General features: G+C 40.2%; 6 protein-coding genes and 1 non-coding gene across 17 annotated transcripts; 4 read left to right on the top strand and 3 right to left on the bottom strand.

Annotated features, from left to right (window-relative positions):
• The first annotated feature begins 64,826 nt into the window (after positions 1 to 64,826).
• Positions 64,827 to 64,899, top strand: TRNAT-UGU (transfer RNA threonine (anticodon UGU)). Its single transcript has one exon. It is a non-coding gene; the product is annotated as a tRNA-Thr (tRNA).
• Positions 64,900 to 65,743: 844 nt separating this feature from the next.
• HHIPL2 (HHIP like 2) lies at positions 65,744 to 97,899 on the bottom strand. Its single transcript, XM_059935981.1, has 10 exons — positions 97,588 to 97,899; positions 93,870 to 94,522; positions 92,833 to 92,976; positions 90,695 to 91,026; positions 88,999 to 89,125; positions 80,226 to 80,371; positions 76,408 to 76,489; positions 73,064 to 73,146; positions 71,983 to 72,354; positions 65,744 to 65,763 (listed from the first exon to the last, which is right to left on the bottom strand). Exons 1-10 carry the CDS (start codon positions 97,897 to 97,899, stop codon positions 65,744 to 65,746), a joined length of 2,271 nt encoding a protein of 756 aa, XP_059791964.1.
• Positions 80,960 to 83,773, top strand: LOC132347411 (hepatocyte nuclear factor 4-gamma-like). Its single transcript, XM_059893860.1, has 3 exons — positions 80,960 to 80,973; positions 82,337 to 82,418; positions 82,895 to 83,773. The coding sequence occupies exons 1-3, from the start codon at positions 80,960 to 80,962 to the stop codon at positions 83,615 to 83,617; spliced, it is 819 nt and encodes a 272-aa protein (XP_059749843.1). The 3' UTR covers positions 83,618 to 83,773.
• A 6,805-nt stretch (positions 97,900 to 104,704) lies between the features above and the next one.
• TAF1A (TATA-box binding protein associated factor, RNA polymerase I subunit A) lies at positions 104,705 to 138,109 on the bottom strand. 6 transcript variants are annotated; one of them, XM_059942104.1, is made up of 11 exons: positions 138,018 to 138,109; positions 136,730 to 136,862; positions 132,655 to 132,824; positions 128,428 to 128,541; positions 123,100 to 123,298; positions 117,911 to 118,041; positions 117,010 to 117,168; positions 110,336 to 110,402; positions 109,149 to 109,272; positions 107,476 to 107,630; positions 104,705 to 104,981 (listed from the first exon to the last, which is right to left on the bottom strand). In XM_059942104.1, exons 2-11 carry the CDS (start codon positions 136,848 to 136,850, stop codon positions 104,869 to 104,871), a joined length of 1,353 nt encoding a protein of 450 aa, XP_059798087.1. In that variant the 5' UTR covers positions 136,851 to 136,862; positions 138,018 to 138,109; the 3' UTR covers positions 104,705 to 104,868. The 6 variants fall into 6 exon arrangements, with proteins under 6 accessions (XP_059798087.1, XP_059798094.1, XP_059798103.1 ...); XM_059942111.1 differs by having other exon boundaries at positions 136,730 to 136,852; XM_059942120.1 differs by lacking the exon at positions 138,018 to 138,109 and adding an exon at positions 135,123 to 135,197 and having other exon boundaries at positions 136,730 to 136,816.
• Positions 138,110 to 138,310: 201 nt separating this feature from the next.
• MIA3 (MIA SH3 domain ER export factor 3) lies at positions 138,311 to 217,353 on the top strand. 4 transcript variants are annotated; one of them, XM_059942091.1, is made up of 28 exons: positions 138,311 to 138,378; positions 167,597 to 167,730; positions 171,739 to 171,825; positions 174,088 to 176,920; positions 178,504 to 178,665; positions 180,926 to 181,071; positions 194,224 to 194,298; positions 195,715 to 195,846; positions 198,813 to 198,834; positions 199,548 to 199,636; positions 200,025 to 200,102; positions 200,189 to 200,299; positions 201,633 to 201,704; positions 201,884 to 201,988; positions 202,682 to 202,804; positions 202,914 to 203,025; positions 204,158 to 204,213; positions 204,304 to 204,394; positions 204,541 to 204,679; positions 210,846 to 210,947; positions 212,004 to 212,064; positions 212,167 to 212,202; positions 212,282 to 212,349; positions 212,473 to 212,573; positions 212,745 to 212,882; positions 213,786 to 213,865; positions 215,625 to 215,775; positions 216,791 to 217,353. In XM_059942091.1, exons 1-28 carry the CDS (start codon positions 138,330 to 138,332, stop codon positions 217,099 to 217,101), a joined length of 5,664 nt encoding a protein of 1,887 aa, XP_059798074.1. In that variant the 5' UTR covers positions 138,311 to 138,329; the 3' UTR covers positions 217,102 to 217,353. The 4 variants fall into 4 exon arrangements, with proteins under 4 accessions (XP_059798074.1, XP_059798065.1, XP_059798068.1 ...); XM_059942082.1 differs by lacking the exon at positions 138,311 to 138,378 and adding an exon at positions 164,602 to 164,743; XM_059942085.1 differs by lacking the exons at positions 138,311 to 138,378; positions 194,224 to 194,298 and adding an exon at positions 164,602 to 164,743.
• Positions 217,354 to 219,625: 2,272 nt separating this feature from the next.
• Positions 219,626 to 262,139, bottom strand: AIDA (axin interactor, dorsalization associated). The gene is made up of 10 exons (XM_059942136.1): positions 261,842 to 262,139; positions 254,625 to 254,694; positions 246,605 to 246,658; positions 246,143 to 246,197; positions 240,668 to 240,731; positions 240,318 to 240,424; positions 225,678 to 225,800; positions 223,541 to 223,663; positions 221,610 to 221,727; positions 219,626 to 221,497 (listed from the first exon to the last, which is right to left on the bottom strand). Exons 1-10 carry the CDS (start codon positions 261,949 to 261,951, stop codon positions 221,401 to 221,403), a joined length of 921 nt encoding a protein of 306 aa, XP_059798119.1. The 5' UTR covers positions 261,952 to 262,139; the 3' UTR covers positions 219,626 to 221,400.
• A 78-nt stretch (positions 262,140 to 262,217) lies between these two features.
• On the top strand, positions 262,218 to 283,268 carry BROX (BRO1 domain and CAAX motif containing). Of its 3 annotated transcripts, XM_059942123.1 has the most exons (14): positions 262,219 to 262,574; positions 263,258 to 263,375; positions 265,810 to 265,926; positions 268,728 to 268,834; positions 269,173 to 269,269; positions 272,141 to 272,236; positions 273,230 to 273,302; positions 274,311 to 274,416; positions 275,122 to 275,211; positions 276,730 to 276,815; positions 277,648 to 277,729; positions 278,036 to 278,186; positions 279,415 to 279,574; positions 280,576 to 283,268. In XM_059942123.1, exons 3-14 carry the CDS (start codon positions 265,826 to 265,828, stop codon positions 280,660 to 280,662), a joined length of 1,236 nt encoding a protein of 411 aa, XP_059798106.1. In that variant the 5' UTR covers positions 262,219 to 262,574; positions 263,258 to 263,375; positions 265,810 to 265,825; the 3' UTR covers positions 280,663 to 283,268. The 3 variants fall into 3 exon arrangements, with proteins under 3 accessions (XP_059798107.1, XP_059798106.1, XP_059798109.1); XM_059942124.1 differs by lacking the exon at positions 263,258 to 263,375 and having other exon boundaries at positions 262,218 to 262,574; XM_059942126.1 differs by lacking the exons at positions 262,219 to 262,574; positions 263,258 to 263,375 and adding an exon at positions 263,076 to 263,257.
• The last annotated feature ends 5,090 nt before the right edge of the window (positions 283,269 to 288,358 follow it).

Genomic DNA, 288,358 nt, shown 5'->3' with positions numbered 1-288,358 from the left:
CTTAGCTTGCTTTGTTGATAATAATTTTATTGACCCCCATCAGCCTCTAAATCATGGGGCATCTAAATGATAATGCACTATGATGAATGGGCTGATTACCTATCAGAAGTTCAATAGTTATTGATCCAAGGGCTAGGTTGGGACAACTGGGTGGAAGCCACACATATGGAGAAGGCTTTATTGCTGCCCTCAAGGAGTCTTCCTTCTAATGCATGCAAGATGGTCAATAGCTAAGTCCTTTAAATATGTCCATAGTGGGAACTTCCCTGGTGGCGCAGTGGTTAAGAATCCGTTTGCCAATTCAGGCGACACAGGTTCGATCCCTGGTCCGGGAAGATCCCACATGCCACGGAGCAACTAAGCCTGTGCGCCACAACTACTGAGCCTGCATGCCACAACTAGTGAAGCCCGCGCACCTAGAGCCCTTGCTCTGCAACAAGAGAAGCCACTGCAATGAGAAGCCTGTGCACTACAATGAAGAGTAGCCCCCACCGGCTGCAACTAGAGAAAGCCCACGTGCAACAACGAAGACCCGACGCAGCCAAAAATAAATAGATAAAAAAAATTTTTAAATGTCCATAGTGCATATAGGATCAATCCATCAATATTTATTTATTACTCATCTACTTTGTATCAAGCACCACACTAGACACTATGAGAAACTCAAAGAAGCAAAAGATTTGGGACCTGACTTGAAAATGTTCACAAGCTGTTTGGGCAAATGGGATTCACCCACGTGTGACATTTGTTGAACAATAAAGAGTCAAAATGTTTCACAGGCAGGAATGGGTGTTCAGAAAAAGGAGGAGTCAGTGAGGTCTGGAACAGTCCCAGAAGGTTTTATGGAAAAAGAGACATTTAGCCAAGCCAGAAGAATAATTAGTATTTGGGCAGAGCTGAGAGAGAAGACACACTTTACAAAAACAGCAGTTGGGGTAGAGGCTCTGAGGAAACAACAGCCATAACAGGAATTGGGAGCATGGAAGGAACACCAAAGACAGGGCATGATGGTGTGGACAGTCTGTGTCAGGAGTGGTGGGAAACAGAGTCGGATTAAGGAAGGTCAGGCAGAGAAGGTAGGCTTGACAAGGTCATCAAAAGAGGTTATGATTAGTTCTTGAGTAAGGAAAGGACATAGAAAAGCAAAGTTTTGAAAAGACCATCATGAAATAAGTGTGTTTATCTAATTGGATATGAGTTTTATCTTGAAGCCTAACCTGGAGAAAATGCTGGAGGAGGTAAGCCCCAAACTCAATTTGCAGTGTTCACAGTGCTGTGTGCACAGCAGTTGGCCTTCATTCAGTCATGCGTTCAGAAAACATGGAGTACCTACTATGTTCCAGGCACTGTGCTTGGCACTAGGAGTACGAATATAATGAATAAAATACCATTCTTTTCCTTGAGTCCACAAACTGCTCACCTTGGCTCTGCTAGATTGAATTGGTCACAATTCTTTATGCATGACACAAGCAGCAGTTTAAAGTGTGCTTGTGTGGTTGGACAAGCTCTCTTGAGCTTCTGCTATCTCAGTGAGAAGAGCTTCCCCCACAGACCTCCTGCCCCTTCAGCCTGGACCCAGAATGAACATGTATAGAGCAGAACTGCCCAGCCAATCCATGGACCTGAAGCCTGGAGGAACATCAGCTGACCAGCAGATATACAAGAAATAAACGCCTATTGTTACATGTCGGTAAGTGTTTGTGTTTGTTATACAGCAATAGCTGACTGATACACTTGCTTTCAAGGCCCTCCCTAATCAACCCACAGTCTACATTTCCAACCTTATCTCCTACTTCTCCTCTACACACATCTTACAGTCCAAGTAAAGTGGACTACTCACTGGGCCCTCAACCAGCCCTGCTTTCCCACATTCGTGTCTTTATTTGATTCAAATCTCACTACCAACATCATTCTATCTCTGCCTATCAAAATCCTACTCATCTCATGTGCTACCTTCCTCGAAAGCTTTTCCTAATTCTAACTGTAGAGATGTGAACCACCCTAGACTGGCTCAACCCTATCTCCTCACCCCCAGCCTTACTCACTTGTCTTACATCCAGGCCAGACTTACCTTAGTGATAGCTCATGTTGTTTCTGTGGTTACAAAGCCCAAGCCACCACTGCTGCCACCACAGACCAAAAGGCACTCACAGTTAAAAACTGACCATGTCTGTGCACTGGACAGACTGGACCCACTGAGGCTCTGGCCTCCCAAGCGACCCCCTGAAGGCTGGATAGCACAACCCCAAATTGGGAGGAAGTTGGTGTCCACGGAGCAGACTTTAGCTACAAACAAAGAGGAGAGAGGTAAGAGCTCCCTCTTCCTTTTTTATGACTGTTCCCTGCAGTTTCTCTGGATATGGCCCATGTGATGGAGCAGCCCTCTGGTTCCCTGCAAAGCTGCAACCAGCTTAGCAATGCACCATTTTGCATTTGCTTTCCCTTCCTGCCTCACTTCCCTTTTTGCCTCACTGCTGCTTCCCTGGGATTGCACCCCCAATAGAGTGTTACATTATAAGATTTTGTTTCTGGTTCTTTTTTCCTAGAACTTCAGCTGACACACTAAATAAATATGACCTCTTCTTCCTTTGCCCCCAAATTGTACTTTTAACATCTCATTGATGATACTCTTTTCATTCTGCTTTGTGTTAAAGCTATTTCTGATGGATCCGCCCACACCATTTGCTATGTACTTTATATGTAGTGGGCACTCAATAGTGCTATAGTTAAATGAAATTAAATTTGTATCATTAAATTCAAGTCAATGAGTAAAAACAATCATTCTAGTGATCAAAATATATTTGTCCCATTGGCCCCATAAACTATATTACCTTCAAAACTCTACTCCAATTTCTGCTTTTCCCAGAAGTATTGACACAAAACAATGCTTTGTTCCATTGGACCTCACTATAAATAGAAATATGGATACTTGCAACAACTTCGTGGGGATGCAGAAAGGCAGAGAAAACTTATGGCTAATTAAGGACGGGGCGAGGGGACAGTTAATATTTCTAAACCCTTAATAGAATAACAGAGTTACCACCCCCTTGCCACCATCATGACAACGTCCTCCTTCCACCTCTGTGTAAAGAGTACTTCTAGATGTTTCCAAACACAGCATGTTCTCATAAATCACAGTGGCATTAACTGAATCTCCTTAGACTCACAAACTATCACTACAATGATAACAACAGGAAAAATATTACCAAATCCAATGCATTATTGATGCATTGTGTAAAGAATGCCCATTCAGTAATTACACTCCCTCCTATTAAAAATGCAGGATAGTGTAGTTGGCAAGAATTAAAATGTTTGCTATAAAAATAAATTTGAGGATTTTCTCTTTTTTTAATTTTTATTGGAGTGTAGTTGATTTACAATGTTGTCTTAGTTTCAGGTGTACAGCAAAGTGAATCAGTTACACATATACATATAGCCACTCTTTTGTTTAGATTCTTTTCCTGAGGATTTTCTGATTCAAAGGCACTGTTGTTGTAACGTTGGGAATATTTATGCCAGGATACTTACAAGCACCATTACCTTAGCATAAGCAGTGATTCACTTGTTGTTTTTACCCACTCTCCATAACCCCCTTCCCATGCCTCCACCACCAAATCCTCACTTGTGGCCCACTCTCTGTAGAGGATCTTTTTCTTATAGCCAGAGGCTTAGGACATGGCAAAGTGAGTAACAACAAGTCAGGGTCCCAAAATGAGACAAGAACAGGGAAAATTTCCAAAACTCTGTATATGGCTCTGCAGAAAAGAGCATGGAGAGAGCCACAGCGATAGGACAGCTAACGGACAACAGCCCTCCTCCCCTGAACTCGTGTTTTGGAGCCCCACAACCAACTGGGGTTCGGTGTGGGGGGGATGATCTCTATATGGAAAGGATTCAACGCTCATCGTGGCCACAAATCAATCTTAAACAGCCTACCCCACCAACATAAATGCTCTGGAAGGTCACATCCTCCCATCCAGACTTCACCCCACAGGTTGCCCTCTTGTGGTTTCCTTTGCCCTCTGAGTATGGTTCACTTTCATGCGTTTTCCAGAATAATCACTTTGCAAACAGAAGAGCAGGTGATACAGTGTTCTGGGATCCTGAGAAAGCCAGGGATAGGGGCAGGGGGGGAGCAGCCTTTGAGCAAAGGAGGTTTCAGTTCCGCGAGACATGTAGGCACTTTCTTATTAACAGATAAACAGGACTTTTTAAAGTTTCATTTGCCTGAAAACATTATTTTGAAACAGACCCTTTCTACCATTTACAACTAGAAATGTTTTATTCTTAGACTCAGAAAAAGAGAGAGTAAAAGATAATTCCCTGGGGGACATTGACAACCTGGACCCTGTGAATGAAGATGAACTGGTTAAGGAGGAGCCTGGAAGATTTGCCCTATCAAGAACAGTTAAGGAGACTCAAGCACTGTTCTAGATTGAATTGGCTCTCCCAGAAAAGACATGTTTAAGTCCTCACCTCCAGAACCACAGAATGGGACCTTATTTGGAAATAGGGCTGTTGCAGATATAATTACTTAAGATGAGGTCATACCGGCATAGGGTAGACCCTTAATCTAATGTGACTGGTGTCCTGATAAGAAAAAGAGAGAGACACAGAGGGAAGATGGCCATGTGAAGACACAGAGACACAGGGAGAATGCCATGAGAAGATGCAAGCAAAGATTGGAGTGATGTCGTTACAAGCCAAGGAACTCCAAGGAGCATCTGCCATCACCAGAAGCTAGGAGAGAAGCATGGAACAGATTCTCCCTCAGAAGGATCCAACACTGCTGACACCTTGATTTCAGACTTCTAGATTCTAGAACTACATAAGAATAAGTTTCTGTTTTTTTAAAACACCCAGTTCATGGTGCTTTGTTACAGCAACCGTAAGAAACCAGTATTGATGCTGACCATGGAAAAGCTGTCTCCCCACATGAGAATGACTGCTACATCAAACAGGGTGTATACTACCTCTGTGTGGAGTCAGCAAGAAGAAACAGGATCACTGGTCGCAGGACACAGCTCAACATAAAAAGAATCATGTAACAATTAGAGCTGCTTACCTAACTGGGTGTGGACCACCCAGCAGTCCATGAGACCCTTCACTGTATTTTGACTGTTCCTACAGAACCTAGATGACCTTTTATAAGGGGGATGGTACAAGGGGTTCATAGTTAAGATGATATTTTCACCTCTAAGATGTTTTAATTCTGTGTGTTTTTCACAAATATGGTTTGCCGCCATCCCCATCCTGATCCCCCAAGGAGAGCCATAGGGTTTAATGAGTCTCTGTACACCTGTACCTATTTGCCCTGAGGTGCTGGTGTATTATACATGTTTGCTAACATATTTGCATTTCTTATTTTGTTTCATGATGCTGGTAATAGAACAGGTATGCATTTCCTAAGTACCCACCAGTTTTGTTTTGTTTTGTTTTGTTTTTTGACAGGAGGAAATGCTGTAATATGCTGATGGTAATGGGAAGTGGTGGCTGGTTTGCAGATGGATGATCAAGATTAAAAACAGAAAAAAAAAGAAAAGAAAAAAAAAAAACAGCTTTGCATCAGGACACAGGACGCTGTTTAATCCATGGTGAGAGGGCTTGTATGTCTTGCACTAAAAATTACCTAAAACCAGTCAAGACAATTCCTGGCACTTTTTTGGTTGCTTTTTCCAGCTTTGAAATAAAATGCTATTTGCATTCCTTAAAAATCTAAGCAGTGAGATGAGTAACGTGTCTTATAATTAATAAGTTACATTTAAACCTGAGCAGCAACTCCGTGTGATCTCCAAGTCTAACAGATCGGGGAGGTCCTGTAAATGAAATTGCTATTCAGCAAACATATGTCCTTGGCGGTCCCTATTTGAGGACAGTCAGTGGGAAAACAAAAACAAGGAAAACCAATTACTGCAATTTGTGCACCAAGAAGGACTGCATTCGATCTATGCGTAGAAAAATTCCTGGGTACAAATGGAAAAATGGCACTTAAGTGGTTTCACCATCATTTTTACTAATGACTTTTCACAAGCATCAAAAGGCAGAGGATGAGAAGTGAGGGAAAAGGGCTTATGGTAACAGCAAGTTACTTCCAGCCTCTGGTTTGGATTACTCTACCCCATAACGACTACAGTGAAATGGGCTCTCTAGTTGATAGAAAAGAGAGTGAGAGATCTTGCTAATGATTAGTTAAACCAAGTGACTCTGTCCTCTGTTTCTACCCCAGCTGGGTATTCTTCAACAACTCAATTCTGACACTAACCATCCGGGGTTATTATCAAACTCCACAGACTTAAAAACTCAGCCCTCCACGAGACCACCCTTATTCCAGCTTCCAGCCACAAGTTTCAGGGGTCCCCAGGCCACCCACATGTCTGACAAAATTGTTACAAATTTGGGGGTTCCCAGGACCCCCTCAGGTTCAATAATTCACTGGAACAACTCACAGAACTCCGGAAAGTGCTAACTTACAATTGCAGCTTATTACAGAGGATCCACACAGGGCTGGGTCTGGGAGGGAGTCAGACCCTCCGTGCCCTTCCCCTGTAGAATCAGGCACCTCCCCGTCCCAGCACATCAGTGTGTTCATTAGCCAGGAAGCTCCACTGAGCTTCGGTGGACAGAGTTTTTATTGGCATTTGATTACACAGGCATAACTGATTCAATCATTGGCCACATGATTGAACTCAATCTCCAGCCCCCTCCCTTCCTCAGAGGGTGAGTTGGTCCAAGGTTCCAACCTTCTGATCACGTGTCTGGTCTCTCTGGTGACCAATATCCATCTTGAAGCTATGGAGGGATCCACCACAATTCACCTCATTAGCATTACCAAGGCACTCCTTCACTCAGGAAATTCCAAGGGTTTTTGAAGCTCTGTGCCAGGAACCAGGGACAAATATACCCAAATTCCATCACCGAGGTCAACCACTAAAGACCCAGTCCCGTTCCATCTCCTGTGTTCACCACACACTTGACCAGCACAGGTGTTTTACAGGGAACCCAAGACATCCGGCCTCACCCCGTCCCTAGGCAAGGACGCACTCAGTTATTCCTCTGTCTGATATAAACTTTTTTTAAATGTCATCAACTTGACCTCACAGTATCTTCTATAGTACTCTGCTAAATGCAAAGCAGCTGCCATCTGCAGTAGTAAGAGGAAAGGGACAGACAGAATCGTTGAGTCTGGGTTCTGTCATCATCTCTCACTAGGCTCAAGTGAGGACAGACCTAGGAATGAAGCCCTGTGCTTGTTCTGTTAATAGACATATGGTTCTGGCAGAACTCAAATGTAAGCAGTTATTCCTCTTTACTAAAAACTCTGAAACCAATCACTAACATTTAGTGAGCACTTAAGCATTTTATGTGTATTTAATTATTCAAACCCCTCAAATATCTTATGAGATATTAACCAATCCCCTCTTGATGGACATTTAGATTGCTTCTGATGTTTTTCTTAACAAAAGCAGTATTACAATGAAAGACAAGGGTAAACTCCAAGGTTTGGGTGTCACGAACCGAAACTTCAGCCACTTATTATTACCCTCATTTTATAAATGAGGAAACCAAGGCACAGAGAAAATAAGGATTATGGTTAAAATTTCAAAAACTATGGAAAGGTATTAAACGATAAGTTAAAATCCCCCTCCCTCTCCAACCCTCAGACTATTCACTAAAATTAATAACTATTAAAATTTCATTGTGAATCCTTCCTTATTTTAAGAATATCATTCCAAAGTGTTTTATTCATCAGTTAGGACAGTAAAATAGATGATAGATAGAGAGATAGATAGCTCTTTTCTTTTTAAAAATGGAATCATAGTAAAATATATATTCCTTTTTTACTTAATGTTACTAATTGGCTATTTCTCCATATTAGCACATACAAATTTACCTTACTCTCTTTTTTTTTTTTTTTTTTTTTTGGCTGCATTGGGTCTTCGTTGCTGTGCACAGGCTTTCTCTAGTTGTGGTGAGCAGGGGCTGCTCTTCATTGCGATGCGCAGGCTTCTCATTGCAGTGGCTTCTCTTGTTGCGGAGCACGAGCTCTAGGCACGTGGGCTTCAGTAGTTGCGGCGTGCGGGCTTCGGTAGTTGTGGCTCACGGGCTCTAGAGCGCAGGCTCAGTAGTTGTGGCACACGGGCTTAGGTGCTCCGCAGCATGTGGGGTCTTCCTGGACCAGGGATCGAACCCGTCTCCCCTGCATTGGCAGGCGGACTCTTAACCACAGTGTCACCAGGGAAGCCCCACCTTACTCTCTTTAATTATATATCATAATGTATTTAATCCATCCCCTCTTGATGGACATTTACATTGTTTCCAATTTTTTTCTTAGTAAAGCAATATTACAGTGAATGATGAGGGTAAACCCCAAGGTCTGAGTATCATAAACCAGCACCTCATTTATCTCTCATCTCTCATCCAAAGCCGTGGTAGACTCACAGATACCCTCACAATATTGGCCCTGAGACAGCCTCAGAGTCTGTGCCCCAGCAGTGTTCACGAAGCTATGCAAGAAGCATCTTGTGTCTGTGCTTCTGCTCAGTGCAGGGATGCAGACCCCAATCAGGGAGCTGTCCCTCCCACCAAAACAAAGTAGAAGGTAAAACTTCCCAGTATTTCAAAACAACAGAGAACACGGAAATAAAACACCCAAGCAGTTGGCCAAAACACAGAATACTTATATCAGAGTAAAGCCCAAAACCTGACCTGGACCTTCCATGGGGGAGGAGCATCCTGAGTGGAAGGGCAGGTATTTCAGAGTCAGGAACCACTGCAACCCTGCCTTTTACCAGTGATCTGACCTGAGCATTAGCCCCGTTTCCTGATCTAAAAGGCAAAAAGGAATAATAATTTGGGGCATACAAAGGAAAAATGTATGCAAAAATGTTACATAAAATACTGTGATACCAGCTAATGATACCTTCCAAATATTCCCTCACATACGCCCAGGTAGCCAGAGATGTTTGTTATCATCTTGTCTATGCAACACTTCATTCAGGCACTTTATATCTGCCATCTGCTTCATCCTATAGTAAAGATGAAATTAGGCAAAACCTTCCCCAGTTTACCTATGGAGAAAGCATGGCAAAGTAGAGAAGTATGTTAGGGGCAGGCGGATATAGTTATAGCTGAAGGCACTTTACAGGAGAACCAGAGCCAGAATGCTGCCGGCTGCCAGCTCAGAGGGCTTTTTCTAATCATTTACATCCTTGTTTTTTGCTGTGGACATCAGCACATAATATAATGCCCTGTTCTATCATCTCTGGACTGGAGTAAAAGATGTGGCAAAGTGCATCATTATCATGATCATGTACCCACTTTTGTGACTCTATTTTCCCCGTTTTCCTGTGGTGGCTTACTTCCCCTGGATGCACCGTTTTCGTTCTACAATCGTTAGCTGCAGACATGAGTTCCAAGGATTAGAGAGCCGCAGTCAATCTGCGTGATAGATAGTGGTCCTGTGTTCTTGCCTCCCCTGGCCGGGGCAGCTCATGGCTTGCCAGAACCAGACCCCAGAGCAGCAGACTCCACATAAGAACAAATGAACCTCCATCAGCTTAATGCAGGGCATGACCAAAGGATGCTGAGTGTTAATAGGCTGGATTCCCTCTCTGGAGAGTCTAAAGACAGGGATCAGAAGTGAAGCGATTAATAACACTGGATAGTTCCTAGGCACTTAGTACGATGATTCATCGGCCTCATAAAGCACTTAGCAAGACCCTCGCGGAGTTCATATATACACTTTCAACGCAGAATGGCGCAGAGCAAAAACATAGGCTCAGACTTCAAAGAGCTGGTTTCTAGTCCAAGACCTGCCACTTTCTAGCTGTGAGAGCTCAGGCAAGTGTCATACCTCTCCGGGCCACAGTTTACTTATCTGCAAAATGGCGATAAATGATACCTGACTTGTCTACCTCTGAGATTGTTGGGAGAATCAAGCAAGATCACTCACATGACAGTGTTTTATGAACTCGGAGATACGACATAAAGTGGTTTCGATGACACAATGATAGTGATGATTGATCGATCGATCGATTGATTGATTGATGGCGTCCTTCCTTCCCAGACCTAGCACGGTCCTCATTATCATATTCATCTTCCGTGAACAGGAGAATCACGATTAGACTTTTGTGAAACAGATTTACTCCTCACAGGATGTTCTTTCTATAAATGAGTTTTCGGTAGTAATCCTGCCCTGAACTTCCATAGCGGGAAGAGACTAGATTCCAGAATTCTCCACTTTTCCAAGGCCCAGTCAAGAGGCAATGGGAAGTTTGATGCCGTGTCCTCTCAGCTAAAGGTCAATGTCTGTGAGCAACTAGTAAGTTCAGGCATATGTGTATCTCTCTTTCTTGTGCTAAATTTTCAATTAAAAGGACTTGTCATTAGAACCATTAGCTTTGAAAATTGGTTTGCTGAGCCTGACTCCCTGGCTTGATTGGCAATATTTTGCAAATTTAAATGTAATTTGCAGAATTGCAAGTATACTTTTATTTTCTGAAATCTGTAAAGACAAATGTCCTTTTTCTAGGAAAGAGTCACAGGCACTATGAAGTTTCTTTTTTTTTCTTACTTGTCCTCACGACAAAAAAGAAATGATAATTATGTGTCATGACAAAGGTATTGGCTAACACTACGATGGCAGTCATATTGCAGTATATAAATTTATCAGATCAACACATTGTACACCCCAAACTTACACAATGTTGTATGTCAGTTATATCTCAGTAAAATAGATATATGATAGATTGATAGGTAGATGGATAAGTAATCAACAAACAACTTAATCCCTGGGACCCATGACTATACCTCATATAGAAAACTATGTTGCAGAGGTAATCAAGTTAAGGATCTTGAGATGGGGAGACTGCCCTGCCAGTATTATCCAAGCGGGCCCTAAATATAATCGCATGTGTCATATAAGAGCAAGGCAGCAGATTTGACACAGACATACAGAGGAGAAGGCAGTGCGACCATGCACAGAGGCTGAGATTGGAGTGATGCAGCCATGAGCCATGGAAGGTCCCAGCCACCCAGCTGGAGGAGGCAAGGAATGGTTTCTCCCCTAGAATCTCCCGAGGGGGTACAGCTCAGCCAACACCTTGATTTCAGTTTAACTATACTGATTTCAGACCTCTGGCTTCTGATACTGTGAGAGTAAATTTCTGTTGTTATCAAGTTGTGGCCATTTGTTACAGCAGCCACGGGAAACTCATACATTGATGTTAGCAATCAATAATTCCAGGGTAATCAGAAAGATGTGCAATTATAAAAATCAAAGAAATTGAATATACTGTACATACTACTATTAAAATTAAGTTGAAACTATCAATAGGAACTCATGGATTCTTAAATAAGATATTGCATTGACTCTAAGAATTACCTTTTTGGTTAGTTTTTTATTGAAGTGTAATTAACGTATAGCATAGTGTTAGTTTCAGATGTACAACATAATGATTCAATGTTTGTCTACACTGTGAAATGATCACCACAAGATGTCTAGTCAACATCTGTCACCTTACATGGAGTTGACCCTTGAACAATACAGGGGTTAGGGACGTCAACCCCCCACACAGTCTAAAATCTGTGCATAATTTTGCAGTCGGCCCTCCGCTCCACAGCCATGGTTCCACATCCCTGAATTCAACCAACCATGTACCGTCTAGTACTGTAATACGTATTTAGTGAAAAAATTTGTGTATAGGTGGACCCTTGAAGTTCAAATCCATGCTGTTCAAAGGCCAACTATAGTTACAAAAATTTTTTTCTTGTGACAAGAACTTTTAAGATTTATTCTCTTAGCCACTTTTCAATCTGCAATATAGTGCTATTAGCTATAGTCACCATGTTGTACATTACATTTTATATGTTTTTACTTATTTATTTTATTTTTTACGTTAATTTTTATTGGGGTAGAGTTGCTTTACAATGTTGTGTTTGTTAGTTTCTGCTGTACAGCAAAGCAAATCAGTTATACATATACATATATCCCCTCTTTTTTGGATTTCCTTCCTATTTAGGTCACCACAGAGCATTGAGTAGAGTTCCCTGTGCTATACAGTAGGTTCTCATTAGTTATCTATTTTATACATAGTAGTGTACAAATGTCAATAGCAATCTCCCAGTCCATCCCACCTTCCCCCCACCCCTTGGTGTCCATAAGTTTGTTCTCTACATCTGTGTCTCTGTTTCTGCTTTGTGAATAAGTTCATCTGTACCATTTTTCTAGATTGCACATATAAGCAATATTATACAATATTTGTTTTTCTCTTTCTGACTAACTTCACTCTGTATGACAGTCTCTAGGTCCATCCATGTCTCTGCAAATGGCACAATTTTGTTCCTTTTTATGGCTGAGTAATATTCCATTGTATATATGTACCACATCTTCTTTATCCATTCCTGTGTTGATGGACATTTTGGTTGCTTCCATGTCCTGGCTATTGTAAATAGTTTTACACTGTTTGTGGGAATGTAAACTGGTACAGCCACTATGGAGAGCAGTATGGAGGTTCCTTAAAAAACTGAAAATAGAACTACCATATGACCCAGAAATCCCACTCCTGGGCATATACCCAGAGAAAACCATAGTTCCAAAAGATACATGTATCTGGTGTTCATTTACTTATTTATTTTATATAAAGTACCTGATTATTCTTCCTTTAATAGATATATTAACCCTAAAGACTAATGCAACTCTTTCTCATTCCTCTGACAGAGTAGAGTGTTAGGGGACAAGAGGTTGGTTGGTCCTGGTTGTTCAGTTCCTTGGGGTCCAGGGTGGAGCCCATGGAGGGCGGGAGGGGGTCACAGAGGTGAGACTAGTGAGGAGAGTCATGTGCCGTGTCCTGCAGGAGAGCCGGAGCCAAATTGGAAATGGATGTCAGACCAAGCTGTCAACCCTGAGGATTTAACCAGCAATGGAATAAAGACAATGGGCCAAAAAGGGACATCACGCAGTGACAATATGTCCCAGTGTCACTATCTATGGGACCATCTTATCAATTGCCAGCATCCATTTGCCAGTGTACGCCAGGATCACCTAAGTGAATTAAGACGATGTAATACTTTGTGAGTTGCATGACTCCAGAAATCTGCTCATCTAAATATTTTAAAATACCTTGTTTAAAATGTGCTTCTCTACTCTTTAATATGGAATCAAAAAGGTACAGTGTGGGACTAGCAATGATCTAATCAATCTCCCTGCCTATAGGCAGGCTTCCTTCATTTATTCCAAGCAGACAAAGGTCTATCCTCAAGAAGTCTGAAGAAGACAAACTCACAGTTTCCCCAGGTAATTTTCCTATAAATTTAATCATGTTTACCAAAAGAGACTTCTCCTCCTGGGATTGTGCTTCCCAGTTCTAAAATCACCAAGCCCATATTTGCCTTCCCTCCTCCATTTTTTCTTGATCTCTGCTATATTTTCCTAATGACCCCTTCTCATGTAGCTTTTCTAGCACACCAAATTTGCTTTTTATTTCCAATGACATCAAGACAGATATTACACACTTAAAAATGTATGTGCCAGAGACTATGTAAACAGCCAAGTCTAAACTTGACTTGTTTATCAGGCAGGAAGACAGAAGCTCCCTGGCACCTAACTCAGGACATGTGCACAATTAGAACCAAAAGGTGCACTGCACTCCATCCAGCTGGACACATGCCATGGCTTAAGCCAAGAAAGTGAGCATTGGAGCCCCATCCAGACCTGTAACACAGGAGCTCTTACAAGGAGGCTCAGCACTAATCTCCCCTTCCACCAGGTCACCGTCATGCCAACCACTCCAATGACACTCCTTTTCTGAGCCCTTCCTCGAAGAAGGAGCTGGGGATACTGCCAAGAATCACATCTTCCATCTGGAAAATGGATCCTAGGGGCATGTGTGCACTGATACCAGGGTTGGGTCTTATGGTGCTAAACTTCCAGACTCTATTTAGAGGAAGGGAAGCTGCTTCCAGCTTCCCAATCACCTTCCTTTCTCCCCAGTACTCTCTCCCCACAAACACACACACACATATAAGGTCACGGACAAATGTCTATTAGCCTCCTGGAGGAAGTGTGGCCCTGCCTGCAAGACTACAGAGGTTCCATTTGTATTTTGAATTGTTTTATTAGGGCAAGAATTTGTTAAGAGTGTAGCATACACATACACATATGACATATCCCTGGCAAGCATTCCCTCTGTTGCACAGATTCATTTATCCAACAGAATGCTGGTATCCTTAGGAATAGAAGTAGTTGTGGCATCAGTAGTAATAGCTAATAGCTACCATTTATTAGCTGCCTCCTATGTATTACATATTGTTCTGAGTGCTTCACATCCATAATTTCCAATCATCACGTTCACACTTTGACTTGAGTTTTTGCTTCTTCTTCTACTGATGCTGAAATGGAGGCTCAGAGAAGCTTAGACACATGATCAAAGTCACACTGCTCATCAGCAGAGACAGAGCCAGGATGCAGGTCCAGCTCCATTCTGGTCCAATGCCTGGGCTCTTCACACTGCGCCACAACCAACCCCTTCTCACAGTGAGAACGAGGTGGAAAAAGGAATGTGGGTTCCAAGTCCAACCCGTCTGTTAACTAAATCTCCTTGGATGTAATTTATGACCCCAGTACTTGGTTGAAGTAGAGTTGGCCTCTTTTATGACTTTTTTTTTTCCTTGCAGACATTTTGGCTCTCTTCTCTGAGTGCTTTTCTCTTTTCTTAATCTACTTTTAGCATGAGAATATTTGCACATATAAATAACACCCCCTCATTTGCACCTTACCAAGACACAAGTCAACATGCTCTTGGGTATATTATCCATCTTCCACTGTATGTTCTCCTCTGCTTTGCCAGTTCCATGTTTTCTTTTTCTTTTTCCTTTTTCCAATTCAGCCATGTAGGATAAATAATACACTTGTTCTATAATTGAAAATTAATCTGGAAACAGAGGGCTAAGTCGTACAGTATGTGAGGAGGACAGGTCCTGGGGAACATTTCATCTCCCTCCTAATATTAAATGGTTTCACCAGATGTTATGAATGTGAGGATATAAACTTTAGCCCCCAGAAGTCTGAGTTAATAAAAAGTTTTTTAATTAAAAATAACAGAATAAGGGCTACTGTAAGTGGAAAAAATTGCCAAGCTATAGACTATATTATTTAATAATAGGCTCTACATCTCCAGATTATCATTAATTTTATGAACCTAAGCACTTTATAAAACATTGATCTATTTAACATTCTTCTTCTCTCTACCTGAAACAATCATACTCTCTTCCCTGCCCTACTTTTCCCTCCCCTGGCTAATTTCACTCATCCTTTGGGGCTCATGTTAGCTATCACTTTCCCAAGAAGTCTATAGACTCCCCAGGTCTGGGTTAGAAGACCTGCCTATGGACCCACAAAGCACTGTATTCTCCCCCCATAATAGCCCTTTAAGTCCTCACTCACAGTCCTTTCCACTCTTACTCCTAACCAGATCCTAGATGATACGCATGTCCATGAAGGTAAACCACCCACGTGATGATACATCCAACAATGTGATCTTGAAGTTCATGGATCTCCCTAACTCTGCTCATTTACTCCACTGCATTTGGACCACCTATCCTCATGACCACACCTGGTTTTGTCATCACCCAAAAATCTTGAACTCCAATATTCTACTCTCTGGCCATTCTTCTAGCCTCTAAGTTCCCGTAGTTTCTCATTCCTACTACACTTACTCCCTGGGCTCACAGAGTATTCTAGTCTCTTGGCTTCTCAAATTTTTGCAACCAGCAGTACTTTTCCTTCCCATCCAAGCCTACATCCCTGAATAGGTTACCTGAACTATCCTGTCTGCTAACCTTGATTACCTTGCATTGTTATCTGTCTACCACATTACTTAGGAATATTCCAACCCTGAGTCAACCCTCCAATCCTCCTTCTCCATCCCTGTATCCACCAACTGCACCACTGACAAAAATCAGGCAGCTCTCAGGGTTGGTTCCACTACATATTCATGGCTTCAAAATTCGTCTGAGCTCTAGCACCAACCAGCAAACCTTTGACTTGTCCTTGGTCAGTGCCCTCTTCCATTCTCTGCAATAATTATTCCAAATGTTTACCATTCTCTTTCTATCCCTTAGATTTCTTTCTTTCAGTGGATGATCTTACCTCATTCTTCATCAGTGAAGCTGAGGTTATGAAGTGTGATCTTCCTCATCTTTTCTCACAATTATCTGTTAATTTATTTACACCCATATCAGTTTTGATTCCTTCCCTCCAACCTCAGGAGATGTGGTATCTTCCACCTAGGACCTTGCTCTTATCTCCCTGGACATGGTCTCCTCCAGAAACCTCCATAACTTACCCCCCACCCCTTCCATGAAGAACATGAAAGAAACAAAAAGCAGCATGCCAGCCTTCAAATAATTTAAAATCTGCTTAGAAAGACAAGGTGGAGAGACATTGGGCCAAATAATAAAGCAGATGAATAAAATCCTCAGCCTAGTATTGTCTCATGAATCTACTACCCAATCATAAAAAGTCAATACTGAAAAGGACTACGAGGTCATCAGATGCCTCTGTTCCAGGCAGGCGTCCAACTAAATGGACCAAGAAAGATAGTTGTCTCATCGCCCATTAAAATCCTCCAGAGATGGAAATTCCAACAAGTTTCCATTCCAAATTGGCAATTGAACTTCCCTTAGGAGCACTCAGAAGAGATGTATTTTGACGGTGAGCCAAACCTTTCAATTGTCTCCTCTTTCTTAAAATGCCTCATTCAAAAAGACCACAAGGCAATCAACTAAAATTACTTTCTGGAAATGAATAATGTGAAACTCTGGGAAAGTACAGTCAGCCCCGGGACTATCAGAGTTACAATAGAAAAATTTCTTCTTGGAGGACTTGAAGATAACTTACAAGAGTAGGGTGATCCTTGCCTGGTAGCCAAGAGTAACCATATCTGGAGAGTGAGACATACACACACGCACACGCACGCACACACACACACACAGCTTACTTTGCCCCAGCCAGAATCTCTGATGTCCCTCTCTCCCTTCCTCTGCATTTTCATTTCTCCCTGGGAGGCTCAGTCTGAAGCCCTGATATTTGCCCAGCCTGCTTGATAGAAATCATCCAACCCTGTGTAGTGACTGATAAAGGCCTTGCAACAAGGTCATTAATCCTGGACAGTCAGCCAAACCCAATGCAGCAATCACAAGGCTGATGCTCTCTATTAGCCATGGAGTAACTCCACTTTTCCTCTAGCCTACAGCATCACAGATGCGAGACACTGGAACCTAAGAGCGAGGACCACTGCACAGGGGCAGCCAGAATCCCCCAAAGAAGATTCCTGCCAGTGAATGTGAGACCGTCTGTAATAGTCATTAGTAAAGTAAAGCCATGTTTTAAAGCTCCTGCTTATACGATTTAGCCAAACATTTTGTCCAAGATATATAGGCCCCAGATTTTCCACTCCTAAAATAGTTTTCCTTCTTGGAAGGATTTAGTCACTGAAATACATGAAGAAGGCTTGAAGTTATTGGGAAACAGTGTGGTGGTATGTATTAAAGGGCAAGGAACCCAGTTAAGAACAGGACTGAGAACCTGGACCTGTCTCCACCACTAATGTACGTACAACAGTGACCAAGTTGGAGTTCTCTGTATCCGTGACCACAAAATAAAGAAAAATTAGGGAACTAGGAACACAATGCAGGTAACTAGAAGTAAATTATATATATATATATAATATATATATATATATAATATATATATATAAATTATATATATATATATACACACACGTATATATAATTCATATATATGTGAATATATATACATATATGTCCATGACATTATTACTGCTGCATATTTATAAAATGGACCTTACTTTTAATAAAAAGAACTAAATAATTTGATGACTTAATTTATTCATTTCAAATCATCTGCTCCTTCCACCAACTTTGAGAAGCATCATGGCATGAAAGAAAAGAGTACTATATGGGGAGTCATCTAAATTCATTTCACCAGTGAGAAATCCAAGACCCAGAGAAATTAGATGACTTATCCAAGATCTCACAGCTTTTAAATGGCCAAGTCCAAATTCCAGCCCAGGTCTTCTGATTCCAAAATATGGTTCATTCTCCACAAAAGGAAAATGCTGCAGGTTCTGCACAACTTATTACTGAAACTTACCAGTTATTGCCCTTCCTAGAATATTCTTCCAAATTACAACACCACATGGATCTTGCTGAGCAAACTCTATATCAAATTTAAAGCCTCCCTGACTTTAAAGCTCTACCTGTTTTAACAGGTTCAGTGCCTCCAGTCTCAGTACTAAATATATGGAATTCTGTATAATTTTTCTGTTTGTATGACAGCTATTCAAAAAGAACAGGGCTCAGAGGAATTGCTGGTACAACAGGTGTAGTTTGGGATTTTGCAAGGAGCTCAGTACCCCATTAGAAATGTGTATTTGGCATTACCTATGACTGTTTTGATGTAGTCTTTAAGAAAAAAAAGGCCACTTTTCTAGACTATAATGGTCAAAGAGTTCTCCATGGAAAGAGTTTTAAACAAAATACTTTTGTGCAGATATAGATCACCAACTTACATGAAGTTCTTTGGAATATAATTACCTATTAAAAAGAATGGATTAAAGCAGTGTTGTTCAATACAAATATAATGCAAGTAATTTCATATCTTCTGGTAGCCACAATTTTAAAAAGTAAAGGGAAATAGGTGAAATTAATTTTAATAATATATGTTATTTAAATTCAGTGTATCCTAAATATTACCATTTCAACATGTAATCAACAAAAAAATTATTGACAAGATAGTTTACATCCTTTATATTTTCATTCTAAGTCCTGGAAATCTGGATTAGCCACATTTCAAGTGCTCAATACCCACACCTGCCTAGTGGCTCTGTATTGAACAGAACAAGGTTAGAGAAATCTATTCATTCAAGGGGATGCTCATGGTGTGTTTTTAGGGGGGAAATGCAAGGTAGAGGATATTAGATAGTAAGAGTTCATGTTTAAGGGGAAAAAGGAACCTACACATGTCAGGTGTGTTTATGTACGCTTGGATGAGTATGAAGAAAGATGTTAAAGAGTGTATACATCAGGCTTTTAACACTGGTTATTTCATGAGAATATGATTTGAATGGGCTGGGTGGTAGATAGAATACTATTAGCTATTTTATATACATCTTTGTATTGTTTCACACATTACAATGAGTCTGTATTAATTTCTTACTTTGTCTTCAGTCTACCAAATAAATTGGCAAAAGCTGGGGGGCAATGGGTTTAAGAAGAGGAGAATTTTAGTTGATACAGCAATCAGAGCACAAGCTTTCAGAAAGAAAGCAAATTAAAGAAATTTTATATTTAACTCAACACACTTAATGACAAAAATAAATCTGTTTGGAGATGATGTAGAAAAATAATAAGTTGTTATTTGAATCTTAGAATCAAAGAATATTGCAGAATCAGAAGTCAACTCCTACTCCTGCTCCATCAAAGAAATTCTTCCATCTCAGCTTGAAAGGAAAACATTTGGTGTCTTACCAGATATAGCCAGGGCTAAAAGGTCACTCCTTTGTCAGGAATCACATTCCAAACCAACAACCTTCCTAACCCAAGTTTCTCTCCATTTTTCAAATGAAAACACCAGAATTTAACAAGTCAGTTAATAGCAGGCAGAAGTAAAAAGACATTGCCCCAGTCAGACCAAGGCCAAAGGCTACTTTGAGAAATGGGTAGTGGACAGCAGGGTATCAATATAATTCTGAAGGTAGATGAGGATCACCAAGCCCAAACCCATCCCAGCAGAGAGGGGCCAGGAAACGGCTAGAGAAATGAGTTCAAGGAGGGCTCAGAGTAGATCCTCAAGATCACCCTCACCACTACCCCTTGACAAATCTTCCTATTCCTGTAATTCATCAAATTATGGCTTAATCTTTGCACACTGCAAAGTAAAATAGAAAACTGTGTCAATAAAAATGCTGACAAAAATACAGCCTAAAACATACACCTGGATGATTCAGAGAAATTAATTGGAAACAAGAGTTGGCTAAATAATTGGTTCTCCATTCCACTGAGGTTAGGAAAGCAAGCCCCTTAAAAACAAGATAGAATGGAAGCCTTAAACTTTTTTTAAAAAGTAAAATCTTAATACTAAAAAAAAGATAGCATGACAACTCTTTTCCCATTCAGCTGAAATTATTTTCCATAGTCCTTTCCTGAAGATTATTCTCCATGTCCTCCTGTAATCAACATAAGAGACTTCCACTTACAAATCAACTCATCCATGAGCCATATCAAATGATGAGCTAATGTCTTTTCATCTGGCAGACTCTCTTACAAACATGTGAAAGAGACTCCCACAATAATGACTCAATACCAGAGTTCTGAAAAGAATAAATCAGCAGACACTGGTGACTTTTTTAAAAAGTCAGCTGTGGGACTTCCCTGATGGTGCAGTGGTTAAGAATCCACCTGCCAATGCAAGGGACACAGGTTTGAGCCCTGGTCCAGGAAGATCCCACATGCCATGGAGCAACTAAGCCTGTGCACCACGACTACTAGGCCTGTGCTCTAGAGCCCGTGAGCCACAACTACTGAGCCCATGTGCCACAACTACTGAAGCCCACACACCTAGAGCCCGTGCTCTGCAACAAGAGAAGCCACCGTGATGAGAAACCCACACACCACAATGAAGACCCAACGAAGCCATAAATAAATAAATAAATAAAAAATTTTAAAAACTCCCTAAACCAACCACTTGAGAGTAAAGGGCAGTCTGGGACATCCATCATACTGAAATAAATGTGACACCACCCCATGCCGGCATGGTGTGAGGCACAAGGAGAGGGAAACACTAAGGGCCTCTGCCCTCAAAGAGCTTCAGTTCAACCAGAGCCCTCAGATGGACGAACACGTAAAGTCAGCTCTAGCAATCCCTGAAATAGGCCAAGTGACAAGTGGGGTTGGCTGGGGACAGTCTCAGTGTGTTGTTCCACCATAACGATTAACGGCCTTCCTTCCCACCCCCCCAAGAAAAAAAAGCTCCCTCTGCTTAAATAAATAAATAAACAAAAAGTCAGCTGTATGGACTCAAGGTCTAAGGAAAGGAAGCAAGGAAAGAGGAGATAGACAGAGGACATATGGATAAAGCATGATGGGTGGAAATGAGTAGTGAGACATGTAACAGAGCTTCAGTTTGCTATTTGCAGTTAATCATAGCTCTCTGATGCTATAAGTCCCTCTTCCAGAAAAAAAAACAGACGGCAGAGTGGGAAGACCCTGAATTTCCCTTCTGCCACAGACACCAAAATTACAACTACTTACAGAGCAACTATTTATGAGAATGTCCCAATGATTAGCAGAAAAGAGTTCCCACAACTAAAGACACAAAAAAGGAACCAGAACAAGATTAGTAAGGGGGCAAAGATGCAATATAGTCAGGACCCACACCCCAGGTCAGTGACTTACAAATGGGAGGAATATCAAAATCATACATGTCCTCCCCAAGAAGCTAGGGGTCTGAGCCTCACATTTGGCTCCCCATCCTGAGGTCTCCCATTAGGAAAATGAACCCCCAGAGTGTCTGGCTTTGAAGGTCAGCAGGGCCTGCATGTGGACAACCAGAGGGCTATAGGAAACAGAGACATCACTCTTAAGGGTGCACACAAAATCTCACACACTCCAAGGCCAGTGCAGAAGCAGTAGTTTGAAAGGAGCCTGGGTCAGACCCACTTGCTGATCTTGGACAGCCTCCTGGTGAGGCAGGAGGCAACTGGGACACTCCCCCCCAAGGATGGAGACACTGGCAGAAGTCATTTTGGGGAGCTTGTTCTACTGTGATAACACAAATGGTAGCAAGCACACACGTTTTGGAATCCTCCCTCTAGCCTATAAGCATCAGGGACCTGGCCCCACACACCAACAGGCTGGAACCAGCCCAGAGCCCCTCTGGGCTGTGCAGACAACTACAAAAGAAGCATAACTCACCCTCCAGCAGACCTGCAGCCATTGCACAAGACATGGGCTTGTAGCAAACCATGGTGGGGTCCATCCCCACCTGCCAGTGTGCCCACAAAAGTCAGCCCTGCCACAAAAGAAGGTCCCACACAGCCTACATAGGAGGCACTCCTAGAGCATATTGTTCTAGTGACCAAGGGGAGCATGCTGCTGGGCCCCATAGGACATCTTCTACATAAAACCACTTCTCCAAAATCAGGAAATGTAACCGACTGACCAAATACATAGAAATAAAAAGAGAATTAGGCAAAGTGAGAAAACAGAGGACTATTTTCCAAAGTAATGAAACATAACCTCAGAAAAAGAACAAAACAAAGTGGAGCTAAGAAAACGACCTGATAAAGAGTTCAAGGTAATCATTATAAAGATGTTCACCAGACTCATGAGAATGGATGAGTGATAATTTCAATAAAGTTATAAAATATAAAGAAGACCAAATAGAGCTGAGGAATACAATAACTAAATAAAAAATACACTAGAAGGAATCAACAGTAGATTAGATGAGATAGAGGAATGGCTCAGCAATCTGGAAGACAGAGAAGTGGAAATCATGCAAGCTGAACTGAATAAAAAGGAAAAAGAATTTTTAAAAATGAGGATAGTTTAAGAGAATTCACATTATAGGGGTCCCAGAAGGAAGAGAGAGAGAGAAAGGAGCAGGGAACATATTTGAAGAAATAATAGGTGAAAATTTCTCTAACCTGGGGAAGGGAACAGACACACAGGTCCAAGAAGCAAAGAGAGTCCCAAACAAGATGAACCCAAAGAGATCTATACCAAGACACATTATAATTAAAATGGCAAAATTTTAAGATAAAGAAAAATATCTTAAAAGCATCAAGAGAAAAATAACTAGTTCCATACAAGGCAAATCCCATAAGATAATCAGCTGACTTTTTAGCAGAAAGTTTGCAGGCCAGAAGTAAGTGCACAATGTGTTCAAATGATGAAAAGAAAAAACAACAACCAATGGACAGATCATTGAGGCAGAAAATCAATAAGGAAATACTAGCTTTAAATGACACCTTAGACCAGAGAGACTTAATTGATATATAAAGAGATTTCCATCTGAAAACAGCAGAATGCACATTCTTTTCAAGGGCACATGGAACATTCTCCAGTATAGATTACATGCTAGGCCACAAAACAATCTTTGGTAAGTTTAAGAAAATTGAAATCATAGTAAGCATCTTTTCCAACCACAAAGCTATGAGACAAAATCAACTACAAGAACTGCAAAAACCTCAAACACGTGGAGGCTAAATAACCAATGAGTCACTGAAGAAATCAAAGAGAAAATCAAAACACACCTGGAGACAAACGAAAATGAAAACACAATTATCCAAAATGGCAAAAGCTGTTCTAAGAGAGAAGTTTATAGCAATACATGCTTACCTGAGGAAACAAGGAAAATCTCAAATAAACAACCTAACCTTACAACTAAAGGAGCTAGAAAAAGAACAAGCAAAACCTAAAGTTAATAGAAGGAAAGAAATCAAAAAGATCAGAGAAGAAATAAGTGAAATAGAGACTAAAAAATATAGAAAAGAGCAGTGAAGCTAATAGCTTGTTCTCTGAAAAGATAAACAAAACCTTTAGCCAAACTCATCAAGAAAAAAGAGAGAGGGTCCAAATCAATAAAATCAGAAATTAAGAAAGGAAAAGTTACTACTGACACCACAGAAATACAAAGGATCATAAGAGGCTACTATGAACAATTACATGCCAATAAAATGGACATTTATATGCCAATAAAATGGACAATTATATGCCAATAAAGTGGACAGAAGAAACGAACAAATTCCCAGAAATGTATAATCTCCCAAGACTGAACCAGGAAGAAACAGAAAATATGAACAGACCAGCTTCCAGTAATGAAATTGAATCAGTAACTTTAAAACTCCCAATAAAAAAAGTCCAGAACCAGATGGCTTCACAGGTGAATTTTACCATTTAGAGAAGCGTTAGCACCTATCCTTCTCAAACTATTCCAAAAAACTGCAGAGGAAAGAAAGCTACTGAATTCATTCCATGAGGCTAGCATAGAATCACCCTGATATCAAAATAAGACAAAGATATCACAAAAAAAGAAAATTACAGACAAATATCACTGATGAACAGATGCAAAAATCCTCAACAAAATATTAGCAATCTGAATCCAACAATACATTAAAAGGATCATACACCATGATCAAGTGGGATTTATCCCAGGATTTTTCAACATCTGCAAATCAATCAATGTGATATGCCACATTAACAAACTGAAGAATAAAAACCATATGATCATCTCAATAGATGCAGAAAAAGCTTTTGACAAAATTCAACATCCATACATGATTAGAAAAACTCTCAAGAAAGTGGGTGTAGAGGGCACATACCTCAACATAATAAAGGCCATATATGACAAGCTCACAATTAACATCATACTTAATGGTAAAAAGCTGAGAGCATTTCCTCTAGGATAAGGAACAAGACAAGGATGCACACTCTCACCACTTTTCTTCAACATAAAATTGGAAGTCCTAGCCACAGCAATCAGACAAGTAAAAGAGATAAAAGGAATCCAAATTGGAAAGGAAGAAGTAAAACTGTCATTATTTGCAGATGACCTGATACTATACATAGAAAATCTTAAAGATGCCACCAAAAAAACTATTAGAGCTCATCAATGAATTCAGTAAAGTTGCAGGATACAAAATTAATATACAGAAATCTGTTGCATTTCTATATACTAATAACAAACTATCAGAAAGAGAAATTTAAAAAAATCCTATTTACGATTGCATCAAAAAGAACAAAATACCTAGGAATAAATCTACCTAAGGAGGTAAAAGACCTGTACTCGGGAAACTATAAGACACTGATGAAAGAAACTGAAAATGACACAAACAGATGGAAAGATATACTATGTTCATGGATTGGAAGAATTAATACTTTTTTTTTCAATATTTATTTATTTATTTACTTAGGCTGCCCTGGGTCTTAGTTGCAGCCTGCAGGATCTTCATTGCAGCATGCTAACTCTTAGTTGTGGCATGCATGCAGGATATAGTTCCCTGACCAGGGATCAAACCCAGGCCCCCTGCTTTGGGAGCGTGGAGTCTTTACCCACTGGGCCACCAGGGAAGTCCCAAATTAATATTTTTTAAATGACCATACTACCTAAGGCAACCTACAGATTCAGTTCAATCCCTATCAATTTCAAAATGTGTATGGAAAAACAAAAGACTCTGAATAGCCAAAACAATCTCGAGAAAAAAAGAATAGAGCTGGAGGAACTATGCTCCCTGACTTCAGACTATACTACAAAACTACAATACTCAAAAAGGTATGGTACTGGCATAAAAACAGACACATAGATCAATGGAACAAATTAAAGAACCCAGAAATAAACCCAGGCACACAATTAATGGTCAATTAATCTACAACAAAGGAGGCAAGAATATACAATGGGGAAAAGACAGTCTCTTCAATAAGTGGTGCCGGGAAAACTGGACAGCTACATGTAAAAGAATTAAACTGGACTACTTTCTCATATTATATACAAAAATAAACTCAAATTGATTAAAGTTATTTAAATGTAAGACCTGAAACCATAAAATCCTAGAAGAAAACATGGGCAGTACACTCTGACATTGGTCTTAGCAATATTTTTGGGGGGGTCTCCTCAGTCAAGAAAAATAAAAGCAAAAATAAGCAAATGAGACCACATCAAATGAAAAAGCCTTTGCACAATGAAGGAAACTATTAACAAAACCAAAAGGCAGCCTACTGAATAAGAGAATAGTAATTTATTCTTTTAGATGCAATTGTAAATGGAGTTGTTTTATTAATTTCTCTTTCTGACAGTTTGAATAGATATTTGCAAATGATACATCTGATATTTGCAAATGATACATCTGTTAATATCCAAAATATACAAAGAACTCATACAACTCAACATCAAAAAAATATAAACAAACCAATCAAAAAATGGGCAGAGGAGCTGAATAGACATTTTTCCAAAGAAGGCATACAGGCACATGAAAAGATGCTCAACATCACTAATCATTCAGGGAAATGCAAACCAAAACCACAGGATGTCACCTCCTCACACCTGTCAGAATGGCTACAATCAAAAAGACAACAAATAACAAGTGTTGGCGAGGATGTGGCGAAAAGGGAACCCTCATGCACTGTTGGTGGGAATGTAAGTTGTTGCAGTTTTTATGGAAAGCAGTATGGAGGGTCCTCAAAAAATTAAAAATACAATCCAGCAATTCCACTTCTGGGTATTTGAAGAAAACAGAAACACTATTTTAAAAAGATATATGCACCACTATGTTTGTTGCAGCATTATTTATAATAGCCAAGATGTGGAAGTAATCTAAATGTCCACAGAGAGATGAGTGGATAAAGAAGGTGTGGTATGTGTATATATATATATATATATATATATATATATATATATATACACAATGGAATATCATTCAGCCATTTAAAAAAAATGAAATCTTACCATTTGCAACAACATGAATGGTTCTAAAGGATATTATGCTAAGTGAAATAAGTCAGACAGAGAAAGTAAATACCATATCATCTCACTTATATGTGAAATCTAGAAAACAAAACAAGCAAAAAGAAAGAAAACAGACTCATAAATACATAGAACAAATGGGTGGTCACCAGAGGGGAGTGGGTGTTGGGCAGGAGGGGGGAATAAGTGAAGGGGATTAAAGGGTATAAACCTCCATTTATAAAATAAGCAAGCCATGAGATGTAATATACAGCATAAGGAATATGGTCAATAATATTGTAATAACTTTGTATGGGGACAGATGGTTACTAGACTTATCATGGTGATCATTTCATAATGTATGAAAATGTCAAATCACTATGTAGTACACCTGAAACTAATATAATATTGTATGTCAACTATTTCGATAAAGAGAGAGGCAGAGAGAGAGAAGTTCAAGAGAGTGTGCAAATAAAAACATTCTAGATATATATTGCTTGGGGGAAAAGCATTGTCATTGTCTTTTGGAGTCTCATGACCATCTCTTCCAGTGTCTCCCTTTGGTAGCATTTGAGGCATTTTAAGACTTCCATGATGTCAAAACTTGATGGTAATGTGATTTATTCCAAATATCCCTTGATTCCTCTAATAGCTCATTATGAAGCCATCATATATTAACTTGTCCAAGGTCTTGGACTTTTCTATAATCTCAATCCGTGATGTGTTTTAGAGAATAAAAGTTCCATATAACAGAGTCAATGAAGGCTTTGCTTGTGTTTGTCCTTAAACTGTTTCTCTAAGCCTTTAAGGGTTGCCTCTAAATTCTGTTACTGTGAAATTTACCGTCAAGTCCATGTTTGTGCTATGTTTGTTCCCTTATAGTTTTCTTAACTTTTAGTGTTCCACCCTCAACCTGTACATACTGGACAGCCAGAAAAACAGACAGATTGGACTGTTATTATTTCTGCCTGGAAGGGTTTCACAGTGGATGATTTTCTACCAGAAAAAAAAAAACTTTAAAAGCCTTAGCCTCACATTAAGTTCCCACTTTATATCAAGGTATGAGGTCCATATGGAACTTCCAGGAAAGAATATAAATAGAAAAGTGGCAACAAGAAACATGGCACCTATTTAACAAATTGTTTGCTAGACTAAGAGCTTTAATCACCTGTCCCTGGCTCTTTATCTTCTTACCTCCTACCTATCCTCTGGTTTAAGATGCAGTATCACTTCCCCCAGAAAGCCTCCATGACCCACCAGTTCCAGGTTGTAAGCTCTCAAGGGCCGCTATAACACCTTCTCACTCGCCATTTCATCATTATATTATAGTTGCCTTTTATTTATCTGTACCATGTTCCCTGAACCGGACCATAACTCCCATGGCAGTCTTGGTTTCAGACATTATGCCCAATGCCCATCACAGTGCCCCCAGACAGTGCAATAAATAGATGAGAAACGCATGGGTGAGCCATTTTATCATAAATAACAAACTTTTGACTGCATTAACAAAACAATGTAATGTACATCCTTAAAAATTTATAAGCCATGTGTGACCAGGTCGCATATGAAGCCTCCATCACACTATCCACTCCTCTTACAGCAGGGCTCAACACCTCAATATACCCCAAAAATTGATTAAAATTCATAATTCATTAATAAAAGTGAATACTTTATTGAAGAGTTCATGGGAAGACAAGGAATAAGGTTTACATTCTCATACCATAAGGAAAATTTTCTTTAAAATCCCCTGCATACTTTTCTATTCTTTCCCATGAAGTTCTCCTAATAGCCACATCACCCATCTTCTCTTCTCACAGCCCCCTTTCCAGCCTCGGAAGCCCCCTGGACACAGCCCCCTTCCTCTCTCAGCCCTTCCTCAGCTTCTGTCCATCTCCATGCTTTAGGTAGCAAAGATTCATTCCAACTTGCATTTGCCCCATCATCACCCAGCCCAACAAATAAATGCTTCACCTTGGGATCCACCCTCATTAGAAAGCTGAACTATATATCAAAATTACATAAGCTTTCCCTGAAACCTACTTGTTGATTGCAAGTTCATAGAGGGTACAGATCATGTCCACTTAACCAGCCAGACCAATTCCACATCCAATCTACCTTCTTGGCCTCCACTCCTGAAAGATTTGACAAAAAGATCTTTCCTTTTATTCTGTGTATTCTGTGATCATCACCTGTCCGCTCAGAAGTGGGAGGGGACAGGGGTTTCAGCAGAAATTGTTTTTAAATACATTTCAACAACCTTGAAATACCTCTTACCAAGTGGACATCAAATACTTTGAATACTAATCATCTCAGTCAAGGTTCAATCAGAAAAGCAGAAGCAGTAAGAGCTTATATTAAGAGATTCATTACAAGAAATTACCTATGCAGTTGTGGGCACTGGCTGAGCACACCGCTATCCCTAAGGCAGTGAGTCAGGAAAGAAAGATCTCAGTGTTGCCGAACTCAGGTCAGGCTGCTCACCGCTCAAAAATCAATACTCGAAAGAGAGACGAATGTTGGTAGAAAGGAAAGTTGCTTTTAATCAGAATGCCAGCAATCTGGGGAGATGGTGGACTCAGTGTCCCCCAAAAACCATCTCCGAAGATTCTGCTCGGCCATGAAAGTTTTTAAAGGGAAAAAGGGAAGTAATCTCAATCATTGAGATAGGGGGTCAGAGTCATTACCATGCTCCACTGTGTGCAGGCTTGTTGACTCCTTGTGATCTCCCTCTAGATATTACCTTGTTCACACAGTTTAGTCACACAGTTTGGGAGATTACTGAAGGGGAATCTAGGGAAGAGATCTGGTCATCTGTTAATCACTTATTCTTAATTTCCACTTACTTGATCTACGGAGAGAACCAACACCTTAGGCAAGGTATTGTGTGATCAAAAGATTTGAAAGGTGTGCTTGGACCAGAGGTGAGTAGAGCATGGGGGGGGGGGGGGGGGGGGCCTGGTTAAAGGTTAGTGACAAGACCAAAGCGGCCTCCCGCAGAGAGCTCTTTCCTGCCAAAAGCTGCTTATGTCGGTGGGGCTGGAACACACAGGCACAGGCTCAAGCTGTCATCCAAGAGCAGAATTCCTTCTTCTCCTTGGGAAGCCTCAGCCCTGCTTTTAAGGCCTTCTACCTGATTCAGTCATGTCCCCCCCAGGTGATCCAGCATGATCTCTCTTAGTTAAAGTCACCTCCTTGGGGGCAACATGATAGATAACTATATCTGCAAAATGCCATCACAGCAAGACCTAGATTAGTGTTTGTTGAATAACTGGGGACTGTAGCCTACACAAGTTGACACATCAAAGAAGCCATCACACCATAGTAAACACAATAAGAAGAAGATGCACCTGTGGATCATTCCATGCCACACGCTTCAGATATGTTATCTCTTTTACTTGTCACAATCACTCAATGTGACATCACTATCTCATTTTACACAAAGTCTTCAGGATGACGATTAAGGCTAAAATGCCATTGGGAAGGCAGCAGCTTGTATGATACTCTGATACGTTTTAGAGTTATTAGCCAACTGCTCTCTATTAGTACAGACAGGAACATGAAGGGTGGAGAGGAAATTCCTCCTCCAGCATCTAGCGGAGAACGTGACCAAAGGCTCCTGGTTGGTGTCCCCATATCCCATCCACCAGGGCCCACCTCCCACTTCCTCCTTCAGGGACTGTTCATCAAGGGACTTCAGAGGCCAAAGACTTAGTACAGAGATTTAATGCAGACCAGGGTTTCTCGGCTGCAGCATTACTGACATTTGGGGCTGAAGAATTCTTTGTTGAGGTGCTGTCCAGTGCATAGATAGGACATTTAGCAGCATTCCTACCTCTGCCCACTAGCTGCCAGTAGCAGCCCCCCCTCCCTCTAGTTGTGACAACCAAAAATGTCTCCAGATGATGCCAAATGTCCCTGGAGATGGGGAGGAGGGAGACCAAAATCCGGTTGAGAACCACTGGTGTAGACCAAGAGTTCACACAGATGACACCTAGAAGGAAAGTGTGGAGGCTACAGCGTGATCACTCCAAAATAGAGGTCAGTGGTCTCTCTCCAGGAACGCACTCATTATTTGGGAACACAATGTACTCTCACCTTCAGACATGCTCTGCTCCCCCAGCTACATGTCCTCTTTGCCTGGATAATTTCCAATTGTTTCAGATTCTCTGAGCACCTCAAGTCTGGGAAACGTGCCCCTCCCATGCGTCCCCCACAGAGGCATTCATTGCCTGGTGTCCTGGCCTGTCTCCCCCACTAGATGTAGGTTCCATTCCAGCACTAGCTGTGTCTTACTCAGCACTCCATCACCTATGCCTATCACAGTGCCTAAGACTGGTGTTCAATTAATACTCTTTTTTTTGATAATACTAAAATCTAAATTTTATTAACTTTTTACCCCATGCCAGGCGCTGTGTTAAGAATGAAAGGGTAACTTGTTAATGAGGAATGAATGAATGAATATTGAATGGGAAATCTAATATAAGCTATATGTTATCCATCATGGTCAGAATTATACTAATTATCTCAATACTGAGCATATTCCTAAATATGCAATGCAAAGACTAACAATTTGTAAAGAATTTGTATCCTGTTGTGATATTGTGATTATAATAAATATATATTTGGGTCATCCTTCAGGGTTCCTGGCTCAGCTCCCAAAACCCTTGGAATTTCCTGAACAAGAAGAGAAATGGGATCACTTTTTGTTATAATATTTTGTCCTTTATCCTCATTTCCTGAAATCCCTTCAGAGCCCTCAAGGTGAAATGGGTATCATGTTATCAGCCCCTTTCCACAACAATTGAGTTTATGTTGATGAGGGTACTTTTGGAAATCACCTAAGAATGGGGGCTGGTTGCCAGGGGAACCAAGCTGAATAGATGGTTGGAATTTTTAGTCCCACCCCCTGATTTCTGGGGAGGGAGAGGGGGCTGGATGTTGAATCAGTCACCAGTGGCCAATGATTTAATCCATCATGCCAATGTAATGAATCCTCCATAACAACCCCCAAAAAGGACAAGTTTTGAACAGCTTCCAGGTTGGTGAACCAGAACGCTTCCATGTGCCATTGTGTTGGGACCCAAATTCCATTAGGACAGAAGCTCCTTTGCTCAGGAACTCACCCTATGTATCTCTTCACCTGGTTCTTGATTCCTATCCTTTACTATCCTTTGTATTAAACCAGAAATCAAGTGAGTTAACTGGTTTCCTGAGTTTTGTGAGCTCCTCTAGCAAATTAATTGAACCCAACGAAGGGGCTGTGGGCACCTCTGATCTATAGCCAGTCAGTCAGAAGCACAAATGACAACCCGGACTTACAATTGGCATCTGAAGTAGTGGGCAGTCTTGTGGGACTGAACCCTGAGCCTGAGGGATCTGACACTATCTCCAGGTAGATAGTGTCAGAATGGAGTTGAACTGTAGGTCACCCAGCTGGTGTCTGAGAATTGCGTGATGGTGTGGAGAAAAAAGCCCCTACGTTGTAATTAGTCCCAGAATTGAACCTATGAAATACATCTTACATTAAAACTTCAATGAACATAGTTTGTCCATCCATAATAATATGGGGGGGGGCATTTAAGGTATTTCCATCTTTCAGAGACATAAGTAGGAATATCAATTCTCACATTTCACTGATGGGCGATGAGTCGCTTGATATTCAGTTCTTGTTGATAGAACACGGGATAAACAGCCTTTTCTGAGGCAAAGACATGGTTTCTACACAAACTTAGTCACTTTTGAACCCCTGAACCATAATAAAAGGATCACCAATTTTCCTTTCCCCCAAAAGGCAGTTACCATGGGCCCAAAGAGACATTTCTATTCTGTACTTAGCCTAGATTTTACACAAGGGACTAAAATGGTGTATTATTTGAGCCCAATCCATCAAAACTAATGAGCCTTCTGTACTTTATGGTTCCTCCTCTCCATCATAGGTTATTATCGGTGACCTATGTATCCTCCTCTTTCCAGAGCTGCCCAGGGGCTCAGCTACATAACTCAGGCATAACTGTCTCGTAGTCCTGCAAGCAGCCCTGCATGTTTGTGCAGATGGCCGTGCTGAGAATCAATTCATCAGATGGTTCCAAAGAGCTCTGTGCAATTAAGGATATGCAATGTGGAAAAGCCCCAAACCCAGACAGTGTACCCAGCGCTCTCCATTCAGACCTTCCAGTGATCACTGGCTCAGTCCTGTTCCTCCAGTGGTGAGAGGAGTGACCTAGAAGGAGAGGGGCGGGCATGCTCCTGTGCAGTGCTCAGTGACCGTTCTGAAAGTACAGAAGGAGAGCAGTTGGAGAAGTAACCTCAAATAAATATTCATGAGAAGAAAATCAATTATCCACCTTATGTGCCACCTGCCCTACCAACCCAACTTAGCCCACACCTGTGGGAAGCAGAGGGGGGCATACACACAGATCACGGGCTTCCCCTCGAAGGCACTCACAGAGTCCAAGGGTCCAATGCCAAACCAGGAATTTTGGCACAGCTGACCTGAAAAGATGGAATTTTGTGTGTGTGACCTTTAAAACAGGAACCAAAGCCATCGAGAGATGGCATGGGGTAATGGAAAGAGCAAAGCTTTTCGAGTCAGACTGGCCTGGGCTCAAATGCCAGCATTAACCCTCCTTAACTCCTGCCGCTTAGCACTGATTAGCTGGACAGGTTACCCAGACTCTGAGCCTCACCATCCTCGCCTGCAGAGTAGGGAGAGACACCTACCTGTGTCGAGGGCTGGGAGACAGGGCAGAGGGACTGAGCTAACAAATGCCAAGCGTGGCTGAAATGAACAACTATTAGTTCCTCCTGTCGCCAAGGATACCATGTCATGGGGGAGAGACTCGATTTGCCAGGGTCAAAACCATTAACACTGTGTCTAGTGGTGGACGAAGGTATGCAAATCCTAGAAGTTTATTGACTCCCCACAGGACTTTTTAAGGACTTGACATATTTAAAGGATTTGGTATTAATATAAAATATTTCTTGACTATTTTTCAGTTGTTTTAAATAAGGTAGCTCGTTGCATAAATTCCTTATTTCTGCATCCAGAGCTATGACAAGGACAAGGCCACCAGGGTTTACCCAGTATTAAAACATTTAGAACACCTCAAAATTATAAACTGTGCTTTCAAAAGTGTTTTACAAAATGGCAGAAATGAATGGAACCAGAGAGCCGAGGTCAAGAGCAAAGACCCCCATTCGTCCAGGGGCCGCTTCTGAGCTCAAGGACTGTAGTCCCACGCTCACACCCCACCCTCCTCCCCACCACACCCAGTGGGAGGCAAAGGATGGTCTCCATTGCCCCCAGGCTGATACTCCCTGGCAGTATACTATCCCCAACTTCATGAAGCCATCCGAAAGCAGACTCTGGCTTCCTACAATGAAAATTCCAGCTTTCAACATCACTCCAAGTGGGTGGGGTAGGAGAGATGGCAGTTAAATGGGGGGACCCTATGAAGAAGACGATTTCTATTCTAAGTGCTTATGATTTGCGTCCAGGCTGTACCCTTTTTTGCTTTGTTTTTTGTTTGTTTTCCCAGTTTGTTCATCTGAGTGTGTGTTTGAAAAACCAGGGAATAGAAGGAGGAAGAGAAAGGATTTGTGTGATTGATTACTCCACCCGATAAACACCCTGGGCTCATGATTCAATGGTGCCAAGAGAGAATCGAATTATTCTAATTCTGGGCTGTGGAACCACTTTCCTTCGCCAAAGCAGAATAGGGAGCAAGTCGTTGGAGGCACCTGGGCCCCTTCCTGCCTTTCAGACAGCCAGGTGGCCATCGCTGCTGCTTCCAAGCAGAGACAGGTGTCAACCACCAGAGCCTCTGTAACCTGGAATTCTGCTTTGACATCGAAATTTCTCACCCTCCTCACAGGGAGGGGGACCAAAGTTTGACTCAGTGTTGCAAGCTGGCTTCACCCATGTGACACACCTGCCCTCTCCCGGCCTGTCCACAACATTCACACCTCCCACTGATGGCCATGACTGCCCCTCAGCTCCCGGACCCACCCAATTCCCCCAAATAGAGATGGACAGTTTGCAAGAGAAAAGGCAGCAAACAAGAGACCTCTCGTGCAGTCTCACCGCCTCTCCTACCCTGAGGGGAGACACACACACTCGCCAGCCCATTATCAGAAGCCTGAAGTATCTACGTTAGAGCCTCAGCCTTTGAACCCATGAAACCTCATGCTTGAGGGTGGGAACAGAATGCAGGTTTTCCCCTCAAACCTGGAGTTGTGCAGAGTTGGGCAGCCTGGAAGAGGAGGGAGAGGGAAGGAGGAGAAAAAGAAAAAGCTTGGTTCATAAGACCCTGCTCTTTTGGGTCAAGTCTTCTTTTCACAAGTTCATGACCATCCTCCTCCACCATAGCCTTTCTAAGGGTTTTGAGAAAGAGCCCTAGAAGGAAAACTCTAGCTCCTTCCCTGCCCTTGGCTCTCTGGAAGCCCTCTCCATCTCAACGCCTGGGCCCACACAGCCTGGCCTTGGCCTCACCTGCGACACATGTGTTCACTCCTCCCTGCCCCTCTCTCCGAGGCCCCTTGGTACCCAGCCTTTCCTCCCTCCTGCCTTTTGCTTGTAGGCCCATATGCTGGTTGGCTCTGCTCCCCCCGCTGTATCCCAGTCCTGTCCATTGGAAACACCCCCTGATCCAGCTCATCCTGGGGAGGCCTCCGTGAACGGCCTCGACTCAGAGTGCAAGAAGGAACTCAGGAGGCCACGGAGCTGGTGTTTGTCATTATCGCCCCGGGTTCTCTTCCATACATTTTCCTACTGTTTCCATTCCATAAAAACCGTGAGGAAGGTCACTGAGGGTGATGCAGAGAAATAGGAAAAAGCAAACAAAGTCCCTCGTGCATCCTTCTCCGGGGACGCATGGGCCTCGTCCGCAGGCAGAGCTGCTAGAGCGACATGCGGCCTCAGGCCAGTGTTTATCAGCAGAGCCTGGCCCAGCTGCGGCGTCAAAGGGAGGCTGAAGGATTAGAGAAGGGCAAGATGGATGTGGCCCCTGTGAGTAGTATGGAGGTCAGCAAGTCACTCTGTCCAGCTATAAATACACGAGGTGTGACATCTTGACGAATGCGGAGATCTCCCTTATTTTCTTTTCGATGGCAACTCTGGACATATTACAACCCAGTCGCTGTATATATATATATTCAAGCCCTGACAGCGCCGCAGAATGCCTTTCCCCACACAACACGGGTATTCTCTGTTGCGGCCTGCGACTCGAAGCTGGGACAGAGCTGGCCTTCAGGCACCAGCAGGAAGGTGGCTCAACCACAGCTGGGAAAAGGGCTCACTTGTCTGCCCCGAAGGTTCGGGAACAAGTAAGGATCCTGAAGGGTCCTGCCATCACCTCCACACTGCCTGGGCCACGTGGTGAACAGTCATATTAAGTTTCAGCTTTAGATGTAGCACATGGCTTTGCAAAAGTCTGGACAGGGGCCTTGTCATTCCCTCTCCCACTGTCTTTCCGGGGAAAGAGATGGAGGATGAGATGATAAATCTCACATCCCTTAGACAAAACCAAGCCCAAGATTCTCCGCCAAAGATAATTTCGTTCTCCATGCGGTGACTCGGCGTAACACCTGTTATATTAAAGGTATTTGAACGTCCTCTTCCCTACCCTGTATCCTTGAACTGTGGCCTTCCTTTCTGCTTTTCCAAGCCCTGCCCCAAGCCTGCATCCAGGAACTTGTGTTTTCCATCCAGGGGAAGTTCCTCCCCAACCCTCACTGGCTACAGAAACCTCCTTATTCTCTTTCACACATTGTTACCTCTGCCTGGAACGTCCTTCTCTCCCTCCTTGCCCTTTTGTCCAACAAGAAATTCCCACTTCCAAGCTCAGCTGGGACCCCCGCTCCCAGGCTGTGCTGACTCCTCGCTGCCTTCCCACCTTGTAAGTAAGTGCCTCTCCTAAAGCCTTGACTACACTGTTTTGCAATTACGTGTTTACATGTGTCCTCCCAGGAGTATCTGATTTTGTTCATCTTTATTTTCTTCATTGCTCTGCCCCCAGCCAGCATGAGAAGCATTTTAGATGAATTGAATCCACTGACCAAGACCCTGGTCTCTCTACTTAATTCTCCAACTCTCTCCCAAGACCAGCATTATTCAGCCGGAGCTGCGTTCCCGCCCTGCTTTTCAGAGCAGGGAGGGAAGTCATGAAGGATGCTCACCATCCCTGACAGTTTTCTGTCCCACCTCTCACTCCAGATAACGTCCTAGGACAGGCCACCTAAAAGAAATCTCTTTAAACTATGCTTTGGAAACCAGGTTTGGTAGCAAAACCCCTTTGTCACACCAGGACGGTCAACAACACACTAGGAGAGAGTCAGAAGAGGGAAAAGCAGGAGAAGGGCCTCGGATCCTGACTTAGCAGCAGCAATGTCCTGAGGATGCCAGCCCTGTGCCAGCTCCCCAAGCCCCAGAGCAGACCCTTCCCCCGAGGGTCTTTAGGCAGAAGCACCTCCCACACAGGGCATCTGAGGATGAGGGGCAGCCCACAGGGAACAGGACGCTTCATCAGACATGTTTACCCTGCTGGCTGCTGGTGGCCAACTATTCTTTACCAGAACTAGACGATACATTTCATCACCCACCAGAACTTCAGCAGATGGAGAACTTGATGGGGATGACTTGATGAAAGAATCACTTGAAGGGGGAGGGATAAATTGGGAGATAAGGATTGATATATACACACTACTATCTATAAAATAGATAACTAATAAGGACCCACTGTATAGCACAGGGAACTCTACTCAGTACTCTGTAATGGCCTATAAGGGAAAAGAATCTAAAAAAAAAAAATAGAGTGGATATATGTATAAGTATAACTGATTCACTTTGCTGTATACCTGAAACTAACACAATATTGTAAATCAACTATACTCCAATAAAAATTAAAAAAAAAAAAAGGATCACTCGGAATAGGAGGATCATAATATAGACTGTGGGCCTCTGTTAACCCATCTAAATATCTCTGTACTCCAGACTCAAGGGAAGCCACCTCTTCATCACAATAACTCCTAAATTTATGGGACTTGGCCACCTCTCAAACATTTCTCTTAGCAGAGAGATGTTCCTACAAGGTGGAAGGTCTTGACTGCCTCCATCAGGAAAAAAAAAATATCAAACTTGCATCTGACTGACCCTCAAACTAAGTCCTTTAGTGTTTCCCATCTATCCCCTTTCTGCCTCCTTGGTTAAAACTGGGAACGGCATTATGAATTGGTGAAGTAAAAAGAGAATGTGATCTGGAGTAACAGAGACCAAGGTTCCAATCTCAGCTCCACCATTTACTACCTGTGTAACCTGGAGCAAGCTCCTTGATCTTGCCAAACCTCATTTTCTTCATCTGTAAAATGGGAATGAAAATGTACACTTCAGAAGGCTAATGTAAGAAACAACCTAATGTCTATAAAGCATCTAGCAGGTTTCCTGCAATGGAAGAAGTTCAGTAAATGCTACTCCCTTCACTTTGACCCAGGTTCCCAGAAGGTAGGTGTTATATGTGTAAAAAGGGCCTCATAGTCAAATAAATTTGGAACATGCTTGATTAGACAACTTGAAACCCATTTCTTCTCTGCAGGACTTTTCAGAGCCTTTAACCTGCCAATATGAGCTGTGAATCTCCAGGAGGTACTATAGTACCAAGGCTTCCCAGGCCACTGTGACCACAAAACCCTCCTCATAGACACCACTCAGGGGCAGTGCTCTGTGGCTTATCATTTAGGAAATGATGCTTTAAATTAAAGAGAATATAGCAACTAAATGTCACACTGTTCAGACGACCTCTTCTGGAATATGTAAATAGCCACTGGTTCCCTTTAGGGAAACCATCATCAAAGTAGAGAAGTCGAACTCAGTTTTCTTCCCCCAAAATTACTGCATGAAACGAGTGCTTATCCCAGCCCTAACTTTTTGCTAGACATGGACCATCTAGCAGTACCCGCTGCCTCGGCTTCACTGCTAATTATCTCTGTTGATGTTTCCCAGCACTTGCTTTTCTGGAAGAATCAGAGGCCAAAAATAAAAGTAGAGGGGTGAATGATTCAGCATTTTTTTTAGGTGTTTGTCTGATTGGATGCCTCATATATGATTGTACTCTAAATAGGGATTTCTGGGCCAATTTGTAGCAGCAGAGAAATTTTCAGCCATTTTATTAAGTTTTCACACCCTTGTAAAGGAAGCAGGCTAAAGACTTGCGTGCCCGGTTGGCAGAGCTAGAAACAGACAGTCAGATAGTGCGGCTGGAGAGCAAACCACCACGAGAGGAGGGCATAGCCTCCCTGAGGCTCTGGTTTAGGCTTAAAATTGTCTTCTATTGTCATCGTCACTTCTACTCATCAGTTGCAGATCCTGGCATGCTGTGAAACACGCCAATCCTGCTTGTAAGTAAATTTCACCCTGCAGAGGAAGGGAATTAACATGCATGCTCCCTCTTTCCAAAACTATCTGCCAGGTGTGAAGAGCCCCTCTAGACGCCGTGGTCCAATCAAGCTCTGCCTCGTGACCGGCCGACAAGCTTCACACGAGGTTGTGGATTAGATGCAAGGACAGTTTATCCCTTCATGCAGATGAGAATGTCAGACGGCTCGCCTTCACCACCGTCCCCTGAATCCCGGGGCACACTTAATCCCGCCGCTAAATCAAATGCAAAGCGTAATGGTATCGACTTGGGCCAGGTGGAGGCGAGAGCTTTAAAAATAAGTGTTAATGTTACCAAGTTGCAACCTCAATATCCCCCTGTCCCCGCATACCCCTCCCAGCTCCCTCCAGCTGCTTTCCTCTCAGTACCATCCCATGCCTAGAGCAGTGCCTGCTCCAACAAAACACGGTCATTTCTGCAGAATGAAGAACATCTGTTGAGCTCTTATGCTAGGAAGCCCTGTGTGGGGATCTTATCCTCACACCAGCTCTGCTAAATAGATAGTCTTCCCATTTGACAGATGATAAAATCATGGCTCAGACACGTTCAAAACATACCCAAGGATGCTCTCGCAGCATCTATATCCCAGGCAAGGCCAGAGAGGACTGAGGAAATGGACAGCCAACCTCCCCATGTCTGAAGTGGAGGACACCTGACTGAGTCACTGTTGAGCTGCCATTCCAGAAACTTCTAATATCGTTGAAAATGGGAAACAGTAATGCTCCGTTTGTGATCTTGACACAATAATTTCCCTCATCCATCAAGTGCTTCCTATTTGCCAGGCATTATTCTGCATAATTTATATATGTTACATATTTAATCCCACAACAACGTAATTAACTAGGTATGATTCTTGTCTCTCATTTCAGAGAGGAGAGGACTAAAGTAAATAAAGGTCAAATGAATTTTGAAACGTGCAAGAGCCAGAATTCAAATCCAGACAAGGCAGCCTGGCCCCAGAGCCCACACAGACTCCAAGCCCTCCATTTTCCCACCCTCCTGCTTTACTCTCATGGCAGGGAGGACTTCTTTTCTCATTAGATTAAGCGTAGTGACCAAATTTTATTCATCTTGTATATATGTGTATGTATAAACACACACAAACACACCCTTAGCACAATACATGGCATATAAGTGCCTCGTAAAATTTTAATTCTTACATTAGTTAACTCTACCTGACTGTCTCTTTTATGTTCCTAATTTGTAAGTGAGAAATCATGTATTATTTTGGTCCCATTTTTATAGGCAAGAGGTTGCCTTATCTCTTTCCAAACAGCTTTCAGAACTCATCAAAAAATAAAAAGGGAGTCCACTTGGAACAAAATAGCAGAAGCCACATCTGAAAATAAGCTCTTCTTAACAAACACACCAAACTCTCAGGAGGAAGTTTAGGGAAGCAATTTGGGGAACTGATATGACTCACTTTCACCAATGATCATCGACAAACTGCCTGCTGACGGTTGAAGAAAATCTAGGAGCTTCTATCCTGCAAGATTTTGACAAGACCTGCTTCAGCCCTGACTGCCACTAAAACCACCTGGGAAACTTAAAATAAATTATGCTCAGGCCCACTCAGAGGCCAATTTTGTTGGTCCGGGGAGGGGTGGGGGTGGGGGTTCCCCTCTGGCACATCAGCCTCTTTTCAAAGCTTCCAAGTAAGTGTAGCCAAGGTCGAGCCTCAATATACTGCGTTCAGAGCGGGACAGATTTGTCGGTGGAAAGACTCAAAGAATGTTCCTTACAAATACAGCCCAAAGCATAGGTCCTCACTTTGGAATGGTGTTGCGTTTTCATTCAGTTTCTCAGGGCATCTTCACAAACAGAAGGTATATTGGTGGGTGGCTGACTTCTGCCCACTGAGAAGACAGAGAGCTGAGGTAAGTCCATTGCAGAGACAGGTCAGCAGCAGCTGAAGACTTTAAAAATCACCAGCTCACCATCTATGGGGTCAACGTGGCACTCCCCAGCCCACCCCATGGAAACAGCTTCTGCCCCCAGCCCCACCCCAGGACACCCGGTAACAGTCCAGCCAGCACAGCCCACGGTGGGAACCCCAGGGGGTGCTCACAACACGGGCACAATGTCTGACTGTCCACTGCTGCACACCCAGAGCCTGGAACGATGTCTGGCATGTAGTAGGTTCTCAATAAACATGTGTCAAATGAGTCATAATATCGGGAACACTTCAAGCAGGACAGTCAACAAATTCTCAAAAAGTCTGTGGGAGGAAAATAACTCAGATGACTAAGGCCACAAATATTCCAAAAGCACTCGACTCAACCAACAAACATTTCCAAACTATTATATAGAGAATGGATAAAAAACAAGGTCTTACTGTATAGCACAGGAAACTATATTCAATATCCTGTGATAAACCATGGAAAGGAATATTAAAAAGAATGTGTATATATATATAACTGATTCACTTTGCTGTACAGCACAAATTAACACATTGTAAATCAACTATACCATCAATTTTCAAAATAATAATAAATAAATAAATAAATAAGCGTTTCATCAGAGCAACTAAGAGCTTAAAAAAAAACTACATATTTTTATGATCTCATGTATTTTATGTAATGTCCAGGCATGTGCTCAGCATTGTATAAATAGGTATTTATACACAATCTAACCTAAGCTTCAGAGTAACTAAAAGCTTCAGAGCTACAAAAAGGTAGAAACTAGGATTAACTCGACTTGAATGTTACAAATGAGGAAACTGCAGCTTATAAAGTAACTTGGCCAAAGTCAAGCAGTGAGTAAATGGTGGGGCTCCCTGATACGGCGTCTGTGCCTTCTCACCCCACTCCTCCAAGGCAAGGTATGGAATACTCTGGATTAGAGACTCACAGCTGTAGGGGGAGCTAGAAGAAAGAGAGCGTGGATGACCACAGACTAGATCCTTCACCCCCTACCCCGGCTTCGGGGTGTTGAGGGCAACAATATGACCTTGTCATGGTTTCAGGGAAGCAGCTGTAAATCCTCCCAGTTCGCCCAGATTCAGGAGCCCAGGATGGAGTCAGCGAGGTGATTCAGTTGATTCCCAATCTCTCTAGCAAGACTCTAGAGAGAAGTGTCCCCACCTTCCTTGGGTCTCTCCCACCTGTGTCAGCCTCCCTCATCACAGAAGAAGGAATCAACACCACGGAGACCACCTGCACTTGGTCCTTGGAGGGAGGCTGGTCCTTGGTGGAGGCAATAGTGCGGTCATGGAGGGAACTGTGGCATGATTCAGACTACAGCAACTGTAATCAACCTCGGTATGGATATTTGTGTCTCACCCAATCACTCACCTGCAGAACAACTTAATAGCCGAAGCAGACCCTTCAAACTAAATAGTACTGTAGATCTACTAACACGTGATTAGTAGGAGGCTCACATTCACCCATCCTGCAACTGTCAGCTCCTCTCTCCTTCCCTTCCTCCCTCCCTCCTCATGCCCCCTCACCTGTGTTCCTGAGCACCCTATACCCACACATCTCTGAACGAGTCCGTGCACACGGCAGATGAGTCATTCATGTATGTATCTGTCTCTTCTGCTAAGCTGGGATACCCTCAGGGCAAGGTCCAGGTCTTAGGCATCAGTAGATCTCCAACATCTTGCCCTGCTCCTGGCATGTGATTGGTCCTCACGTTGGTGGTCCGGGTTAAAGTCCAACCATCAAGCCAAAGTGAGGAACATTACCCAGGTCTTAGATGTCAGAAGGTCCTTGTGCCTTTACAGGGGTTCAGCATAAGCTGTTAAAATATAAATCAGAATACATGGGATCCCTCTTAAGCCAACTTTCCTTCCCCAGACACCAGGCTACTGACACACTTCAGTGTTGTCCCCACCACTTCGGCCTTCTCATCCCCAGGTCTCTGACCCACAGAGGCACAATGAAGCATTTTCTTTCTTTCTTTCTCTTTTAAGATTTTTTTGATGTGGACCATTTTTAAAGTCTTTATTGAATTTGTTACAATATTGCTTCTGTTTTATGTTTTGGCTTTTTTGGCCACGAGGCATGTGGGATCTTAGCTCCCCGACCAGGGATCGAACCCATACCCCCTGCATTGGAAGGTGAAGTCTTAACCACTGGACCACCAGGGAAGCCCCACAATGAAGCATTTTCATCACTGTGATGACTCATTAATACAGACACACAGATTGGCCTATTCGCCAGTGCACGTGAAAAACTAGATATGGAAAAGGAAAAACTTGATCCCAGGCCAAGGAGTTTGCACAGCTTAAATTTATCCAAATTATTTTGGCTTTATCACCACACTGCAAAGTCTACAAGACATGGAAGCAACCTAAATATCCATCAACAGATGAATGGCTAAAGAAGATGTGGTGTGTGTGTGTATACACACACACACACACACACACATATATATATATATATAATGGTATATCACTCAGCCATAAAAAAGAATGAAATAATGCCATTTGCAGCAACATGGATGGACCTAGAGACTATCATAGAAGTAAGTTAGACAAATACAAATATATCATATAACTTATATGTGGAATCTTTAAAAAATGTACAAATGAACTTATTTACGAAATAGACTCACAGACGTAGAATACAAACTTATGGTTAGCACAGGGGAAAGGGGGAAGAAAAGATAAATTAGGAGTTTGGGATTAACAGAAACACACTGCTATATTAAAAATAGATAAACAACAAGAAGCTACTGTATAACACAGGGAACTATATTCAATATCTTGTAATAACCTATAGTGGAAAAGAATCTGAAAAAGAATAAATACATATATATTATATATATATGAATCACTTTGCTATATATACCTAAAAGTAATATAACATCATAAATCAACTATACTTCAATTTAAAAATAAATAAATAAAATGAAAAAAAAATGCAGAATTCTGGTAATGGGCAAGTTTAAACCAAGACCCCCTCCTGCGGTTACTTGCAATTACCACTTACTGCCTGAATCTGCAGTGAGCTGTGCGGAAATAGCCAGTGTTCCCCTGGGGCTCTGCATGCCACCTGTTGAGGTCTCTGGTGCCACCTGCAGCCTCCCGATGCCATCTCCATCCTCAGTAAGGCGGACAGAGTGAGGGTAGTAATGTTCGGTGGGAGAGAGGGAGAGGGTGCATAAAATAATGAGATGAAAATGGAGATGAGGCCTTGTGTGAGCAGCCTGGTGACAGCGGATAGAAGTATAAGAAGGATCCAGACTTCTTGGCCTGTAAAATGTTCTGAGCACCTCAATTCCAATGGGACTTGGAACCCAACACCACCAAGCAATTCTCAGGTACCAGCTGGGTGTCCTACAATTCAACTCAGTCTTGACACTATTTACACAGAGATAGCATCAGATCCCACATGTTAAGGGCTCCGTCCTACAAGACTGCCCTCCTCACCCCACTTCAGATGCCAGTCAAAAGCCCCGGTTGTTACCTGTGCTTCTGACCAACTGGCTATGAATCAGAGATTCCCACAACCCCCTCCTCAGTTTTGATTAATTTGCTAGAGCAGCTCACAGAACTCAGAGAAACATTTTACTTACTAGATCTCCGGTTTATTAAAAAAAGGTTATAACTCAGGAACAGCCAGATGAAAGAGATGCGTAAGGCAAGGTATGGGGAAGGGGCATAAAGCTTCCATGCCCTCTCCAGGCTCACCACTCTCCCCAAATCTCCATGTCTTCATCAACCAGGAAGCTCTCCTAACTCTCTCTTTTTGAGTTTTCTATGGAGGCTTCTTTACAAAGTCATGATTGATTAAATCATTGGCCAACCTTGATTGATTCAACCTCCAATCCCTCTCCTCTCCCTGGAGGTCTACAGTGGGACTGAAAGTTCCAGCCCTGTAATCATATGGTTGGCTCCATTGCCAACCAGCCCCCATCCTTAGGTGAGGACCAAAAGTCATCTCATTAATACAACAAAAGACATCTTTATCACTCTCATCACTTAGGAAATTCCAAGGGTTTTAGGAGCTCTGTGCTGGAAACGGAGACAAAGACCAAATATATATTTCTTATTATAAATCACAGTATCACAGTCTAGCGTTCAGTCATCCAACAAGACTGTCCGGAGTCAAATCCCAGGTCACCACGTAAGAGCTGTGAAACCTTGGGCAAGTCCCTGCCTGTAAACTGGGTTATCATGACTGCATGTCATGGGGCCGCCATGAGGATTAAGTTACTATCTGTATATAACTGTGTTGGAACAGTGTCTGGCACATGATAAGCGTCATAAGTTTGTTATTATCATTATCTGGATTTCAGTCCACATTTCTGATCACCTAAGTGGCATCAGACTCTCTTAGCCCTAGTTCATTCAACTTTCCTTCATTCATCCAAGAGATACCTCTTTTTATTTTTTTGAATTTTTTTAATTTAATTTTTATATAGCAGGTTCTTATTAGTTATCTATTTTATACATATTAGTGTATATATGTCAATCCCAATCTCCCAGTTCATCCCACCACCACCACCATCCCCCGCCACTTTCCCCCCTTGGTGTCCATACGTTTGTTCTCTACATCTGCGTCTCTTTTTCTGCCCTGCAAACCGGTTCATCTGTACCATTTTTCTAGGTTCCACATATATGCGTCAATATACGATATTTGTTTTTAAGAGATACTTCTTAAGTGCACAATAAATTGAACTACCTGATCATCTCTGTACTTGCCCTCAGAGCTTTCCCACCTAGACCATATTTCCTTCTCTGCACGGCCAAATCCAGACTCTTTGAATTCCCAACCACCTCCCCTATGAAGCCTTCCAGGTTAATCCCAGTGGGTGTGGCCCCCTCCTCAATTCACAGGGCACTTCATTTTTCCTCTCATATAGCATTTAATACTGTATAACTCAAACCTTAGCTTGAAGCTCCCTAAGGACAGAACCAGTGTGTTATTCATCTGTATGTTTCCCACAGTATAATCTCTCACATATAGTATGAAGTCAATAAATAAGTGTGGAATAAATGAAGGAGAATTTAGGCTAGCAACCAGGAGAAAGAGGCTCTCTGGCCTCTTACAAGAACCTGTTTAAAGAAACAGGAGATCATCAATTCAACTCCCCTCCCCCAAAACTGATGCCAAAATCTCAGCTTCTTTGTACACCGGTGCCGAATTGAATCTCAGAGACGGTTTTGGGTGAAGTAGAAAAGGATAGCTTTATTACTTTGCCAGGCAAAGGGGGGACACAGCGGGCTCCTGCCTCAAAAAACTATGTGTTCCCCACTTGGAGAAGATAGTGAGAAGTTTTATAGTAATGGTTCAAAGAGGGCGTGATCAGCTCGTGGACATTCTTCTGATGGGTTGGTGGTGAGGTAAGTAGGAGTCGGCATCATCAACCTTCTGGTTCCAACTGGTCTGCGGTCTACGTGCTTGTGGGCAGCATACCATTGTTAATCGTTAACTTCTCCTACCTGGAGGGGGGTTCAGTATCTGCAAAACAGCTCAAAGATATAGTTGTGTGTATCCATTGATGGGGAACCAGGACCCTGCCCCAAGGGTGCACTATTGTTTCTCTTGACTGTTTGTTTCTCCCTGGTCTCGCATCCCCTCCCTTCCCTAATTAACAACTGCTTGAACCTGCCCATTGGAACTCAGGGAAGGTCATGGAGGCTGAACGAAGCCTATTTCCTGTAATGAAAGAAATGGGGAACACAGAAAGGTTTTGTGCCCAGGAGCCCCACAGGGCCCTGCTCAGTATCAAAATTACTGAGTACCTATTATGTGCAAGACATTGCACAAAGCAACACAGAATTGTTTCTTTTTTTAATTAGAAAGATTCAATTCCTTCACTGTAGGATCTAATAATCAAGAAAAATGCCCAGTGCCCATGTGCAGCTTAGAATGCTCCCCCATCTCTGCTCCAGGACCAGGAGGTGAAGCTGTAGCAGTCACCAAGTCCCCTGAGAATCCAGGCACCCAATTCCAACCAGACCCCAAACCCAGCAGCTCTGTGAGTGAAGTCGAATCTGGCCTCTGTACCCCAACACCAAATAAGATATTGGAGACAGAGTTTTGGGTGAAGTAGAAAAGAATAGCTTTTTTTGATTTGCTATGCAAAAGGGGCAACATCGGGCTAATGGCCTCAAAACCATGTGTCCCAACTTGGAGGCTGTAGTGAGAAGTTTTATATAGTGGGTCAAAGAGGGCGTGATCAGCTCGTGGACACTCTTCTGATGGGTTGGTGGTGAGGTAAGTGGGAGTCAGCGTCGTCAACCTTCTGGGTCCAACCGGTCTGGGGTCTAGTGCTTGAAGGCAGCATACAGTTAACTTCTCCCACCTGGTGGGGGGTACTGTATCTGCAAAGATATTGTTGTGTGTATCCATTAATTGAGAACCAGGACCCTGCCCCAAGGCTGCAGTATTGTTTCTCTTGGCTGTTCTTCCCTTGTCTCTGAAAACCCTCCCTTCTCTAATTAGCAATTGTTTGAACCTACCCTTGGAACTCAGGGAAGGTCATGGAGGCTGAATGAAGCTTATGTCCTGTAATCAAGAAATGGGGGACACAGAAAGGCTTTTGTGCCCAGGAGGCCCACAGGGTCCTGCTCGGTTTCATGAGGCCTTCCCATATGCCCACAGCACATAGTTCAAACCTTCTTTGCCCTCGCTAAAAACTGCACAGTCTCTCAAGGCCTACCACCTCATGGCACACTTTACCATTATCCTGGGGCCACCAGAGTGAATGCCTCCATTTCTCCCACTTACGCCCATCCTCCCCTCTTCCCCACATTGCTAGGAGACCCAGCCTTCTTCCTTCTAAAGGCTGCCCTTTCCTGTGCTCAGGACCCTGCTCCTTGTTTTGATTTCTCCCAATCTTTCTCCCTCCCTCCAGCATCTTCCCCTTTAAATTTCCATAAATTATTTCTCCTTTGCTTACCAGGATCAGCTCTGCCCAGGGCAACCTTGGGCAATTCACTTAACCTCAACTATAAACATTAAGATAATAAAACCCATCTCTCAGATAACGTTAGGTCTCCTTGAGAACAGAGATCACTTATTTTTACTCTTATTTGGGCATTCCTCAATATCTTGCAATGGGCCTGGCATATAGTAGGTATACAATAGATGAGACAGGGCTTCCCTGGTGGCGCAGTGGTTGGGAATCTGCCTGCCAATGCAGGGGACACGGGTTCGAGCCCTGGTCTGGGAAGATCCCACATGCCACGGAGCAACTAGGCCCGTGAGCCACAACTACTGAGCCTGGGCGTCTGGAGCCTGTGCTCCACAACAAGAGAGGCCGCGATAGTGAGAGGCCCGCGCACCGCGATGAAGAGTGGCCCCCGCTTGCCGCAACTAGAGAAAGCCCTCGCACAGAAACGAAGACCCAACACAGCCAAAAATAAATAAACAAATAATAATTTAAAACTTCCTTACAATAGATGAGACAAACATAAGATTAATGAGTAAGTCCCAGTATGAACCAATCAAACCTCCCATATTAATTGAATCAGTTTTTCTCTGAGGAAGAGCATTTGACATTAACACCTCACTCCCAATCAAGTGAGAAAATCCCGGCTGGGCCCCTTATCTCAGAAAGTCTTTTTTAAAAATTTTTTATTGGACTATAGTTGATTTACAGTGTTGTGTTAGTTTCAGGTGTACAGCAGAGTGATTCATTTATATGTATACATATATCCACTCTTTTTTACATTCTTTTCCCATATAGCTCATTACAGAGCATTGAGTAGAGTTCCATGTGCTATTTAGTAGGTCCTTATTAGTTTTCTATTTTTTATATAGTAGTGTGTAATGTCAATCCCTATCTCCCAACTTATCCCTCACAGCCCCTTTCCCCCCGGTAACCATAAGTTTGTTTTCTAGATCTGTGACTCTATTTCTGTTTTGTAAATAAGTTCATTTGTACCATTTTTTTAGATTCCACATATAAACGATATCATATGATACTTGTTTTTCTCTGTCTGACTTACTTCACTCAGTATGATAATCTCTAGGTCCATTCATGTTACTGCAAATGGCATTATTTCATTCTTTTTTATGGCTGAGTAATATTCCAGTGTATATACGTACCACATCTTCTCTCCCCATTCCTCTGTCAATGGACATTTAGGTTGCTTAAGGAAACCATAAACAAAATGAAAAGACAACCCACAGAATGGGAGAAAATATTTGCAAACAAAGTGACCGACAAGGAATTAATCTCCAAAATATACAAACAGTTCATGCAGCTCAATATCAAAAAAAAAACCAAAAAACAATGCAATCAACAAATGGGCGGAAGATCTAAATAGACGTTTCTCCAAAAAAGACATACAGATGGCCAAAAACACATGAAAAGATGCTCAACATGACTAATTATGAGAGAAATTCCAATCAAAACTACAATGAGGTATCACCTCACACCAGTCAGAATGGCCATCATCAAAAAATCTACAAACAATAAATGCTGGAGAAGGTGTGGAATGTAATTTGGTACAGGCACTATGGAGAACAGTATGGTTACTTAACTAAAAATAGAGCTACCATATGACCCAGCAATCCCACCACTGGGCATATATCCGGAGAAAACAATAATTCAAAAAGCTACATGCACCCCGATGTTCATTGCAGCACTATTATAATAGCCAAGTCATGGAAGAGTCTTTTAGATTCAGATCAAAATGTGATGCTATCATCCAGATAGCAATGCCATCCTTAAGCCTCTCACATCTCTAGGCAGAGCTGAGCTGCTGGGCAAATTCACGACTCTCATCGATGTGTAATATAGATCTTGATCAATTATAAGACTTCAGTCGTTTATGGGAACAGAGTTGTTATGCTGTTGTGTTATATAAATGTGATTTCTTTGTGCTGGTGTATAAATATTATTTGTCAGTATAAATAATTTGTTATATCAATTTGCTGGTTTTACTCATCTGTAAATCCTGAATCTCTAAAAACCCTGATATGTGACTCGTGTACCCATGCTTCCCCACTCCTAAGGGACAGAAGCCTTTCCTGTCACACATGCTGCCCTCTTAAACTGCCATCCTGGGTCTCACCTCCCTTTCCTTATCAAACCCTGCTCACAGTAACTTGAATCATGCCCTCCCATACCTGAAGCTCCTGAAATGGGGGCCACCCTCTCCCATTCAGCTGCATCCTCCAATCCCACTGCCAGATTGGTTAGCATTTTCTTGGACTTCTCTACAAGATTTCAAACCACTAAGCAGCCCCTCTTTCCGGAATCTCTTGCCTTGGTTGCCAGGACAGGACAGCACCTCCTGGCTCCCTTTCCGCCTCATCCCTAACCCACCCCTGTCCCCCAAGTTCCAGCCTCAGACCTCTGATCCCTCATTCCTGAAGAGCTCACTTATGCTTTGGCTCCCACCTCCCCTTCATGAGGACACAACCTCCAACTCGGGCCCCTCTAGGCTCCAGGCTGGAATTTCCAGCAGCGCCCTGGACACCTGCATCTGGGAGTCCTGCCAGCTCCACGTTTCTAACACTGGATTCCTCATCATCTTCCCAAAGCACATTCCCAGTCAGAGATGCCACGTCTCTGTCCATCCACTTGTTCCGCAAGCACAGGGCAGGTCATGCAGCAGCGGGCAGAATCAGGCCCCCGCCCTCAGGGATGAGAGAACTCAGACAGTAATCAAAGAAATAGATATAAGCTACAACCCAGATGGTGATGAAAGAAAACACAGCAGGCTTCAGAGACAGCTGCAGCGAGACGCTCTATTTTACGCGGATGTTTATCGCTCTAGGTCAAGATGAGCTCCTCCAATAAATGAGTCTGGAGAGAGAAGAGAAGAAGATCTCACCGCGGGACACACTGATGTTTAGAGATGAGGAGGGGGGGGTGGGGCAGCATAGGAGACCGAGAAGGGGCTGCTAGGGCAGTAAGAGGACAATCAGGAATGAGGGCCTAGAGGCAAAGGCAGGAAAATGTTTCAGGAAGGTCAACCGAGGCCAGGGCCCCAGTGAGGTGAAGACAGAATAGACCCTTGGATCTGGCAACACGGAGGTCACGGAGACGAGACAGTGGCGTGTGGAGAAGGAGACGGATGAGAGGACGAGAGGTGAGAAACGAACTAGAAACAGCAAGTCTTCCACAGAGCTTTGATATTCAGCGGAGCAAAGAATTGGCGCAGCAGCTAAAAGAAAACAAAATCTAGGGTGGGGTTTGTTATGTTGGGAGATTACCGCATATTTGTATGCTGGTGTAATCTAGTGGAGAAGGAAAATTTATGGGGAAAAGAGAAGAGGTCTTTGCAGAAGCAAAGCACTTGATGGGAGAGAGGGTTTAGGACCCGGCGCGCCTGTGGACAGTGTACTTCCAAGAGGAGCAGGAAGGGGTCTCGTTGACACCTCCCTAAAGCCCTAATCTCGTCTCTAATCTACACTCCAGATTCTTCAGTCTTTAATCAATGGCCAAACATGGTCTTTTATTCACCCCGTACTGTCGATCACTTTCACCGCTTGGTTTTTGTTCTCACCGCCCTCACTCACAGCTCTATTATTACAAGTCTTCTTCTCTATAAAATATGTTTGCTTCAGGTTTCAAAGCACAATCACAGGGAGCCCTTGCCTGCCCAGATGAGCAGGGCAAGAAGTTTCTCCCCATCGCTGGACATGGTCTGTGGAGAAGGGGAGCTCCTTGCGGCCTGTTCCCGCAATCATGGCCCTCCTGATGCTGGTCTCCGCTGCCTCCTGCCCATTTGCTGTCTCAAGGCAGAGGCCTGGGCTCCCTGATGGAGCCCAGAGAATGAAAGCAGGACCAAGAGAAGGCCCGCAGTAGCCACAGCTGCTGTGACCAGTGCTCTCCACACTCACCCACGGATCCCAAGACCACCAGACCTCTCATCTTCTGACCTGCTCATTCAGCAGAAACAGCCTGGACCAGGGGCAATGGCTCGTAGCAATGACCTCTTTCCAGCCACAGATTCTTTAGGGAACAAGCACAGCTCTGTGGATCCCTAAAATCAGTCCTGGCTTCTCCTGTGGCTTTGCATGGAGGTGTGCACCTGGCAGGCACAAGCCAAACACTGCTGAAGCTGCTCCCCCCACTGCCACAGCTGGGAGTCACCCTGCAGGGTCAAGGGTAGCTCATCCCCAACATCGGAGGTGCCCCAGGCCTTCGCGCAATCAGAGTCTGGGCCTGAAAAACAAGGAAGGTGCTCTTTCTCCCAGCCCAAGGACTGCCTTACTCTTGCCCAGGATGATTGACAGTTGAAACATCAATTTCTTGAACAGTAAAATCCCATCCCTACCTGTAAGGACCTGGCCGTTTTCTAGGAGCTCAACGATAAAATAATCCAACATGGGTATATTTTCCAAAGTCTAAGCTATTCAGGCCTCTCAATGGCTTGTCAATGAAGGTGATGCTAAATGTTATACAGATAAACCCCCAAATATTAAGAGTTAATCCAAAAGAAGTTAATTATTGCTCTTATAAAATCCATTCGGTACTGGAGAGCTGGATGGAGTTCTGGTCCATATAGGCATTCAGGATCCAGGCTAAGAGAGCGTCAGGCATCTTCAACACCCGGCTTCCAAGGTCACTGCAGTGCAATTCTGACACCAACTATCTAGACTCAGCAAAGACCACACAAGTTTAGGGCATGGACCCCACTTAAGACACCAGCTGCTAGCTCAGGCCACCCACACTTCTGCCCAACTAGCTGCAAATTTGGAGGTCTCCACAACCCCCTCAGGCTTGATAATTCACTGTGACTTGCAGAACTTAGAAAATTATTGTATTTGCAATTACAGTTTTATTACAAAGGATACAAATCAAGACCAGCCAAATGAAGGCAAGGTCTGGGAGGGTCTCAAATGTGGAGCTTCCATGTCTTCTCCCCAGGGAATCAGGATGTGTCACCCTTCTGCCACATCAGTGTGTTCACCAACCAGGAAGCTCACCCAAGTCTCAGCATCCAGAGTTTCCATTACACAGACACGATTGATTGAATCATTGGTCACATGATTGAACTCAACCTCCAGCACCCCCCCACCCCCCCACCCCCGTCCCTTTCCCAGAAGTCAGGAGATCAGGCTGATATCACATGACTCAAAACTTCCATCTTCTGATCTCATGGTTGTTCTTTCCCATGGCCAACCGCCAACCTGAAACTATCAGCATGCCCATAGTGAGTCACCTCATCAGCACAAACCCAGCTGTGGTCCCAGGGCCCATCATGAATAACAAAGACAAACACTCCCTCCAAGGAACCTGGGACAAAGATCAGACAGATTCTTTATTATACAATGGTCACCTTGGTCCTGATAACGGAAGAGAGAAAGTAGACAATTTCCCAAGAAGTAGGTATGAGTCAGGCCTGGAGGCGATATACATGGCCACACCTAATTGCAAGAGGATCTGGAAATTTTGGTCTAACTGTATTCCCAGGAAGAAGAGAAAACAGATTTGTTGAACAATAATGCCACACGGATACCTTATTAACCTGGGCTAATAATATTTGTCTTAGAGGGACAGGCTGAGGATAAGAGATTATAAAGTTTCTTAGCATATTACTTGGTACATGATGGGCAAATGACTAGCCTCCTGACTATTCTCCCTTCCTCCTTTCTCCCTGGTCTGTCTTCTCTCTATTCTTTTCTACCCTTTGTTTCCTCTTTAATATTTCTGAAAGTTCTACTTATCTCAAATCTTTGCCTACTCCCCACCCCATCTGGAGAACTTTGACAGTTCCCCCGTTGCCTTCAGGGCAAAGTCCAAACTCCAGAATCTGGCATTAAGGCTCCCACCCCAAATTTCCTACTCCCCCACCAGTAACCCCCTATCATGAAACAACTCCTGCTCTCAGAACATACCATGCAGGTCTGCTTCAATTAGATTCTATCTGATCTCTGGCCCCGCCCAAATCATACGCATATTTCAAGAACTAACTCATTTCCCATTTTCTCCATGAACCTCTACTGACCACCCTGGTGTCACTCCCTCAGACTGAACATGTCATCTCTTCCTACGGGGCATTTGTGATACTTCTTCATATTATTCATTAACTTCCATCTGTGTAAGTCTTCTTCCCGCAACTCTAATTCCCTGAGGGCAAGAACCATGTCCTGTACTCCTTGTATCTCTCTAGGTTACCTAGGGCAGCACTTTTTTGCAGAAAAGAGACCTAAATAAGTACATGTTGATTGAGGCATAAACTTCAATAGTACAATGCACTAGGAAGAGTTCAGATCTGAGCCTAAAATCCAATTACAACATTTTCAAGCTGCATAATCAGAGACAAGGTCATCCTTGAAGACATCTCTAAATCAAGGCTAATTAGTGCTACCAGACAGGGCGGTTGTGAGTAGTAAGTGAGATAAATGTATGTAATGCACCTCGTGAGTCCCTAAAACACAGTGTGCCCTCAACAAATGTTAGTTCCCTTGCCCAGCCACCCTACCTGAAACTGACGACACAGAATGACCTGGGAGGAGACAGGCAAAGCTGACAAATGTCCTTTACATTCCAAAGCTCAAAGATCCTGGCCCTGGGGAGGGCGGTGGGGCTCAGCTCTTTTGACAATATGTGGAAGACAAGATGCTCTTTGACTCTCGGGAGGCCTGAAACGAGGTTTGGGAGATGGCGAGATGCTAGCAAGTTCAAAATCAGAGTTATTTCAAGAATCATTTGCATCTCAAAGGTCTGACCTCAGCAGGGAGCTGGAGACTGTCCACCACTCTGTCACTTTGGCAGGAAGGTGAATGTTCAGCCCCGAAGAATCACTGGCCCAGACAGCCCTGGTTTAATAGCCCAGCAGTAAGGGGACTGGCCTGTCCCAAACCAAATGGGGGAGGATGGGGGCTCACTCGCTCTGGCCTGGACCAGCAAGCTCATGTCCCCCTTCCATGCTGACAGATGTCTTAAACTGGCCATTAGGAGAGTCACCCTGTGGGACACCCAGTTGAGTCCATGGTTCTTTATAACACGATGAATGTGTGCAACTCGGGATAAAAATAAAGCCCTGCACCTACGTGGAGGAGTAGATGTATATCTGTATGTCCTTCGAATTATCATCAGTGATTGAACGAGAACTCATTGCATATTCTTTCCAGAGCAGCCTCTAGGCACTTTCTAATCCGAGGGAAAAGGCAGAGTCTCTGCTTCTCATACGGGGCAGTTGAGTCTCCTGCCTACTTGCTTCCTCAGAGACCTGAGCTAGCCTCCCAGCTCTACCACCCACCTGCCCCAGGACTTTCCGAAGTGATTCACCTTCGTTTCCTCAGATGTACTGACCTTGCACCTTGCCGTGAGCATTAACTGAGAAAGCTGATGTCCCTAAAGCGCTAGCACTGCCCCTACTGCGCCGTCCATGAGAGCTGTCAGTACATTATTACACGTCAGGAAACTGAAGAGCAGACACTAAATTGTAACAGTTTATTAAGCATGTGTAGGGACCGAGTCGGGGCAGACACAAGCAAAAATGAAAAGGGACTGGATTGGTGGGAATGGCATCAGCCCATCTCAATTCGAGGCCCCTCTACTGGCTTGAACACTTCCTCTGACGCCACGTGTGGCTGTCTGGCCACCTGATTTGCAAACCACCTCAGGTTCTGATCGATGTGCATGCTTTTGGAGAAGTTCAGGCCCTCTCGCAACCATCCTGCCCATTCAATCTATATTTTACAGATGACAGCAGAACACGAAGGCTTCAGTGAAATGACATTTCCAAGGTCAAAGAGCTAGTTGGTGGCAGAGCTGGAATGCAGGACTGTTGGGTCTGCAGTCACCTTCTCAATCCTGTTACCTCCCTTTCTAAAGCCCTGACCCACGTGGGACTTTGCAGTAGTGGCTACAGATTGTGGAGACCAGTGGCAAGATGATTGTGAATTTGCGTCAGAGCCAGTGAGTCCAAATCCATTTACAATTGGGTTGGAGAGCCCGCATGGTAACTGCTGGCCAGAGGGGGCCAGTGAGAAGTTTGGCCCCGTCACCATGACAACATGTAAACAGTATTTCCTCCTTTCCAGTCCCATCCATGGCCACCTGTGATCTTCACTCTGCTTACCTTCTAACGTGGGCCAGAAAAGTGATCCCTATTCTAAGTGGTAAAAAACCTGAGGGTCAAAAGAAGTGGCATGGCTGCCTAAGTACAGGGCCAGGCCGCTCATAATTCGGGAAGAGCTAACCAGACAATTAGAAGGGTCTTCGCATGACGGCTGCACATTTATGCAACAGTCGTGACAGAGGCACATCAGTGCCAGATCCCAGGCCTATGGCTGAGCTCAGCTGCTTCTCACTCTCTTCTGAGGCCAGGCCTGCTGGGAGGTTTCATTTAATTGTGTATTTTTATCATTTGATACATGTAGCCAGATGCCTGTAAGCAATAAATGCCCTTTTCCATCAGTTCCAGCAAGAGAATGTACCTGCCATGGTAGTATTTGCTTCATTGGGCTGCTGACTTATTTTAAGAACTAAATCTTTCCTGTTACTATATTTTTCACTCTGGGGTGCATGTACTCCAAGACTGACATTAATACCTTAACACGGAAGGCACCGTCCTCTCGCGTGAGAACGTAGCGCCACCTAGTGTCCACTCGCGCAACCGCAGCCAAGATAAATAACGGTGGTTAACCTTGACAAAAGTTTCGTGCTCTCAAGGAGAATTGCTACACGCATTCTTCTCTTCTCGCATAATAGAGCTTGCCTAGCAGTATTATATTTGTCTTATTTTTAAGATAAATAAGTTAAGACACAAGGCTCCAACAAGAAAGCTGAGTAAGTTTTCTACTTGCCAACTCCGGGTCATACTTTCCAACTTGGGTGGCTGTCATTTATAAACGATGAGCTCATGAGAGAGGAGGACTAATGCAACCCCCAGGTGCCCGAAGCACAACCGTGGAGAAAGGCAGCCCTCCCGCGGGACCTGATGCAATCGTCTTGGCTTTATTTAGCCTTTCATACCAGCGACTCTAAGCTCTGGATGCAGGATTATCCTCACAGAACCCCTAAGGAGTATAAATCTCAGTGTTATTATTACCTGCAGGAACTCACATGTAAAGAGGTGTTAAGTCTTTCCTCTGTGGCAACTACCCAGAGATGGGGCTGTTTACAGCCCCCGTAAACTCGGTGCCCCTTTGCTTCCCTGCCAGTGCAAGAACCAAAGTCTATCATCCCATTATCACTCAGTGGTTCTGGCCTTCAAGCTCCCAATTCTTTCCAGATATCTAGAGCAGAGTTTCTTGACCTTGGCACCATTGAGTTGGATGACTCTTTGTTTGGGGGGTGGGTGGCCTGTCCTGTGCACCATGAATGTTTACCAGCGTCCCTGGCCTCTATCCACTAGATGCCAGTAGCACCCCTCTCCCCCGTTATGACAATCAAAATATCTCTAGACATTGCCAAATGTTCCCTGGGCGTGAAAAATCACCCCTAGTTGAGAACCACTCTTCTAGAAGGCAAGTACACAGAAATATAAAAACAGTAATACTAACAACAACTACTACTGCCACTGCTACCATTTAAAAGGCACAAATTGCATGCTAAGGGGTTTATGACATTGTCTTATTTAATCTTCACAACCAAGAAACCAGTTTGTGTTGACTCTCTAAGGAAATACGTTACAGATAAAGAGACTGGAGCTCAGAGATGTCAGGTAATGTGGCCAAGGTCACACAGCCGGCAGTGGCAGAGTTACCATTTAAAACCAGGCTTTTGTGACTCCAAACCCTGAGCTCATCACCACCTCCAGATCCTGGGACCACAGATCACAGGTGTTTCTGGAACAGTCTTGATTGTCCACAGTCCTTCTAGAGTGTGCTAGCACCATTAAAATAGTATATACAGATTTAGGTTTAAAGACATAAAGACTGTAGCTCTTCTCTGTAAGAAGATCAATCCAAAGTGTTATGGCAGAGGAGATTTTGCTCTAGGGGAAAGCCCTGGGTCTGGGTTCAGACCCTGTGGTCAATAATTGAGTGTATGGCCTTTATTTGGGGTCAATTATTTAAGCTCTCAAAGTCTCTGTTTATTCATCTACAAGATAAAAAGGATGGGTTAAATGAGCTTTTCAACCCTGGTTGCACACTGAAATCATATGGGGAGCATACTAAAAGGAATGCCTAGGAGTCACCCCAAACCAATTAAACCAGAATTTCTGGGGCCTGGGCAATAACATTTCTAAGCCCCCAGGTAACTCAGTGTGTGGCCAGAACTGAGACTCATGGGACTAAGCCCCTCACGTTCTGTGTTTCTACCTTAGGACCCAACAACTCCCCTTAGATGGGAGGTCCTCTTTTCCCCCTTCCACGACACACAAAGCTGTTTCGGGGGTGCCTAGCTTCTCTGTCTCCTAAGACTGTCCCAAAAGCCTTGAACAATTTCCTGGGACCCCCTCAGTGTCTCAACTGCCCTCCAGTCCCTGAACTCAATATTTCCAGCCTCTCATCCTACCAACCCAAAGTCTGGAAATCCCACCCCACTGTCTATGGCAGGTGGTGGGTGGAAACTCCTTCTACAAAAGGCTGCAAAGAGCAGGGAACATGACAGAAGACAGCTGACAGCTGCGTCCACTGAAAGACTATCCCCCGCCTGGCCTCACTGAGCGCTTGCCCTGTCTGACTTCAATAAGGTTAATTCTAATCCGTGGTCTTTGGGGAGGTGAGAGAATCTCCTCTTTCTGAACATGACTCACTGCCTCCTATTTCAGCTCAAAGGAGAGTGATAACATCTCACTCAGCAGGTCCCCAAGAGGAGCTCTGGCTGCAGAAATGGGGCTGCATCCCTGCTTTTGCCTCCTGCCACCTCCGTTTCTGTGAGCAACACTCCCACAGACGATAGGAGGGCTTCACTCAGTACTTCCAGGTACAAATGAGTAATAAAAGTAATTTACATCAGTAAGCGCTCCCCAGACACCAGGCTCCGGATAGAGTATTGACACGCACTGCTTCATTTCTTCTTCCCAAGTACCCACATGAGAAGGTGTTATTGTTATTAACATCATAATCATCATTATCCCCATTTTACAAATGAGGAAAGCGAGTTGTCTGCATTCACCGTTCCTGTTCCTCAGCCTTGGTCCCCATGATGCCACCAACTATCTGAATGATGGCGGTTTCCCACCGGCCCATGAGCTCTGCAGGGACAGGGACCACATCCGGTTTGGTTCATCACTGACTCCCAGACTGGCAGGAAAAGAGCCAGAATTCAGACTCAGGTAGGCTGGCCCCTACGTGCCTGGAAAGTCTGTAAAGAAGGCTGAGAAACCATTTCCTGGGAGCTGAGCAGCCTGTCAGGAGTGTGGACCACGACGGACATGAAAGAGAGTATCGAAGGAGAATCAATGGCCAGTGGTGTCAAGTGCTGCCAAGACACCAAGGTTTTATCCATGACGAGGCCAGGGAGGGTCATTTCAGGGGAGCTCTGGGGTAGAAAGGAGCTGGAGAGTTGAATGAGTGGGAGATGAGGAACGGAGAGAACCGTTACCAAGTCCAAGCTTGTACTGCTCGCCGCAAGACGGGCCAATAAATCGAGAGACAAATTGTTGGGGCAAGAAATAGCGACCTTATTTGGAAAACCAGCAGACCAAGAAGATGGCGGACTAGTGTCCCAAAGAACCATCCTCCTCAAGTTGGAATTCAGGCTTCTTTTATACTAAAAGAGGAGCGGGGAGAGTCCTGGTTCCAGCCAAACTCCAGAGGAGATGTGTTCATTTCTTCGTCCCTGCAGCCATTCACACATGGGCCTGGGCCTGTGAGCTAAACAAAGGTATTTTAGCTTAATGCTCATTACTTGGGAGGCAGGGTTCCCAGAGAGGGGCCATTATGTATAATTTAAGCTTAAAGGCAACATCCCTTTAGTGATTAACTTGTAGCAGAATACAAAGTTTCTTCCCTGTTACAGAACAAGTGAAGACAACTCCCTGGAGTGGAGGGAGAGTTTGTTTTGTTTTGTTTTGTTTTGTTTTATTATGCTTTTTGTGAGAGAGACTCCAGCATGTTAAAAGCTGATGGGAAGTATCCAGTGGAGACTGAGATATCTCGAGGGATAGAGGGCAGAGTGGGTATTGCAGGGGCCCGGCTGTCTCTGCCACAGCCAGAGGGAAGGCCAGAGAGCCAACCAGATCTCGCAGGTCCACGTGGTGGTACCTGAAGGGGAAGTGAGGCTGGCCCTGGGCTGGCATCTTTACACCAGAATTTTGTTCTATCCTCACGACCACCCTGGGAAGGATGGACACTTTAGCCCCTCTGCACGAGTGAAGAAAACGGATCCTCAAAAGTTAGGTAACTTCGGTGCAGCCAGCAAAGGGCAGAGCTGGGCTGGGCACCAGGCCCCTCTGACAGTGAAGACTGAGCTGGTCCATGGTGCAGCCTGGGGCCCTCTGCAGTCAGCAAAAGGTGACCAGGACCAGGTGTCGCTGGATTCAGACTCAGTTACCAGACCCCGAAGTCCATGGTCTTCCCCGCTGCCCTGCCCTCCCACTGCCTTTTGATCTGCAAGTGATCAACCCTCACCTTCCCGGGGTGAGCCAGTCTTTGTTGGCTCAGCAGCTCATGAACAGATGCCAGGATCAGCGGCGCCAACCAAACGAGACCTCGTCTGAGCTAGTAAATTAGCTCAGCAGGTGGTGGGGCTAGGGGTGCATCTTCTCGAGCCTCTTTGGTCTTCACCCCTCCAGATTCCTCCCCCCCCCCCCCAGGACAACCTAAACACCAGCAACCCCGGTCCCACCGCTAACTGGCCGTGCACCCTGACCCAATGACACCCCTGCACGGCTGGTGCACACCTAGCTCCAGACTCAGAATTGAAGCCCGTGCATCAATCCCATCCAAAAGGCCAGCAATCTGATTAAAATTCTGTCTGAGAGAAGTCTATCTTGCATGAGATGGGACCAACATCCAGGAGCTGAATTTTGTTACAATGATTTTAATAAGCGGGTGCTTTCCATCCGGTATAGGGCAGGGAGGCATTCGTTCTTGAACTGCCCCCAGGAAGGTCAGACTCTGCCCACCCACGTGTGGGAGGCGTCTGGCCTGTTAAAATCAAACACAAACAGAGACCAGACTCACAAAGTCCCTGAGCAGACAAGACCAGTTTAGTTATACAAGCAAATCTTAATTTAGCTTCTTTTGCCAAACAAGCAAGGTTAACGTGACCTGGATCACTTCTTCCTTATGCTGCTGAAAATCAAAAGCAAAACTTAAACTGTTCCCCAAAACTGATACAAGGTAACCAAGAAACCAATTCTTTTTCATTTCAGAGAATTCTAATATTGTAAACAATTCTAATACTGTAACCAATCGCTGCAAAGAATCAACAGTCACAGACTCTACACTATATAAGCTGCTCTATAGCAATATTCCTTGGAGCCTCGTTCCATGGTTCGGTTTGAGTGCTCCCCATTTGCAAACCGTCTTTTTGGTGTGTGCACAATACTCTTCCTATTTACTGCTTCAGTGATTCATTGGTTTTACTTCTGTTTTTTTTTTCTGAACTCTTGACAGCTGGAAGCGGTGTGGGTCCGGGTTGTTGAGAAGAGCTGTGTGCCCTGAGTCATTCTGGAGGATGCTACAGCCCCTCCCACCAAGGGTCTGGGCAAATGGAGGAGAGGGTCATCTAGGACTCAGGGCCCCTGACTCCAGCATCCCAGATTCTGAGCCCCTGAGCCCCTCCTGTGTCCTGAGTTCCTACCAACCTGGGGGGGCGGGGGGCGGCGGGTCAGAATTCAGACACCTGAGCCAGGCAGCCAGCGTCACTGGACACCAAGAACATTGCAATGCACTCGGGTATTCATCCCTCCTCTCTGGCACTGAATGCAAACCTGGATGGCAGGGATTCCTATCCTGCTCATTTGGAATCTCCTGTAACTAGACAACCCTGTATGCTCTATGCTTCCTGAGACACGGGGCCACAGTCCCTAACTGCCGTCACTTCTGCTTGTGAATCTGTGTCGGGTTTATAAAGCAATAGGGTCCTCGGCTTCCTGCCCCTCCCCTTCTTTAGTGTTGCCCCTCCCTCTCTCCATGCCCAGACTCTGGGGTTCTCCCAGCTAAGGGGTCCTATTCCCACCCCACACCCCTAGATCAGTTGTGGGTGGGTGTACAGAGGGACCAGATCCCAGGGAGGACCCTCCAATTTCCTCCCTCTCTTCACATCCTGACCCTCGGGTCCCCACTAAAGAGCCTACCTTTCATCTTGGACGTCAGCCCCTTCCCCTCCCGGGGCCGAACTCCTCATCTTCAAAATGAAGTGCAGGGTACATAAACTTGAAAGTCCCCCCTGACCCTTACACCTCACATCCTCACCTGATTTGGGATGGGATAGAATAAGGCCTGCTCCCAGGACAGCGGATGTAGGAACAGTGATGCCGAGGATGGTGCAGGAGAGCCGCTGCCCCAGGTGGGTGGAGAGCCGACCTCTGTCCTACTTCCCCACCTCCGGGATGCAGGAGACTCAGCCCTGCACAGCTGGAGAGAAAGGACAGCTTGTGGGTGATGGGCAAGCAAAGCAAACTGCCATGCAAACTGCTGCCTTACAGCAAAAAAAAAAAAAAACACAGCATAGTTGAGGGACTTCTGTTTCCATCTCCTCCTCTCCCTTCACCCAAATTGGACCTTGGATGCCTTCCCTGCTCCCAGTGCCTCAAGCTGGAATCTCCCCCTGAGATGTTCTGCTCTGGGTCAACCATAGACTAGGGGGAGATGTTCAGCCTATGAAGAACAATGCCTATCATGCTTGTATCTGGCACTTCACAATCTCTGACCACTTGTCAAGTTCACAACCGTGTTGAATCCCCCAAAGTGCTCTGAGATAGAGCCAAAATGATGGCCTCCATTTTACAGGTGGTGAAAGGGCTTGAGCTAGGGCTCGATGGAGGGGGTCAGGAGAAGGAGGAAGGGATATAAAATTAAACATAAAACCCTCCCAGGCATGTTCCTCTAATGCCGTGCTACTTATGAGCAAATTAAAGTCTTTATAGGATGCCCACCCAACTGATCTTTCATCCCGTCCTTCATCCTACATTTCAGAAGTTTGAGTTGAGAGGAGAGGGTCCATTTTTCCATCACATCCCACCCGCGGCTGCCTGCAGATCCTCTTCACCAGGGCTGTGGGGAAGGCTGGTGCAGGTGAAAATCGCTGGTGAAGCTCCCACAGGCCAGGAGCAGCATGGGATCAAGGGAATGGAGGGAGGCCTTGCTGCTGCCTTGATTCAACGCCTGACCTACTTGTTGCAGGTTAATTGTGTCCCCTCAAAATTCTCATGCGGCAGTCTTAACACCCAGTACCTCACAATGTGGCCTGTTTGGAGACAGAGTCTTTACAGAGGTAATCAAGTTAAAGTGAGATCGCTAGGGTGGATCCTAATCCAACATAACTGGTGTCCTTATAAAAAAGGGAAATTTGAACACAGAAATGGACGCATATAGAGGAAAGAGACACCGGGAGAGGACAGCCATCTACAAGCCAAGGAGAGAGGCCTGGGTGGGATCCTTCCTCAAAACCCTCGGAAGGAAAGAAGCCCGCCGACACCTTGAATTTGGACTTGTGGCCTCCAGAACTGTAAGACAATGCGTTTCTATTGTTTAAGCCCCACCGTGTTTGATATTTTGCCAGGGCTAGAAACAAATGCACTCCTCAAAATCACCTCCGATGGAAAATAAGCCAGTTCTTGGTGCTTTTGGCAAGATGATGTGAGACATTAAAATCAGGCTAAGATGTTACAGGCAGAAGAAGCCACGTAAAATGAGAAATGGAGGGGTTTCCTAGGCTTGCTTGAGAGGGAGAAGTTTGTATGCAAAAAATGAAACTAACCGAGGAGTTTGCCCTTTATCCTGAGAACAATGAGAAGCCCCTGGAGGCTCCTGGAGCAGAGGAAGGAGGAAAGCCTCGCCATAGGACAGTCAATCTCAGGGCAAAGGGCGGGGAAACAGGACAATAAGAAAATCTGATAGGCCAAGGAAACTAAAGGGTGTTAAAAATTCCAACTTGTACGGAGAGGCTGTGGGAGTGGAAGTAAAGGAAAATGATGACACGACACCTCGCAAAATGTCTCCCTGATTTCTCCTGGCTCACAAAATGAACATCATCGTAGACGTCATTCATTCAGCATTTATTGAGCACCTACTGTGTGCTAGACACTATTCTAGATGCTGGGAATACAGCGGGGAATAAAACAAAAACCCTTGGCCTCTAAGAAGGAACATCCTAACCTGGAGAGAATAATAGACATAATAATAAGCACATTATCTAGAAGGAAAGAAAGTTAAGTAGCATGGGGCAAAAGGGCAGGATAAGGAGGACAGTGCAGCTTTAAAGGGGCGGGGGCGGGGGAGGGTGTCTTGTTGAGAAACGGAATGTGAGCGGACACCTGAAGAAGGTAAGGGAGAGAAGCCTGCAGGCCACTGGGAGCGCGTGACCATCATCCTCTCCTTCGTGCGCTGATGGATCATGCTACGGGCATAATTTCATTCCTTCAGTAAAGAGTTAATTAAGCAAAAGGAAATAAGGCATCGTTTCATGATCCCAATCATTAAAAAAAGAGCAGGGACAGAGCTTTACTGATTCACTCTGATGTCTAATAGTATGTAATTACTCAATAAATGTGTTGAATCAATTAATTCATCCATAATCAATAACTTATTTAATTTATAAGAACCAAAGACACCCCCCATAACTTCCCTACAAGTGCGAAACTTGATACAATTTGTCATATAAACAGTAGATTGGAGAATTTTTTAAGACGTAAAGGTACCACTCATAACATCATCAGAACATTATTTCATTTTTGCATTTTCCCTTCCAGCACTTATCTGTATGCATAACTTATCGTAGGTATGATTTAGTATTTTGTAATAAACATACAATTTTGAGACTGGGCTTTTTTCTACTTACTATGTTGTCTTTATAATTGTCACTGATAGAGGATGCACAGGGTCAGTTTCAGACTGCCAGAGAGCGATGTTGCTTCCAATGTCCCTGAACTAGAGAAGGGCAGGTAGCAAGCAGGCTCCATAGCTCAGTGGTTAGAGCACTGGTCTTGTAAACCAGGGGTCGCGAGTTCGATCCTCGCTGGGGCCTCGTGTTCACTCGTGCTTTTTTAAAAATCGTTCTGTGTAAACACGCACCAAAATGCAAAGTGATTTCTGAAAAACGTTACTTCTGGCAGGGTTAAAAGTTACTCCTGAAATGCAAATCATGAGCATCCTTACTGTGCTTTAGAAGTGACCCGGAAGAGAAAATCCTGGAATGCAACAAAGAGCAGGAAAAAGAAAAGAAAAGCGGTCCTCTGCGACCCAGCGCTACCCGGACCTGAGGCCCAAGCACCGGCAAAAGGGAGGCGCGAGGCTCCACCGGCTCGTTTTCAACGCCCTGCAGACTCCCAGCACTGAGTTACAAAAGGCAGAGGGGCGGCCCGCGTTGGGAACTCGACCTCGGGCGGGGCGCGCGGGGCGCGCGGGGCGGGCGGGGCGCGCGGAGGCGGTGCTGAGCTTGCAGTTACGCCGCGCGGCCGGCGGGCGGCGCTGTGGCCAGGCTCCCACTCTCCTGTTCCCGGCCGGCGAGTGCACGTTCCGACACTATTCCCGGGGCTCAGAGAATGGCCAGCGTGGCCTGGACTGAGGCCCGCGCTGTGATGACACGTGGCAGCCCTGGCTTCGGAGCCCAGCCTAGCTCCAAGGTCCTGCCCCCTTCGAGAGGAAGGGGGAGCGATTCATAAAAATAGTCTCGGGCTGTTTGGGAAGCCAAGTTTTGCAACCGGTTTCATGTCTCCGTTTTTTCCCTGAATTCCAGAATGTCGCGTGACAATAGAGTCACGAGAGCCTTTTCTGAATAAATAAATTCTCTCCACCCAGGATTTCTTGATAAAGGATTGCCTGTAAAGTAGCCACTAACCACATGTGGCCACTGAGTGCCTGAAACGTGGTTATTCCGGATTGAGATGTGCTGAAAGAATAAAATACACATTGGATTTAGAAAATTTAGTCCAAAAAAAAAAAAGTGAACTGTCCCATTAGTAATTTTTAATTGATTACGTATTGAGATGATAATACTGGAATATATTGGATTAATTAAAATAAATACATTAAATTTACCTATTTTTTTAATGTGGCTACTAGAAAAATTTTAATTACATGTGTGGCTACCATTTGCAGCTCATATTTCTGTTGGATGGTGCGGGTTCAAGGAGCCAGGGTCCTGTGATCTTGAGTTCAAGGTTAATTCTTAACCTGTGCTCACACCAGGTAAACCTTTCATCTCTGGGTCTCCCAGAGCCAGTACTGTGCCTGGCAAGCAGTAAGCACGGCATTGGTTGAAATGAAATCACGTATCTCCCCAGCATAATCTAAAACTCCACAGAGAACAAGAGAATGTTTTTGTTTTTGTTTTTTAACACCTTTATTGGAGTATAATTGCTTTACAATGGTGTGTTAGTTTCTGCTTTATAACAAAGTGAATCAGCTATACATATACATATATCCCCATATCTCCTCCCTCTTGCATCTCCCTCCCTCCCTCCCTATCCCACCCCTCTAGGTGGTCACACAGCACCGAGCTGATCTCCGTGTGCTATGCGGCTGCTTCCCACTATCTATTTTACATTTGGTAGTGTATATATGTCCATGCCACTCTCTCACTTCGTCCCAGCTTACCCTCCCCCTGCCCCACCGTGTCCTCAAGTCCATTAAGAGAATATTTCTTAAAGGGGTTTAGTTTTGAGAATGATGTAACTGTAAGAATTTCTATCTTGGCTTGCAAGATTTTAGCTCTGGAAAAACACACATGCTTTTGTTGGTTATTTTGCCCTTCTATGGTCTGGATATCTGCTGCTAGGAGTACTGGGAGACAAGTGGTCAGAGTGTCTTGAAGAAATAGGCCCCATTCATGCAAGAAAAATATACATAATTATCACATAAGGGGTATCACTTCACTGGCGCTGAATGCCTTTTTGCAAAGCCATTTCAGGTCCTCAAATACCGTAATACCAAGACTCCTTACCCTGGCTTTACATGGTCATCAAGTAACAGAGTTAGTAAGAAAAAGATGCATTCCAGTCCCATCTCCCTCCAGCCATTCCCAGTCCTCATCTTTCATCCCCTTCCCCCTCCTCCTGCCGGTTTCTATAAAGAACAAGCACATGCGTGTGTGCATTTTTCTGAACCTTTCAACTCCTCAGGCTCTAAGGAAGTTGAATACATGTTGGCTGTGACCTAGTGGTTGTTTTCTCACAGTTCTACCCCTTCATGAAAGTTCACGGGCATTGCCAGCCATCTTCCAAAAAATAAAGCCACTTTGCCGGAGAGAAATACCCTGCCTCTCCCCCAGGTTCCCGGAGTTTCAGGGTACCTGTTCAGTTCCCTTCTCTAGACCCGCTATCCTCCTGTTGAAAAGCTGTGTTCAGAAAGCCTTGAATTTGATGGATGTGGTCCTCTATTTTAACACATGAATTCTGAGCACCTTTCTCCCAGGGCTCAAAACACTTTCCAGTGTTTAGGACTCTGCTCTTTCACTGCTGAGGGTGCAGGTTCAATCCCTGGTCGGGGAAATAAGATCCCACAAGCTGCCCAGCATGGCCAAATAAATAAATTCATTAAATTAAATAGAAACATGACCAAAAAAAACCCCACTTCCAGGCCAGAGCCTTTTTTTTTTTTTAATTGAAGTACAGTTGACTTACAATACTGTGTTAGTTTCAGGTGTACAGCAAAGTGATTCAGTTATATATATACATTTTTTTCAGATTGTTTTCCATTATAGGTTATTACAGGATATGGAATATAGTCCTCTGTGTTATACATAAATCCTTGTTGCTTATCTATTTTATGTATAGAAGTTTGTATTTGTTAATCCCATACTCTAATTTATCCCTCCCCACCTTCTTTTCCCTTTGGTGACCATAAGTTTGTTTTCTATGTCTGCGATCTGTTTCTGTTTTGTGCATAGATTCATTTGTATTATTTTTTTAGATTCCATGTATAAGTGATATCATATAATATTTGTCTTTCTCTGCCTAACTTCACTTAGTATAATATTCTCAAGGTCTATTCATGTTGCTGCAAATGGCAATATTTCATTCTTTTTTATGACTAATAGTCCATTGTGTGTATGTGTGTGTATATACACACATACATACATACATACATATATATATATATATATATATATATATCACATCTTCTTAAACCAATTGTCTGTTGATGGGCACTTGGGTTGTTTCCATGTCTTGGTTATTGTAAATAGTGCTGCTATGAATATTGGGGTGCATGTGTCTTTCCAAATTAGAGTTTTCATCTTTTCTGGGTATATGCTCAGGAATGGGATTGCTGGATCATATCGTTACTCTGTTTTTAGTTTTCTAAGAAACCTCCACACTGTTATCCATAGCGGTTGCAGCAATTTACATTCCCACCAACAGTGTAGGAAGGTTCCCTTTTCTCCACATCCTTTCCAACATTTATTATTGTAGACTTTTTAATGACCAATGTGAGGTGATACCTCATTGTAGTTTTGATTTGCATTTCTCTAATAATTAGTGATGTTGAGCATCTTTTCATATGCCTGTTGGCCATCTGTATGTCTTCTTTGGAGAAATGTCTGTTTAGGTCTTCTTCCCATTTTTTGATTGGATTGTTAGTTTTTTTGATATTGAGTTGTGTGAACTGTTCGTATATTCTGGATATTAACCCCTTGTCAGTCACATCATTTGCAAATATTTTCTCCCATTTCATAGGTTGTCTTATAGTTTTGTTGATGGTTTCCTTTGCTGTGCAAAAGCTTTTAAGTTTGATTAGGTCCCATTTTTTAATTTTTGCTTTTAATGCTTTTGCCTTGGGAAACTGAGCTAAGAAAATATTGCCACGACTTATGTCAGAGAATGTTTTGCCTATGTTCTCTTCTAGCAGTTTTATGGTGTCATGTCTTATATTTAGGTCTTTGAACTATTTCAAGTTTATTTTTGTATATGATGTGAGGGTGTGTTCTAATTTCATTGATTTACATATAGCTGTCCAGCTTTCCCAACACTTGCTGAAGAGACTGTCTTTTCTCCATTGTGTATTCTTGCCTCCTTTGTCATAGATTAATTGACCATAGGTAAGTAAATTTATTTCTGGGCTTTCTATTCCATTCCATCAATCTATATGTCTGATTTGTGCCAATACCACACTGTTTTAATTACTATAGCTTTGTAGTATTGTCTGATGTGTGGGAGGGTTATACCTCCAGCTTTGTTCTTTTTCCTCAGGATTGCTTTGGTAATTCTGGGCCTTTTGTGGTTCCATATAAATTTTACAATTATTTGTTCTAGTTCTGAGAAAAATGTCATGGTTATTTCAATAGTGATCACATTAAATCTGTAGATTGCTTTGGGTAGTATAGCCATTTTAACAATATTAATTCTTCCAACTCAAGAGCATGGGATATCTTTCCATTTCTTGAATCATCTTTAATTTTCTTTATCAAAGTTTTAAAGTTTTCAACATATAGGTCTTTCACCTCCTTGGTTGAGTTTATTCCTAGGTTTGTTTGTTTTTAACCCAATTTTAAACAGTTTGTTTTTTTTTTTTACTTTCTCTTTCTGATATTTCATTGTTAGTGTAAAATACAACAGATTTCTGTGTATTAATCTTGTATCCTGCTACCTTGCTGAATTCATTTGTTAGTTCTAATAGTTTTTGTGTGGAGTCTTTAGGGTTCTCTATATAGAGGACCATGTCATCTGCAAATAATGACAGTTTTACCTCTTCCCTTCCAATTTGGATACCTTTTTTTTTTTTCTTGTCTGATTGCTGTGGCCAGAACTTCCAATACTATGTTAAATAGAAGTGGTGAGAGTGGGCATCCTTGTCATGTTCCTGAATTTAGCAGGAAGGCTTTCAGCTTTTCACCATTGAGTATCATGTTGGCTGTGGGTTTCTCATACATGGCTTTTGTTGAGATATGTTCCCTCTATACCCACTTTGGTGAGAGTCTTTATCATGAATGGATGTTGAATTTTATCAAATGCTTTTTCTGTACCTATTGAGAAAATCATATGGTTTTTGTCTTTTCTTTTGTTAATGTGGTATATCACATTGATTGATTTCCATATGTTGAACCATCCTTACAACTCTGGAATGAATCCAACTTGATCATGTTGTACGATCCTTCTTATGTATTGCTGGATTCAGTTTGCTAATATTTTGTTGAGGATTTTTGCATTTATATTCATCAAATAGGGCCAGACCCTATTTTTGCCACACTTCTTTGAAGAAAGATTGTACAGGAAAAAAATGGGACAGAGTGAGCTCATATATTCTTTCCAGAGGTTAGATCCAGTCTCCCTGAACTGCACCAGGATTTTCAGCCATCTTTCAACAAAATGATGCAGGGTGTAAGCCCTCCCATCTTTATGTTGATATCTTCATCTGAGAAGCTAAAAGTGTAAAATATCAGGGTTAGTCAGACCCTGAAGTTCATTTCTATCCTGGAGAGTGTGTACAAAGAATGTCGCCTGCCATTTCAGTAAACAAAGGATGTTGTGGCTATCAAACCATCAGCCACTGCAGCCTCCCCTGACAGTGCACCCTGAGGGGAATTCAGGATGGAGAAAAACAAGAGACTGGCTCTAGAGAGTTAAGATGCATACCTAAGGAATAATTTCAATGAGCCCAAACTCTTGCATCTTCCCATACATAGAAAAGCACTAAGATCTTTAACTTGAAATGTCTCTTTTTTGTGATTAGCATTAATCTTTTGATGTTCAACCACATGTTGTTTGTTTGTTTGTTTTCAGCAAAAACTCCCATATATCCTGGCTCCTCCCTTAGCTCTTTGGAACAGTCCCTCAGAGCTACCTGAGAGGCTGCTATCCTGTGCTATAGTCCTCAGTAAGTCTGCCAAATAAGTATAATTCTCAACTTTTAGATTGTGCGATTTTTTTCAGTCAACTAGAGTGTTCATAAGAGCTACAAAGGTAGGCAAAAGTAAAGAAAAGCAAAAGCATGAGACAGGGCAACGGAAGGTAGCTAAGAGATGATCTAAAAATGATCTTCAGAAAATGATGACCAGTGTTTTGCATCTTTAATAAAGACAAAACAAGAGGAAGAGAATCAGAGAGGCTTGGTGTATTTAGATTAGGTTAGGTTACCCTACAAATGGAGCTTGCTAAAGAAAAAAATGGAATCTACTTCTTTGGAAGTCTAAAATAACCTGTCCAGGATATGTCTAACCTCATCTAAAGCAAGGATCACGTGACCTCTAAAAGTCCTTAACAACCTGAGCACTTTTGTTTTTGCTCTGCTTGAGTCAAATTGCCTATACCATGCTGGATGCTTTGCACAATTTGGAGAACTTCTTGAAGACAGGGATCATTTCCTCTCTTAGCTCTTTCATTCCTCAAATACCTGGTTAAAAGCCACCAACCCTCATTGAGACCCCTCCAGGGAGGCAAGTTCACCGGAGGTTGACAGGGGCATTGGCTCAAGTCCAGCTGAACAATTCCCTGCTCCCTGGCTGCTGTGGTCGAGGGCACATGGCTTAACCTCACCAAGCCTCACTTTCCTCACCTTCAACGTAAGTTATATGGCAACACATAAGAAGCAAGGTTTTGAGGTTTCAGATAATATATAAACTTAGCACACAACAGGTATGCAAAACGTAGTCACGTTTATTATGCTATTTGCCAGGGCAAAATAATAGGCACTGGAGGTACAGAACAGGACCTGACCTTATTCAGACCCTGATCTTTACAGGGGGCAAAGGAGATGACCATTTTAGAGGGGCTCTCCTTGGAAACCTGTTTCTACAGTCCTCCTCTTTGAGCTGGGATGAGGTATGGGAGTGACATCGTTCTTAGGCAAACTGGTGAGGCACGTCACATTTCTTAATGCCAGACAAACATAAAGGAGCTCAAAGGAGCTTGTCCATTTGAGCAAGTGCTGATTTACTACCTTAGGTCACAGGCATTTACAAAGCAAAACATAAATGCATAGTGGAATTCCAAGCAGGTTTACAGACCAGTGCACATGAGTAGCCAGGTGCCCAGGCAACATGGGGTTTGGTCTCCCCGCAGAAGCTGACAAGGAGCATCCGTTTAGATGGAAAAATTCCCGTGGACAGGACAACCGTGCCGCCTAAATCAAGCTCTCTCCGCCGGTTCCCACCTCCACCCCCGGCTTCCCATACGTCTAAGGTCACCTTCAGCAGTAGCAGCTTCCGCGTGGCAAGGTGGTTCTCTGGGCCCTCGTCCCCTGACCAGCCGCCGAGACCGAAGAGGGACACTCTTGCCAGCTCGCCTCCACTGTGCCGACTGGCTGCCTCTGCCTCGGGGGCGTCTCGGGCTCTTCTTCCTCTTCCCCTGGGGGCCTGGGGACCACGCTCTGGCTCTCTGCTTTACACCAGACCTTGGAAAAGTCTTCCTGCTGCTTGTGGCAGAAGCCGGCTTCTTGGAGGAGCCTTTCTGAGACGAGGCCCGGTCTGGACTGGAGGCTAAAGTTGCATTGGACAGTTTTCTAGCAGCTTCCTCGGACTGCTCCTTTAGCAAGTCCAGCACCGTTTCTGGGAAACAAGCGTTTATTTAGGAGAAATATTAGTTCTGGAAAGTAGCTCGAAGGGAAGTGCCGCCCAGGAATCCTATGCCCACTTGAGGGTTCTTGAATATAAATTCTTTTGAAATTAATATGTTTAATTCCCTGGCCTTGATCTAAATAGATTACTTTTGTAATGGGACCACTCCAGAGATGCATGGCTCTAGAATAGTTCCCTTAAGATAGTGTCCCTCCCCTGTAAGTCTTTCCTGACTACCCTACCGGGAGGAAGAGGTTCTCACTCTGAGGGCCCTCTCAGTCCCCTGGACATCCTTCTTGCCAGAAGGATAATATCAATGACATATTTACTTCTTCATTTGCCTGCGCTACATGCCCTCCTCTCTTTTGATTCTAAACTCCTACAGGTCAAGTTCACTGCTGTATCCCCAGGGACTGGCACAGGGACTGCCACAAAGTTAAGTACTAAATGAATGAATGAATACTTGAACGAACGAATGAATGAATGGCAGCAGGTCACAGCAGAAGCAGGTGCTGCCCCCTCTCACCCTGGTACACAGAGGAGACATAATGACTGAGCCACAGGTCATAGCCCTCAGCCAGAGGATAAGCCTTAGGTGAGAAAATAAGACCTGCCACCCCGGGATTGCAGCTGTTTGCAGAGGGCACTGTGCCGGCACCTCGATGCCAAGGCCTGAGCCTAAAGACAGAGATGGACTCACTAGCAAGTGGTCTGAACTGGACCGGCTTACTCTTGGTTTTCACCGGCACCGGCTTGTACTTGCACTTGCCTGGAGGTGCTCGCCTAAAAACAGAGAGAAAAAGTGAGGATACAAGACTCTGAAGATGGAACCACGAAATCCCGGTCACCAGAAGGCATACATGTGCAAGAACTGGGTTCAGCCCTCCCTTATCCATAGGGATGGGACAGATGTAACAGGAAATCTGCAATGAGCCCAGACAGAGAGGAGAAAGGACATGGACAACAGAGGGACACTGCAGGCGCTTCGGGGACAGTGTAGTGAGGGGGTTGGAGCATGGGCTTGGCAACAGAGAGAATAGGGTACAAATCCTGGGGACCATGGGCAAGTAAGCCTTGCTAAGTTTCGATTTTCGCTTCTATAAAATAGAAAAGTAATATCACCCATCCTCACAGGGAGATGGGGAGGATTAAATAAGAACTGCATGCTTGGCACACCATAAGTGATTGATATATAATTTTTTTTTAAAACACTTTGGCAGTTTCTTTTTTTTTTATTTTTTATTTTTAATTATTTATTTTTTAAATTTATTTATTTATTTATTTATTTTTGGCTGTGTTGGGTCTTCGTTTCTGTGCGAGGGCTTTCTCTAGTTGCGGCAAGCGGGGGCTACTCTTCATTGCGGTGCGCGGGCCTCTCACTATCGCGGCCTCTCTTGTTGCGGAGCACAGGCTCCAGACGCGCAGGCTCAGTAGTTGTGGCTCACGGGCCTAGTTGCTCCGCGGCATGTGGGATCCTCCCAGACCAGGGCTCGAACCCGTGTCCCCTGCATTGGCAGGCAGATTCTCAACCACTGCGCCACCAGGGAAGCCCCGATATATAATTTTTTAAATTATTTTTTAAATGAGATTTTAAAAAACACTTGGAGCAGTGCTCAGCATGTACAAAAGTGATTCCCTTTAAAGAAAATCTCTTCAGATACTCATGGCACGGCCCCTTAAGTAATGGCAGCCTCTCTGCCTCCTAGTATTCTGATTCTTAAACTGCTGTCCCCTGGGTGCATCTTCTGAAATAAAAGGGACTTTGCAGACTAGGAACACTCCCAGCTAGTTGGTGGTAAAGCCAAGATTCAAACCCAGCATCCAGGGTCTATGATTCTAAGGGAAGGGCAGAAGGAAAAGATGGAAGAGGGAAATCATACATAAATAACCCAACTGCTCCTTAGAATGCTGGGAAGGGTGCATTTAGTGCAAAGACGGGCTGAAGAAGTAAGCAGAGCAGAATCTGGATCCACTGCTACAGAAGTTTGTACAATTCAAGTCGTCATTATAACTGAAGTGAACAGGTAGTGCTGAAATGACTGAGCCAGAAAGAGGAATGCATTCCTATCCTCTGTCACCTCTCACCAGCTCTACCTCGGGCAAGGGATTGAAGGCAGCTAGGCTCAGTTACCTAATCTGTAGACTGAGGGTGTTACCCTGTCTCACTGGGATTCTGTCAGCATCAAATGTCAGCCTACACACACAGCACCCAGCACGGTGCCTGGGACACGGAAATGACTCCATAAATGTCAACTGAGAGAAAGGTGCATGAGAAAGGGTGTCTTCATTGTGAAGCAGCCTCTACAGTTGCTTTATGATTGACCTCTCATGCCACTAGAGGTAAGCTAAATTATCCCCCAACCAAATCAGGAAACTGTCAAAGGAAAGAAAAAGGGATTCACATAGGAAACCTGTTGATAGAAAGAGCAGAAAACTCCCCACCCGGGCACCGTCAGCCACTGGAAACACTTTAAAGACCCTGGGTTTGCTGCATCCCTCAAGCACAGGAGATCTGCATGGAGTGGACCCAGCAGTGGAGACAGCCTGTCCCTAATTCACCCCTGACAACCCTGCACTCCACCAGGAAAGCCCCCGGGCACAGCCTCAGGGACTGAGTCTCTTCTGGGAACTTCTGAGAACACCAAACCCGAGCCCGGTTGCCAAGGGGAGCTGTGCTGGGCTGGGCTTCTGAGCCCTCACCAGCAGCAAAGGTCCTCTGAACACCACCCCGGATATGGTAACATAAACCTCACAGGGAAGTCTTCCTCTGCAGGTCTACCTTCAAGCTGACTCACGGGGAGACTTTCTGGCTTTGGGTAAGAATCCTGAGATAAATCCCGCACACTGCCCAGAGCTCTCAGGATGTATACACTGCATCTCTCTCCCAGGGACAGATACGGACACACCTTCAACAGCTTCACAGATGGGAGGCTGTAGTATGGCTTTTGCCTGATGAGTTGAAGGTTGGTTAGTCTCTGAGAGAGGTGGGCAGAGAAGCAGAGTTAAACATCATAGAGTCTACCAAGTGAATAAATACTGTCACTGAATTCCAGAAAGGATCAGGTGGAGACACTGAGAAACCTGACAGTTTAAGATACAGCTCCTGGGGATTGGTCCCAGGATCTCGCAGATACCAAAACCCGCTGATGCTCAAGTCCCTTATGTAATATGGTATGGTGTTTAGCATATAACCTACGCATTCTCCATATACTTTAAATCATCTCTAGATTACTTATGATACCTAACACAATGTAAATGCTATGTAAATAATTGTAAATAAATATAACTGCTATGTAATTAGTTGTAAATATTACATAAATAGTTGCCAGGGCGTGGCAAGTTCAAGTTTTGCTTTTTGTAATTTTCCAGAATTTTTAAAAATATTTTTGATCCACAGTTGGTTGAATCCACAGACATGGAACCCACGGATACGGAGGACCAACTGTATGTGCCAAAGAACAACCCACGGGATAGGGCAGCAATATCTACTCGGTGGGCAGAGGTGTACACCCACTGTCAGATGATCCCAGACAGAAGTTTCCAGAAGCATATTAAAAAAAAAAAAAAAAAAAAAAGACAGGAGCCACAGGTCTAGACTAGTCATCCTAGAAAGGCTCAAAATCCTCATATCCAACCACAAAGAGACCGTTTCCCAAATATTCCATAATTCCTACAGATGCATTGTCCTACACATTTGTCTGCCCAATCTGCTTTTTTTTGTTTTATTTATTTGGTTACACCGGGTCTTAGTTGTGGCACGTGGGTTCCTTAGTTGCAGCTCACTGGCTCCTTAGTTGCAGCGTGCATGTGGCATCTAGTTCCTGACCAGGGATTGGACTCGGCCCCCCTGCACTGGGAGCTCAGAGTCTTAACCACTGCGCCACCAGGGAAGTCCCAGACCAATCTGCTTTGCATCTAAAAGAAAGATACGCTTCGTTGATCATATCTGGTAATTCTTGGGGAGTGAGGACTGTTTTTCTGACCTGCCGTGGAGATAAAGACCAATTCCAATCGCCTGAGAAGAAAAGGTAACCCAAGTCTCACCTCGATGGGTCAACAAATTTGTAAATGGATCCATGCGGTGTGTAGGCGCTCGGGTAAGAGGTGGCCAGGAAGTAGAGCTCCCCTGATAAAATAGGAACAGGCCATCAAGGACAGGACACAAGGCCGGGCCAAGACAGCTGAACACACAGAAAATCATCACCAGGGGTTGTGGCCCTGAAATGCGTGAGCCCCAGGAAGGGGTCCCTGAAATCCTGACTGACAGTGAGGCTGTCAGTGAGCTCCCCAAGGAGAAAGTCCATCTCAGCCCCCGAGACCGGCTTGGGGTGTCCCCCAGCAGAGGCACGTTTCTGCTCCTGTTCCCTGAACCAAAGGGCTTCTCATCTCATTTATCACCTCTTTGCTTTCAGAAACTTCTCCTCGGTGAGCCTCCATCTCCCTCCCCAGTTCTTCACTACTGATAAGGAGTCTCCGTGAAGCCCAGAGGTAGGCAAGCCACAGGCTGAGGACCACTTATTAGATACTTTATATTCTATTACCCCTTCTTTACTGTGTTAGTCCCCCTTCCCCCATCTCACTCTGTCCTCCAGCTCCACCTTCTTCAGTCTTGGGTTCCTTATTTCCTGCGACACCCCCCACTCCTCAGCACCCCCTTGGTCTTCTCCACACCCCACAGAAATCACCTCCACCCACCGTCTTCCACATCTCTTTTACCAGGGGCCCCTGTTTCCTCCCATTTCCTCGTATTTGAACTCCAGAAAACACCGCTCCCTTCTCATAGTAAGTACCTCATTCCACCTCGTTTCACGGTTCCCTGTGAGGGACAGTGTAGGGTTTATGAGCCCAACTTTGGTTAGATAAATCTGAGTTTGAAATCTGATAACACCCATTACCATCTGTGTCGTCTTGGGCAACCTCTCCACCTGGATAACCCTCGTGTTATTTATTCATTTGTAAAAGGGAGATAAGACTATCTCCCCTGATTATTAGGTATTAAATGAGAAAGTGTTCCGTCATCGGCAGTTTCTCTTACTTCCTTATGTCTCTGTTCCCTAAAGGCTGGCACCGTGACAGTTTTGTGAGCCTGACACAACTTTTGTGCTATCGCACTGGGTTTAATGCACTTGCTGTTGTGTGCTTTACACAAGCTCTCCCTCAACCTGATGGAAGGAAACGTCTTAATCAGGTGCAAATTGGAAAAGCCTAGAGCTTTAGACAGCTCTGAGCTAGTTAAACAATCTTCTTCCTTGAATTCGTGGAGAGCAGTGACTAATGTTTGTCTCCGGCCGACTGTGAGACTGATGTTCTTTGCAGAGGTAACGCACACAAGGTAACAACTGCCTAATAGACTTTGGTTTTGTGTATTGACAAACTGTATTTATAATCCTCCCCTTGTAAGGGGGTCTGAGGACTTAGGACAAACCCTTCCCTAGAGCCAGTTTGCCCCTCTGATTAGAAACCCCAGGTACCATCCAAGGTGATACTGACATTAGATAAATGAGGTGTCTACCAGCTGTCTGCATGTGCACAGGTCACCCTCGGGCAGGGGTCCCTCCCAACCATGCAAACAATTTCTGGTCTAAAAGGAGAATTGGAAACCCTGCATTGCTGCATATTCCCTACGCATGACTACAGTTGGTGTAAATTATATGTTCCAAACATGCCATAGATTTCCCACTGCATTTTTAGGGGAAGACAATGCTAGAAGTGAATTTCATCTGTAGGGTCTGACATTTTTTTAAAATGTATTTTAGGGCAAAAAAAACACACCAAAAAACTATAACAGGCCATGTAAAGCAAAATGCATGCAATGTGAATTTACTACAAGCTTTATGACCTCAGCCAGTCCTCTTGAGGATGTGCTCCAGTGACTGATATTCAGAAATCCAACCCATCAGAACTCAGCCGCAGGTAGCCCCACGCCCGCCACTCACTCATTTATTTACTCACTCGCTTATTTGTGCCAGCTGTTGGCTAGAAGAACTCAGGAAATAAACTGTAGCAACAGTGAAGACAGAGCTCTGGCGCAACTAAAATGTGGCTTTTCTCAAGCTGGTGACTGATAGTAAAATAATGAAATAATACTGACTTCTAAATAGGTCAATAATGGGAAAGACTATAACACATGCAGAAAATCTGAATCACTCTTTGCAAAAACACAAAAGCAAGCAACTCTGGAAGAAAATAACTTGCCTTGGGGAGAGCCTCCCTGGCTTTAGGGCTGCCCTTGGGCAAAGTCTGGCTTGGGAACACTTTGGCAAGTCCACTCCATCGAATTCGGCCAAGGACACTTCGTTTTGTCTGCCAAATGTACTTGAGTGGTATTCAAAAACTGCCTTGTTTTCTCCTGCAAGAAGTCTACCGGCTCAACAAACCAAACCTCCAAAACCTGGGTTTTCTGTGGCATCCTGAAAAGGAGCAAGCCACAGAATGTGGCAGCCCAGGGGCCCCAGGCAGGCTGCCTCCTAGGGTCTCCAGCCTCTGGGGGGTCCAGCCTCCTTGGGGCACCAGCAGGAGAGAGGCCCCACCACGGCCTGTGGCTTTCACATCATCTACTTTCCAGTAAGCATCACCGGCCAGCCTGTGGTTTCTCTGCTTTTTTGTATGTTTGGACTTCCAATGTGGAACTCACAAAGACTTTTCTCTATTAAGAATGCTTAAATTTTCCAAAATATCCTCTCCTATAAAATATTCATCCTGAACTATCTATTCATAAGCTAGCTGAGAGGAAACGGTGCAGCTGCTGACCGGTTTTCTTTACGTCCAACTCAAGTGAAGCTCTTGTACAGCCAGCCATGGTTCAGAGTGGAAAGTAACCAAACACTGAGAAAACCATCACGGCTTTGGTTTACACTTGTAGAGAGTCCTGTGTCTGGAAGGGACCCCTAAGAGATCATTTTATTCTCTTCCTTGCCTCCAAGCATGGCTAGGTGCAGTGCCAAATACCGGAAGGATCACAGGCCTTGTTGCCACTTACATAAACAAAATAAAAAATTTAACTTTCAAATTGACACATAACTTATGTAAAGCTGAAATTAAAACCTCATCTTCTGATTTCAAAATTTGAGGATATTTATTAAAGCTGAGTCCCTCTCTCTCTCTCCCTCCCTCCCCCCCCCCCCCCCCCCCCCCCCCCCCGCTCTTATGTGCACGCGTTCCTTGCTTTGCTGATGCCCTTAACATATGCCTAATCTCTCTAGGGAGTAGCCTCCTACCTAGCTGTCTACCCTTTTCTCAGATCTCTCAAGAAAGAAATTCTCCGTCGTTCATTCACAGAAATTGCCTAACAAACTGTTGGCAGGGTCAGGAAGAGCCCAGCCCAGCCGGGGGATCATCAGAGGTACTTTCTCTCAGGCAACACCAGCAGGATAAACACCCACTGTCTGCCCCACTGTTGGCCCTGTTCACATTTGTATAATTGCAGATTAGAATAAAATCAGGAAGGAAGGAGCACATGCACCTCCTTCATAGTCAAAGGATTGAAGAGACTACAGTGTAGACCTTGGTCTGCCCTGCACAGTGAGCTGTGCAGTTCAGCAAAGAAGGGGTAAGTCGACATAGTCAATCTGTTTCCTCATTGGTGAAATAAACATAATAATTACATCATGGGGGTGTTGTGATTACTAAATAAGATTTTAAAATGTAAAGTGCTTAGAACAGTATCCAGTGCATTATAAAAGGTGACTAAATGACAGTGAAAATAGAAAAAAGTGGTAGTTGCTTTTTCAATAACAATAATAAGAGTAATAATAACAATAGTAATAATAATGATTATTATGATAGTAAATGTTCAGTTCACAATGCCTGTGATTATCTAAGTTCCAGTAAGCAGAAATAGAATAACCTTGTACGTTTGTTACCTGCTTCATCTTCAGCGAAGGAGATGATAAACTTGCTGTATGTGCTGATCAACCCTGGGAAGGCACAGGACTCAGTGCTGCCCAGGCAAATGTCCTTTTTCTTCCATTTCTTGGTTTTTCTATCTTCCTGCAAAGCCATAAGTCGACTAGATGAAAAGCAAAACCTTATATTTTAGGAATCCATATTTCCACCATGCAGGATATTTTTTCCTCCTAGAATCAGGGAATCCTTGACTACTAGGACTGAGTTTCCCACAGGAGATCAATAACTAGCCTCCCTCAGGAATCAAGAAAGCTGCTGCAGAGATATTTCAGTCACCCACTTGCCCTAGATGGGGAAGTTAACTTGCTATTATAAGAGGAGCTTGGTGCCCTGTGAAGGTTGCACCACTACAAAAGACTAATCTAATTTTTATTAACTGGCTAGTTGCTCTACACCTCTAAGCCTCTATAAAATCTATCAATCTATAAAATGGGGGATGGTAAGAGAATTTACCATAGGCAAGCATTGTGAATGTTAAATAAGATAATATATATAAATATCTCACTAAGTGTCTGGACTATAGTGAGGGCTCAAAACCAGTAGCTATTATTATTATTATGTCTGTATAGTAGCAGATAGATGTCTCCTATTCCTCTGTCATCTATCTGAACTAAAAGCAGGTTTTTAGAAGAAAAAAGAAAGGAAGTTGGGTAACCAGGGGTGTCACCTGAAGAGTTTTATAGAAACAGAGATGCCCAACCACAGGTAATTCTAATGCATATGCTTTAATTAAGAATCATTGTAGATGCGGGTTATGGGAAAAACATAAAGAACAATTAAATCCCAAAGATCTAACAAGTGATGACAAAGGAACTGACCCAATTACTAACTCTACCTTATCTCTGTAATGAAGGATTGCAGCATGAAAATATTAACATCCTTTGTAACTAACATGGGGTAACAGGGACTAGAATTACCATTCCACCTTAAATAGTCAAAAACCTAGACAAAATAGAATAACAATGGTTTAAAAGATACTAGAGATCAGACAATGGAGGACTGTGTTCCCTAAGAGAGAAATAAACAAAGTGAACCCTACACTTGTCCCAGCTTACTACCTTGAAAGAGTTTCTAGCATAAGGAAGAAAAACATAGGCAGAGCCTAGCACAGGCCTTGAGTTGAAAAGACAGAGATGAGAGTCCAGGAAGACCAATGCAGGAAGAGTCTGTAGGACAGGTATTGGAGAGAAGAGAGCTGCACAGAGAATGGACTCCAGAGATCTGCAAAGGGTCATCCTCAAGAATCTATCAGTATACTTAACAGCAGACACATGTGAGGAAGATAGCTAAATCAAGGAAAATAATTAGAACTAAAAGTACCTGGCACTTACTCAGGGTCAGAAATATTGGGAATGTAATTCACAGGGCATTGGGTAGAGTTCTTGGGAAAGTCTTGCCTCAATACTGAAGAATAGATAGTTCTAGAATAAGCTCTATGTTGGTCCTGCCTAACAAATATTAACAGCAAGATTTGAAAGGATCAAACTATTTCCAAGTAACTGAAATGTGTCCCAGAATAAAGCTCAAGAATATTTATAGGAATACAAAAATATTCAGCACCGACAAGTTAAGTAAACAATGTCTGGCATCCAATCAAAAATCGCTAAGCAGGTAAAGAATGAGGAAAATATGACCCATAATAGAGAGAAAAATCAACAAAACCTGACACAGAATTGACACAGGTGTTAAAATCAGCAGACAAGAACATTAAAAAGGTGATTATTACTATATTCTGTATGTTCAAAACATTAAATAGAGACCTAGGATATATTTTTTAAAAGTCAAGTTTCTAGAGACAAAAAATACATCTGAGATTTTTTTTAAAAACCCACACTGGATGGGATGAATGGCAAACTAGATATTACAGAAGAAAAGATTCATGAACTGAAGACATAGAAATAGAAACTATCCAAAAATGAATTTAGCCAAAAAATTTAAACACGAATAGATCATCAGTGAGCTGTAGGAAAACTTTAAATGCCCCAGTATAAATGTATCCAAATGAGAGGAGAGAAAGGGAGTGAGGAAACAGAAGTAAAATTTGAAAAATAAAAATAAAATTTTCCAGATTTGATGAAAGCTATAAATTCACAGATCCAATAAGTGCAACCAAATCCAAGCACAAGAAATATGAAGATAACTACACCAAGGTATGTCTTAATGCAATTTCAGAAAACCAGTGGTAAAGAGAAAATCTTAAAAGCAGCCAGAGGAAAAAAGTGACACATAAATATGGAGGAACATATATAAGGATGACAGCAGATTTCTCATTGGAAATGATGCAAAGTAGAAGATAGTGGACATTTTTAAAGAATTAAAGAAAGAATATGTCAACATACACTTCTATACCTAGCAAAAATATCTTTCAAAAAATGAAGGGAAGGGGCCGGGTGGGGGGAACCTGCCGCCGGGAGATGCGGCGGCTGCCGAGCCGCTGACTGTGACGCAGGAGCTCCGGGAGCGGCTCCGCGCAGATGAGAAAACCGTATTTGAGAGAAGCTGAGTAGTGACTGGCCTAAACGTGCAAACTGGTTCAGTCGGCAATGTGTTGTTGACAAAGACAAAAGGAATCAATGTAGATACTGTCGATTAAGAAAGTGCTTTAGAGCAGGAATGAAAAAAGAAGGTGGCACTGTTGAGAGCTCACGCAGGGGAACATTTACTGCTTGGAGCTACAAAGAGATCCATGGTGTATAAAGATATTTTGCTTTTGGGAAACAATTACATTATTCACCACAACAGCTGTGAAGTTGAGATTAGCCGTGTGGCCAACCGGGTTTTAGACGAGCTGGTCCGACCATTTCAAGAAATTCAGATCGATGACAATGAATATGCTTGTTTGAAGGCAATTGTATTTTTTGATCCAGACGCAAAAGGGCTAAGTGATCCAGTAAAGATTAAGAACATGCGGTTCCAAGTGCAGCTGAGTTTGGAGGACTACATCAACGACCGGCAGTACGACTCCCGGGGCAGGTTTGGGGAGCTGCTCTTGCTCCTGCCCATGCTGCAGAGCGTCACTTGGCAAATGATTGAGCAAATACAATTCGTTAAACTTTTTGGGATGGTTAAAATCGACAACTTACTTCAGGAGATGCTACTGGGTGGTGCTTCCAGTGAGGCTAACCATCTCCATCATCCAATGCACCCACATTTATCTCAAGATCCATTAACTGGACAAACTATACTTTTGGATCCAATGTCAACACTGGTTCATACAGATCAGATCTCAACTCCAGAAACCCCACTTCCTTCCCCACCTCAAGGCTCTGGACAAGAACCGTACAAAATAGTTGCAAATCAAGCTTCAGTCATTTCACACCAGCCTCTCTCCAAACAGAAGCAATTGTGAGAATATGTTTACTTCTGAACGGCACTGCATAAATGTGAAAAGTTGTTGGTCTTGAAATATCTCAGGATAGCACTTTTGGCAAACTCTTAGCCAAGGCTTCTTCATGGTGCTGTTATAAGATGGTATCCTGTTTTCTTGTTTATATACTCATTTTGTTTGTTGTTGCTATTGTTTAAAACCTTTAGATGCAACCAATGTATATCTGAGTTTCAATATGTTTATATAGTATAAACTTGTACTGTGCCTGAACCAAAAAAAAAAAAAAAAAAAAAAAAATGAAGGGAAAATAAAGACTGCAAAAGTGGAAAGAATTCATGACCACTAGACCCATTTTTCCAAAAATGTTAAAGGAAGCTATTCAGGCAGAATAAAAATGATCTCAGAAAGAAATATGAATCTCCACAAAGGAATGAAGAGTATTAGGAATGGTAACTGTTTTCATTTTTACTGCCACTGTAACACATTACCACAACCTGGTGGCTTAAAACGACACACATTTATTCTCTTACAGTCTTGGAGGCCAAAATTCTGAAATGGGTTTCTCTGGGCCAAAATCAAGGTGTTGGCAGGACTGTGCTCCCACCAGAGGCTCTAGAGGAGAATCTGTTTCCCTGCCTTCTCCAGCTTCTGGATGCTGTCCTTATTTCTTGGTTCATGGTCCCATGTCACATTGCCTTTTCTCTCATTGTTTTCATTGTCACATTGCTTTCTACCTCTTCTGTCTTCAAATTTCCCTCTACCTCCTTCTTCTAAAGATGCTTGTGATTACATTTAGGACCCATCCAGATAATACAGGATAATCTCCCAAATCATATGCAGTATGTTTTGTGACCACAATCAAACTAAATTAGAAATCAATAGCAGAAAGATTTTTGGAAACCTTCAGATAATTTGGAAACTAAACAACATACTTCACAATAAACTGTGGGACAAAGAATCAAAAGGGGAATTAGAAAATATTTTTTTTAACTGAATGAAAATGAAAACATATATCAAAATTTAATGGGATGCTTTTAAAGCAGTACTTGAGGGGAAATTTATAGCACTAAACATATACATTAGAAAAGATGACAGGTCCCAAATCAATGAGCTCTGCTTCCATCTTGAGAAACTTTAACTAGAATAGCAAATTAAACTCAAAGCAAGAGGAAGAAAGAAAAGAGGATAAATCAATGAAATAGAAAACGGGAAAATAATAGGAAAAATATCAATGAACCCAAAAGCTGGTTTTTTAAAATATCGATAAATTTGATAAAACTCTAGACAGACTGATCAGGAAAGAGAGAGAGAGAAACACAAATTACCAATATTTGGTATAAGTGACACAGTTATTAAAAGGATAATCAGAGAATATTTATGCCAATAAATTTGACAAATAACATGAACTGGATGAATTCCTTGAAAGGCAGACTACCAAGGCTCACTCAGAAAGAAAGAAATAAACTGAATAGCCTGTATCTATTAAAGAAATTGAAATTGTAGTTAAAAATCTCCACGAGGAAAAGTTCAGAGGACTTCTAGTTTCTGGTCCAGCATGTAAGAAGTTTGGAAGTCATCACACCATCCTAACGATAAGCAAAAGGCTGAAAAAACTGAAAAATCAACAACTATTCTTAGATCCCTAAGAGAAGTGAGGTCACAGGGCAAACCACTGCCCCCAAAATTGGAGAGACGAACAGGCAGATACAGAGAATTACAACTTATAGAAAACCACAAGCAGAAACCTTCACAGAAATCAGTTCTGGGGTTGGAAAACCTAACCTATGATTGACAAATTTCTAGAAGCTCAGTGTGGGCAAGTCTGAGAGTTAGAAGCTGCAGGAGTGCCCAGTCATCGAGGGTCCCCACACTTTTGTGACTTTTACCTCCAGGAACTGGACCAGTTTCCCACAGTAAATATCAGAGCAAAATCTCCTTGTGCTTCCAGCAGTGGGGAGGGAAAAAGGAACCATTTTGAAATACACCAGTGTTTTCTGTTTTTCTTAACAAATGTCTCTCCTCAGGAGCAACTAACCAGAGACTAACCTGCCAGGATTTTATCAGAGCCTCACAGACCTGGGGAAGGTAAGTACCTAACTCCAGCCCACTGTAGCCATCCTGTCCCACCTAAATGTGTATGGAAGGGGGAGAGAAACTGAGAAACACAGATGAAGTTCACAGTCCGGAGGCATAGGCTCACTAAAAAATTGAGACCTAGTCATAAGACTAGGACACTTCCCTTCTCCCACACCTCAACACCACTTTGCTAAAGACCTATTTACAGCAGTTCATTTTACCCAGTACATCATAACCAGCAATTAGTAAAAAATTACAAGGCATACTGAAAGGCAAAACACACAGTTTGAAGTGACAAAGCAAGCATCACAACCAGACTCAGACATGGCAGGGATGTTGGAATTATCAGACTAGGAATTTAAAACAATTATGATTTATATGCTAAGGGCTCTAATGGATAAAGTAGACAGCATGCAAGAACAGATGGGCAATATAAGCAGAGATAAGGAAACTCTAAAGAAGAACCAAAAAGAAATGCTAGAGATCAAAAACACTATAGCTTAAACGAAAAATGTCTTTGACAGGCTTATTAGTAGACTGGACATGGCTGAAGAAAGAATCTCCGAGTTTGAGAATTTCTCAATAGAAACCTCCAAATTGAAAAGCAAAGAGAAAAAAGACTGGAGAAAAAAAGAGCAAAGTGTCCAAGAAAAGTGAGACAACTACAAAAGGTATAATATAAGCATAACAAGCATATCAAAAGGAGAAGAGAGAAAGGAACAGAAATATTTTAAACAATAATTATATAGAATTTCCCCAAATTAATGTTCGATGCCAAACAACAAATCTGGGAAGTTCAGAGAACACCAAGCAGGATAAATGCTTTAGAAACTACTCATAGGTATATCATATTCAAACCACAGATAATCAAAAATAAAGAAAAAAATCTCAAAAGAAGCCACAGGGGGGAAAGAACTTTACCTATAGAGGAGCAAAGATAAAACTTACATCAAACTTCTCCTCAGAAACCATGCAAGCAAGAACAGTGTGGAGTGAAATATTTAAAGTGTTGAGAGAAAAAAGCAGCCAGCCTAGAATCCTGTACCTGTGAAATTATACTTCAAAAATGAAGGAGAAATAAAGACTTTCTCAGACAAACAAAAATTGAGGTAATTTGTTGCCAGTACCTCTACCTTGCAAGAAATGTTAAAAGAAGTTCTCTAGAGAGAAGAAAAATGATATAGGTCAGAAACTCAAATCTATATAAAGAAAGGAAGAGCATCAAAGAAGGAATAAGTGAAGGTAAAAATCAAAACTTTTATTTATCTTATTCTTCATTGATCTAACAGATAGAAGTTTGTTCAACATACTGATAGCAACTATGTATTTGATTATATATGCTTATGTATACAGTAAAATAATAGTATTATTAAATTATAAAATATATTATTATATTAATAATTATTATTTAATATATCATTGCTAAAATTATTATATATTAATGATTATTATATATATTTATGTATGCTTACATATAAGTGAAATAAATGACAACAGTAATACAAGGGACAAGAGGGAGGAAGTGGGATTATTGTATTATTGTAAGACACAGACTACCCTTGAAGTGGTGCGATGTTATTTGAAAGTGGACTTAGCTTAGTTGTAAATGTATATTGCAAACGCTAAGCAACCACTAAAAAAAGATTACAAAAAACAGTGTAACTGATATGCTAAGAAAGGAGAAAAAAAGGAATCAGATAAAGTGTTCAATTAAATCTGCAAAAGGCAGAATAAAGACTAGAAGAAAAAATAGGAACAAAGAGCAAGGTCAACGAATATAATAGAAAGCAGTAATGAATATGGCAGATATTAATGCAACTTTATCAATAATCTCTTTGAATGTTGATGGCCTAAATGTACCAATTAAAAGACAGAGATTGTCAGAGTGGATCAAAAAACAGGACCCAACTACGTGTTATCTACCATTAAACATCGGATCTAGATGGCTTCACTTAGAAGGAAGAAACACATATTTTACACAAACTAGTCCAGATAATTAAAGAAGAGGAAATACTCTTCAACTCATTTTATAAAGTTCACATTAACCTGATAACAAAATCTGACAAAGATAATACAAGAAAGGAAAACTACAGCTCACTATTTCTTCATGAGCATAGATGCAAAAACTCCAAACAACATATTAGCAAATTGAATTCAACAATATATTAAAACAAAAACAATATGTTAATCAAATACAACTTGACCAAGTGGTGTTTATCCCAGGAATGCAAGATTGCTTCAATGATCAAAAAAATCAATCAATGCAGTTCACCATATTAACAAGCTAAAAATGAGAAAGCCACATGATTCTCTCACCAGATGCAAAGGTGCATATGACAAAATGCAACATCCATACCTAATACAAACTCTCAGCAAACTAGGAATTGAAGGAAATGTCCTAAATCTGATAAAGGGCATATACAAAACATCTACAGCTGACATCATCCTTATTGGTAAAAAATTGAATGCTTTCCCCTACTTCTATCCAGCATTGTACTGAAGGTTTGAAGTGAAGCAACAAGTCAATAAAATAATAATAAAAGGCTTCCAATTCAGAAAAAGAAAAAAGTATCTATATTCACAGCAAAATGATCTTCTACATAGAAAATCTAATAGAATCAACAAAAATGTCACTTTAATAAGGAGTTCAACAAGGTTGCTGGATACATGCTATAAATATATTTAACAAAATTTAACATAGCATCAAACACTATGAAATACTTAAATGTGCAAGTCCTTTGCAGTGAAAACTACGAAGCCTTGTAGCAGTTTTATTCACAATATCCCCAAACTGGGAACAGACAAAGCATCCATCAATAGGAAAACAGATGAATAAACTGTGGCATATTCATGCAATTGAATATTACAAAGCAATGAAAGAGACAAACTACTGATACATGCAACAACATTGATGAATTTCACAGACATCACTGAATGAAAGAAGCATACCCAAAAAAAGAGCACATACTATATATCCCATTTATATGAAGTTCCAGAAGCAAAATTAATCTGTGATGAGAGTGGTTATCTCTGGCTTAGTGTGTGTGTGTGTGTGTGTGTGTGTGTGTGTGTGTGTGTATGTGTGTGTGTGTGTGTGTGAGAGAGAGAGAGAGAGAGAAAGGGGTGGTACTCACAACCAATAGTCAAGAAGGAGCCTTCTAGAGTGATGGAAATGTTCTGTATCTTGATATGATTGGTCTTAATATGAGTGTATACATTTGTAAAACTATCCAACCATGCTCTTAAGACACTGCATGTTGTCATATGTAACTTATACTTCAATAAAATTATTAAAAAAAGGGGAGAGGACATCAATCCTTCCTTACCCACTCATGAAGTCCCCGAAGATGTAGAGGCCATTGAGATTTGGGGATTCACATCCACGGTAGACGTAACCTCCAGTGACAGATTTCCCCACTGCGTGGCCATAAGCATAGATTGGCAGAATATCATCTGTCCAGAAACAAGGAAAAAGAGTGAGTGTCATGGCTAAAAACTGGGAGCTTCAAGGAGGAAGAAGGGAGCTTTTTAATGCAGTTGCCTGACTAAGTGGAGAATATTTCAACTCCTGGTCTTTGGGAGAACAGGCAGCCAAGCGAATCATGTCTATTTTTCTCAACAGACCAGCCATGATATTCTTGAGCTTCCCATCTGACTGATCTCTGAAAGCAGAGAGGAAGCCTAAAATTCTCCCATATGTGGGGCAGTGACCTGGAAATCCACACACTTAAATTTTCCCCCTAGGTTGATATTGCAGATCCTCAGGTTTAAGGATTTGGAATATTGCAAGGATCTGGATGTCTGCTTTGTAACTTAAGAGTGTAAAGAACAGGACCCTCCAAGGCCTTCCCAGGACAGACCACCCCGAGCCCTCCACCTGCCTTTTGTTTGTAGAAAAACGTTAGCCAAAGAATAAATTTAATCAGATAAATGAAAAAATGCAGAAGCAAGGAAAATAGTCAAACAGGACAAAATAATAATAGTTTAGTCATTAAACAAAGTCAAGGATGTTTAGTTCCTCCTCAAAGGCGATAGATAATATACTGAGCCATATCCTTTGGGCTGTTTTACAGATACTGAAACCCTCACAGGTGGAAGAAGTTAACTACATGATGGCCAGACTGTAGCCATGACATAAGCTGCTCCATCCTCCACATTTCCAAGAACTGACCTCAAGAAAGTGGAAACAAACCAACCCTGGAACTAAAAATTAACTGTATTTAAAACAATCAAAAAAAAAAAATAACCAATCAAGATGACTCTGATCGGACCACACCGCGTGACCAATTTCAAGATGATCGTCGGAGATGCCTGTGCTGTCCTGCACGTAGCCCTCTCCCTCCACCTATACACCCTTGAAACCCCCCTTTAAAACTCTTCCACCTGAGTGGCAAGGGGAAATTGGTTCTTTGGGAAATGAGTCCACCTTCTCCCCAGGATGGCCAGCTTCCTCAATAAAACTATCTTTCCTTTTACCCAACACTTGTCTCTCAGTATTGGAATCTTGAGCGACAAAGCAGCCAAACCTGAGTTCGGTAACAAGAGGACAAAAAAGACTAAGCAATGGTGATAAAGTCAGAAAGTTGGAATTTTAAGCCAAATGAAGTTTCTAAAGCACACCTTGATTATTGATGCTTAGGCATTATACTATTACTTGATTGTACACAGAATATCATTTCAGTGGGCCCTCTCAAATGGTAAATAAATAAAAACATATAGCCACCTATTTTCCTCTGCCCGTGGTTCAAAATTGTATGCCTGAAAATCACATGAGTAACTTATTTAAAGTATAGATTCCTAGGTCAATCCCCCCCCCCCAATCCACCCAGTATTTAAATTAATTAGGTTAACAAGCACCAAGGCGTTTCAGGTGCCAGGGGCTGGAGGACCACCCTAAGAAGCACGAGCCCACAGGACACAAACAAAGGCACCTGCAGGGCAAGACACTCCCAGGTTTTATTCCCCCACCTCCACCTGCAACTCACTGAACTCATTCAAGAAATCAGAGAGCTTCGCACTTACCCAAAGAGGCGTTGTGACAAAGTTTTTTGTCGTAACATTCAAACCCTTCCTTTGCCCTCCAGCCATAGTTCCCGCCTTTAACAATGATGTCAACTTCTTCAAACCTGTTCTGTCCCACATCCCCACAGAACATCCGGCCTCGGCCCTGGCGCGTGATGGGGTCCCCTCGGTCCACGGCACAGCGCCACATGTTTCTGACCCCGTAGGCATAGACGGCTGGATGGGCCCCTGGCTCAGAAACAAACGGATTGTCCAGGGGCACTCGGTACCGCCTGCCACCTGAGCCTGCCCCATTCACATCGATCCTTAACACTTTTCCCAGCAGGGAACTTCTGAAAAGAAGAAGGCCAAGAAACAGGCACAGGATAAATATGCAGATGTGAGACTGCTGGATCAAATGTTAGTTCTATTTTTAATTTTTTGAAGAGCCTCTATAATGTTTTCCATAGCAGCTGCACTATATATTTTGCATTCCCGCCAATAGTATACAGAGGTTCAAATGTATCCAGATCCTGCCAACACTTGTCCTTTGTTTTTTTATAATACCCATCTTAACAGGTGTGAGATGATATCTAATTGTGGTTTTGATTTGCATTTCCCTGATGATTAATGACATTGAGCACCTTTTCATGTACCTGTTGGCCATTTGCGTGCAAGATGAATAAGTTCTAGAGATCCGCTGTACAACATTTTCCCTACAATTAACAATATTGCATTGCACACTTAAAATTTTTAAGAGGGTGGATCTCATGTTACGTATTCTAAATAAAATAAAATGTCACAGAACTAGAGGAGACCGCCCAAGAGAGCCTACTGATAGTTAGTCTCAAGTGACAACCAAGAATCACATGGGGAGGTAATATACACACACATACTCGCTCTATATATACCATATATAGTGTTAAGACTTCCTGATTTTTGACTCAAAGAGAGCTACTAGGCAAAAGTTTGATGTAGTCCTGGTCCATGTGACACAGAGCAAGTTGCAGCTTCAATTTTTCTATTTTTATAACGGGATGGTTTCTCTCAGGTTTGGTCTAATACTATGAATTTTTTAAAGGAGCTGGTTCTATTCTTCCTCATATAACAATGTCATCAGTGGAAAGAACAGAGGCTTTTAAGAAGCTCTACCAATGACTGTGGTTCTGAGCCTCTGTTTCCTCCTTTGTAAGGCAGGGGAGAGTAACTACCTTGAAACGTGGTTGTGATGTAAGGGTTAAATGAGTTATTGTGTATATAGCATGTCACGCAATTCCTAACATACAGTCAGCATTTGACATATGTTAGCTCTTTATTATTGTATTACCAACCCTAATATTTTTATTACTAGGGATACTGAGAGCCACGTGCTTGCTGGGTGCAAAGGGCAGAAAGATCAGGTGTCGTTTATCTAGCTAGCACAGCCTCGCTGGGCTCCTGTGCCAGATTGTCTGAGTTTGAATTCTGGTTCTGCCACTGACTCCCTGTGTGACATTGGACAAACTACTTCACTCCTCTCTGCCTCTATTTTCTTGTCTATAAAATGGCTATCATAATACCTACACTTCATAGAATCCATTCATTCCAGATGTATTTATGGCATGACTCCGGTGCCAGGCACTATTCTAGGTGCTGGGGATACGTCAATTAAGAAAACAGACTAAAATTTTTGCCCTTGTGGTTGTCAGAATTACATGCTCAAATAGACATAAGGCTTTTCGAACAGCACTGGACACACAGTGAGCATCCAGTATACATTAGCTCTTATTAACTGACTTCTCATGTGTCTCCACATGAGACACAGTGCCTGGAACACAGTGATCAATAATACTGTTGAGTTGAATTGAACTGGACGGTCAGATCTTGGCATAGTAAATAATGTCCCGCTAATACATATTTTTTAAAAATTCTGAATTCATCTCTACATGGCCCTCTGAGAGTTACATTGAGCACCCATAATATTAATTACCAAATTACATTATGCCTGAAATGTATAGGACAGAAAACCAAATATTCTTCCCATTACATCAACAGAGGGGGTTACATCTTACAGTAAGTGATCTGGGTTTGACCCTCTGCAGATTCCATCTCAGCAAAAACATTACACCAGGGCTCATCCTAAATTTTAGGGACAGGGGCCCAGCCTCCATCCAGCTTACTTGTTCTGAGCATTTCCAAACTTGCCGAAGGGATCCCCAGCCTGTCCTCCATCCCCAGTAAATATGTACATATAGCCATCCAGGCCAAAAAGAAGTTGTCCACCATTATGATTTGAGGCTGGTTCTTCTATCTCCAAAATGACCCTGGAAGGAAAAAGAAACCATGCTTTGATACAAACTGAAACAGCATCCTCTTGAGACATCCAGAAATGACTGGTCCAAGCCAGCCAAGACCTGCTTCAGAGTTCCCAAGGATCACAAAGCAGGTAGTTCGGGGGCTTTGGGACACCCCTTGTTTCCTAGTATGACTCCCTCATGGATCATTTTTCTTTCATATCCTGAATACATGAGCTGTAGACACAGCTGGGTAACAATCACCCTTTTCTGGGGCTCAGCCTTACTCTCTGCTCTACAAGAACCCTCAGTCACTTCCTTTGGGCAACCACACAGGGGTCAGTCTATCACTTCTTCGTGCTCTTTTCAATCCCCTAACCTGTCTATATGGGAAGAGAGAGACAAGGCAGAAAGGAGAAGGAAAAAAGGCGGAATGGTAGAGTGGAAGAGCAGGAGCGTGGGGTCAGTTAGAACTGAGCCCTTCATCTGACCAGGCATCAGTAACTTAACAGCCTTGCGTCACAGCTTCCTGCAAGGATGAGAATTCCCATGTTCATGGTAAAGGGCCTGGGATCTAATGGTCACGCAATAATCAGAGGCTGCTATTATATTTAATATATTGATATTATCTAAAATCATTTCTCAAATCCTTATGGCTGCCGGCCTTTGCTTACCCTCTGTAAAATCAAGCAAGCATGGTTCTAGGTATAACAACTGTAAGGTGGGTGGCTATAGCCATGAATAAGCCATGGACTCAAGAAGCTAACTTGGGTTAACCTCAGTAATCAACAATGACTCCTTTATCATCATTATAAGCTAGTAGCTCGAAACCCAGGAAAGCTCCCCTATATCATCTCAGAGGACTGACTGGCAATATTTTGAAACACAGTACACAGCCGCAGATTCTCGTGGGTATGCCTCACCTCTCCGATTTGAGATCAGCTCTGTTGGGATCTGCCCGAGAAAGCTTCATCTCACTAATCCGGATCTTTTCGACCCTCTTCTTGCCCAGGCATGAATAATAAATATAGAACTTGCGGTTGCGGTGGAACTGGGGATGAAAAGCCAACCCCAGGAAGCCTCTCTCATCCCCAATCCAGGGAGTGGTCAGCACGATGCTCTTGAGGTCCAGGAAGGGTTGCTCCAGGCGACTCCCATCAGGCAGATAGACCCACACCACCCCCACCTGCTCGGCCACGAAGAGGCGATGGGTGCCGTCCCCAGCGTGGACCATGGAGACCGGGTTCCTCAGCCCGTTGGCCACCTCGGCCAGGCAGAGCTGCAGGCAGCCGCGAGGGTCCTCGGCCACCACCCCCAGGTTGCGGTTGAGATGGTCACTCCTCAGGACGTTAGGGAAGCAGTAGTCCTTGTCGGGAACGTTGAGGAGGTGGCAGAAGCGCGCGCCATCCTTGTCATGGGATTCCTGGAGGCGGCGGTCATTGGTGAGCAGGGAGATGGCAGAGTGGCAGTTAGAGTGGAATACAGAGCAGTAGTCAGAGCAGAGGCCGGGAAGGTTCCGGAGGGGCGTCCGCGGGTTCTCAGCATCGTAGAGGTGGGCTGCGTAGGGCGAGCACTCCTGGAAAAGAAGAGGCAGCTCAGCCCCAGCGGGCAGACTGACCACGACTGAGCTGGAACCAGTTTTTGAGCAAACAGTGGGAAAAAAGATCTGGGAAAGAGCCAGGATTCTGGAGCTCCTTTTACCAACTACTGGTAAAGTTCCTCTCTGGGACCCAAATTTTCTACCCAGTTAATGCTTCTGGAAAGCAGAAAGGAAAAAAAAAAAAAAAAAAAAAAAAAAGCCTCATATTCACTACACTATCTCTAGCATTTTAAGTTCATTCTTGACGTAGTTTTATTAAACGATCAATTTTTTCTAAAAAAGAGAGAGTACCAAATGTACTTTCCCTTTATCATAAATGCTGTGTCTGTAAGATTTAATTCCTTTATGCACATCTGAGGCAATGTGGCAAAAGCTTTACATTTGTTGAATCTCAGTGTTGGATCCGTAGTGTTAATTACTTAATTTTCTGTGCTTTCCCGTATGTTCAAAATATTGTATAATTTAAAAATAAAATGATCAAAATGAACACGCTACATCATTCCCAGAGATTAGGCATCTAGCAATTTCTTCCCTTATTTATTAAAAATATTAAAGTGTTTAATATATACAAAACACCATGCTGGGAGCCACAGAAATTTAAATTGTGGCTCTGGGGCCATATGACTGCTCTTGACAAACATACAAGGACTGTGAACCAAAGGAATATCTGCTACTTGGGCTTCCCTAAACTATAGCGTTTTCTAGGAGGAAAATAGAATATTGTGGGCAGACAACCAACTCTCAGTAGTGATGAAAGGCAGAGGCAAGTGAGATGAGGAAAGTAAGAAAGACCAACTTAAAGGGGGTAGTTTGGGGCTGTGGAGTAGGACAGGGTCCTCTGGCCCAGAACCCGCTTCTGACCACTGATGCCTCCCCCAGGGCCGTCTCATTCACATCTGTTCTCTCATCACTTAACAGAGGGACCAGCAGCGTTTCTCAGATATGTTGAGTTCCCCATTCTTTCTTATTTCAGCCCTGATTGCAGACTGCAGAGCGACTTCCTGGTTATCGGGAAGAGCAGAAGAAAGCCCAGAGAGTCACAGCGTCTCTCCCTGGGCCGTCTGTTTCTATTTAGGATACTTGTCAGAGCTGCTGACAAGAAGCCATAGGAACGGCTCTGAGTCCCTGACTGAGCTGTCCACCGCTGGGGAGTAGAAAGAAGAAGAGAGACGGAAGACAAAAATAAGGATGAAATACCCAGGAGCAAAGGAGGCTGTGGACATATAATCACTCCCATGGCACATTCTTATGCAGCAATATTAGAGTTTGCACAGTTGCCTTTACTCAATCAGCTCAGGAACTATCGTTTCTCTGTCTTAGAAAATGAAGGCCCAGGAAGAGTCTCTACTGTGTGCCAAGCACTGTCCTCTGCACAGGGGCTATGAGAGTGTGCAAGGTGCACAAAGGCTCTGTTCTAGTGGAGCTTACGCTTGCCCCAGGTCAGAGAACCACTGAGTGGATGGGCCAGGGCCGTTGTGACTCTACTTTGGCGTGGTGTGATCAAAAGGGCACGAGACTTGGAGCCTGAGCCTCCGGATTTGTGCCCCGACACTGTTTGACCTTCAGTAAGTCCTTTAAAACTCCTGATTCCTCATCAGTAAAATGGGGGGTCCTAGTAGCTGCCTACAGGATCATTGCTGGGAACACACCACGTGTGGGGGGGGGGTGAGAAAGAGGGAGAATAAAGTTGTGAATTTTAATAAATAGACACTTGTAGCTTATTCTTTTTTTGTTTCCTTCTTGGTTTTGTTTTTAATTTTATTGAAGTATATAGTTGGTTTACAATGTTGTGTTAATTTTTGCTGTACAGCAAAGTGATTCAGTTATACATATATATATTCGTTTTTGTATTCTTTCCCGTTATAGACATGTGTAGGTTATTCTTATTCCTCAAATCCTTAAAACAGAAGAGCTGTTGAATTTGGCTTTCTGAAACCTCACCCAAAAGGGAAGCGGGAGGCAGGAGAGAGGGAGGGAAGAGACATTTTTATCAGGGGAATATCTCAGAAATTAAGAGCCTCAGTGTTGCTCATAAGAGCCCAGCTTCTGCCCAGATGGTTATCCCAGAGTTAATTCTCCAGGAAACAGCCAAGGGGTGGAGCCTGAGGTGAGAGAGGACAGCCCGGAGCGAGGCCGCACAGGTGGCTGGCTTCTGTGCCAGGCTCTGCTAAGTTCCCTCCACTGGAAGTTGGGGTGGCCAGTTGGCTCTGGAATCACAGCAGGAGAGCCAAGTAATTGTGCTGACATGCCCAGACGGGTCTCAGATCAAAGGTCTGCCTGGATTTGCTGTGTCTCACCCCCAGCACGTCATTAGAGCGCTACTCCTCACGGCAACCTCTTTCACCTGCTCTCCAACACGGACTCTCCCCTCTACCCCTGAACCCCTCTTCCCACAAAGTCAGTGTGTGCAGTCTGCATCCAGCGTGGGTTCTGGCTGAGCCCTACTGAGGTGATGTCTGCCAAGGATGTGGGTTTTGGCTACTGGAGAGCCAGGAGAAGCAGAACCTCTGAGTCATTGCCACTCAGCAGCTTGAAGCTCTCCTAGGCCAGGTCTGGAAAGCTGGGGAGAGCCCCCATCATCACACCAGAGACCCCCGGGCACAAATGACCCGGACGAGGGCTGCATCCCAACGGATGCCACCACTGCCCCCATGTGCTCCGTGAGCACCACAGGTGTGTGCCGTGCCCAGCTCTCAGAGCCCTGCAGGGAGGACCCAGACCACGGCTGCCCAGGGAGCTCCGTGAAGAATACCAATCGCATTCTTCTGGGGCCTGAGAAAGCATCAGGGCCCGCAGAACCCCAGAGGGAGAGCTTTGGGAAACCTGTGGGAACCAAACTCTGCCTCAGTGTGTCTGTCCAGAGCCTAAAGCCCCAGGTGGAGGCAGCTGGCGGGTGAGCAAGCTTCTAAAGGGCTGGGCGCCCAAAGAACCCTCCCTGCCAGGACCCCCGCCGGCCAGCCCAGCACCCCATCAGCTGGGGCTGGAGGGCACTCTTCTAAGCTGGCTGCCTCACTTCCCCAGAGGGTTCTGCTCAGACCTACCTGGCAAAGGATGTCTTTAATGTAACCGCCGCACCGCTCGTGGCCCTTCAGATCAAAGTATTCCATGATGTCCCAGTACCGGGCAGCGATGCGGTGGTCCTTACGCTGGTCACAACAGCCGAAGGTCTCATAGTCAGAGCAAAACTCGAGGTGCAGGAGGGGCTGGAAGGGGGGCCCATAATCCAGGCACTGGGGGTGCCCCTGCAGCAAGCCCCCCTGGCCCAACAAGACCATGAGGCAGAGGCAGAAAATTCGAGAAGAGGTAAGGAGCCAGGGGGCCCGACCACCCCTGGGAATGGACCTCCTGAGCATCCTGGTCCTGGCACACTCCGGCTGCTGTGTGCTCAGGCTGGCTTCCTGCTCTCTGCTCTTTCCCTCCCTCCCTCCCGCGCTGAGTTTTTCTTCCTTCCTTCTCTTCCCCCCACAACCAGGTTCACTGAGGCGGTTTCTGAGCCATGTCCCTTCTGGGAGCTGGGTAGCTGTCTCTTGTGAAAGCAGTGAGAGGCGTCCCTTCTCCTCCAGTCCCCTAAACAGGAAGCTGGTACAAGGCCTGCCCTGACTGCGGAGCTACTGGGGTGCTGGCAGAAAGGTGCGGTGATGTCCACGGCAGACATGCCGTGGTTCATTAAAACTGCAAAGAATTCCTGCAGGAAATCCCCACTTTGTTTATAGTCCTTCACAAGCTGAGCAGCCCAGGATCTCCAAGGAGAACGCCACACATTACACGGTCCCAGACAGCAGACTGGAAGGCGATGCCGTGCCAGCAGCAACACGGGAACACGGGTGTGGGTCTGGGAAGACAGAGGGGGGATGGGGGAGGCAGTGGATGGTGCAGTTCCTGCCATCTGGAAGGGTGGGTATTCTGAGGGGACATCTCACGAGTTAAGAGGAGACGGTGAATATAACTATCGTGGTGATCGTTCTGAAATGTATGGAAATAACCAATCCCTACATTGTGTAAAAGGAACTAACATAGTGTTGTGGGTCAATTACACTTCAGAAACAAACAAACTTATAGAAAAAGAAATCAGATTTGTGGTTACTGGCGGGGGCGGGGGGTGAGGAATTGGATGAAGGCTGTCAAAAGGTACAAACTTCCTCCTTATGTTATGCTATGTTATAAGCTAAATAAGTACTAGGGATGTAATGTACAACATGATAAATATCGTTCACACTGCTGTATGTTTCATATGAAAGTTAAGAGAGTAAATCCTGAGTTCTCATCACAAGGAAAAAACTTTTTTTCTATTTCTTTCATTTTGTATCTATGTGAGATGATAGACCATCACCAGACTTATTGTGGTCATCATTTCATAATGTATGGAAGTCAAATCATTATGCTGTACACCTTAAACTTATACAGTGCTGTAACACAATAAAACTGAAAGAAAATTTTAAAAAAAAAGAGGAGATGGTGAAGGAAAAGGAGGGAGGGTGGCCAGGTGAAAGCACGGCATCGGCAAGGACTTTTAGGGACAGTTTCATCAGGAAGCACAGAACATCTGGGTTCTTTATTTTTGCCAAACCTATACTTGCTTTGGGGGCATCCCTCCTCACTTAGCATATGTTTCAACATTAGTACTGAAGAATACTAATACATCTTTTGCTTTATACATGTCCCTGGCACATAACGGGCCTTTGATAAATATTTCTTGAATGATGATAAAGGACACGGCACCCCAAACTCACACGGCCCCAAACCCAAACCCAAACAGAGGCACGAACAGGGGCTCAGGCTCACAGGGAACATTTGGTACCTGAGCTCACTTTCCTTTGGGTATTTTCCACGGTTTCACTCCAGCCTGAAATGTCCCTACTGGCAAAAACTGGCCTTTGAAATGCAGACAAAGTCAAAGATTCTTCTCACTGGCTCCCCACCACCACCACCAATAGCCTTTGCCAGAGCGTCACCAAGAAGGGACACTGAGCCTCAATCTAGCCAAGGCTGTGCTCATGATGCTCTGGATTATGAAAGCCCAAAGTAGCTTTTAAAATACAAGCAACGTTTTTGTAACTAAGAGAAAAGTCAAGGGGAGGGAGTGCTTAGAATGATCCCCAAACAGCCCTGCTCTCCTGGGGGTACTGTTCAACAGCATACCTCTTGAATGTTGCTTTTTAAAAGATAATACAGCATCAGTAATTCATTGGTGGCTGTGCTGATTCCACGGGGTTGTTTGCTCGAAGGTCAGATAACGTCATCGCTCTGGAAGCCTTGGGCGGGAGGAGCTACACTTGGACCAACTTCCGCCAGTGAATCTACAGCCCTGAGGCCTTCTCAGAAATGGGAGGTGACCGTTTACCCTGTGACGTGTAAGAATGAGTGCATTCTCTTGTTCCGTGTAGGACCTGAGAGTACTTTTTGATTGTACTAACGTTTGTCTCACTTTTCCTTTGCCATGAAAAAACAACTGAGTCCAAAGGAATGCCTCCTTTTTGGAAAATAATTCTAAATGATTCTGTTTACAGAATTAGAACTCGGCATTAAAAAAATAAACTTGGACATATGAAAACGCAAATCTTCCTACCTACCCAGGACATGTAAATCAGATCTTATTGCTTTGGGCAGAGTGATTACAAAATTAGCAGGGAGAGATTGGCTTGCAGGTCCCATCAGATGTAATGACAGCATGAATTTCTCATTATTAAAGTATGTAATATTTCAGATGGGACTGCATAATATTTGAGATATAATACCATAATACATGTGGTTATATAATAATTATGCAGTAATTAATTTTATAATAGATGTCTCAATGTCAGTTCAGTAGGTTTGTATGATCATGTGCAAAGCTTATGCTGGAAGAGGAATGTTGAACAGAAAACTGATGCACGAAACAAACTTTTTCAAGAAGCTTATGCTCTGAGAAGAAAAGTTAAAATAAGTTTCCAAATAATACACGGCAGATTATATTAAGATAATAAGGAAGGAACAAACTGCCAGTGGATTCCAAGGAGGGAGAGATGACATCAGGCTGGAGGGGACAAAGAAAAAAATCTTAATGAAGGTTGAGCAGGGTATTGAGATAAGGCACAGATGGGGAAGAACGGACGACAAATTTTGACTGTGAGGTGAGCTTAGGAGATAAACCTGGAACCACCAGCTGGGCCAAGACTGAGTATCTGAAATCACTTTAGCTCTCACTTTTGAAGCAGGCATGATATTTTCTTTAAAAATTATTGTATTAGTTTGCTAGGGCTGCCGTAACAAAGTACCACAAACTGCAAGGCTTCAATAACAGACATTTACTGTCTCACATCTCTGGAGCCTGGAAGTCTGAGATCAAGGTGTCGGCAGGGTGGGTTCCTTCTGAGGTCCAGGAGGGAGAATCTGGCCCACGTCCCTCCCCTAGCTTTTCAGGGTTTACCAGCAATGTTTTGCATTCCTTAGCTTGTAGATACATCACCCCAATATCTGTCGTTGTGTTCACACAACTTTCTCCCTGTGTGCATGTCTGTGTCCAAATTTCCCCTTTTTATAAAGACATCAGTCAGATTAGCACTCACTTTAATGGTCTTATTTTAACTTGATTACCTCTATAAAGATCCAATCTCCAAATAAAGTCACATTCTGAGGTTCTGGGGGTTAGGATTTCAATACATCTTTTTGGGGACACACAATTCATCCCATAGCAGTTACACATACACACATGTTGCTTCCTATGGCAAGTGCCTTTTTTTTTAATTTTTTAAAAATTTATTTATTTATTTATTTATTTTTGGCTGTGTTGGGTCTTCGTTGCTGCATGCGGGCTTTCTCTAGTTGCGGCGAGTGGGGGCTACTCTTCCTTGCAGTGCGCGGGCTTCTCATTGCAGTGGCTTCTCTTGTTGTGGAGCACGGGCTCTAGGCACACGGGCTTCAGTAGTTGTGGCACGCGGGCTCAGTAGTTGTGGCTCGTGCGCTCTAGAGTGCACGCTCAGTAGTTGTGGCACATGGGCTTAATTGCTCCACGGCATGTGGGATCTTCCCGGGCCAGGGTTCGAACCTGTGTCTCCTGCATTGGCAGGCGGATTCTTAACCACTGTGCCACCAGGGAAGCCCAGCAAGTTCCTTTTAAAAACGATTTTGAGAGGTTAAGAGTCTGGTGTTTATCCTAGAATCAGGTCATGGAATAAAGTAGAAAAAATAGAAAAAGAAATGTCCCAGCTCAGTAGCCTCTCATATAGTTTACTGATTTCTCTGGCATCTATCTGCGTTCTCTCACAGTCTGAAAATGAGCAGGCACGTTTGAGCTTAGGGAAAGTATTAACAATTCTTCTCATTTGTATTATGTACTATAGTTTATGAAGTATTTTCTCACTTCATCTCATGTGATCTTCACAATAATTCTATTAGCTAAGCAGGGTAGATATGCCATTACCAATGTATAGACAAGTGGCTTAAGTCTGAGAGGTTCCATGAAACATTTAGGGTCACGCTTTAGGTGACTGCAAAAGATGGCAAGAAAATTTAGGTGTTCTGAATTACATCCCAGATTTTTCTCATTCCATCATGATGCATAAAAACATTTTTTTAAAGAAAGTACATGGACTTCCCTGGTGGTCCAGTGGGTAAGACTCTGCGCTCCCAGTGCAGGCGGCCCAGGTTCGATCCCTGGTCGGGGAACTAGATCCCACATGCATGCCACAACTGAGTCCAAATGCCGCAACTAAGAAGCCCGCATATGGCAACTAAAGATCCCGCATGCCTCAACTAAGACCCAGCACAACCAAAACAAATAAATAAATAAAAATAAAAAAGAAAGTACAGCAATCAATTTTACTTGTCTTCATTCTGTAGGTAAAGAAACAATGAAAGCTTATGATAAACCCAGGATTCAAACCTAACAGTCCCCTGAGGCCCTACCCTTGGCAGAAATTCACCAAGGTTATTACTGCCTATGGGATAGGCATGCTCAGTCCATAACTTTCATAAATTTTCATTCAGTTCTACTCAATATTTAATAAGCCAGAAATTCTGTTAGGTGTTGGTGATATGGAGATTATTAAGGCTAGGTAATATACAACTGAGAAAGACAGATGTACAAAGACTATTAAACAATGTGGTGATTTCACGAGAGGCTGTATGGGGAGGGATCAGTGAGGACACAGAGAGGGAACCTTCCATGCCCAGGAGAAAGGATGGGAGATGGATCCCCTCTATTCTTTTTCCTGCTCCCTAGCTCAGGGCGCTGCAGGTTATAAACATGACTAAACTGGAAGGCAGTACACATAGCACAGACAGAGTGTGACCTTTGGAACCACACTGATCGGATTACAGTCCTAGAGCCAGCACCTACCAGCTGTGACCCTGGGCAAGTTACTTAATCTCTGAGGACACCACTTTCTTTCTTGTTAAGATAGGGATAATTCATAGGACTGCAGTGATGAGATGACGAAATGTAAAGCCCAACGTGCTTGATAAATTTTAGCCATTATGACTCATGAAACTAGCTTTAATCTTAGTGGGCTTTAAAAAATTTCACAGTTGAAAAAAATTTCACATTGCTCTTATTGTGCGAACATTTGATAACCATATCTACTCATTTCTCCTTCATTCTCACCTCCATCCTGCTAGGGATCATGAGAATTCATAAATCCTATTTTAGAGTTTTTGACTATAGGTTTCAGGGAGTAGATGCCCTGACGATCTTGGCTTAGGCTTTGAGATTTTGTCCACATCCTCTGGGACTTTCACCCTTATAGTGTTGATCTTATACGGAACTCCTTTACCACCCAAGCATGGACTCCCAGTGGTGAAGCCGGCCCTATTCATTGGTAGTTTTCACTTGCTTTACTTTGGTTCTGTGGGGCACCTACTTGTTTCACACAAATATTATAAAGTTGGGTAGTTATTTGTTGATAGTCATTTATTTACGAAGTATAAAATATCGAATTTGGGCTTCCCTGGTGGCGCAGTGGTTGGGAGTCTGCCTGCTAGTGCAGGGGACACGGGTTCGAGCCCTGGTCTGGGAGGATCCCACATGCCGCGGAGCGACTGGGCCTGTGAGCCACAACTGCTGAGCCTGCGCGTCTGGAGCCTGTGCTCCGCAACAAGAGAGGCCGCGATAGTGAGAGGCCCGCGCACCGCGATGAGGAGTGGCCCCCGCTTGCCGCAACTGGAGAGGGCCCTCGCGCGGAAGCGAAGACCCAACACAGCCAAAAAAAAAATAAAAATAAAAATAAAAAAACAATTCTGTACATATAAAATATCGACTTAAATTATTGACAAAGCATAATTTGTCCCCTAATTTTCTGACAGATGGTTTGAAATTGGTAGGAATATATAAGCCAATGGGGAAAACGTGTGGTTTGCCATCTTAATATCGGACTTGCTCTGAAGTTAGGGAGCCTTCGTGGAACTCAAATACTAGTTATCTGAACAGTAAATGTATATGAGCCAAGACAGCTTTCAAGAAGCACTTACTCCACCAGTTACCACAACGTATTATAAAGCTCAGCTGATATCCCAGGCAAGTTGTCCTTGGCTTCTGAGCGAAGCTTTCCCCGTGGGCTTCCTGTACGACCCTGGGACGCGACTTCTCCACTGTCCAGCTACCTACTGCTGCACTGCATTCCGGTTTCCAAGAGAAAGGAGAGGCGCACAGTAGTTCTAGAGCACGTCTTAGATTGCTGTGCCAGGCAAACATGCAAACCAACCAGGCTGGAATCCTTTAAAGTCAGGCCAGTGCCAGCTAAAAGCAACCAGGCCCCTCTACCCTCTCTGACCCAAATGAGTCCTCCAGAGTCAAAGGTAGCTCTCTACCAGAGGTCACTTAACCCCACACTGCCATGTCTTACTACCAAAAAGAGAAACAGGAGGAGTTCTTTTCTAAGTCCTTCTCTGTTTCCTCAACAGAACTCATCACCAATATATTCTTCATGGTGGTAAACCTAACATGGATCATTGAGCATGTAAAAGAATACACATGTTCATTTAACAGTCCCACAAGTTATATTTTATTACACAATTATCAGAGGCAAATTATCTGCAAACAGCAATAACTGCTGTAGAGCTATATGCTCTGATTAAACAAATATATTTTTATTTGAAGATTATTCCTTAATAAATGTTACATTTAACAGTACAAAAAAAAGAAAAAATATATTTACAAAGAGCAAAGGCAATGAGACTGTTTCTCTAGCTATAACGGATAGTAAAAGAAAATATAAAAAAATATAAAAATAACCTTTTCATAGCCAAATAAGCTACCTTCTTAAAATACCAAATAAATAAATACATTTAAAGCTATCAACTGAGTTACTACTCTGTAGCTACTAATCTGAAGTAACTAAAATTCAGTATCAGAGTCCTGGATTTACAATGCTGTATTTTTTCACTGATTTCTTCATCTGCTTAATTTTCTTATTTAAGACTTGATGATCTTGTTTTGAAATATTCCGAAAATATTTACAACCTAAGAAACAAAACAAGGCAAAATAAACAGAAAGTTTTAATACTTATCATCAAATTCTTCAAGTATTTTTCTACATTTTAAAAATTTTGCTTCAACTCTGGCATACTGATGATTATAAAAGTAGACGGATTTGTATTACCTACACCAATATGTCTAAGCCCATTCTCAGAGCTGTCACCAATGAAATGTACTGCTTCCTACATATAAAAATATTTCTGATCCATCATAATTAAAGCATATACTTTAGCTTGTTTTCTACCTTCCCTCCTAAACCTTAGTTAAGGTGATATGCATATTATATATATATTCATATATTAAATGAGCCTTCTCCAGAAGCAAACTACTAGAGCTTCCTTCTCAATGATAAGTTGGTAAAAGAGCCAAAGACACATCTATGACAATAAGGAAGTTCTCTGTAGAAAACCCTGATGTGAAGAATTAGAATAAACAAATCATAGATTAGAAGAGATCAAAAATTTAATCTAGCCATTCCCGCCATCTAGCAGGCAGCTGGATGGTGATCATGCAGATGTGCCAAAGGTGCCAAAGGTGCTCATCACAAGTTCTACCTGCTTTTCATAGTCTTACAAAGCTAAGAGGATCACTAGTTAAGTATTTCAGAGACGTGAATCAAATTCCTGTAAGAAAAATGTAAGCTGGATATTATAAGAGATTTTCTCTATTTAATAAATGAGACCATAAAAAAATAGGAAAATTAATTTTATTACAGTCTCAGCTTGCATTTATTCATATTCTCTGGGAAATTGCTGGAATATATATTGTACCTAGAGTAACAATTTTATTATCCCTGAAAATAGTAGGTGAGAACTGCTAATATTTTATTAGCTGGGAAGCAGTGGTGTGTGTGGTGTTAATATAATACTTTGTGTTGCTAAACACATCTACCACTTCAGCAAAAACAAAATACTTTGTACACAGATTTCTGCTTCTGTCTAGAATACAGAAAACTGGAAAAAACTCTGCTACCAATCTAACACAGAGAAAAAGCCAAATAAACTACCATTCCTAACTTCAAGCCCACCGAGCTAAAGTCACAGGGCAGCCAAGCAGCCTGAAGTGCTGGGAGGAAAGGCCCCTCCAAGGAGAAGCGGGCCTGGTTCACCCTGAGCAGAGCATGGGAGGAAGGGCAGCCACGGTACCCTACTCCAAGCACAAAGCAAAGGGAGGCCACGACGAAAATTCGAATCCCAGGATGTGATGAGGGTAACCAGATCAAGAACAAAACCCAGCACAACTCCCAATAGACTGACTCAACCCCCATACTAACACCCGGAAAGAAGAAAAGGTGAGCCCGTTCTCAGACATTTTATGCCTGATATTCGCAGGATACCTCAGAATGTATAAAGCACTTTGATGTGATGTTTGTGTGATGCTTACAGCAATCCTGTAAGCAAACGGGGCATGTGTTACACTGCCCATCTCAAACAGAAGGCTCCCAAAGGTTAACTGCTTGACCTAAGTGACCTGGAAAGTAAGGGAGAGAATTGGAAAGTTAACCCAGGTCTTCAGACCCCACTCAAACACAGATACCTTTTGATATCTGTACCAGAAACCTCTATACTCATGAAGTAGAAAGTCACAATCCAAATCACATTTGTTTCTTGTCATCAGTACATCAGAGAGAAATTTTTAAAACTACTTTCATGTTTACTAATCCCTTTCCTCCCATAAAATCAGTATTTTACTAATCTTAGTAACCATCTGAAACATTAACTGAGAATACTAATTCTAAATCAATACAAATTATATCTAAACCGACCTGAAGAATCTCTTTAGGATACTTTAAACTCCCTGGCCACACACTGCTTACTCATGGCCACTGTGAGGTCACTTTCTTCATCTCTGGACACGTTCTGTGGCAGTCTCATTTCAGTACTGGCTACCTTTCTATATTTCAGTGGTACAAAGCAGGTGAGCGTTTTAACAGCCAAGATATTCCCCAAAGAAAAGACCAATTTCCCTTTCTTTTAAGAGGACTTTTAAGTAAGTTAATAGGAGGTATTTTTTTTTTCTTTTCTGAAGGGAAGAAAATGTCTCATCCTTACAGCAACAGGTAAGTAAATATAAATAACAAAGCTGTCATAAAAAAATGAGGTCAATAAAGAATATTTTTCTATGTCTAATATAGTAGACAAACTCAGTAAACTTTCTCTACAGCACAGCCAAATGGTCATTTGCTGTGAAAACGGTGCATCCTTTATCTTAATGGCCCCTAAAGATACTCAAGTTAGAGCATAAAAACCAATGACGATGAACAATATGAAATCACTCTTTCTAATCCATGGAAATTCACTACAAGCAGATCACCTGGCCCGAATTCAGTATTCATTTTTCCACTCAGCAGTTATTTTTCCAGCATCTAATACCCTTAGATACTGTTTAGGTAAACTCTAATATGAATGAATGGTCACGCTTTATAATTTCAAAATCACCTGAAAGCTACGGCTAGATAAAAAGAAAACAAAACATGTACCTTTTCCTAACAATAACCCAGCTACAAAAGCTTTCTCACAAGCCAAAGCTTTATCTTCCTTCCAATCATTTTTTGCCCGAAAGTAGCTGAAGTGAAAGCTTGGCCACCAGTTTTTCCTGGAGTTCCACTCTTCTTGAACCCAGGCAAGATGACTCCTGGAAAAGAAAAATGTTAAAAGGGAAGGTCACTGATGAAGACAGACCTATAGTGTCAGAATCTGAACTTAAGTAGGGTCTGTGGAAAGATGACAAGGAAGATGTTTCCAAACTAGCTTCTGAGTATGGCCATGGCATAGCACACGCATGAAAGCAAATCCTTTTTCGTTCTCTTTGATATCCACGTCCCATTTTCCATTTAATGAAAGAGCCAGTTCAGTACAGCACAGCAGGTAACAGCACAGACTCTAAGGTCAAAATCTCAGATTCAAATCCCAGATCTTCCATCTACTATCTATGTGATCTTCGGCAAGTTGCTTAATCTCTCTGAGCCTCAATTTCCTTGAGGATATTAATGGTGCCCATCTCGTAGCATTGTTAGTAAGATTAAACTGGTCTATAGTATATCAAGTGTCATATAAAGCTCTTTGCATGCTTTATATGGTACAAAGTAAATTTTCAACAAATGTTAGCTATTGTTATTTATTTCTTAAAAGTTACTTTAAAACCTTACTTTAAAATTATATGCTACAAAGAATTACTATCCAAATTGAGATGGCATTATTATACAAACACAGGAACACATAGGTTTGACAGTTGAACCCAGGCAATGCTAAGTATTCATCAATAATTTAATAGAGCAAAGACTTATTTAGTACCTATTTGCCCCTGTGGCAAAACTTCTAGAGGTTTAAAAAGTGAGCAGCACATTTCTCTGCCTTCAAGAACCTTGGGGTTAGTAAGGGTTTGTACAGTGCTTTAGATTTGGAAAGTGGTTTACAGTGAGTACATCAACATATCACACCAAAAATACTTCCTAATCAAGACTGTTCTAAGGTCAAGTCAGGTCTGAAGCCTGAAGCAAGTTCCCACTGATAATGAATTTCCTAAGCAACTAAAATGGATATAATAAATCAATGAAATTTAATTTTTGTGATATCCTTTATTCTCTCACACACAAGGTAAAAATGACAAGGGCCACTCCTTTTCTTTTACTCAAAATGTGGCACTGATGATTATTTTGATCAGAGGGATAGCTTTAGATACCCAGCTCACAAGGGACTTAATAAATATTTGCTGAATGAATAACCGAGACGATTTTATGAGGTCCTAAAAAACCCACTGAAAATGACTGAGAACAGTTGGGAGAAAAGCTGCTTCCCATGTGATCTTACAAGTTGATGACACAAATCACAAAAAGCTTTACAAAGAATCTAGTGAAGAGTGGAGGTGACCCCTTCTGGTCCCTATTTCCAATTAGAAAGCACAAACTTAGCTCTTAGCAGAGTAGTGGTAAGGGCTATTACCAATTTTGATAGCACAAAAAATCTGGATAGAATTTTTGTATGTTTTACTTGTGACTTCCTATTTCCTGTTCTTCTGACATACTCAGAAGAAAACAGCTGAAGACACAGTTCAAGAAATCCAAAAACATAAACAAAGAACTTTATTAGCTAAAAAATTATAAAACATTATTTATGCTGATCCAGTAATAAACACTGTATGTTTCTTACTTACCCCATTAAAGTCTGTCTGAGATATTTTGCCAAATATTTCCAAGCAGTTATATTTCTAGTGCATCCAGCAAAATCTAAGACTCCAAATAATACCTCCAACCCCAGTTTATGGTGTTCTTCATTTTCTGCAATGGTCACAACAGCTAGAGTTTACAGAAAGCACTGAAGAGCGCAAAGCTAAAAGATTATATTCCACTGATAAAGTATCACTGAATCATAAGCCTTCTAGTTTGATTAACAGTTTAAAACAATTCATTGTGATCATACTCTCCTGTGATGAATCTGAAGAATTCGATAATTTAGTCCACATTAATGAAGGCAGGGTGGTGAGTCTGATCTCTATATGGTTTATACTACTGAGAACATTACTTAAGGTACTGGCCCTATTTGGGCATTTTATATATGTTCTCTTCTATTAGGAGAAGAACCGAGGTAGTCCCAGTACCTACTGGACTTAACAAGCGGATTTCCTATGAAGAATTATGTTCTTTTCTATACTGAGCTGAATCCCAGTAAAGATTAAAATGAGCTGAATCATATAAATTGAAGCCGTTTTTCTTTTGCAACCATTGTCTAAATTCTATAGCAGAGGTCAGCACACTTTTTCTGTAAAGGGCCAGACACTATATAAGTTTTGCAAGCCTTACAGGCTGTCATAACTACTCAACACTACTGTCGTAGGGCAAAAGCAGCCAAAGACTGCTTTTATATTTATGTATATAAATAAATGGACATGGCTGTGCTCCAACAGAACTTGATTTATAGAAACAGGCAAGAGGGGACTTCCCTGGTGGTGCAGTGATTAAGAATCCGCCTGCCAATGCAGGGGACACGGGTTCGAGCCCTGGTCCAGGAAGATCCCACATGCCACGGAGCAACTAAACCCGTGCACCACAACTACTGAGCCTGAGCTCTAGAGCCTGCGCACCACAACTACTGAAGCCCGCGCGCCACAACAAAGAGTAGCCCCCGCTCGCCCCAACTAGAGAAGGCCCGGGTGCAGCAATGATGACCTAATGCAGAAAGAAAGAAAGAAAAGAAGGAAAGGAAGGAAGGAAGAAAAGAAAGAAATATTAAAAAAAAAAAAAAAAAAAAACAGGCAAGAGGTGGATCCGGCCCATAGCCACAGTCTGCTGAGCCCCAGTCTACAGCTTGTCTGCACAAAGAGATTTAAAACAAACTACTTACCTGACTTTCTCAGTAATCTATGGAATTCTAACATCAGTTTATGAGATGGTACAATCTGATACAAAATCTGGAAGAAAGGATAATCTTGTAATTTTTACACATTCGAAAGGCGTTTCTCTAATTTCAGCTTACTTTCAAATAAAGTTCTTACTATCTAATATGCCCTCAGTAAAGGAATCAAGGATTTAAAAGATACTTTGCTTTTATCCAGTTCAATTTTGGTATAGAAAGGTGTTCTAGGTAAAGCTATTTAAAAAAAAAAAATCCCTCCTAATAACAAGATAGTTGGTTGGGAGGGTGGGGGTATGTGGATAGACGGAGACTTTTTATTTTCTCTATACTTATACTGTTTACCACACTTAAAAACTTAATTTCTTTTCAGTAGCCAGGACTGAGGAAAAAAATAAAGAAAAAGAATCAATATCACATAGGAAAGAGATTTAATATTTATTGATCACAAAAGGTCACAGAATATACAAAACAAAACCCAAAAAAGGCAAGGCTAGTTATTTTGGGAGATTGTGTTCAGGAACACAGTACATTAAGAGTATTCAAGTCAATGTTTTTACAATCTTTTTACACAACAGGGAGAAGTTAAAGGTTTTTCTTTCTAAAAATAGGATGGACAATTTTTATGAATATGCAAAAAATAAGATTGAAAGTATATTTCTCACTTAAACACATTTAATATTAGAGATGAATTTATTCTGTCTGCTGCTGAGGTAATTTAACCTTACACTGAAATAATTTCCCACAAAATGAAAAGTAAATTTGTTAATTTCTCTTAATAGTTTTTAAATAAGAGATCAATCAACATGATCAATATACCAATATCAGAGAGTATTATTAAAACTCAGTTTTTACAAAATCACATTTTTTTTTTGATTTAGGGAATTCTGTACATGGTTCAATTCACTTAGATTTTTAAAAAATATTGAAATATAACATATGTACTAGAAAGGTACACAAATCATGAGTGTGCCATTCAATAAACTTTCACAAGTTATACACATTCATAATTAGCACCCAGATCAAAAGACAGAACACTATCAGAACTCTGGAAGTCTTTCATCAGTTTTGTAAAATTCTTAGCCATTGACTCATTAAATATTGCCTTTGCCTGTTTGTTTGCTTCTGAACCCCGTTCTCTCTCTCCTTTCCCTGGGCTCCAATTACAAGTAGTTCAGACCTTTCACCGAGTCCTTCGTACACTCTTTTCCACACTTTTTATCCTTTTTGCTCTTCCTTCTTTAGCCTGATTTTCTACACAGTTCATTAATTCTCTCTTCTGCTATGTTCAATCTATTTAAACCCATTTATTGAGTTAATTTCAAATATTGTATTTTTCAAAAGGAAAACCAGAATTTCTCTAAATCTATCTTGTCTTGAAGATAAGTGCTGAATACAGTTATTTTCTGTTCCATTTTTTAAAGTCTTTTCAAAACACCATTAATGATTGACAACCTGAGTGAAGTTCAGCATCTTGCTTTTGTTGTAACTGTCCTTAGTATTTTCTTGCACAAATGGGTAAAGAGAAATCTTGGAGAGTAAAATTAAAATAGCAACTTTAAAAGTATATTATGCAGTTTGCAAGTAAGACTGTGGTACTGATATAAAGATAGACATATAAATCAATGGAACAGAATTCAGTGTCCAGAAATAAACCATATATATCCATGATCAATTAATTTTTGACAGTGGTGCCAAGACAATTCAATGGGAGTATGAAAATTCCTTTCAACAAACAGTGCTGGGACAACTGGATATCCACATGGCAAAAGAATGAAGCTAGACCACTACATCACACCACATACAAAAATTAACTCAAAATAGATCAAAGACCTAAAGGTAAAAACTAAAATTATAAAACTCTGAAGAAAACCTAGGTGTAAATATGTGTTACCTTAGATTACACAATAGTTTCATAGATATGACACAACTAAAGCACAAGCAACCAAAGTAAGAACACTAAATTGGACTTTATCAAAATGAATCATTTTTGTGCTTCAAAGAACACTATCAAGGGAACTCCCTGGTGGTCCAGTGGTTAGGACTCGGCACTTTCACTGCCGAGGGCCCGGGTTCAATCCCTCGTGGGGGAACTAAGATCCCGCAAGCCGCACCACTCAGCCAAAAAAAAAAATGAACCATTATCAAGAATGATAAAGATAACCCACAGAAAGGAAGAAAACAGAAAATAGTTGCAGATCATATATCTGATAAGGGTCTAGTATTCAGAATATATATAAAGAACTCTTACATCTCAACAACAGAAAGATAAGCAACCCAATTAAAAAATGGGCAAAGGAATATTTCTCCAAAGAACATAAACGAATAGCCCATAAGCACATGAAAAGTTGGTCAACATCATTAGTCATTAGGGAAATGCAAATCAAAACCACAATGAGATACTACTTTCCATCTACTAGGATGGCCATAATAATAATAATAATACAGTAACAAATATGAGCGAGGATGTGGAGTAATTAGAACCCTCATGCGTTGCTGGTGAGAATGTAAAACTGTGCAGCTCCTTAGCAAAACAGCTTGGCAATTCCTCAAAAAGTAAAACAAAGTTAGCATATTCTGGTGATTCAACTCCAAGGTATGCATACCCTTTCAATTCAAGACAATTGAAAACGTATGTCCCACAAAAAGTTTTACACAAAAGTTCACAGAAGTATTATTCATAATAGCTGAAAAGTAAAAACAACCCAAATGTCTGTCAATTGGTTAATGGATAAACAAATGTTGTATATTCATACAGTGGAATAATATTGAGACATAAAAAGGAATGAAGTATTGACACATGCTACAAAATGGATGAACTTAAAAATATGCTAAGGGAAAGAAACCAGTCACAAAAGGCCACATATTGTATGACTCCATTTATATGAAATGTCCAGAATAGACAAATCTATAGAGACAGAAAGTAGATTAGTGGTTACCTAGGGTTTGGGTGGAGAGGGTGGGTGTGGGCTAATGGGTACGGTGTTTCTTTGGAGGGTCATTAAATGTTCTATAATAGATTATGATAATGGTTGCACAACACTGTACATATACTAAAAAAAATTGGATTGTGCATTTAAAACAGTGAATTTTATGTTATATAAATTCTATCTCAAAAAAGCTGTTAAGAAAATGTAAAGTGCCTTGAATCAAGAATAAACCAGATTTTCTTTAAAAACATTTTTTAAAGTATTATGCAGTAAAACAAAGCCTGTTGAAAACTTTATAAAATGTACAGTTTCCACATCTGAAGGTTTGATAATGTCAATTTTGATGACTATACAAGTACAGATTAGAGCTAATTGGCTTTTTAAAAGGAAGATTGGTAGAAAAGGATTTTTCTCAGTCCTTTGTATAGGCTGAAAAGGACCTTTCTTTTTCTTATTCCTCTAAAATATGATTAGAACCTGACCATGAAATATATAAAGAACTCCTAAATTCAATAACAAAAAAATGAAACACCTAATTCAAAAAAAGGATGTAAACAGACATTTCTCCAAAGAAGGTACACAAATAACCACTAAGCACATGAAAAGATGCTCAACATCACTACCATCAGGAAAATGCAAATCAAAATAAAAATGAGATACCACTGCTTTGTACACCTCAGGAGACCTATTATCAATTTCTTAAAAAAGGAAAGTAACAAAGTGTTGGTGAGGATGTGGAGAAATTTAAACCCTCATGCACTGCTGGTGGGAATGTAAAATGGTACAGCTGCTATGGACACAGCTTGATCGTTCCTCAAAAGGTTAAACAAAGAAGTATCATATGATCCAGCAATTCCACTCCTAGGTATATACTTAAAATAACTGAAAGCAGGGACTCAGACACGTACTGTACACCAATGCTCATAGTGGAGTTACCCACAAGAGCCAAAAACTGAAAACAACCCAAATGTCTACCAAGAGATGAATGGATAAATAAAATGTGGAATATATTTATATAATATATATATAATATTCCATTATATATATATAATGGAATATTATTCAGGCTTAAAAAGGAAGGAAATTCTGATACATGTTATAACATGGATGGATCTCGAAAACATTATGAAATAAGACATAAAAGGACAAATACTGTATGATTCCACTTAGATGAGGTTCCTAGAACGAGCAAATTTATAAAGAGACAGAGTAGAATAGAGGTTGCTGTATGCCTGAAACTAACACAATATTGTAAATCAATTATACTTCAATATATTAAAAAAAAAAAGTAGAATAGAGGTTACTAGGGGTTGGGGGAGCCGTACTGTTTAATGGATACAGAGTTTCTGTTTGTGATGATGAAAAAGTTCAGGAAGTAGACAGTGGTGATGGTTGCACAAAATTGTGAATGTACTTAATGGCAATGCCATTAAAATGTGCACTTGAGGGACTTCCCTGGCGGTTCAGTGGTTCAGACTTCGAGCTTCCAATGCAGGGGGCGCAGGTTCGATCCCTGGTCAGGGAACTAAGATCCCAGATGCCACATAGCGCGGCCAAAAAAAAAGAAAAAATGTGCACTTGAAAATGGTTAAAATGGTAAATTTCATATTACATATATTTTACCACAATAAAAAAAAATTTTAAGGAATACCATATACAGTGACAATCCCAAACTTGAAACACTTAGGGGTAAATTTAACAAAATATATACACTAAAAACTACAAAACATTTCAGAGAGAAATAAAATACCTAAATTAATGGAGAGACATACCATGTTCACAGTTTGGAAATCTCAGTATTAGTAAGATGTCTATTCTCTCAAAATTGATCTACAGATTCAAAATCCCAACAAGATATTTTTGTAGCAATTGACAAGCTGATTTTAAAATGTACATGAAAAGTCAAAGGACCTAGAGAAGCTAAAAGCAATTTTGAAAAAGGACAAATTTGTATGACTTTCATGACATGATTCCAAGACTCGCTGTAAAGCTACAGTAGTCATGATGTGCGGTATTGGTATACGGATGGAAATACACATTACTAGAACACAATAGAGTCTATATGCATGGTCAATTGATTTTCAACCAAGTTACCAATGTAATTCAACAGGGAAAGGATAGTCTTTTCAATGACCCTTACCTCACACTACACAAAAAAATTAGCTCAAAATCTGTCACAGACCTAAACATAAAACTGTAAGACTTCTCGAAATAAAAACACAGAAGAGAATCTTCATTATCTTGGAGTGGGCAAAGATTTCTTAGACAAAAAATACTAACTGTAAAAGAAAAACGAGTAAATTGAACTTAATCAAAATTAGAAATTTCTGCTCTTTGAAAGATACTGTAAAGAAAACAAAAAGGCAAGCCACAGACTGGGAGAACATATTTACCATCCATATACCTGACAAAGGATTTGTACCCAGATTATATAAAAAAACTTCCAGGGCTTCCCTGGTGGCGCAGTGGTTGAGAATCTGCCTGCCAATGCAGGGGACACGGGTTCGAGCCCTGGTCTGGGAAGATCCCACATGCCGCGGAGCAACTAGGCCCGTGAGCCACAACTACTGAGCCTGCGCGTCTGGAGCCTGTGCTCCGCAACAAGAGAGGCCGCAACGGTGAGAGGCCCGCGCACCGCGATGAAGAGTGGCCCCCGCTTGTCGCAACTAGAGAAAGCCCTCGCACAGAAACGAAGACCCAACACAGCCATAAATAAATAATTAATTAAAAAAAAAAATGGTACCCATTCTCACAATTTAAAAAAAAGCAAAGAACAAAAACAAAACAAAACAAAAAAAACTTCCAAATCAATAAGAAGACAAATAAGAGAAACTGAACTTTCATACTTTGATGGTGGGAATGTCAATGGTGTAGTCACCTCAGAAAACTGTTGGGCAGTTTCTTAAGTTAAACATATACCTTCCAGCAATTCCACTCTTAGGTAACTACCAAAGAAAAATGAAAATATATGTGCACACAAAAACTTGTACATGAATGTTCACAGTGGTATTCATAATAGCCAAAGAGTGAAAATAACCCAAATGTCCATCAAGAAGTGAATGTATAAAAATGGAATAATACTCAGCAGTAATAAGGAATAAATTATTGATACAATAATATGGATAAATCTCAAAAACATTCTACTAAGCAAGAAAATCCAGACCTAAAGAAAAAAAAGAGTACATACTGTCAGATTTCATTTATATGAAATTCTAGAAGAGATAAAACTAATCTATAGTGACAGAAAGCAGATCAGTGACTGCCTGGGGCCAAGAGTACATGAGCGGCTTGGTTGTAAAGGGAGATGAGGGACTTTGTAGGGTGATGGAAATGTTCAATATCTTGATTATTATAGTGTTACATGGATGCATATTTTTGTTAAAATGCATCCCAGTGTACATTTAAAATATCTGTTTTATTGTATGTAAGTTAAATTTCAATAAAGATGATATCCTAAAAAAAAAAAAGCAGTGCAGAACTTTCCAACCAGGGTGACAAACAGTTTCTGAAATACTGATCCTCTCCCCTCCGCCTCACTTGGGCAGAAGATGGGGGAATGGTAGTGATGGGGGGGTCTGCCGGGAGCCTGAAGCCTCCTGTCTTTACCTCAGTGTACCATACATACACTATCGTTTTCTCTGGATGCTATAACATGAAAGTTGGAAAGCAGTGACCTAAGAATGTCTTAAAGTAGATCCCCAACCCTGTTCAAACACCAACAAAAAAATTCTCTACCTTAAGTACACTTATCAGTTTCTCTCTTGGTGCCTTCTCTCTCTTTAAAAAGTTGTATAAGTAGATATGAGCATTTGGATTTGATGGGAACTTTTCATCATAGGCGTAATTGGTAAGCACCTCTCGGGCTCCATCTTGATCCCCATAGAATTCCAGCATCTATATAAAATAAGTCATGATATCTTAGCTAAATTCTGTAAGATAGCTATATGAAATATCATGTACAACTTAACTTTATTGATGAGCACAAAAAAATTCATACAACTGAAAAACAGCATTTTATAGGGAACAATAGCGATGCCAGTTTTTGCTTCCACCAGCATATGTTACAACCTCCATAGAACACAGAAGATCATAAAAAAGGCCTACATGGTTTCCCATTTTTCCCTTATCATATTTTGTTACTGAAAAATGCAGCAACTTCAACATAAGAAGTGTTCCTATGAGAAATAAAGTCTTCAAACGATGCAACTAACCTCAGTGCCCTACATAACTTTAGCCACAAAAGGAGTGCATAAGGAATTACAATTCCTTTCCTTTCATTCCTTCCCATCCTGACACAGGAATTTCCAGATTCACTAGCATACGGTTGCAGAGATTATCTTCGGACAACATAATTATCACTTTAGCACTAATGAAACTTTCAAAAAGCAAGGGACTTCAGCATCCATGGATACTGAGGGACTACTGCATTTGGCCATGACACATTATCCAGTGGTGAAAATAAACGCAGCAACATTTACAGTATATTGGTAAAATAAACAAAAATTATTCAGACCAAAAAAAAGCATCATATTCTTTTTATTTTTAAACAATTTTCTCCATTAGTTGCTTTCTGATCAATAAAGATTAAGCTTATAACAAAATGAAACTAATAAAAACTTATGAAAAGTTTACTTACCTCTACATAACTCTTCACAAAAGGGTCCCAAACTCCAGGAATTTGAATCAATGCACAAAGGTTTATAGATGTCTTCCAGCTGTGGTTGAGCATATTCTGGGATGCTGTGTTGTAAGCATAATCATCCTCATCTGTCCAAAGACAAAAGATTTTTTAAAGTATTCAGTACTGAGAACTTCTGCAGAATCAGTAATCAATAAACTACCCACAAGAAAAGCTCAGACCCTGATGGCTTCACTGGTGAATTCTAACAAGCACTTCAAGTATAGTACTAATTCATCACAAACTCTCCCCCTAAAAAAAGGACAGAGAGAAAACACTTCCCAACTGATCTATAAGATCAGAATCATCCTGATACCAAAACCAGACAAAGATGACACAAGAAAATTACAGACCAATATCTCTTATAAGTATAGACACAAAAATTCTCAACAAAATACTAGCAAACTGAATCTAGCAACACATAAAGTGGGATCTATTCCGGGAATGCAAGGTTGTTTAACATCTGAAATCAATTAATACAATATTTCAAATCAATAGAAAAATGACAAAAACCTCATAACCATCTCAACTGTTGCAGAAAAAGCATTTGACAAAATTCAATAACCTTTCATGATAAAAACACTGAACATCTAGGAAAAGAAGGAAGTTCTTCAATCTGATAAAGGGCATCTTATGAAAAACCCACAACTAATATCAGAATTGATGGTGAATGACTGCAGGCAAGAGAGAATGTCCTCTCTTGCAACTTCTATTCAACATTATAATGGAGGTTCTAGGCAGGGCAATTTAACAAGAAAACAATACAAACAACGTCCAGATTGGAAAGGAAGAAGTAAAACTATCTCTACTTGCAGATGACATGATCTTGTACACAGAAAATCCTAAGAATACACTAAAAACTTATTATAACTAATAAATGAGTTGAAAGTTGCATAATATAAAATCAACACACAATAATCAATTGTATATCTATATACTTGCAGTGAACAATCCAAAAATGAAATTAGGAAAATAATGCCATTTACAATAGCATCAAAAATGATAAACTACTTAGGTATGAATTTTACAAAAGAGACATAAAATTATAGTCTGAAAAGGAGTATTGTTCAAGGAAATTAAAGAAGACCTAAATAAATGGAAAGACATCCTGTGTTCATGGGTTGGAAGATTTATTAAATTAATCTATAGCTTTAATGCAATTCTTATCAAAGTCCCAGCTGGCTTGTTTGCATAAATTGACAAGCTGATCCTATAATCCATATGGAAATGCAAGGGACCAGGAATAGCCAAAACAATCTTTAAAAAGAACAAATTTGGAGGATTCACACTGTGACCTCAAAAGTTACTATAAAGCTACAGTAATTAAGACTGTGATATGGACATAAATATGGATATATATAGATCAATGGAAGAGAATTTAGAGTCCATAAATAAAACTTCATATATGGGCAACTGATTTTTGATAAGGGTACCAAGACAATTCAGTGGGAAAATAATAGCCTTTTCAATAAATATGTTGGAACAACTGAATACCCACATGCAAGATAAAGTTGAACCCCTACCTACCTCACGTGATATAAAAAAATTAACTCAAAATGAATTTTAGAAAAACAACTGTAAAACTATATAACTCTCAGAAGAAAACATAAGTCTAAATCTTTGTGACCTTGGAGTAGGCAAAGGTTTCTTGGACGCAACAACAAAAGCACAAGCAACAAAAGAAAAAACAAACTAAACTTCATCAAAATTAAAACCTTTTGTGACTCAAAAAACACCATTAAGAAAGTAAAAAAGATAACCCACAGAATAGAAAAAAAAAACATTTCCAAATCCTACACCTATCTGAAAAGGGACTTGTACCTAGAATATATAAAGAACTCTTATAACTCAATAATAAAATAATAATTCAATTAAAATAGGAGAAAAGGATCTGAATGCAAATTTCTCCAAAGAAGATATACAAATGGCCCACAAGCACATGAAAAGATGCTCAACATTATTAGCCTCTAGGGAAATGCAAATCAAAACCACAAGATACTACTTCACACCCAGTAGGATAGCTATATCAAAGACAGATAATGGCAAGTGTTGGGAAAGACGTGGAGAAATTAGTACCCTCCTCATACACTGCTGGTAGGAATGGAAAATGGCACAGCTGCTTTGGAAAACAGTCCAGAGGTCCCTCAAAAGTTCACAGCAACATTATTCAAAATAGCCAAAAAGTGGAAAACAACCCAAATGTCCATCACCCGATAATGGATACATAAACATGGTATATCCATACAATGGAATATTAATAAATAAAATAAATAAAAAGGAATGAAGTGCCATTACATGCTACAATGTGTGTGAACCTTTAAAAACATTAGGCTAAGTGAAAAGAAGTCAGTAACAAAGAAGTCAGTCCTACATATTTTAGGACTCCATTTGTATGAACTGTCCAGAATAGACAGATCTCTAGAGACAAAAAGTAGTTTAGTGGTTGCCTAGGACAGGAGGAACTGGGGAGAGTCGAGAGTTACTGCTAATGGCTATAGCGTTGCTTTTTGGGGTGATAAAAGTGTTCTAAAATTGATTGTGGTAACGGATGCACAACTATGAATATTCCACAAACCACTGAATTTATACTTTAAGTGGGTGAACCATATTAAGAATCAGATCTCAATTCTCAATAAAGCTGTTGTTCTTAAAAAAAACATGAGATTACCACACCCAATAAATTGGGTGACATGAAAACTCTGACAATAACAAACAATGAGGAGAAGACAGACAAAAGAAAGCCCAAATCAGACTACTAGTGGAATATAAATTGTTAACCACTTTGGAAAGAGTTCAGCCTGTTATACAGTAAAGCTGAAGACATACATACTCTGTGACAACAATTCTACTCCTAGAAATACACACATATGTGTATCACTACACGTGCCCAAGAATTTCAAAGCAGCATTAATTACAATAGCCCCAAACTATTAACAACCTAAATGGCCATCAATATATAGAAGGAATAAATAAATTCCATGAATATCATACAATGTATGGTTTTACAACAATAAAAATGAACAAACTAGAGCTAATTCAACTATATGAACACATGTTAAATGCTGAACAAAATATGCAAGGCCCCAAAAGAATATATACAGTGTGAATCCAAATATGACACTGAGATATAGGCAGAACTAAATTACAGATACATACTTGAGTGGTAAAAGTATTTAAAGAAAACAAGGGAGTAATTACCCTTGAAGTCAGGACAGTCTTCTTGAGACACTGGGAGGAAGTGCGATTAGGCACACGTGGGGAACTTTTAGGGGGTCAGCCATGTTGTGCTCCCTAATCTGGGTGCAGTTACACGGATGTCTGCTTTATAATTATCCATTCTACCAGACATTTGTTTTACACACTGTTTCGGGATATATTTCACAACCTTAAAGGTTTAAAAGGAGAATCAGTCTTTCGAAAGCAACAGCTGATAGAAGCACAAACACTTTTTGGTACCAGTGCCACTTTTTGGCCAAAAAAGTAGCCCCCACCCCCAAACAGGGATTGGTATTCTCTTCCCAGTGGATCAATTGAATAAATATCAATATGAACCTGGAAATGAAGTGGTAACAGGAAAGTAGGTATGAAATGATATCAAAAAAAAAAAATGGTTAAGAAATAAAGGCAGATCCCTGAGTAAGTACAAGTTAGGTATGGATTTACCATGGAAGGGGATTCCCAGCCACCAAGTGCCTCAAAGCCAACGAGCACAGGCCACAGCAGCAAGGAAAAATCCCAAACCAGCTCTGAGCATACATTCACATGCTCCATTCTTATGAGTTGGTTATACAAAACCAGTCCTAACTTTTTTTCCCATTAAACAGACACATGAGGTTAAAGACCATCTAAAGAGTGCCACATATTATCCCATCTTTATCTCTTGTTGCTACAGAAGAGTGTCAGCTGCAGAAGGTACTGAATTATCTATCCATGGCAGTGATGGTGTAAATGCCACATTCCAACTGCTTTAATCATCATATATTTGCTTGAGTTCTACTTAAAGTGTAAGAAGAAAAGTAAATACTGACTTTAAAACTTACCTAAATCAGTATCAGCAAGCCTTTACGGCAGGCATTATGGCACGGTTAGCAAAAGAAATAGAGGACAGATATATGACCTCAAAAGACTGATGAATCTAGACAGGGAGATACAACACAAAACACACATGAAAAAACTTAGAATGATTAAAAAGCAAGAGGTGAAGAGCCAAATGATATAGGCTGAACATGCAGCTGATACGTTAGACTTAAGGTAAAAGAAGGCAGGGTCTAATGAGTCTTGAAGGGCAGATGGCATTCTAGAGGAGGAGAATGCACAAAGGCCTCACAATATTATCATGATGAAGACAGCATTTCAGAAGTGTCTTGGGGGAGATCAAAGATGGGAAGCAGGAAGGGAATTTTGAGATTAGTGAACCCACATGCCCAGAGACCAAGGAAATACTATCACATAAGGACAGTAAGGAAACACTGCTTAACACAAATGATGTGATAAATGTCAGAACTGAGATTTGGGTGGAGGATGTGAAAATAGAAAGGAAGGGGTCAATCCTAGAGGAGTTATGGAGAAAAACTATACAAGGGAAAAAAAGTACAGAGAATCACACTGCTCCAAAGAACAGAAATTTAGGGACAGGAGAGGATGACATCACCACGGAGAGTCAGTTTGAGAAGAACACATAGTCAATTTTGGGGGTGGTCAGTAAATTAAGAAACTGTCTGTTCTGACCTTTATACAGAAATGAAACAACATTATCTTGCCCTACTCTTTAAACGTATTTTCCTAAGAAACAACATAATGAAACAAACTAAACTCCACTGTAAACACAGAGGAAATAATGCTTCTTATATGCAATAATGCCTGCTGAAGAAAATTTGTAACCTATCTTGGAAATCATGTTTAAGAAAGCAGTGAATCTAAAATGGTCATGAACTTAATCTATAAATCACCTAACTGATGTCTGAAAAGTTTTTTTAAATATCAGAAATTTTATAAAGGATGATCAAGAATTTTACATCCACAGAAATGTCTGTTCTCTGTACTATCTGGATAAAGCCGGGCTTGGAAGTAGGGGAATTAGATTACTCCTCCAGACCCTTTCTGTCCCTCTGAGTCAGTCTTACTACTTATCACTCATATTCACTCACCAAGCTGAGACAATTCCATCTTCTTTTTAGACCAAATATAATACTGCAAAAGCCCTTTATAGGCCTGAATAAGGTTGATTAACACTTCCTGAGAAGACGACTTTTCACCATATCGCCATGTCTCTGCCTGGCTGAGATTTCTGTTCGCATCCTCAAGCATACCATGATGCAGAAGGTATAATGCATGTTGTAAGGAGATCTGCAACAGTAAGAAAAAGTCCACCATCATATAGGTCATTAGATAACCCTCAGTCAAAAAGCTCAGTAAATATATGATACATTTGGGCTAAGACCTTGGTAGGACACAAATGATGGAGCAATATTGTCCTCATTATCAAAAATTTAAATCTAGCAGAAAGACAAATGAAAAAATTATCATTACGTAAACGAGAACTAAATTATATAAACTTACAAACAGAAGGCAGTGTGAAAAGAACAGGGACGTTGAAGACAGAGTCCGGGCTCAAATGCTACTTTAAAGCTACACAAACCTGAGTAAGTTACTCTTACCCTTTGTGAGTCTCCTCTTTCATATGGAACAATTATTATTAACTCTTTTGAAGGCCATTAAGGGGATTAAGTGAGATGATATTTGTATACCACCTAATACCTAGTTTAGCCCATAGCAGACAATAAATTATTTTATACATGTTATATAAACTCAGAGAAAACATCTTAATAAGGGGTGTTGAAGAATGGCACTGGTTCAAATGGAAAGTGTATGCCTGATACAGGAGAAGCAATAAGAATAATTCCACACAGAGGGGAGGGGCAATATAGGAGTGGGAGATTAAGAGGTACAAACTATTATGTGTAAAATAAGCTACAAGGATACATTGTACAATACAGGGAATACAGCCAATATTTTACATTAACTATAAATGGAGTATAAGCTTTAAAAACTGTAAATCACTATACTGTACACCTGTAACTTACACAGTATTATACAGCAACTATACTTCAATTTAAAAAAAAAAAGAATAATTACACAAAGAATGAGCAGTACAAGTAGGGAGGACATTAAGGAGGAGAATAATGGGAAGTACAGTTAATCATCTGAACAGAGTCAGAGTTCAAACCTTCATCTTAAACTATTGTAATAATTTCTCAACTGGTGTCTCTAATCCTGCCCCACTACAATCCATCTTCAAAGATGGATCTGACTGCCAAAGAAATCTCATTAGTCATTTGTGTAAAATCTTTCAATAGTTCCCATTGCCTACAGAATAGAAATCTAAGCTCCTTAGAAATGGCACACAGAGTTCAGCTTACTTCCCCTGGCTTCTCCCCACATGAGTTTTTAGAGTAACTAAAGCATTAGACACAGAGCTATTAAACTCTTTATTACCCCCTGCCATGCTAGACTACTCTTTCCCACAGTATGCACTGTGAATACCCACTAGCTTTATCAGACTCATCTCAAGCCTCATTTCCTTTCTTTTCCGACTCCCCCACTCATTCAATCCCAGCCCTTTCCAAAATTCCAGAGAGCCGACCATTTTCCACTTTGTCTTCTCACCGTACAGTACATTTCTACTATGGCACCCATAACCATTTATTCCATTTACATGCCTGTCTCCCCCTACTGCAAGAACCATGGCTAGCACATTGTCTGGAAAACAGCAGCAAGTGTTTTTAAAATTATTAACAGCAAAACATGTTTTATTGCCTATACTAACTACCACCCTCAGACTCTAGAGTATGAAATAAGGTTCCTCTCAGGTTTCTTTACTTCAACTGAGTAGATTCTATGAGCTTAAAAGGATCTAACCAATAATTTACTTAAAACTCTACCTTCCCTCCCCAATCAAATGGCTATCCAGTTTCTCCCTGAAAGAAGAAAATGGGAGCACACAACACCAAGGCAGGCCATTCCCTTTTTCCAATTGTTCACTTACAAAATTCTTCCTAAAGTAGAACCATATGCTGCCTCCATTTAGTTTCTACTTATAATGTATGTGGTCTACCAGAAAATAAGATCATAAGGGAGAACCTGGCACATAAGAGAAGCAAAAAATTTTTCCTAAATTAATAAAATCTGAAAAGAATCCTAAACTAGGTAAATCATTTTTCAAAATTAGAGAGCAGTGGGAATACAAAATGCTACAGCCACTATAGGAAACATTTTGGTGATTCCTAAAAAAGTTAAACATAGAATTATATGTTCATACATACTTTATATATATATATATATATATATATATATATATATATGTATTTGTATATATGACAAAAAATATGACCCAGCAATTCTAGTCCTAGGTATATATCCAAAGGAATTGAAAGCAGGAACTCAAATAGATACTTGCATGCCAATGTTCACTGCAGTGTTATTCACAATAGCCAAAAGGTGGAAACAACCAAACAAGAGATGAAAGGATAAACAAAATTTCATAGATACATACAATAGAATATTGTATTGTATTGAGCCATAAAAAGGGATAAAGTCTGATACATGCCAACACATGGATAAATCTTGAAAACATTATGCTAAGCGAAACAGCAAAACATAAAAGGACATATTATACAATTCCACTTATATGAAATACCTAGAATAGGCAAATGCATAGACATAGAAAACAGATCAGAGGTTACCAGGGCCTGGGAGGAGGAGGGAATGAGGAGTTATTGCTTAATGGGTACAGAGTTTCTATTTGGGGTGATGCAAAAGTTTTGGAAATACTGGTGAGGGTTACACAACAATGTGAATGTAATTAATGCCACTGAATTACACACTTAAAAATGGTTAGAATACCACATTTTATGTTATACATATTTTACAGCAATTTAAAAATATTTGGAAAATAGGAAAAGTAAAAACAAAAAACCAGAGGGTAAATATTTTAGGCTTTGCAGGCCATATGGTCTCTACCACAACTCTGCCATTGTCCTACTAAAAGCAGCTACTCACAATATGGAAATGAATGAGTGTGGCAATGTTCCAATAAAGCTTTGTTTAGAGGCACTGAAAAAAAATTAAAAAGCAAAGCACTTAAAAACTTTATTGAGAAAGTGCTTTTAGTCTCATATATACTAGACAGAGGGAGATGTCATAACATTTTGGAGTGTATCAATTCTTTTGGATAAGGCTTTTATTAAAGGAGAAAGTTCCACCTAAACATTAGAAACATTGAAACATTTTCACACATGGATCAGAAGAGTCAATATTGTGAAAATGTCCTCACTACCCAAAGCCATCTGTAGATTCAATGCAATCCCTATCAAAATACCAATGGCATTTTTTACAAAAATAGAAAAAAATAATCCTACAATTTGTATGGAACCACAAAAGACCCTGAATAGCCAAAACAACCTTGAGAAAGAACAAAGCTGCAGGTATCACATTTCCTGATTTCAATCTATATTACCAAGCTACAGTAATCAAAACAGGATGGTACTGGCATAAAAACAGACACATCAGACAAGTGGAACAGAACTGGAAGTCCAGAAATAAACCCATCCATATATCGTCAACTAATATTTGACAAGGGAGCCAAGAATACTCAAATGGCAAAGGACAGTCTCTTCAATGAATGTTGTTGGGAAAACTAGATATTTACATGCAAAAGAATGAAACTGGACCCCTAACTTACACCACTCACAAAACTTAACTCAAAATGGATTAAGGACTTAAAGGCAAGATCTGAAACTATAAAACTCTTAGAAGAAAACAGAGAAAAAAATTCCTTGATATTGGTCTTGGCAATGATTTTTTAGGGTGTGACACCAAAAGCACAAGTAATAAAAGCAAGAATAAACAAGTGGGACTACATCAAACTAAAATGCTTCTGCACAGCAAAAGAAACCATCAACAAAATGAAAATGCAGCCTACTGAACGGGAGAGAATATTTGCAAATCAAGTATCTGATAAGGGGTTAATACCCAAAATATATAAAGAATTCATACAACTCAATAGCAAACACAACAAAAAACACATTACAATTAAAAATGGGCAGAGGACTTGAACAGACATTTTTCCAAAGAAGATACACAAATGGCCAACAAGTACATGAAAAGGTGCTCAACATCACTGTCAGGGAAATACAAATCAAAACTACAATGAGACATCACCTCACACCTGTCAGAATGGCTAGCATCAAAAAGACAAGAGATAACAAGTGTTGGTGAGGATGTGGATAAACGGGAACCTTTGTACACTGCTGGTGTACACTGTCTTCAGAATGTAAAGTGGTCCAGCCACTATGGAGAATGGTATGGAGGTTCCTCAAACAAATTAAAAGTAGATCTACCATATGATTCAGCAATCCACTTTTGCATATATATCCAAAGGTGAAATCACTAACTCGACAAGATACCTGCACTCCCATGTTCACTGCAGCACTATTCACAAAAGCCCAGACATGGAAGGAATCTAAGTGAGCACTGATGGATGAATGGATAAGGAAAATGTTACACACACACACACACACACACGATGGAATATTATTCAGCCACACAAAAGAATGAAATCTTGCCATCTGTGACTACATGGGTGGGCTCTGAGGGCATTATGCTTAGTGAAATAAGTCAGACAGAAAATCGTAATATTGTATGATCTCACTTTTATGTGGAATCTAAAAACATCCGACCCATAGAAACAGAGTAAAATGCTGGCTGCCACAGGCTGAGGGGTGGAGAAAATGGGGAAATGTTGGTCAAAGGACACAAACTTTCATTCATAAGATGAGTAAGTCTGAGGATCTAATGTACAGCATGGTGACTATAGCACTGTTAACTTGAAAACTGCTATGAGGATAGAGCTTTAACCTTCTCACCATAACAACAACAACAAAATGGTAATTATGTGAGAGGATGGAGGCGTTAACTACCTCATTATGGTAAACATTTGGCAATATATCCATGCATCAAATCATCACATTTTACACCTTAAACTTACATGATATATGTCAATTATATCTCAACAAAGCTGGAAACAATTTTTTTCTTAAGTATTCAAATTCCCAATTTGTTTAGCTGTTTCCCTTTTCCAAAAGCATCAATTCTCAGAGACCTCAACTGACTTAAGTAAACATATTAGAATTTGGCCCATCATCATAATGACGCACTACTGCCATCTCTGAAGGACTGATTCTGGCAGCCAGAGATACACAAAGAGAAGATACTTTCACTCAGACAACGTGGTAGGCAACAGGAAATGGAGAAGTAAATGGTTCTCACGATGCTGCTTTCTTTCAGCTTCTCTTATTGACCCAGGTGTCTTACCCCTTTTCTCATGCTTTTTACATTATTACCTACCTCATCACTGAGACAAGCAATTTTTAGAAATGAATGCCACAGATGTAAATTCACAAAACCTATATACTCACCTTCAGGTAATTCATGACACCAATATTTTTCATCCGGTCAGCAAAGGTATTGAAAGTCTCCACATTGCTTTTGGGATGATAATAAAGAATTTCACTTCCAAGCCTCCAAATAATCTGTCAAAACAGAAATTACTAACAAAACTGTAAAATCCTTGCCTAAACCAATATCTAAGAAAGCTCTTTTTTTCTGATTACAACGTTAAAAAACCACCTATAGTTCCTTTTTCTAGACACCACTACCGTCAACATTTTACTGTACTTTACCCAGTGAAACTAATATTATATCTTATGGGATAAAAATCTTTTCTGTTGACTAAATAAAAATACCAGGTAACTATAATAGTAGTTAGTAGTCTAAAGAAGGTAAGCAGTTAAGATACATATTGAAAATAACATTTTTAACTAGTATAGCAGGAAGAATATTAATGTCAGAAAACTTGGGTTCTATTAATATTGGCTTCTTCACTGCTCTCAGCCTCATATTTATTATCTACCAAATGAGAGCTATGGACTAGATGTTTCTTGAGATCCCATCAAGTTCTACAACTATTGACATATATTTAGTCTATATTTAGAGCTCCAATTTAAGAATTTTCATCAGCTATGGACAAATTTTAATAAAAATATTTTTGCCCCGGAGCACCAAAACTTTGGTGACAGAACTTGGAGCTCTTCTTTTGCATGGTCTATTCTCTTACCCCAATTTAAAGTACTTCAATAATAGTGACTTCAAAGTAAATTTAAGTGGATTTTAAATCAATTCTTTCTCTGAACATACATACTGATTGTTTTGAGTAATCATAATACTCATCTTCCCAACTCAGAAAGATCAAGATTTCATTTACAGAACACCAAATTGCAGTATTCTGATGCTTACAGAAAATGTGGAGATTATCCTATCACAGTGGTTCTTAAACCTTGTTGTATGTAAGAATTACCTGGGACACCACTAAAAAATAAATATTCTAGGGATTCAGACTTCAGTTCAGTAGAACTGGAGTGCAGCACAGGAATCTATACTTTAAACAAAAGCCCCATGTGATTTAAACAGAGCCCAAACAAGTGTCTGGAAACCACTGATTTAATTCTTTCATTTTGTAAAACAAACTCTGGACCAAAAGAGACTGTAACTTGCCCAATGTTTTACAGATCTATATAACTTTAGTCCATTAACTAAACTTTCAATCAATGGTTAAATTTTTTTCTTTAATATTTTTTGGCTCTATTAAATATCTAACTGATGCAATGGTTACTGTAATAGTAAAAGTTACTTGAGATATTCATGTGAAGTTATTTGTGGATAAAGTGTTTACAGAATAAATTTAACAATATATGCCAGGCACTGTTCTATATCCTTGCCCTTGTGGAATTTACATTCTATTGTAGAGAGACTGACAATAACCAAGAAATATAATAATTAAATTGGCAAGTATTATGGGAAAATAATGAAGCAGAATAAAGGGATCAGGAGTGCCAGCTGGAAAGTGAAGGGGGTTGGTGTGCAGTTGCAATTTCATTTTATTTATTTATTTATTTATTTTTGGCTGCATTGGGTCTTCGTTGCTGCGTGCAGGCTTTCTCTAGTTGCAGTGAGCAGCGGCTACTCTTCGTTGAGGTGCGCAGGCTTCTCATTGTGGTGCCTTCTCTTGTTGCGGAGCACAGGCTCTAGGCACGCGGGCTTCAGTAGCTGTGGCTCATGGGCTCTAGAGCGCAGGCTCAGTAGTTGTGGCACATGGGCTTAGCTGCTCCACGGCACGTGGGATCTTCCCGGACCAGGGATCGAATCCGTATCCCCAGCATTGACAGGCAGATTCTTAACCACTGCGCCACCAGGGAAGCGCCAGTTGCAATTTTAAATAGTCAAGGTAGGCCCCACTGAAGGTGTGACTTGAAGGAGGGTGACCACAGTGATATTTGAAGAAAGACCTTCCTAAGTAAAAGAAATAGCAAAGGCAAAGGCAATCAGGAAGGAGTATGGTTGTTCAAGAAAGAGCAAGGAGGTCAGTGAGGTTGGAGAAGGAAAAGCAAGTTGGACAGTAATAGGAGATGAGGTCAAAGGGGGAAGGGGAGTGGGCAGAGCACGGAGAACTTGCAGGCAATCAGAAAGACTCTGGCTCTTACTCTGAGTGAAATGGGAAGACACTGCAGTGTTTTCAGCAGAGGAGTGACATGATTTGACTTATGTTTTAAAAGGACTATGCTGCATCATTAATCATTAGGAAAATGTCAACCAAAGCTACAATGAGATACCACTTCACAACCACTAGGATGGCTAAAATCAAGAAAACAGACAATAATACGGTTGGCGAGGATGTAGGGATGTTGGAACCCTCGTATACTGCTGGTGGGAACGTAAAATGGTGCAGTCACTTTGGAAAACAGTCTAGTGGTTCCTTAAGAGGTTACATATATTTTATGCCCCAGCAATGCCACTCCTAGGTATACACCCAAAAGAAATTACAACAAACATCCATACAAAAGCTTGTACATAAAAAAAAAAAACCTTGTACATAAATGTTCAAAGCAGCATTATTCATAGTAACCAAAAGTGGAAACTACCCAAATGTCTAAAAACTGATGAATCGATACATAAAGTGAGATAGAGCCATACACTGGAATATTATTTTGCAATAAAAAGAAATGATGTACTAATACGCTACAATATGGAAAGGCCTGAAAACATTATGTTCAGTAAAAGAATTCATTCACAATAAGCCATATGTTATATGATTCCATTTATATGAAATGTCCAGAATAGAAAGTAGATTACTGGTTGCCAGGGGCTGGGGGTTGGAAAGGAGCAACTACAAGTGGGTACAGGGCATCTTTTGGGCAAGATGAAAAATGTTCTAAATCTAGATTGCTGTAATGGTTGCACATCTCTGTGAATATATGAAAAAACACTGAACTGCTCAATTTAAATGGGTGAGTTGTATGGTGTGTTAATATATCTCAATAAAACCAGTTTTTTTTAAAAAAAGGATCAGTCTGGTTATTATGCTTAAAATAGACTGCAGGGGTAGGGGAGGGTAAGAAGTCATCTAAGTGAGGTGAGAGGGACTTGAGTCCAGGTGCAGCAATGGAGGAGGTGAGAAGTACTCAGACTGCAGGGAGCGTGTTTTCAAAGTAGAGCTAACAGGATTTTCTGATGGTTTGGATATGGGGTATAAAAGAAAAAACACCCCAGAGTTTGGCCCTCGCAATTAGACACATAAAGGAAACGTCACCTGAGATGAGGAAAATTAGGCTGGACAGGGATATCAGAAGACCTAGTTTAGATATGTTACTATGATGTGACATACCATACTAGCTGATACTAGACATCAAGAGGTGACGTTGAGTAGACAGCTGGATACAGGAATCTGGACTTGAAGAGAGATGTCAGGACCCCAGATACACAATTGGGGATTGCCAGCATGCAGACTGAATGTAAGGCTATGAAACTGAATGAGATCATCAAGAGTGAGTTCAGATAACGATAACAACTAAGGGTTAGAGTTCTTGGGTAGTCCCACGTCAGAAAGCAAAGGAGAAGAGGAGCAGTCAGAAAAGGAGACCGAGGAATGGTCAGTGAGGTAGGAGAAAAAACTGAGAGTACCGTGTCCTGGAAGCCAGACAAAGAAACTATGTCACACAGGAGGGAATGATCTACTATGTTTAATATTGCTGACAGATCAAGTCAGATGAGCACTGAGAATCTGCCACTGGATTCAGCAACATGGAGATCATTGTTGACCTTGACAAAGCAATTTGGTAGAAATGGTGATGGCCGGTGGGTAGTCTAACTGGGAAGGGTTTGGAATGGACAGGTACACACAACTCTCTCAAGGAGTTTTGCTGAAAGGCAGAATGCAGAAATGGGGCACAGCCTGTGGAAGAAGTAGGGGTCAAGAGATGATGCTAAATGGGAGAAATAACATGTTTGTTTGAAGATGGGGAACGTCCTACAGAAAGGGGAAAATAAGGACACAGGGAAAGAATTATTTAAATGAATGAGTATTGGGGAATCTGAGAATTCAGATTTAAAGCTATTTTTGTCTCCTTTAAAATGATAATAGGAAAAAGAAGTGTGCAAAAAAATGTCCTCATACAAACTCTCTACCCAAAACCACTTTTAGTAGCTTTTAGTAAAATCAACCAATAGCAAAAGCTATTCTGGGTGGAGTTCAAGAGGCAGAAACACCCAGGATTCTGTCCTATCTTCCAGCAGACTCAGACCTTACTTACCTCCGGTGCAATCTGTCTTTTGTTGCTATCTGAATCTTCCAAGATCTGAAAGTAACTGTGCATGTATTCTGCAGCTCGCTGCCACTGGTGCTTCAGCAGAGCTTCTTGGATAAGACTTAAACAAGCACTTGTTGTCTGAGCAAAATCCTTCTCCTGTTTTCCTCCAGTCGCTATAAAGGTTAAAGAGGAGAGTCTTGACCCACAGTGATCCCAAATCAACAATTTAAGAAACTTATTTCTGATAAGCATAGTTTTAACAAGTAGAGCAGTAGGTATTACTTAACCCAACCCATCCCCAATTCCAAAGCTGGCTCCATTTGAAACAAACTCTTCCACCCATTTTAACTAGTTTTAGCAAATGAAAAAAATGTCTAATTAGAAGATGTCTAATTTGACATTCTCGGGCTACTGGGATCACCAGATCCTTCAAATCTGATTCAACTGTCCTTTCATCCTTGCACTAAACAATCTGGGAAGAATCTCTTAAAGAGGGCCCCAAAAGCACAGTCCCAAGTATTTAGAATGGGTAAAAATCATCAGGGTCATCCTAGGAAAGTATGGTCTTTTTTACCTACCTGTGTTCTGAAAACACCAAGAGGTGCACTTTTATTTTTTAAGGACTGAGTTCCCAGTAACTCAGTGATGTAAATGCAAATGAGATAATAATTGTAGACATTAGCATTTATATCTCTAAAGTACTGACAATCCTCTTGTTAAGAATATTTGGGCTTAGTTACAACCCCGGTTATGAGTAACAGGTGGCATATTGCCACCTCTTCTTCCCTTCCCACGCTACTAAAGACGCGTACAGGCCAGCAGTCTTCCATTTGGGGTACCCTCACCCCTGGGAGTACACAGAGACTAATAAGTACCATGCAAAGATAGTTTTACAGCAATCAACTTGCAGATCTTCAACTTTCTCACATACTCTTTCCTAAAATTGATCTCCTAGAAAACTGTGCCTATACACAAGGCTTCATGATCAAAATCATTATATTTTACCTTAAGGTGAAAATACAGGTGTTTAGTGTTGAGAAAGTGAACGACTCTAACACATCCATTTGCAAGTCAGGTGATTTTTAATTCTTTGCTTATCAAAATTGTAGGAGAACCTAATAATTTTTTATTTTAGATCACTAAGTAATTTTTTCATAAATAATTCAGAAGGAATCCAAAGACATGATACATTACTATAATTAAACTCCATTCATTGCCAGCTAGTTACTTATGTGACTAAAGTTTCTCAGAATTTCCACCAATTAAAACAAAATACAGTAGAATTGAAGCTAAATCTTTTCTCATTCTAGGAATACGTAATATTCATCCACAGATATAAGAACTGGAAAAAAGTGATAACCTTACCCATTTTATTGGGATAAATAAGCAATAAAAATTTACCTTTAATACTTAAAATTTAACAAAAATTGTAACACTACTTATGTTATTTTGATTAGGTGGGTACAAAAATCAATTACAATGATTTCTTAATCCAGAAGAGATTTTAATACTTAAAACCTTACAGGATATTAATAAAAATTAATTAAATGTAGATATATACTTTATGGCAAGAATAAAAGTATAAAAGAAAAAGGAACAATATAAAATTCCATCTATTAAAAGCTTTTTCATAAATACTAAATGGATGATAAAGGTATCACATCCTTATATTATTTAGATTCCACCAAATTATTTTTTTAAGTCACATGATAATTTCATTTAAAATTGCCAATATATGCCGAAAATTATGCCTTTTGCAACTCTCAAACTTATGATACAATTTTTAGATGGCACCTTAAAACTGTGCAAGATAGTACCTAATTCTTCAGGAAAAAAAAAAGTAGAAGACTATTTCTCTTTTTTTTTTTCCCTTAAAGATTTATTTATTTATTTATTTGGCTGTGTCGGGTCTTAGTAGCGGCACGCGGCATCTTCATTGCAGCACGCGGGATCTTCAGTTGCGGTGTGCCGGATCTTTTAGTTGCCGCATGCAGGATCTAATTCCCTGACCAGGGATCAAACCAGGGCCCCCTACATTTGGAGCACAGAGTCTTAACCGCTGGACCACCAGGGAAGTCCCAAAGACTATTTCTCTTGACCAGTGCTTCTCAAACTTTTTAAATGTACATACAAATCACCTGGGGCTCCTGATGTAGTCTTAGTATCCCCAGGGAGCTTATTAGAAATGCAGAATACTATGTCCCACCCACCTCTCTGAATTAGAAGCTGCATTTAACAGGATCTACACCCAAACTCCCAGTATCAGCAGCAACACCAGGCAGCTAGGCCAAGAAAGTGACAAAATACCTCTTCCCTAAAACCTCGGTTATTCACCTAAAGGAAAACTGATCTCAGGCCAGACTCCCTTCTACCTCTCAAGTTTTCACAGCTCAAACTGGAAATCAACTTTAGACTAGGATACATAAATCCTTGGAAAATTCCCCTCCTGTCTTCCAACTGAGCCTAATTACCTCAGGAGTAGCTCTCATTTCATCCTTCGTGAGCAAAAGATAATCTTCTTTGTTGCTGATAAACTTTAAGAATAACTGTCAAGGAAAATAAATTTGATGGAATGAGGTACAATAAAGAACCAGTGCCATCAACCTAATTTCTAATATCCTTGAAATAACCTGGAAACTTGTCAGCCTGTCAACAAATATTTTTTGAGCACTACCATAGCCAAGCACTATTCTAGGTGCTCAACATACAGCTTTATTCCAGATTGGTGCCCACCTTCCAAGTTTTTATTCTAGGGGACACACCCTTCAAAACGCCAAAAGAAATTTAAGAGAATAAAAAATAAATAATTGTTAGGCAATTGTGTTTTCCTACTATGGTTAATTACCACTACAATGTCAGTATTACCTGCAACTATATTCTCATTGCAGACAGAAAGTATTTGGGGTTTAACAAGCTATCTGTACTATATGAAACATGTCTAAGCATGTAAATTCTGGTCTTAAACCTACTTGTTTGTGGACTGACTCAAGCTCTCTATAGGACACTGGTGACAGACACATGCCCAGGTATGCCTTAAAACTAGCAGAAACTTTAAATTACTAGTTCCCTACAAGGGGTGAGGTAGCATGCCCTCTGAAGTACCATTCTTTCAAACCTGGCTCAAACCATGTACATTAATTCAGCAAAAATAAAATGAGAAAAGAGGAAGTAAACTATTACTTTTTCAACACTCACCATGCATGAGGCTCTATGCTAGGCACTTTACATATATTATCCCTTTTTTCAATATATGTATCTCAATGTAGGCTTTGAGATCAGATAGGCCTGGATTTGACTCCTGATACCGGCATTAAGAATTTTAACTTCTTCGGAAGTTCAGTTCCCTCATCTCTAAAATGCCTTGCACATAGATTTACTGAGGATTAATTTACTGAGATAATTAAATGAGATAATATTTAGATTAAAAAATAAAGAAATAAGAGCTAAACTCTAGGAGCCAGGGAATCTCAGTCAAGGGAAAGAAAGCCAGGCTAAGAAAGATATATTTGTGGGCAATTAGAAAAGTGCTGGTTCAAATGTATTCCCAGGACTACACAACCCAACATGCCAACATACAGAAAACTGCTTCTTTTATATATTCTGATAAGGAATTTATTCCATAGAAAAACTTGTTTATTTCTACATAAGATGAAAATAGAAGAACATATTCCTTTCTTGAAATCTATTATAAATCAATTCTATTAGGGCTTATTTCAATGCAATTCAACAGAAACTTCTGGTATGTACTCCTCAGTGGTAGAGATCATATCTTCTTCAACTATGTATCCCCAATATTTAACCAATGCCAGGGATATAATAAATGCTCAGTAAGTATTACTAGGGGAAAAAAAAGTGTATCTACCATAATAGAGACTGTTATTAATTCAAAGGAAAAGAATTCTAAAAGAAAAAAAAGAATCTATTTTTATTATTTCTTTTTTATTAACAGCCTAAAAAAAATCCTCATACATTCTTATTTTGAAAGTTGAACCAGCTTGGTTATCCATTTTTGTATCCATATTGAATCTTATCATCTCCTTGCATTAGAGCTGAAATGGCTATATGTTATTTTACTTACCTATGGTTTCTATATGCTTTTGGAGCCAAGGAAGACACATTCCTGTACCAGAGGGCACACGCGGTTCCTCCTGTTCATCCTCTGTTGTGGGCCTTATCAATTCTTCACTGAAATCACTCATACCTATTCCAGACTGAGAATATCAGTTACTTTTTGTACATCTTAATCCACAGGCTTCTGAGTTATACAGAAAGACAGCCATCTTTTATCTAATAAATATCAATGATCAACAAAATTAATTGTACCTGGTAGTTCCTTTAAAGAAATGAATTTAATTATGTCAGCAGCAGTCAAAATGAATGACCCATTAAAAAAAAAAGACAACTGCAACTACTACTATATTTCAAGAAGATACAAAGATAGATATTAACCTTTTAAGTTTAAAAAAAGTCATCTAGAGGAAGAAACATCAAAATAATATATAATAAAACAATATGACAAATAATAACAGTAGTAGTTAACATTTATTGGGCCCTTTCTATACACCAGGGCTATTAATCCTTACAGAAATCCGGAGGTAAGTGGTATTACTTTCTTCCATTTTCATGCTGAAAAAAACTGAAGGGCTCAGTGAAACTATGTAACCTGGCTCAGTGTCACAAAAAGGTGAGGACAATATTCTGGGAACTAGAACACCAAACACACTTGGCATGAACAGAGTTTGGGGTGTGAGTGGAGGAGGGGGGTGGAAGGCAGATGACGGGAAAAGAATCTACAAAAACAGCTTTGTGCCAAGCTGAGTTTGGACTTAACCGTCCAGATGCTCAGGACCCCTCTCCCTCCTCCACATATCCAATTGATTATTAGGTCCTGCTGGTAATACCTGCTAGTACTTCTCCTATCTTCTCTCTGCTCCGCAACTCTACACCACTCCCCTGGCTCGGGACACCTTCAAACTGTGTCTGGATTGCTGCATTAGCTTTCTAACTATTTACCCTGCCTCAAATTTGGTTTCTCCACATCACAACCCGAATAAACCTTTCAAAATCAAATTCTGTGGTTACGAGCACGGGTTTGAAATAACACTTGAGTTTGAACCCGACTCACACGTATTTTAAGGAGTCATTTCAGAAGAAGCTCTCCCTTCCCAAATTCTCGAAGCCTAAACTGGTGTCTTGCAGTTGTCACGGTAACCAAAGCTGCCCCACCCCTCCAGGCTCGCCCTCAGAACTCAAGGTTTCAGAGGATCAGGAGAAAATATGAGGAGAACACGGGTGAAACCTACTACAGCCATTCCCGTTCCACTGTGAACGCAGGCAACGAGATGGAAGACAACCGCGGGACTTACCTGCCTAAAGCCAGAGTTCTTCTGCGACACCAAACTCAGTCTCCAGACTCCGGACCAGCGTGAGCAAACTCTCACGGGAAGCGGAGTTAGCGACCTGAGAGCGGAAGTGTACAAAACCTGACCCCGACGCTACGGCGGCGCGCAGACGCAGCCCCGCCCCTAACTCCCGATTGGGCGCTGGAGGCGCCTCGACCCGGAAGTGACCCGGAAGTGGCCGTGGGCAGCCGCCTTCCCATTGGATTGGACCCAGGTGTACATCTTAGTCTGTCTCAGCGGAAAGAAGTGGGAGACTTTAGTTGCAAATGAAGATTAATGCAACGGGAGGTCGGCTGGATGAGGGTAACAGTCCAAATAGCAGAATGTCAGTTTACTCGAGTAGTTCCCCGTACGACGACCTTTCAGTTACTGCTTGGCTTGCTGGCGCGTGCCGCGAGCCTCGGAGGCGCGGCTCGTGGCCCTAACAAGATAAATCTCTGCATAGCCTGTTAATTGCTTCCTTGAAATCTTTTTCCTTTTTCATTAAAGGTTTAGCTTTGAATTTAAATGACTGCTCCCCCAAAATTTGGACGAGAATATCTTTTCCTTCTCAGCGGGAGTGGTTCTGTGCACCGGTTTGGAGTCACTTTTCATGAGGAACGTTGATGAACTTATGAAATAAGGGTTGAAAGTAAGATGGTTAAATGCGAAATGAGGGAAAATTGAGGGGTTCTAGGGAAGATGACCCTGGAAAAGCACAGACTCGTTGGAACACAATATTTCCAAAATTTGGGGGGTTCATCTGTGAAGGAAGAGTCAGACTTTTTTCGTAGCATCAGGGAACGGAACTCGGACTAAGTAGTGAAAGTTAAAGAGAAGCAGCTTTAAAGTCATTACAAGAGTTTTGTTCATAACTAAGGCTGCACAAATAATGGCATGGGCTCCCACAGGAATCTTTTGAGTTTCCCCTGCCCTGAAAGTGAACCATTTGAGCAGAATCACAATATTGTACAGGTGATTAAAGGGTCTAGTGAGAATTTGTACAGGGATTCCTTAAAATGCTGAAATACTTGATTATATGTTGTCTTCATAAATACTATGCAGTAGCTATGGGCTTGTGAGAAAAATTCTCCTGCTGCTTTTTGTGTCATAAATCCTTGGTCTCACTCAAGCCCCTGCTCTAACTCCACAGGCTAGGCTGACCTAAATGACAGTTGTGGTCCAAGAGGACACACAGAAAATAATATAGCCATACTTTTATTGTATAAAGGTTTGGTCTGGCTACATTTCTTCCCCTGCTATGAAGTATAATTTCACCAAAGCCAAACTAGAATGGATTTTATCTGGCTAGAAATTCATGCTCCCACAAAAATGGGGAAGATATTTCCAATTTACCTTAACATTATCAGACAACTGTAGACAACAGTAGACAAAAGACAGAAAGTTAAGAACTAACATTGATATCTTTCTGTCCTCTACCTACCTCTTTCCTTTTCCATGGTACAATTCTGGTAGAAAATGTTGGAGAGAAGAGAGTAAAAAGAAAATGACTATACTACCGATAGCATAAACAAGATTAAAAAAAAAGAAATGGCATGACAAAAATGCAAACATAAAACAAAGCAAAGCATACCAAAGACTTCTAGATTCCAATCTAGGAGAAAACATGTTCTAAGGAACAAAAAGATGTTCTTACAATTGCATTGTGCCAAAGAGCAACTTAACATGATGAATTACATTTTTTTAAAAACTGCAAACTCTTATTTAGACAATATTATTCCCACAAACCTTTCGATTATTCCCGTGAAGCTTTTAGATTCCCTGCAATCTAATAAAGAATGTTTCAGACACCAATTAGAAAGATTAGATTCACCTGAAAATTCTCTAGAAAAGGTACTTCTTAAATCTCATTAAAATGAACTTCACCAGGTTTTCTCACCTCTGACATGAGACAGTGTCAAGATTTCCAGTCCTAAATGCTCCTTCATGAGGAAGAGACCTTGGCCCAAGACAACTAACAGCTCCTTGATCTCATTCCATAAAATTCGTTCTAGCCATAAGAAAAGAAAAATCATTTGTGTAGGTTTTTTGCTGACCTTTAACTTACAATCTGCAGCAGGGGTCAACAAACTCTTTCTCTAAAGAGACAGTAAATATTTTAGACTCTGTAGGTGATACAGTCTCTCTGTCACCACTACTATTTAACTCTGCTGTTGCCGCACAGAAGCAGTCATAGATAAATGTAAGTGAATGAGAATGTCTGTGTTCTAATAGAACTTTATTTACAAAAACAGGTGGCAGGCTGGATTTGGCCTATTGGCCATAGTTTGTCAACAGTTGTTCTAGAGTACCAATTAATGTTTATGCTCACAACAGAGATTCGATTAGTATACATACATACATACATAAAATTTTAAAGATACATGATCATATTAGTGATGATTGTTGTATCCAAAAGATATCTATACTAAAAATAATTACTGATATCATCATACATCTCAATCATTATGATAGTCACTGACTATATTGCTTCTCCTGGGTGCTTTTACAACTGGTAGCTGTTAATGCCGAGGAGTAACTGCGTTCTATTGTGGAGAAACCTGGTTATAAGGGGTAAATGAGATCAGCCGTCATGAAGATGATGTATATTTACTTAATTACAATTTTTTTTTTTTACCACGCCACCTCGCAGCTTGTGGGATCTTAGTTCCCCCACCAGGGATCAATCCCAGGCCACGGCAAGGAAATAGCCAAGTCCTAACCCCTAGACCACCGGGGAATTCCCACTTAATGACAATTATTATCCAAATAACTCTACATACTGCATCTCAACCTATATTCTCCTAAGTTTTAATTGAGAAGCATGTTCTTTTGTTAAGAATAAAGGGAAAAAAATCCTCTACAGTCATTCCAAATAATTCAAAATATATCCATGATGTGACTATTAATACAAAGAAAAAAATACAATTAATTCAGGTGTAAATTTAAGATAAGATAATGCGGAAGAGGGAACAAATGTGGGAATGTGGAAGTAGAACAATATAAGACCCCTCTCAGAGGAGAGAAAATTCAAATTCAGACATGTAAGACATCTAGTAAGGTAGTATTAGCTTTAATTTTATATATATATATATATAAATATATATATATATATTTTTATATATATATATATATATATATATATAATATCTCCCTTGTAGATCCAAGTAACTTTGATATATAGGGATTTTTTTTTCTTAGGTTGATATTATAATTCGTTTCTTTTACAGAATATTCACAACCGCAGGTGCTTTGTTAACTGATCAGATTTTAACAAAAGCCTTAAGCAGTGCTTCTCAACTGGGAGGTTGGTGTCCTTTCTACTGGGGAAGGATGTGGATGCATGGGGGCAGTTTTTATTTTGTTACCGTGACTAAGGATGGTACTAAAATTTCATAGCCAGGGCTAGGATTTTTGTATATCCTGCAACTGGTAGGAATATTCCACCCAAAATGCCAATAGAGCTCTAGTGAGAAACATTTGCCTAAACAAGTTACATGTTCTGCAACTGTGTTTTCCTACAGTTCAACCTAAGGGGATAAGGGCTCTTGTGCAAATTGTTTTATTACACATTTAGATGTCATTCTTGGTTTGTTTATGTTTGTCAAGAATAGTAAATGTGTTTAAGGTAATTATGAAAAATAAATGATAACAAAATAACAAAAGTCTGATGGCAAACAAAAAATTGGAGGTTTTGAGATAATCACCATCATTCTTTCTCTTTCCACAGAAGTTCCAAGAGAGGTTGGCCAAAAATATTTTAAATCCTAAAACACAATTTTAAGTTTTGCTTTTCTTTAAAATGTATACAAAATAATGTGCAAATGTGTATAGTATATGGTTTGGATCTGGTGTTAATATTTAATCCCTGCTTTCAAGAGCTGTGCTGCCTTTAAATGTGCCTAAATTGAGATGTACTGTAAGTGTAAAATACACACCAGATTTCAAAGATATCATATGAAATAAAGAATGTAACATGTCTCATTAATAATTATTATATTTATTACAAGTTGAGATGATAATATTTTGGATATATTGGATTAAATAAAATTTATTAAAATTAACTTCATCCGTTTTGATTTTAATGTGACTTCTAGAAAATTTAAATGACATATGTAGCTGGCATTATATTGCTATTGGACAGCATTGTTCTAGAGAATCAGTGAGAACTAAGGGAAATATCAAGTTATATTTAGATTCTCTGTTTAATCATTCTAGTTTGATGTCATTGATTCATCCTCTTATGTATTCCATACCATTTCAAATCCCATGTAGAATTAAACTGGAATGAGCTTTTGTACTTGCAGAGAATTCTTACTCTTTCGGTGTGCAATTGCTTAGGATCCACTCTTAAGTGCAGTCTTCATAATGGTATTTATGTTCCGGATCCTAATTTATACTGCTTGTATCAATCAAAATGCTGAACATTCAGGAGGTTTGCTGTGTATGATCTGTAACATCTGCTGTGATTGTATGTTACGTCAAGGGCATATTTTCTCCCTCTCAGCTCTCAATGTCTCCTTCCAGAAGGCACGTTTGACCTCACAAGCACACTTTGGGGGTTCTGTTACCCTCCTTGCTACCTTTTAGTAAGAAGGAAACAGTTTCCATGGTAGAGGTACTATCAAAAAATGTCTCCTCTGTGACAAAGTCATTGATTTGCTGAGACTCTTGTACCATCAACCATTCCTATTGGCTGTAAGAGCCTGAAGTTCTGCTGTTTAATTATTTAAGCAACATAAATGGGCAACATTTTAATATATTATCCCATTGCTTCTATGTATTTATTTATTTATTTTTGGCTGCGTTGGGTCTGTTGCTAAGCGTGGGCTTTCTCTAGTTACGGCGAGCGGTGGCTACTCTTCCTTGTGGTGTGCGGGCTTCTCATTACGGTGGCTTCTCTTGTTGCAGAGCACAGGCTGTAGGCACGCGGGCTCAGTAGTTGTGGCTCATGGGTTCTAGAGTGCAGGCTCAGTAGTTGTGGTGTTCCACAACATGTGGGATCTTCCCAGACCAGGGATCAAACCACATCCCCTGCATTGGCAGGTGGATTCTTAACCACTGCGCCAGGAGGGAAGTCCCTCCCATTGCTTCTTATAGAAACATTATGAAGTTTTACCATGAGCCCCAATGTTATAGACAAGGAATCTGATACTCAGAAAAGTTAGCAACTTGCCTAGGGTCACACAATTAGACTTCTGATACCTAGTTTAATGCTTTTGACTACATTCTCTGCCTATGCTATTGTCCTAGTAAGGAAGTAATTCCTATCTGAAAACCATAAATAGGTAAAGCCAAACAGTCTACACTGTGGAAATTGTGTTGTCCAGGCCCTAACCCTGGAATTTGTTCTGTATTTGATCAAAGCACCAAATATTTGACTTCTGTGAAAATAGTGCCAAGGTAAATTAGGCAGAACCGGAAACAAGAACTTCTATATAAGCCTATGTGTTACTGGCAATTTCAGATGTTTGAGTTTCTTTCTTAGTTCAGTAGAAATGGGAATAATATTTGTCAGGACTAGACAAATAGTACATGGTGATAGAAGACCTTGCCTTGTATGTGACGCACTCCCAGGAGAACATACCCTTTGACATGACTTTGACGTGGCTTTTTAATTGTAGGAAAAGGATTTAACTCTACTGGCCATGCCCAGCACAAATCCTCATTCTCCTTGGCGTTTAGAACAGGATACTTGCTTAAATTCCACTTCAGTTATATGATCCCTTTACTTAAAGTCTGATAGCTTTCTGTTTTTTATTCTAAGTCTAATTTATTGTGCTTGATTAATAATCTTTCAAAATCCGACCTACCCTAGCCACCCAAATTTATCTCCCACTACTCTTTAACAGGATCATTTCACTCTAGTAAGATTAGGTCTCATTACTGTTGTTGTCTTTTCTCTTATGTTTCTTTGTGTCCATCCCTAGTCTCCCTGCTCTATCACGAAGCAACCACTGTCATAGGTTAGTTAGAATTTTCTAGAATTTTATATAGATGCAGTTTTACAGTGTGTATTATTTTAGGGGTCTGTGTTATTTCACTCAGAATTTCTTTGTTGTTGCTAGTATCAATAGTTCCTTGTTATTGCTGAGCAATATTTCAAAATTTAACATCTATTTAGCTGTTGATGGACAGCTGTTTTTTGTTTGTTTGTTTTTGGTTTTTTTGTGTGTGGTTTTTTTACTATTACCAGTGAAGCCACCATGAACATTTGCGAACAAGTCTTGGTTTGGATATATACTTTTATTTCTCTTGAGTGAATATCCAGGAGTGGAAAGACTGCATTCAAATGATAAGGTGTAATTTTTAAAGAAACTGTCAAACTGTTTTCCAAAGTGGTTGAATCATTTTAAATTATAACCAGCAGCGTTATGAGAGATCCAATTATCCTCATCCTTGGCAACATCTGTTATGATCAGTCTTTTAAATTTTAGCCATTCTAGTGGATGTGCCATAATAGCTCATTATGGTTTTGATTTGCACTTCCCTAATGACTAATGGTATTCAATATCTTTTCTTACATTAATACATACCTGCCACATTTGTATCTTCTTTAGTGAAGTGTCTGTTTAAATTTTTGACCCACTTTTTTCAAATTGGGTTTTTTGTCTTCTTATTAATAAGTTGTAATCGTTATTTATATATTCCAGATACAATTCCTCTGTTGAATGTATGTTTTGCAAATATTTTCTCCCAGTCTGTGGTTTACCTTTCCATTTTCATAACAGTGAATGTAGAAGTGAGAGCAAACTTTTTTTAAAAAATTAATTTATTTTATTTTTGTTGCATTGGGTCTTCGTTGCTGTATGCGGGATTTCTCTAGTTGTGGAGAGCAGGGGCTACTCTTCATTGCGGTGCGCAGGCTTCTCATTGCAGTGGCTTCTCTTGTTGCAGAGCACGGGCTCTAGAGCGCAGGCTTAGTAGTTGTGGCACACAGGCTTAGTTGCTCCGCGGCATGTGGGATCTTCCCCGACCAGGGCTCGAACCCGTGTCCCCTGCATTGGCAGGCGGATTCTTAACCACTGCACCACCAGGGAAGCCCCAGAGCAAACGTTTTTATTTTTATAAAGCCCATATTACTGATTTATTTATTTTAGAGTTTGTGGTTTTTGTGTGTATTTTTGAAATCTTGGCAAACCTGAGGTCACAAACATTTTCTCCTATGTTCTCTTCAATAAGTTGTTCTTACATTTAGGTCAATGATCTATTTCCAGTCAGTTTTTGTATATGGTGTGTAGTAAGGGTTGAGGTTGATTTTTTTTTTTTTAACCTATGGCTATTCAATTGTTTCAGCACCATTTATTATAAAGATGAACACTTCTCTATTGAACTGCCTTGGCATGTTTGTTGAAAATCAGTTGCCTATATATGCGTAGGTTTATTTCTAGACTGTCTGCTCTGTTCTGTGGACCTATTGTGTGTCTGCTTACACTAATATCACACTATTATAATTAATGTAACTATAATAAGTCTTGAAAACCGTAGTGTAACTCTTCCAACTTTCTCTTTTTTAAAGATATTTTGGCTATCGTATGTCCTTTGCATTTCCACATAAATCTTAAAATTAGCTCGTTGATTTCTACAAAGAAACCTGCTAGGATTTTGATTGAAATTACATTAAATTCATAGATCAGTTTAAGTAAAATGGACATTATTACAATATTAAGTCTTCCAATCCATGAATATGGTTTAGCTCTCCATTTATTTCGTTGTTTAATTTTCATCAACAGTAATTTATACTCTTCAGTATTCAGTTCTTTCACATCTTTTATCAGATTTACCCCAAAATATTTCATTTTGGGTGCTATTGTAAAAAGTATTGTGCTTTTAATTTCACATTCTGATTGTTCATTGCTGGCATATAACAGCACAATTAATTTTTGCATATTGTTCTTGTATCCTGAAACCTTGCCAAACTCACTAATTCTAGTAGCTTTTCTGCAGATTCCTAGGATAGTCTACATAGTCGTTGTCTGCAAATTTCACTTCATCCTTTCCAATTTTAGGCCTTTTATATTTTTCTTGCCTTTTTCACTACTTCAGTACAGTGTAGAATAGAAATGGGAAGAGCAGACCTCCTTGACTTCTTCCTAATCTTTAAAGGAAAGGGTTCAGTCTTTGATCAATAAGATTGACACTAGCTATAGGTTGGGGGTTTTTTAAATAAATTTATTTATTTATGTATTTTTGGCTGCGTTGGGTCTTCGTTGCTGTGCGCGGGCTTTCTCTAGTTGCGGAGAGCAGGGGCTACTCTTCGTTGCGGTGCGCAGACTCTCATTGTGGTGGCTTCTCCTGTTGCGAGCATGGGCTCTAGGCAGGCGGGCTTCAGTAGTTGTGGCATGTGGGCTCAGTACTTGTGGCTTGTGCGCTCTAGAGCTCAGGCTCAGTAGTTGTGGCACACAGGCTTAGTTGCTCCGTGGCATGTGGGATCTTCCCGGACTAGGGACCAGAGCTCAAACCCATGTCCCCTGCATTGGCAGGCGGATTCTTAACCACTGCGCCACCAGGGAAGTCCGCTATAGGATTTTTTTTTTTTCCTGCTATAGGATTTTTGTACAAGCCCTCTATCAATTTGAGAAAGTTTCCTCCTACAGGCATACCTCGTTTTATTGCGCTTTGCATTATTGCTTCACAGATATTGTGCTTTTTACAAATTGAAGTTGTGTAGCAGCCCTGCATGGAGCGAGTCTATTGGCTCCATTTTTTCTGACAGCATTTGCTCACTTCATGTCTCTGTATCACATTTTGGTAATTCTCACAATATTTCAAATTTTTTTCATTATTATCATATTGCTCTTTCATTATTATCATATCATATCTGTGATCAGTTATCTTTGATTTTACTATGACGACACTCACTGAAGGCTCATATGATGGTTATTATTTTTTAAGCAATAAACTATTTTTTAATGTACTTTTTTAGACATGATGCTATTACACACTTAATAGACTACAGTATAGTGTAAACATAACTTGTACATGCACCAAAAAAATTGTGTGACTTGCTTTATTGTGGTATTTGCTTTATTGCAATTGTTTGGAACCAAACCCACAATATCTCTGCAGAATACCTGTATTCCCAAGGTGCTGAGAATTTTTACCAATAATAGATGTAAGATTTTGTCAAATATTTTTTGGTATCTATTGAGATGATAATATTATTTTTCTTTTTTTAATGTTCACATGATAAATTACATTGATTGGCTTTGGAATGTTAAAATAACCTTGCATTCCTGTGATAATACACACTTGGTAGTGATGTATTATAGTTTTTATATATTGATGGAATCAACTTGATTAAAATTATGTTAAAAATTTTTGCATTGGTATTCGTGCGGCTTTTGTAATATCATTATTACAAGGTTATTTTCTGGCTTGGTTCTCAGATAAGTAGAATGGGTTTGAACATATTTCACTCTCTTCAATTTTTCTGGAGAAGTTTGTAGTGTACAATTGGTATTATTTTTTCCTTTAATATTGATAGAAATCATTAGTGAAGCTATCTGGATATGGAGTTTTCTTTGTTGGAAAATATTTTTTCTCCTAGCCACCAATTAATTTCTCTAATAAATAAATATGGGGCTGTTCAGGTTATCTTTTTTTTTTTAAAGTGAGTTTTGATAGTCTGTGTGTTTCAAAGACTTGGCACATTTCACTTTAATTGTATAATTTATTGGCATAAAGTTGTTCATAATATTCCCTTTATATTCTTCTAATGTCTGTAGTTATGTCCTCTGTGTCATTGCTGATGTTGGCAATTAGTGTCATTTCTTTGTTTTCTTCCAGATCAATCTGACTAGAGCCTTGTAAGTTTTATTAGGATTCTCAAGGAATCAACTTTTGTTTCGTTGATTTTCTCTATTTTCTTTTTGCTTTCTATTTTATTGATTTCTGATTTTATCTTTATTATTTCCTTTCTTATGCTTGGGTTTTAATTTGCTCTTATTTTTCAAGTTTCTTAAGGTGGAAGGTGAAGTTATGATTTGAGACCTTTGTGGTTTTCTAACATAGGCATTTAAAGCTGTAAGTTTTCCTCTAAGCAGTACTTTAGTAACATTTTACCAATTTTGATATGTTGTGGTTTCAATTTCATTCACTGTGAAATACTTTCTAATTTCCTGTTTGATTTTGTTCTTTGACTCATGGGTTATTTAAAAGTTTGTTATTTAGATTCCAAAATGTGGAGATCTTTTTGTTACTGATTTCTAATTTAATTCCATTAGATCAACAAACATACTTTGTATGTTTCAAATTTTTTAAAATGTACTGTTCTATGGCCCACAATATCATGGTAAACGTTCCACAAATACTTGAAAAAGGAATGTGTATTCTGCTGTTTTGGGGTAGTGTTCTATGGAGATCAATTAGGTCAAGTAAACTGATGGTATTGTTTAAGTCTTCTATATCCTTATTGACTCTCTAATTATTCTATCTATTATTGAGAGAAAGACGGCTTTTGAAATCTCCAACTATAATTATAAATTTGTGCAGTTCTCCTGTAAGTTCTGTTTTTGCTTTATATATTTTGAAGCTTTCTTATTAAGATGAACAATTAAAATACATGTATCCTCTTGATGATTTAACTTATTTAAAATTATTAAACAACTTCCTTTACCCCGGTAATATTCTTTGCTGTGAAATCTACTTTGTCTGACAATAATATGGCTACTCCAGCTTCCTTTTGATTAGCGTTAGCTTGATTCATCTTTCTTTACATTTAACCTATTTGTGCCTTTATACTTAAAGTGTGTTGTTGTTTTTTTTATAAATTTATTTATTTGTTTGTTTTTTATTTTTGGCTGTGTTGCGTCTTCACTGCTGTGCAGGGGCTTCATCTAGTTTCGGCGAGCAGGCTTCTCATTGAGGTGGATTCTCTTGTTGCAGAGTATGGGCACTAGGCGCATGGCTTCAGTAGCTGTGGCTTACAGGCTTAGTTGCTCCGTGGAATGTGGGATCTTCCCAGGCCAGGGATCGAACCTGTGACCCCTGCATTGGCTGGCGGATTCTTAACCACTGCATCACCAGGGAAGCCCAAAGTGTGTTTTCTTATAGGAAGTGTAGAGTTGAGTCTTGCTTTTTATTTCTTTGTTTTTTAAAAAATATTTATTTATTTATTTATTTATTTAGTTGCACTGGGTCTTAGTTGTGGCACTCAGGATCTAGTTCCCTGACCAGGGATCGAACCCTGGATCCCCTGCATTGGGAGTGCAGAGTCTTAACTACTGGACCACCAGGGAAGTCCCAAGTCTTCCTTTTTAAAAATTAAATCTGAAAATCTATACCTTTTAATAGGGGTGTTTAGACCATTTATGTTTAATGTGATTATTGATAAAATTAGGTTTAAATCTATGGTCTTGCAATTTGCATTTTATTTACCTCATCTGTTCTTTGTTCTCCTTTTCTCTTTTTCTGTCTTCCTTTGGATGAATTGAGAACGTGTTGTCTGTTTGTTGGTTTACTAGCTATAACTCTTTGTGGTTTTGTTGTTGTTGTTACTATTGTTATAAAGTTCATAATATGCATCTTTAACTTATTACAGTATTCCTTCATGTGATATTTTATCACTTCCCTTATAGTTTTAGGTCTTTACAACAGTATACTCCCATTCTTCTTCTCCTGCTTTTATATGCTTATGGTCATACATTTTACATGTATGTACATATGTTATAAACATCACAGTATAGTGTTATTATTTTTACTTTAAATAGCTAATTATTTTTAAAGAGAGTTTTTAAATGAGAAAAATCATTTTACCTTTTATTTATTTTAAACAAATATATTTTATATTTGTCCACATATATACATTTATTGTACTCTTCACTTTTTGGTGTGGATTCAGATTTTCATCTGGTATTTTCTTTCTGCTGAAAGACGTCAACATTTCTTGCAGTGTAGATATGGTAATGATGAATTCTTTTAGCTTTTGTGTGTCTGAAAATATATTTCACCATCTTTTTTGCTTTGTTTTGTTTTTCACATTTAGAAATTTGCTTTTTGGCATGGGAATCTTCTTATTTTTTTGTAACAGTGTTATTGACATATAATTCACATAAGTATACACTCACCCATTTGAAGTGAACAATTCAACAGTTTTTAGTATAATCACAGAGTTGTGCATGACCACAATCAATATTAGAACATTTTCATCACCCCTAAAATGAAATCCTGTACCTTTTATCTGTCACCCCTTTCTCAACTCCCCCATCTCTGCCAGCCCTAGGCAAACAATAATCTACTTTCTGTCTCTTCAGATTTGTGTATTCTGGACATTTCATGTAAATGGAACCATACAATATGTGGTCTTTTGTGGCTGGAGTTTTTCACTTTACATAATGTTTTCAAGGGTCATTCCTGTTGTAGCATGTATCAATACATGTTGTAGCATGTATTATTTCCCCCATTTTTTCTTTTGGCTATTGTATTGATATACAGCATTTTATTTATTTATTTACTAATTTATTAGTTGGGTGAACATTTGAGTTGTTTTCATTTTTGGCTATTATAAATAATGATACTATGAATATTTGTACACAAGTTTTTGTGTGGGTATATGTTTGCATTACTCTTGGTTCTATACCTAGGATTGGAATTACTGGGTTATATGGTAACTCTGTGTTTAAACTGTTGAGGAACTGAGATATTGTTTTTCAAAGGGGCTGTATTCTTTTACATTTCTACCAACAATGCATGAGATTTCCAGTTTCTCTACATCATTGCCAACACTTGTTATTATCTATCTTTTTTTATTATAGTTGTCTTCTTTTTTTTTTTTTTTTTTTTACAGTAATAGTTGGAGACTTTAATATCCCACTCTCAACAATGGACAGATCATCAAGAAGAGAATCCATAAGGAAACAGTGGATGTGAATAACACTGTAAACCAAATAGACCCAGAAGACACATACAGAACACTCCACTCAACCACACTAAAACACACATTATTTTCAAGTGCAAACAAACAACCCCCAGGATAGACCACATGGTAGGCCACAGAAAAAGTCCTAGCAAAATTTTTTTTTAGAACATCCTTATTGGAGTATAATTGCTTTACAATGGTGTCTTAGCTTCTGGTTTATAACAAAGTGAATCAGCTATACATATACATATATCCCCATATCTCTTCCCTCTTGTGTCTCCCTCCCACCCACCCTATCCCACCCCTCTAGGTGGTCACAAAGCACCGAGCTGATCTCCCTGTGCTATGTGGCTGCTTCCCACTAGCTATCTATTCTACATTTGGTAGTATTTATAAGTCCGTGCCACTCTCTCACTTCGTCCCATCTTAACCTTCCCCCCCTTGTGTCCTCAAGTCCATTCTCTATGTCTGCGTCTTTATTCCTGTCCTGCCCCTAGGTTCTTAAGAACCATTTCTTTTTTTTAGATTCCATATATATGTGTTAGCATACGGTATTTGTTTTTCTCTTTCTAACTTACTTCACTCTGTATTACAGACTCTAGGTCCATCCACCTCACTACAAATAACTCAATTTTGCTTCTTTTTATGACTGAGTAATATTCCATTATATATATGTGCCACATCTTCTTTATCCATTCATCTGTCGATGGACACTTAGGTTGCTTCCATGTCCTGGCTATTGTAAATAGAGCTGCAATGAACATTGTGGTACATGACTCTTTTTGAATTATGGTTTTCTCAGGGTATATGCCCAGTAGTGGGATTGCTGGGTCATATGGTAGTTCTATTTTTAGTTTTTTAAGGAACCTCCATACTGTTCTCCATAGTGGCTGTATCAGTTTACATTCCCACCAACAGTGCAAGAGGGTTCCCTTTTCTCCACACCCTCTCCGGAATTTACTGTTTGTAGATTTTTTGATGATGGCCATTCTGACTGGTGTGAGGTGATACCTCATTGCAGTTTTGATTTACATTTCTCTAATTAGTGATGCTGAGCATCCTTTCATGTGTTTGATGGCAATCTGTGTATCTTCTTTGGATAAATGTCTATTTAGGGCTTCTGCCCATTTTTAGATTGGGTTGTTTGTTTTTTTGATATTGAGTTGAATGAGCTGCTTGTAAATTTTGGAGGTTAATCCTTTGTCAGTTGCTTCATTTGCAAATATTTTCTCCCATTCTGAGGGTTGTCTTTTCGTCTTGTTTATGGTTTCCTTTACTGTGCAAAAGCTTTTAAGTTTGATTAGGTCCCATTTGTTTATTTTTGTTTTTATTTCCATTTCTCTAGGGGCTGGGTCAAAAAGGATCTTGCTGTGATTTATGTCATAGACTGTTCTGCCTATGTTTTCCTCTAAGAGTTTTATAGTGTCTGGCCTTACATTTAGGTCTTTAATCCATTTTGAGTTTATTTTTCTGTATGATATTAGGGAGTGTTCTAATTTCATTCTTTTACATGTAGCTGTCCTGTTTTCCCAGCACCACTTTTTGAAGAGGCTGTCTTTTCTCCATTGTATATTCTTGCCTCCTTTATCAAAAATAAGTTGACCATATGTGTGTGACTTTACCTCTGGGCTTTCTATCCTGTTCCATTGATCTATGTTTCTGTTTCTGTGCCAGTACCATACTGTCTTGATTACTGTAGCTCTGTAATATAGTCTGAAGTCAGGGAGCCTGATTCTTGCAGCTCCGTTTTTCTTTCTCAAGATTGCTTTGGCTATTCGGGGTCTTTTGTGTTTCCATACAAATTGTGAACTTTTTTGTTCTAGTTCTGTGAAAAATGCCAGTGGTAGTTTGATAGGGATTGCATTGAATGTGTAGATTGCTTTGGGTAGTATAGTCATTTTCACAATGTTGACTCTTCCAATCCAAGAACATGGTACATCTCTCCATCTGTTGGTATCATCTTTAATTTCTTTCATCAATGTCTTACAGTTTTCTGCATACAGGTCTTTTGTCTCCCTAGGTAGCTGTATTCCTAGGTATTTTATTCCTTTTGTTGCAGTGGTAAATGGGAGTGTTTCCTTAATTTCTCTTTCAGATTTTTCATCATTAGCGTATAGGAATGCAAGAGATTTCTGTGCATTAATATTGTATCCTACTACTTTAGCAAATTCATTGATTAACTCTGGTAGTTTTCTGATAGCATCTTTAGGATTCTCTATGTACAGTATCATGTCACCTGCAAACAGTGACAGCTTTACTTCTTCCTTTCTGATTTGGATTCCTTTTATTTCTTTTTCTTCTATGATTGCTGTGGCTAAAACTTACAGAAGTATGTTGAATAATAATGGTTAGACTGGACAACCTTGTCTTGTTCCTGATCTTAGTGGAAATGGTTTCAGTTTTTCACCATTGAGAACGATGTTGGCTGTGGGTTTGTCATATGTGGCCTTTATTATGTTGAGGTAAGTTCACTCTATGCCTACTTTCTGAAGGGTTTTTATCATAAATGGGTGTTGAATTTTGTGGAAAGCTTTTTCTGCATCTATTGAGATGATCATATGGTTTTTGTCCTTCAGTTTGTCAATATGATTTATCACATTGATTGATTTGTGTATATTGAAGAATCCGTGCATTTCTGGGTTAAACCCCACTTGATCATGGTGTATGATCCTTTTAATATGCTGTTGGATTCTGTTTGCTAGTATGTTGTTGAGGATTTTTGCATCTGTGTTCATCAGTGATATTGGCCTGTAGTTTTCTTTCTTTGTGACATCTTTGTCTGGTTTTGGTATCAGGGTGATGGTGGCTTTGTAGAATGAGGTAGGGAGTGTTCCTCCCTCTGCTATAGTTTGGAAGAGTTAGAGAAGGATAGGTGTTAGCTCTTCTCTAAATGTTTGATAGAATTCACCTGTGAAGCCATCTGGTCCTAGAACTTTCGATTGTTGGAACATTTTTAATCACAGTCTCAATTTCAGTGCTTGCGATTGGTCTGTTTATATTTTCTATTTCTTCCTGGTTCAGTCTCAGAAGGTTGTGCTTTTCTAAGAATGTGTCCATTTCTTCCAGGTTATCCATTTTATTGACATATACTTGCTTGTAGTAATCTCTCATGATCCTTTGTATTTCTGCAGTGTCAGTTGTTACTTCTCCTTTTTCATTTCTAATTCTATTAATTTGAGTCTTCTCCCTTTTTTCTTGATGAGTCTGGCTAGTGGTTTATCAATTTTGTTTATCTTCTCAAAGAACCAGCTTTTAGTTTTATGGATCTTTGCTATTGTTTCCTTCACTTCTTTTTCATTTAATTCTGATCTGATCTTTATGATTTCTTTCCTTCTGCTAACTTTGGGGGATTTTTTTGTTCTTCTTTCTCTAATTGCTTTAGGTGTAAGGCTAGGTTGTTTATTTGAGATGTTTCTTGTTTCTTGAGATAGGATTGTATTGCTATAAACTTCCCTCTTAGAACTGCTTTTGCTACATCCCACAGGTTTTGAGTCATCGTGTTTTCATTGTCATTTGTTTCTAGGTATTTTTTGATTTCCTCTTTGATTTGTTTAGTGATCTCTTGGTTATTAAGTAGTGTATTGTTTAGCCTCCATGTGTTTATATTTTTTACAGATTTTTTCTTGTAATTGATATCTAGTCTCATAGCGTTGTGGTTGGAAAAGATACTTGATACGATTTCAATTTTGTTAAATTTACCAAGGCTTGATCTGTGACCCATGATCCATCCTGGAGAATGCTCCATGAGAACCCGAGAAGAAAGTGTATTCTGTTGGTCCTGGACAGAACGTCCCGTAAATATCAATTAAGTCCATCTTGTTTAATGTATCATTTAAAGCTCTTGTTTCCTTATTTATTCTCATTCTGGATGATCCATCCATTGGTGAAAGGGGGTGTCAAAGTCCCCCACTGTGATTGTGTTACTGTCAATTTCCCCTTTTATGGTTGTTAGCATTTGCCTTATGTACTGAGGTGCTCCTATGTTGGCTGCATAAATATCTCCAGTAGTTATATCTTCCTCTTGGATTGACCCCGTGATTGTTATGTAGTGTCCTTCTTTGTCTCTTGTAATAGTCTTTATTTTAAAGTCTGCTTTGTCTGATATGAGAATTGCTACTCCAGCTTTCTTCTGATTTCCATTTGCATGGAATATCTTTTTCCATCCCCTTACTTTCAGTCTGTATGTGTCCCTAGGTCTTAAGTGGCTCTCTTGTAGACAGCATATATACGGGTCTTATTTTTCTATCCATTTAGCCAATCTATGTCTTTTGGTTGGAGCATTTAATCCATTTACATTAAGGTAATTATCCATATGTATGTTCCTATTACCATTTTCTTAACTGTTTTGGGTTTGTTATTATACGTCTTTTCCTTCTCTTGTGTCTCCTGCCTAGAGAAATTCCTTTAGCATTTGTTGTAAAGCTGATTTGGTGGTGCTGAATTCTCTCAGCTTTTGCTTGTCTGTAAAGGTTTTAATTTCTCTGTCGAATCTGAATGAGATCCTTGCTGGGTAGATTAATCTTGGTTTTAGGTTTTTCCCTTTCATCACTTTAAATATATCCTGTCACTCCCTTCTGGCTTACGGAGTTTCTGCTGAAAGATCAGCTGTTAACCTTATGGGGATTCCCTTGTATGTTATTTGTTGCTTTTCCCTTGCTGCTTTGAATATATTTTCTTTGTATTTAATTTTTGAGAGTTTGATTAATATGTCTTGGCATGTTTCTCCTTGGATTTTCCTGTGTGAGACTATCTGCGCGTCCTGGACTTGATGAACTATTTCCTTTCCCATATTAGGGAAGTTTTCAACTATAATCTCTTCAAATATTTTCTCAGTCCCTTTCTTTTTCTTTTCTTCTCCTGGGACCCCTATAATTCGAATATTGGTGCATTTAATGTTGTCCCAGAGGTCTCTAAGACTATCCTCAATTATTTTCATTCTTTTTTCTTTATTCTGCTCTGCAGTAGTTATTTCCACTATTTTATCTTCCAGGTCACTTATCAGTTCTTCTACCTCAGTTATTCTGCTGTTGATTCCTTCTAGAGAAATTTTAATTTCATTTATTGTGTTGTTCATCATTGTTTGCTTTTCAGTTCTTCTAGGTCCTTTTTAAACGTTTCTTGTATTTTCTCCATTCCATTTCCACGATTTTGGATCATCTTTACTATCATTACCCTGAATTCTTTTTCAGGTAGACTGCCTATTTCCTCTTCATTTGTTTGGTCTGGTGGGTTTTTACCTTGCTCCTTCATCTGCTGTGTGTTTCTCTGTCATCTTATTTTGCTTCACTTACTGTTTTGGGGGACTCCTTTTCACAGGCTGCAGTTTCGTAGTTCCCATTGTTTTTGGTGTCTGCCCCCAGTAGCTAAGGTTGGTTCAGTGGGTTGTGTAGGCTTTTTGGTGGAGGGGAGTAGTGCCTGTGTTCTGGTGGATGAGGCTGGATCGGATCTTGTCTTTCTGGTGGGCAGGACCGTGTCCGGTGGTGTGATTTGGGGTGTCTGCGACCTTATTATGATTTTAGGCAGTCTCTCTGCTAATGGGTGGGTTTTATTCCTGTCTTGCTAGTTGTCTGGCGTAGGGTGTCCAGCACTGTAGCTTGCTGGTCGTTGAGTGGAGCTGGGTTTTAGCGTTGAGATGGAGATCTCTGGGAGAGCTTTCGCTGTTTCATATTATGTGGAGCCAGGAGGTGTCTGGTGGACCAATGTCCTGAACTCGGCTCTCCCACCTCAGAGGCACAGGCCTGACACCCTGCCAGAGCAACAAGACCCTGTCAGCCACACGGCTCAGAAGAAAAGGGAGAAAGAAGGAAAGAAAGAAAGAAAGAGAGCGAGAGAGAGAGCGAGAGAGAGGGAGGGAGGGAGGGAGGGAGAGAGAAAGGGAGAGAGAGAGAGAGAGAGAGAGAGAGAGAAAGAAAGAAAGAAAGAAAGAAAGAAAGAAAGAAAGAAAGAAGGAAGGAAAGAAAAAATAAAGTTTTAAAATAAAAAATAAGTATTAAAAATAAAAAAATTAAAAAGTAATAAAAAGAAAGAAAGAAGAAGAGAGCAACCATACCAAAAAACAAATCCACCAATGATAACAAGTGCTAAAAACTATACTAAAAAAAAATACAAACAAAAAAACAGACAGACAGAACCCTAGGACAAATGGTAAAAGCAAAGCTATACAGACAAAAATCACACAAAGAAGCATACACATACACACTCACAAAAAGAGAAAAAGGAAAAAAATATGTATGTCTATATATAAAAAAAAAAGGCAGAAGAGAGCAACCAAATCAATATATCTACCAATGATAATAAACTGTAAATACTAAAGTAAGATAAACATAAATCCAGGAACAAATTAGATGCAGAAAGCAAACCCCAAGTCTACAGTTGCTCCCAAAGTCCACTGCCTCAATGGTGGGATGATGCGTTGTCTATTCAGGTATTCCACATATGCAGAGTACATCAAGTTGATTGTGGAGATTTAATCTGCTGCTCCTGAGGCTGCTGGGAGAGGTTTCCCTTTCTCTTCTTTGTTCGCACAGCTCCCGGGGTTCAGCTTTGGATTTGGACCTGCCTCTGCGTGTAGGTCGCCTGAGGGCGTCTGTTCTTCGCTCAGACTGGACGGGGTTCAAGTAGCAGCTGATGACGGTGCTCTGGCTCACTCAGGCCAGGGTGTGGGCTGGGTACGGAATGCGGGGTGAGCCTGCTGCCGCAGAGGCCAGTGCCACGTTGCAACAGCCTGAGGAGCGCTGTGTGTTCTCCTGGGGAAGTTGTCCCTGGATCATGGGACCCTGGCATTGGCAGGCTGCACAGTCTCTCAGGAGGGGAGGTGTGGATAGTGACCTGTGCTTGCACACAGGCTTCTTGGTGGCTGCAGCAGCAGCCTTAGCGTCTCATGCCCGTCTCTGGTGTCTGTGCTGATGGCTGTGGCTCACTTCTGTCTCTGGAGCTCATTTAGGCAGTGATCTGAATCCCCTCTCCTCATGCACCCCAAAACAATGGTCTCCTGCCTCTTAGGCAGGTCCAGACTCTTTCCTGGACTCCTTCCCAGCTAGCTGTGGCGCACTAGCCCCCTTCAGGCTGTGTTCACGCAGCCAACCCCAGTCCTGTCCCTGGGGTCTGACCTCCGAAGCCCGAGCCTCAGCTTCCAGCCCCGTCCCGCCACCCACCCCAGCGGGTGAGCAGACAAGCCTCTCGGGTTGGTGAGTGCTGGTCGGCACCGATCCTCTCTGTGGGAATCTCTCTGCTTTGCCCTCCGCACCCCTGTTGCTGCGCTCTCCTCTGTGGCTCCAAAGCTTCCCCTTCGTCCAACCCTCACCCCGTCTCCACCAGTGAAGGGGCTTCCTAGTGTGTGGAAACTTTTCCTCCTTCACGGCTCCCTCCCAGAGGTGCAGGTCCCGTCCCTAAGCTTTTGTCTCTGTTTTTTCTTTTTCCTTTTGCCCTACCCAGGTACATGGGGAGTTTCTTGCCTTTTGGGAAGTCTGAGGTCTTCTGCCAGCGTTCAGTAGGTGTTCTGTAGGAGTTGTTCCACATGTAGATGTATTTCTGATGTATTTGTGGGAGGAAGGTGATCTCCATGTCTTACTCCTCTGCCATCTTGAAGGTCTCCCTATTATAGTCTTCTTAGTGGATATGAAATGATAGCTCATTGTAGTTTTGATAGTTCATTGTGGTTTTGATTTCCTAATGGCTAATCATGTTAATCATCTTTTCATCTACTTATTGACCATTATATATTTTCTTTGGAGAAATGTCTATTCAAATTATTTGCCTATTTTTAACTAGGTTATTTGTCTTTTTATTATTAAACTTAAAGAGTTCCTTATATATTCTAGATCTAAGTCCCTTATCAGATATATGAATGGCAAATATGGTTGTCTTTTCACTGTCTTGATTAGATCCTTTGAAGAGCAGAGGTTTTAAATTTGATGAAGTCCAATTTATCTATTTTTTATTTGGTTGCTTATGCTTTTAGGGTCATACCTAAGTCATCATTGACTACTCCAAGATTTCTCCCTATGTTTTCTTCAAGGATTTTCAATCTTCCCAATTTTACATTTAAGACTGTGATCCATTTTGAGTTAATTTTTGTATGTGGCTAAGGTAGAGTTCAGTTTTATTCTTTTGCATGTAGATATTCAATTGTCCCAGCACCACATGTTGAAAAGACTTCACCTTATCTTTGAAAAATATTTTCACGTGATATACAACTCCAGAATTTCATACTTTACCCCCAGCACTTTAAATATATTGATCTTCTGTCTTCTGGCTTGCATGTTTCCAAAGAGAAATTTATCTTTACTCCTACGTACATAGTGTGTCTGTTTTCTCTAGACGAGTTTCAATTTTTTTTCATTATCACTGGTTTTAAGCAATTTGACGTGCATTGGTTTAATTTTATTCATGTTTCTTGTGTTGGGGGTTTGTTGAGCTTCCTAGATCTGAGTTTTCATCTTATTTGGAATGCTTTCATTCATTATTTCTTCAGATACCTTTTCTGTCTCCTACCTCCTTTAGGGACCCCAATTACATAAATATTGGGCTAACCGAAGGTGTCCACACTGATGCTCTGTTCATTTCTTTCAGTCTCTTTGTTTCATTTTGGGGAGTTTATATAACTATGTCTTCAAGTTCACTAATATTTTCTTCTTCTGTGTCTAATCTACTGTCAATCCTGTCCAGTGTATTTTTCATGTCAGCCATTGGTTTATTCACCTAAGTTTGATTTGGATCATTTTTCTATCCTCTGTGTTTTCCTTTACATGTTTATGCTTTCCTACAGAATCTTGAACATATGAAATATAATTGTGTTAATGTCCTGTGTAATAATTCTATCATCTGTGTCATTTTGGAACATTCCTATTGATTGATTTTTCTTTTCATTATGGTTTGTATTTTCCTGCTTCTTTGCATACTTCATAATTTTTTTTTGTATTCCAGACATTGTGAATTTACCTTGTTGAGTGTTGGATATTTTGTACTCTTTTAAATAATCTTGACCTCTGTTCTGGAATGCAGTTAACTTACTTGAAAACATTTTTATCTTTTCAAGGCTTGTTTTCAAGCCTTGTTAGGCAGGATAAGAGTAGCTTTAGATCTTAGGCAGATTTTTCCCTTTACTGAGTACTCTACCTGATGAACTGAATATGACAGGTTTTTCACTCTGGCTAGTGAAAATACAAACTATTCTCTACTCCAGTGATTGTTCTCCTTTTTCCCTCAGTGGTTCTTTCCCTGGCCTCAGGTAGTTCCTCACACACAGGCACTTATCATTACTCAGTTGAAGACTTGAGAGAAACCTTCTGCAGATCTCTGGAGCTGTCTCTGCAAAGTTCTCTTTTTTTCCATGTAGCTCTCTTCTCTCCTGTACTCTTCCCTTATGCATTCCAGCTGTGTTGGCCTCCCCAAACTTGCAAATCTGTCTCTTCAACTCAAGGCGATCACCTGTTTGAGTTTCCCTTTTCTGGTTGTGTCCTGGAAACTTTATCTGGGAAGTAAGTTGGGACAATCATAGCACTCGCCTCATTTGTTCCACTTATTTTAGGGGTCACTGCCTATACTGTTTGTTGTCCAATGTCTAAAAATTATCATTTCATAGATTTTGTCTAGTTTTCTAGATATTGAATTGAAGCACAGAGGGAGGGTAAATCTAGTCCCTGTTACTCCCTCTAGACTGGAAGCCATAGTCCTTAAAGAAATGTTTTATCCTATTCTCTGGACTCTGAGTGGTTTCAGCATTGGGAACAGACTGGGTTATTTCTGATAACTTCAGTGTTAGGCCTTATGGATGTTCCTGGGTAGGCACGATGGGAGGTTTACAATGATATATGTTATTATGCTGTCCTCTATTTGTTTCAGATGTACTTGTGTTGTTTTCTCAATCAGATTGCAAATTCTCTAAGGTCAGGGACCCTCCATACCTTATACTTTATGCTCTCCCTGCCACCAAACTACACACATTTATTTTTTGACTTTTACTCAACCTTTACTTAGTGGAAATTCCATTTGAGGTGTTAACAAATAATGTACTTGAGATTAGAATTTATGTTGAACATCTGTGTTTAAATGCTATGAGTAAAGCTGAATGCTGATTCATCCACTATAATTATATATATGCAGGCAGGAAGAACTACTACCACCACTCTCACTGTGGTCAGCTGAGATTTTTTTTGATTAGCCACCAAACTTGTTAATATCTCTTTAAGGCAATAATAATAGTAAAAAATAATGCACATAAACCCCTAGAAAAGCTACAAACTAAGCAGCCAGTTCCTTAGTAACTGAGTACTCTCACTCATATAAAAGCATATGTGAAAATCAGTCAAATTAAATATTAGTGAAGTGATATTCAGTTAGGTCATTTTGGAATTTTGCTTTTTCCACCCATGAATTGTCATTAATACTGCTCTAAATAGAAATAACAAAAATTAAAATGACCTCTTGATCTGCTTTAATATTCTGATAAGATACAGGAAAAGAGTACAGTGCAATTTCATTCACTCCACAACAAATATGCCCTCAATCAACAGTGCATATATTCCAAGTTCGGTTTCCAGTGTTGAGGGTGCCGCTGAAGGGAAAACACAAAATGCCTTGCTCTCATGGCATATTCCCTCTCGGTACTATTTATATATGGAGGCTCCATGTAGGTTAATAGTGTAGTATATTTACAATACATGAGGAATTATGGGTTCATCTATCAGATCATTTGTTGAGTACCTCATACATTCTAGACGTTTTAGACATTTTCCTTGGGGATTATGTTACACAATGAGCAAGGCAAATTCCTTTCTCCCATGAAGCTTACATTTGGGGGAGGGGGGCAGTCAAATAGATAAACAAATGTAAGGCAGGTGGTAACTGCTCTGAAGAAAAATAAAGCAGGGTGATGGGCTAGGTAATCATGGGAAGGAGTTCTTGTTTATATAGGGTGATCAGGGAAGGCATCTCTAATAAGATATGGTATTGTTACAGACCCTTGATGAAGTGAGGGAACTAGTTAGCCAAGCAGACTATTTAGGGGAACCGTTCCAGGCTGAGGGAAAATTGCAAGTGCAAATGCTCTGATGCAGGAGTGGGCTTGGTGTATTTGAGCGAAACTAACAGAGCCAGGGGAGAGTGCTAGGAAATGGGGGTAAAAGGGATGAGCAGGGTCAGATCAAGTAAGACAGTGCAGTCCATAATAAAGTCATTGCATCTGACTTGGAAGTGGAAAGCTAGAGGAAGGTTTTGAGTAGAGGAGAGACATGACCACATTTATATCACGAAATGATCGCTCTGGCTGCTATTGAGACAATAGACTTTGGGAGGGCAGGGCAGAAGCAGGGAGAACAGTGAGGAGGCTCCTGCAGTCTTTCAGTTGAGAGATGATGGTGGCTTGGCCTGCAGTGTTAGCATAGGAGACGGTGAGGAGTGGTCAGATCCTGGACGTATTGCAAATGCTTATGCTGAGTGAAAGAAGTCAGACAAAAAAGAATACATAATGTATGATTCGATTTATATCAAATTCTAGAAACTATTCAATACAGATCAATCAGTAGCAACAGAAGGTTGTTTGGAGACGGGCAGGGGAGGGGAGGGAGGGATTGCAAAGAAGCATGAGGACTCTTTTTGGGGTAATGGATATGTTAATTACCTTGATAGTGGTGGTGGTCTCACGAGTGTGTATGTGTCAAAACTTATCAAATTGTAAACTATAAATGTGTGCAATTTATTGTATGTCAATTACACCTCAGTAAAGCAATTCAAAGAGAGTGCCCAGGATTGTCTGATGGATTGGACTTGGGGTATGAGACAAAGAGAAGTCAAGAACAGTTTGTAAGTTTTTGACTTGAACACCTGGGAAATAGAATTAAATGGCCAGTTATTGAGATAGGGAAGATTGAAAGGAGCATGGTTTGAGGGAGAAAATAGGAAGTTTGCTTTTCAACATATGAAGTTGGAGATGCCTATTAGACACACCTAAGATTCTAAAGCAATGAAACACAGAGTAGAAAAGAAAAGAAGAACTCCTCATGGCACTGCTATTTGGACAGTCACCTAATCTATTGTACATTCTCTCCAGACAGCATGGAAACGACACTGGACCAATGGGACATCTCATGGCCCCTATAGATAAACAACTGTGAACATCTCTCATCTTTTCCTTTATTCAGCATTATGGTTTGCATGGATGGGCCACATTCTTTCCTCTTGCTTTTAAAGAATCCAGTCAGTTTGGGAAACCAACTAATGCATTTGATTGGCATTCAAGGTTGATAAATAGCCTTGGCAGAGACAACAGTGAGAAGACCCTGGTCAAAGACAAATGCAATGTACTCATCTTGAAAATGAAGATAGTAATAGGACCTACTATTGTTGTGAAGATACATTAAACAAATTGATTTTATGTATGTATATATATATATATATATATACATACACCTTAGAATAACACTTGGACGTAAAGAAACTGCTCAATAAATGTTAGCCACTATTGATTAGCTTTTTCCTCCTAACGACATTTATTCTTTTTAAATTAATTTTATTTTATTTATGGCTGTGTTGGGTCTTCGTTTCTGTGCGAGGGCTTTCTCTAGTTGCGGCAAGCGGGGGCCACTCTTCATCGCGGTGCGCGGGCCTCTCACTATCGCGGCCTCTCTTGTTGCGGAGCACAGGCTCCAGACGCGCAGGCTCAGCAGTTGTGGCTCACGGGCCTAGTTGCTCTGCGGCGTGTGGGATCTTCCCAGACCAGGGCTCGAACCCGCGTCCCCTGCATTGGCAGGCAGACTCTCAACCACTGCGCCACCAGGGAAGCCCGACATTTATTCTTTAGTCGTTTTGATGTGAGTTGTTTCCACTAAATTGTGGGCTTCTTTAGACAAAGGCCTGATATCTTGTCTGTTGATCTACGTGTTTCCCCTCACCATCCTAATGCTTTGTCCAGCGTCTGGCCTGAAATAATAGCATAAAAGGGAAGCTCAATATATTTGCATTGAATTAAATTATTCTCCCCTTATGGATAAAGACCCCCAAATCTGAAGATCTCAGCATGAGGAGCCATTGCCCACCTCCAACCCCCAGGGCCGGGGGTGGGGAAAAAGACCAAGCAGGCCACCGGCTCTATTGTACGTCACCGACCCACCATTCCACTGACACCTCCCTTTCCTAATATAAGGGGGTCATGGGATGGGGCCCCCCAAAACCCCTGGGAGTCAGAAGAAGACGGAATCTCGAACTGGAGACTATCAGTGGTAAATCGTGGGTGGGATTTGGTAGTTCGGAAAAGGAGGTACCAAAGCAAGAAGAGGGGGTGAGGGTGAGCAAGCTGGGGACGAACCAGAAATCAGAAGCTGCAAGAAGGTGTCAAAGAAGACCTGCTGTTGGGATGGCGCGGGGTCGGGGGATCCAAAGTCGCAGAGAGGGGTGGGCGAGGGAGGGAGTGTCGCGGAGGGCCGACTGCGAATGGACAGGGGCAAAGGCAGGCGATTGGACGAGGGAGAAGATAGAGTCCCGGTTGCCAAGGCAGCAACCGGAGGAGAAAGCCTTGGGAAGGAGGTGCGAGTGCGGGTCCCCCTCCTCCCCCCGGACCCCCTCCATCCCCTCCCGGAGGCCGTGCTGACGTGTCGGTCAGGGACTCACACCCCGGCGGGCACCGCCCCGCCCCGCCGCGCGTCCCCCCGCCCCCCGCGCTCCGCCCCCCGCCCCGCCCGGGCCGCCTCCTCCGCGTCACCGGCTCCGCGAGGTGACCACAACATGGCTGCGGCGCCGGGACTCCTCTTGTGGCTGCTCCTGCTCAGGCCGCTCTGGCGGGTACCCGGCCAGCCGGACCCGGACACCGTCCGGCGCTTCTCGCAGCACAAACTCTGCGCGGACGACGAATGCAGCAGTGAGTGCCCGGGAGGGCGGCGCGGGGGCGGGGGCTCGGCAGCGCACCAAGCCGGCCCGGGGGGCGCAGGCCGGGCGGGCGGAGCGCCGAGGTGGGCGAGCCCCGGGTCCTTGCGTCTGCCCCTCCGGCCCTGCGGGCGCCCGGGCCAGCCGACCTCGGCCGTGGGGGTGCTGCACCTCCCACTTGTTGCCAGCTGTTCATTTTTCCTTTGCCGACGGAGGCGGGGGGTGGGGGTGGGGGGGGTCGGAGGTGGCCCCCGGTTTCCCCGGGGATCGCTCACAGCGTCCCCTCCTCCGGCCCGCCCCGGTTCCGAGGAAGGATGGGGTGGCGCGCCGCGCTCCCTGGGCTCCCCGCGCTGCCCGCAAGCGCTATCCTGCCTCCTCGGCGGGGACCTCGCTGGGTGCAGTCCGGGGGCAGATGCGCTAAGGGCTCGGTGGGCGTCTTCCCTGCGGCAGGTTGCTGGTGGGGCTCGGGAAAGGCTTCCTGGCGCTGCCGCTTCGCCCCTCTGCTTCACTGGGATTCGGGGATCGGACTGCCTTTTGAACAGGGATTGGAGTTTAGGTTTGGGACGAGCCTGGAGTCCAGGCTTGCGGTGTGTTCCAAGGTCTCCTCCCCGGCTCTGCCTCAGTTCTGTCATTTCTGTGCTTGGAAGGCTCCTGCAAGCAGCCAGGCAGGGAGGGCACCGGAAAGGCCAAAATCTTTCGTTCTCGAAGGAGGCCACCTGGGACCAGCAGCCTCCTCTTCGCGCAGGAAGCGGAATGGTTCCCTAACCGCGAACTGGGGGTGGGAGGGCGGACTGCGGGCCAACTTGAGGAGGGCAGAGAGCCCCAAACTCAGGTGAAGAGGATTGTTAAAGTAAAAACAGTAAATACTGCAAGAGTTTTATAAACCCAACTGGCTTCAGCCTTAATCATTTGTGCTCTTGGGCTGTCTTCCTGTGTGTTTGCCGGACAAGTATCATCCTTGTGGCCTCCCGGCCGGTCTCAAATAACCTTGTAAACTTACGGATAACCGCTTCAGAAACGGTTGTTCATCTGTTGTAACCAGTACCTATAGAAAAATGTTCGTTCCGAGGAGGCCGAAGCCTACAATTTAGCTATTTATATTCAAAATGGGTGTTATTCGAAACCAGATTTCACTGTTTGAAGAACTATAGCACTGCCAGCCGTTAGAGGAAAGAAAGGAGGCAGTCTTTGATTTGTGTTAAGCCATTCCTAGAAGTAACCCTAGGACTGATGTAAATAAACGCCACAAAAGTGGAGCAACTTCCATGAATTGTTCCTGCAGTTTTCTCAGAGTAAATCCGGGTTATTAGCAAGCAGGGTTGGATATAGCAGATGTTTGCTATTCGTTGCTTTCAAGCACTATCCTACCTGGGTTCCTCAAAACCAGTTATCTAGAGAATCACATCACTGATGCTTCCTTAGTATGGAGACATGGTGTTGGAAGGGCCCATGGTGGTCACATAACTTGAGAAATGGCATGTGTCAAAACAGATGTAACCAAACACAACAGGCAGCAGCTAGAGCAGGCTCTGGGTCTGTGTTGTGTTGCCTAAAGTGTTTACTTAGTAAGGTGTGTGCCTGTGAGCTGTCTTTGTGTGCTTTTCAGATAGCTGTTCCTCAGTGTGCACTATGTTGTTATCTGATTTATTATTACAAATCTGCAGTGATCTCTTTTAAGGGGGAATAAGAGATACATTGCCGTTTCCAATTCTGATAGAATCCCCAGTCTTAAATTGTCCATCACCTTCAACTTGGCCTCTCACCTAATTATATCTGAATTAGGATGCTGACATGTGTTAAAATAATAAGATTTTAGCTTTAAAATCCGAATAACCCCTTTTATATGTTTGTCCCTCAAATACGTATTTAAAGATGTGCTTTAATGTACTTATTGCTAATTGGCTGTTAGAAAAAGTGTTATTTCCCTTTCATTCTTCTTTTTCTCTGCTACTTAATTGCATTTATTGTCCATTTCATCTTACATTAGAAACTGTGTATTTGGCCAACAAAAAGAAAAATATTGCTTCTACCAATTTCTAGATCGAGTGTGATTTGTCCTGCATTTTAAGACTGAAGGTAACTACTAAACAATTCTCATAGTTTTGCTTGTCCCTGCCACATATGATTTTGTTTATAGAAACAAAACCCACTTGCCTACTTTTGATTTTGTTTATAGAAATAAATAAACCTTAATGTTGGGTATAGTCAACATTATATACTTTCAGAAAAATAATATCTTGTAATGTGACTGGATCCATAATAGGGTGTGATGTCCTTTCCCATTAATTTATCCATCTACTGAGGGAGAGAGCAACTTGACTGCAAATGAAATGGACAGTGTTTACTGCTGCGTGGTAACAGTTACAGCCACTTAAAAGATATAGGGCCTTTCAGCGGTTAGTTCAAGTTAATTGACCCCTTGGGGGTTCTTGGGTGCTCTCCCCAATTACCTGTTACCTCTGCATTTAGTCATGCTTACACTAGTAGCATCTGCGCTCGAATTTACCCAACTGCAAAATGAAGCTTTTTATGATTATGCAACAGCAAAGACTGAGGACTAGACAGAGAGGGAACCAAGAGCTTCACTTGAGACCAGCCATGTGTGGCGGTGGACGCATTGGGAAAGTTTCCCTCTCTCCTGTCTACTTGCAGGGGGATGTCATGATCTATAACGAATAAAGCTCTGTAGAGGCTTTGCGCATATGAGTTGAAAGCGATTGGTTCCAGAGAGTACTGGAGAAACCTGATTGTTGTTTACAGTGGATTCTTATATTTCCTGATCACCCAATATGGACTGTGGAAGTTGAATCCTGATATCTGCTTGTTTTTTTTCTCTCTTTATATACAGTGTTAATGTACCGGGGTGAGGCTCTGGAAGATTTTACAGGCCCGGATTGTCGTTTTGTGAATTTTAAAAAAGGTGACCCTGTATATGTCTACTATAAACTGGCAGGGGGATCGCCTGAAGTTTGGGCTGGAAGTGTAAGTAAAAATTTGACATACTTAATTTTCTTCCTTTTTATTGGCTTGTTTAGCACTGTAGATTTTTTTTTTAATTTTTATTTATTTATTTTGGGCTGCTTTGGTTCTTTGTTGCTGTGCACGGGCTTTCTCTAGTTGCGGCGGGCGGGGGCTACTCTTCGTTGCGGTGCGTGGGCTTCTTATTGCGGTGGCTTCTCTTGTTGCGGAGCACGGGCTCTAGGCGCGCGGGCTTCAGTAGTCGTGGCTCGCGAGCTCTAGAGCGCAGGCTTAGTAGTTGTGGCACGTGGGCTTAGTTGCTCTGCGGCATATGGGATCTTCCCGGGCCAGGAGCTCGAACCCGTGTCCCCTGCATTGGCAGGCGGATTCTTAACCACTGCGCCACCAGGGAAGCCAGCACTGTAGATTTAAGAAACTGTTTCTTGGGGTCTTTAATGGAGTTAACCTGTCCTCTCTGCTAGACTGTGGAAAAAGAGGATGGTCCTGTGTCCCCAGCTGGGGACACAGAAGAGGGACTTCAACAGAACTGAGCTGCTTCTGGCTATCACTCCTCAGCATCAAGTTCTAGGCCTTACCAGCCACGGATGCTCCATACATATAGTAAATAAGGATGTGGTGGATATACATACAATAGAGTATTATTCAGCCATAAAAAGTCTGCAGTCTTGCCATTTGCAACAGCATGGATGGATCTGGAGGTTGTTGTGCTTTGTGAAATAAGGCAGAGAAAGACAAATACTGTACGTTATCACTTATAAGTAGACTCTAAAAAGTAAAAACGAATGAATGTAACAGAACAGAAGCAGACTCACAGATGCAGAAAACAAACTAGTAGTTTACCAATGGTGAAACCTGAAAAATCTTAACTTCATTGTTTCAAAAAGGAAGTATTTGTGGGCTTAATCCTGTAAAGTATGCAAGGTAGTGTTTCAGGTATTCACGTTTAGAGTTAATTTTAAAAATAATTTTTTTCTAAATTATTCACATACCTAATCATGTGTGCTGTTTCTGTTAAAAAAGCAAAATGTCATTTTCACTGTGTGCTTTCTTGCTTGTTTTGCTTGCAACTGCTGGGGCATCCTTTTCCTGCTTTTTTGGACAATTGCTCCCCCAAGTTCACTGAAGCAGCTCTATTCCCAGCCAGCTCTGTGGGTGCCAGGACAGCAGACATGGAAATCAATGACTTTGTCATGCTTTGATGTTTTTAATGAGGAGATTCACTAGGAGTGACCTGATTGGGAGGCTTATGAGCTCTTGTCCTTTCCTTTTTATGTGATGTGTGGACTGGTTATTTACTGAAAGTAATAAGAGTCCTCAGTGCCCTTAGGATTGTACATACTTAGAGAAACACCCAGTCCCAAATGTGAAAATTTTCTCTCTCAATAAAACACCAAACAAACAACAGGAAAGAGGGCTTGAGAATCCCCCATCTGGAAAAATCGATTTATTTTGCTGGCAGTCCAGATTCCTAGGGAGGAGTCTTGTAAGACCATCTGGTCAGGTACAGCCCTTGTATTTAGGCGGGATCCCAGTTGAATCACCATATTCAAAGAAGAATCTATTCTGTTTCTTTCAAGTCTACTGCATGAGATTTCTGTCTGTACTCTTGGAACATTTTTTCCAAGTCCCTAGGCTGTGTTTTTCATATAGTGGTGAAGCTGGAGCGTTTGGATAAGTGAACTTGGCTTTGCATTTTCCCTCTTCCACACCTTAGCTCACGACCATATTCACGTCTAGAAAGGCTGCCAATCTTTCTGGTTCCCAACTCTGACCCTGCCTTCCTAGGGAAGCACTGCCCTCAGCTCCCAGCCAGAAGGGATCTTTGCTGTCTAATAATTGTGTAGGTGGCACTTTGTTTGCACTGCTCATGTGGCGTTCCTTTTACTGCCTTGTGTTGTAGTTAATGTGTGTACTGTCTTTCCTCCTGTGAAGTCAAAAGCTCTGTAATGGCAGGGCCCATGTCTTACCCATTTTCCTTGTGAATATTTCCTTTCAGGGCAGTGGCACTTATTTACATTTGTCTTAATAGTAGCTTATGCAGAATTTGTTCTCTTGAAACAATTCCCTTCCCCTGCCTTCCCTTCCCTTGCCTTCCCTTCCCTTGCCTTCCCTTTCCCTTTCCCTTCCCTTGCCTTCCCTTCCCTTGCCTTGCCTTCCCTTTCCCTTCCCTTCCCTTGCCTTCCCTTCCCTTCCCTTCCCTTCCCTTGCCTTCCCTTGCCTTGCCTTCCCTTTCCCTTTCCCTTGCCTTGCCTTCCCTTTCCCTTTCCCTTGCCTTGCCTTGCCTTCCCTTCCCTTCCCTTCCCTCCCCTTCCCTTTTCTTTCTTTTCCCAAATCAAATCAGCAGTTCCTTGGCAGAGATGATATACGGAAGCAAAATTAGATATAAAGCTTACTTTCAGTCATGAGGGCCCATGATTCTGCATCTTTTTGTCAGATCATAAGAAACAGGACCCACTCAATGTAAAAATACGGAGTATTTTATGACCTATGGTCTCAGTTGACAAAGATTATACAAAGATAAATGTATTTCCTTTCTCCACATAGCTCTGATTTCTTTCCCTTTTCCATATTCTCTTAATAAAATAAAATTTTCCTGAGAAGGAAGTAAATGTGTTTTCCCTCAGTCTCCTGTGTCATTTCATGAACCTTATACTTAAGGAAATTAAAAACTATCTCTCCTGAGCTTTCAGAATGGTTCTTGTTTTTATTTCTTAGTTTTCATCCTGTAGCTTCTTATTGTTTTTTAGAGTTTCAGACTTTAACTGCCAATGTAGCAATTTAAAATTGCCTTGTCTTATCTAATCTTCAAGGCAGTATTCTACTAAAACTGGCTTTCACATAGTTGCCAGATATAACAAGAGCCCTGGTAATGAGGATATTTTAGGGGTTACTGATAAGATAGCCTTTTTTTTCTTTTTGTGCATTTGATCTGCATGTCAATCTCCTTTAATGCTTGGAAAGAGATCTGCTTCTCCCTTTCAGACTGTAGCTAGCAAAAGACAGTGTATGTTTCTCAAGAGGACAAACCTAATATATCTTAGCGGTTAGTGCTATAGATAAATGGGATAATCTTCTATAGAGGTTTACTTTGCAAGAAACTAAGCTTGCTGTGTAATTAGTATGAATTTTATTTTCTCCCCAAATACTTGAAAATCCATTTGTTGAAAAAGCTAGTATAGCCCATGATATCAATAAATATTTGCCTTTTGTTGTAGTGGTCATGCATTTCAGAAATGTTTTTTTTTTTTTACTTATTAATTTTCATGGCTTTTTTTTTGTTTGTACGGTTCTTTTTGGCTGCGGTGGGTCTTCATTGCGGTGTGCGGGCTTCTCATTGCCGTGGCTTCTCTTATTGCAGAGCACGGGCGGCTTTCAGTAGTTGTAGCGCATGGGCTCAATAGTTGCCGCGCATGGGCTCTAGGGCGCACGGGCTTCAGTAGTTGCGGTGTGCGGGCTCAGTTGCTCCGCGGCATGTGGGGTCTTCCCGAGCCAGGGATCGAACCCGTGTCCCCTGCATTGGCAGGCGGATTCTTAACCACTGTGCCACCAGGGAAGTCCCCTCATGGCTTTTGTTTATTGGTTTAAGAAAGACTTCTAAGTACTGGTTTATGAGTGATACTGTGAAATGTGCAGATAAATTCTTGTTAGAGGTTATTTGGAATTGTTTCTAACCAGCCTTGATTTACATAGTTTTAATCACATAATATACAATAATATTCTCTTATGCAGATCTTCTAGCTACTTCAGAAATCTCACTTTATGTGCCCTGTGTTTAAAATTAAGCTGAATGTTGAAAGAAAACTTAAGTGGTTTTAGAAAAGTTGCCCTTACAACATTCTGTACTTAAGTTTTATTGGAATAATAATCTCTGTAATCATAATAGCAACTATGCATCTCTTGTGGTTATATCTACCTATCTATATGTTTCCTCTCACTACTAAGAAGTCTCTCATTTATATTTCTTCTACAGAATTTTTATTGATATTCATTTCTTTTGCCCATTTAATATAGGTTGGGCGTACTTTTGGATATTTTCCAAAGGATTTAATCCGCGTAGTCCATGAATATACTCAAGAAGAGCTACAAGTTCCAACAGATGTAAGTTGTGGATTTTTTGTTGTTATTGTTCTCAATTATAAATTGGTTTATAACTTCATCAGTTACATTCAATTAAGTATTTTTGCAAGTCTTTTAATGTGTTTTGATCAAAAAAAAAGTTAACATCTGTGTATCAGATTTTAATTTATTAGACACCTTTAAAGAAAGAAAGGAAGGAAGGAAGAAAGAAAGAAAAGTTTGAAAAGAATTTACGGGAGACTTTATATCATAATCTGATAGTTATACGTTGAAGCAGGTGTTCTTATACAAGGCTATGTATACTTACTCAGGATTTTTCTTTGCTATTTTATGTGAGGAAAAAAGGACGAAGAATTCAATATCTTTGTATTTAGTTATTAAATTTAGGAGGTAAATACTTTTTTTTACAAGTAAAATGAGAAGGTGTCTCACTTTGAAAACTACTCATTGAATAGCTTTTAGACATTTTAAGTATGTAGAGATCAGGTTAAATTAATCAAACCCCAAATTACACTAGGTTTTCTTATTGACTCTAATGATTTAAGGGATTAGAGTTATGTGATAGATTTTGGAAAAGGGAACCTGAGCATTTCAGATGAGGTCCAGCCTCAAATCTGCAAGGTCCTGACTGCACAGTCTATAAAGCATTCATCCAGGGTGCACCAACTTAAAATAGCTTTGTGATGACAAGGATTTTGTGCTCTGGGATCCTCATTCCAGCTGATTATTTTCTGGAGTTTTAAAATTTATAAGAATTGATACCCACCTTCAAACAGAAATCTTTGAATAACTCTTTGGTGTTGCTGCAAGAGCATGTGAGCTGCTGGCCTGGGGTACTTCTCAGCTGAGCTCGGCAGAATGGATGAAGTCATAGAGCCATTGCTGTTCTTGAACTTTCCTTGTCTTTTCGAGGGACATGAAATCAGCCCTATTGCCTGTTAGGCTTCACTCCTAATGAAGATGCTGCTGGGCGGGAAATACGCATGAGACAGCAGCTCACTGGTCACAGAGACCTCACTTGTTGGGGATTCTGCCTTCTCATCGTACCTCTCACTACACGCTTCCCTCAGCATTAAGAAATGGCTTAGAAATGCACGCAATGGGAAGAGGAATCATTCATCCTTACCGCACTTGTCAGGTCTCTCCAGAGTATTGTGAGAGTTTAGTTAGGAGAAGGAGATTATCTTTGCTGGTTTTTTAACGTTTCCTTCTGTTTACGACCCATTTTATGTCAATTTGTTTACTAGCAGAGGAAAGGAAGACTATAGACTTACAGGTAGTCTAAAAGCAGATCTTATTGACAGCTAATCAGAACCCTGATTTAGAGTAGAATGTATCCCTCACTGAATCTTGTTTTCAAGCTGTACTTGTGGTGATAGTTAAGTGGGGAGCCCCTTGACACCATTCTCTGTTCCTTAACATTTTTACTTCCCCTGCACCTGTATTTCAGTAAGGTGCTTCTTAAGCTGAGTTATCTTTCCCAATCCAAGGAAAAAATGAGCCAGAAATCTGTTGTAGACTTAGAGCCTGTCAGCTAGGTGATTCTCTCTGTTTCCAGCTGGGTAAGCAGAGAAGCACAGCGTAGAGGGGAGGATGATGGAGATGCTGGGTGGTCTTCCAGCTTCTGGGCAAATTAGTATGAGGTAAGTTCCCAGAACATCAGGCATAGGTATTGGAAGTCGGGGGACCCAACAAATGATACCCTACTTTTCCCTACTTGTGCTTAGAACAAATCGAGAAACCCAGGAGTCAGGTAGATGGAGACCAAAATGTCACCATTACTTACTGGTAAAGCTTTTTGGAGAACACGGCTCAAGTGTGCGGAAATTAATGGGCTTTTGAACATTGCAGTCTAGAATAAGACAGACTTACCCAGCCACAGGCAGAGCTAGCCAAGTGGGGTTCTCCCCAAGGGGGGCTGTCCCTGTAAAACTGACAGCATGGAAGAGAGAGGGTGTGTGTCTCTTCCATCCAATCTCAAGCAGAAAACAGGGATGGTGCAGAGCAAACCCACCAGCCACATGAATCATTCCTCCCCTGGGGAAGAAGAATGAAGGGAAGCCAGGAGGAGCATTACTCAGGTAGAAGTCCTTCCTCATGGAAGCAGGAAGCCAGGGAAGAGTGGGTTCCATCCTCCTATCTCCCGACTCCCCAAGGTTGGCACAAAAGCCCCTCTAGAGCCAAACATGAATTTGAGATCATCTCTGTCATTAGCCTGTGGGTAAGCGTTTGCTCTTGTGACACTCGGTTAGTGACACACTAATGTTTTTCCTTCCTTTGCAGGAGACAGATTTTGTTTGTTTTGATGGGGGAAGAGATGATTTTGATAATTATAACGTAGAAGAACTTCTAGGATTTTTGGAATTGTACGATTCTGCCACTGGAGATTCTGCGGAAGTTAAAGAAGAAACTTCTCAGCATGTGGAAGAACCTCCTGAAGCGTCTAAGGGAAGTGACCCTGAACCTGAGCCAGTAGAACCCAACTCAGAGGAAAGTGAAAGTATATTATCAGAAAACACTAAGGAACTCAGGGAAAGACACGAGGCTCAGAAGAGCCACCCCCATGTAAATAGTCAAACGGGTCATGCTCAGGGAGAGCGTTCTTCATTTGAACCTTTTGGAGAAATGCTGCAAGATAAGTTAAAAGTGCCAGAAAGTGAAAACAACAAAACCAGCAATAGTTCTCAGGTCTCGAATGAACAGGAGAAGATGGATGCTTATAAACTTTTGAAAACAGAAATGACTCTGGACTTGAAAACCAAATTTGGCTCAACTGCCGATGCACTTGTATCAGATGATGAGACAACCAGACTCGTTACTTCGTTAGAGGATGATTTTGATGAGGAATTGGATGCTGAGTATTACACAGTGGGGAAGGAAGAAGAGGAGGGTGAAGAAAACTTTGATGAGCCGCCATTACTAACCTTTATAGGTGGAGAAGATACGAAAGCTCCAGCGAACTCCGGAGTTGAGAAACATTCAACAGAGAAAGAGCAGAATTCAAATGAAGGCCATGAAGTTGAGGAAACTCAGACCCCTGGCATCAAAAACGGTGATAAAAATATACTAACAACCTGGGAAGATACCATCTTCTCTGATGTCACAGAAGGTAAAGAAAACACAGGTACAGATTTAGAGAGTACTGAATCAAAGGAAGAAAAGGAAGGGGATGATGCATTAGTCCTGGACAGCAAACTGGGGAAACCACAACCAGCAGTAGATCATATTGACCCTGAAAAGGCAGCAGACGGCCTTTGGAATGTAGAAGTCCCTAACACAAATAATGACAAATACCCAGAAGTGGACACAGAACTTCACATTAAAGGAAAAGGGCGGAAGGTTGAGGAACCCGAGAGGGACCTGGTGCAGGATGAGGCAGGATTAGAGGAGGAGATGCGAGAAGGCATGACTGTGCGTGTTCCTCCTCAAAGCGGCCACCTCAGCTCCTCGCCAGCAGCTGAAAAGGGTACAGAAACATTAAAACCAGCCTTTGCCAACCAAGAGGATGACCTAAAAGGAGCAGCTGTTCATATCGCAAAAGAAATGCTCCGTGAAGAAAAGCCTGGAGGGCAGAGTTTGGAAGGTGCCTCAGAGAGGGAATCGGTACCTAAAGTGGCAGGGGATCAAAGGGACGAAGGAAAGATGAAACAGGAGTCCGTGGGTGTGGCACCACTCCTGGGCGGCCATCAGCATAATGCTTCCAAAGAGAGTGTGCAGGAAGTAGATGGTTCGGTAAACAGACCAAAACCACACATGCTCTCGGGGGAGCAGCCAAGTGAGGAACTTATAAAGGAATGGCTTCTTAAACCTCAAAATCAGACTGGACCCTCCTCCCCAGGTGAAATTGGTTTGCCAGGAAAACCAGCAGAAGAGGGTCCCATTCTGGGAAGAAATGTTTCCTGGCAGCAAGGAGATGGGGCCGCCGCAGTGAATGAGCCAGCGAGGGAGAAGAGAAGGCTCTCTGAGGAAGAGGTCACAGAGGTCACGGCAGATGCCTCGGATGAAGGGCACAAGCCACTGCCGGCCACGCAGGAGGTAGGAAAAACGGGCCAAACTGATAGCACAGAGGGACCAGGTTTCCACACTGAAATACCAGAAGCAGAAGATGACGACTACAGCCCCGAAGAACTACTGGAGGATGAAAACGCTGTAAGTGCAAAACGGTCTAAAGAAAAAAGCCCTGAGATTCAGAACAAGAGGTTAGATGTTGGCCTGCAAGTCCCTGAAAAAGCTGTTTTAGGCGCCATTAAGACTGATCCTGCAACTGAAGAAAACAAAGAAGAAACTAGTAATATATTGGAAAATGAAAGAAAAAACGAGACTGCAGGTAAAGGGGTGGACATTCTAGGCAGGGACCCAGGTAGTCCGATGGTGGAAAAAGAAGAAAGCTCTCATGGGGATCAGAAAGCACAGAGACCCTCTGAAGGAAGTGACTTTCCTGGCAAGAAAGAAAATCAGACTCCAGAGTTCAGTGAAGCGTCTCAGAATGAAGATCCTGATTCTCTTAAAGAAGACAACCTTGAGGAACACCTGAAGACCTCAGGGCTCACAGACAAGCCTGGGATAGAACTCTGGAAAGAGGATGAGGAGGAGGTACAGAAACTCGTGGATGCAGGAAGCCAGGGGTCTGCTTCTGAGGACCGTGACGATGACCCATTCCCCTGGGCTCCACGTGCACCCGTACCGCCTGAGCACAGCGTCCGCATGGAGGACTTGCCCATCATCAGCAGCTTCTTTAAAGATCAGCCGTCTCTGCAGCGCTTCCAGAAGTACTTTGACGTCCATAAGCTGGAAGCCATGTTCCAGGACATGTCATCCAAGCTGAAGTCGGCACAGCGGGAGAGCCTGCCCTATAATGTGGAGAAAGTCCTAGATAAGGTCTTTCGTGCTTGGGAGTCACACATTCTGAGCGAGGCAGAGAAGATGCTCGATGCTCGTGTGATGGAGAATAGAGACCTGGGGATGAAGGACAGTAGCATCTTTGAAGAGGCTGCGGTGCTAGATGATGTTCAAGACCTGATCTATTTCGTCAGGTACAAACACTCCACGGTGGAGGAGACTGCACCCTTGGCAGCGGCGCAGCCTGCAGAGGAAGGCTGGGGTGGACCAGCGGAAGGTGAGGTGCCCACCCGTGGCCTTGTAGGGTTGGGCTCGAGAAACGGGTGTGGGGACCAGGGGGCTGCTGAAGCACCTCGTGCCGTGCTTGTAAAGCTCCGTCCACAGGTCCCAGGGTGCCCAGAGGTGAGGGGCAGCACGGGGACGCCCACACGGCCCTTCCCGCCTTCTTTCTTGGAGGCTGGAGCGTGGATAAGGATTTCTTGCCCTGCTTTTCCCTTAGACAGTGAGACTGGTAGCATTCTCAAAAGGAAACTTCATAAAAAGAGAAAGATACGAGCAAGAAAATGACGCACAAAGTAGACCTGTTAACAACGTACAGGTTTCATGAAAGGGCTTTTTTGAACACATAGAGTAACTGCTGTCTGTCCAGGGATTGACTGGCATAACTTTTAACTCGATGCCTTGCCTGAGTTTCTTTATTCCCTCCAGCTTTCATCTTTGGTGGATGCCATGTTCTTTCCTGCCTCTTTAGGGCAGTCACTTAGGTAGTTCAATTCTACCAGGCCCTCAGGTTCTCGCATGCAGATTAATCAAGGATCAAACCAGGATGCAGAGCCTTCTAACACAGCACTTGGCGGAGAAGCCGTTGAGGAAATAGTGATTGAACTGACCCTGAGCCAGCATCCTAGATAAGCTGATTGCTAGCTGCATAGTCTTTTCTCTGTCCCCATGCTTTTCAAATGGAGGCATTTGAACTGAGGGTATACGGCAGACTAACAGGGAGACATAAAGCCACAGAAAAAATGTATCTTCCCAGAATGCCAATTTGGAGACGGGAACATTTTTACTTTTAATCAAAGCAGCTATATTTTGGATTAGAATGCAAAACTCAAATGAATTTTCAGGGTAAACTGTGAGGTTTCAAAGAAATTCACCTTCGCTGTGGGTCTCATTGGGCTATGCTCTGAGCCTCTTAGGGACAGACATGAGTTCACTCCTTCTGACTCTTGGAGGTACTTTGAAAATATTTGAAAGGCACTTCAGCGAGCTGCCTTTGTATGTAATGCCCTTCTCTGGGCTAGCTCTGTGAAACAAGCATGCTTGTGTATGAAGGGGGTCTGTTATTTCTGGGTAGAATAGACGTCTCCTATTTCTGCTCTTGACTGGAATTCCCTTTTGCACATTTATCTATGTGGGCATATGTTGGTTTGCCAAGAGAAGTTAGGCTTATTGAAGTCCCTACCATAAATGTATGTATTTATGAAATTCTTCAGGATGAGGGTTTTTTTGTTTTGTCTTGTTTTGTTTGTGTGTTTTGCCGCGTGGCTTGTGTAATCTTAGCTCCCGGACCGGGGATTGAACCTGGGCCATGGCAGAGTGAAAGCACAGTAGTCCTAACCACTGGACCACCAGGGAATTCCTGGGATGAGGGTTTCTTTGTCAATTTCATTGTGTAGCTTAGGCATCTGTGAAGTGAAAGGAAAGCAACTGAAACTCTTTTTTTCCTTGCCCAGTTGTGCCCCACGGGATGGTAGCACACTGAGGGCAGGGGTGAGGGGCCCTGGAGATGTGTGGTGAGGGGCTGCTGGAGGGGGGCTGTCTTCGAGCTTTGCCAGCCCAGTGCGTTCTTCTCCCCTATAGACATACAACCACCGCTGGAGGAGAATATTCCACAGGAGAACACAGAAGTTCTTATAATGCAGATTCCTGAAGAGCCCAGCCACTTGGATCAGCCTGTGACCAGTGACATGGGTACATCAGAAGTGTCCCAGGAGCCAAATACTGAGACAGCTGGAGACCCAGGTAAAGCTTGCTAATTTTTCTCTACGAACTAGAAGCCTATCCTAAAGAAGCCCTCCTAGGAGATTTGTTGCTAAAGGTAGGAAATAGAGGGGAGAATAACACAGGTGTGAATGCATTAAAAGTAGGAAATCCCAGAACTAACAGAGAAAAGCAGGAGTCAAGACAGATGGAGATCAATCATAGGAAGCAGGTCAGAGACCATAACTAACCTACCAACCAGTGCTTGGCTAGCATTAGCTTATGCAAGTAACTTAAATCTAAAATACTATTCTTAAAAAGCCTTATGCTCAAAAACAGTAGTTTGCTGCCAGACCAACAGCGGCAGAAACTCTGGGGGTGGAGACCCGCAATCTGTTTAACAAGCCCTCCAGGGAATTCTGATCTGTTACAAGTTAAAGTTTGAGAATCACTGCTCTGAAACTCACAAATTCTGTCTTCCCTCCATCCACCCCTCCCCTCCAATAGAGTACATTGTAGCTTAGTTCTTTTGTTAATTTGCTACCTGGACATAGAAGTTTCTTTTAAAACAGTGAGGGGATATTTATGTCTAGATATCGTCATACTATAAGATGAGAGGAAACAGTACAGAATTTTTGCAGTACATAATGGCCCAGTGTAGACGGACCCCTGTGAACAGTATTTAATCACTGAGCACAGTAAACATCCAGTGGGAGAGCAACTCATTTCATCTGGATTGAGAAAGTTGTTTTAAAAATAAAGTTTTAAAGAGTGCAACCCAAGTAATAGTATCAACAGCTTTCTAATTTTTGTGTAGCTCACTCATTTTACCAATAAGTCATGACAGCTGATTGTGTTATTTTGTCTATCCAATATGGCAATATGAATCATTACCGTTTTACGTTTTTAGAGGTCATGGTCTCTAACCATAGGTAAAGCATTACCCTGTGATACCACAGGCCTGGCAGCACTGGGCTGCCCCCCTGACTTGCCCCCCTTTAAAATATAGGAGAGGTCACAGCAGGAAGAGGAATTCAGCTAATTTGAGAAGAAATGGCATGTTAGAGGTCTCCTAGGTTCCAGAGGATGTTGCATTCATGTATAATACTCTCCACTTCTAAACTCTTGTAACTCAAAAAGGTTCTGCTTGTTGAGAATGAGTCATATACCAATAAGACTTATTACTCTCTTGCTTAAAAACATTCAGGGTTGGGAAAGATTTTGCTTGCAGAATTAAAAACAGAGGTTTTGCCTTGTCCTTTAAGTTCCAGCACAAAATGGCATCAACTACCTTTAGAGTCTGATCTTCCCAAATGGTCCTTCATGCATCTCAGGTGTTGAGGTGCTGACCTGATTGGGAAAACCTCACCAGTGGTCAGATTCATAGGTCAATAGCGATGGAATCTCAGGGCTGGAAGAGATCTGAGTGGCAACTAGTCCAACTTCTCACTAATTGCTTCTTGGACTCCTAGCTGTTCATAAGAAGCACCCCAGACCCAAATAACTCATCCTGAAATCTCCTCCCTACCACCCCCTCATGTGGAGATCCTTTCAGGAACAGCTGGAATTTGACCTTTTTCACAGCGCTACACGCCAGGCCCCCTACCTTGTAAGCAGTTCCCTTTCATCTCTCTTGGTGTTTACCATATTCCCTTTTGTGTAGCTGTCATTCATCCATTGCAGTAAGCAGTTACTGAGTGCCTGCCAGGTGCCAGATGCCGGTGCTGAGTATGGGTGCAAGTCTGCAAACTAACACTCTTTTTTTTTATTTTCAATTTTGTTTATTTACATATTCTCTCACATAAAAGGAAACAGAAATCCATCAGTTTTTAACCAACTCAGAATTACAGTTTTTCAGATTTAAAAAAGATCATCCATTTGGATAGATTTACTAACACTCTTTTCTTACTCATTGTTTGCCTGAAGTTTCTAATACAGTGCTTCACCAGCGCTAAATAAATGTTTGTTAAATGTGACGGTGTGTATATGGGAAAAGCATAAAATTCTGGTTTTCTCAATCCCCATGAGTCTGTATTGTTCAGAGAGCAGTTGCATTGCCAGGGATGTGATGGAGGGACTGCTGGTGGGTAGAGTGGGTGGAGGTGATGTTCACTTTATAGTTGAGGATGTGATGGCTCTAATGGGGGTCCGGAAATTTTTTTATATAACTGTCTTCAGGAGAAGCACATATCCAGGCAGAGTGACTGATATTTAGTGGGCACTCAATAAATATTTTAAATGAAGAGAAACAAATCTTATTCTGAAGCATAAATAAAGTATTAGCTTTCTCCCTCAATTTTAGGGATAATTACAACAGAAGTCACTCCTATCGATGCTGTTGATGCAGAAAAGCAACTAGAAACAAATGCTGAAGAACCATCACGTGTCACACCTTTGGAAAATGCAATTCTTTTCATATACTCATTCGTGTTTTATTTAACTAAGACGGTAAGTCTGACATACAATTTCTTCAAATAGAATGTTGATCATTGCAGTTTTCAAGTTGATTTTAAGCATGAGATGAAGAACTTAAAATGTCTTTATGAAAATTACTCCTGAGCCTTTGAAGGTAGCCTCTGAAACAAGCCGCAGGTGTGTGATGTTGGTTGGTGGGTTCTTAGCTCAGTTCAGCACTTGAGAAGGACGTGCTGCCTGCCAGCACTAGACGTGTGCACACCTGTAAAACGCGGTTCTTCCCTCGAGGACCTTTCAGTCTAGCAAGGCGATAAGGACACTGACTTGAAACACTGTATGATATGGGAAGGAAGAGAAGTATTTACCTGATGGTGGAATAATATGTTGAATAAATTAATTCACTGAGGTGGGAGGACAGTCAGAGAAGGTCAGAAGTTAGCCGAGACATGTTTTGAGCAGGGTTGAAGGACCCATGTGAGTTTGATTTGTAGTTTGTTGTTGAATAGGACTGGGGGAGATGCAGTCACACGGAAGAAGGCATGTTTGAAGAGTTGGGACATGAAGAAAAGGTTACTTGGGGAAGCCAGGGAAGCGTTAGTTGGTGTTATCCAAGTATAGAGTTAGAGGGTCGTGGTCTTTTGGAGGGAGATGGTCACACATAAAGGAAGTTGTGTGTCATGATAAGTGATGTTAGGGATGGAGATACTTTGAAGGCTTTAAGGAGGAAAGAAGTATGGTCATATTTGTTCTTAGAGTCACTTATGGCAGAATATTTATTCAGATTTATCTGTCTGAGTCCTGATCCAAATGAGACATTTAATCTGTCCAGAAGCTTAAGCTTTTTAGGACTTAGCGCCCCCTTGTGGTATTTGTTGAAATTCCACGTTCTTCTTGGTAAATATGGGAATGAGCAAGCTTTCCGAATTTGGAGACAATAGAGCTATAGAGAAAGCTATAGCTATAGAGAAAGTATTGGAACTATAGAGAAAGTATTGTCTCCAACAAAAATATTTTTCCTTTAGGTTCTGTTATTTCAAGACTTTTGTAGGAAAAGGGGTTATTTTTTGTTATTTCAAACGCAGTGAGGATGGTCCGGTTTCAAATCCCAGGTTTGTCATTTAGAAGCCTGGGCAAATTACTAAGTTTGACCCTCAGCTTCCTCATCTTTAAAATGCAGACAATGCCTACTCCAGTTGTTGTAAGAATTAAATGAATTGATAATGTCAAGTGTCTCGTGTAGTGCCTGGCATTTTATAGGATCTCATCCCCTGCCTACTTCTCATTTGGATGGTCAGAGTGCAGTGTAAAGACATTGAATACCTGGGGAATTCAGGAGAAAGGCCACCAGGATGGGAAAGATGGAGGAAAAAACCAAACCATTTTTCAGTTTTCTCCATGGTTGTGGTAGTGGAAGCCACCCCGGTGATGGTGTGCATGACTTGTGCAGTTAGAATAATGAAATTTTCAGTGATTAAGGCAGTCTTGGAATTGAAATTTGGCTATCAGCATGAATCATCATCACCTCTAAAATTTCACAGCCTCCAAATGTGGGAGGAATTCTTCATTCATTTTATTTGTGGATATGCACGGAGCCCTGTTCTAGTCCTGGGCTGGGGGACACAGATGTGGTAGAGGATACAGTCTCTGCTTGAGGGATGGTGGGAGAAGACACAGACATGAATAGCAAGAGAAAAGGGCGCATGTTACAAACTAACAATGATTTGAAAGGTATTGTCAAGAAAGTATTTTGATGGCCCAGTATGTACAGAGTATTGTGCTAGGAATAAAAGAGTCTAAGAGGTATGAAGCATCATTCTGATTTCTGAAAGGCTTAAAAAGGGGTGTATCAAATCTATATGAAAATTGGAAAAATGGAAAACATGAAATCGCTTTCGTGAAGTATCAAATAAGTAGCATAGATAATTATTTGATAGAGCTGGGGAATAATGGGGTACTGACTTGTTTGGAAAAACTGCACCAGAAGTCAGATGCATAGATCAATAGTTAATGGCATCTCAGGGCCTGGAGAGATCAGAGAGAACAATTAGTCCAACTTCTCACTAACTGCAGTAATTTCCTCTAGAACAGCCCTGACTAGTAGTTACGAGGTCTGGGCATCAAAAATTACTAGTGTGATCAACCTACCTTATAAGGCTACACATTGCTCTGTTGGCTAGTTCATTTATTGACTCCAAATTTTCCTCCATATGATTTTTTTTCTCTTAGAATCTAATTCCTTTTCTATATAGTAATCTTTTAAATATTTGAAGTTATTGCTTTAATTTGTGGGGTTTTTTTAGTGTTTTAGCATGGAAAAATTTCAAAATAGTAATAGTAAAGAGAGAGAAGAGTAAAATGAAATCATGGGCCCATCACTCAGCTTAACGGTAATTCCTTAATATCACCCATTATTTGACACATTTCAAAATCCTCTCCCCTCCTTTTAAAATTGTTCTTACTTAATTTGGGATCTTGTTGAAGTCCAAAAGTTATAAGGGGTTGATATATGCCCTAAATCAACTTTAATCAGACATATATTACATATAACAAAGTGTACCCATTTTAGGAATATGGCTCAGTGAGTTTTAACAAATGTATACACCCGTGTAAAAACAACCATAAGCAAATACGGAACATTTCCTTCGTTTGAAAAAGTTCCCTTGCATGCCTTCCCAATATATCCCCCAAACTACCTGCTCCAGGCAACCACTGACAAAACTTTTTCTCATGTAGATTAGCTTTTCCTGTTGTAGAATTACAGTTATAAATGGATTTATAGTTAGGATTGAAATTGCCCAGTCACATGGTAAGTTTATTTTATCTTAGAAACTGCCAAACTGTTCTCAAGGATGACTATACCATTTTATACTTCCACTAACAATTTCTAAAACTTCCAGTTGGTCACATATTTGCTAACATCTGGTATTATCAGTCTTAAATTGTAGACATTCTAGTGGGCGTGTCTTTAAGGTTTTAATTGTATTTCCTGATGCTTTATGATGTTGAGCGCTTTTTCATGTGGCCATACTTTTTTGTGGGTTTATGTGTGAAATAGCTCTTCAAATCTTTTGCCCCTCTTTATTTATTTACGTTTTTTTCAATTTAATTTTTATTGGAGTACAGTTGATTTACAATGTTGTGTTAGTTTCAGGTGTACAGCAAAGTGAATCAGTTATACATATACATATATCCACTCTTTTTTAGATTCTTTTCCCATATAGGCCATTACAGAGTACTGAGTAGTGTTCCCTGTGCTATACAGCAGGTCCTTATTGGTTATCTATTCTGTATATAGTAGTGTGTATATGTCAATCCCAGTCTTCCAATTTATCCCTCCCCCCTTCTTACCCCCTGGTAACCATAAGTTTGTTTTCTACATCTTTAACTCTATTTTTAGATAAGTTCATTTGTACCCTTTTTTTAGATTCCACATGTAAGTGATATCATATATCTCTGAATGACTTACTTCACTCAGTATGACAATCTCTAGGTCCATTCATATTGCTGCAAATGGCATTATTTTGTTGCCCTCCTTTAAACTAGGGTTTTTTCTTTCTAAATATTAAGGTCTAAGAGTTCTTTATATTCATATAGTTTAGATACAACTCCTTTGTCAGTACATATTGCAAATAATTTCTTATTTATTTATTTATTTATCTTATTTATTTATCTGGCTTGGCCTTTCAATCTCTTAACATTGCCTTTTAAAGAGCAAATTTTTAACTTTGATGAGCACCATTTTATTAATGTTTACTTTTATGTAAAGTGCTTTTTACTTCCTGCCTAAGGAATCTTGGGCATTTCCAACGACGTGAATATTTTCTCATGTTTTCTTCTAGAAGTTTTATAGTTATTCCTTTCATGATTAAGTCTATGTTCCATTTTGAGTTAATTTTTGTGAATGATGTGAGGTAAAGGTCAGGTTTCATTTTTTTCCCCCCCAAATGGATATCCATTTGCTCCCATACCATTTCTTTCCCCTTCAAATTACTTGGCACCTTGAGGTGAAATCAGTTGACCATATATGCATGTCTCTTGCTGGACTTTATTCTGTTCCACTGATCTCTATTTCTGTCCTAAGACAATACCACACGCTTTTAATTACTACAGCTTTATAATAGGTCTCACAGTCAGGTAGTTCTTTTGCAAAATTGTTTTGGCTACCGCATTTCCATGTACATTTTAGAATCAACTTATCAGTTTCTACAAAAAAGCTTGCTGAGAGTTTGATTGTTATTATATTGAATCTATAGATGAGTTTGGGAAGAACTGATATCAACAAATATTAAGGCTTCTAATTAAGTTCATCTCTACATTCATTTAGATCTTCAATTTCTCTAAACAATGATTTGTAGTTTTCACTGTACAAGTTTCATGTGTATTTTGTTTATGTATGCCATGTATTTCATGGTTTTTGATGTTGTAAATGGTATCTTTTTTACGTTTTGTTTACAGTTACTTTTTTTGCTGATGTGTAGAAATATAGTTGACTTTTGTATGTTGACCTTGTACCGTACTAAATTTACTTATTATTTACTTAATATCTTAGTACTTATTTACTGAATTATCTATTATTTCTAGAGGGAGTTGTAGATTTCATAGGATTCTCTGTGTAGATGATCATGTCATCTGTGAATAAACACACCTCTTTAAAAAGTCAGATTAATTAAAGCATAATTTACATCTAGTAAAATTCACCCTTTCTGTGTACAGTTCTATGAGTTTTCACATTATTTTTTCAAAAAATTTTTGCGTCCCCTTTCTCTTGCCTCTGCTTCTAGAACTCTAACTATACATATGTTAGCTTACTTTATGTAGTTCCACAGGTCACTGAGGCTCTGTTCTTTTTTGTTGTTTTTTTTAGCCCTTTTATGTCTTTGCTTCAGTTTAAGTACTTCCTGTTGCTGTCTTCAAGTTCGTTGATCTTTTCTTTTATGGAATCTAATCTGTTGTTAAGCCCATCAAGTGAATTTTTTATTCCTGATATTTTATTTTTTAGCTCTAAAGGTTCCACTTAGTCCTATTTTATATCTTCCATTTCTCTCCTTAGTATGGTCATTTAAAACAAATTCTTAAATATATTTTATGATTCTCTTAAAGCCCTTTAAAGCTAATATTCTGTCATCTCTTGCAATTTCTTGGTCTGTTTTTACTTATCTCTTAGTTATGGGATACATTTTCCTGCTTTTTTCCATGTCTAAAGTTTTTTTTTTTTTGGTTTGTTTGTTTTTGTTTGTTTTTTGGATGCTAGGCACTGTGAATGTGAATGTTCTTGGATGCCTGGGTTTTGCTGGCTTCCTTTAAAAAGTATTGAAGTTTGTTTTGCTAAGCTGTTAAGTTACTTGATGATCAGCTTGATCCTTTCTAGTCTTATTTTTAAGATCTGTTAGGAGGTGTAGTATATGTATAGGCTTTACTCCACGGCTAGTGTTTCTCTACTATGATGATGTTATTCTTCTGTAATGTACTAACTACCTTGGGCATTCATTAACGTTAATTCATGCTGACTAGCTGAAATACAAATGTCTCCCAGCCCTGTGTTAACTGGGAATTGTTCAGCTTCCAGCCTCCTTATAGTTGTTCTTTTTGCCTGTAATTGTTCTTTGCTGATCCTCAAGGAATCTTGCTTACACAGGTGCTGCTCTGAGTTCAGCCCAAGACTGAAGGAGTCATCCTTGCAGATTTCTGGAACTCTTTCTTTGTAGTTCTCATCTTTCTGGTAACTTTCCCTGCATATTTCAGGCACCTCAGTCTCCCTGAGCTCTCATCTCTGCCTCCTAGTGAGACTGGTATACTCTGCTTTGGTTCTCCCTGCCTGTACTGAGGTCTAGAAAGTGCCTCTAGGTAGAAAGCTGGGTGATCACAGGGCTCACCTCATTTGTTTCCCTTCTCTCGGGAGTCACAATTGTGTGCTGCCTATTGTTCTGTTTCTGAAAAACTATTTTTTTTCATATATTTTGTCCAGTTTTCTAGTTATTTTCAGTGGGAGGGCAAGTATCAGATTAGTTACTCTGTCTATAGATGTCTCTTTTTTGTTTGTTGCAATGTATTCATTGAAGAAACAGGTTTGGCTGCTAGGGGGTATCGTAGTGTGGATTTTGCTAACTGCATTCCTCTAGTACAATTGAACATTTTCCCTTGTTCTTTATATTTCTTGGGAATTGGTTGGTCAGATTGGTAGTCAGATTCAGTTTCAATTTTGTTTGGCAAGAATACATAATAATAGAAGATGTATACTTCTATCAGAAGGCAGCTAATGTCTAGATTTCCCTCTTTTTTTGATGTTACTAGTCATTGGTAACATTGACTAAATCTGTATCATAGGCTGCAGAATGGTAATTGACTGTATTATTCCTACTTCATGTAAAGGCTGGGATACTTCTACAAAGAGAAATTTACAATCAACTGTGCTTTACACTGAGATTTGATGTGTATAGTTAAGGCAGTATAAATATTTGATTCTTTCTGTTTAAATAGTTTTCAAAATAATGAGTTGTCTTCCCAGCATTATCCAGAGATTCCCAGAGGCTTTTGTGTGTGTGTCTCTTCTAATTCTTTTTTAAGAATCATTATGATGTCATGAATTTGAAAATATTTAGTGTGTTACAATCCACTGTAGTTATTATTCTTATCAGTGCTCAATTTCTCCCATTGTTGGTCAGTGGGAGCCTCTTCAGCTTGGCTCCTGGGCCCTTTTGACACCACCTCATGGTCACTGATACCTTCCTTGCTTTCTAGTGTAACTAGATGTTCCAAGCTCATTTTGTACATTTTCTGCCCAGATCTCAAAGGAGCTATTTCTCTAAAGAGCGCTGGTTCCTTTTAGTGGGAAATGGTATTTAGAGGCAACATTCTGGGTACTAAGATTGCTTACTGCTTTTGAGTTGGCCGTCAGGTCTAGGCCTTTTTTAGAGGACAAAGCTAGGAAATATGTGGGGATTTTCTTATGTGAGTATTCATCATGATGCCACGTGGATGCTCCCAATCAGAATTAAGGATGCTAGTGGAATGTAAGCTAACCACATCTATCTGACATTGTATTTTCTTTCTCCAGTGTTGGAAATCTCAGTTTTTACTGACATCAACATAATTATTTACCTTATTTTACAATATTCACATAACAGTATTAAAAATACCAATATCAACACTGCCACCAGCGATACATTATTGAAAATACTGCAAGGATGTTTTGCAATTCTTTTTGTCTTTAACCTATATCCCACTAGGGTATGCCTGAAATAATTCCTTAATGTTGTTCTCCCACCAGCTTGATACACAGTTAGGTTAATTGTTTCATATTTGCTTTCAATTTTTAGGGATTGTTTTTTAAGATTTTTTATTTTATAATTATCTAACATTTACAAGAGCCCAAGTCAATTTGTAAAACAAGGTCTATTCAGAGAAGTCTAACTTTTGTCCTAGTTTCACCCAACCTGTTGATACCCTCCTCTGTAGGTATTTTAAAAATTAATTTCATTATCTACCCTACCATTAAAAAATAAGCAAATGATTTCTGCATCTAGCCAAGATAGATAGATTTTTAGGTACCAGCTTTACCCTCCTAACTGAAACAGCTAAAAAGAAAAACTCAGACAAAATACATGAAACAAGATTTTCAAGTCATCAGGTAACAAAGGACAGTAATTCCTGAAAGATAGGGAACAGATGCCATGAGGGCTACAATTGTTACATTTTATTGCCTTGAGAAAGTTCCCAGCCTGTGGCACAGAAAGGAGGAACCCTGAGTTAAGGGGATGGAGCTGAAAGTCCAGGGAAAGCAAAGCAGCTAGAATTCACAGCACGGAGTACCGAAAGGAGAGCACTACACAGAGAGAGAACCCTAGGGATATTTGAGAGGTCCGCTTTGAGTATTCATCAGAGTATTGATCAGCACATGAGTGTGACAAGACTATTCAAGGTCAGAGAAGACACATCAGTGAGTAGAGGGAACAGTTGCTGACACAGGGCCAGGAACAGTACCTCCTGATTCTAGGGGAATTGGGTAGAGTTTCAGAAGGGTTTTGCCTCAGACTAAATGTTGCTCATGTCTTACATAACAAATCTTAAAAGCAAGACCCAAAAGAATCAGATTGTTTCCCAGTGACTTACCTGCATCCCAGGACAAAGCTTAAGAATATCTGTTGTATTAGCTAGGTTTCTCTAGAGAAACAGAACCAAGAGGATATACATATAGGAAGAGATTTATTACAAGGAATTGACTTACACAGAGATGGAGGCTGAGAAGTCCCACAGTATGCAGTCTGCAAGCTGGAGACCCCACAGAGCTGGTGTTGTAATCAGTCCAAAGTCCAACGGCCTGGGGAGCTGATGATGAGTTTCTAGTCTAGGTCTGAGGGCCTGAGAACCAGGAGCACCAAGAATAGAAGACTGATGTTCCAGCTCAAGAAATCAGGGAAGAAGGGACAAATTCCTTCTTCTGCATTTTTTTCTATTCAGGCCCTCAGTGGATTGGGTGATGCCCACACTGGAGAGGGCAATGTACTTTACTGATTCCATCAATTCAAATGCTAATCTCATCTGGAAACACACACAGACATATCCCAAAATGACATTTAATCTGGGTACCCCATGATCAGCCAAACTGACATAAAAAATTCACCATCACATTTATTCATAATGTATGGCATCCAGTCAAAGATTACCAGGCATGCGAAGAGGCGAGAAAAGATGACTCATTATGAGGAGAAAAATCAGCTAATCAAAACCAATCAAGAACTGCCAGAGATGTTAGAATTAGGCAAGGATGTTAAACAGTTATTATTACCATTTAAGTAGAGACATGAAAGATTTTTTTAAAAAAAAAGACCCAAATCAAACTTCTAAAGAATGAAATGCCTGAGGTGATAAATATACTGGGTGGGATTAATATTAGACTAAACATTGTAGATGAAAAGATTAGTGAACTTGAAGATATAGTAATAGAAGCTATCCAGAGTGAAACATACAGTAGAAAAAAGACTCAAGAAAAATGAACAGGTCATCAGTGAGCTGTGGGGACACTTTCAAGCACTGTAATAAATGTATAACTGGAATCCCTGCAGGAAAGGATAGAAGAGGTGTCCAGAAAATTATTTGAAGAAATAATGGGTGAAAATTTTCCAAAATTTATGAAAACTATAGACCCACAGATCTAAGAAGTTCAATGAAACCCAAGTATAAGAAGCATGAAGAAAACTACACCAAGACATATCATAGTCAAGTTGATCAAAATAAGTGATAAAGAGCAATCTTAAAAGCAGCTAGAGAAAAGAGATTTTAGGAAGTAAGATAAGGTTGACTTCAGGTTTCTTTTTGGAAAAAAGGAATGAGAAAATACAGTAGAATAATATCTTTTAATATACTTCAAGGACTTCCCTGGTGGCGCAGTGGTTAAGAATCCGCCTGCCAATTCAGGGGACACGGGTTCAAGCCCTGGTCTGGGAAGAGCCCACATGCCGCGGAGCAACTAAGCCCATGTGCCACAACTACTGAGCCCGCGTGCCTAGAGCCTGTGCTCCGCAACAAAGAGAAACCACCGCAATGAGAAGCCCGTGCACGGCAACAAATAGTAGCCCCTGCTCGCCACAACTGGAGAAAGCCCATGCACAGCAACAAAGACCCAACACAGCCAAAAAATTAATTAATTAATTAAGTAATTAAAAAAATATATATATACTTCAAGAGCAATATTGTTAATCTCCAATATCATACCCAGCAAAATAATTTTCAAAAACAAAGATTAAATGAAGATTTTTTTTTTCCAACATACAAGAGCTGAAAGAATTCACCAGCACATCTGCACCATAAGAAATGTTAAAGGAAGACCTTTAGGCATAAGGAAAATGACAACAGATGGAAATAATGGAGCTACACAAAGGAGTGAAGAATGCAGAAATGGTAGCCATATGGGTAAATATATAAAACCATTATCTCATTATTTAAATATCTTTAAAAGTTAATTTACTGTTTAAAGAAAAATATTATTAATGTACTTTGGGGTTTAGAAAATATGTAAAAATAAAACGTATGACAACAATAGTTTAAAGGTCAGGAGAGGGAGAAGTGGTAATAACTCTTGTAAAATTCTTATTGCATATATGAAGTAGTATAGTATCACTTGAAGGTAGACTGATAAGTTAAAGATGTATAGTATAAACTCTGAAGTAACCACTAGAATAACAAAACAAGGAATTATAGCTAATAAACCAACAAAGGAGATAAAATAAAATCATTAAAAGGCTTGATTCAAAAGAAGGCAGAATCAGGGAAAAAGGGAACAAAGAACAGATGGGACAAATAGAAAAAAAAAAAAAAAGATGCTAGGCTTAAACTTAATCATATCAAGCCACAGACTAGGAAGGAATCATTGCAAAGCATATATCTCATAAAGGACTTATATCCCAAATATATAAAGAACTCTCAAAACTCATTAATAAGAAAACTGATAACCCAGTAAAATAACAGCACCAAAGAAGATATGTGATGTGGACAGCAAATAAGCACAGTAAAAAAAAAAAAAAGCTCAACATCATTAATTATGAGGGAAATGCAAATTTAAACCACCCTGAGTTATCACTGCACACACAATAGAATGACTAAAATTAAAAAGACCAAGTGTTGGAGAGGATGTGGAGGAACTGGAAATATACACTGCTGGTGGGGATATTAAAATGGTACAACCACCTTGGAAAACATTTTGTCAGTTTCTTAGAAAGGTGGACATATGCCTGTCAGACGATCCAGCCGTCCGTCTGCTAAGCATTTACCCCAAAGAAAGATAAGTTATACATCCATAGAAGGCCTTGTATGTCAATCTTCATTGCAGCTCAATTTGTAAAAGTCAAAAACTGGAAAAAACCCAAATGTCTATCAGCAGGTGAGTAAGTAAATAAATTGTGGTTTATCCCTACAATGAAACACTACTCAGCAGTAAAAACTAATGACCTATTGATACATGCAGCAACATGAATGAATCTCAATTTATACTGAGTGAGAGAAGCCAGAGAAAATAGAATACACAGTGAATTATTCCATATATATAAACCTTTAGGAAATGCAGACTAATCCATTAGGACAGAAATTCTGTGACAGGTGGTGGGAGGTAGGGTTACCAAGGAGATGAGACTTCTGGAGGTGAAGGATATGTTCATTATCTTGAATGTGATGATGGGTTCACAGATGCACTCATCCAGATGTGCACTTTAAATATGTGCAGTTTACTGCATGTCAGTTTTACCTCAAAGCTGTAAAAAAAATAATTTCTCCTTTTATTTTTTTAGATAAAAATATACTTTTCTCCACCCCCTTTTAAAAAGATATGTATATTCTGGACATCATACCCTAGCAGTATATAGAATTATTTGATTTCTTTTTTCCAGTTTAGTAGTACAGTTGACTCTTGAACAATACGAGTTTGAATTCTTTGGATCCCTAATTATACGCGGATTGTTTTCACTAAATGCATGCTACAGTATTACACAGTCTGCAGTTGGTTGAATCCTCAGATGCAGAAGGATACCAAGGAAACTCGCATAAGGAGGGCCCACTGACTATAAATTGTATGGGGATTTTTGACTACTCAGTGGGTTTGTACCCCTAACCTCTGTGTCATTCAGTGGTCAACTGTATACTGTAGTGTATTCAGCAACTCTTCTGTCGATGGACAGTTTGGTTATTTCCAGTCTTTTGTTATTATAAATAATGCTGGAATAACATGGTTTTGTGCATATATCTTTCCAGCATTTGTTGTTATAGTTCTAGTATCTTTGAGATAGAACTTTAGAAGTTGGATTGTTGCATCAGTAGGTAATTACACAGGTAATTTTGGGAGACGTTGCCAGATTACTGTTCATAGGGGTTGTTATCATTTTGTATAATGATCAGCAATGCATAAGAGTACCCATTTCCTCTGCATTCTCTAAGAGAATATGTTGTCAAATGTTTGGATCTTGCCAATATAAGTGAGAAATGGTATCTCAGTGTGGGTTTAATTTGTATTTCTTTCATTATGAGTGAGACAGAGCATGGTTCCCTGTTTGTGAGCTATTCCTACTTCTTTTCCTGAGGACTATCTATTCATTTTTTCAGCTCATTTTACTATAGGTTTGCTGGCCATTTTCTCTATTTGTAAAGTTCTTTATATTTTAGGAATAACCCTTTGTAATATGTTACAAATATTTTTTCCGCAGGTTTTCATTGTCAGGCTTTGCTTATTTTGTATTTTTGTGTCCACGGGCTGGACACTTTTTTTTTTTCTCTCCGAGTAATCAAGGTTACAAATCTTTTCCCTTGGATTTTGAGACCTAATTAGGAAGGTTTTGCTCGCTCATAATACATCCATATTTTTTTTGTAGTAGTTCTCATTTTTTACATTCAGGTTTCTGACCCATTTGGCATGTATTCTTGTGAATAGTGAGAAAAAGATCGAATTTTTATTATTTTCCATTTGGTTATCCAGTTAGGCCAACACCACCTTATTAAAAAGTCTGTTTTCCCCCCAACTGACTCCTACTGTATGCTGAGTTGCCAACGCAGTTGGGCCTATTTCTAGATTTTCTGTTCTGTTCCATGGTCTGTCTGTCTGTATTATTGGGCCAGTACCAGACTGTTTTAATTACAGAGCCTGCTTCAACCGCCTGCCTACCTTCCACCCATGCCATGCCCTTCTTTTTCAGGCTTTTCCTGCTTGATTGTTCTAATGAATTGGCTTTATATTCAACTCATAGACATACCTTTAAAGATCTGCAAACATCGTTTTCCCCCCCAGGTTAAATATCCTTAGTTTCTTCCACTTTCAGAACGCAATTTCCAGACTCTTCCTTGCCCTTTTCCACAAGTCCTATAAACCTAAAATGCGGGACCCAGAACTGACCTCATTGGCATAGGTGTGGTAATGACAAGATTCCCTAGAATTACACTTTTTAAAGGGGCATCGGCACGAATGTGGGACAGTGTGGACATTTGGAGTCCAGGAAGGGCAAAAGCAAGCAGGACTGGAGCGGGCCGGGAGGGAACCTGGCCCAGGAGACGGCGGCCGAGGCAGCGGGTGGTCCATCAGAGGGAGCGGGAGCGGCTTATCTCCTGTCTGGGCATTTTAGGGCAGGTGCCCGGCGTCTCAGCACCTGGTGACAAAAGGAGCCAGCTCTGGGCAGGAGTTAAGTGGCCGGCCTTTCTCCTTTCCCCCAGCCCCCGCCCACTCTCCTCCTTCTCGAAGCTCCCGGGCCCATGGAACAGCGCTTTCTCTCCCAGTTCCTGCCGCAGGTGAGCCCCTTCATCTTCGCCTTGTTACTTGGTTTCTTCCGCGGAGGTCTCTTCGCTCTGCTCCCCCGCCCCGCTCGACCGTTGGTTTCTTCCGCTACGGCCCCGCCTATGGCGGGCCCGGCCTCCGTAGACTCGTGTACTTCCGCCCGGGGCCGTGTCTGATGACGTGTTTTACAGGAGGAGTAGGGCGAAAGTGCAAGCGGCCGGGGCAGGCGAAGTTCAGTCCCAGGTTCCGCCCCCGAGCCGGGTCCTTTCCGAAGGAGGAAACGGTGACACAGAGGGGGTCCGGTGCCATCCCTCGGGGAAGCGTCGCCTCCGCTCCGCTGTCCCGTCACGATGGCCTCAGTTCCTGCCACTGTGCCTTCTGTCACCTCTTCCCCGGGGGACCCGGAGCTTCTGGGACCCCTGTCGGTGCTCTACGCAGCCCTCATCGGCAGGCTTCTGGAGGTGACGGGCCCCCGCCCCCAGCTCTGGCAGGAGGGTGGACGAGTTCTGAGCGGACGGGTACACTGACTGACGGGGCGAAGTGGAAACAGAGTGTGTCAGGCCCGAGGCGGGCAGGACGTTTCGGTGCTGTTTAAGGAGATGGTGGGAGTGTATTTGAGAAGGTTTTGTCGCGTGTTCATTTTTTAATTGAGTACTTATGATGTGCCAGGCACTGTGTTACTTTCTGGTACACAGTCGTGATCAAAGCAAGCGAGCATCATCACGTCCCTACGGCTGCTTTTCACGTAATCCTCCGCACCTTTGAGGGATGGGGCCAATATGATAGTTAACTTGTACAGGGCCGTGAAAACCGTGTAGAAGCAGACAGGAGTTTAGTGCGCTGTCTTTGAGTAAACATTTAAAATGAAAACATTGAGTTTATAGAAGACAGTTGAATTCAGAGCAGTCTATCTAAACCAGTTAGTTATCAGGAAGTGTTTGAAGTTTCTCTGCGTTTGGCTGTCTGTGAGTAGAAAACAATTAAGATTTCAAATCTTAGAGGAAAAGCTGATTATTTGCGTTGTTCATTATCACTTCGGTTTTATTTGCAGCCATAAAAGATTCTATAGTATGTTTCAACTTTATGTTTTATGTGGCTTCTTCAGTCATAAAAACCAGCTAAGAGAAAAGTATGATCCAGAGGGATTCGAGCCATGTGTTGGACAACATGATGTGTAGGGCTTATTGCAAAATGGAAATATATGCTCAACGTAAAGAGAGATTCATAATGTTTAAAAATACGTCAAGCCAAACAAGAAATAGGAAGCTGCCAGTATCCTCTTTTTATTGAAGCAGTGGAAACTATTGAAGAACTTTGAGGGGATAGCTATCTAATGGAGTTTGAATTAGATTTCTGCGGATGATTCTCTGTGACTGCTTTATTGTAAATTTCTTTCAGGTTTCCCACAATTTCTAATATCTCTATTTCAGCTAGTTGCTACATTGCCTGATGATGTTCAGCCTGGGCCTGATTTTTATGGACTGCCCTGGAAGCCTGTACTCACCACTGCCTTCTTAGGAATTGTTTCACTTGCCATTTTCTTCTGGAGAACTGTCCTTGCTGTGAGTAAATAAAATTAACATATACTTTTAGACTCATAAATACAGGACTGTTTTATAATCACTTGCCCTTTTGTTTCTTTTTTAGTTACTAAGCTGAACACAAATTAATATTTATAATCCAAGCTAACAGTGTAGTCTTCGTTGGTAAAGACATAGGTGAACAAGACGACATGTGTATAATCTCAATGGGAAAACTTCAGTTTATAAATCAGAAGCCTTAAAAATGTTCGTGTCCTTTTATATAGTATAATACCATATCTAATAGTCTATTCTAAAGAAGTAACCAATCATACATTAGAGATCTTGTACAGGGTGTTAAAAATGGAACCGTGTTTATTAGAGTGAAAACTTCACAGAAACTAAATGATCCATCGTTGGGGGGGGTTATTAAATTATTGTTCATCTATATAATGAGATATTAGGCAGCTCTTAAAATTTATTTATTCCAAAGACATTAGGGCACAGAAAATGCTCACAATTTAATGTTAAGTGGAAAAAAGCAGAAACCAAGACTTTAAAGTGTAGATAAACTGTGTATTATATAAATGCATATATACGTACAGAAAAAATGCTGCACATGGTAAAAATATATATCAGGAGAAGAGGTAAATTTTCAGTCCTTTCCCTTATATATATCTGTTTCACAGATTTTTCTAATTTGATCATGTGCTGTTGTGTTCAGAAAACATCTTTTTATTTGGAAATACATATTATATAGTGTCCAAAGACACACTACTAAAATTTTTATTCCTTAGGGTCTTTTTCTGTGCATAATTTGTCTTTCATGCTTATATATATATATATATGTATTCTCGTACAGATACATGCTTATGATTCTGTTTCGTGGTCATCTAACATAATTGAGGAAGAAGTCATTCTGTGTAAATGAGCTTTGCAGATGAAAAGCTTTCAGTTTCAGTTGAAGCTTAACAATTAAATGGCCAAAAGCATTGGATGAGTAGCATTCTAAACTTGACTATTCTGATTTCTTAATTTTATCAGACATATCATTGTTAATAAGCTTTCTCTCCTTGCACAAGTGATTGTAAAATCACTTAGAAAGAAGGGTCTTTTGCCTGGATTCTTGTGCAGACTCCTTAAACCTCATGGGGCTTTTCCTCAGATACAAGGAAAAAGAATAGAAAGGGTGAACAGAAGGGGAAACGGTGAAAACGTTTTCTGCTTCCCACTCGTGATTCTCCCATCTCAAAAACCCTGACGTGGCTTAGGTTTTTACAAGGTTATGTAGGCTTTATGTCCTAACTGCTGCCCTGCAACCTCAACATTTGGGACCTCGGTCCCTACTCTCATTGCCTGCTTGTTGCATCTTCCTGCTTTCCCTCGCCTGTTGATTTGGGTGACAGGAGGATAAAGGAAGCTTACTCCCTCATTAGCAAGGCTGTGACGTCAGAGAAATAGTTATTTATTTCTGTGTTGGAACTCTGAATGCAGTTTCCTGTAACAGCATCATTAAAAATGGTATTAGATACTGTAATAATATTGAGATCATGGATGATTTGTGGACTGATCTGAGCATCTCATCACCATTTATGACATTTGACAAGGGAAATAAGTTCTGGGTTACAAAGACATTTAGTAACACTTTTTAAAAAATTGAGTACTGCTTGGATTTTATTCTCCTCTAATTCGGTGCTGTCTTTAGGAGATGGTGTAGAAGATGTTAGCTGTTATTTCTCTCATTGCTTGTGTGTTTTCCTGTAGCAGTCTTCTTTTCCCTTTTAGATTTATGACTGCTATTTTTAGGGGGTTCGGAAAATCAGATGCTCCAGTCTGTTAGATTTCTAAATTCACCCAGTAGCCAACTTTGATTAGGAATTCTAAGATGTTTTCTGATGAAAGAGGCATATCTTAGTACAACAATCATGCCCTTAATTTTGTTTCCTCAGAGTCTTTTTCAATTATTGTTTCTGGATCTCATTCTGGCTATTTGGGGTTGTCAAATAAATGATTTGGATAAGTGAAGCATTAGTATATTTAATATGAAATCATTATTCCTTTTCACTTTTTTTAATTGAGAAATAATTGACTAGTAACATTATATTAGTTTCAGGTGTACAAATAATAATTTGATATTTGTATATATTGCAAAATGATTGCCAATAAGTCTAGTTATTAACATCCATCACCAATACATAGTTACAAGATCTTTTTTCCCCTTTTCCTCCCTTTTAAGATCTGCTCTCTTAGCAACTTCCATATATATAATAATCCCTTTCCATTATGGAACTTAAGTGCTCATTTAATAAGATTGGTGCTCATTGAAAAGATACATGAACGTATCTTTTTTTTTTAATTAATTAATTAATTTATCTTTGGCTGCGTTGGGTCTTCATTGCTGTGTGTGCGCTTTCTCTAGTTGTGGTGAGCGGGGGCTACTCTTGATTGCAGTGTGCGGGCTTCTCATTGTGGTGGCGTCTCTTGTTGCAGAGCATGGGCTCTAGGCCCCCGGCCTTCAGTAGTTGTGGCATGCAGGTTCAGTAGTTGTGGCACGCAGGTTCAGTAGTTGTGGCTCGCGGGTTCAGTAGTTGTGGCTCGCGGGCTCTAGAGCGCAGGCTCAGTAGTTGTGGCGCATGGGCTTAGCTGCTCCATGGCATGTGAGATCTTCCCGGAGCAGGGATCAAACCTGTGTCCCCTGCATTGGCAGGCGGATTCTTAACCACTGCACCACCAGGGAAGTCCCTGTGAATGTATCTTTAGTTGCAGAAATAAAGTATTTACCTTCGTGCTTTTATCTATCAGAAACTATTAATGAAGTATCACTACCAATTGAATTTGAAATATTTTTTAGCCTTTTCTTATTTTTTAATCCTGTGGATCCTTATGCTGAACCAAACCATTATTAAATTTTCATTCTGTTATGATTTGACTATTGTGTTAAGAACTATAATATTTCTATTAATAAGATGTCTTGACATCAAGTTTAACTTTATTTCTCTCTCTTTTAGGTAAAGAATAGAGTATATCAAGGTAAATATTCAGGCTTATTTTGTTATTTGTACTATTCCCTCAGTATTGGTATTTGATATGAGTTTTGTGTAAGCTAAAAGTAGATATGGTGACTTCTGATCTCTGATTGACTTACTAACTCTTGAACATTTTACTAATCCTAGGTTGCTAGCTTAGATGACAGAGTAGATGGAGATGCTAGTAGATGAGATAGGAGTTGAGGTGGCAGCAGGGAGAAGAGGATTCGGCTTGGGCAGATTGACTTTGAATGTTGAACTAGTGCAATTTATTACCTGTGAACAGTGTTCCTGTGCTAATGGTTTATTCAGTACAGTAAATATGTATTTAAGTAGATAATTTGAGGAATAGAGATACGTCAATATGCTGGCATTTTCTGTTTCTGTTTACAAATGGCATATATTTGAAATGACCCCATTTTCTGAGAAGAGCAGTGCTCATGAAGGGGAAAGACATTGAGCTAAAACATTTTACTGTATTTCCTGTCTTTGAAATAAGTTTAAATTGGAATCTCATTGAAGTAAGGGTTCTTATTATGTTTTTCTTAAATTTTAATATTTTTACACCCTTAATGCTGTTAACTACAGTTTGCTTTTTAAAGGCATAATAGTTACGCTGAGTTCATTTCCCTCAGAGTGCCAGATAGCATGTTTTTGCTGCTAATGCATTGGGTAATTCAATTTTTGATGATTTTATGGATTTCCCCCCCTTTTTAGTCACTGAACAGCAGATTTCTGAGAAGTTGAAGAATATCATGAAAGAAAATGCAGAACTTGTACAAACATTATCAAGTTATGAGCAGAAGGTATTAATTATTCTTTTAGTTTTTTTCCCCCTGTGGTTCCAGCTCGAATTATTTCCTCCTGTCTTACAGTTCAGTTGTTATGGTGTTTTTAAGTCATATTTAAAAATTTTTTTTATCTCTTACAAACTATCCAAATGTGAAGCAATCATCATATGTGTAAAGTACTGCTTTCTTCTCTGAGGGATCTCCTATTTGGAGATAAGTTTTTTTTTTTCTTTTGGCTGTGTGGCCCGACATGTGGGTTCTTCCCTGACCAGGGATCGAACCTGTGCCCCCTGCAGTGGAAGTGCAGAGTCTTAACCACTGAACCACCGGGGAAGTCCTGGAGATAAGTTTTGGTAGCACTATAATTTATGTTTCTAAATTTTGAATGCTTTATTTTATTTAGATCAAGGAATCAAAGAAGCATGTTCAAGAAACCAAGAAACAAAACATGATTCTCTCTGACGAAGCAATTAGATTTAAGGTAAAAATCCCTTCTCTTTTTTGAGATTACATTCTAAAGACAAAAGAAAAATAATGAGTAATTATTATTAATACCTTTTTTTGTAGGATAAAATCAAGAATCTTGAAGAAACTAATGAAATGCTGGGTGACACAGCTAAAAGTTTGCGTGCTATGTTAGAATCTGAGAGAGAACAGAATGCGAAGAATCAGGACTTGGTGAGAGTTTTGCTGTTATGTGTTACTGTAAATTGGCTTTTGAACTATTTTGTAGGTTGGGTGAGATGAACTCTGCATTTTCCCGTGCTTTAACTAGAATAATATTGGGAGTCAGGGAAGTTGAACCTACTTCTATGCATTTTCGTGGAATTTTAAATGCTAATACCCCAAGTTATTAATTTTACAGGCCTCGGAAGTATTTTTGTCCTCAGCCCTGGGTAATTTTCATATTGCTTGGCTCTGCCCTTTGAAACATGTAGAGCAAATAAGAAATAGTTGCCCCTTTGAGTGGTCTTAGTAGTTTGTTTTGATTTGTTTTTGCATGGTTCTTTTCTAAAAATAAACTTTAAATGCTAAAACAGTTTTTTTTTTTAATTTAATTAATTTATTTATTTATCTTTGGTTGAGTTGGGTCTTCGTTTCTGCGTGCGGGCTTTCTCTAGCTGCGGCGAGCGGGGGCCACTCTTCATCGCGGTGCGCGGGCCTCTCACTATCGCGGCCTCTCTTGTTGCGGAGCACAGGCTCCAGACGCGCAGGCTCAGTAGTTGTGGCGCACGGGCCTAGTTGCTCCGCGGCATGTGGGATCTTCCCGGACCAGGGCTCGAACCCGTGTCCCCTGCATTGGCAGGCGGATTCTTAACACTGCGCCACCAGGGAAGTCCCTAGAACAGTTTTTGGATTACATAAAAGTTGGAAAGATAGTAGAGAGGGTTCCCATGTATTGCACACCCAGTTAAGCTTGATCAGCTGGCTGAGGTAGTATTTGCCAGGTCTCTCTGCTATGAAGTTACCCTTTTTCCATCCCCTGCATATTGTGCTCTTTGGAGGGAAGTTACTGTGCACAACCCACAGTTACAGAGTGAGGAGTTATGCTCCATCTCCTCGACACATTCCTTGATAAATTGTGGAATTCTGTATCTGAGATTTGGCTCTTCCCCCTCAAGTCCAGCCATTTTTAGTTTAGCAAGAGAATTTTTAAGGGACCTTGGGATTTTTGTCTCTACCACTAGGAAAAATCACTGATTTGAACTGGTTTACTTGAATTTTTTTTCATTTTCTTTCCTTTGACTTTCTTGTCTCGTCATGTACCACATTATTTCATAACTAGGAAAGTTGTGGATGGTATGAAATATTTATGTCTTCAGTATTTTCTTTCCTCATGTCTTTACATTGTTGACTTTTCTCCTAGGCCAAGACTGGATCATCTGCTTTTACCTGATATCTAGGGGATGGCTCTGGGATGTGTTTTGTTAATGTTTCTTCTTTTTATCATATATCCCAGTGTTTCTACTGAAATTCTAATACATTTTTGTGTTCTTTTTCCCCATGGCAGATATCAGAAAACAAGAAATCTGTAGAGAAGTTAAAAGATGTTATTTCAATGAATGCCTCAGAATTTTCAGAGGTAAAGCGCTCTACACTTCCTGCAAGATATATTAATATGATGTCTTGGTATTTCGAGGAGCAAACATTTGATGTGTGCTAGAAAATGCAAAAGACAAAAACCGTATGTCTAATTGGGAAAGTAACTTTTTTTGTGTTTTTCTTTGGAATTATTGCACTAATAGGAGTGTTTTGCATTAGGTTCAAATTGCCCTTAATGAAGCTAAACTTAGTGAAGAGAAAGTGAAGTCTGAATGCCATCGCGTTCAAGAAGAAAATGCTAGACTTAAGAAGAAGAAAGAGCAGGTAACGGAACGTTAACGTCATAGATTATGTAAACTAGAAAACCAAATATCATTACCTCTTGAATATCTTTTCTTGGATATGGTTTTTAAGGAAATGAAGTATGTATGCAGGATTCAATTTTTAGATATGCAGAGTTTAAACTGCGCTTCCCAAATTGAGTGCATGTGTACATTCTCCATCTGTTCTAGGTTTTCTGTTCTTTTGTACAATTCCTTGCAGCTATCAGAATGTTTAGTCTTTGTCTCATCCAGCACCAGCCAATTATTAACTTGAATAGCCTCAAGAGGGTGATGGACTTGCTTCTTAGGCCAAAGAATTAGGTATTTATTAGCCTCCTTTGAGCAGTTACTGTTTCTCTGACCAAGGGATGGTTACATGATCTGGAGTCTGGACTTGGTAGGCAGTGAGACGTGCCCTTCTGTTCCTACTGGAAGTGAATTATTTGAACTGGCTGCAATTTCCTGAAGGATGCAATGCACTAGATCAGTGTCCTTGATGGCTCTTAGGTTCTCACTGCAGTTCTAAGGGATGGAGTCACTCTCCCCTCTCCCTTAACCAAGGCCATAGTATAGTCCCTAATGACGAGCCAAGGAGAAGCATGGCTCCCTGCTTCCCTGGCTCATTTTTTGTGGTCTTGCTGTCTCCAGTGCAAAAGCCATAACGTTTAGAAATTCATGTGTTTTAACTTTCCAGTTGCAGCAAGAAATCAAAGACTGGAGTAAATCACATGCTGAGCTCAGTGAACAAATCAGATCATTTGAGAAGTCTCAGAAAGATTTGGAAGTAGCTCTCACTCACAAAGATGATAATATTAATGTGAGTTCATTCTCCTGAATACATGCTTAATTCTCATGAATTCTCATGAATCTGGGTAATTGAAATTGAGAGGCTCATTCTAATAAATATCCTTTTGCTTCTTTTCTAGGCTTTGACTAATTGCATTACACAGTTGAATCAGTTAGATTGTGAATCTGAATCTGAGGGTCAAAATAAAGGAGGAAATGAATCAGATGAATTAGCAAATGGAGAAGTGGGAGGTAAGATTGGTTTCAGGGAGGTTGGACCTCTTTTTGCCTTCTAGTCTCTAAGTACACTGATGCCTTTTTCAGCGGTCTGAATTTCCTCTTTCGGGTTAAAGCTGTAGACGCCTGTCACTGAATTTGTACAGTTGGCCCTCCGAATCTGTGGGTTCAAATCCGTGGATTCACCCAACTGCAGTTTAAAAATATTTGGAGAAAAAAAATTCCAGATAGTTCAAAAAAGCAAAACTTCAGTGTGCTGCATGCCAGCAGCTGTTTACGTAACATTTACATTGTATAAGGTATTATAAGAAACTTAGAGATGAAGTATGTGGGAAGATGTGTGTAGGTTATATGCAAATGCTGTGCCATTTTATATAAGGGACTTGAGCATCCACGGATTTTGGTTTCCTGTGGGGGGCGGGGGAGGGGTCCTGGAGCCAGTCTCTTGTGGCTACCAAGGGACGACGGTACAGGTCTGTATGCGTGGGGCAGAGGTGGGCTGCTGGCTTGCGGTTCAGCAGTAGGCACGCACTGGAGCCAGAGCGGCAGCAGTCCTGCCTCCCAGCTCTGTGTGCCGAACACTCCTCAGTAGGAGAAACTGCTTTCTGAACTTCATGCTTCTCATTTCTGTAGCTCTGTGGTGTTAGGGCCACAACCAGTTTCAAAAGTACCGAGTGGTTGGAGCCGTAAACTTAACTAAGCAGTTGGAGTGGAGGCTAAAGGGAAAGAGTGTTTACTGATGAGAGAAATGTTTGTAGACACTCTATCCCAAGTTGGATATTGTTCACATTGTGGGTGTTTTAAACTACACCTGGTAGCCGATTCAAGGGGAGAGCAGAGGAATGAGTCTCTCTAAATAAGATATTTGACTAGGGGCTGGTAGATCGGAGAGAGAAGAAAGAGCTTTGCTTCACATATCCCTTCTTGCTCAAGTACAGCATGGATAATATTTTTATTGTACAAACTGGGAATTCGTTTTTTCAACCTAAGTTTGCACATCTCTTAAAAGTCAAATAGCTGAATCCGTTCTTTTGGTTAGTTTGTTCTTTCATTGAATGTTTGAACATGATAATTGTTTGGGGGAAATCAAGAAAATATAGTTAAACAGCAAGGAAGGAAAGAGCACTGAAATCCTTTTGTTTTTTAGGTGACCGGAGTGAGAAGGTGAAAAAGCAGATTAAGCAGATGATGGACATTTCCCGGGTATAATCCTTTTTATAGAGTACTATAAGTGCCTGTGAATTCTTACTATGCCTCACTTTTAAGACTGTTTCTCTCTTCTGCAAATTTTAGACACAGACTGCAATATCAGTAGTTGAAGAGGATCTAAAACTTTTACAATTTAAACTTAGAGCCTCCATGTCCACTAAATGTAACCTGGAAGGTAGGTTGCTTCTTGAAAAGAAATTGCCACTGGAAAAATAAAGAGTGGCTTCCTGTTTGCATGTTCTCACCCCTCTTAACGCTGGCCTCTTCAGCAAGTTCTCCAGTTCTTGTGCACACAAAGTGCAAATGTTTTATCCCTTACAGACCAAATAAAGAAATTAGAGGAGGATCGCAGTTCTCTGCAGTCTGCCAAAGCTGTACTGGAAGATGAATGCAAAACACTGAGGCAGAAAGTGGAGATTCTGAATGAGCTCTATCAGCAGAAGGAGATGGCTCTGCAAAAGTAAGGTTTTCGTGGTTCATTGTTAACAATATTGTCATCTAACTAAATGTCTGTACTACTGTAGATAATCTTGTCTTTTTTAAAGACTGTTTATAGTTTTTTCTGTCTATAATTAGTATAGATTTGTCTTTCTTCCTTTCTACCTTGTTTCCCATAACTTGCAATTTTTTTTTTTCCATTTTAACTAATTGTCAGCAATTATTGCCTGTAATTTACTTGAAGCATAGTAGTTATTGGTACTAACAGTTGCTGTTCTGGAAGTGCTTCTTTTGACGACTCATACCCTTTCTGAGGCTCCACCACTTACTCCACTTTTCTTTCACTGTTGTTAGTTACGTCATTCTGATTTGTCTTGCATTTGTTCTACTAGTTTTTAATATAGCCTTTAAAAGTCCTGAGTGATTTGTATGACATGATTTTAAATAGAATAAATACTTCAAAAGGAGTATTTAGTTACTGACAGTATTGTAAGTTTTGGACTTAATATAGTCAATATTCAGACTATACATATATAATATGTAATTGTGGCAAGGTTGTTGGGAGTTTTGAATATAGAAATGCTTGTTTCATCCTCGGAGCAACTTATGAGATAGGTACAATTATTATTTGTATATTCAGTATAGGAGGCTGAGGCTCAGAGAGACTAAGTAACTTACCCAATATCACATCGTAGTGAAGCAGGGCCTTGTACTAGGTTTTTCTGACTCTGTAGCACATGCCCCTAACTTTTTAACTGCATGTGTTCTAAATGACAACCATATGGAAACCATAAAAAAAAAAAAAAAAACCTGTTTCATGTGTACGTTTAGGTATTAATCTTTTGAAATATACATCTCAAATTTGGAGTTAGATATCTTTTGAAAGATATACTTTCATAGTTCAAGTTCTCTCCACCAAAAATACCTGAATCCTCTAAAATAGTTTATTGGTGGCAGTTGCTATTTGTGTTTGCTCCTATACTTCACTCTTTGGCATTTATAGCAGTCTATGAGCAGGCTTATTTTGCTAAGCAAATTTAATCTTTTTCATATGCTTAGGTTGCTATTGCCAGATGCCATTAAACATTGGAACCATACCACTAACTTTTTCTCTGATTCTTTGCTCACCAAGAAATTAGTTTAGATTTTCCAAGTTTTATTCAGGCCAGCTCTAAATACCTGACTTGCTTCAGATAAATATTTCCCATTTCATTATTTATTATTATTTTTTAAAAAGCACTTCTCTGGGGACTTCCCTGGTGGCTCAGTGGATAAGACTCCACACTCCCAGTGCAGGGGGCCTGGGTTCGATCCCTGGTCAGGGAACTAGATCCCACATGCGTGCCGCAGCTAAGAGTTCGCATGCCACAACTGAGGAGCCCACGAGCCACAACTAAGGAGCCCGCCTGCCACAACTAAGACCCCACACCGCCAAATAAATAAATAAATAAATATTGAGGGGAAAAAGGCACTTCTCTGCCACCAGTAGTCATCTGAATCACCTAAATGGCAATTGTCTTTCTTTATGATATAGTCAGTGTGGCACTATTTTATTCAACTCCTCCAGCATCCATTCAGTCACCATGTCAGGGCACAAGTTGCACGCACTTCATTCCCCAAAGCCACTGTGTGTGCTCAGGCCCAAGTCATCTTTTCTGCCAGCCCTTAACTAATCACCTATCTCCAGTTTCTCTTTCTTATACCTCTTCTTCCAGGTCTACAGCTGCTAGAAGGAACTTTCTAAAATACAAGTCCTTGTGTATCATCATGTGGTTTAAAATCTGTCGAGGAGGCCCCCCCCCATTGCCTTCAGGGTCAATTTCCGACTGTTTGGCAGGCACACAGGGCCCCTCAGCTGTCCTGAGCTGCCTCTCCAGGTGCATTTCCTGCAGCTCCTTCTGATGCTGCCTGACCTGCAGCCTGACCTGACCACAGTTCCTTCATGCCACTCTGAGCTTCTGTGTAGTTATGCATGCTGCTTTTTCTGTAGTAAAAATGTCCTTTTACATTATTTCCACCTGGCAATCTCCTGCCTACTCAAATGTTTATGTTCCTTAAAATCTTTTCTAGAGTGAGTTGTGGCATAAATAAATAAATAGGTGAGTACTCATTTTTTCCTTATAATGTAATTCCTAAATGTATATTTAGGTTTAAATCTACATATTGGTATTTGCTTTCTATTTGATGGCCTGTTCTATGTTCCTTTTTCTCTTTTTTCTGTCTTTTGGATTATTTGAATATTTTTAATAATTCTGTTTTTCCCCTGTGTAAGCTTGGTAGTTATTGGTTGCTTTACTTGTCTTCATATACTTACCCTAAAGACCACAGCATGTATCCTGGACTTACTCAGTCAATAGATTTACCTCTTTATGGGCTTTAACTCCCTCCTGAGTTAAGATGCTCCTGCATTTTAATTCTTTGTATACTTAAACTCCACAAGATATTTTCATTGTCTATTACAGTGCTTCCCGGCCAGTATTCACTTGATTTACACACATATTTATACAAGCATACCTGGGTTTATTGCGCTTTGCTTTATTGCACTTTGCAGATACTGCATTTCTTACACATTGAAGGTTCATGGCAACCCCGTGTCAAGCAAGTCTTTCGGCACCATTTTTCCAACAGCATTTGCTCACTTTGTGTCTCTGTCACATTTTGGTAATTCTTGCAGTATTTCAGACTTTTTCGTTATTATATTTGTTATGGTGATCTGTGATCAGTGATCTTTAATGTTACTTTAAAGATTATGAAGGCTCAGATGATGGTTAGCATATTTCAGCAGTAAAGTATTTGATAGTTAAGACTTGTATGTTGTTTTTCAGACATAATGCTATTGCACACTTTATAATAGACTACAGTATAGTGTAAACATAACTTTTACATGCACTGGGAAACCAGAAAATTCCGAAACTCGCTTTCTTTCCCTGCTTTACTGTGGTGGGTCTGGAACTGAACCTGCAGTATCTCTGAGGTCTGCCTGTAGTTCCTGTAGTTCTTTATCCTCTCCTACACCTTTGGTCTTCCATTTGGGATCACTTTCATTCTACTTGAAGAATGTCCTTTAGTGACAGATTTCATCAACTTTGTGTGAAAATGTCTTTATTTTGACTTCATTTTTTAAGGCTATTCTGCTGGCTCTGGGATTTTTGCAGTTATTTAATTCCAGCACTTTAAAGATAACCAGTTAGTTTCTGGTTTTGAAGTTTCTTTAAGGAATCCAGTATCACTCTTATTTTCCCTGTTCAGATGTCTCACCCCTGCTGTTGCTGCCGTTAAAAGTTCTCTTTTGGTGTTTCAGCAGTTTTATTGGGAGGTGCCTAGGTGTGGATGTTTTTGGTTTGTGTTTCTCTTCTCCTTCCCCTCCCCTTCCCTAACTGTTTTGCATTTATGCTGTTTGAGGTCATCAGCACCTCCTGAATTTTTGGGTCTCTCTCCATATGTTGATTCTGCCTCATTCTCTCTTCTTCTGAGATTCCATTTAAACCTTTTTTTAAGTAATTTCCCCTATGTCTGCTACATTCTTATCTATATTTGCTTCATTCTGGATTTTTTTTCTGACCTGTCTTCCAGTGTGCTACCATCTCACTTCAGTTATCAAATCTGCTACTAAAATCATTCATTGAGTTCTTAATTCCAGTTACTGTGTTTCAGTTTTGTAGTTTCTAATCCTTTGCTGAAATTTGTAATCTTGACACTTTTGCTTCCATGAATATATAAGGCACAGTTATTTTAAAGTCTGTGTGATAATTCCATTATGTGGATCCTTGATGGGTCATTCCTCTTGTCTTTTAGATTTTAATCACAGTGTCTTGTGGGGTGCCTAGACAGTTTTGATTGAGTGGCAAACATTGTAGAGGGAATTGGAGGCCTAGAATCGTGTTGTTTTCCTAGAGAAAAGATTTGAGTTTATTTCTAGCAGATGGTCATTATTTTAATCCAGTCAGCAATAGAGGTCATTCAGAAATGGCTTAGTTCCGGACTTCCCTGGTGGCACAGTGGTTAAGAATCCGCCTGTCAATGCAGGGGACACGGGTTCGAGCCCTGGTCCGGGAGGATCCCACATGCCGTGGAGCAACTAAGCCCATGCGCCACAACTACTGAGCCTGCACTCTAGAGCCCGCGAGCTACAAGTGCTGAGCCCGCATGCCACAACTACTGAAACCAGCATGCCTAGAGCCTGTGCTCCGCAACAAGAGAAGCCACTGCAATGAGAAGCCTGCGCACCTCAACAAAGAGCAGCCCCCAGGCTTCCCTGGTGGCGCAGTGGTTGAGAGTCTGCCTGCCAATGCAGGGGACACAGGTTCGAGCCCTGGTCTGGAAAGATCCCACATGCCGCAGAGCGACTGGGCCCGTGAGCCACAACTACTGACCCTGCGCGTCTGGAGCCTGTGCTCCGCAACAAGAGAGGCCGCGATAGTGAGAAGCCTGCGCACCGCGATGAAGAGTGGCCCCCGCTTGCCGCAACTAGAGAAAGCCCTCGCACAGAAACAAAGACCCAACACAGCCATAAATAAATAAATAAATAGATAGATAGATAAATAGATAAATAAATAAATAAATAGTTAGATAGCAGCCCCCGCTCGCCACAACTAGAGAAAGCCTGCACGCAGCAACAAAGACCCAATGCAGCCAAAAAAAAAAAAAAAAGGTCTTAGTTCCTTCAAAGGACACTGCATTGCTCATTTGGTACTCCAAGTGCACAGCTCTTTCTAGCCTCAACCTAAAGCCCAGGGCTTTTACTAGGGTCCCTCTCACTGGTAGCCCTGAGCTCCATCATTTTCTGTGCAGCAAGAAATCTTTTGAAAACTCTGTTCAGTAGCCTCCTTATATCTCTACATTGTCTTAAGTGCATGGGTGAACCTAGGGGAAAAGTGGCTTCAGATGCCAGGCTTATTTGTATTTCTGAGATTCCTTTTTTTTTTTTTTTTTTTACTAGATCTTGGCCTCATATATTAGCTTACTAGCTAATATATTAGCTCTCTGATGCCTTCAAGCATGTTCTTTATATTTTTGTCGAATGTTCTATTTGTTTTCAGTGTTCTCAGACTAACTCATTCATTCCTGGAAGCAAAATTCTCTCTGATCTTTTTTCAAGACCCAGTTTTCTCACATCTCTTCCTGAGTCAGGGATTGTTCTGTTGTTAGGTACATCGTTTACACATTAAACTGCGAACTCAGTGTGGGGATAGTACTTTGCCCATATTTTTATCTTTAGCATCTTACTAGGTAAAGTATATTATAGCTATTCATAAGACATATGCTGAGTATTGAATGGACAATAACAAAAGAATATACAACCCTTTTTCTCTTTGATTACTAACTGTTTTTACTATAGCTCTTCTGATTATGCTTCTGTTTCATAGAAATTGTTTCAAGTTTCTTTTGAATCAGAACTATGGTCAAAGAAGTACGAGGGTAACAAGAAAATAGCATTTTAAAACCATGTTGCTACCATTGCAATCTCTGTTATAGTAGATTGATATCTTGAGCTCCAAGGTTAGTAGGTTAAAACCAGTTTCCCGTAGATGATACTCTGATTATGGGACAGCTTAGATTCTTTTTCTATCCAGTAGACATGGCCAATTCTAAGATTTTTCTCTTTCCTTTAATCATAATTCTATTGAAGTAGGCAGTAGGAGTCCCACATCTGAAGTGTGGAATTAATCTGTGGTTAATTGCACAATTAGAAGACGTTCTAAAAGGCTTTTTGGGGGCTAATTATCATGGTACCAGCCTTGGATTGAGAAATAGTCCTTCCAAGATTGAAGTAAGAGAAGTAATTACAGGTCTTTCCATGGCAGAAATAAGAGCAATAATTATCCCCTGCTCTATCCTAGTAAGTTTAATTGTGTTAAGTTGATCAGCCCTGGCTTTCCACATTGAAGTAAAATGAGCTTTCATTGTCTCAAACACAGGAAACTTGCCCATGGGGCACAGAGTGTTTTTTCCATTTGTTTGTTTCATTTACTAGTGAGTAGAGAATTATGAGGAGAAGTTTAAAAATGCAGGTGATTTGCCAACAGGCCAGAGTTTGATTTTTATCCCTAAGTGGCAGGTTTGAATTCCTTCCTATGACTTGTTTGTATGTGTGTTTTAGAGAGGATGGGAAGTAACAAGGAGGCATTCAGACAGACGGCTGGGAAAGCAAGAGAAACACTTTCATTTGACAACTGATTTTATCTTAGGAAATTGAGTCAAGAAGAGTATGAGCGGCAAGAAAGAGAGCAGCGGCTGTCAGCTGCAGATGAACAGGCGGTTTTGGCGGCAGAGGAAGTGAAAACGTACAAGTGAGTTCAGCTTCTAAGGAGGGTGTCAGTGGCTGATGAAACTACTGTTGGCTTTTTAAAAAAAAAACTGTTTTACACTGTGTAGAACAAAATGGCACCAGAAGCAGAAATAAGTGGTCAAAACATTTAATTAACATGAGAAAAAATAAATTTTAAGCTAACAAAGGAAAAATTGTTAAATTAACAAAAATTTCCTTACACCCAATACTGACAAGACTGTAAGGGAAATTGGTTCATGCCAACAGTTCTGAGTGGTTTTATATATCGGAGAAATTCTTTTTGGAAGGCAGTTTGCAGTATGATGTATTTAAAAACCATTAAAATGATCATGCCGGGGCTTCCCTGGTGGCGCAGTGGTTAAGAATCCACCTGCTAATGCAGGGGACATAGGTTCAAGCCCTGGTCCGGGAAGATCCCACGTGCCATGGAGCAGCTAAGCCCGTGTGCCACAACTACTGAGCCTGCGCTCTAGAACCCGCGTGCAGCAACTACTGAGCCCACATGCCACAACTACTGAAGCCCACATGCCTAGAGCCTGTGCTCCGCAACAAGAGAAGCCACTGCAATGAGAAGCCCTTGCACCGCAACAAAGAGTAGCCACCACTCACTGCAACTAGAGAAAGCCTGCACGCAGCAAAGACCCAATGCAGCCAAAAATATAATTAATTAATTAATTTTTAAAAAATGATCATGCCATTTGATAGACCCAGTAATCATAGCTCTGGGAAATTTTCTGTGGATATAATTAAAGGAAGAAAAAGCTTTTTGGAGAAAAATATTTATAGCAGGATTGTTTGAGAACATATTGAGCAGTTAAGGAAATTATAAGGTATCAGTTCAGAATCTCCAGCTATTAAATAATAAGGAAGGAAATTATGCAGTATTAGTTTTGATCACAGTGTACTCTTATTACAGCCATGTAGAATGTGTTTTTATACATATGGATGAAGTCTGAAAGGGTACAGCTGTAGCTGTTAGAGTAAAGGGAACATGGCGAGATTGTTTAAAATATTGTTCAGTTGTGCTCTAAATGATCAAAGCAAGTTTAATTCTTAGGCGGAGAATTGAAGAAATGGAGGAAGAATTACAGAAGACAGAGCGCTCATTTAAAAACCAGGTAGTAATTATACTGCCCTACAGCAGCAGACTTCTTTGCTTTCTAATACATATTATTATAATGAATCTCTGAACATATTTTTTGATGTGTTATCTTTTTCAGATCGCTACTCATGAGAAGAAAGCTCACGATAACTGGGTAAGATTTTTTTTTTTCTTTTCTTTATTTTGTGTGTTGTCTACCACAGCTTATTTTGGATATTTTTTTTCTCCAATAGCTCAAAGCTCGTGCTGCAGAAAGAGCTATAGCTGAAGAGAAGAGAGAAGCTGCCAACTTGAGACACAAGTATGTGATTTTAAAACATATTTTCAGTGTGTTTTAGAGTCTCTAAAGGCTGTGCTGTGTGGTATCCAATAAGGAATTAATTTTCTATTTCATATTTAAATCCATTCTTTCTCTATATTCAAGATTACTGGAACTAACCCAAAAGATGGCAATGCTGCAAGAAGAACCTGTGATTATAAAACCAATGCCAGGAAGACCCAACACACAAAGCCTTCCACGGAGAGGTAGGGAGCACTTTTAAAGGGCTGCAATCTATTTTTTGGTGAAAAATGTGTTTAAATTACTTTTTATTTCTGAATATGTGTGTAATATTTATGATGCCCTAGAAATTATCCCAAGAACTTAGAAAAAAAAAAGGTTCACTTAAAGTGGTAATTATTGCCCGTTGTCTTCAGGTCCCCTGAGCCAGAATGGCTCTTTTGGCCCATCTCCTGTGAGTGGTGGAGAATGCTCCCCGCCGCTGACAGCAGACCCACCCGCAAGACCTCTGTCTGCTACGCTTAACCGAAGAGAGGTGCCTCGGAGTGAATTTGGTGAGCATTGACGTGTTACCTTGCAGTAAACTGTTTCAAGAGTTTTTTCCTTCTTTGAGAATTCTAATGCAAGCAGCGGTTGAGAATTTGGGTCTGTCCAATATAAAGAAGGAAATTTCTTAATTTTGTCTTGGTGGATAAATAGTCTACTTTAGATTTGCTTTAGAACAAAAAGCATTTATTTATTATTATAACAATACTATTTGTCATGTATAAGTATATATGTAAAACAAATATGTAAATATCATTTATTCTTATTGTTGTTTGTTTCTTTTCAGATTTTTGCTGTGAAGTATAGGCCTTTATCTTTAAACTTCTGTTGAGTTCCTCTCTTGAATAATATAAAAGTAGCCTTAAAACTATATAATTTATGCAGTGTACATCTATTTCTCATTAATGTGAAATGCTATGAGTCTGTTTCTAATCATAAATATGTCTATAATACTTGGTAAGATATGGAAGTCAGATTACATATAGACTGAAAAAACAGCATATACAATTGCCTGTAGCTTGAAGTACCTGAGCGGTGCTATTAACGTGCAAGTCTTTCAAATCCAAGATAGTTCTTACTTTAATTCTTTAAGTTTGTGCATAAATTGTTAGTGATTTCTCCTCATACGTATTGGGAGACCCATTTTAAATTTTGCTTTCTGGGTAGAACTGAAACCTGACCTGTCCACAATTGGTTTCTTCTGAAAAATTCATGCAAGGGCTGTTATTTCTCTCTCAAGGGTCAGTGGATGGTCATCTGAGGCATCTGGGAACCCCTCTGCCTCTGGTAAGGGGCCTAAGTGTGTTCAGAGAGCCTCAGATTGTAGAGGAGGTGGGTAGGGGACTTTGTATTCTTCTTCAGAGAGTATACAAGTCAGAATAAGTCTAAATCAGTCCTCTGGCCTCCCACAGATCCAGAATCTGGTGCAGCTCCCATGATGAACAGTAGCTCAAGAAGCTCTTCCCCCTCTAAGGTGATGGATGAGGGCAAGGTAAATTCTGCAGTCATTTTGAATTGTAATTAGGTATTTCAGGAAACATCTAACTTTTTCTACAACGCCCTCTCTTTGCCTCGTCCATCTCCCTTTTGTGTGTTCTGTTATGTCTGTACCATCTCATTTACTTTTTGAAAAAGTAAACTGTTCTCCAAGAGCCTGAAGGCCCTTCAGTTCCCAGCATTACGTCTTTGGCTGAGCATCCAGTAGCACTAAGTGCTTGTAGGTTGAACTGGGCTTTTTACTTGGTGTATTTCTGGAAAGGATCAGAGGAGCATGACACTCATCTGCTTTGCTTTAAATTGCATGGCAATGCTGACCTTACTGTTGACTTGGAAGTGTTGCTGGGTTGCTGAAGTCTGGTTGGTTGTTTGGTTGGTTGGTTGGTTTTTACTCCTTTTTCCTGTTTTGGCTAGGTGATTAATCTCTTTAGAGCATCTGTTGTAATTAACCTTAAAATGTGAAAAGTCATCACTTCAATTCTGTATTGTGTGCTTCGGTGTTGAGTGCTCTAAGGCAAGTCAGTTCATCGTTTATTGTGTAAATTCATCATTATTACGTACTTGCTTGGAAGTGTGCTATTTAAGAATATCTCCAGTGGTATACCAGGCAAGCCCTATTTTGAATAATCTGAAATTACAGATTAGTAACAGAGGATGTTTGCTATAAGTGAAGTACTGAATAGTGGAAATCTTTAATTACCTGTTGTGGCAGTTCCCAGCAGTAGCCTTGAATTATGTTCACATAAGTGTATTCTCTCGTAACTTGTGTAGCTGCGACAGCTGCTAAGTCCTCTGATCGTACCTCACAGTGCTTTACTGTGTTGACGTCGAGATACGTATTTTCATTATTGAGAATTTCCAACCCAGCTTCCGTAGGGAAGGATGGGTCAGCACCTCACAATGTGAAGGACAGTGTTAGCGGTGAATGGAGGTAGATGCTGGAGCTGTGCCTGCTGAACGTGTACATATAACGTTAGCTCTGCTGGGAAATACCTGTGAGTTCCAGTGCAGGACTCCAGGAATACACGTCGCCTGAGAGCTCCTTGTGTCCCAGGGCAGCCTGGCTAAGACCCAAGGCCCCTTTGAAGTAGCGGACTGACTTCAAAGAGAGTAGAGCCTCCTCTGATAGCGGGGGCAGAGGAGGAAGAGCGCTGGCTTGGAGTCAGGCTGATAGTGGATTCCAGCCCAGCCTCTTAACGTGCTGTGTGACCTTCGGCAAGTTATCTAATACTCTCTGTGCCTCTGTTCCCTCATGTTTAAAGCAAGGTGAGATCTTATTATAACACATGAAAGGAAATTGAAGGTACTCTGAATATTAGCTCTTCTTACGTGTGTAGAAAATGGATTTTTCATTCCCTTTTGTTCTTTCCACTCTTAATGTGGAAAAATGAGCTATTGTGGTGGCGGGAGGGAGGGCCTGCCTAGACGCAGTGTATGGCGTGTATGGTGTGATTGTTAGTTCTTCGTTGGGAAGCACCGCTGTTAACATCCTTTGACAGTCCTCTCGCATCCTCTTCTGTTTGCCTGTACAAGCAATAATATGATTATGGTGGAAGTGTTCACTCTTCTGACATTCTTTGAACCCTCCCGAGCTGTCAGTGGGACAGATAGGAGGGGTAGAGTTTCATTGCCGGAGTTCGCTCTTTGGACAGGTGCCTGACATCTGCTTCATTGGGTTTTAGCGTTTACTGGTGTTGGTGCTTTTATCTGTCATATCCAAGTATTTCAGAACTTTCATTACTTCTCCTTTGCAGGTTAATATGGCTGCAAAAGGGCCCCCTCCTTTTCCAGGGGCACCCCTCATGAGCTCCCCCGTGGGAGGCCCTCTACTACCACCCATTCGATACGGACCACCTCCTCAACTCTGTGGGCCTTTTGGGCCTCGGCCACTTCCTCCGCCCTTTGGTATGATGATTGAATGGTAGTAATGGACTTGTGAAGTGTATTCATCTTTGCACTCTAATCCTAGATAAAATTTTAACAGTTGCTACGCAGGGCTGTGCAATGAAAGGGTAAAGCTGGCTGAGTACATTTGAACTTTTCTGCCAGTTTCTCAGGACACATGGGGTGCTGCATAATCTCCCTATACTGAGATGGGCAGTAGGTATCTCTTGTAGACAAGGGAAAATGGGCTGTTCATAGAAAGTCAGAAATATTATTTCTGCCTATGTTTCTTGAACATCTCTGGCTACATACTAGGCTCTGTTATGGATGGAATTAACTCTCCAAACTCCAAGAGCTCAAGGCGTCCTGTAGGACACATACGTACATGATATGCAACATAAAACTTGTAATCACCATAATGGAAGTATAAGCAACGGGTCACAGAGTATAAAAGAAGGAAAGATTAATCCATCACTCCCCACCTTGGGAATAAACAGGAAGGAAATGTTAAAGAGAAGGTAGAATCTAATAGCTACTAGGTAGAATGTTGCTGAATTTAATTAGGTGGAGCTGGAAGGCCTTTCCCAGCAGGGCAGACACCTTGATTTTGATGGCATATGTAGGTCCATGCTGCCTACTGCATGAGTTTTTAATTGTTACAGTAACAATGGAATTTCCCTTATCAAAATTTACTAACAGTGAAGACCTTATTTCATAATCTATCGTCTTAGTATGATATATAGTACTTCTAAGTACAAATCAAGCTCTTGTGAGATAAAGACAGCAGAATTGTGTTGTCGAAAAAAACCACAAGCTAGGTAGAGCCACGTTTAAATCCAGCCTATGTTGCTTCATGGCTGGCTGGCTACAGGCATGTAACTTAAACTTGCTGAGCCTCAGTTTGCCCCATCTATAAAATGGGGATGCCACCACCTGACTTCCAGGGGTATGAAGAATTAACGATTAACATACATGGAATCATCTAAATTTAGCTATGTTCATATGTAGTTACGTGACTGAATTTTAATTTTTCCAGGTCCTGGTTTGCGTCCACCACTTGGCTTAAGAGAATATGCACCAGGCGTTCCACCAGGAAAACGGGACCTGCCTCTTGACCCTCGAGAATTCTTACCAGGACACGCACCTTTTAGACCTTTAGGCTCTCTTGGCCCAAGAGAGTACTTTATCCCTGGTACCCGATTACCACCCCCAACCCACGGCCCCCAGGATTATCCACCTTCCTCTGCTGCAAGAGACTCACCGGCTTCCGGCTCCAGAGGTGAGCCCCCGCCTGCCTCTCAGAGCACTAGCCAGGGCTGTTCGCAGGCTTTCACACAGAGCCCGTAACTGACCTCGGACTTCTAGTCTGAGAGAAAGTGGACTGTGCGCTGTTCATGACGGTAGAGGATTTTCACTGGCTTCAGAATCCAAAAGTTGATTTTAAAAGGTTTGTTTTTAGAACTAAGCTGCCTTGGCAGTGTGCATTTTTGAGCCAAACAGTTAAAAAATATCATTTCCCCCTCCCAAAATAAAAATCACCTTGTAAGCTAGAGCCTCCTTACAACTTTGAAATGTGCAATAAAGAATACCTGTGTTTTAGTTAATGTATCATATGTAACTGCTAAATGATTTAGAATGTCGTGAAAAATATGAACATTTCCTGTGGAAATGCTATAAGAACATGTATTTCCATTTATTATCCTATTTTTAGTGTACACCAGTTGAATACAGAGCAACAATATTTATAAGCTTGATTTTTAAAAAATATCTGGTCGCAAAGACTGTTACGCTAAAAATGTTTACTAAAAGATTACTAAACTTTTATCTCCCCTCTTGCTGAAGTTCTTTGTAGTAATAGTTCATAAAAATTTGGTTATTAATATTTCCCAAGTGTCTGTTGAGTCATTGTTTTCTCATGAGACTTGTACCATTTTGGAAACATGTAAACTCAAGCTCCCAGAACTGAACATGGTGACCTGGCAGCACACTTCCCTGGCTCACCGCTCATGAGTTCAACCTCAAAGTCACCGGGAAGCACCGCAACTGATATGTTTTCCTTATACTTCAAAGAAGTCAGTGGGCCAATTTGGACAGCATTCACGTGCTTTCTTGTGGCTCTGCCTGGTTGAGAATGGTTTTCTGAGTATGAGTTTACATGTAGCAAGAGTTGTCTGACCTGATGTTCTGTTGCTTTTACCGTTCTTGCGTTAAGGGTGCATAACGGAAAAGTGAAAATGATGTGTCATGACCATAAAAGTAAGAAAATTTCTTTCAAAAAATGTAGAGAGTCTGTTATTTCTCCTATACCTTGCCACTGACTTTCAAGGAATATGGCAAAAAAGGGCAAAGAGTAGGTAATACTATGAGAAAGAATGATTTAGGATTGTGAGACTTGTAACATGCCCTAGGTCAGCAACCATGGGCTGAACTCAGTTCTTTGTTGATTGATCCTACTCCAAAATTCATATTTGAATACTGGCACTTATATTTAAAAATCAGTAAATCTGAGAATCTAGGATTGCAACATACTTGCTATACCCATTACTGCACCAGGTCTTTTAAACAATGTTTCTAAGAACTAACTCACTCACCAGACGCTTTATAGTAACTGTGTAGCACATTTCAAGAAGTTTAAGATTTCAATTAAATCAGAATTATAAAAGGTTGATATTGTTGTTCACGGCTAGATCATAGTCTTGCATTCTCTGAAGTTCTGTGATGTAATGATACTACTGAAATCTGCACCGTGACTTGTCACCTTTAGGATATTTAATCCTCTTAAGAATACCTTATAAAATAAAGCAAATGCTTCACTGTGAAACAAAACTTTTTCTTTATACTAAACTAAAAGATGCCACTTTAGAAAGATATGGACCGTTGAAAGAAGACAACTCTTCCAAAATTCATAACGAATACATAAGGAGTTTTTCAGGAAAAGAGAATTCCATCTCTGTGTCCTGTTTATTATCAAGAATAGAAGAAATTTAAGAGGAAAACTCCATAGTTAACAGCATAGGTTATTTTTAACCATGTAAAATAAAAAGATTAAGTCACAAATACAGCTTTTGAGTATATCAGTCTCTTCAGGACGTGAAATAATGGTGAAGTTAAGATAATTTCAAAATTTAAATAGTATTTAAATATAGATTACACCAGTTAGGAAGATAATATAGTAGCAAAGGTAAATTAAATCTATTTCAACATCAAATCCTGGAGTCTTTCTTTTTCTTTTTTTTAACCTCTAAAGCCTTTTTGTTTATTCTCTGTTTCATATTGAGAAGTCAGTCAATTGTAGAGAACTTCCACCTGTGGCTTAGCCGAGCGGCCCCAGACCTGCCGCCCCTGCCGCCTCTCAGAGCCCTCTGTTTGCACCCCTTCGGCAGCCCAGCCCAGGCAAGCCGCCAATTTGGAGAGGGTGTGGGGGGCATCACCCTCAGTCCCATCAGCCCCGACTAGCTTGAAAATTACATCTGTTTCAGAAGTCGTCATCTCCAGCTAACTGACTGTCTTTCTGGGCTTGGTTGCTAAAATCATCCGAGTTACGGAGCAGCAGCGATTCAGCCTGGAAGTCTGCTAGAGTTGTGGTTACTGTTCAGTGGCTGAGCTTTTCATCGAAAAGTAAATAATTTGTGGGATGTGGAGTATTCTGTGTCTACTGCTTCAAGACAGTCGCTCGTTTTGTTATTTCATTCAGGTCTGAATTACAAAGCTAAGCTAATCACGCGGTGTTCGATTTAAGCTTCTTTAACACTGATGAAAGGCATTTGGAGTTCATCTACACCATACTTTTGTGAATGACAGCAGATGTGACATAAACTATCACCTTGATATACATGTCTATGGTCTATGAGAAAAGAGAAAGAACAATGTATCAGTTTTGCTACATTTTAATGGTAGGTTTTTTAAGGGATTATTTTTAGGTCTGGTCAGCAACATCAAACAAAAGGTACTGAGTACTCCACAGGGTACAGAGCGCTGCCAAGCACCTCAGAAAATGTACGTGACATGGAGAACATGTGGTTCTTGCCCCCTGAGGAGCTTACAGTCTGGGGGCGGAGGGGGGGGCACGGGGCTGACAAGTCACAGTCTAAAAGAGTTGAGTGAACAACAAAGTAATTTATTAAGGCAAATTCCTCATCCCCTCAAGCTACTGTGGATGGAATCATCTGGAATTAAACTAATCAAGAGGGAGGCAAGACTAAATTGGGTTGAGAATTCTTCAGGCTCATATAGTTTTTTAACATCCATCATAGTAAACAGAACTGACCTAACAGACAACTGAAAGTGGAGACTAGATCTCTTGAAGTGCAAGGGCTAGAACTTAATTGTGGTTACTTATTTTAAAAAGCAAACATACTGAATGGTATTGAGTAGGCTTATTACACGAGTTTAAAAATAGGCCAAGTACTGGCACTGCGTTCCCCTCATGCTAGCATTGGTCATTTAAAAGTGAACATTAAATATGTGGGCTCCACATCTAACCCACAGAATGCCCACCCCAAATCTTAAATGTTCTGTGTATCAAATATCCACTTCGTGTGTACTATGAAAGTTTTATTTATGCCCCATTATTAAGTCAAAAGAATGTAAATAGTCAAATTATAAAAAGCTAATGACCTGCATATTTCCATATGGATGAATGTCAGTATATCTACATAGGAAATAAATGGCAATCCTATCTACCTATATAAAAAAAAAAATAGAATATCTCCAGATTTGCATACTCAGCACTATAAGAAGAGGTATGCAGGTTCTAAGGTTTCACAATCAGTTGTCAGAAAAACAGCAGTTATTCCTGCGGTATCTTGTTAGCATCTGACTCAAATTATTTTTAGATTACACGATTTAGAAGACATTATAAACCCACCAAGAATTTGTTATTATTCTGAGATGGTTCCGTCACTAACCCCAGAATCACTATCAGAAAGAGTAACGATGTGATGTAGAAAAAAGCTAATCAACATGACTAAAAACATGCTCACTTTCAGAAAAACGATCCGGTCATCTGGAAAAATCACAGCTACCACCTGCGAACACACCCATATGGGATACTGATTAGGCCAAGGCACACTGTTTCTAAGCAGGAGAACCATGAGATCAGGGTGAATCAAGGCCGTCTCCGAGAAGCAGCCTATAAATTTCCAGACTGACCTTGGGCAGCATAATAGGTCCAATTCCTCTCAAAGCAGTTTCATACTATCCTACCCACATCAACCCAAAGTCTGACATTAACTCAAAAAACCAAAGAGCATATTGGCGCAGAAGTGGACAGGTGTGTAAACTCTAGCACACTCTTATTGCTGTATTAAGTGTGAAGGTGAGCACATTCCACCCACAACAGTGTCGTTCCAGGAAGCAGGGCAGGGGTAGTGGCAAATTAGAAAAGAGGCTATTCATTGCACGATTAATAGAAAAGTGAAAACGTTTCAAGATCTACAGTAAGCCTGTATCCAAAGGAGTCTTTTACATCAGTGACGTGCTGGACTTTGAATTCTGTGCTACAGCTTTGTAATGGACTCACTCTGGCCTGCTGGCCTGGGTACGACTTGCTTCCTGCCTGTTGAAGGGCGAATGTGCTACACAGAGCTAGGATGGTTTCTACTGAGTGGTAAGATTCACAGAAGTTCCAGGGTATTCATGTCACGATCATTCCTTGTGCAAAGTTTGATGCAGATGAAGATAAAGTGGTTTCTTGGTCAATAATTGCAATTTCTTTCTTTTAAAGTCAGTGGGTTTCTTGTACCTGTAACCACAATAGAAAAGCCATTGATAACTGATCTATTCCCAGGTTACACGTTAAGAAGAGAGCGTAGTCACCGTTAAATTAGTACTACTTCTGTATGTGCGTCACTTACAGCTCTATTACGATTGGCCCAGGTTTAATTTCATCCATCTCCATGAAAGCAAAACACTTGGTGCTGGTAAACCTTTTTTTAGGCTTGTAGTGTTTGAATTCAAAGAAAATAGCTGCACCTAAGGAATTAAAGCAAAGCAGATTAGCCACAGACAGCACATTTCTAGTGTCAATAAATTTTCTTTGATCGCCAGAAGCCTATGAACAAGCAACAACTGTCATAATTTTACAAAGTAACCTCTGTCAAACAATCTCTCTGATGATACGACTGACTATGGTTGTCACCCCAAAACTCGTCTGTACCTGAATGGAGGGACATGTCTCCATATCATCCTATTCTAAAGAGTAGAGCAAAACTTCTTGAGCCAGAATGACTCAGGAATGTAAATAAGTTCATCCACAGGTAGAATTATAAAATATTAAGAACAGAAAATACTACCAAAAAATCCCACAGAAGATACTTGTTAAGTAGTAACATTACTCATAGAAATGCATTAAGTAGAAAAGGCATGTAAAAGAGTTCATCAGAAAATCCAAACTTAGTTTCTCGAAACAAAAACTCAAAAAGTCAAAAATTCAGTTTTTGGGAGTTTGAAGTTTGGAGTCTGAACAACAGCTGGTTCAGTTTTTAAATGTTAACTGCTTCCTAATACCTCTCTCAGTGTCCAAAGCCCTGTTTTGTTTTTCCTGGAATGACATGTGCTTGTGTGAAGACAGCGCTAAGCAAGACGAGGGCTTAGAGAGCACGCCCATCCCACCTCTCCCCCAGTGAACAAGTGGTGATGAAACATGTAGATAGTTTCCTCTCCCCAAAGCCCAACAGATAAGCTCTCTCCACCTCCCCACAGAGAAAAGCTAAAAACAATAATAAGCCGCCTCATCTGTGTAGCCAACAACAATTAATTTCTAAAGAAGGCAAGGAAAGAGACGGAAGGACGTCAGGGTCTCCCTGTTAACTGGCTCCTTATTAACACAGGCTTAATCAGAGCGGTGTTGGATCTTGCTTTGCTTTTAAAGACAGTTAACATACATCTAATACTTTCACTGATGACAAAACTCACAAGTGACCAGAAGTTTAACAATGTTCAGAAATGTGTGCGCAGCCCTGGCACCTGGGTCCAGATGGAGCGCTTCACATGTCAAGGAAGGAAAGAAAAGCCAATCACTTAGGAGACAAAGGGATGTGGGTGAGGGAGAGATGGGTGTCTTTATTTATTTATTTGCCGAGCCGCGTGGCTTGTGGGATCTTAGTTCCCCGACCAGGGATTGAATCCGGACCCCAGCAATGAAAGTACCAAGTCTTAACCACTGGACCGTCAGGGAATTCCAGAGATGGGCATATTTAGCATCTGCTACCAACACACACGAAAGGATTACAATTGTTAGGTTACCGGTGACCTCGGTCCCCAGGTGTATGACCCTGCCATGTCCACAAAAGGGTAGCTTCTCTTCTCCCTTCCACAGCAATAACAGAGGCATTTTATTATTTAAAAACCTCATAGATCTTTAAGATAGCAGATCACATTTCTTAGTCTCTTCAGCTATGGAACCCATCTCCTTGTCATCGTGATTGTGTCTGAGGTCTGAATAAATGTGAAAATAAAGTCACATTTGAAAACAGCATTAAGGTCCAAATATGAAACCATCATTTTAAGGAAGTTAAAAAATTTTTATTATTCATCTGCATCATCTGTAGATAATATATTTCCTGCATTGCTGGTATGCACAGCTCTATACTTCATGGCATTTATAAGAAAGGACAAAATGTAAAATGAGAATAGCCTAGGAAGATTAACTGAAATGCTTATAAACATAAAGTATACTCATTAGCATTAGTCTCAGTTAAAATGACAGTCACTGTACATAACAGATTCAAAGCTGGAGAATAAAGAATCAAATTCTGAATATAGTTCTACTTTTAGCATCACAAACCTTTGGTTAATTTTTCAACATGCTTCTGGAGCTCAATGTCCACATTAAAATGAACATACGTATCTTCTTTTCTTGAAGCCACGGGAGTATCTTGCACAGGAGTTAAATCTATGCCATTCAGATCTAGAGAGGAAAGAAAAGTTTCTGCTTCGAGCCTTCAAATACAAAGACTTAAAAACTGCAAAGGAACTGCAAAGGGCTGTGTTTTCTGAAGAGGCAAAAGCTAAGAGGAGATTCTGAGGCCAATAAAGACCCGTGTCTGGGGTGAGCAGGTACCTGAAGGCGGCTGGTTTGCAAGGTCATGTGGAGGGCACGGCGTAGAGAGGGTGGGAGACCCCCATGGATAGGAGGAGGAAGCCTCCTTACACATCACAAAATTGGATCCTTACTAGTTAAGAGGTGTCTCCTGAGGACACAGGCCAGTATATTTTTGTGAATTACATTTGGGGATGTAATATACCCCAATGGTGCTCCTACCACTATTTCCCAACCTTGCTCAGGTGCATGACGTGGAAAGGCCGATAAATCTAACATTATCAGAATTCCCCTGCTGTATTCAAGTCAGAGGACCAAACAATGGACACGACAGCTGCCAAGGAAACTTTTCCATGAATGAACACTTCTTACATATATTACTTAAATTCTGGTTCTACTTGCTATAACATCAGCTGATTTACAATAACCAGATGGCACACTGCGTATGGTATACTGCTGTAATTTTTGGAGCCAGGAATCATCCAGTTTAATCTAATTCAACACAGACTCATTTAATGACTACTCAGTGTTCATGTATTATTCAACAGACCCATCTTAGGGACCTTAAAGCAAGAGAGTACGTTTCGTTTGATTACTTCAGTTCCTAAAGTTATTTAAATAAAACATGTTTCAGTTCAACCATATGCAAAGGTAACATAATATCTACATTTCATTACATTTTTTTGTATTTACAGTGTTTGCTCCTGAATGAGAATGTAGTTTTGTGAATGGCCTGTCAAACACTGTAGGGTATAAATACCTCCCAGTAGACCATGGATTTGAGAACCAGTAACATCAGAAGTTAACGTGTCACAGGGTTAGTGCTATGGATCATGGTCTCTCCATGTTAAAATTCTTGTCTGGGGCCAAAATCCTTTTTCTTTTATTCGGTACTAATGAACCCATGGGTCTGAATATTTCTATGATCGGTAAAAGTTCCCTCCATTTAATTTCAGTCCATACCTGTTTGATTTGTCTCAAACTGCAGGTTTATTAACTGTAGACTGGATTAACTGTGCAGTTATTTCTGAATAATAGTATGACAACTTCATCATCAATCACCCAATAATTATTTTTAAAAGACTGTTGAGCACTTTACAAATAAATTGCTGTATAAAATGCTTGGCAACAACAAAACAATTCAATCACTGTGGCTTCCCTCTTAAACCAATGACCAAAAAAGTTGTTTTCAAGGAAAAAAATGGTTTGCCATTGGATAGAAAAAAACAAATCCTAAGAGTAATCATGCTTAATAATGACGGTAACATAGTTAAGGATAAGAAATAATACATCACTCGTCTAATGTCCCGCAGGATTATGTTCAGGGCGTGGATGTTTATGGATGCATCCTATTTCCCTGTCTCCACTCATGGTTAATTGAAGGCCCGATTCTCATCCACCTCTGCACAGCTGTCCTATGTACAAACCTCTCTTGGACAGGAACGAGAGGACCTGAAGTGGAGGCGTGGGAAAACAGGAGAACACTGGGCTTTGCAAAGAAAACCACACACCCTTGGAAGGTGGGGGACATTTTTTTAACCTGTTTTCTGAAGGATGCATCTGGTGTTAAAGACAGTGTGTCTGTCTAGTTAGCACCCTTGACGGAATTTTAAGAATAAAAAGATATACACAAAGAAAAAGCCAAAAGCAAATAAGAGAGTAAGTTATGGATAGGAAAGGATTTTTAGTAAATCTCTCAGAAATGTTTGGTGAAGGAATGATGACCACCTCTTCCCAGGGATTTTGCCTCACTGTAAAATCAACTAAAATAAGTTGTCACAGATATAAAACATCCCTTCCCTCTCCCCACCAAAAAAGTTCCAAATGAGAAGCAACATTATAAAATTACCCAGAGGGAAGATAGATATACATAGTTATTTACCTTTTACACTAACTGTGATATAGGGATCAATGCATTGCCCAGCATCTTTCAGGCCAATTTTCTCAATTCTGATAGTGAGTAATGTCATTCCTGGTTCTGATGGCAACCTTGGTAATAAAGTACCTGGCAACGGAGAAAGAGCAATAAAAACGAGCTCTACCAATAATTTCAAAGTAAATATTTTAACAACATAGAGAAGATATAACTTTGCTCTTAACTGGCTTAGTAACTAGCCAGGCATTATTTTGGTTTCCAAAACTTCCAGACACTTGATGTTATTCTTCTCAGACAAATGCTTAATTAGACACAAGATACATCTACACTTCCATACTTCATATTCAACAGTAAAGCATAAATTACTAACTCAAGTTTGTTAAAATTCCAATCCAGGAAGCCCAATTACAAATTACCACATAATTAAGAATGTACATAATATATATGCTTCACATTTACTCCTATATAATATACTCCATATCTCAACATGAAGTGGTAGAACAAGAACACAAAAAGCTTTATAAACATTTGTTACGTATTTCTAAAGTTTGAAAAATTTAATAACAGAATCAATCAATAAATCTTTCAGCTACTATTAATCTTTCAAGAAATAACGTATAACTTACTATTTATATAGTTAACTGAATAACTTTACAGTGTAATTTCCCACTCCTTTCTTCATCCTATTCTGTATGATCTATCCTCTCAGAAATCAGTCCTACTGAGAATGCCACATAAAACCACAAGAGTAATTGTATGTTTGAAATCTTTTCCATAGATCAATTAAATTTTTTAAAACTGAAAACCACCCAGAACCACGCAAGAGCATTCCCCACCAAGAAAATGACGTGAAGAAAGAAATCGACTGTACAGTTTGTTCATTTATTTCAAATAATCGATGAACAGATGCAAACAAAAGTTGATTTTAATTTAATATGTATATAGTACCACAAACTACAGAATCTAACATTTATAAAGGACTTTGGTTGACACTCTTCAAGTTTCTATCCAACAATGTGTTATTCTACTTTTAATGAGGAAGTATTTGAAGTACATGAATCAATCAACTTACCATGTTCAAAATATATTATTAATACATTTAACTGACTGCAAATGTGCTTGAGGGAATTTTAGGGGGCAATGAAAATGTTCTCAAATTGGATCACACTGATAGATGCACAACACTATAGATTTATCAAAAGTCATTGAATTGTACACTTAGAATGAGTGAATTTTATGACATGAAAATTACTATAGAAATCCAAAAGTCTTAACTGGTGATACCTGTTAAAAATTTTTTTTGACTAATGACAAGGTAGAAGTATAAAAAGCAGAAAAACCAAAATGGGACATTCAAAGCAGTATTTAATACTGTTTCAAAATTAACATTACTTTTTCACATGAAATATTTTGCCATATTTCAACACATTTTCAATTCTCCCAAGTTTTCTTACATTAAAGATAAAAGGTCTTTACTGCACCCACTGTCTATTCTTTAAAAAAATTTTAAATTGTGAATCTAACACATATTCAGAAAAGCAAATAAAACGAGTGTACAGCTTAATGAAATGTCAGAAAGCAAGCATCCACGTAGCCACCACCGAGGTCAAAAAATAAAGTAAGACCTCAGGAGTTCCCTTCTATCCCCACCCAATGCTCTTCTGAATTCCTCCTCACTACCCTGGCTTTTAAAATCACTACTAAAAAGCATCCCTGTATAATTATGTTTTGCCTGCTTTTGAACTTTAGATTTATCCGACTGTTGTCAGTTGCTGTAATTTGTTCATTTTTATGATTGTCCAGAATTAGTATAGTATAGAGGTTGTACAAATATACCAGTGCTTGTATCCATTCTTCTGTTGACAGGCATTTGAGTTGCTTCAAGTTTTTGGAAATTGTTAATGCTGCTGTAAACATTCTTGGATACATGCTCTGCTCCACCTAAGCACACGTTTCCGAAGGGAGGACTTACTGAGTCACATGGTGTATCACCTTCATGTTTGCTATGTAATTACAAACTATTTTCCCAAGTGGTCATGTCAATTTCTACTCCTAGTACAACCTCCATTGCTCCACATCCTCACTAGCACTTGGGAGTTGTCAGATTCTTCTTTTTGGCCAATTTAGGTGTAGAGAAATGCCAATCTAGTCTTAAGCTCATTTTGCCAATGATTAATGAGTTGAGCACCTTTTCATTTAAAAATGAGCATTTGTATTTCCCTTTTCCTGAAGTATCTATTCAATTATTTTGCCCACTTTACTACTGAAATGCTCACTTTTTAAAAAAATTTTATTTATTTATTTATTTTGGCTACGCTGGGTCTTAGTTGCAGCATGCAGAATTCTTAGTTGCGGCATGCATGCAGGATCTAGTTCCCTGACCAGGGATCAAATCCGGGCCCCCTGAATTGGGAGTGTGGAGTTTTACCCACTGGACCACCAGGGAAGTCCCTGAAATGTTCACCTTTTTCTTACTGATTTGTAGCAGTCCTCTAATATTTTGACATAAGCTTTTTGTTGGATACATGTTTTACAAATAATTTCTCAGTGGCTTTCCTTTTTTAAAAAAAATCTGTATAGTGAAGGGTAACATATTAAAACGTGTACAAATTCTAAGCACAGCTTAATGAATTTTCACAAAGTGAACACACCTGTGTGACTAGCACCATATCCAGGAAAGAAAGACACTACCAGCATACTAGGAACCTGACATGTGCCCCCAACACGCACCCAAATCACTCTCTCTCCCAAGAGATAACAGCTGTTCTTGACTTTTAATACCCTGATCAGTCTTTGCATGTTTAGAATACCTTTTCTGTTTATGGTGTCTTCTGATTATGGTAAATTCTTAATGTTAATGTATTCAAATTTCTCAATCTCTAAATTCCTTTATAGTCAGTGCTTTCTGTGTCCTATTCAAGAAATCTTTCCCCACTCCAAGCTCATGAAGGTATTCTTATAAGAGCTTTTTTGTTTTGCCATTCACATTTCATTCTATAATCCACATAGAATTAATTTTTGGCTATGGTGTGTGGTAGGAGCCCAATCCCATTCTATTCCACATGGACACTCAATTGTCCCAGCACTACTTACTTAATAGACTGTCATCTCACCCATGTATCTGCAGTGGCATTTTGATCATAAATCAAGTGTGGGTCTGTTTCCGGGCTCCCCATTCTCTCACTGGACTATTTCTTACCCTTGCACCACTACCGTGAGAGTCTTGATTACTATAATTTTACAAAAAGTCTTGACATTTGGTAAAGCAAATTCTCCCGCCTTGACATTATTCTTTAAGAGTCTTAACTACTTTTAGCCCTTTGCATTTCCATGTAAATTATAACACAACAGCTGTCAAGTTCTTAAAAAAAAAAACAAAAAAACCCAAAACATCAAATAACAAAAACACCGTTGGGACTGCAGCGAAGTTCATATCAATTTTAGAAACAGTCACATCTTTACAAATTGCTTCTTCCAACCCATGAACTGGAATATATCTCTCCATTTATTTAAGACTTCTTAATTTCTCTCAATAAAGTTTTACTGCTTTCTTCACATGGGTCTTATACTTCTCGTTGGATTTATTAAACTATATTGATATTTTCTGATATTATTATAAATGCTATTTCATTTTCTAAGCAACTGTTGATTGTTTATAGAGATAAAATCAATTCTTTTTTGGTACATAATTTTTTAAAAATCAAGGTACAATTCACATACAACATTATATTAGTTTCAAGTATACAACATGATTTGATATTTGTATATTGCAAAATGATCACAATAAGTCTATAGAATCAATTCTTATGTACAGATTTTACATCCAGGAACCATGCTAAACTCTCTTACTATCTTTTTTTTTTAATTTAATTTTATTTATTTACTTTTGGCTGCACTGGGTCTTCGTTGCTGTGTGCAGGCTTCCTCTAGTTGTGGCGAGCGGGGGCTACTCTTTGTTGCGGTGCGCGGGCTTCTCACTGCAGTGGCGTCGCTTGTTGCGGAGCACGGGCTCTAGGTGCGCGGGCTTCAGTAATTGCGGCTCGCGGGCTCTAGAGCGCAGGCTCAGTAGTTGTGACGCAGGGGCTTGATTGCTCTGCGGCATGTGGGATCTTCCCGGACCAGGGCTCGGACCCGTGTCCCCTGAATTGGCAGGTGGATTCTTAACCACTGGACCACCAGGAAGCCCCTCTCTTACTGTTTCTAATTATTTACCTATAGGCGCTTTTGCATGTTCTACACACATATTCATAAAATCTACAAATAATTTTTATCTTTTATTTGTTTTCGGTCCTAGTGCACTGATGAAAAGAGGTCATAGTAGGCACTATGTCTTGTTATTGATCTGAAAAGGAATGCTTCAAGTATGATTTTGGCTCAAAGCATCCTTTAGAGAACACCCAGAGAACTGTTCTGTTCTCAGTCTGCTAGAATTTTTAAAAATCAGGAAGAGATTTAGAATTTAAACCTTTCTGCGTCTATTCAGAGGATTATGAGATTTTCCTCCTTAATCTGCTAATGTGAACTGCCTTGATATATTTTACTTATTGAACAATATGTTCTGAAAAATCATCAGTTCATGGAGATTTTCCTGATTATTACCTATAGTATTCTATAGTATTATTCAGCCAACCTACATATGGCAGTTAGGTTGTTTCTAATATTTTATTATTACAGATTACACCATAATAAACAACCTGGCGTATATGCAAATATTTTCTTCATATTATTAGAGGTGTATCTTGAGAATAAATTCCTAGAAGTGAGATTGCTGGGCCTAAGAGTAAATGTGTACTTCTGCTGTTATTGTTAAATATTGCTGAATTGCCCTCCAAAGGGACTGTACTATTTTGTATTCCTACCAGTGATGAATGAGCATCTGTCACAGCCTAAGCAACAGTAGTTTTAATTTGCATGTCTCTTATTATGAGTATCTTTTCATATGTTTAAGGGCTATTTGTACATCTTTGTGTGTCTGTATGTACGTGTGTACTGTCTGTTCATGTCTTTTGCCCAGTCTTTTAATGTGCTTATTCGTCTTTGTTGTCAAAACTTAAAATTTTTATTTATATATTAAGGATGTTAGCCCCTTGGTCTTTTTTACTTTGACCATGGCTTTCTTTCTTTGACAGTCAAAAGGTGATTTCTTATCCAATATTCAAAGTCAATGATAATGAGACTATGTTTTTCCCAAGTGAACATTAAAACTGGTTTCTACCTTTGGATGAATCAGTTCATAATCTATAACTGTCTAGCTCTTTTAGTTGAAATGAATGAATGGGATGACATTTCTTTCCTCATTACCAACAAACCTTTTTGCCTCAGACCACACTAAAATCTAATCTAACTACTAAATATATTTCTAACAATTCAATACAAAGGCAGTGATTTCAAGCTGCAAGTTAATTTATTCAGCTTCATTATTCCATAATTCAAGGTAGTATGAAAACATTCCATCATGAAGGTTCAGTTTCACCCTCATTGTACCTATTAAAGAGTATCTGCAAGCTGACTATAAAATGAAGACTACAAATGATATAAAAAGGTGAATATTCAAGGCATTTCATGATGGTTTCCAGTGTGCTCTCTCCCTGTATGACCAACTCCTACACACTCGGAGTGTCAGTTCAGGCTAGATTACCTGTGCTGAACTCCCTTAGCCTTTTTTTTTTTTGCTCACCCATAATACACTGTGCACATCTCTAACCATAATTATGTACTGTTGGCTTTGTCTTGTTGACTACATAGTAAGCTTCCTGAAAGACAAGTCTGGGTAACCACTCATTTTTTTATTGTTTGGCATTAGTAATAAACAGATCTTTTTTGAATTAATGTATTGTTGAATAAATAAATGAATTTCACAGCTCTAAAGGTGGTTATATTATGTTCTAGTAAACAAATGGCTAGATAATATATATTATATATGTATCGATGCACTGTCTTATATGACATGTGCGTGAAAGAAGATAAAATACGAGCATAATACCATACCACCTGCAGCTCCTGGGTTAGATGAGAAAGGTAGCATGTTTGTGTATCAAAGGTAAAACCATATGATAATCAGAAATCAAAGCACTACATTAAAAGAAGATTTCTAAATGAACAATTAAAATATTCAACTATATAAAGTAATAGGAGAACAAGCAACTACACTTGTAAAACTTGAAGACTGTAATCAGGATAAGAAAAGAAATTATCATACATGATCTGGTATAGACTAAGCTTTTCCAGCTAGAACTAAATAATTTGCTATTAAATCTAGAGCAAGGATCAAAAATAACAAATGTTCTATGTGGTAGCACTGCATAAACAACAGATAATCAATGCTTACAGAACACTTAACTACGTGCCAGGCAATGTTCTAATCCTTTATATGTGTCAACTCATTTAATCCTCACAATAATTCTATGATATAGGTGTTAATGTCAGTCCCATTTAGTTAGTAGAAGGTGAAAACTGGGGCACAGAAAAGTTAGGTAACTTGTCCATTATCACACAGTAGTCTGACCCTAGAGTCCATGCTTCTAACTGCCATGTCCCATTTGCCACTTTCGTAATTTAATTGTCCACAAAGCCTAAAAAGGACCTGCAGGATAATCTGCATCTCAAGGTCCTTAACGTAAGTCCCTTTGCCATGTAACATACATGCTCACAGGCTCTGGGGATTGGAATATGGATGTCTTCGGGGGGCCATACAGCTAACTGCCTAAACCAGGATTTCTCAACCAGGTTTCTGCAGAATCCTAGGAGTGTGCTAGAGCTGTGGCTAGGAGCTCCACAAAAGAGAGTGATTAAGAAGGAATAAACGCCACCTGAACTTTGTGCGCTGAGCAATGCGTGTTCACTGTGATGGACAGAGACTGGGCAGTCCCCACGGCAACTCTATTACGGGTCTTTGAGCCTCATATGGCAATGGGCAGTAGGACCACGCTCATCTGGCTGGATCCATTTTTAGTTTTTCATGCGAGAAAGGGGCAGCCACTGGCAGCTGGTAAGCTCTACAGTGCATGGAGGAAGGCAGCCCGGTGCTGTCAGCCTCTTCGGATTTACCTGCCCTACCTCCCCAGTGTACCACCAACTGGAGCAAACATGTCCTACTGCTGTCAAAGAAAACTGGAGGGAATTATTTGATTCAATGTGGCTTCTGAAGAAGATGTATGAGCTACGAGAGGAGGATTCCAAACCTAAGCCTACAGATGATTCTGATAAGGTAACAACAATGAATCACAAGCTCCAGGGTCATTTTACTGCACTAGGGCAATAGGGGACACACCAAAGTCCACCTTGATGATGAAAACTATCTATCAATACATTGTATTTGGACCAGTAATCCAAGTTGTCCTATTCCATAGTGCATCAACTGTGGAAGACAATTTATGAACGCAGCTATGGCTCCAGAAACATTAAAAAAATCACTTAACTACAAATCACAACCATTGACAAGGTGCTAATATTTTGGGATTCTAATAGCCATTTAAAATAAACAGAGTAAAGGGAACCCTCTTGCACTGTTGGTGGGAATGTAAATTGATACAGCCACTATGGAGAACAGTATGGAGGTTCCTTAAAAAACTAAAAATAGAACTACCATACGATCCAGCAATCCCACTACTGGGCATATACCCTGAGAAAACCATAATTCAAAAAGAGTCATGTAGCACAATGTTCATTGCAGCTCTATTTACAATAGCCAGGACATGGAAGCAACCTAAGTGTCCATCAACAGATGAATGGATAAAGAAGATGTGGCACATATATACAATGGAATATTACTCAGCCATAAAAAGAAACGAAATTGAGTTATTTGTAGGGAGGTGGATGGACCTAGAGTCTGTCATACAGAGTGAAGTAAGTCAGAAAGAGAAAAACAAATACCGTATGCTAACACATATATATGGAATCTTAAAAAAAAAAAAAATGGTTCTGAAGAACCTGGGGGCAGAAGCGGAGGAGCAGCTGCAGCCCCTCGTCCTTCACCTACAACTCCTCTGTTCCTAGGGAAGCTGATAACACTGCAGAACCTAACGTAAGGAGGATCTCCTCACGTGGACCGGTTGGTTCTCTGTATGGGGCCAAGACACTCTGGAAGAGAGAGATTTCAGAGAACCAGACTAGGAATGGACCACCAGCCCAGAGACCAGGAGTCTGTGTGTTAAGTCCACAGGAGAAAACAGAGGTTACATGGAAACTGAAGTCAATGAAATCCTTTAAGACCCTGTCCTCACACGATTTTTCTTTCTGGTCTAAAACGAAAAATGGCATGATGGTCTTTGTTCCAAAACAGTAGTATATCATCACCTAGACAAGACTCCTAAAGAGGCAATGCCTTTTTGGATAATTACTGAGGATTGTATCTTTTGAAAACACTGTGATTTGAGTTTGCTTATTAAGTAACTTTATTTGCCTGACGTTTTATGTGATATTGTACAGATGTTCCCACGGGCGTTGGTTCTAATATAAGAGGTGAGTTGGTCCTTATTTTGCCTTAGTGCTTCGGAAATTAAACATCATTAACAAGGAGTATATTAATTTTTTATCCACACTTAGAGCAGAGTTCAATCAGGTGTCCAAAATGTAGACTAAGCAATATCATATATATGTGATAATACACATAATCTTGTTAGTTTTCATTGCTTTAAATTTATAATACTTGTAACTAAACTCACATATCTAGTACTACTGACTCAGATTCTCTGTCATCCAAATTTCTTTTTTTTAAAATTAATTAATTAATTAATTTAGGCTGTACCAGGTCTTAGTTGTGGCACGTGGGCTTCTTAGTTGCAGCATGCGGACTCTTAGTAGGAGCATACGGGTTTCCTAGTTGCGGCATGCAAACTCTTAGTTGCAGCATGCGTGCGGGATCTAGTTCCCCAACCAGGGATCAAACCCAGGCCCCCTGCATTGGGAGCACAGAGTCTTACCCACTGAACCACCAGGGAAATCCCTGTCATCCAAAATTTTTTAAGTGCACATTTCTTTGTGCTGCTAAAGCATGATAAAAAAAAAAGGACATACATGATAATACTTTGCATTTAAGTAGCATTTTTTTCTTTCAAGAAAAATACTTTAGTTATTCTGGGATAATTTTAAACATAATTTAAGATAATGATATTGATCAAACAAGCCACAATATTTGGTAGATAGGTAACACATTAAAAGTGTCTTCAAATTCTGGCAATAGATAATCCTTGCAAATGACATTGCAGGTAGATAAAAAGTTATGGAGGGACCATTTATTTGTTTTGAAATACTGAATTCAATTTAGAGGTAGAAATTGTGGTAAAACATTAAAATACACATACAAGTTCTTTTAGCAAGTAATTTATTGTCTAGCAGTTGAGGAAAATGGGTTCCTCTGAGCTTTCACGAAAAAGAGTTTGAAAAACTGTAAGACGTTTGTTCGTGTTTAAAATTGCTTTAAAAGTTTGAAAAAAAATCTTAGGGGCCATTATCATTTAAATAATATTGTATCTAGGTCTATGAAATTAAAATTATAGCTGATTGAAGTTGTTGCATACATAAAGAGTATACCAGTGTCACTACCACATTTGGGAAAAAAAATAATAAACACACATCCACAAAGTCTAGAAGGAGTCAGTGGGCATGTGCTTCATGTAGAAATGCTAGTTTAAAAAGGGCAATCCATCATTCCCTACAGCAAGCAAGGAAGAGTTCCCCACAGGTGTCTGAGTTGAAAGGTTGAATTGCCAGAGTACTTTCAAAAAAGAGCAGGCCAGATGTTGCTGGGTGCTTTGAAGATGAGGGCTGCAGGATGTAGCATACTTAACAGACATTTCATATGAACCAGTCTCTGCAAAGCTCTGAAGAAAACCCTTTAACTTCAAGTGACAGGATTCTTGGATTTAAAAGAAAAGGAATTAACTTGTAAAAGGAAATCCTGAAATATTTCCACGACTGCTTGGGCTTGAGAGAGAGAAAAAATATAAATAAGTCTTACATCTTATTAAAAACCAGTCTGGAGAACAAGAGAACAAAATCAAAGAGTATTTTCCTTCCCTTTATATACTAATAAATGCCTGGGTGAGGAACACTTTCTCTGATTCTTCTGCACAGCCTGAGAACTTGAGACTTTTGGAGAAGAAAAAGAACTTAGCGAGCTGTGGTCTAACCGTACCCTTGAGATGATATTCACCGCTGTGCCCCTAGGCATGCTCTGGACTTCTGTGAAAGAAGGATGCCCTGATAGTCATAGGAAAGCAATGAACATTTTGCTGCAATTTTCAACTTCTTATATGTGTGAGCAAGAAAAAACTTCATTTCAGCTGAAAATGAAATTCATGTTTGCTTATTTCTCAAGTTCAACTCAGAATTGAGTACTTGTGCAGGAAAACCCAAGCACAGGTTTCACGCTGAAGAGGTAAATTTCATTCTTTATTTTTAGTTTCAAAAATAAACATGTTTTATGCATATTTAAGCCTATATAAGGGCTCAAAAAAGCAACACATTCGTATAATTTTGAAACTGCTAAGCCTATGTTTGAGTTTAATCACGTCATTCAGTAAAAAAATGTTTTTTAAAAACTTGAAAATTGTGTCTTGGCTATTTTTTATTCATATTTCTTGGGCTTATGATTTTAAGAGCTTTATATTCAGCAATGTCAATACATTTTTAGGCCATAAAAAACAGGTTATAAATTTATATCCTTGATTTAAATGAAATCTACCAAGCCTACCTTTAAAAGAATTAAATCCTACTTTGGCTTAATCCAATTATTTAACAAAAATTTATGATGTTTGCCATATGAGTTTTTTAAATTTTGAAAAGGAAAAAGATTAATATCAAAAAAGGTAAGATAATATCTACCTCCCCCCCTCCCCCCATTAAAGGCTGGCTAAAAAGTCACTTTCGGTTTTAAATGGGAAGAAACGATTCTGGGTCCTACCACACCTGCACACCGTACCTTATTCCTCATTAGCCTCACAGCGGTGGTGGTTACAGACCTGGAGGTGTTTGTCAGCACGCATAAACCTGCACACTAAAAAGGGTGACTGTTGTATATGTAAGTGACACCTCAATAAACCTGACTTTTAAAAAAAGTCACAACAAACTTACAGTTCAGTAACTTATATAAAAACAAAGATAATAAATAAAAAGTCACAACAATTCCCAGAACTATCTTGCCACCAAACGCAGACACAGCCTAGGCATAACTAAAATCTTGGATTCTCGCAGAATAACAAAGAAAATAAAACGTTTCCTGCTTTACAGTTAAGTGAAAGGTTAAATGTCATCTTATTTTGATGATGTCAATGAATATAATTTTATGAGTTATTTTTTAATGACACCTACAGGTCGTGGACAATAATGACCCCAAACTAAAAACAGCTAATTAAACTACACGTACTCGTTCAAAAAAGAAATTCAGAGAATAGAAGGGTTCAGTAAGCCTTCTGTACCTCTGAAATGAAATACCGCAATGCTATATCAGTTTACAAAAATCTATTCAGTTTGGGCTTACTCTTACATAGCAAATGGATTTAATTTATGGCAGAAGTTTCTTTTCAACTCAGCAACCTGAACCTCATAAAAACCTTGATCTGTATGTTTCATGGCTTACATCATCTGCTTTAAAGATCTTGTTTGCTACAGAAGTACAGCAAGCGAGCAAACAACCAAGTCAGATAGAAATTTATAGTACTGGAAGCTACGGCAATGATAATATGTGGTTTGCAAAGGGAATAACAGCTATTCAGTTAGTAAAACAGCGAGATAATTTCTCTCACCATCTCAGCAATTTTGAAATTTCCTACATATATGACAAAAACAAGAAAAATACATCTCTCTTTTCATAAAGCAAGGTACATTAGGAATAATGCCCTATACCAAAGAAACATTATTAACAACAAAAGCTACCATCTACAGTAATTTTCCCAATAATCCTATAGTGTAGGTATTGTTATCTCCATTGAAAGATGATGATGAGAATAATCACTGCACTAACATTCAGCATGTGACAGGTACTGTGCTAAAAGCTGTATATGCTGTACCTTGTTTAGTCTTCACAGGAACCTTATGAGTTAGGCATGATTATCACCCCATTTTATACATAAAGAAATTGAGGTTCAAACTGGTTTAAGAATAGGTGCAACTAGTAATGGACAGAGGTTAGACTCAAGCCCAGTGTCTGCTGGTTCAAGTCTATGTTGCTCCAACTCCATAATGCCTCCTCCCCAAGGGGCATTATAAACACGGGAATATCACTATTATTACTGTAGTACTTTATTACACTTCACAGATATCGCATTTTTTACAAATTGAACATCTGCAGTAACCCTGCGTCAAGCAAGCAAGCCAGTCTATTGGCACCATTTTTCAGACAGCATTTGTTCGCTTCGTGTCTCTGTGTCACATTTTGATAATTCTTGCAATATTTCAAACTTTTTCATTATTATTATATTTGTTACAGTGATCTGTGATCAGTGATCTTTGATGTTACCATTGTAACCGCAGATGTGGTGGAAATAGCAAGAGAACTAGAATTAGAAGTGGAGCCTGAAGATGTGACTGAATTGCTGCCATCTCATAAAACTTTAACAGATGAGGAATTGCTTCGTACAGATGAGCATAGAAAGTGGTTTCTTGAGATGGAATCTACTCCTGGTGAAGATGCTGTGAAGATTGTTAAAATGGCAACAAAAAATTTAGACCATTACATAGACTTAGCTGATAGACAGTGGCAAGGCTTGAGAGACTTGACTCCAATTTTGACAGAAGTTCTACAATGGGTGAAGTGCCATTAAATAGCACTGCATGCTAGAGAGAAACTGTGAAAAGAAGAGTCAACCTAGGTGGCAAACTTCACTGTGCTCTTATTTTAAGAAGGTGCCACAGCTGCCCCAACCTTCTGCGACCAGCACCCTGATCAGTCAGCAGCAGTCAACGTTAGATAAAACTCTCCACCAGCAAGAAGGTTACAACTAGCTGAAGGTTCAGATGAGGGCTAGCATTATTTTAGCAATAAATTTTTTTTCTTTTTTTAATATTTGTTTATTTATTTATTTTTGGCTGCGTCGGGTCTTCGCTGCAGCACACGGGCTCCTCTCTAGTTGTGGAGCACGGTTTCCAGAGCGTGCAGGCTCAGTAGTCGCGGCGCGTGGGCTCCAGAGCGCGTGGGCTATGTAGTCGCAGCACGAGCTCTCTAGTTGTGGCGCACGGGCTCAGTAGTTGCGGCGCGTGGGCTTAGCTGTCCCATGGCGTGTGGGATCTTAGTTCCCTGACCAGGGATTGAACCCGAGTCCCCTGCGCTGGAAGGCAGTTTCTTAACCACTGGACCACCAAGGAAGTCCCAGCAATAAAGTATTTTTTTAATTAAAGTATGTACCTTGTTTTTTTAGACATAATGCTATCACACACTTAACAGACTATAGTGTACACATAACTTTTACATGTACTGGGAAACCAATAAATCTGTGTGACTCGCTTTCTTGCAATACTCACTTTATTGTGGTGGTCTGGAACCAAACCTGCAGCATCTCCAAGGTCTGCCTGTACTTTTATTACCAAGAAAGTTATCAGGATAACACATAAATTGTATCTAACTGTATTTTAAAGCTTCTGGCTTCTATTTTAAAATACATCACAATATATCAGCATATTACACTAAAGTGAACTATTACAGTTTACCAGAAATGAAAACTGTGTACTGTTTAAGAACAGAACAGAGTAAAACAGTAATTGGGAGAGGCAAGAAGTTTATCCAGGGTGCCTGCCTAGGTTACTGACAGAGAGGGAAGATCTTCTGTAAACAAAAAAGCCTTGCCATACATTATTTGCTTTCCTAAAACAAGATGGGAAGAAAAGGGCATTTGCTCAGTATTCATTCTCCCTGGGTCCAGTTTTAATGACCACAATTTGATTAATTAAAGAAGTACTTACAACAGTGTACAGTAAAGAGTTAACATAGCAGGCCTGAGACGGTTACTCTTAGAAAGGCCTGAGTACAAGGTCGACCCCTGACTAGAGTCTGGGAATCTGGATTTTGGGAGGGTTCCTACTATCCCCTGATAAGAATGGTCACTGTGCCTAAGTTATTTTTACAAACAACATGGCTTATGCTGAATTATCCGCTTTCCTTCTGGGAGTCTGGAATTTTGGTCAGTGTTAGGCAGAGGGTGTCTATGTGCTCAGCCGCCAGTAACAGCTCTGGGCATGGAGTCTCTAATGGGCATCCCGTTTCCCTAGTGGACACTTCACGTGTGTCATTACAATCTGTCACTAGAGGAATCAAGCACAAGCTATGTGACTCCACTGGAAAAGGACTCTTGGAAGCTTGCACCTGGTTTCCTCCAGACTTCGCTCGTGTACCTTTTCCCTTTGCTGACTTTTTTTTTGTATTCTTTCTCTGGAATAAATCACAGCTGTGAGTACAATCACATGCTGAGTCTTGTGAGTCCTCCTAGTGAATCTCCGAACCCGAGGGTGGTCTTTGGGACCCCAAAACAGATAGTAAGATACTTTCAGACTATACTTATAAAACAGCTACTGCCCAAAACATGTCCATTTGCTTAAGATTGGCATGAACCCTGGAGAGGTTTTACTCTCTACTAGCAAATACCAAAATAAGTTCCAAACACCTTGACCTTGTATTGAGTTAAGTAATGTATATTTTTAACAAGTGATACTCACCGGGAACTCTAGCAGGAAAGGCATCAGGAGACCCTGCTCCAGCACCACCCTCTTCTTCATCTTCTTCAAATTCCAAATTCTCTTCTTCACCAGGTGCTAAAATTCTTCTACATGCGAAAGGACAGAAAAAAGAGTGAGCTACAAAACTAAATATACTAGAGAAGCCACATAGCTACTCATTTCCTAGGTAAGATGTTGATATAAAAAATGCTGACATAAAATGTTAATATGTTACTACTAATGATATCAGTAAACCAACATTGATATAAAACATCCAGAAATCTCTGAAAAATAGGTATAAAATAAGATGATAGAATAAGAAGACAAATATTGGTGCTTATTTATTTTACCTTAAGGGGACAGGCTGAACATCAAATGGGAATTCTTTATTATATGTAAGAATATTCTTTAGGACTAGAATAAAAAGAGAAAGACATATGAATTATCTCATGAATCAAAATAAACAATTTTATTGTCAATGACTGATTTTTAGTCAATTTTACTATGCCTGTTAATACTTTTTTAAAATTTCCCAATCTTATCATCATCCAGAGCCACAAACCATTGACTATCTTAGCAAAATGAAAATATCCATACTCCAAGTACCAGTAATTTCAGAGTATTGTTAGACCTCCAAGGAGAGTAACTTCTAGAGCCTCAGAGTCCTTATGGAAAATGAACCCCGAAATAGTTCTATGTACAAAGTCCTAGATGAGACATGGGGCACCAGAGAAGAGAGTAACTCCTCCCTGGAGAATATAAATTAAAAGATGGGTGTCAAAGATGACCAATGAGAGGGACATGAGCACATCTTATTCTACGTCCTGATTAGACTTCCCCTCAACTCCATAAAACTAGTAAAGTTTATAGTAGTGAGGTTATAATTCTCATACGCATTTTACCATAGTTTATTACATATGTGTAATATATACATACATATATGTACATTTATTTGTACATACACACACACACACACACACACACACACAAAGAGGGATTTATCCTCAAGAGAAGTCTTCAAACAACATGGTACCACCTCCTGTATTATGGTTGTAGTCAGTGACTATATCCTGGCATGTAAACTTAAAGAGAGGTGCTGTATGTAACTTAGTGCTTCATCTCTGGTCTTATGGATTCCCAGTAACTACCTGCAACTATATGAAGGTGAAGTAATAGCATTAATTGGGCAACCCAAAATATTTCTATGATTTTATACTCAACTTATTCAGTCTCTCTAATTTTGGAGTCCTGCAGTTGAGAGCTAAAATAGGTATGGATGTTGTCATCCCCAAAAAGGAAATCCCTGTGTACAGGTTGCAATTATATGCCTTACTCCAATTGGAGCTGGATGTGTTTATCAGACTTCTTCTAACGTATGCACTCCTACTAAGCCCTTCGGGGAGAGAAGTCTGAGACTTGGGTCTAGATTCTCACTCATTCTTATTCTCTCTCCCTCTCCAACTCTTACCCTCATTCTTCCTCTCTTTTTCTTCTCCTCAACAAACATGCACTGAGTGCTAAAGGTATGGCAGTGATAGAGACAGAGGGTTCTTGCCCTCATATATGGATCTTAGATCCTCGTCAGGAAAAGCAGACAATAATAAGCCAACAAATAAACAAGATAATGTTAAGACTGCGATGAGTGTAATGAAGGACACAGAGGATGCTTGTGTACGTGGAATAGAGGGATAAGTTCAGCTGAGGTGAACAGGGTAGGCCTCTCAAACCTGAATTGCTAGAAGACATTTGAGCCATGACCTGGATGAGAGGAAATGTCCACAAGTAGCTCTGGGGCAAGGGCTCTCCAAGAATTAGAGAACAAGCGAGAGCAACAACAAAGGCTCTGGGGCAGGAGCTTGTTCAAGGAATAGAATGTAGAGCTGAAGTCTGATAAGCAAGGGGGAAGTAGCAAAAGATCTGAAATCGGATCTTAGCCCTACAGTGATGTTAATACTTGAGCATTCACATAACTACTCTGAATCTCTGTTTCCCCAGTTCTAAAATCAGAATACCATTTCCTTCCCAGACTGCTGAGAAAATTAAATTAAATAACACAGTATATGAAATTGCATGGGAACATTTAAAGTACCATAAAAGTATAAGTCTACATTATTATATGGTAATTTATTTCTCCATAGTTTTCCCTATCTGGCTGACTAGAATCCTGTTATTTCAGATCTCACTAAGAAGGACTATTTTTAAAATTATAAGACTATCCTCTCTAAACTTGGTGCATGAATGCTGCTCGTAAGCTATTCATTCAACTCAAATATCAATTAATTCATCAGTCCTCAACCTTTTTGGCACCAGGGACCGGTTTCATGGAAGACAATTTTTCCACGGACCAGGGGTGAGGGAGGGGGGATGGTTCAGGTGGTGATGCGAGCGACGGGGAGCGACGGGGAGCGATGGGGAGCAACAGGGAGCACGGGGAGCGATGGGGAGTGACGGGGAGCGACGGAGAGGGATGGGGAGTGATGGGGAGCAACAGGGAGCACGGGGAGCGACGGGGAGGGACAGGGAGCGACGGGGAGCGACGGGGAGGGACGGGGAGCGACGGGGAGCAACAGGGAGCACGGGGAGCGATGGGGAGCGGCAGGTGAAGCTTCGCTCGCTCACCGCCGGCCACTCACGTCCTGCTGTGCAGCCCGGTTCCTCACAGGCCGCGGACCAATACCTGCGGCCCAGGGGTTGGGGACCCCTGAATTAATCACTTACACAGTACTATGCTAGATACTGAGAACAGGGAATGGGTGACTGAAAAAAAAAAGATCATGTATATCCATATCAGAAACGATCACATTTTAATAATAAAAAGGAAAAATCAAACCTTAAAGTACGTACAAAACAACATCAATTAAAAAGTTGAAAATCATATTAGTCATTAAGAATATATTGAATTTGTGTTATAACAGAAGAATTAAACAGTATTTTCTTTCCTTAGGTATCAATACTTTGAAAAGGAAATGTTTGTTTTGGAATAATAGCCTCTCCTTTATTTTGTATTTATAAGTATAGAGTATATCAGATATTTAATTTGTGTGAATAATTTTGGAAGAAAAATAACAGCTCCTTTCCCCCTTTCTGTAAATGTAGGATAGGTTTCCATTTTCACCAACTGTGGAATAACAGGGATTCTAACGCCCTTTTAAAATAGGGTTCTACATAAACTTTACATAGGATTTTTCTTCTGACACTAATATTGATATTTTAGGAGGATTTAGAGAAGAGAGAAGCAAGTTTATAATTCCATGGAAGGTATTAGCATGAGCATGGAGTCTACCACCATGGGGGACTAAGTGGCTCATCCAGTAGAAACCACACACACAGGCCCACCCTCTGCTGGTAAGACCTCAGCACTCCCAGCCTGCTGTCACGGAGCAGGCCCTGCAACCCTCTGGAAGCTGACACTCTAAAAATCTCACAGACACACACCCCAGATGTATTCTTCTTTTGTGGCTGACATTTTTCATTTTTGTGGTAGGCAAAAATGAGCAAGTGCTTCCCATCTGAAAGGTTATTTTTTAAAGTATGTGAGAAGATTCCCTGAAGACATTCAACTTAAAAATCTGCCGAGTTCATACTACAGGCAAAGCATTGAATGAGGCTCTGTGGGGAAAGTACATAGGTTATTCACAATCTTCTTGAGGAGAGAAATAAATATAAGTGAGAATAATACAGGGCAGACCACAATGGTGGCTCTAAAAAGTGCTCCTAGAAAGGACATGAAGTAGAGTTTAATTATGGCTAGGGAAAGCACAGAAAGCTTTCAGAGAAAGGTGGGATTTCTTCGGGGCCTTCAAAGATGAATTAATGGAAGGGAACTTCACGGTTTATGGGGTCGTCACGGGGGGACAAGTTTGAGTAAGAAGTAGTCTGTTACTAAGGATTAACATAAGAAAATCAAGTAAATACTACTTTCAAGATCTTAGTTTTTGTATGAATTTCAGACAGGATTATATTTTAAAAACTTTGAAGGAAAAATACATTAGCAAAATAAACCAACTAGGTCTAACATGTTGAAAGACACAATCATTCATTAATTTTCCTTTCCTTAACATTCTTAGAAGAGGCAGAGGCCAGCTTGACTAAGAACACTTAATCTGAAATACAAACACCAATTTATAGAAAATGTTTAATTCTGATAAAATAATTAACTCATAACAAGTGCCTAGATTTTATAAATTCAAAATTAATTACAGAGCATATCCTACTGAGATACAATATACACATTTATGTTCCTTTTAGAGGCAACAGCAAATTAAAATCATTTAAAAAGATAATAAGTACCAGGAAGGGAGAAGTACAAATGAGAAGCATTATATAAATTCAAACTATAACAAAATGAATCCCAATAATACTCTTTCCTTTCCATTCCCACACCAAATCTTAAAAAAACAAAAACAAATAAACAAAGTAGAAGACTAATGCAGATTTTAGTACAATCTTCCACTAAGATATGGGTCAATAATCTCTCAGGAGCTTGACCTGAAGAACCATGATATTTAGGATTGATGTCAATACTGCACCATTCCAAGTATTAATAACAGAGTGCAGTGGTAGGAATGCAGGCTTTGAGATCACTTAGAACCCTGGTCAAAATCCGGTTCTGGCATTTACAAGCTGTAAGATCACAGGCAAGTGTCAGTAAGCAAAATGCCACTGAGACGATTTATCTGAGTGCTTGGTATACTGCTGCTACTCGAAAAAATGGCAACCATTATTACCAACGAGAAAGTCTATGAGGCAACAGGAGGAATAATTGAGTGTGTCTATGGAAAGAGATAATAAACATCTGAGTATAAGCGTTTACAAACTTTACAGTCATCCTACATACCTAACAGATTCTTAAGTTTTATTTGGAAACAAACTGAAAAGAAATTGAAAATAGTGACTAGGTAAGGATCCCAAATCCTAATTATTCTTATCATTTAAAATTGAACGTTATGATTTTCTTTAGAAACATCATATAACTCAGACATCCTAACTGCAGCTGAAATCTTTTTTTTAAAGCCATCAATGTGCTTTTCTTAAAATAATCTTATATATAGCCAGTTGCAAAAGACCATACATTATATGATTCCATTTATTTGAAATGTTCAGAACAGGCAAATTTATAGAGACAAAAAGTAGATTAGTGGTTGCCTAGGGCTGGGAATTGGGGGAAGCTGGAGGGAAATGACTGAATGCTAATGGATAACGGGTTTCTTTATGGGGTGATAAAAATATCCTAAAATTGACTGTGGTGATATTCAATACTTGTGCCCTTGCTTATATTTCAAACATTTCCTCTAAGAGAACATTCATTTGAACCAGCAAAAAAGCTTCATCTAGCAGCATCTTAACCACCAAAATATTTGAAGGAATTGTTTACCTCAAAAAAACTTTCAGGAAGGAAAATGAGGGCAACAAGGAAATATTTTATAGAGCAGATCAAACAGCTGGACTGCAGTTTTCAGTGACATGCAGTATAAATAGCCATCAGTGACTGTAACTTTATATTCTCCAGTAGACTCTACTGTAAATGTTTACCAAAGTAATTTAATTACAGTCTTATTAAAGGGATGAAAACAAAATAAAGGCTAAAACAGATAGATGAGGTACGACATAGAATCAAATAATGTTTCATATTCTATAATGAAAGTGAACCAAAGAATAATTACTATAAATATTATAGAAATTATAAAAGCACAAAAAAATTACATAGCATTAGATATTAACAGAAATGACTCAAATCAGCATCTCCGCTAAATAACCTTAATATCCATAATAGCTCAAATATTTTTCTAAAGGAGTATCATTAAAAAATATAAAATAAAACTTACTTGGTTCTAGCTTCTTCAGATCCTCCAGTTTAAATTCTTCTTGGGACTGTGTGGACTGAATTTAAAACATGCATATTACATATTTTTATTACAAAGATTTCCCTGCACCCTATGTCTTTTAAGTGGTTGACGACATATTCAAAAAGTAGCCAAAATAAATGAATCTATTTCTTGCTTTCAGGGTAAAAAAATAAAAAATTCCAAACTGGTTTTTGTTTTTGTGTTTTGGGAACATTCAGGCTAAAAATAACAGAAAAAAAATTGAAGTCATATTTTTTATTTTTACAGTTTATATAATATGAACTAAATCTTTTAATATGAGTTTAACCCATGAATTCTTACTGTTATAAAACCTTGCTGAGACAATACTGCTTTTGGCATGAATGCTAATATTTTATCAGAATAGTTCACAATAATTTCTTTTCCTTATATTAAAAAGTTGGAGGGGGGCAACCTATTTACCTGTAAAGCTGCACTTCGTAATTCCAAGCATGTTGCAATTTTGCCTATGGTTTTCTGTAGGAAAAAGAAAATGCTATAAATACCAAATACATCATAACTGTTAGTTGTCCAAATCATCAAGTTAATTTTCACTGAAAAGCGATCTATAAGTTTAAAAAATAAGTTAAATTTTACTTCTTTTAGCATCTTGCAGACTTTGGAGATGAGAAACAGGAGGTAAAGGGCTGGGATCACGCAGAGAAGGTGAGTATATATTCACTCCTGACCTAATGTGCCACAACCAATTCTAAATCAAGTTTGCTTTGATGATAGCTTTAGATATGATTTAAAGGGCAATGAAAAGGACTTCAAGCATCTTCCCTCCTAAGCTTTAGCTTCTCTTCTTCTCCATAAAGTCTGATATTCACTGAAAGACTTAAAAACAAAAATATCTGAAAGTTAGCACAGTGGTATAATTTTGACTCAAATCCAATCTTGACTTATTCAATTAAATATATCAATAATACTAAGCAGAATCAATACTTGTGATAAATGGTGGTAAATTTTACAGTCAGATCTGAGCTATAAAATGGATACAAGTGATAAGGCATAGTCCCTGTCTTTAATAAGCTCATGTTTCTATTATATAAGACACATTCAGAATCACTGTAACATAAAGCAGAGGCACTTGATTCTATAGGGCTTCAGCAAACTAAGCGGTAACATGTCCTGGAGGAACAGGACAAGAATGGGAATTAGGATTCACACCCCAGTGACTGGGAGGATTTCTACAACTAAAGTACTAGGAAAACTGTCATGGTTCAGCTGTCTGAAGTCCCAAACTGAAGCAGGGGGAGATAGGTTTGAAATGTGAAATGCGTGTGTTGGGGGAGGGAGGTCATTATAAAGGGGACCTTCTAGGACCAGCTGCAGAATCTGTTATTACTTTAGCAATAAATTATACAGATAGTTTTTGGACAGAAGAATGACTATCAGATTTGCCCTTTAAGAAGACTGTTGTGATAACAGTATCCATAGGGTGAAGGAGAAAAGGGAAAAGACTAAAGGTAAGATCAATCAGGTTATTTCAACTGTCTACATAAACAGTAATCAGAACAAGAACATGAGTGACTAGGGTTGAAATGAAAGGGAGGAGACCCATAGAACAAATATCTGCCAGAGCAGGCAGCTGAATTATGCCCATCAAGACTTTTAAATCCTTCCTAATAAAAAGGAATAAATCCTGACAATAAAAGTGAAGCATATATGTACAATATTTGCAATGCCTTCACAAAAAAAATATTCTGGAAAAAAAAAAGGCTGTTTTTCTATACATACTGACGACCTGCAAAAGTTTAGTCAATAGATTTGGTGGTTTTCTCTTTCATCAATTTTCTTTGGAAGATAAATGAGGAGCAAAGAGGAGTAACAAGTATTGTCCTGGTAGCTGGCACTCAGGCTAGATGGCACTATGCAATTATCATGTGGACCATAAACAGCTGGGATAGCAGTTCACAAAATAAAACACTAATTCTACAAATAACAAATGCTAGAGAGGATGTGGAGAAAAGGGAACCCTCCTACACTGTTGGTGGGAATGTAAACTGGTGCAGCCACTATGGAAAACAGTATGGAGGTTCCTTAAAAAACTAAAAATAGGGTTGCCATATGATCCAGCAATCCCACCCCTAGGCATATATCTGGAGAAAACTATAATTAGAAAAGATACATGCACCCCAATGTTCACAGCAGCACTATTCACAATAGCCAAGACATAGAAGCAAGGTAAATAAACGTCCATCAACAGATGAATGGATAAAGAAGATGTGGTATATATATACAATGGAATACTACTCAGCCATAAAAAAGAATGAAATAATGCCATTTGCAGCAACATGGATGGACCTAGAGATTATCATACTAAGTGAAGTAAGTCAGGAAGAGAAGACAAACACCATACGATATCACTTATATGTGGAATCTAAAATATGACACAAATGAACTTATTTATGTAAGAGAAACAGACTTACAGACATAGAAAACAAACTAATGGTTACCAAAAGTGAAAGGGGGAGGGATAAATTAGGAGCTAGGGATTAGCAGATACAAAGTACTATATGTAAAATAGATAAACAATAAGGTCCTACTGTATAGCACAGGGAACTATATTCAGTATCCTGTTATAAACCATAATGGGAAAGAATATGAAAAAGAATATGTATATATATCAATATGTATAACTGAATCACTTTGCTGTACACCAGAAGCTGATACAACATTGTAACTCAAGTATACTTCAATAAAAAATTTTTTTTAACTTAAAAATATATAAATAAATAAACCACGACTGAGCAAAAGACATGACTCTTGGTCAAGGAACAAGTAACGATATTTAACTATCTCCACAATCTTTAAAAATTTCTTTTAATCTTAATATAAGAGTTTAGAAAATGTCAAATTTTATTTTGAAATTTTACATTTAAATATTATATTTAATATAATTGCTGCAAAAGGAATCAAGATACTCACAGATTTATTTACCCTCTGAAAGAGCTGTTGTGGAGGAACCAGCAACAATCTTTTCTACATAAAATCTAATAACCCCAAATCATTGTTCATATATATCACTCAAATCTGACAAAACTAGTAAATAATTTTAAATATAAATATAATTATATAGTAATAGTAATAGCTAACAACTATTGAGCAGTTACTAAATGACAGACTCTCCTAAGTGATTTACACACATTAAGTCATTTAATCCCGACTACAACCCTATGAGTTAGATACAACCATTTTATAGATGTGAAAACAGAAGACAGGTTAAGCAACTTGCCCTGGACATCAGTGTACTCTATACAATAGCAATATATACAACAAAGTAACACACTTATTTTAATACCATTTGGCCATACTTTTCATGTTCTTTAAAAACTGGTTTTGAAAAAGGGTTGTCTGTATTAAGGGACACGTACCAGTGAGTAAGTCTTTAAAAATACTAGTTAACTCCTTTTCCTTCTTTACTATACAATCCATTTGATTTGATGTTTTAAACATTTAAGGTAAAATGTAGTTTAACAACTATGAGTCCACTAATAATCTATTTTAAGTTTAAATATTTCTTCAAGTTAAGCAGAAGCAACAGTTTTTTACACAGAATCTACTGAACTATGGCAAAATACCAATAGGCATTATTCATAACTATTTTAAGGGACCACACCCAATATCAGTATTAAAAAAGGAGTGAAACGCTATCATTTTCAGCTGTAGCAAAACATGCAGCATTTATTGATGTCAAAATCAGTGCTTGCTACTGTAATTATTTCAACTTTCTTAGAAAGAAATGGTTCAGAAAAATTATTAAGAAGCACAAGGTCATATGTGTCAGAATATAAATACTGACTATTAACTAATACACATTAAGACTAAGCACTCAAAGTAAGTGAAGTTTAATTTTAGAAAGATTTAAATAATTACCACTTCATTCAAATTAACTGCTTATACCTACTGTGGTACAGAAATGGAAAATGTTGTCATTTTCAGAATATTGGCTATTTTACTTTGTCACTTGCTAGGGAAATGGCAACTCAAAAAGAGCGGTTAAAGGAAAAGATGAAACAGAAATATACAAATAAAGAGCTAAAGTAATTTTGCTAAAACATATCAAGGAAAAATAGGTTGAAAAAATACACATTGTTAAAGCAGTATAGTCTCAATCCAGACTTAATTTTTTACATTTAGACAGCCAGTCGTCTACTCTTTAGATGGCGGGGGTGGGGAGGAAAGAAAGGAAGAGAGGGAGGAGGCAGTGGAAAGGGGGGACCTATAAAATGTAAAACAAGCATATAGTGCTGGAATTCTCATTACCACTAAATTTGATTCAAAACAGGGAAAAACTTTCTAAGCATCATGAGACAGGATGTTCTATTCTGTCCAGAAACTTACATGAGAAAATCTACTACACCAAAGCAGGGAATTTAACGGAATGAAAGCTTTTGGCAGCTATTTTTTGGCTACTAAACCCCGCTGTTATAATGACAAAACTATTAAGAAATGAAATGAAAGCTATGTCAACTGATCATGAGGGAAGATCAAATAAGAATTATAAACTTGCTTTTTTTTCCACCAGAAATCTTTGAGAATATTTTGAATAGAAAAGCCATATGAAGATTTTTTACCATCAACTAATAAACTTTAGAGAGATCAGTAGTTCTGCTTTAGAGTTCTTCAGATTTAAAATAAATATTGTGAAGATATATATGTTATTCTCTAAAAAAATAGGATTCCTCTAATCTTAAAATAATAATCATATACAAATAAATATCAATAACTTAAGATCTAACAAAGCATTTATTCATCAAATATTTTTGAAATCTTACTGTGAGCTAACAGTAAAAAGCTTCATAAAGAAAGCACTTTAGAAATATGGTGGTTTTTAAAAATCTTCTTTCAAAGTTCCACAAATTATTAAATGGTTGGCATAATTCTAAAACTTGTCACTGCTACAAAAACATTTAAAATAGTAAAAGCATAAAGAATATAATTCCAAATAGAAAACATATAGAACAATTTTGCTTAATGTAAGGAACATTCTCCATTTTCCTCTTTTAAGGAAAACACAATCAAATTTCTTCTCCTTTGGCTTACATGCCAGGTCTGGCATTCAATTAATTTTGCAGACCTAACAGTTGGTTTCAAAATTTCCCATAACATGTTCTTCAGACCCAATGAAATATTATAAAGGGAGGAGGAGGGAGACTTTCAAAAGTCAACAAATTTAAGAAATACTCCGTTACCCAAACTCTTTAAAAATCCAACATACACATTAGCATACTAAAAGCCCTGACAAGTCACAAACGCTGTTCATATAACATCTATTAATTTTTCAGAGTCAATGTTCTCCAGATAATGTCTGGGAAATCTTTGTTTTCTAATCATTTATTAACTTGGAGCCTCTAAGTTTTTCCTTATGTGACATTGAAATAAGGCCTATATGTCAATATGAGGTTTCTGGCCCGTTGTGAATGTTTCACCTGTATTTTTAAAGAAAAATAAATTTGTAAATGCATACGACTTGCCTTATATTCATAATGTAGTACAGAGTGATTTGGGGGTCCTTCTCCAAGCCCAAGGAATAGGGAGGCAGGCACAACCTCTCTCTGTAGTCACTACTGGCAGCCACATTTGCCTCCTAGGCAGGTTTATAAATAATAAATACCTCAGAAATCAGGCCTCCAGGAGGGGAGGAGGAACAGACTACCTCAAAGGTAGAGGTCATTTGAAGATTTAGGGATACCTTTCAAGATCATTTAGGGTTATCTAATCCCTCATTTCATACATAAGGAAATTAAGGCCCAGAGACAGAGACTGGATTCAAGACCAAGTCTTCTGACTCCAGATCTCAGGCTCATTCCTTTAGGTCATGGTGCCTCCTGGGCCTTGTGGAGGGTCAGATCTGTGTAAGCTGAAAAAAGACAGCAGCCGGGTGCCTACTAAGAACAGCTACAAATTAAAGATTAAATACACAGCACTGTCAAACACCCCAGCTTCATCCTTAGAAAGTTAAAGAAAATTAAGGAAAAGCTAATATTTTCTTTTTTTTTTTTTTTTTTTTTTTTTTTTAAATTATTTATTTATTTATTTATTTATTCTTGGCTGTGTTGGGTCTTCGTTTCTGTGGGAGGGCTTTCTCTAGTTGCAGCAAGCGGGGGCCACTCTTCATCGCGGTGCGTGGGCCTCTCACTATCGCGGCCTCTCTTGTTGCGGAGCACAGGCTCCAGACGCGCAGGCTCAGTAATTGTGGCTCACGGGCCCAGCTGCTCCGAGGCATGTGGGATCTTCCCAGACCAGGGCTCGAACCCGTGTCCCCTGCATTGGCAGGCAGATTCTCAACCACTGCGCCACCAGGGAAGCCCCTAATATTTTCTTGTTAGTCTAATCATCAGCAAAGCTCATTTCCTGATGACATTTTTTAAAACTTTAGTATGTTTTAGGTCAAATCAGTTTATATTTGAGGTCGTGTTGCTCATAGAGCCTATACCTAAGCAACAGATGTTGGAGACAAGGCATATAAGTAACTCAAGGCAAACAGGTGATTAAAGTATGGCTGTCATTAAACTTTTTAATTTCCTAAGCTTTCATTTTGTTTGCATAGTCATAACACACTTTGTTAGCTGTTAATTTACATACTCAGATATTTGAGATTGTTTCAAAATATAGATGTTTTAACTCTCAATTCTGTGATGCCAGCTGATCACTTCCTTAGCAATTCGTAGACAGATTTCACAATTCTTAGAGGTGATAAAGCATATAGTCCTTCTTCCTTTCCTTTTGCAAACCGGACAATTCCTCTGTGGTAATCATTTTCCAGGGCTAAAATCCTAAGTTTCCTAAATCTATTGTGGATATTAGCAATTATTAAGGAAAAAAGAAAAATATACTTCTAAATTTTAAAACTTCTATTGCTTTTTAAAATACAAAATAAAGGGCTTCCTCGGTGGCACAGTGGTTGAGAGTCTGCCTGCTAATGCAGGGGACACGGGTTCAAGCCCTGGTCTGGGAAGATCCCACATGCCGCAGAGCAACTAGGCCCGTGAGCCACAACTGCTGAGCCTGTGCGTCTGGAGCCTGTGCTCTGCAACAAGAGAGGCCACGATAGTGAGAGGCCCGTGCACCGCGATGAAGAGTGGCCCCCGCTTGCCGCAATTAGAGAGAGCCCTCGCACAGAAACGAAGACCCAACACAGGCAAATAAATAAATAAATAAATAAATAAATAAATAAATAAAATACAAAATAAAGATACACTAGATGACACAGACCCAAAAAAAATTTTTTTTATTTTTTTTCGAATTTTTGAATTTTATCTTATTTATTTTTTTGTACAGCAAGTTCTTTTTTTTTTTGATTTTTGAATTTTATTTATTTTTTTACACAGCAGGTTCTTATTAGTTATCCATTTTATACATATTAGTGTATACATGTCAATCCCAATCTCCCAATTCATCCCACCACCACTGCCCCCCGCCACTTTCCCCCCTTGGTGTCCATACGTTTGTTTTCTACATCTGTGTCTCTATTTCTGCCCTGCAAACCAGTTCAACAGACCCTAAATATTTTTAAAATGCAAACATACTAACTTGTGTAAGAAATATGACTGACCCTAATTTTTGGTGTTTTTTTCTTTTCAAAGACTTATAAAGATGAATCAAATGAGTACAGGCCAAAGGACTAAAACCAATTTGTTTAGGCTTACTTAAAGAGTGTGCAAAGAATCACTCCCACTCCCACTCCTTGTACAAAAAGAGAATAAAAGCAAATTAAGTCGCCATAGTTTTTACAATGTCTTAAGAAATGAGAGGAAAACTGACATGAATTTTTTCATTATCTACGAGATTAAAATTTAACTTAACACTAGATACCTTGAGCCAGGAAAAATAAGAATTGTTTCCTCCCATTTCTTCTCACTGTTTTACAGTAAAGCTTCTTAAAATATCCCATTTTTCACAATCTCTAGCAGTACAGGGAATCAATTTGATACATTAAAATTTTAATTCAAGGAGAAAGAGCACCCTTGAAACATTCTGCAACTTTATGCACTTATTTTGTTGATGGATTCTTATGACAAATTCTTGACTTGAACTAATTTTTTTTCAGTGGTGGCTTTTTTGTTTTTTGTTTGTTTTCAGAGGAGGTGGAGAAGGAGTTAAGGAAGTTCAGAGTTAAGTAAGTACTGAGGTGGGATGCAATTACTCACAATCAAACTCCAGTCTCTAGTACCCCTTCCTCCCCAACCAAAGTGTGGATGGTCTCCACTAAAAGTCTAAATGGCTGAGTAAAGAAATTCATTAAGTGAGAAATTCATTACATGGTAAATCATGTGGTATCTCTAAAGTAATTACTTAATGTTCAGCAAAGCATAATCAGTATCATTCTTTGTACTTAAGTATAACAGTTTTTGTTGTTTGTTTTTGCTTAATGGACTCAAAAGACAGAACCCTTTTCATTTGGAATCTGATGTATCTAGAGATTATTTTATGGTACCTTTTGTTCTTCTGTGAATTCAGAATTATTGTGTTGAGCTTGGGCCTCTTTTTGTAGGTGTCTTGCTAATCTGTAAGAAGAAAAAAACATTCTTTAAAATTGAAGGAAAGCAAACTATTTCAAGTGAAACACGGTAAAATAATTTAATTCTTAAAAAACAGTGAAGTACAATAACACTTTTCTTCTGTTTTCAAAGTATAAATCTACATTACCTTTAGAATCTAACTCTTTATACAACGACAATGGAAATAAGATACTTTTCATACCATTTCACTGGGACAAATTTCAGCTCTAGACAGCAAAAACAGAATCATAGAGTTGGAAAGAATCTCAAATGACATCGAATTCAACTTTCTTTAGTACACACGAATTTCTTCTACAACAAGCCAAGAGCAGTTGTCCAGATTTGGCTTAAACACTTCCAGTGAGCACCAATTACTAGTACCGGCCAGAGGTACTTTTATCAGTCTATCATTAATTTGCTGATAAGATTAGTTCAAATTACAGCCATGACAAAGTGATGATACTCTGTCAAATTATACTTTTGAATGTATTTTTCATGGCAAATAAAGAAAATCCTCTACCGATCAGACCTGGAAATCACTGTTTGCCCAGTTACCATCATACTCAAAAACAGCAGCTAGGCCTCGGATGAGCTTTCAAGGATGGATCTGTGTTACAAGTCTAAGCTCAACTCTTACAGCTAAACAATAAAAAGACAAATAATTCAATTTAAAAATGAGTAAAAGGTTTGATTGAACAGACATTTCTCCAAAGAATATATAAAAATGGCCAATAAGTACATGAATAGCATATCATTAGTTATTAGGGACATACAAATTAAAACCACAATGAGATACAACCTCACAACCACCAGGATGGGTATAATTTTTAAAAAGAGGGAGGAAAAAGTACAATGGGTATTGGCAAGGATGTGGAAATTGGAACCCTACCACTGGAACTGATGGTAGGAATGTAATATGGTACAGTCACTGTGGAAAGCAGTTTGGCAGTTCCTTAAAAAGTTAAGCATAGAGTTACCATATAACCCAGCAGTTTCAAAATCCTAGGTATATTCCCAAGAGAACAGAAAACATGTTCACACTCACACACACAAAAACTGTACACGAATGATCACAGGAGCAGCATTATGTGTGATTAGCCAAAAACTGGAAATACCTAAAATGTCCATTAACTGATGAACGGATAAACAAAATGTGGCGCACACATTCAAAGGAATGTTATTTGACCATAAAGAGGAATGAAATACTGATACATGCTACAACATGAATGAACCTCAAAGACATTATGCTAAATGAAAGAAGCCAGATATAAAAGATCATATATTATATGATTCCATTTACATGAAATATCCAGAATAGGTAAATCCATAGAGATAGAAGGCAGATTAGTGGTTGCCAGGGGCTGGGGAAAGGAGAGAATTGGAAGTGACCCATATCAGGTAAAGGGTTTCTTCTGATAGTGATGGAAATGTTCTGGAATTAGATAGTGGTGATGGTGGCATAACATTGTGAATATACTAAAAACTAACAAATTGTACAACTTTACAATGATAAATTTCATGTTACGTGATATTTATTTTAATTTTGAAAAATTTGCAGTGGGGGGGGGGAAAGAAAATAAAGAATTGAAAGGATTTTTTTGGTGAGACATTTTGTAACTACAAAAGAATTTGAAACTATAATTCCCAAGCATACTATGCTATCCTAGGTGGGGAATGGAGGCAGGGATACAAAGGGTAGCAAGTGCTAAATTTCCCACCAAGCCATTGCAAAAGACAGTTCACCAAGTTTCCAAGAAGTCTTAGATGGAAGTTCTAATCTATGCAATCATGTCTTTAAAGATCAAGTGTAAAGTTCACTTGATGACCTCTATCTAATCTATGAAAGGTCTGCATCCTCCTTATCATAACGCAAGAAACTCCTACATAAAATCATGTTTGCCAGGATAGCTCTACCATGTTACTTAATCAAAGTGCTTCCATCCATTTATTTCTTTTCCCCCAAAACTGGAAACCCCAGAATATTTGTCCTAAAATGTCATTCATAGACCCACTCTGTGGATTTTATACAGGAGTAAGTACAATTAGAAATAGCCATAGCCATACTTGTCCCGTACCTGGTTTCCTTTCTAACTCTTGCTGGCCTACCATCTAGGTAGAGTTCTCTTCAGGAATCACAGTCTACACTTAACAATGTCAACTACACATCCCTGAATTCAGGGAAGTTATAGTGTTGCACAGTTTCTTTATTCGACAAGTTCTACACACAATATGCCAATAGTAACTGTAAACCTAAGCAGGTCACTGTCAGAAGAAGGATATAGCTCTAAACTCCTGCTCAAATGTTAACAGTCAGTAGACAACGATGTTAAATTCAAACAGAATCCTGTTTTTAAAAATTAGGCAACAGACTGGAGGAAATATTTGCAAATCATATATCCTATCTGATAAAGGACTGATATCCAGAAAATACAAAGAACCCTTCTAATTCAATAGGGAAAAGACAAACAACTCAATTTAAAAACAGGCAAAAGGTATGAAGAAACACTTTACAAACAAGATTTACAGGGAAAATAAGCATCATAAGAAAAGACACTCAGTATCACTAGTCGTAAGAGAAAAGCAAATGAAAACCACAGTGAAGTACACTACATACCCACTAGAATGGCCATAATCAAAGAGACAGACAATAACAAATGCTATCAATGTAGAGAAACAGGAACTCTCATATACTGTTGGTAGAAATGTAAAATGGTACACCCAGTTTAACCAACCAGTTTCCCTTTAAAAATTACACATAAATTTACCATATGAGCCAGCAATTCCACTCCTATATCTCTACCCAAGAAGAATGAAAATATACGTGCACCCAAAGACTTACATGTGAATGTTCATAGCAGCGTTAATAATAACAGTCAAAAAGGAGAAACAACTCAAATGTCTACCAAGTAGTGAATGGATACACAAAATGTGGTATATTCATACAGTGCAATGCTACTCAGCAGTAACAGGGAACAAGGTACCGATACATACGACAACATGGATAACTTCAAACACATTATGCTAAATGAAAGAAGCCACATACAGATCACATATTATATGATTCAATTTACATGAAATGTCCAGAAAAAATTTCATTTCATCTTTAGAGACAGAATATAGATTAATGGCTGCCTGGGGTTAGAGTGGGAACATGGAATAACTGCAAATCTGCATGAGGGATCTTTGCAGGCTGATGGAAATGTTCTAAAGTTTGACTGTAGTGATGGCTGCACAACTTGGTAAATTTACTAAAAGTTCACTGAATTGTAAACGTAAAATGCTGAATTTCACTGTTTATAAATTATACCTCAATAAAGTTATTTTAAAAAACTTTTTGTAAAACCTAGGCAAAAAAATTAATTTTCTAAGCCCATAAATGACTGCACCATTTTAAGACAAAGTGAGGCATAAATCTGTCCATTGAGGGAAAATCCACCTGCTCTGGGTATCAGATGAGCAGGTAAAAGAGTTGACATTCTATTAGTAAAGGTAAAAAACCTATCAAATATTTTCCTCTAGAGAATAACCTCAGTTTCCAAGGGTGCCTACAGGTAATACAGGACTGTTCTCAAGGGGAAGTTTTAAATATTCTTAAAGCACATAAACAAGTGACCCACAGAAACCCCACAGCAATCCATGACAGAAACTAGTGCTTCTCAAACTATTTAGAGTGAAGAACTAGTTTTTTCCCCCGCAATCTGTTCCAGGCTAATACTTTTATAAAATAAAATAAAAACTATCATTAAGATGTCACACCACAATGAAATTCCTAAATTTTAAATCCCCATTTCTTTATTTATCTCGTTGCAGACCAGCAAGGACGTGGGACCACACCTTGAGAGGCACTGATACACGGCATAGCAAGGACGATTAACAGGGCTTATCCAATCTTCAAAGTCACCCATTCATGTAACAAATATTTATTGAGCATCTGTGTGCTGGATTAATGCCTCAGGACAGATCCTGTGAGACAGCTGATTCTAGGCAGCAGAGTCCATGCCACTCTACCCTAAGTTAGGGGGCAGGTACCCCCAGGCTGCTGAAAGAGGTGGCCTGCTGGAGGGAGTTGTTTTTAATTGATCATGTACGTTTTGGATAGCAATTTTGGTTTTGACATAATTTGTTTAACTCTTCCAACGGTACTGTGGCATCAACTCCTTAATGCTCCCACAGCATATTCCTGAATCAAGCCATTCACTAGACTACAACAATCATATAATATCTAAATAAATAATTACTTGATAACAGTCTAGTGCTACTCTGGACACTACGTATACAGTAGAGAACAAAATAGACAACCCCTCCTATACCCTGTTCTCAAAGAGCTTACATTCAAGTGGGCAGAGAGACAACCAACCAAATGAACACATAAAATATATTGTATTTTAGATGGTGATAAATACTATAGAAAAAATTAAGCAGGATTGGGGGTTGGATCTGCAAGACTGAGGTAGAGGGAGTGGGAGTGGACAGCATACTTAACCGGACAATTTTAAATAGGGTGGCCAGAGAGGGCCTCACAGAGAAGATAATATTTGGACAAAGACGTGAAGGAGGTGATCAATCGACCCAAGGAGATAATGGGGGAAGAGTGTTCCAGAAAAAGGACAAAAGCCCTAAGGCAGAAGCATGCTTCAGGAAACAGCAAGGAGTGTGGTAGCACTTACTCTTTTCCTGCTTCTGTAATAGCAATACCCATTTATTCTAAAATCCTCCAGCATTTCTCACAGTGAAAAAATAAATAAATAAATAAATAAATAAAATCCTCCATTAGACTCAATACTTTGAGGATGGATATCAAATCCTATTCATTTCTGTATGCCCAGCTCTCACTTGCTGAGTGAGGAAACTGTTTAAGCTGTGATACTCTTACCTTACGATAGATAAGTACATACACGTCCATTCCCTTCCCCCCCCAAGGTCTCCATCCCATGAATTCACTCCTGTGTGTTGCACGGCTGTAAAGACGCGGCTGCCTCCGCAGTCAGAAAGACCAGTTCTCCCAGACTCCTTCTCCTTCTTCTCGCTCAGTATCTAGTCAGTTACTAAATCCCATCCATTCTTTTTCACATCATTTAGTGGCCCCCCAAATGGTCTCCCTTTCTCACAGATAATTCAAATAAAAAAAAGACAACTGGCCTTCATTTTTGAGTGTATTAATTTTAAATTCAACATCATTGTGTATGTAGCCTGTATGTTTACAAAATTTAAGCCAATCATCACATATTTCTATTCAAATTTGACACTGGTGGTTTTTATAGTAATTTTAGAATTACCCTGAATCATGAAGTTCAAGGTTAGTAACTGAGGTTCAACAATAGATTTGTTGGTGCCTATTACTCTCTTGCTGAGATATTTTTAGAAATTCCAGCTAAACAGCTTGCATATTCAATTTTCCTTTGTAATTTCAATTGGACATGGTATTCTTCACTTTCCATTGTGAGGTCTGCTGCTGAGTGCCAACAGCTGCGATGTCCCACCATCACAAGTGAGAGGCAGCTTTAGATTTCAGGCTATGCAAGTTTAGTTAACGCAGAATGAGTATACATGGGTGCTCACTATCTAACTGGCTACAGTATGGAAGGATACATTCTCTGGGAATAAAGGAAGTCTTCTAATCTGTCCAATTCACTTCTACAACGCATCTTTAATAAATGCCTTAAACACTACATAGTAGAGCAGACAGGATTTGGAACTGGGGGAAAAAAAAAAAAAAATCCCAGACTTCACCAGTATAGTTTTGTGACCCTAGGTAATCCGATTAACCTGAGCTTCCTCATTTGCAAAATGAAAATAATAATATTCTCACCGAGCAGTTGCAAGAGTAAAGTGAAATCAAGTGAAAGTGCAAAACAAATGACAGTAGTTGTAACACATGGCAAAATGGCCCAAACCATGGTGGTTTTCAGGGCTTTTGAAAACTACAGGCAATTCAAAGTCAGTAAGATGAGATAGAGAACATCCACGTATTTAAATTATCTTAATGGTCAGATAAACACAAGTAACGATTGTAGAAAAAGAATACAGGATTTAGATCTTCCAAGCACTAATCGTGTATTCTTTCCAAAATACGCTGGGGCGGATTTTACTTACACATGGTTTCGAACAATAACTTGCTTTAAACCAAGAAGTAATTACTGGCAACAGTTTGCAAACAACAGCATTTCAGCAGGCAGTTCCTATTTTCAGTAAAATGTGCAAGAAACTACAAGCAAGGTTTAATATAAACGTAAACCTTGTCTTTTAATTTTAAAAACACCCCTGAAGCTTTGGGAGGAAACCATAAAGGGAAAGAAATCGGACTTGGGTAGATCAAAGAACCTGGCGCTCACATGTACCCTGCGGCTATACATTATACACAGGAAAAGGAGGAGGGACCCAAGGAGGCGGTGGGGACTCCTGTGCGTGGTCTATTAATTCACATTTTGCTCTCTTCTGTTCACATCCTGCAGGGACTCCACCCAGAGCAACCGAGCGAGGGGGTGGGTGGGACTCACCCAGCCTAGCAAATAGCAGTCCCAGAAACCGAAACGGAATCGAGGTGAATTGGGAAAACACAGCTCCCCAGAAAGAGGGGTGGAGAAGGGGCGCGAGAGGAGACCTTTCTTTTGGCTGAGCAGATACCTCCGGCCTCGCTGCCTCCTCGGGGCACCCCCTTCCCTCCCCTCCCCTCAGTCGCCACCAGTTCCCTCCTGCCCTACACAAGGGAGAAGGAACGCACCGTACACAGAGCGAGGCCCCTCATCCCGGGGACTTGGGCGGAGAAGACACAAGTATTCCTCCGAGATTCTAAAAGAGAAACTGAGGGGCGGCAACCTGAGAGAGGCGGAGGAGAGGGGAAAAGGAAACTGACTGCAGAGCGGGGGACCCGTGAGACGGTGGCAGGGAACTCAGTAGGTAGCCTGAATGGGCTGGCGCCCCAGGAAAGAAGGGCTACCTGTTGCACGGAACTGGCCCTGCTGAGGCGGAGAGCGAAAAACCCCCGAGACCGGACCTTGGTCTCCAGGGCCAGTGGGATCTCAGCCCCAGCGCCTGCGGGGCCCCACCCTGAGAAGCCTTGGCTGCAGATACAGTGATGAGAGACACCGACAGAAAGAAGCGGGAGGCGGCCGACTGGAGCCGGTCTGGCCCGCTCCCGCGGTTAGTCACTCACATCTGATACTCGTCTATCGCCTCCACCAGCTGGCCCCAAGAGTCGAAGTCGGCGCCTCTCCTAAAACTGGCGCCCCAGCGCTGCAGCAGACTTCGGGTCACCTCCGACATGGCCGGTCCCCACCCCGTCCCCTCCCGCCCCTACCCCAGCAAGGCCGGGCTCTAGGGCGCCATCCTCCCCGGGCCTGGCCCCGACATTAACAGGGCCAAAAGGAACCGCTACGGCCACCGCCACCACCCGCCAAGGAGCCGCCCAAGCCCATTTGCCGCCACAGCCAAACTTTGCGGCTCTGAAGCGGCCGCCCCGCCGAGGCTCCGCCCCCGAGGCCCCGCCTCGCGTTAGGTTGAGGCCGCCCCGCTCCACCGAGCGGCCGCCATTGTTATCGCGGCATTCTTCCTCGGCGTGGGAGGCCCAGCCAGCTCTGCTCTTTATCTCTGGAGGAGACCGCAGCGCAAGAGGAAAGACTGTGGAGGAATATCTAAGAAAGGGCTGAGGAACGGAGTGTTTTAACGGGGCTGCGACAACGCGGCAGCCTTAACCCCCGAGCGGCGCGCACTGCCGCCTCGGTAGCTGTCATGGCCGCCCTGACCACGTGATCGGCTCCCGCAGGCCTGGTTTCCGTCGCTCTAGTTCGGTAATCCGGGCTCTGCGACTCCCTCCCTTTCTCGTTTGCGGACTCGGACACTGCCTTTCTTCCCTCTGGAGGGGTGCTGTACAGACATCGAGAAATCCGGTAAGTATGTCATGAGGATGGGCGTTTCCCAGTACTATCCCTACCCCTGTCGTCTCCCCGGAGTCCCAAGCAATAGGGTCAAGGATTTTACACAGGTTCCATAGACTCCCGGATAGTGGTCCCCAAAAGTCTCCTTCAAGTGTTTCAAGGCACTAGAAGGAGAATTTTGGGGACCACTATCCGGGAGTCTATGGAACCTGTGTAAAAAGTGCCTTGAAACAAACGAGAGAAAGAAATTCACATTAACCCCACGAATCAATGGTATTAACAGCTAGATTCACCGAATCGCCTTGCCGGCGTCTCCACTAGCAGTTGGGGGGCGGGGGGGGAGGGTCTTATAGCTACATAGGGGTTTGTTTAGGCACCTTCTGCCCGCCTCTCCCGGGTAGATAGTATCGGCTTTCCACGAAAATGCCTGTTCAGGAGGGGCACGCTAAGGTGTGCGCCTGCGCAAGGTCTTAACGGCGTTAAACCGGACTTGGCCTGGGAGGAAGAGGCTGGGTGGTAAACAGGAAGTGGACGTTGGGAGCTCGGGGGCGGTAGGTTTGTTGTGGGACCCAGGGTCTCCGGCGTGGGGAACCTTTGCCGGTAATCGGACTCTTCCTGTGGCAGCGGGTTAGGTAGCAGCCTCGATCCGACTGTTGTGCTGGTGGCTTCAAAGGCACCCTTCCTTGCACCTGCAGGTGGGTGTGTCGTCCTTCTACCCCGCCCTTCAAATTCTTGAAAACTGGAGTGCGGGTCTCTGACCGGACAGATTGGGCAGAGGTAGAGAACACGGCACTTACCCTCTTCGTTCCTGAGGTAAAGATATACAGAACTTAAGACATTTTCATCTAGGACGTGGGAGGCCGTCTTAAAAGAGTATTTGTGGGAAAATTTGTTGACACAGTCAAGTGTATCGTGTGACGTTATTTCTGCGAGGCTTGGTTTATATGCACAGAGATGCAGTATTAGTTTACTTAGGTTATAAAGGAGATTTACGTGGATGATGTTTAGAAGGTTATATATTTTTGAAGGACTTGTTAAATGTTTTGAGCTACTCAAATGAACTTGCTCAATTTTTCATTGAATACACAGTGCGTTTCCTCATCCTTAAATAGCTGGTGCTCTCCAAAGCCGGTTTTGCCATGAATAAATATGGTAAGGGAGGTGCATAAAGTAGATATTTTTTACACTGTGCAGCCCACGGTTTTTTCCCGATAAGAAAAATCCATGGACAACATTGCATATAATGCTTTCAAATTAATTAAATCTTAACCGATTTTGTCTCCCACTTCCCGAGATCTAATTGCCATATTTAAGTCTTCAACTACACCTTCCTGTATTATATTCACTATCTTCCCAAGGACTTTTAAGCAGGTGACACACTCCTTTTTTTTTTTCTTTTTTAACTTGAAAGGTGGGGAACTTAATTTTTTTAAGTTGTTATTTCACTTAGGTAGTTTTTAAAATGTTTTGGTTTTTAAGGATAGACGTTATTTAATTTATTGAAGTATAGTTGATTTACAATGTGTTAATTTCTCCTGTACAGCAAAGTGACTCAGTTATGCATATATACATTCTTTTTCATATTCTTTTTCATTATGGTTTGTCCCAGGATATTGAATATAGTTCCCTGTGCTATACAGTAGGATCCTGTTGTTTATCCATCCTGTATATACTAGTTTGCATCTGCTAATCCCAAACTCCCGGTCCTTCCCTCCCCTACCTGCCCTCCCCCTTGTCAACCACAAGTATGTTCTAAGGATAGATATTATTATTTTTTTTTTACCAACAGAACAGTTTATTAGGGACTAGCAGAGAAATCACAACCAGCGATATGCAAAGATGGGTGACCATAAGCAAATACAGAGAACAAGCAAGGGGAACATGCTTTTATAGGGAAAAGAGGAGAGTTGGGAGGGGCTGTAATAACCAAAGAGTCCATTGGAGGAACCTGGGAGTCCGAGTATGGAGGCTTCTCATTGGTTGGCCTGCTACAGTCTGACTGGCTGAGCTGCCATGGATGGAGAGAACTTTTCTTCTTCCTTCTGATAGTAACCTAGAGGTACCTTCCTGTCAGAGATGTAGGTTTACTTCTCTCCTGTTAACTGAGGTCTCCTAGGGGGACCTGAGAGCTCCGCCTACAGGCCTGTCCCAACTCCAACTCTACCTGAGGTTTCTTCAGTTACACATACTAAATATGTTTATAATTCAGCCATTTTTTACCATTTTAATGATAGATATTATTGATCAAGTATCATGTGGGGTTTTTTATCATGAAAATTTTGATTCTTATTAGCTATTCTGGGGAAAGTATATTTATTATAGAACACATGCTACAGCCAATCAGTTGGCATCAGCAATATCATGTGGGAGATACGGTTAATTTAAAACCTATTTGTGGGCTTCCGTGGTGGCGCAGTGGTTGAGAATCTGCCTGCTAATGCAGGGGACACGGGTTCGAGCCCTGGTCTGGGAGGATCCCACATGCCGCGGAGCAACTAGGCCCGTGAGCCACAACTACTGAGCCTGCGCGTCTGGAGCCCGTGCTCCGCAACAAGAGAGGCCGCGATAGTGAGAGGCCCGTGCACCGCAATGAAGAGTGGCCCCCGCTTGCCGCAACTAGAGAAAGCCCTCGCACAGAAACGAAGACCCAACACAGCCATAAATAAATAAATAAATAAACAAAACAAAAACCTATTTCTATCAAGTAATCTTAGCAGTCTAAATACGGGTCACCATTTGAACCTCTTTCGGAATCACGTTCCTCTGGTCCTGTGCCCTTCTCATTTGCAGCTGTCCAACCAAAGTCAAGTACTCCGCTCCTCAGAAGTGTAGTTTGGGGACCAGCAGCCTCAGCATCTCAGGTCCTACCCCAGACTGTTGAATTAGAACCTGCATTTTAACAAGAGCTCCCCACCTCCTGCCCCGACGTGATTTTTATACACATTAAAGTTTAAACATTACTGCTCCAATATATTCAACATTGCAGTTACTGTGAGCACATTTACAAATGCTGTTGTTTTATAGGCCTGATCTAAACATAGGCTGCTATAAACAGTTAAAACAAGATTGATGTATGGCAGTGAAGCATTTTATTTATGTATATGTCTGTTTTATATATGTTTTATGTTAAAATGTATATATCCTGTAGTAATTTTCAACTTTTACCTTAAAAAATATTTTAATATGGTTTACATTGCTTATTAAATGTTTTATCTTTAGTTTTTATACATTTGTTTTTTGTCAATAGGAAACACCTGGAGAGAATGACACATTGGTTTCATAGGAACCCATTAAAAGCCACAGCTCCTGTCCCTTTTAACTATTATGGCGTAGTCACTGGCCCTGCTGCTTCAAAAATTTGCAGGTAAGTTTGTCAGTCTCCACAACTATTGACTGAGCCGCCCATGGATACAAGGTACTTTTTTAGGGTCATGCACAATGCAGAAGTATGTAACACACTGTCCCTAACCTTAGGCTCCTTATAAACTTATAAATGACATGTGAAAAGTTAAATCATAGATTATTTAAACTGGGTCCTCAAGTTTAGGTCAGTGAGTGAGTCCCAGAGAGACTAAACAGTCACAATTAAAGAGTTAAGCTATACGTTACAACAGTATAAGAGACTCCACAAAGTCATATATGGATATTGTTCATTGGCCAGATAGTAAATTAATTGAGTTCTGAGCAGGGAGAGGTCCCTATGACCTGAAATAGCCTTCAGAGTGTTCAGTAGGAGAGAGGACTTGAGCTGGGGTTTAAATGAATTGTATGGCCTAGATCAGGGGTTGTCAGACTGTGTCCTGCAGATTGGCCCAATGATTGTTTTCATAAGTAAGTTTTCATTAGAATATAGCCTCCCCCCGCCCCCACTTATTTATATATTGTCTATGGCTGCCTTTCCTCTATACAGTAAGATTGAGTATTCCCAGGGGAGACTTTATGACCCACAAGGCCTAGAATATTTATCTTCAGGCCCTTTGCTGATCCCTGACTTAGTAAGAAGGGAGAGGAGAAAGTCATTTCTGTTAGGTAAACCTTTGTTCTAGGGAGTATGAGTACAGCAGTTTAACTGGAAGAAAAGAGATAGATGCAAGAGATATTTCGAAGGAGGCATCAACTGGCCAGATGTCTGATTTGCTCTGGAAAGTTGAAAAGGATTCATTTAGTCTATGAGATGCAGAACCTAGATGATCAAGACATTAGTGGTACCAGTAAAGGAAAATCAAGAGAATTGCTACTTTTTGTGAAAGGAAGTAATTGGAGCAAAAGGTTGATCTAGACCAGGGGTCAGCAAACTTTTTCTGTAAAGGGCTAAATAGTAAATATTTTAGGCTTTGTGGGCTACATACAGTCACTATTGGATATTCTTCTTTGTTCATTTTTGCAAAATTAAGCTGTGGGCCGTATAAAAACAAGTTACAGGTTGTAGTTTGCCAACCCCTAATCCTAGACATTGGTCCCAGCTTAACTGTTTTATCTGTAGCATTGGGCAAGTCTCTTAACTCCTTTGGATCTAATTACTCATCTGTAAAATTAATAACCTAAATTAGATACTTCTAAGGTACACTTTTCTCGAATTCTGTCATTTTAATATGAATATAATTTTGCACAAGTTGGTTTGCAGGTGATGATTGAATGCCTACTTGGAAAGAGCTAGCAAAGTATTCGAGTCTAGAATAGGCCTTAACGATTCAAATTTTGGGGACTTCCCTGGCGGTCCAGTGGTTAAGACTCTGCGCTTCCAATGCAGGGGGCGCGGGTTCGATCCCTGGTCAGGGAACTAAGATCCCACATGTTGCATAGCATGACCAAAAGGAAAAAAAAAGAAGAATTCAAATTTTTTTCCGAGTCCAGGAATTACTCCCTCCCAGCTTTTAATTAAATAACTCAACAATGACAGATTCATAAGGTAGCCCATCCCATTTTTGGTCAGCTGTATATAATTGTTGCTATATACTTTCTTGGAATCACCCTCCTTAGAGCTGGTACCAATGAATAAACATTCCATCTTAAACCTGGTTTAAGTTTGTGCTCCTTTCTAAACACCACTGCTACTTACAGTCAGTCCTTCTAAATCTTAAAATATTTGGAATGTTAGTATTACTTCACTTGACAAAGAAATTTGAGTATATGCTTTATCCCAGACACTAAGTTCTGGGTATACAGTCCCTACTGTCTGTCTTGGTGCTTACAATTTAAATTTAGTCTTCAGTCATTTACACCCAATTGTCTTCAGTCATGGTCCATGTAATATGATTTCTGGATCCCTCGCTAAGCAAGTTGTCTTCTGAAAGAAGAGGTGTAACTGGAACAGGACCAAGTTAGAGCTGATAATGTAGATCTAGGATTAGATGTAAAGTTATACTCGTAGATGAGACCTCAGAAGAGAGAAGAGCAGAAAGCCAAAGACTGAACATTGCTGGAGGTGGGAATATGAAGGGGACATGGAAGAAAATAGAGAAGGAACTTTTAGAGATAAGAGGAGAATCTGGAAAATTTGGCGTTATTGGAATCAAGGGAGAAAAGAATTTTGAGAAAGAAACAATAAATGTCTGCAACATTTATTGCTGCAGAGAAGCAAAGGAGAATGGAGACGAGGGAGCAGTTTTAAAATGACTAGTGGCCAAGTGTTTTTGCATGTTTGTGTGTGTGTTGTATTATAGAATGCAATTTTAAAATACGGTTTTGTACTTAAGTACATTTTGACATAATGTCAAATTTTGAAATTTTAAGGGGATACTAAAATTATGTATAAATGTTAAATTTCCATTTTTCAAAAAACTTCTGTTGTGAACTGGTCAGATTAATTTACTCATTCTTAATTCTTTCCTCCCATCTTAAAAGCTTGTGTTAGTTTGATTTTTTAAAATTAAAACTTGCTGTGTATTTTTATTATATAATTGTATTCATGATTTGCTCCTTTAGTTGGACTGAGTTTATTTTAGTACAACTTCTAAAACAATTGTTACTAGAAATTTCACTTACCTCGTGTTAGTCCTAATTAAATTCATTCCTGTATACTTAGTAATATCTTAGAGGAGGCGGTGTGTGTGTGTGTGTGTGTGTTTTTAAGCTTTTACAGTTGAAACTTTTAAGCCACTTTTACATAGATTCATTGTAATACAGCTTACTTAACATTACTATCTCTTTTCTGTCTCATTTAAGTGACTTGAGATCATCTAGAGCACGACTGCTTGAATTGTTCACCGATTTGAACTGTGATCCACAAATGATGAAGAATGCAGCAGATTCATATTTTTCACTTTTACAAGGTTAGTTATTTAAATCAATTTAAGTTTTTAAAAGTCAACTATGTAGAAGTTCATATTTGATTCTTAGACTTTTCAAATCTGAATAGTTTAGTCTTCTAGGTTATATTCTTCAGTATGCTTGAGTGTCAGAAATGTGAGAATGTAAAGGTGGTATGTGGTCTTTCTAACATTTTGAAAATTAAATGTGTGCATATTTCATATTATGTTACCTTAGGAGAAGGGGATGGAGGGGCTGGGAGTTTCATTCAGGTATCTGAAAAAGTCATTATCTGAAAAATGTTCTAAACAGACACGTGATATTTCCTGTAAAACTGAAAATGTTTTCTACCTTTTTATAGGTTTCATTAACTCATTGGATGAATCTACCCAAGAAAGCAAGTTACGATATATTCAAAATTTCAAGTGGACTGATACATTACAGGGACAGGTTCCAAGGTAAGCAGCACCAACAGTACTAAATTCAAGCTATTTATGTAACTGTTTAGCTAGTGATTAACTCATAGCCTCTGTGTGGAAGAACTAAAATGTAAGTCTGATCAGCATTTTGCCTTATCAGGAAATTAATGTAAAACTTTTGACCTAAACTCCTAATGCAGTCTATTAAGTACAAACAGAATTTGTTTCTCCTGGACCAAATCATTTTTGAGATAATCAATATAAACGTTAACTAGATTGAGCAGCCTTGACTTTTAATAACACACAAAGAATGGTTTGGGAATTTGAAAACCAAACCTAGATTTTGGTCTTTGCCTCCGTCCAAGCAGAGCAGAATTTTGCTTTCTCCGCTACTTTCCTTTTCTGATGGATAGTTCAGATGTCTCTGGTCAATCTCCTTCTTTCTCTCTTTCTCCCCAGTTCCACCCCAGCTCCATACTCTTCTGACTGACAGTACTGTATTTGTTTTCTTCCTAATTTTACTGTTTCTGCTCTTTTTAAAAACTTCCCCTCCGAACTTTCTCATCGTTCACTTGAAACTAGTTAGATCTAATTACAACAGGAAACCGATCATAATGGTGCTAAATTTTTAACTACTTTTTTTTTTTTTAAACACCATTGGGTTGTTTAAATAGTCATATATCTTTATCTCAATTTGCTTTAGAATTAACCATTTTATAAAATCAGAAGGGAAGGAAATGGGGATTGCCAAACAACCAGGGCAGGCATTACAGTGGAAGGAGTGTGGACTTTGGATTCATACACACGTAGATCAGCCTCAGAGCTTCTCCTGTATGAACATCTGCTTCCTCAACTGTATGCTGGGGTTACAGGTATAGGGCTTTTGTGAGGAACAAAATAGGAAATTTTGTATTAAGGGGCTGATATAATGCCAGGCATTAATAGACATTCAATAAATGTTAGTTTCCTTCCTTCCTTCCTCGGGAATATTGTATGTAATAGAATTCATAAATTAGGTAGGAAGTTGCGGACTGTGGGTCCTTTGCAAATTTTAATATTCTGGGATACCAAGGTTTTCCAAGTAAGTCCTCATTTTCTGTTTTTCTTTATGTACCCCTTTGTACTTCATCTAAAATTAAGGAATATTTTCCTTAAAAACTTTTTTTAAAGAATCAAACCTCTACCATTGTTACATTACAACACTTTGGCAGATTCTAAAGTGTTTTGTATTACATAAATTTGGCACTTTTCCCCACCATGCTAAATTTTCATTCCTTGTGACAGCATTTCTCAGCATAGTTTTATGAGACAGTGAAGAATTATGTGATAAAGGCCTTAAGTTATAATGTTGAGTATTCAGTACATCTGAGATTTTTAAGTTATTTAATCCTTGATTGCTACTTACTCAATGAAAAGTGTGCTGTGAGTATATCTGTTCTGAAAAATGTTTTTTCAACTGTATACGCTCTTAACTACTACCTAGATGTGGTACAATAGAAATGGAGTGTTTGGGAGCAAGGCAGATTGAAATAAACGAAGGGTAAACAGGAGAGAGCTATTCATGAGACTCCATAAAAATTAGCAAAACTCTCTTATTATTTAAAGGTAAAGATATAAATTAGATATGCCTCTTAGATCACCATTACTAGAATTACTAGATGTAATTAGTAGATGTAACTCATTTGAAAGTTCCCAGTGCTGAAAAGAATAAGTCGTTAAACTATACATTAAATTTTTTTGGCATGGTAAACTGTTTTAAGAAGTTTGTTCATAACTGTCATATTTTTGTATGTTATAATGTATATTAAATGTATATATAAGGTATTTTTGAATTACATGTTTTGTAACAAATCTTTTTTTTTTAATCTAAAAAGTTTCTATTCCTTCTAAGATGGAGGCAGCAATTAAATAAAAAATACAAAGCAGAATCATGATTCTAGTTTCTTCCCTTTGGGTAATTTTTCTGTATCTTTATTAGTATTATATGTGTAATAAGGGTATTACTTCAGGTTTTTTACTTCATCGTTTGAGATAAGTGAGATAATGTGTATAAAGAATTTTCAGGGTCTCATCAGAACAGCAGTGAATAAAAATATTATCTTATTTGCTTTGTGAGCTTTTTGCCATCTTTGTGTCATGTTTAGTTATAGAATCTGAAGGAGACAAATAAGATATAAAATACACTTATTTTTGAGACCTTTTTCTTTGTAGTATACTAATTGGCTTGGCATTCAGAATCTTCTACAGTTTTCACATCAGCTTGGCTTTTTGCTCTCCTGCTCCTCGATTTCTCTTTATGAACTGGCAACTTCAATCAGGCTAGTTGGGTTACTGCCACCAGAAAAATCTTTATCATTGCTTGTGCGTTAACAGCATCATTCCCTCATCAGGGATGTCCTTCTGCTTCCCTTCTAGCCCTTCTAGCCATCTAGGCACAATTCAAACTCTATTTATACCATTAAGCCTTCTTTAACCATTCTAGCCTGAAATGATCTCTCCTCTGAAGTCCATTTTCTTAAAATGTGGTGTAAGAATCACCTGCTCCAGAATCAACTGGATACTTGTTAAAAATGCAGATTCTGGGCACTTTCCAGACTTTCTTTGTGGGATAAGTTCCAGTAATCTGTATTTTTAAAACTATTCAACGTACAGTAACCTTTGGGAACTACTATTCTCATGTTTACTATTATGAAGTACATCGTGGACCATTATGTTTAGTCATTCAGTGTTAATTGTGTGTGTGTGTGTGTGTGCTTGTGTCTTATCTCCCAACCTGTATTAAACACAAGGACTCTTCATTTTTTCAGTTAGCATTTAGCTCTTTATGATTTTTTATAAGTTGTATAGCAGGCTTCATATACAGATGTCTCAGTCATTGACAGTACTTAATGATCATGTTTATAATTCTAGTGCCCAGCAGGATGCTGTTTTTGAATTAATTTCCATGGGATTTAATGTAGCTTTATGGTATACCAAATACGCTTCAAGACTGGCTGGAAAAGAAAAGTAAGTTAAAAGGGGAGGGTTATGTGCATATGTATTATTTTTCAAACATATGGAGCTTCATTATTAAAAAGTCTAGGCTACTGATAAAAAGTATCACTTCTAATAAATTTAAGGTTGCCTCATAATGTTAATATTTTAAGTATTAGAATTATGGAGCCCACTGTTAGAAGGGAAAAAATTGTTAATAATCTTGTCATGGGGGTGGTCTTTCTGAATAAAACCCCAAACCAAGAAAAGGGTTGACTGTTTGACCACATAAAGTACCATAAACAAAGTTAGAAAACAAATGAAAGATTGGTCAAAAAAATTGCAGTGCATATGACAAATTGTTTTTATAATGCTTTTACAAATCAACAAGGAAGAGATCAACAAATCAATCGAAAATAAACAAAGGACATAAACAGGCAATTCACAGAAAAATACAAAGCCTTATAAGTATGTGAAAGATGTTTTGAAGGAGTAAGGAACTGTGAAATAAAATGAGATACAGTTTTTATAATAGTACAACTGGATATTAGCAATATGAAACTGGCAACTACCAACTGTGATGCACCTGAACATGGGAATAATATGCAGCCATTTAAGAATGGAGTTGAATTGTATGTGCTGATGTAAAATTGTCTCTGAAGTAATTTAGGTGATTAAAACAAGAGCAGAGTGGTGAATATTGTGTATGTATGTGTTTTTTAAGTATGTGCATGCATTAAATGTATATTGATTTTTATGCTTGTTTATGCACAGAAGATTATCTGGAAGGAAAAACAAGAAGCCTTTGTCCAGACCCCTAAACAGGAGCTCTCTTTTTCACTTGTAGTATCTTCTCTTTGGATATTTTTCATGTGCATTTGTTAGTTTTTTAAGTGTCAAAAGGAAGAAAACCTAGTGAAAAACACAAATGACTAGCTTCTGTGGTTTTATGAGAATGTATTAGTTGTTGGTTTTAATACCAGAAACGGGATTCATCCTGTAATGAATGTAACCACTATCTTTCAGCATAACAGAGGATGAAGCAAAAGAAGTCCATCGAAGCTTAAAAATTGCAGCTGGGATTTTTAAACATTTAAAGGTAAAATAATAGTAATAAAATATATTCTTAATGCTTTAATTCTTGAATAATTTTTATTTCATTCTTTGCGGGGTGGGGTGAAGGAATTGTTTCATCATGTAGAAAGAACTAGTGTGTGTTCTGTTTTCCTTATGTTAAGTACTTTGTTGATGAGTGCAGCCAATTACAGAATATTAAGTGTTTCCACTTCAGAAAATCATCAGTGAATTTTACAGTTAGACGATGCAAGTGGTACTTCACTGCTTATTTTGCGGTCTCTTCTGAAAAGATGAGAGAAAACAAAGCCCAAAAATTGATAGTTCTGAGCATTTCTCTTTGCTGTCTGCAGCAGTTGCCAGGAGCAATCATGATTCTGCAAAACCAAATTTTCTGAGTATATTCTCTGTATTTCAGTGAAAATGCCAGCGGGGCAATCAGTACACACTAATTATATTAAATTGCCTGGAGATGTGATGGGAATTAGGGGAAAGACTAACGTATTTTCCAACCAGAATTACCCCCACCCCATTCTAATTAAACTGCTATTTACTGAAGGCTACTGGAGGCCAGTGTTGCATTTTCTCATGGTAAGGTAGTTTTACAGTGATGAAAAAGCTGTGATCCTGAGTGAGCTACAGAACTGTAGTCTTCTTTATATTTACTATTATTAATGTGAATGAACAGTTCCGGCTGTCATGCAAAAGGGAAATTTGGTTTCCGTTTCAGTTAAACATTTTCTAAGTTGAGAATATGACTTGCATATCTAAGCAATTTATTATGACCCAAATTATGCTCTTTAGTTTCTTATTTTACAAAAATTTATAAAAAGCTTTAAAAGTTTTAGTGTACAGGAAATTTTATTCTCTGTAAGCTTAACATTGCTCCGTTTTACACAATCTTTGTTTGTACCCTAAATTTCTGATAAATCCCCAAATTGAATATCTCACAACTTCAGTTTTCTTTCTAACAGCTGAGTTAAAATTAAACTTGGCTTCTTTGTTTTTTTGTTTGTTTTTCTTTCTCTCTCAGGAAAGTCATATCCCAAAATTAATTACACCTGCAGAAAAAGGGAGGGATTTAGAGGCACGACTCGTAGAAGCTTACATTATCCAATGTCAAGCTGAAGCTCAAGAAGGTATCTTAAATATTGTAAGATTTTTTTAAAGAAAGTTTATATTGGCATTTAGTTCTTTTTTTAAAAATCAGAATTAGCTGGAATTGAGTTTCAGGATTTGAGAAATTTATAGTGAGGAATTTTAAAAATTGATTTTTACCTTTAGCATTTGCCTTCATTTTTCATTAGCTGGAAAAGGCCTTACAGTTTAATAATTTTTTTTAAGAGGATTTTGATTTCATGCCATTTCTGGCAGCATAAAATTAAGTCTGTAACTCATCTTTCCCCCCACTCTACCTTGCTCATTTCTTTTCTGCTTCCACTGTTTGGCTTACCTTGAAATCTTTGCCTTTCAGTGGCAGGAAATAAATGAAGACTTATGTGAAAACAATAAAGAAACTTTGTTGGCTTTTGTTTTTCTTTATTTCAGACTCCAGTGCCCTGAAAGTATTTGTTTCCTCTTACATCATGCGATTTTGTAGTAGGGGTTTTCTGTGATTAGTAATTGGCTAGTGATTTATTTAAGGAAGTGGTATCAGAACAACAAGCTCAGTGTTTTTCTGCTTTGTTATGTTTGCACTTTCTGTAGCTTTTCACGTTAAAATTTTAACAAACTGTATTAAAATCCTAAATAGATATCAGACTGTCTTTTGCTATTATAATTGAACTTAAGGTAAATGCAAGTGAGCTTAATCATACATTCACTACATTGTGTTTTGGTTATAGTAACAATTGCTCGAGCAATTGAACTGAAACATGCTCCTGGACTAATTGCTGCCCTGGCATATGAAACAGCCAATTTCTATCAAAAAGCTGGTAAGTTCTATTTTTAGTCTTTAGATTTTCACATTAAGCTCTTGGCTTAGTAGGGAACAAGCAAAGCAAAAGGACTCTCAGATTGTTTCATCTTTTGCAAAGCTGTAGTAATAGCTGCATTATTTTATTAATCTTGTTTAAAAGAAAATAAAAGAATTAGAGCTGTTCACCGTTAATATGCTCCATAACTTCTAGTGAAAAGGACGATGCTATCCTTTTTAACCAGTTACATCTAATAATTAAACAGCTGTTTTTCTTTTGAAATGTTTTTGGTCTTTATAACAACCTTGTAGTTACTATCCTTATTAAGACAAGAAACTGAAATCCAGAGAATTAACATAACTAATCTGTAATTTAACTGCTAGCAGGTGGGAGGCTGGGACTAGCACTCAGGTCTTCTCCTTAACATATTATTCTTTTCAGTCACTTATTTAGGAAGCATGCATATGTTTCTATTTATGAGATGGTTACTCTTTTAGTTGCTGGGTATACGGATTCACAGTCTAGGGAAGGAGACAAACATGTAACCACATTATTATAGCATGAAATAAGGTGTGGTTACAGGGGTGAAATAAAAACCTAAAGGATCTGGGCATGCTAGAGAAGGCTTTCTAGAGGAAGGTGGTGGTTTAGCCTTATTTGGAAATAGAAATAGAAATTCTAGGTTTGCTGGGATGCTTTAGCGTATGGGAAGAGTAGAACATTCTGTAGTATGTACAGAGATTAGAAAGAACTCAGCACATTCTGGGACTGTGAGACATGTTTTAGCTGAAACAGGATGAGAGGTAGGAGCAAAGGTTACGAAAGTATGCATATGTGAGGCTATGAGTTGCTCTGTAAGCCTATCTAAGAAGTTTGGCCTTCATTCGGTAGGTATTTGGGACCCCTTAAAAGGTAAAATAAAGTCAATCTGACTTGACTGGACTTGAATTTAAGAAAGGTCCCTATCATTGCAAGATGAGAAATGGGCTTACTAGTGAAGGAGTAGTAGGCCGACTCTACTTAGACCATAATCATTTCTTCCTAAGTACTGTGGAAGAGATGATGAAGGTTTTCAGAAAGACAGCAGAGTGGAAACGGAGAGGAAGAAATACATTCGAAAGGTGTTTGGCAGGATATATGAGCATGTGTGTTTGATACAAGATGCAGGGATGGGGTGGTGAGTGAGGGTTAGGAGAGTATCCTTGCTTCTGACTTGGGTGACTAGACTACTCTTGGCATTGCTGTATTATGAAAAAAGGTTGGAAAGAGATACTATAATACTATTCATATTTAATTTGAAGTTCTTAGTCATTTCTATTTTTATCATTATCTCAAACTTAAATTGCATTAACCATCAAATCAAAATAAATAAATGAATAAATAAAATCACTTTAAATAAAGCAAGGTTTTTCAAGTGTAAATGCTTGAGTTTTAGACTTGAATGGCATGCTGCTTTTAGCATCTGAACACGTAAGCTATAAGTCTCCTAGTGAATCAGGGTGAAATTATCTTTTGCTTTTTAAAATGTAACTTTAGATCATGCTTTATCCAGTTTGGAGCCTGCATACTCTGCTAAATGGAGAAAATATCTTCACTTGAAAATGTGTTTCTACACAGCTTATGTAAGTATTTTTAGCCCAGAAACAATGTAACTTACTGTCTCTCCAGCCCCTTGAGCACCAGTTCTGTCATCTCGCCTGACTCTTCGTTAGCATTTTACAGATAATGGACAGCTCTCAATAAATGTTCCCTGACGGTCAGTGCAGCCACTGTGGAGTAAAGCGAGTGGAAGGAGATGGTGTAGAGCTGGGTTATAGCAATGGAGTTACCGTTCGATTCAAACCCGCTTTTAAGCTGGAGCCTTCTGCAAACTTCATGAGAATTCTCTCGTTTCATCCTGTTCACTGAGAAAGATATTTACTAATGCTAATCTTAAGACTTACCCATACAGTGTATCACCCGGGTTGGTGAAGAATCATAAGATTTCTTACACCTTATAATCTGCTTTCAGACACACTGCATAAGACCATGTGCAATCCCTGCATTGATGGTAGACATTTAAGGAATAAGCATGTTCTACTCCAGCCTGGTAACATTTTTCTTAAGACCTGTTTAGTCCTTAACCTCAAATCCTCCCTCCTTCTCCCTCTGCATTAGGACACTAATTTCCCTCCTTTATCCCCTCTGCCCTAATTTTAAAAACAGGTTTCAGCAAATAGTTTTTGCTCTCAGTCCATGGTTAGAAGGCTAGTTTGGCTCAAGGCTTGACATAATTCCACTTTATATACCAACAGAGATGGGGGGAAGCTTATTCAAGTAAAGAGATGTAAGGGACTGCATTGATACTTCAAACAATGGACAAAGGCATTTCTTTGTCTGATGCATATAGAAAACGATGATAGTGGAAAGCATCATTTGAGGAGAGAATGAATAAAAATTTGTTTCTTTTATCAGGCTTATTGTTATCATGGTCAGACTTTGTTGGCTAGTGATAAATGTGGTGAAGCAATCAGGTCTCTTCAAGAGGCAGAAAAATGTAAGTATTCCTGCCAGAATATTAACTCCTCTTTTAAAGACTAATGTTTAATCATAAAGGGAATGGGCAGTTAAAAGAGATTTTGGCGGAGTTCATGAAAGGGCATGAGAATCAGTGAAGTAATTGGAGAAAAGAAAAAAGTGCTTCGAAAACCTAGAACTTGTAGAAAATACCTGCCTACCCCTTATACTGTTGTTGGTAGTGCTCTTACACTAGTTAAAGAGCATCTCTGATTAATAGCCTTTTTAGTATAAATAATCAATAATTAATTATAATCAAATGACTGTATATCCCTTTCACATGCAGTTTATGCAAAGGCAGAAGCATTATGCAAAGAATATGGAGAAACCAAAGGCCCTGGACCAACAGCCAAACCTTCAGGACACTTGTTCTTTAGGAAACTTGGAAATCTTGTGAAGAACACCCTTGAAAAATGTCAGAGAGAAAATGGATTTATGTGAGTACAGCTCAGTATGATTTTAGTAATATTAATAACGGTATAGTATATGCAGTTGGCCCTCTGTATTCTGTTGGGTTCCACATCCGCAATTCAACCAACCGCAGATGGAAAGTATATGGGGGGACAGGGAGGGGGGATTCTAGAAAGTCCTTAAAAGCAAAACTTCAGTTTGCTGCAGGCCAGCAACTATTTACATAGCATTTACATTCTGTTAGGTATTATAAGTAACCTAGAGATTATTAAAGTTTACGGGAGGGTGTGCGTAGGTTATGTGCAAATACTACTTCATTTTATGTAAGGGACTTAAGCATCTGTGGATTTTGGTATCTTCCGGGGTTCCAGAACCAATCCCCCAAAGATACGGGGGGACGAACGTATTTATAATGTTTGAATATTAATATTGTTTTAATAATGTCGCAGTTTGTTAGTCTCTATTCCCATACATTTTATATCAAGTTGCATTGAAGTTGATCGTTAATTTTCTATTTAAACTGGTGATAGGATTCACTTGTGTTAGACCTAACTTTTATTCTGCTTCTGATGATAACATATAAAAGCAAATTTTAAAATTCAAACATGAATTATTAACATATAGCCCACGTCTACTGTCCTAACTTTCTCTTACCTTTGTTTCCCTGCCATTCCTTCTCTGTGTGTTATATATACATATCTTCTCTTGACATACTCATCTCATTCTGTTTTCAGCCATGTATAAAGCAGGTAAATTAATTTTCTGTCAGTTCTGTCTAGGCCTGTCAAGCAGTTTTCCATTATTAAATCAGTGTTGTTCAAACTGTAGGTCAGTACCTATGGAGGTTGTAGAATTAATTTTGTCCCTGCTCTTTGTCTCTTGCATTCTTTCCTTTATATTCTGCATCTGGTCATGCTGCGCTCTTTCACATCCTTGAACATGCCCAGTTTAACTTTTACCACTTCCTTTGGAAAGCATCCCTGACCCTCCAAATCTGCCCCTCTTTTAATTGCCCCACTTTTGTGTTCTCATGGCACTCTACATCCCTCATAGCTTCAGTTACATTGCACAGTTGTTGACAGGGTTTCTTGACTTTGTCACCTACTCATGTGTAAACTGCGTGAGACAGGAAATTCTTCTCTATGTAATTCATCATTAAGTTGCCATTTCCTTGCACAGGGTCTTGGACATAAATAGACACTCAAATAGTTAACAAATAACTGAATGAATTGCTGTTTCCGTTGCTTTTTGCAGTTACTTTCAAAAAGTTCCAACAGAAGCCCCACAACTGGAACTCAAAGCAAATTATGGTCTCGTAGAACCTGTACCTTTCGAATTTCCTCCTACAAGCGTGCACTGGACACCAGAAACGTTGGCTGCTTTTGATCTCACCCAAAGACCCAAGGATGACAGTGTACGAGATTGGGTTTTTTCCATTCATTCACAAAAATTTAAAAAGAGAATTCAGAGTTCACAGTTTGATATTGTCCTCTATTTAAATAGATGCATATATTTGTCTACATGTTAAATTAGCTAATTACAGTGCTTGGTGTAAAATCTGAACTCTTTCAGAGGTAAACCTCTAGGCCCTAATTGTCTTCTGATTTTTTACATAGTTGACTGATGTTGTTTTCAACACATTATCTTGCCTTTTTACAATTCGTCAGAGCCTCCTTTAAGAAGAGTGTGGGAGGACAGGTCTAAAAAGGGTGGCTCATCCATGTTTATATTGCCATAGCATTGCTGTTTTTGATTTAGCATAGTGCATGGTATTTGAAGATTTGACCTAATTTCAACATTCTGTGACATCATCCAGGGGTAAAATTAGACTGCTTTTATTCATTTATATCTAAGTACATCTTAGTGTACTAAACCAAATGATAGATTAAGTGGAAATTTTGAGGTTTGGTTACCAAAAGAGAAGGGGTCTGTGAAAAAAGGGATGGGAATTATTTTGTAACCATAGCTGCTTCCTTGAAATTGTTTTTTTTTTTTTTTAAATATAATTTCCTACCCGTACTAAAACCATTATTCCTTAAAATAAGTTTTTGCCTCCTGTTCAGCCTCTTAAATAATGTCCTAAGAGTAGCCTGTTACTGTCGCAAGTAATCTTCAAACTTAAGGCTTCCATGTGCACAGGTTGATGGCTCAGTTTCTCCCTCCTCAGAAGGAGGAAGAGTACCATTAGCTTGATTTTTGCCTACCCATCCAGGTTTTCATCTTCACTGAAATGTTGCTTTCCTGTTATGTCTTTAATTGAATTGGTTTGTATGTAGCTTCTGGCACAGCTTTGTTAGTCTCCGTGCTGTGTATTTTAGTATATCATCTTTATATTAGTCTGAAGTGGAATAGATCTAGTGTTTGTTTTCCAGATCTTAGTTTATGTACTTACACTATATTTTTCTTTCTCCATAGGCTAAACCCAAACCAGAAGAAGTGGTGAAACCTGTGAAAGAACCAGATATCAAACCTCAAAAGGACACTGGGTGCTACATCTCCTAAAATACATTGATACAGTGTGCACTTTGAATTTTCTTCCAGATAAGATAAACCATGGAACTTCATCTTTCTTGAAATGATTTCTCTAAAGCCTATAGATTAATTTAGTACGTTCAGAGGGAATCTGCCTTCAGTTTATTTGTTCTTGATTTTTAACACAGTGAAAGTGTTTCATGCTTTGTTTCCAAACTCCTTTTTAATCAGGACAACCTGTGAAATATTTTTATTGTACTTCTAAAGGGCATATTTGGGGGTTGGGTTTTTCTTCCTGAACTCTGGGTAGTAGTAAGTTTCAGGTTAATATACTATAGGCCAGAATCATGTGGTTTCAGGTGTGTTTTTCTATCTTCACAAAAAAAAGTTTATTTTCCTTCCTCTTATTTGATACCAGAAGAATGACAGGAGTCAGTTTTTAACAGACAAGGTTTTTTACCCTCTCCATTATGTCAGTTGTAGCACAGACTTGTTATCTTCTGTGTCAGTTACCTTTTCTGGTTGGGGAAAAAAAAAATCACTTTTAGTTAAAGATCAAAAAATCTTCATACCAAATCCCTTATATATGTTAGAATCTATAATTTACTCACAAATCAGTGTTTATAGGTATGTTGAGACCATTTAAGAGCTTACTCTTACGCTGATAGCCCTGTACTTCGTTTCAGTCTCAGTAAGCAAACCTACAATATTTTTTAAAGTACTTTTTTCTAATGGATTTTTTACTTAGGGGACTTAGAACTTGGTAACAGCTCTTAGTGTTTGTGTGAGAAGACAGAGTGAAAATGTTTTTGCAGAAGTCAAACAGTGCATGATGAAAAGAAAGAACTTTTAAGCCTAAACAAGATCGGTTGTCCTGCATTACACTGGTAAATCTCTACTACTTTGTTACAGAAGTTAGAGTAAAATGCCTTTGTTACCTGATTTCAGCGTACATGGTTTTTATATAGTTTTCTAATACACTTATCCTGTCAGAATTTTATTGCTTTAGGCCAAAGGCCATAGCAGAAACTTAGCAAACAGGTACAGTATATCTTAAAAATACCTTGTAATATTTGAAATAGTTTAGTATATACACAAACCTGGGAAATAGTGGATACATAATACTTTAACAAAAAAAAATCACACGTGTAGGTTTATCTTCTTTTGATTATTCTCCTGAGGCATCACCTAATTTTTCTCTTATAAATGACAGATTGGTTCAAATAATAGAAGTAGTAATAGTAGGGAATGTTGAGAGCTTACTCTATGCCAGGCGCTGTGCTGAGTACTTACATAGATAAACCTTTGAATCCACACAGCAATTCTGTGAGAAATAAGTAAAATCTGCATCAAGTATTGGGATAGGAATAAACATTTCATTATGAAAAATAGATTATACCTATCTGAATATTGTGTTCAAATAAATGATTACTTAAATCATAGTTTATACTCATGGGAAAAAAAGCTACATAGAATCAGTGAGGGTTTTTTTTTAATATATGGAAATGCTAATTACTCCTTGCTATATAACATTTAATATTTGAAGCTGCAGTTTTCAGAATAAGTGGAGTAATAACTGAACAGACATTTATTTTGTTGTTTATAGAAAAAACACTTTAATTTCCCTGTATTTTTGTGCTCTATGCCATTTACTGACAAAACTTTAAACCGTACTTGATGTAAGCTTATTACTCTTGGCCTGTAAGATCTATTTATTTTAGAAACTAGTGCTTATTAGTTACTAAATTTTCACTTTTGAAAATTTAGTAACTAGGCTAAATTTATTGACACAATATGTGTCAATTTCACATATTGACATTTTTATGGGTCATACTTCCATACATGGAATGAAAACATGTAATATGCTCAGTGCTTCTGTAAAGTGCAGTAAATACTGGTATTACATTTAATCAGTAATTGGCAACTTTAAGCTAACCAGATAGTAAATATTCTGTTGACTCAGCAAAGGTGACATTTTGTGACTAAAATATCCCATTATATATAATATTCTTTGAAATCGTGTTCGAAATTTGGGGAAGTTAATAAATGTAAAGAAGTTGCATGAATGTCATAGATGTAACTATTTGGGTTAACTATTGCCTACTTAGTTTAAACCAGATAACGACAGCTTACATATCCTGCTAAAAGTGTTATTAATATACTGAATTATCTTTTTATTTATGAAAATAAAAGTGATTTTACTTCCAATTTCATTGGAATTTTTGTTTTTCAATAAATATTTTTATGTTTATTAAGCCAGTAACAAGGTTAATACAATGTAAAATCATAATTCTTCACAGTTTTATTTTAAAATGACAGATGCATTTGCATCAGTTGTTTTATGCTACATGAATTCATTAAATACTCAACGCTCCTTGACCTATTTGATTTCTACTTATGCTTATTGGTACTTAACCACCTTTTAATCTTGAAGTAGGGTTTCAATCAGCCTGCATATATTTTTATTCACAGTATTATCCAGCATGCTGCAGTCTTGTATACGGTGGTGAGCTAAGCTAGAGACCTTATCATTATTGCTGTACGGTACTCTGCAGAAAACTTTGTACTTTGGAAACTTTGAGGTGGCATTTTCAGTACTATATAAATGTACTCAAATAAAATCATATTCAGAAATATTTCCTTATCTTCTAGGGTAATCATGCTTTCGAAAATGAGACATTTTTTATCTCGATATGTGCATAAAAGTGTCATTTGTGTCATTTGGTTTACTATACTTTTGTATCTAAAGACTTTAATCTGATATTTGAGTAATTTGCTTCGAATTTACATTTTTGTTTTAAAAAATGTTTTTGTAGTAAACTAAAGGGATTAAAATAGTTAATCTGGAGGGGGCGCCTACTCTGAATGATAGAACAGAAAGCGGTGTTGGATTGTACTTACCCAAAAGGCCAGAGCTATCACTCACGCGATTCAGCCTATCTGATGACTGTGATGTGCTTGAGGCGGGTGTAAGCTCATAGCTCCCTCTCAGAGTGCTCACCAGAGAAAATGTTAGAGCACCCAGTGGCTTGACATTGTCTAGAGCTTCTCTGGTCGTTTGCCTCAAGCTACTGATCTCAGCCTTCTGGGGCTGGCTGGGCAGGGCCTAAGGTGGCTGGAGCTCCCAGGCTGGTCACCTTCAGAATGTCAAACAATGAATTTCCTAGATCATCTGCTATGGTGTAGGGAAAGTTGAGAAACACCCCAATAGGACAGGCATGTCAGTAATGTCACTCTTACCCCTGGTGGTTGGGTGCACGTATATGGTCTAATACTGAAAATAAAGGTAAAAAAGTCCTGCCAGGTGATGTTCTGTCAGCATTTCTCAAGGAGGAGCAGTGGTTTGTTTATACGTGTGTTTGTTTATTCACACTTCACACATATCCTCCCCAGAATGCCTCACTCTGCCTGCCTGGGGTGAGTCACCAGTTGGAGTGGGCCCATCTCCTCAGGTGAAATGGCGTGGAGAGACTGGCAGTGAGTGCTGCCCTGTGAAGTGGGGCTTTGGCTGTCCCATCCTTGCTCTTACCAGAGGCTCAGCCTTCAGACGCCCTCAGGGGAAGAGGGAAAGGGAGGAGGGGGCACCGCAGGCCCAGGCGAACAAGGCTGATGCGCTCTTGGTAGTTACCCAGGGCCGGTTCTTTGCTGTGTTACCCTGGTTCATTTGAAAAAAAAAAATTTTTTTTTTTTTTGATTAATGAAAACTGGAAGAACTCTAGGAAATTTGAGGTATTATACCTTCCCAAAGTTAAACGTCAAGATGTAGAACTAGTGTGTTATTTTGTTGATAGAGCTGACAATGCTGTGTTTCAGTGAAGGAGTTAATTAAAATGAAACGGTTAGTGTGTCAATGTAATGAAAAAATATAAGGTAGCCATTTTAACATCAGGAAGTAAAGACAATTATAAGACTGTTCTCTTTGTTTTTCCAATCTATTATATAGTACCTTCCCCCACCCATTGAAGTGAACTGACCGTATGATTCATTTATTAAACAAATACTGAGTTCCAGCTGTGTCAGGTACTGTAGTGGCAGGAGGTAAAGCAGGGAGCACATAGGTAAAACCCCTTCCACCCTGGCTGGTGGGCGGGGCAGAGAAGGAAGGGAAGAGGGAAACAAAAACAGGATAAGTGAAATATAGATTGTGTTCAATGTTGATAAGTACTAAGGAGACAAAACAAAACAGTGACGTAAGCTGTCGAGTGGTGGGGGTGGTGAACGAAGTCGGCTGGTTCTTTGAACGACTGGAGCCCCGGGAAGACCTCGAGTCAAAGACCTGAAGGAAATGAGGGAACAAAGTCTAAGGGAAGACAGCCTCATCCAGAGAACAGCCCGCACAAGGTCCCTGCAGGGGAGAGAGCCTGTGTGGTCAGGGAACGGCAGAAAGCGGGCCAGTGGCTGGAATGAGACAGCTCAGGGGGAAGGTATCAATTGAACAAAATGGGGCCAGAAAAGTACTGGCGCCAGATCTACAACCTTGTAGGCCATTGTAAGCACTTTGGCTTTTACTCGGGGTGAGACGAGAACCCACTGGAGAGTTTTAAGTACAGAAGTGACATGGTATGATTTAACATTTAACAACTGACTGCTTTTTGAGTGTAGATGGTAGGAGGCCAATTAGGAGATTGCTGCAATAATCCAGGTGACAGATGATGGCTTAGACCAGGGCAGTGGCAGTGGAGTGGTGGTATTAAGACTCTGGCAATAGCCCAGAGAACTTCCTGTTGGATTTAATGTGAGGTGTGATTAAAGGAGAAGAATCAAGAATGTCTCCAATGTTTTTGGCCTGAGGATCTGGAAGAATAAGGTTGCCATTTATTGAAATGGGAAGACTGCCAGAGGAGTAGATGTGAGTGTGTGAGTGGGAGCTGGGTGAGTGGGGGGGTAGTTTCAGGAAGGAGAAGGGTGCACTGAAAGTATAAGCAAAAAGTTTAGACATGGACTGAGTTGTCTGTTAGCCCTCCAAGAAGACACGTCAAGTAGACGGTAGATCTATGCATCTGAGATTCAGGGAGATAAAAATGTTGGCTATAAATGTGTGTGTAGATAGTATTTAAAGCCATAGAGCTGGGACTTCCCTGATGGCACAGTGGTTAAGAATCTGTCCGCCAATGCAGGGGACACGGGTTCGAGCCCTGGTCTGGGAAGATCCCACATGCCGCGGAGCAACTAAGCCTGTGCGCCACAACTATTGAAGCCCGTGCCCCTAGAGCCCGTGAGGCACAACAAGAGAAGCCCCCGCTTGCTGCAACTAGAGAAAGCCTGCACACAGCAACGAAGACCCAATGCAGCCAAAAATAAATAAATTTATTTTTTTAAAAAAAACAGCCATAGGGCCAAATGAGGAGTAGATGAGTCCAAGAGCTGAGCCCTGGTGTACTCCAGTATTGAAAGGTCAGGGAGATTATACAGTATGTTAATTACATTATATACTTGGGAACAATCCTTGATAAACTAGATTTGGGCTTTTAAAGAAAAAACTAGAGGTTCTCCTACGAATTAAACTGAGGTAAAAAACATGTTGTGGGGAATACTAGACCCTCTGAAATATCACTTACAAAACATCCCGGTCTAGGTACTTGGTGTGAAGTTGGCAATGCTCCCAAGATTTTGGTAAATAAAAATAAGTAGATTCCACACAGTTCAGTATTGAGCCCCCTCTATATTGACAGACACTGTGATTACAAAAATGAATTTTGCATAGCATATCCTGAAACGTCCATTAGGTGGCAGAAAAGCATTCACTAAATCGACTGTAAGCCAGCTTCTCTCTCTCTCTCTCTCTCTCTCTCTCTCTCTCTCTCTCTCTCTCTCTCTCTGTCTGTCTGTCTCTCTCCCCACCCCTCCTCCTCCTCCCCCATCTCTCTTGCCCACTCTGCTCCTTTTGAACCCTCTGATTTTAAAGATGCACAACACTATTTTGAAAAGCAGAAACTACTGTTTTCTTCAGAAAGCCAACAGATATCACTAGTCTGTAATATAACAGGGGTGAGACAGGCGAATGGGGGCTTGGGGTACTTCATTTGGTTCAGAAATGTATGAGTTGGGAGATGGTCTGGAAAGGAGTAAATTGACTATAATGAGACTGTTAGGCCTTATTCTTAAAGTTTTGATGCGTAAGCTTTTCAGCTGGGGGCAAAGCAGGGAGGCCTCAGAAAGCAGAAAGCAAAAAAAATCCTCCTGTAAAAAAATAAACAAGACTTCTTAGCCCAGGCTTGGCTATTGGAAGTTTCTGCAGTACACCGCATGACTAAATCACAAGTCTGTTCAATTCAAATTTATTTATTTATTTTTGGCTGCATTGGGTCTTCGTTGCTGCGCACCGGCTTTCTCCAGTTGCGGCGAGCAGGGGCTACTCTTTGCTGCGGTGCGCGGGCTTCTCATTGCGGTGGCTTCTCTTGTTGCAGAGCATGGGCTCTAACCGTGCGGGCTCAGTAGCTGTGCCTCATGGGCTCTAGAACGCAGGCTCAGTAGTTGTGGCGCACGGGCTTAGTTGCTCCGCAGCATGTGGGATCTTCCCGGACCAGGGCTTGAACCTGTGTCCCCTGCCTTGGCAGGCAGATTCTTAACCACTGCACCACCAGGGAAATCCCACAAGTCTGTTCAATTTAGAAGTCACATTTCTTCCTGCTCTCCTTCGGGCGCTGGTCCCCAAACTGGCCTGCCCATTGCAATCACCAGGGCAGCCTCAAAAATAATTGAGGCCCATGTCCCACCCCAGTAGACTGTGGGTCTCCGGTGTGTCCTGGCCTTGGAATTTTAAAAAAGGACTCCCAGATAATCCTAACATGAAGACAAGTTTGAGGGCCACTGGGTTTATTTAATGCTGCACGTGTAAACATAACTCACCTTCCCACAACTCAAATTCGTTCCGCCCTGTAAGACACACGCAAGAGAACCTTTCCACGTCAGCACAAAGGCTAGTTGTATTCATTTATCATCTACCGAACAAATTCTAACACCAAAGTTTGCACTACTTTCAAAACCAAACAAAGCCAATTAAAGCAATGAAAGAAAAAGCAGAGGAATAATGGTGAGTTGTTTTTTGAAAATGTTTTTATTTTCTTCTGATTGTTATAGAGCATGTTTTATTTCTCATGGCATTGAAAATATTTACTTTTGCAATACTGTTATACTCGGCATATTTTAAACACCAAGTTAAGATCTTTTTTTTTTTTTTTGCTGTTCTTTGGCATCAGAAACTAAGTAGTAACAAATCTTCCTACTTCTCACCAAGGTTCTTTTGTGATACACTGCCACTAAGTCAGTCAGGAAAAACCATGTATATATCCTTTAAGACTCCTCAGGGGACCCTGGGCTGAGAAGGCCTCACATCACCTTGCTTTGGATAACAAATTTAACCCTTGACAGGCTTTTTGTAACTCTGACCTTTAACAATGGCATTGTACAAATAAGATTTGGTGACTGATTCATACATACGTAAACATATGTATGTATGAATATATATTTATATGTATATTCAATCTTGTTTTTATTGCCCATAAAACTTTTAAAAAGTCAGTCTGCTGGTCTTCATTTTGATAGATGGCTGATAATTGATTCACTCATATGTATTATGATTACTGACTTATTTGGAATTATTTCTAATATTTTATCGGTGTTTTCATTAATCATGCTTTTCCTTTGCTCTCTTTCTCCCCTTTTTCCTGCCTTCTGTTGGATTGTTTATTTCCTTTTTTTTATTCTTCTACTGGTTTTGAAGCCA

Source organism: Balaenoptera ricei, chromosome 1 (genome assembly GCF_028023285.1).
Source record: "Balaenoptera ricei isolate mBalRic1 chromosome 1, mBalRic1.hap2, whole genome shotgun sequence".
In the NCBI taxonomy this organism is placed as follows: Eukaryota; Metazoa; Chordata; class Mammalia; order Artiodactyla; family Balaenopteridae; genus Balaenoptera; species Balaenoptera ricei.
This window is presented reverse-complemented; position numbering and strand designations above follow the sequence as displayed.

Bases quoted from the DNA above. Each gene is read 5' to 3' on its own strand.
- LOC132347411 (XM_059893860.1), top strand. The intron at 82,419-82,894 runs GTATGTCTTAAT...TGAAAAAAGAAG, and splicing joins ATGAAGATAACTACACCAAG to GTGGCACTGTTGAGAGCTCA.
- HHIPL2 (XM_059935981.1), bottom strand. From the start codon at position 97,899: ATGCTCAGGAGGTCCATTCCCAGGGGTGGTCGGGCCCCCTGGCTCCTT. The intron at 73,147-76,407 runs GTGAGACTTGGG...CTCTGTTTTTAG, and splicing joins AAATTTGTTGACCCATCGAG to GCGAGCACCTCCAGGCAAGT. The intron at 72,355-73,063 runs GTGAGTCCATCT...CTTGTTTCCCAG, and splicing joins CCAGTTCAGACCACTTGCTA to AAACGGTGCTGGACTTGCTA.
- TAF1A (XM_059942104.1), bottom strand. From the start codon at position 136,850: ATGAGTGATTTCAGTGAAGAATTGATAAGGCCCACAACAGAGGATGAA. The intron at 128,542-132,654 runs GTAAGTAAGGTC...CTGTTTTGACAG, and splicing joins AAAGACAGATTGCACCGGAG to ATTATTTGGAGGCTTGGAAG. The intron at 107,631-109,148 runs GTAAGTAAGAAA...TTTCTTTTCCAG, and splicing joins CTCAGACAGACTTTAATGGG to GAGTCATCTTGCCTGGGTTC.
- MIA3 (XM_059942082.1), top strand. From the start codon at position 164,611: ATGGCTGCGGCGCCGGGACTCCTCTTGTGGCTGCTCCTGCTCAGGCCG. The intron at 164,744-167,596 runs GTGAGTGCCCGG...CTTTATATACAG, and splicing joins CGCGGACGACGAATGCAGCA to TGTTAATGTACCGGGGTGAG. The intron at 200,103-200,188 runs GTAAAAATCCCT...CTTTTTTTGTAG, and splicing joins ACGAAGCAATTAGATTTAAG to GATAAAATCAAGAATCTTGA.
- AIDA (XM_059942136.1), bottom strand. From the start codon at position 261,951: ATGTCGGAGGTGACCCGAAGTCTGCTGCAGCGCTGGGGCGCCAGTTTT. The intron at 246,198-246,604 runs GTAAATAGGTTG...TTTTAAATTCAG, and splicing joins TACGAAGTGCAGCTTTACAG to TCCACACAGTCCCAAGAAGA. The intron at 240,732-246,142 runs GTAAGTTTTATT...TTTTTATTCTAG, and splicing joins TCTGAAGAAGCTAGAACCAA to TCCTAAAGAATATTCTTACA.
- BROX (XM_059942124.1), top strand. From the start codon at position 265,826: ATGACACATTGGTTTCATAGGAACCCATTAAAAGCCACAGCTCCTGTC. The intron at 274,417-275,121 runs GTATCTTAAATA...TTTTGGTTATAG, and splicing joins TCAAGCTGAAGCTCAAGAAG to TAACAATTGCTCGAGCAATT. The intron at 279,575-280,575 runs GTACGAGATTGG...CTTTCTCCATAG, and splicing joins AAAGACCCAAGGATGACAGT to GCTAAACCCAAACCAGAAGA.